A 288,358-nucleotide genomic window follows, 5' to 3' on the forward strand; every position below is an offset into this window, starting at 1 on the left:
CACTGGCTATTTTGTGTGTAGTTGAAATAACTTGTATCGTAGAGCCTGCATAGTTCTCAAATTCAGTAATAGTTTCCACAGATAGCCCGCATTAGACAAAACATTCTAATGTAAAAAATTGTATAGCAGGATATTAGTGGTGGATATGGCAATAGTGATAGTAACCCCTGGAATATCGAGGATGTCCTTATATTGTATCTTTTAGAGATATGGCCAGGACAAAATTCCAGAAACAAAGAACCAGTAGTACTTTTAACTTAAAATGTTTGTCTTCCTTCAACTGTGGAAACAACAAACACATTATATCAGGTAACACCTTCTGTTTATTTCCTTTTCATGGAATAACAAGACCGTAAAACAGTCACAAATTGGATTTAGATTGCACAACTAATCCAACACGGACTAAAATCAACAAAGTATAATTCTATTCAATGTATTGTTAACTCACTTATTTTCGTGTGACTAGAATTCGCAAAAATAAATTCGCTGCAAAATTTTTTTAATTACAAGCACAAATAAGTGTTGGATATTATACAAATATTTCATGGCCTACTGTGCTCTAGTTCATAATATTTAACCCGAGGTGGTGGTAATCAACAAATGTTATATTGCACGAGGCCGAAGGCCGAGTGCAATATAATATTTGTTGATTACCATCACCGAGGGGTAAATATTATGAACTAGAGCACAGTAACCCATGAAATATTTGTTTTATTACATAATCACAAGTTTTTCAGTTGAATATTATTATAAAATGAATACGACAATCACTTAACAAAATCATCAGCACCGTACCGTACGGAAAAGCTTCAAATCCTATTGAAGATTGACGTATAAACCACGTACGTCACGTTGTAACTCCGGTTTGGATGTCTTATTGTCTTCTTTAACAATATTAGACCTGCATGCAGCCTTTTGATCTAATACATTCGCCGTGTCCGTCCTCTACTCGATAAACGTCTACATGACGTGCTTGTTTCGAGATCTATAAAGCTAGCGCGAAATTGAACGTGAACCTTTGTGACGTCATAATAACGTAACTCACTGTTACGCGCGATTCCTCGGAGGTTTTCTACAAAACTAGACAACAACAGCGAGGTGTTCCTAAAGCCGTGCAATATAACATCTCGAACCGTGCAATATAACGTTTCCATGGGAGCGTGCAATATAACTTCGAACCGTGCAATATAACAAGGTTTTATTGAACGGTCGGTGTAATAGTTGAAAATATTATATTTCTTCATATATAGATTGGTGTAAACAAATTATGTAATAAAACAAATCATGTAATTCAATAGTCATGAAAATGTTAACTACAATGAGTCGCCACCAAAATAAGTCGCTTTACAGTACATAACCACCAAAATAAGTCGGTTTACAGTACATAACCACGAAAATAAGTTGGTTTACAGTACATAACCACCAAAATAAGTCGGTTTACAGTACATAACCACGAAAATAAGTTGGTTTACAGTACATAACCACGAAAATAAGTCGGTTTACAGTACATAACCACAAAAATAAGTTGGTTTACAGTACATAACCACGAAAATAAGTCGGTTTACAGTACATAACCACGAAAATAAGTTGGTTTACAGTACATAACCACGAAAATAAGTCGGTTTACAGTACATAACCACGAAAATAAGTCGGTTTACAGTACATAACCACGAAAATAAGTCGGTTTACAGTACATAACCACGAAAATAAGTCGGTTTACAGTACATAACCACGAAAATAAGTCGGTTTACCAGTACATAACACCACGAAATAAGTCGGTTTACAGTACATTAGTACCACACGAAAATAAGTCGGTTTTACAGTACATAACCACGAAAATAAGTCGTTACAGTACATAACCACAAATACAGTACATAACCACGAAAATAAGTCGGTTTACAGTACATACACGAAAAAAACGTACATAACCACGAAAATAAGTTGGTACATAGTTACAGTACATAACCACCAAAATAAGTCGGTTTACAGTACATAACCACGAAAATAAGTCGGTTTACAGTACATAACCACCAAAATAAGTCGGTTTACAGTACATGAATGAAGTACCCTGGTATTTTTTTTTATATATATCAACAAGAAGGACCCATACTTAACAAATGCAATATTCAAAGTAAATGATACTATGATAACGTTTTGTTGGGGCCTAAACCGTCCATAACAGCAATTTTCTGTACTGCCAAACGATGTGTTCTTAGTCACCATGTTATGTTAATCCCAGACATTTCCATTTGGACTGTTTTTTCAGACTATGGCTGTCCGTTCCACGACATTTCCATTTGGACAGTTTTTTCAGACTATGGCTGTCCATTACCCGACATTTCCATTTGGACTGTTTTTCAGACTATGGCTGTCCGTTCCCCGACATTTCCATTTGGACTGTTATTCGGACTATGGCTCTCCGTTCCACGACATTTCCATTTGGACTGTTTTTCAGACTATGGCTGTCCGTTCCATGACATTCCCATTTGGACTGTTTTTTCAGACTATGGCTGTCTGTTCCCCGACATTTCCATTTGGACTGTTTTTCAGACTATGGCTCTCCATTCCACGACATTTCTATTTGGACTGTCGTCTATGATATCAGATTAAATATATATTGTATAGCGGATAAACTTTGTAGTATATTTTCGCTATATTAGCAGTTTTACAGAAATCCACAAACTCAAAACACTAGGGAAATAATTGCTAAATTATCATACCATCGTCAGGGCTTTGGCGACACCATTAAATCTAAATGATCATCTGTATATTACATAAAAAGAATTGGTGTACCGCAGAATTTAACTCCTGTGAATATGTTCTCTTTAAGAAGATGAGCTATACAGTTATCTTTTAGAAGCCACATACCAAAATTTAAATTCATTTGAACTCATTTTTTCCTTCTTTTTGTAAAAATCGTTAATTACCTCTTTACCCATAAAGCTATTCAGCTATGTAGTATTACATATAAAAAATTCAGGCACAGCTAATCTTTTTATATTTTGCTCTAAAAGTCAAAAGGTTTGAAATTTTGCTGTGTACTGTTATTTTCTGCCAATGCTCAGCTATACATCAGAAGGCAATACCTTCTAGCTAAAACAATGACTCGTATCAAACGGTGTCATCTTTGGTAATAAATGGTTTGAGTTTGTGCTGAAGTTGGGAAGGTTTAAAGACACCATGTTCTGTGATGATTCCTCCGGTAATGAGCTCTGCTGGTGTGACATCAAATGCAGGGTTCCAACAGTGTATACCTGTAAAAGGGGAGATTTCACAAATAAGTACAAATCATATTCACCTCAGTGTTTATCACATAACTGGACTGTAACATGGCTATGTAATACATATCTTCAGACACTTGTGTAATAACATTGTGATGTAACATCACTAATAAAATCTGTTACCTGTAAGTGATCGAGATCGTTTATCTCAGTTGAGCGCTAAGATTTTGTAACATAATCCCAACTGAGGCGTTACATATAACAAAACCTATCTATACACGTTCAGAGCGTAAAATTATCCTGTCTTGGGCCTCCTGGTTGAAAGCCAGTTAACCATTTCATCTGCGCTTCGAATACAGTCATTCCACATAAAGCATAGTTTGGTTATATCAAAGAAAAAGAATGATTAATCAGTACATACTGTTTTTATGATTAAAAACAACAACGGAACAGCCAAACAATGCATGGTAAATGACTGAATGTACATATTTCTAATGATATTGGTTATCTGAAGCGTGTGACATCACCAATTCAAGAGTATGACATCATATACGCAGACTGTTTCATGAATGGGGTAAAATTCAGTTAAAAATCACGTAAAGGTACCAGCCAGATTGGACGAGATCAAAAAATCCAGCTCAAGGTATCATGTGAGATTTCCCTGTGTGAGGTGCAATAAATATCTATATTAGAGGAAAAAGTCATATATCGGGCCAATTTCACCTTTATTATATAGAATCAAATACAAAGTTTTGCCTAAATTTTCACACTACTAGTAACTAGTAATGACTTTGTGATCAATAGAATCTTAAACTTGTAACTATGTAACATTAAATTTATTGAACTTGTAAAATAATTTTGAGACTGTCCACAATTTGACATGTACGATAAGTGTAATAATGTAACGTATAGATTTTCAAAGTAGCACCTCTACTGAATGTAGTTTGCCATTGTAACTTTACCTGGTGCTGCGATTAAATTTGTTATTTTTTTTTCAAAAGGGGGGGGACAAAACAAATGTTGAATGTTCTGGATTTATGTTAGTTCCTCAGATGGTCCTATCTTCAATGATAAAGTCTGCTCCTGTTGATATATAACTGTGCATCGTATGGATGTGGTGGGAACAGCCCACGTTAGAACACAGACATTATTGATAACTTTGGCACAGATGGCCCAGTTGTAGCTCTCACTTTGTATTTGCACCGTGTCACCTTTCGTTAGCGACTCCACTCCGATCTGCCCCCCTCACCACTTACTGGCAGAGATTAATCCTTCGCTCCATCAACTTTATGCTGCCACCATACTGTCACAGATAAGTGTGTCGCTGGGAATTTTTTCATACACAAGTTTTCGTAGGCTGTAAGTCGCGCCCCCTGATTGTATGGACGAGTCTCGGTACAGTAAGCATGGTCGAGGTTACCGTCTTCATAAAGAGCTCGTATCACACCTTAAAACACAATTTACATCCTTCAACACAAAGGTTGGTGTAGTAATCTGAAGCCAGAGGATTTGTGATTTATAGAAAATGTTTTTCTAGTTACCAAGTAACCTCTCATCGTAGACCCATAGTTGATTGCACTGTGCTACACTTCACTATCATGATAGGTGCAACATAGCCTAGTGCTATGCAATCAACTGTAGATCTCCAATGTTAGTACATGAACCAAGGCCATCAAAGTTAATGAAAGATACAGAATATCATAAATATCATACTGACTTACTCTTTGGTCAGAGACCAGGTATATTGCAGTAACCTAGAGCTGTGCCATACCCGGCTGTTGTAAGAGACCCAGTATTACAGTAAATTTACCTAGAGCTGTGCCGTATCCTGCTGTTGTAAAGGCCCAGTATTACAGTAAATTTACCTAGAGCTATGCCGTACCCTGCTGTTGTCAGAGACCCAGTATTACAGTAAATTTACCTAGAGCTGTGCCCTACCCTGCTGTTGTCAGAGACCCAGTATTACAGTAAATTTACCTAGATCTGTGCCGTACCCTGCTGTTGTCAGAGACTCAGTATTACAGTAAATTTACCTAGAGTTGTGCCGTACCCTACTGTTGTCAGAGACCAGTATTACAGTAAATTTACCTAGAGCTGTGCTATACCCTGCAGTTGTCAGAGACCCAGTATTACAGTAAATTTACCAAGAGCTGTCCCATACCCTGCTGTTGTCAGGGACCCAGTATTACAGTAAATTTACCTAGAGCTGTCCCGTACCCTGCTGTTGTCAGAGATCCAGTATTACAGTAAATTTACCTAGAGCTGTCCCGTACCCTGCTGTTGTCAGGGACCCAGTATTACAGTAAATTTACCTAGAGCTTTGCCGTATCCTGCTGTTGTCAGGGACCCAGTATTACAGTAAATTTACCTAGAGCTGTCCCGTACCCTGCTGTTGTCAGAGATCCAGTATTACAGTCAATTTACCAAGAGCAGTCCCGTTCCCTGCTGTTGTCAGAGACCCAGTATTACAGTAAATTTACCTAGAGCTTTCCCGTATCCTGCTGTTGTCAGGGACCCAGTATTACAGTAAAATTTACCAAGAGCTGTCCCGTACCCTGCTGTTGTCAGGGACCCAGTATTACAGTAAGTTTACATAGAGCTGTGCCGTACACTGCTGTTGTCAGAGACCCAGTATTACAGTAAATTTACCTAGAGCTCTGCCGTACCCTGCTGTTGTCAGAGACCCAGTATTACAGTAAGTTTACCTAGAGCTGTGCCGTACCCTGCTGTTGTCAGAGACCCAGTATTACAGTAAGTTTACCTAGAGCTGTGCCGTACCCTGCTGTTGTCAGAGACCCAGTATTACAGTAAGTTTACCTAGAGCTGTGCCGTTACCCTGCTGTTGTCAGAGACCCAGTATTACAGTAAATTTACCTAGAGCTGTGCCATACCCTGCTGTTGTCAGAGACCCAGTATTACAGTAAATTTACCTAGAGCTGTGCCATACCCTGCTGTTGTCAGAGACCCATTATTACAGTAAATTTACCTAGAGCTGTCCCGTACCCTGCTGTTGTCAGAGACCCAGTATTACAGTAAATTTACCTAGAGCTGTCCCGTACCCTGCTGTTGTCAGAGACCCAGTATTACAGTAAATTTACCTAGAGCTGTGCCGTACCCTGCTGTTGTCAGAGACCCAGTATTACAGTAAATTTACCTAGAGCTGTGCCGTACCCTGCTGTTGTCAGAGACCCAGTATTACAGTAAGTTTACCTAGAGCTGTGCCGTACCCTGCTGTTGTCAGAGATCCAGTATTACAGTAAGTTTACCTAGAGCTGTGCCGTACCCTGCTGTTGTCAGAGATCCAGTATTACAGTAATTTACCTAGAGCTGTGTCGTACCCTGCTGTTGTCAGAGACTCAGTATTACAGTAAATTTACCTAGAGCTGTCCCGTACCCTGCTGTTGTCAGGGACCCAGTATTACAGTAAATTTACCAAGAGCTGTCCCGTACCCTGCTGTTGTCAGGGACCCAGTATTACAGTAAATTTACCTAGAGCTGTCCCGTACCCTGCTGTTGTCAGAGATCCAGTATTACAGTAAATTTACCTAGAGCTGTGCCGTACCCTGCTGTTGTCAGAGACCCAGTATTACAGTAAATTTACCAAGAGCTGTCCCGTACCCTGCTGTTGTCAGGGACCCAGTATTACAGTAAATTTACCTAGAGCTGTCCCGTACCCTGCTGTTGTCAGAGATCCAGTATTACAGTAAATTTACCTAGAGCTGTCCCGTTCCCTGCTGTTGTCAGAGACCCAGTATTACAGTAAATTTACCTAGAGCTTTGCCGTATCCTGCTGTTGTCAGGGACCCAGAATTACAGTAAATTTACCTAGAGCTGTCCCGTACCCTGCTGTTGTCAGAGATCCAGTATTACAGTAAATTTACCAAGAGCAGTCCCGTTCCCTGCTGTTGTCAGAGACCCAGTATTACAGTAAATTTACCTAGAGCTTTGCTGTACCCTGCTGTTGTCAGGGACCCAGTATTACAGTAAATTTACCAAGAGCTGTCCCGTACCCTGCTGTTGTCAGGGACCCAGTATTACAGTAAATTTACCTAGAGCTGTGCCGTACCCTGCTGTTGTCAGAGACCCAGTATTACAGTAAATTTACCTAGAGCTGTGCCGTACCCTGCTGTTGTCAGAGACCCAGTATTACAGTAAATTTACCTAGAGCTGTGCCGTACCCTGCTGTTGTCAGAGACCCAGTATTACAGTAAATTTACCTAGAGCTGTGCCTACCCTGCTGTTGTCAGAGACCCAGTATTACAGTAATTTACCTAGAGTGTGCCGTACCCTGCTGTTGTCAGAGACCCAGTATTACAGTAAGTTTACCTGAGCTGTGCCGTACCCTGCTGTTGTCAGAGATCCAGTATTACAGTAAATTTACCTAGAGCTGTGCCGTACCCTGCTGTTGTCAGAGACCCAGTATTACAGTAAGTTTACCTAGAGCTGTGCCGTACCCTGCTGTTGTCAGAGACCCAGTATTACAGTAAATTTACCTAGAGCTGTGCCGTACCCTGCTGTTGTCAGAGACCCAGTATTACAGTAAGTTTACCTAGAGCTGTGCCGTACCCTGCTGTTGTCAGAGACCCAGTATTACAGTAAGTTTACCTAGAGCTGTGCCGTACCCTGCTGTTGTCAGAGACCCAGTATTACAGTAAATTTACCTAGAGCTGTGCCGTACCCTGCTGTTGTCAGAGACCCAGTATTACAGTAAAGTTTACCTAGAGCTGTGCCGTACCCTGCTGTTGTCAGAGACCCAGTATTACAGTAAATTTACCTAGAGCTGTGCCGTACCCTGCTGTTGTCAGAGATCCAGTATTACAGTAAATTTACCTAGAGCTGTGCCGTACCCTGCTGTTGTCAGAGACCCAGTATTACAGTAAATTTACCTAGAGCTGTCCCGTACCCTGCTGTTGTCAGGGACCCAGTATTACAGTAAATTTACCTAGAGCTGTCCCGTACCCTGCTGTTGTCAGAGACCCAGTATTACAGTAAATTTACCTAGAGCTGTCCCGTACCCTGCTGTTGTCAGGGACCCAGTATTACAGTAAATTTACCTAGAGCTGTGCCGTACCCTGCTGTTGTCAGAGACCCAGTATTACAGTAAATTTACCTAGAGCTGTGCCGTACCCTGCTGTTGTCAGAGACCCAGTATTACAGTAAATTTACCTAGAGCTGTGCCGTACCCTGCTGTTGTCAGAGACCCAGTATTACAGTAAATTTACCTAGAGCTGTCCCGTACCCTGCTGTTGTCAGAGACCCAGTATTACAGTAAATTTACCTAGAGCTGTGCCGTACCCTGCTGTTGTCAGAGACCCAGTATTACAGTAAATTTACCTAGAGCTGTGCCGTACCCTGCTGTTGTCAGAGACCCAGTATTACAGTAAATTTACCTAGAGCTGTCCCGTACCCTGCTGTTGTCAGAGACCCAGTATTACAGTAAGTTTACCTAGAGCTGTGCCGTACCCTGCTGTTGTCAGAGACCCAGTATTACAGTAAATTTACCTAGAGCTGTGCCGTACCCTGCTGTTGTCAGAGACCCAGTATTACAGTAAATTTACCTAGAGCTGTGCCGTACCCCTGAGTTGTCAGAGACCCAGTATTACAGTAAATTTACCTAGAGCTGTCCCGTACCCTGCTGTTGTCAGAGACCCAGTATTACAGTAAATTTACCTAGAGCTGTCCCGTACCCTGCTGTTGTCAGAGACCCAGTATTACAGTAAATTTACCTAGAGCTGTCCGTACCCTGCTGTTGTCAGAGACCCAGTATTACAGTAAGTTTACCTAGAGCTGTCCCGTACCCTGCTGTTGTCAGAGATCCAGTATTACAGTAAATTTACCTAGAGCTGTGCCGTACCCTGCTGTTGTCAGAGACCCAGTATTACAGTAAATTTACCTAGAGCTGTGCCGTACCCTGCTGTTGTCAGAGACCCAGTATTACAGTAAATTTACCTAGAGCTGCCCCGTAATCCTGCTGTTGTGTTGTCAGGACCCAGTATTACAGTAAATTTACCTAGAGCTGTCCCGTACCCTGCTGTTGTCAGAGACCCAGTATTACAGTAAAATTTACCTAGAGCTGTGCCGTACCCTGCTGTTGTCAGAGACCCAGTATTACAGTAAATTTACCTAGAGCTGTCCCGTACCCTGCTGTTGTCAGAGACCCAGTATTACAGTAAATTTACCTAGAGCTGTGCCGTACCCTGCTGTTGTCAGAGACCCAGTATTACAGTAAATTTACCTAGAGCTGTCCGTACCCTGCTGTTGTCAGAGACCCAGTATTACAGTAAATTTACCTAGAGCTGTGCCGTACCCTGCTGTTGTCAGAGACCCAGTATTACAGTAAATTTACCTAGAGCTGTGTCCCGTACCCTGCTGTTGTGTCAGAGACCCAGTATTACAGTAAATTTACCTAGAGCTGTGCCGTACCCTGCTGTTGTCAGAGACCCAGTATTACAGTAAATTTACCTAGAGCTGTGCCGTACCCTGCTGTTGTCAGAGATCCAGTATTACAGTAAATTTACCTAGAGCTGTGCCGTACCCTGCTGTTGTCAGAGACCCAGTATTACAGTAAATTTACCTAGAGCTGTGCCGTACCCTGCTGTTGTCAGAGACCCAGTATTACAGTAAATTTACCTAGAGCTGTGCCGTACCCTGCTGTTGTCAGAGACCCAGTATTACAGTAAATTTACCTAGAGCTGTCCCGTACCCTGCTGTTGTCAGAGACCCAGTATTACAGTAAATTTACCTAGAGCTGTCCCGTACCCTGCTGTTGTCAGAGACCCAGTATTACAGTAAATTTACCTAGAGCTGTGCCGTACCCTGCTGTTGTCAGAGACCCAGTATTACAGTAAATTTACCTAGAGCTGTGCCGTACCCTGCTGTTGTCAGAGACCCAGTATTACAGTAAATTTACCTAGAGCTGTGCCGTACCCTGCTGTTGTCAGAGACCCAGTATTACAGTAAATTTACCTAGAGCTGTGCCGTACCCTGCTGTTGTCAGAGACCCAGTATTACAGTAAATTTACCTAGAGCTGTGCCGTACCCTGCTGTTGTCAGAGACCCAGTATTACAGTAAATTTACCTAGAGCTGTGTCGTACCCTGCTGTTGTCAGAGACCCAGTATTACAGTAAATTTACCTAGAGCTGTCCGTACCTGCTGTTGTCAGAGACCCAGTATTACAGTAAATTTACCTAGAGCTGTGCCGTACCCTGCTGTTGTCAGAGACCCAGTATTACAGTAAATTTACCTAGAGCTGTGCCGTACCCTGCTGTTGTCAGAGACCCAGTATTACAGTAAATTTACCTAGAGCTGTCCCGTACCCTGCTGTTGTCAGGGACCCAGTATTACAGTAAATTTACCTAGAGCTGTGCCGTACCCTGCTGTTGTCAGAGACCCAGTATTACAGTAAATTTACCTAGAGCTGTGCCGTACCCTGCTGTTGTCAGAGACCCAGTATTACAGTAAATTTACCTAGAGCTGTGCCGTACCCTGCTGTTGTCAGAGACCCAGTATTACAGTAAATTTACCTAGAGCTGTCCCGTACCCTGCTGTTGTCAGAGACCCAGTATTACAGTAAGTTTACCTAGAGCTGTGCCGTACCCTGCTGTTGTCAGAGACCCAGTATTACAGTAAATTTACCTAGAGCTGTGCCGTACCCTGCTGTTGTCAGAGACCCAGTATTACAGTAAATTTACCTAGAGCTGTGCCGTACCCTGCTGTTGTCAGAGACCCAGTATTACAGTAAATTTACCTAGAGCTGTCCCGTACCCTGCTGTTGTCAGAGATCCAGTATTACAGTAAATTTACCTAGAGCCTGTGCCGTACCCTGCTGTTGTCAGAGACCCAGTATTACAGTAAATTTACCTAGAGCTGTGCCGTACCCTGCTGTTGTCAGAGACCCAGTATTACAGTAAATTTACCTAGAGCTGTGCCGTACCCTGCTGTTGTCAGAGACCCAGTATTACAGTAAATTTACCTAGAGCTGTGCCGTACCCTGCTGTTGTCAGAGACCCAGTATTACAGTAAATTTACCTAGAGCTGTGCCGTACCCTGCTGTTGTCAGAGACCCAGTATTACAGTAAATTTACCTAGAGCTGTCCCGTACCCTGCTGTTGTCAGAGACCCAGTATTACAGTAAATTTACCTAGAGCTGTGCCGTACCCTGCTGTTGTCAGAGACCCAGTATTACAGTAAATTTACCTAGAGCTGTGCCGTACCCTGCTGTTGTCAGAGACCCAGTATTACAGTAAATTTACCTAGAGCTGTGCCGTACCCTGCTGTTGTCAGAGACCCAGTATTACAGTAAAATTTACCTAGAGCTGTGCCGTACCCTGCTGTTGTCAGAGACCCAGTATTACAGTAAATTTACCTAGAGCTGTGCCGTACCCTGCTGTTGTCAGAGATCCAGTATTACAGTAAATTTACCTAGAGCTGTCCCGTACCCTGCTGTTGTCAGAGACCCAGTATTACAGTAAATTTACCTAGAGCTGTGCCGTACCCTGCTGTTGTCAGAGACCCAGTATTACAGTAAATTTACCTAGAGCTGTGCCGTACCCTGCTGTTGTCAGGGACCCAGTATTACAGTAAATTTACCTAGAGCTGTGCCGTACCCTGCTGTTGTCAGAGACCCAGTATTACAGTAAATTTACCTAGAGCTGTGCCGTACCCTGCTGTTGTCAGAGACCCAGTATTACAGTAAATTTACCTAGAGCTGTGCCGTACCCTGCTGTTGTCAGAGACCCAGTATTACAGTAAATTTACCTAGAGCTGTGCCGTACCCTGCTGTTGTCAGAGACCCAGTATTACAGTAAATTTACCTAGAGCTGTGCCGTACCCTGCTGTTGTCAGAGACCCAGTATTACAGTAAATTTACCTAGAGCTGTGCCGTACCCTGCTGTTGTCAGGGACCCAGTATTACAGTAAATTTACCTAGAGCTGTCCCGTACCCTGCTGTTGTCAGAGACCCAGTATTACAGTTAAGTTTACCTAGAGCTGTGCCGTACCCTGCTGTTGTCAGAGACCCAGTATTACAGTAAATTTACCTAGAGACCCTGCTGTTGTCAGAGACCCGTATTACAGTAATTTACCTGCTGTTGTCAGAGACCCAGTATTACAGTAAATTTACCTAGAGCTGTGCCGTACCCTGCTGTTGTCAGAGACCCAGTATTACAGTAAATTTACCTAGAGCTGTGCCGTACCCTGCTGTTGTCAGAGACCCAGTATTACAGTAAATTTACCTAGAGCTGTGCCGTACCCTGCTGTTGTCAGAGACCCAGTATTACAGTAAGTTTACCTAGAGCTGTGCCGTACCCTGCTGTTGTCAGAGACCCAGTATTACAGTAAATTTACCTAGAGCTGTGCCGTACCCTGCTGTTGTCAGAGATCCAGTATTACAGTAAGTTTACCTAGAGCTGTCCCGTACCCTGCTGTTGTCAGAGATCCAGTATTACAGTAAGTTTACCTAGAGCTGTCCCGTACCCTGCTGTTGTCAGAGACCCAGTATTACAGTAAGTTAACCTTGAGCTGTGCCGTACCCTGCTGTTGTCAGAGATCCAGTATTACAGTAAAGTTTACCTAGAGCTGTCCGTACCCTGCTGTTGTCAGAGACCCAGTATTACAGTAAATTTACCTAGAGCTGTGCCGTACCCTGCTGTTGTCAGAGACCCAGTATTACAGTAAATTTACCTAGAGCTGTGTCCCGTACCCTGCTGTTGTCAGAGACCCAGTATTACAGTAAATTTACCTAGAGCTGTGCCGTACCCTGCAGTTGTCAGAGACCCAGTATTACAGTAAATTTACCAAGAGCTGTCCCGTACCCTGCTGTTGTCAGGGACCCAGTATTACAGTAAATTTACCTAGAGCTGTCCCGTACCCTGCTGTTGTCAGAGATCCAGTATTACAGTAAATTTACCTAGAGCTGTCCCGTACCCTGCTGTTGTCAGGGACCCAGTATTACAGTAAATTTACCTAGAGCTGTTGCCGTACCCTGCTGTTGTCAGAGACCCAGTATTACAGTAAATTTACCTAGAGCTGTCCCGTACCCTGCTGTTGTCAGAGACCCAGTATTACAGTAAATTTACCTAGAGCTGTGCCGTACCCTGCTGTGTGTCAGGGACCCAGTATTACAGTAAATTTACCTAGAGCTGTCCCGTACCCTGCTGTTGTCAGAGACCCAGTATTACAGTAAATTTACCTAGAGCTGTGCCGTACCCTGCTGTTGTCAGAGACCCAGTATTACAGTAAATTTACCTAGAGCTGTGCCGTACCCTGCTGTTGTCAGAGACCCAGTATTACAGTAAATTTACCTAGAGCTGTGCCGTACCCTGCTGTTGTCAGAGACCCAGTATTACAGTAAAATTTACCTAGAGCTGTGCCGTACCCTGCTGTTGTCAGAGACCCAGTATTACAGTAAATTTACCTAGAGCTGTGCCGTACCCTGCTGTTGTCAGGGACCCAGTATTACAGTAAATTTACCTAGAGCTGTGCCGTACCCTGCTGTTGTCAGAGACCCAGTATTACAGTAAATTTACCTAGAGCTGTGCCGTACCCTGCTGTTGTCAGAGACCCAGTATTACAGTAAATTTACCTAGAGCTGTGCCGTACCCTGCTGTTGTCAGAGACCCAGTATTACAGTAAATTTACCTAGAGCTGTGCCGTACCCTGCTGTTGTCAGAGACCCAGTATTACAGTAAATTTACCTAGAGCTGTGCCGTACCCTGCTGTTGTCAGAGACCCAGTATTACAGTAAATTTACCTAGAGCTGTGCCGTACCCTGCTGTTGTCAGAGACCCAGTATTACAGTAAATTTACCTAGAGCTGTGCCGTACCCTGCTGTTGTCAGAGACCCAGTATTACAGTAAATTTACCTAGAGCTGTCCCGTACCCTGCTGTTGTCAGAGACCCAGTATTACAGTAAATTTACCTAGAGCTGTGCCGTACCCTGCTGTTGTCAGAGACCCAGTATTACAGTAAATTTACCTAGAGCTGTCCCGTACCCTGCTGTTGTCAGGGACCCAGTATTACAGTAAATTTACCTAGAGCTGTCCCGTACCCTGCTGTTGTCAGAGATCCAGTATTACAGTAAATTTACCTAGAGCTGTCCCGTACCCTGCTGTTGTCAGAGACCCAGTATTACAGTAAATTTACCTAGAGCTGTGCCGTACCCTGCTGTTGTCAGAGACCCAGTATTACAGTAAATTTACCTAGAGCTGTGCCGTACCCTGCTGTTGTCAGAGACCCAGTATTACAGTAAATTTACCTAGAGCTGTCCCGTACCCTGCTGTTGTCAGGGACCCAGTATTACAGTAAATTTACCTAGAGCTGTGCCGTACCCTGCTGTTGTCAGAGACCCAGTATTACAGTAAATTTACCTAGAGCTGTGCCGTACCCTGCTGTTGTCAGAGACCCAGTATTACAGTAAGTTTACCTAGAGCTGTGCCGTACCCTGCTGTTGTCAGAGACCCAGTATTACAGTAAATTTACCTAGAGCTGTGCCGTACCCTGCTGTTGTCAGAGACCCAGTATTACAGTAAGTTAACCTTGAGCTGTGCCGTACCCTGCTGTTGTCAGAGATCCAGTATTACAGTAAGTTTACCTAGAGCTGTGCCGTTCCCTGCTGTTGTCAGAGACCCAGTATTACAGTAAATTTACCTAGAGCTGTGCCGTACCCTGCTGTTGTCAGAGACCCAGTATTACAGTAAATTTACCTAGAGCTGTGCCGTACCCTGCTGTTGTCAGAGACCCAGTATTTTACAGTACCTACAGTTTACCTAGAGCTGTGCCGTACCCTGCTGTTGTCAGAGACCCAGTATTACAGTAAATTTACCTAGAGCTGTGCCGTACCCTGCTGTTGTCAGAGACCCAGTATTACAGTAAATTTACCTAGAGCTGTGCCGTACCCTGCTGTTGTCAGAGACCCAGTATTACAGTAAATTTACCTAGAGCTGTGCCGTACCCTGCTGTTGTCAGAGACCCAGTATTACAGTAAATTTACCTAGAGCTGTGCCGTACCCTGCTGTTGTCAGAGACCCAGTATTACAGTAAATTTACCTAGAGCTGTGCCGTATCCTGCTGTTGTCAGGGACCCAGTATTACAGTAAATTTACCTAGAGCTGTCCCGTACCCTGCTGTTGTCAGAGACCCAGTATTACAGTAAATTTACCTAGAGCTGTGCCGTACCCTGCTGTTGTCAGAGACCCAGTATTACAGTAAATTTTAGACCTAGAGAGCTATTCAGTACCCTGCTGTTGTCAGAGACCCAGTATTACAGTAAATTTACCTAGAGCTGTGCCGTACCCTGCTGTTGTCAGAGACCCAGTATTACAGTAAATTTACCTAGAGCTGTGCCGTACCCTGCTGTTGTCAGAGACCCAGTATTACAGTAATTTACCTAGAGCTGTGCCGTACCCTGCTGTTGTCAGAGACCCAGTATTACAGTAAATTTACCTAGAGCTGTGCCGTACCCTGCTGTTGTCAGAGACCCAGTATTACAGTAAATTTACCTAGAGCTGTGCCGTACCCTGCTGTTGTCAGAGACCCAGTATTACAGTAAATTTACCTAGAGCTGTGCCGTACCCTGCTGTTGTCAGAGACCCAGTATTACAGTAAATTTACCTAGAGCTGTGCCGTACCCTGCTGTTGTCAGAGACCCAGTATTACAGTAAATTTACCTAGAGCTGTGCCGTACCCTGCTGTTGTCAGAGACCCAGTATTACAGTAAATTTACCTAGAGCTGTCCCGTACCCTGCTGTTGTCAGAGACCCAGTATTACAGTAAATTTACCTAGAGCTGTGCCGTACCCTGCTGTTGTCAGAGACCCAGTATTACAGTAAATTTACCTAGAGCTGTGCCGTACCCTGCTGTTGTCAGAGACCCAGTATTACAGTAAATTTACCTAGAGCTGTGCCGTACCCTGCTGTTGTCAGAGACCCAGTATTACAGTAAATTTACCTAGAGCAGTGCCGTACCCTGCTGTTGTCAGAGACCCAGTATTACAGTAAATTTACCTAGAGCTGTCCCGTACCCTGCTGTTGTCAGAGACCCAGTATTACAGTAAGTTTACCTAGAGCTGTGCCGTACCCTGCTGTTGTCAGAGACCCAGTATTACAGTAAATTTACCTAGAGCTGTGCCGTACCCTGCTGTTGTCAGAGACCCAGTATTACAGTAAATTTACCTAGAGCTGTGCCGTACCCTGCTGTTGTCAGAGACCCAGTATTACAGTAAATTTACCTAGAGCTGTGCCGTACCCTGCTGTTGTCAGAGACCCAGTATTACAGTAAATTTACCTAGAGCTGTCCCGTACCCTGCTGTTGTCAGAGACCCAGTATTACAGTAAAATTTACCTAGAGCTGTCCCGTACCCTGCTGTTGTCAGGGACCCAGTATTACAGTAAATTTACCTAGAGCTGTGCCGTACCCTGCTGTTGTCAGAGACCCAGTATTACAGTAAATTTACCTAGAGCTGTGCCGTACCCTGCTGTTGTCAGAGACCCAGTATTACAGTAAATTTACCTAGAGCTGTCCCGTACCCTGCTGTTGTCAGAGACCCAGTATTACAGTAAATTTACCTAGAGCTGTGCCATACCCTGCTGTTGTCAGAGACCCAGTATTACAGTAAATTTACCTAGAGCTGTGCCGTACCCTGCTGTTGTCAGAGACCCAGTATTACAGTAAATTTACCTAGAGCTGTGCCGTACCCTGCTGTTGTCAGAGACCCAGTATTACAGTAAGTTTACCTAGAGCTGTGCCGTACCCTGCTGTTGTCAGAGACCCAGTATTACAGTAAATTTACCTAGAGCTGTGCCGTACCCTGCTGTTGTCAGAGACCCAGTATTACAGTAAATTTACCTAGAGCTGTGCCGCCGTGTTGTCAGAGACCCAGTATTACAGTAAATTTACCTAGAGCTGTGCCGTACCCTGCTGTTGTCAGAGACCCAGTATTACAGTAAATTTACCTAGAGCTGTCCCGTACCCTGCTGTTGTCAGAGATCCAGTATTACAGTAAATTTACCTAGAGCTGTCCCGTACCCTGCTGTTGTCAGAGACCCAGTATTACAGTAAATTTACCTAGAGCTGTGCCGTACCCTGCTGTTGTCAGAGACCCAGTATTACAGTAAATTTACCTAGAGCTGTGCCGTACCCTGCTGTTGTCAGAGACCCAGTATTACAGTAAATTTACCTAGAGCTGTGCCGTACCCTGCTGTTGTCAGAGACCCAGTATTACAGTAAATTTACCTAGAGCTGTGCCGTACCCTGCTGTTGTCAGAGACCCAGTATTACAGTAAATTTACCTAGAGCTGTGCCGTACCCTGCTGTTGTCAGAGACCCAGTATTACAGTAAATTTACCTAGAGCTGTGCCGTACCCTGCTGTTGTCCAGAGACCCAGTATTACAGTAAATTTACCTAGAGCTGTGCCGTACCCTGCTGTTGTCAGAGACCCAGTATTACAGTAAATTTACCTAGAGCTGTGCCGTACCCTGCTGTTGTCAGAGACCCAGTATTACAGTAAATTTACCTAGAGCTGTGCCGTACCCTGCTGTTGTCAGAGACCCAGTATTACAGTAAATTTTACCTAGAGCTGTCCCGTACCCTGCTGTTGTCAGAGACCCAGTATTACAGTAAATTTACCTAGAGCTGTGCCGTACCCTGCTGTTGTCAGAGACCCAGTATTACAGTAAATTTACCTAGAGCTGTCCCGTACCCTGCTGTTGTCAGAGACCCAGTATTACAGTAAATTTACCTAGAGCTGTGCCGTACCCTGCTGTTGTCAGAGACCCAGTATTACAGTAAATTTACCAAGAGCTGTCCCGTACCCTGCTGTTGTCAGGGACCCAGTATTACAGTAAATTTACCTAGAGCTGTGCCGTACCCTGCTGTTGTCAGAGACCCAGTATTACAGTAAATTTACCTAGAGCTGTCCCGTACCCTGCTGTTGTCAGAGACCCAGTATTACAGTAAGTTTACCTAGAGCTGTGCCGTACCCTGCTGTTGTCAGAGATCCAGTATTACAGTAAATTTACCTAGAGCTGTGCCGTACCCTGCTGTTGTCAGAGACCCAGTATTACAGTAAATTTACCTAGAGCTGTGCCGTACCCTGCTGTTGTCAGAGACCCAGTATTACAGTAAATTTACCTAGAGCTGTCCCGTACCCTGCTGTTGTCAGGGACCCAGTATTACAGTAAATTTACCTAGAGCTGTGCCGTACCCTGCTGTTGTCAGAGACCCAGTATTACAGTAAATTTACCTAGAGCTGTGCCGTACCCTGCTGTTGTCAGAGACCCAGTATTACAGTAAATTTACCTAGAGCTTGCCGTATCCCTGCTGTTGTCAGAGACCCAGTATTACAGTAAATTTACCTAGAGCTGTGCCGTACCCTGCTGTTGTCAGAGACCCAGTATTACAGTAAATTTACCTAGAGCTGTCCCGTACCCTGCTGTTGTCAGAGACCCAGTATTACAGTAAATTTACCTAGAGCTTTGCTGTATCCTGCTGTTGTCAGGGACCCAGTATTACAGTAAATTTACCAAGAGCATTGTGCCGTACCCTGCTGTTGTCAGAGACCCAGTATTACAGTAAATTTACCTTAGAGCTGTTTGCCGTACCCTGCTGTTGTCAGAGACCCAGTATTACAGTAAATTTACCTAGAGCTGTGCCGTACCCTGCTGTTGTCAGAGACCCAGTATTACAGTAAATTTACCTAGAGCTGTGCCGTACCCTGCTGTTGTCAGAGACCCAGTATTACAGTAAATTTACCTAGAGCTGTGCCGTACCCTGCTGTTGTCAGAGACCCAGTATTACAGTAAATTTACCTAGAGCTGTGCCGTACCCTGCTGTTGTCAGAGACCCAGTATTACAGTAAATTTACCTAGAGCTGTGCCGTACCCTGCTGTTGTCAGAGACCCAGTATTACAGTAAAATTTACCTAGAGCTGTCCCGTACCCTGCTGTTGTCAGAGACCCCAGTATTACAGTAAATTTACCTAGAGCTGTGCCCGTACCCCTGCTGTTGTCAGAGACCCAGTATTACAGTAAATTTACCTAGAGCTGTGCCGTACCCTGCTGTTGTCAGAGACCCAGTATTACAGTAAATTTACCTAGAGCTGTGCCGTACCCTGCTGTTGTCAGAGACCCAGTATTACAGTAAATTTACCTAGAGCTGTCCCGTACCCTGCTGTTGTCAGAGACCCAGTATTACAGTAAATTTACCTAGAGCTGTGCCGTACCCTGCTGTTGTCAGAGACCCAGTATTACAGTAAATTTACCTAGAGCTGTGCCGTACCCTGCTGTTGTCAGAGACCCAGTATTACAGTAATTTTACCTAGAGCTGTGCCGTACCCTGCTGTTGTCAGAGACCCAGTATTACAGTAAATTTACCTAGAGCTGTCCCGTACCCTGCTGTTGTCAGAGACCCAGTATTACAGTAAATTTACCTAGAGCTGTGCCGTACCCTGCTGTTGTCAGAGACCCAGTATTACAGTAAATTTACCTAGAGCTGTGCCGTACCCTGCTGTTGTCAGAGACCCAGTATTACAGTAAATTTACCTAGAGCTGTGCCGTACCCTGCTGTTGTCAGGAGACCCAGTATTACAGTAAATTTACCTAGAGCTGTGCCGTACCCTGCTGTTGTCAGAGACCCAGTATTACAGTAAATTTACCTAGAGCTGTGCCGTACCCTGCTGTTGTCAGAGACCCAGTATTACAGTAAATTTACCTAGAGCTGTGCCATACCCTGCTGTTGTCAGAGACCCAGTATTACAGTAAATTTACCTAGAGCTGTGCCTTACCCTGCTGTTGTCAGAGACCCAGTATTACAGTAAATTTACCTAGAGCTGTGCCGTACCCTGCTGTTGTCAGAGACCCAGTATTACAGTAAATTTACCTAGAGCTGTGCCGTACCCTGCTGTTGTCAGAGACCCAGTATTACAGTAAATTTACCTAGAGCTGTGCCGTACCCTGCTGTTGTCAGAGACCCAGTATTACAGTAAATTTACCTAGAGCTGTGCCGTACCCTGCTGTTGTCAGAGACCCAGTATTACAGTAAATTTACCTAGAGCTGTGCCGTACCCTGCTGTTGTCAGAGACCCAGTATTACAGTAAATTTACCTAGAGCTGTGCCGTACCCTGCTGTTGTCAGAGACCCAGTATTACAGTAAATTTACCTAGAGCTGTGCCGTACCCTGCTGTTGTCAGAGACCCAGTATTACAGTAAATTTACCTAGAGCTGTGCCGTACCCTGCTGTTGTCAGAGACCCAGTATTACAGTAAATTTACCTAGAGCTGTGCCGTACCCTGCTGTTGTCAGAGACCCAGTATTACAGTAAATTTACCTAGAGCTGTGCCGTACCCTACTGTTGTCAGAGACCCAGTATTACAGTAAATTTACCTAGAGCTGTGTCATACCCTGCTGTTGTCAGAGACCCAGTATTACAGTAAATTTACCTAGAGCTGTGCCGTACCCTGCTGTTGTCAGGGACCCAGTATTACAGTAAATTTACCTAGAGCTTTGCCGTATCCTGCTGTTGTCAGGGACCCAGAATTACAGTAAATTTACCTAGAGCTGTCCCGTACCCTGCTGTTGTCAGAGACCCAGTATTACAGTAAATTTACCTAGAGCTGTGCCGTACCCTGCTGTTGTCAGAGACCCAGTATTACAGTAAATTTACCTAGAGCTGTGCCGTACCCTGCTGTTGTCAGAGACCCAGTATTACAGTAAGTTTACCTAGAGCTGTGCCGTACCCTGCTGTTGTCAGAGACCCAGTATTACAGTAATTTTACCTAGAGCTGTGCCGTACCCTGCTGTTGTCAGAGACCCAGTATTACAGTAAATTTACCTAGAGCTGTGCCGTACCCTGCTGTTGTCAGAGACCCAGTATTACAGTAAATTTACCTAGAGCTGTGCCGTACCCTGCTGTTGTCAGAGACCCAGTATTACAGTAAATTTACCTAGAGCTGTCCCGTACCCTGCTGTTGTCAGAGACCCAGTATTACAGTAAATTTACCTAGAGCTGTGCCGTACCCTGCTGTTGTCAGAGACCCAGTATTACAGTAAATTTACCTAGAGCTGTGCCGTACCCTGCTGTTGTCAGAGACCCAGTATTACAGTAAATTTACCTAGAGCTGTGCCGTACCCTGCTGTTGTCAGAGATCCAGTATTACAGTAAATTTACCTAGAGCTGTTCCCGTACCCTGCTGTTGTCAGAGACCCAGTATTACAGTAAATTTACCTAGAGCTGTGCCGTACCCTGCTGTTGTCAGAGACCCAGTATTACAGTAAATTTACCTAGAGCTGTGCCGTACCCTGCTGTTGTCAGAGATCCAGTATTACAGTAAATTTACCTAGAGCTGTGCCGTACCCTGCTGTTGTCAGAGACCCAGTATTACAGTAAATTTTACCTAGAGCTGTGCCGTACCCTGCTGTTGTCAGAGACCCAGTATTACAGTAAATTTACCTAGAGCTGTGCCGTACCCTGCTGTTGTCAGAGACCCAGTATTACAGTAAATTTACCTAGAGCTGTGCCGTACCCTGCTGTTGTCAGAGACCCAGTATTACAGTAAATTTACCTAGAGCTGTCCCGTACCCTGCTGTTGTCAGGGACCCAGTATTACAGTAAATTTACCTAGAGCTGTCCCGTACCCTGCTGTTGTCAGAGACCCAGTATTACAGTAAATTTACCTAGAGCTGTGCCGTACCCTGCTGTTGTCAGAGACCCAGTATTACAGTAAATTTACCTAGAGCTGTGCCGTACCCTGCTGTTGTCAGAGATCCAGTATTACAGTAAATTTACCTAGAGCTGTGCCGTACCCTGCTGTTGTCAGAGACCCAGTATTACAGTAAATTTACCTAGAGCTGTGCCGTACCCTGCTGTTGTCAGAGACCCAGTATTACAGTAAATTTACCTAGAGCTGTGCCGTACCCTGCTGTTGTCAGAGACCCAGTATTACAGTAAATTTACCTAGAGCTGTGCCGTACCCTGCTGTTGTCAGAGACCCAGTATTACAGTAAATTTACCTAGAGCTGTGCCGTACCCTGCTGTTGTCAGAGACCCAGTATTACAGTTACCTAGAGTTGCCGTACCTAGAGTCAGAGACCCGTATTACAGTAAATTTACCTGCTGTGTACCTGCGTGTCAGAGACCCAGTATTACAGTAAATTTACCTAGAGTACCCTGCGTTGTCAGGACCCAGTATTACATAAATTTACCTAGAGCTGTGCCGTACCCTGCTGTTGTCAGAGACCCAGTATTACAGTAAATTTACCTAGAGCTGTCCCGTACCCTGCTGTTGTCAGAGATCCAGTATTACAGTAAATTTACCTAGAGCTGTCCCGTACCCTGCTGTTGTCAGAGACCCAGTATTACAGTAAATTTTACCTAGAGCTGTGCCGTACCCTGCTGTTGTCAGAGACCCAGTATTACAGTAAATTTACCTAGAGCTGTGCCGTACCCTGCTGTTGTCAGAGATCCAGTATTACAGTAAGTTTACCTAGAGCTGTGCCGTACCCTGCTGTTGTCAGAGACCCAGTATTACAGTAAATTTACCTAGAGCTGTGTCGTACCCTGCTGTTGTCAGAGACCCAGTATTACATTAAATTTACCTTGAGCTGTGCCGTACCCTGCTGTTGTCAGAGACCCAGTATTACAGTAAATTTACCTAGAGCTGTGCCGTACCCTGCTGTTGTCAGAGACCCAGTATTACAGTAAATTTACCTAGAGCTGTGCCGTACCCTGCTGTTGTCAGAGACCCAGTATTACAGTAAATTTACCTAGAGCTGTGCCGTACCCTGCTGTTGTCAGAGACCCAGTATTACAGTAAATTTACCTAGAGCTGTGCCGTACCCTGCTGTTGTCAGAGACCCAGTATTACAGTAAATTTACCTAGAGCTGTGTCGTACCCTGCTGTTGTCAGAGACCCAGTATTACAGTAAATTTACCTAGAGCTTGCCGTACCCTGCTGTTGTCAGAGACCCAGTATTACAGTAAATTTACCTAGAGCTGTGCCGTACCCTGCTGTTGTCAGAGACCCAGTATTACAGTAAATTTACCTAGAGCTGTCCCGTACCCTGCTGTTGTCAGAGACCCAGTATTACAGTAAATTTACCTAGAGCTGTGCCGTACCCTGCTGTTGTCAGAGACCCAGTATTACAGTAAATTTACCTAGAGCTGTGCCGTACCCTGCTGTTGTCAGAGACCCAGTATTACAGTAAATTTACCTAGAGCTGTGCCGTACCCTGCTGTTGTCAGAGACCCAGTATTACAGTAAATTTACCTAGAGCTGTGTCCCGTACCCTGCTGTTGTCAGAGACCCAGTATTACAGTAAATTTACCTAGAGCTGTGCCGTACCCTGCTGTTGTCAGAGACCCAGTATTACAGTAAATTTACCTAGAGCTGTGCCGTACCCTGCTGTTGTCAGAGACCCAGTATTACAGTAAATTTACCTAGAGCTGTGCCGTACCCTGCTGTTGTCAGAGACCCAGTATTACAGTAAATTTACCTAGAGCTGTGCCGTACCCTGCTGTTGTCAGAGACCCAGTATTACAGTAAATTTACCTAGAGCTGTGCCGTACCCTGCTGTTGTCAGAGACCCAGTATTACAGTAAGTTTACCTAGAGCTGTCCCGTACCCTGCTGTTGTCAGAGATCCAGTATTACAGTAAGTTTACCTAGAGCTGTGCCGTACCCTGCTGTTGTCAGAGACCCAGTATTACAGTAAATTTACCTAGAGCTGTGCCGTACCCTGCTGTTGTCAGAGACCCAGTATTACAGTAAATTTACCTAGAGCTGTGCCGTACCCTGCTGTTGTCAGAGACCCAGTATTACAGTAAATTTACCTAGAGCTGTGCCGTACCCTGCTGTTGTCAGAGACCCAGTATTACAGTAAATTTACCTAGAGCTGTGCCGTACCCTGCTGTTGTCAGAGACCCAGTATTACAGTAAATTTACCTAGAGCTGTGCCGTACCCTGCTGTTGTCAGAGACCCAGTATTACAGTAAGTTTACCTAGAGCTGTGCCGTACCCTGCTGTTGTCAGAGACCCAGTATTACAGTAAATTTACCTAGAGCTGTGCCGTACCCTGCTGTTGTCAGAGACCCAGTATTACAGTAAATTTACCTAGAGCTGTGCCGTACCCTGCTGTTGTCAGAGACCCAGTATTACAGTAAATTTACCTAGAGCTGTGCCGTACCCTGCTGTTGTCAGAGACCCAGTATTACAGTAAATTTACCTAGAGCTGTGCCGTACCCTGCTGTTGTCAGAGATCCAGTATTACAGTAAATTTACCTAGAGCTGTGCCGTACCCTGCTGTTGTCAGAGACCCAGTATTACAGTAAATTTACCTAGAGCTGTGCCGTACCCTGCTGTTGTCAGAGACCCAGTATTACAGTAAATTTACCTAGAGCTGTGCCGTACCCTGCTGTTGTCAGAGACCCAGTATTACAGTAAATTTACCTAGAGCTGTGCCGTACCCTGCTGTTGTCAGAGACCCAGTATTACAGTAAATTTACCTAGAGCTGTGCCGTACCCTGCTGTTGTCAGAGACCCAGTATTACAGTAAATTTACCTAGAGCTGTCCCGTACCCTGCTGTTGTCAGAGACCCAGTATTACAGTAAATTTACCTAGAGCTGTGCCGTACCCTGCTGTTGTCAGAGACCCAGTATTACAGTAAATTTACCTAGAGCTGTGCCGTACCCTGCTGTTGTCAGACCAGATTACCAGTATTACAGTAAATTTACCTAGAGCTGTGCCGTACCCTGCTGTTGTCAGAGACCCAGTATTACAGTAAATTTACCTAGAGCTGTGCCGTACCCTGCTGTTGTCAGAGACCCAGTATTACAGTAAATTTACCTAGAGCTGTGCCGTACCCTGCTGTTGTCAGAGACCCAGTATTACAGTAAATTTACCTAGAGCTGTGTCCGTACCCTGCTGTTGTCAGAGACCCAGTATTACAGTAAATTTACCTAGAGCTGTGCCGTACCCTGCTGTTGTCAGAGACCCAGTATTACAGTAAATTTACCTAGAGCTGTGCCGTACCCTGCTGTTGTCAGAGACCCAGTATTACAGTAAATTTACCTAGAGCTGTGCCGTACCCTGCTGTTGTCAGAGACCCAGTATTACAGTAAATTTACCTAGAGCTGTGCCGTACCCTGCTGTTGTCAGAGACCCAGTATTACAGTAAATTTACCTAGAGCTGTGCCGTACCCTGCTGTTGTCAGAGACCCAGTATTACAGTAAATTTACCTAGAGCTGTGCCGTACCCTGCTGTTGTCAGAGACCCAGTATTACAGTAAATTTACCTAGAGCTGTGCCGTACCCTGCTGTTGTCAGAGACCCAGTATTACAGTAAATTTACCTAGAGCTGTGCCGTACCCTGCTGTTGTCAGGGACCCAGTATTACAGTAAATTTACCTAGAGCTGTGCCGTACCCTGCTGTTGTCAGAGACCCAGTATTACAGTAAATTTACCTAGAGCTGTGCCGTACCCTGCTGTTGTCAGAGACCCAGTATTACAGTAAATTTACCTAGAGCTGTGCCGTACCCTGCTGTTGTCAGAGACCCAGTATTACAGTAAATTTACCTAGAGCTGTGCCGTACCCTGCTGTTGTCAGAGACCCAGTATTACAGTAAATTTACCTAGAGCTGTGCCGTACCCTGCTGTTGTCAGAGACCCAGTATTACAGTAAATTTACCTAGAGCTGTGCCGTACCCTGCTGTTGTCAGAGACCCAGTATTACAGTAAATTTACCTAGAGCTGTGCCGTACCCTGCTGTTGTCAGAGACCCAGTATTACAGTAAGTTTACCTAGAGCTGTGCCGTACCCTGCTGTTGTCAGAGACCCAGTATTACAGTAAGTTTACCTAGAGCTGTGCCGTACCCTGCTGTTGTCAGAGACCCAGTATTACAGTAAATTTACCTAGAGCTGTGCCGTACCCTGCTGTTGTCAGAGACCCAGTATTACAGTAAATTTACCTAGAGCTGCCGTACCCTGCTGTTTGTCAGGACCCAGTATTACAGTAAATTTACCTAGAGCTTGCCGTACCCTGCTGTTGTCAGACCCAGTATTACAGTAAGTTTACCTAGAGCTGTGCCGTACCCTGCTGTTGTCAGAGACCCAGTATTACAGTAAGTTAACCTTGAGCTGTGCCGTACCCTGCTGTTGTCAGAGATCCAGTATTACAGTAAATTTACCTAGAGCTGTGCCGTACCCTGCTGTTGTCAGAGACCCAGTATTACAGTAAGTTTACCTAGAGCTGTGCCGTACCCTGCTGTTGTCAGAGATCCAGTATTACAGTAAGTTTACCTAGAGCTGTGCCGTACCCTGCTGTTGTCAGAGACCCAGTATTACAGTAAATTTACCTAGAGCTGTGCCGTACCCTGCTGTTGTCAGAGACCCAGTATTACAGTAAATTTACCTAGAGCTGTCCCGTACCCTGCTGTTGTCAGAGACCCAGTATTACAGTAAATTTACCTAGGGGAGCTGTGCCGTACCCTGCTGTTGTCAGAGACCCAGTATTACAGTAAATTTACCTAGAGCTGTGCCGTACCCTGCTGTTGTCAGAGACCCAGTATTACAGTAAATTTACCTAGAGCTGTCCCGTACCCTGCTGTTGTCAGAGACCCAGTATTACAGTAAATTTACCTAGAGCTGTGCCGTACCCTGCTGTTGTCAGAGACCCAGTATTACAGTAAATTTACCTAGAGCTGTGCCGTACCCTGCTGTTGTCAGAGACCCAGTATTACAGTAAATTTACCTAGAGCTGTGCCGTACCCTGCTGTTGTCAGGGACCCAGTATTACAGTAAATTTACCAAGAGCTGTCCCGTACCCTGCTGTTGTCAGAGATCCAGTATTACAGTAAGTTTACCTAGAGCTGTGCCGTACCCTGCTGTTGTCAGAGACCCAGTATTACAGTAAATTTACCTAGAGCTGTGCCGTACCCTGCTGTTGTCAGAGACCCAGTATTACAGTAAATTTACCTAGAGCTGTGCCGTACCCTGCTGTTGTCAGAGACCCAGTATTACAGTAAATTTACCTAGAGCTGTGCCGTACCCTGCTGTTGTCAGAGACCCAGTATTACAGTAAATTTACCTAGAGCTGTCCCGTACCCTGCTGTTGTCAGAGACCCAGTATTACAGTAAATTTACCTAGAGCTGTGCCGTACCCTGCTGTTGTCAGAGACCCAGTATTACAGTAAATTTACCTAGAGCTGTGCCGTACCCTGCTGTTGTCAGAGACCCAGTATTACAGTAAATTTACCTAGAGCTGTGCCGTACCCTGCTGTTGTCAGAGACCCAGTATTACAGTAAATTTACCTAGAGCTGTGCCGTACCCTGCTGTTGTCAGAGACCCAGTATTACAGTAAATTTACCTAGAGCTGTGCCGTACCCTGCTGTTGTCAGAGACCCAGTATTACAGTAAATTTACCTAGAGCTGTCCGTACCCTGCTGTTGTCAGGACCCCAGTAATTTACTAGACCGTACCCTGCTGTTGTCAGAGACCCAGTATTACAGTAAATTTACCTAGAGCTGTGCCGTACCCTGCTGTTGTCAGAGACCCAGTATTACAGTAAATTTACCTAGAGCTGTGCCGTACCCTGCTGTTGTCAGAGACCCAGTATTACAGTAAATTTACCTAGAGCTGTGCCGTACCCTGCTGTTGTCAGAGACCCAGTATTACAGTAAATTTACCTAGAGCTGTGCCGTACCCTGCTGTTGTCAGAGACCCAGTATTACAGTAAATTTACCTAGAGCTGTCCGTACCCTGCTGTTGTCAGAGACCCAGTATTACAGTAAATTTACCTAGAGCTGTCCCGTACCCTGCTGTTGTCAGAGACCCAGTATTACAGTAAATTTACCTAGAGCTGTGCCGTACCCTGCTGTTGTCAGAGACCCAGTATTACAGTAAATTTACCTAGAGCTGTCCCGTACCCTGCTGTTGTCAGAGACCCAGTATTACAGTAAATTTACCTAGAGCTGTGCCGTACCCTGCTGTTGTCAGAGACCCAGTATTACAGTAAATTTACCTAGAGCTGTGCCGTACCCTGCTGTTGTCAGAGACCCAGTATTACAGTAAATTTACCTAGAGCTGTGCCGTACCCTGCTGTTGTCAGAGACCCAGTATTACAGTAAATTTACCTAGAGCTGTGCCGTACCCTGCTGTTGTCAGAGACCCAGTATTACAGTAAATTTACCTAGAGCTGTGCCGTACCCTGCTGTTGTCAGAGACCCAGTATTACAGTAAATTTACCTAGAGCTGTGCCGTACCCTGCTGTTGTCAGAGACCCAGTATTACAGTAAATTTACCTAGAGCTGTGCCGTACCCTGCTGTTGTCAGAGACCCAGTATTACAGTAAATTTACCTAGAGCTGTCCCGTACCCTGCTGTTGTCAGGGACCCAGTATTACAGTAAATTTATCTAGAGCTGTCCCGTACCCTGCTGTTGTCAGAGATCCAGTATTACAGTAAATTTACCTAGAGCTGTCCCGTACCCTGCTGTTGTCAGGGACCCAGTATTACAGTAAATTTACCTAGAGCTTTGCCGTATCCTGCTGTTGTCAGGGACCCAGAATTACAGTAAATTTACCTAGAGCTGTCCCGTAACCTGCTGTTGTCAGAGATCCAGTATTACAGTAAATTTACCAAGAGCAGTCCCGTTCCCTGCTGTTGTCAGAGACCCAGTATTACAGTAAATTTACCTAGAGCTGTGCCGTACCCTGCTGTTGTCAGAGACCCAGTATTACAGTAAATTTACCTAGAGCTGTGCCGTACCCTGCTGTTGTCAGAGACCCAGTATTACAGTAATTTACCTAGAGCTGTGCCGTACCCTGCTGTTGTCAGAGACCCAGTATTACAGTAAATTTACCTAGAGCTGTGCCGTACCCTGCTGTTGTCAGAGACCCAGTATTACAGTAAATTTACCTAGAGCTGTGCCGTACCCTGCTGTTGTCAGAGACCCAGTATTACAGTAAATTTACCTAGAGCTGTGTCCCGTACCCTGCTGTTGTCAGAGACCCAGTATTACAGTAAATTTACCTAGAGCTGTGCCGTACCCTGCTGTTGTCAGAGACCCAGTATTACAGTAAATTTACCTAGAGCTGTGCCGTACCCTGCTGTTGTCAGAGACCCAGTATTACAGTAAGTTTACCTAGAGCTGTGCCGTACCCTGCTGTTGTCAGAGACCCAGTATTACAGTAAATTTACCTAGAGCTGTCCCGTACCCTGCTGTTGTCAGAGATCCAGTATTACAGTAAATTTACCTAGAGCTGTGCCGTACCCTGCTGTTGTCAGAGACCCAGTATTACAGTAAATTTACCTAGAGCTTTGCCGTACCCTGCTGTTGTCAGAGACCCAGTATTACAGTAAATTTACCTAGAGCTGTCCCGTACCCTGCTGTTGTCAGAGACCCAGTATTACAGTAAATTTACTAGAGCTGTGCCGTACCCTGCTGTTGTCAGAGACCCAGTATTACAGTAAATTTACCTAGAGCTGTGCCGTACCCTGCTGTTGTCAGAGACCCAGTATTACAGTAAATTTACCTAGAGCTGTGCCGTACCCTGCTGTTGTCAGAGACCCAGTATTACATTAAATTTACCTAGAGCTGTGCCGTACCCTGCTGTTGTCAGAGACCCAGTATTACAGTAAATTTACCTAGAGCTTGTGCCTTACCCTGCTGTTGTCAGAGACCCAGTATTACAGTAAATTTACCTAGAGCTGTGCCGTACCCTGCTGTTGTCAGAGACCCAGTATTACAGTAAGTTTACCTAGAGCTGTGCCGTACCCTGCTGTTGTCAGAGATCCAGTATTACAGTAAATTTACCTAGAGCTGTCCCGTACCCTGCTGTTGTCAGAGACCCAGTATTACAGTAAATTTACCTAGAGCTGTGCCGTACCCTGCTGTTGTCAGAGACCCAGTATTACAGTAAATTTACCTAGAGCTGTGCCGTACCCTGCTGTTGTCAGAGATCCAGTATTACAGTAAATTTACCTAGAGCTGTGCCGTACCCTGCTGTTGTCAGAGACCCAGTATTACAGTAAATTTACCTAGAGCTGTGCCGTACCCTCCTGCTGTTGTCAGAGACCCAGTATTACAGTAAATTTACCTAGAGCTGTGCCGTACCCTGCTGTTGTCAGAGACCCAGTATTACAGTAAATTTACCAAGAGCTGTCCCGTACCCTGCTGTTGTCAGGGACCCAGTATTACAGTAAATTTACCTAGAGCTGTCCCGTACCCTGCTGTTGTCAGAGACCCAGTATTACAGTAAATTTACCTAGAGCTGTGCCGTACCCTGCTGTTGTCAGGGACCCAGTATTACAGTAAATTTACCTAGAGCTGTCCCGTACCCTGCTGTTGTCAGAGACCCAGTATTACAGTAAATTTACCAAGAGCTGTGCCGTACCCTGCTGTTGTCAGAGACCCAGTATTACAGTAAATTTACCTAGAGCTGTGCCGTACCCTGCTGTTGTCAGAGACCCAGTATTACAGTAAATTTACCAAGAGCTGTCCCGTACCCTGCTGTTGTCAGGGACCCAGTATTACAGTAAATTTACCTAGAGCTGTCCCGTACCCTGCTGTTGTCAGAGATCCAGTATTACAGTAAATTTACCTAGAGCTGTCCCGTACCCTGCTGTTGTCAGAGACCCAGTATTACAGTAAATTTACCTAGAGCTTTGCCGTATCCTGCTGTTGTCAGGGACCCAGAATTACAGTAAATTTACCTAGAGCTGTCCCGTACCCTGCTGTTGTCAGAGATCCAGTATTACAGTAAATTTACCTAGAGCTGTCCCGTACCCTGCTGTTGTCAGAGACCCAGTATTACAGTAAATTTACCTAGAGCTTTGCCGTATCCTGCTGTTGTCAGGGACCCAGTATTACAGTAAATTTACCTAGAGCTGTGCCGTACCCTGCTGTTGTCAGGGACCCAGTATTACAGTAAGTTTACCTAGAGCTGTGCCGTACCCTGCTGTTGTCAGGGACCCAGTATTACAGTAAGTTTACCTAGAGCTGTCCGTACCCTGCTGTTGTCAGAGACCCAGTATTACAGTAAATTTACCTAGAGCTGTGCCGTACCCTGCTGTTGTCAGAGACCCAGTATTACAGTAAATTTACCTAGAGCTGTGCCGTACCCTGCTGTTGTCAGAGACCCAGTATTACAGTAAATTTACCTAGAGCTGTGCCGTACCCTGCTGTTGTCAGAGACCCAGTATTACAGTAAATTTACCTAGAGCTCTGCCGTACCCTGCTGTTGTCAGAGACCCAGTATTACAGTAAGTTTACCTAGAGATGTGCCGTACCCTGCTGTTGTCAGAGACCCAGTATTACAGTAAGTTTACCTAGAGCTGTGCCGTACCCTGCTGTTGTCAGAGACCCAGTATTACAGTAAGTTTACCTAGAGCTGTGCCGTACCCTGCTGTTGTCAGAGACCCAGTATTACAGTAAATTTACCTAGAGCTGTGCCGTACCCTGCTGTTGTCAGAGACCCAGTATTACAGTAAATTTACCTAGAGCTGTGCCGTACCCTGTGTTGTCAGAGGACCCAGTATTACAGTAAATTTACCTAGAGCTGTGCCGTACCCTGCTGTTGTCAGAGACCCAGTATTACAGTAAATTTACCTAGAGCTGTCCGTACCCTGCTGTTGTCAGAGACCCAGTATTACAGTAAATTTACCTAGAGCTGTCCGTACCCTGCTGTTGTCAGAGACCCAGTATTACAGTAAATTTACCTAGAGCTGTGCCGTACCCTACTGTTGTCAGAGACCCAGTATTACAGTAATTTACCTAGAGCTGTGCCGTACCCTGCTGTTGTCAGAGATCCAGTATTACAGTAAGTTTACCTAGAGCTGTGCCGTACCCTGCTGTTGTCAGAGACCCAGTATTACAGTAAATTTACCTAGAGCTGTGCCGTACCCTGCTGTTGTCAGAGATCCAGTATTACAGTAAATTTACCTAGAGCTGTGCCGTACCCTGCTGTTGTCAGAGACCCAGTATTACAGTAAATTTACCTAGAGCTGTGCCGTACCCTGCTGTTGTCAGAGACCCAGTATTACAGTAAATTTACCTAGAGCTGTGCCGTACCCTGCTGTTGTCAGAGACCCAGTATTACAGTAAATTTACCTAGAGCTGTGCCGTACCCTGCTGTTGTCAGAGACCCAGTATTACAGTAAATTTACCTAGAGCTGTGCCGTACCCTGCTGTTGTCAGAGACCCAGTATTACAGTAAATTTACCTAGAGCTGTGCCGTACCCTGCTGTTGTCAGAGACCCAGTATTACAGTAAATTTACCTAGAGCTGTGCTGTACCCTGCTGTTGTCAGAGACCCAGTATTACAGTAAATTTACCTAGAGCTGTGCCGTACCCTGCTGTTGTCAGAGACCCAGTATTACAGTAAATTTACCTAGAGCTGTGCTGTACCCTGCTGTTGTCAGGGACCCAGTATTACAGTAAATTTACCTAGAGCTGTGCCGTACCCTGCTGTTGTCAGAGACCCAGTATTACAGTAAATTTACCTAGAGCTGTGCCGTACCCTGCTGTTGTCAGAGACCCAGTATTACAGTAAATTTACCTAGAGCTGTGCCGTACCCTGCTGTTGTCAGAGACCCAGTATTACAGTAAATTTACCTAGAGCTGTGCCGTACCCTGCTGTTGTCAGAGACCCAGTATTACAGTAAATTTACCTAGAGCTGTGCCGTACCCTGCTGTTGTCAGAGACCCAGTATTACAGTAAATTTACCTAGAGCTGTCCCGTACCCTGCTGTTGTCAGAGACCCAGTATTACAGTAAATTTACCTAGAGCTGTCCCGTACCCTGCTGTTGTCAGAGACCCAGTATTACAGTAAATTTACCTAGAGCTGTGCCGTACCCTGCTGTTGTCAGAGACCCAGTATTACAGTAAATTTACCTAGAGCTGTGCCGTACCCTGCTGTTGTCAGAGACCCAGTATTACAGTAAGTTTACCTAGAGCTGTGCCGTACCCTGCTGTTGTCAGAGACCCAGTATTACAGTAAATTTACCTAGAGCTGTGCCGTACCCTGCTGTTGTCAGAGACCCAGTATTACTGTAAATTTACCTAGAGCTGTGCCGTACCCTGCTGTTGTCAGAGATCCAGTATTACAGTAAATTTACCTAGAGCTGTGCGTACCCTGCTGTTGTCAGAGACCCAGTATTACAGTAAATTTACCTAGAGCTGTGCCGTACCCTGCTGTTGTCAGAGACCCAGTATTACAGTAAATTTACCTAGAGCTGTGCCGTACCCTGCTGTTGTCAGAGACCCAGTATTACAGTAAATTTACCTAGAGCTGTGTCGTACCCTGCTGTTGTCAGAGACCCAGTATTACAGTAAATTTACCTAGAGCTGTGCCGTACCCTGCAGTTGTCAGAGACCCAGTATTACAGTAAATTTACCTAGAGCTGTGCCGTACCCTGCTGTTGTCAGAGACCCAGTATTACAGTAATTTTACCTAGAGCTGTGCCGTACCCTGCTGTTGTCAGGGACCCAGTATTACAGTAAATTTACCTAGAGCTGTGCCGTACCCTGCTGTTGTCAGAGACCCAGTATTACAGTAAGTTTACCTAGAGCTGTGCCGTACCCTGCTGTTGTCAGAGACCCAGTATTACAGTAAATTTACCTAGAGCTGTGCCGTACCCTGCTGTTGTCAGAGACCCAGTATTACAGTAAATTTACCTAGAGCTGTGCCGTACCCTGCTGTTGTCAGAGACCCAGTATTACAGTAAAATTTACCTAGAGCTGTGCCGTACCCTGCTGTTGTCAGAGACCCAGTATTACAGTAAATTTACCTAGAGCTGTGCCGTACACTGCTGTTGTCAGAGACCCAGTATTACAGTAAATTTACCTAGAGCTGTGTCGTACCCTGCTGTTGTCAGAGACCCAGTATTACAGTAAATTTACCTAGAGCTGTGCCGTACCCTGCTGTTGTCAGAGACCCAGTATTACAGTAAGTTTACCTAGAGCTGTGCCGTACCCTGCTGTTGTCAGAGATCCAGTATTACAGTAAGTTTACCTAGAGCTGTGCCGTACCCTGCTGTTGTCAGAGACCCAGTATTACAGTAAATTTACCTAGAGCTGTGCCGTACCCTGCTGTTGTCAGAGACCCAGTATTACAGTAAATTTACCTAGAGCTGTGCCGTGTTGTCAGAGACCCAGTATTACAGTAAATTTACCTAGAGCTGTGCCGTACCCTGCTGTTGTCAGAGACCCAGTATTACAGTAAATTTACCTAGAGCTGTGCCGTACCCTGCTGTTGTCAGAGACCCAGTATTACAGTAAATTTACCTAGAGCTGTGCCGTACCCTGCTGTTGTCAGAGACCCAGTATTACAGTAAATTTACCTAGAGCTGTGTCATACCCTGCTGTTGTCAGAGACCCAGTATTACATTAAATTTACCTAGAGCTGTGCCGTACCCTGCAGTTGTCAGGGACCCAGTATTACAGTAAATTTACCTAGAGCTTTGCCGTATCCTGCTGTTGTCAGGGACCCAGTATTACAGTAAATTTACCAAGAGCTGTCCCGTACCCTGCTGTTGTCAGAGACCCAGTATTACAGTAAGTTTACCTAGAGCTGTGCCGTACCCTGCTGTTGTCAGAGATCCAGTATTACAGTAAATTTACCTAGAGCTGTGCCGTACCCTGCTGTTGTCAGAGACCCAGTATTACAGTAAATTTACCTAGAGCTGTGCCGTACCCTGCTGTTGTCAGAGACCCAGTATTACAGTAAATTTACCTAGAGCTGTGCCGTACCCTGCTGTTGTCAGAGACCCAGTATTACAGTAAATTTACCTAGAGCTGTGCCGTACCCTGCTGTTGTCAGAGATCCAGTATTACAGTAAATTTACCTAGAGCTGTGCCGTACCCTGCTGTTGTCAGAGACCCAGTATTACAGTAAGTTTACCTAGAGCTGTGCCGTACCCTGCTGTTGTCAGAGACCCAGTATTACAGTAAATTTACCTAGAGCTGTGCCGTACCCTGCTGTTGTCAGAGACCCAGTATTACAGTAAGTTTACCTAGAGCTGTGCCGTACCCTGCTGTTGTCAGAGACCCAGTATTACAGTAAATTTACCTAGAGCTGTGCCGTACCCTGCTGTTGTCAGAGACTCCAGTATTACAGTAAATTTACCTAGAGCTGTGCCGTACCCTGCTGTTGTCAGAGACCCAGTATTACAGTAAATTTACCTAGAGCTGTGCCGTACCCTGCTGTTGTCAGAGACCCAGTATTACAGTAAATTTACCTAGAGCTGTGCCGTACCCTGCTGTTGTCAGAGACCAGTATTACAGTAAATTTACCTAGAGCTGTGCCGTACCCTGCTGTTGTCAGAGACCCAGTATTACAGTAAATTTACCTAGAGCTGTGCCGTACCCTGCTGTTGTCAGAGACCCAGTATTACAGTAAATTTACCTAGAGCTGTGCCGTACCCTGCTGTTGTCAGAGACCCAGTATTACAGTAAATTTACCTAGAGCTGTGCCGTACCCTGCTGTTGTCAGAGACCCAGTATTACAGTAAATTTACCTAGAGCTGTGCCGTACCCTGCTGTTGTCAGAGACCCAGTATTACAGTAAATTTACCTAGAGCTGTGCCGTACCCTGCTGTTGTCAGAGACCCAGTATTACAGTAAATTTACCTAGAGCTGTGCCGTACCCTGCTGTTGTCAGAGACCCAGTATTACAGTAAATTTACCTAGAGCTGTCCCGTACCCTGCTGTTGTCAGAGACCCAGTATTACAGTAAATTTACCTAGAGCTGTGCCGTACCCTGCTGTTGTCAGAGACCCAGTATTACAGTAAATTTACCTAGAGCTGTGCCGTACCCTGCTGTTGTCAGAGACCCAGTATTACAGTAAGTTTACCTAGAGCTGTGCCGTACCCTGCTGTTGTCAGAGACCCAGTATTACAGTAAATTTACCTAGAGCTGTGCCGTACCCTGCTGTTGTCAGAGACCCAGTATTACAGTAAATTTACCTAGAGCTGTGCCGTACCCTGCTGTTGTCAGAGACCCAGTATTACAGTAAATTTACCTAGAGCTGTCCCGTACCCTGCTGTTGTCAGAGATCCAGTATTACAGTAAATTTACCTAGAGCTGTGCCGTACCCTGCTGTTGTCAGGGACCCAGTATTACAGTAAATTTACCTAGAGCTGTCCCGTACCCTGCTGTTGTCAGAGACCCAGTATTACAGTAAATTTACCTAGAGCTGTGTCGTACCCTGCTGTTGTCAGAGACCCAGTATTACATTAAATTTACCTAGAGCTGTGCCATACCCTGCTGTTGTCAGAGACCCAGTATTACAGTAAATTTACCTAGAGCTCTGCCTTACCCTGCTGTTGTCAGAGACCCAGTATTACAGTAAGTTTACCTAGAGCTGTGCCGTACCCTGCTGTTGTCAGAGACCCAGTATTACAGTAAGTTTACCTAGAGCTGTGCCGTACCCTGCTGTTGTCAGAGACCCAGTATTACAGTAAATTTACCTAGAGCTGTGCCGTACCCTGCTGTTGTCAGAGACCCAGTATTACAGTAAATTTACCTAGAGCTGTGCCGTACCCTGCTGTTGTCAGAGACCCAGTATTACAGTAAATTTACCTAGAGCTGTGTCATACCCTGCTGTTGTCAGAGACCCAGTATTACAGTAAATTTACCTAGAGCTGTCCGTACCCTGCTGTTGTCAGAGACCCAGTATTACAGTAAATTTACCTAGAGCTGTGCCGTACCCTGCTGTTGTCAGAGACCCAGTATTACAGTAAATTTACCTAGAGCTGTGCCGTACCCTGCTGTTGTCAGAGACCCAGTATTACAGTAAGTTTACCTTGAGCTGTGCCGTACCCTGCTGTTGTCAGAGATCCAGTATTACAGTAAATTTACCTAGAGCTGTGCCGTACCCTGCTGTTGTCAGAGACCCAGTATTACAGTAAATTTACCTAGAGCTGTGCCGTACCCTGCTGTTGTCAGAGACCCAGTATTACAGTAAATTTACCTAGAGCTGTGCCGTACCCTGCTGTTGTCAGAGACCCAGTATTACAGTAAATTTACCTAGAGCTGTGCCGTACCCTGCTGTTGTCAGAGACCCAGTATTACAGTAAATTTACCTAGAGCTGTGCCGTACCCTGCTGTTGTCAGAGACCCAGTATTACAGTAAATTTACCTAGAGCTGTGCCGTACCCTGCTGTTGTCAGAGACCCAGTATTACAGTAAGTTTACCTAGAGCTGTGCCGTACCCTGCTGTTGTCAGAGATCCAGTATTACAGTAAGTTTACCTAGAGCTGTGCCGTACCCTGCTGTTGTCAGAGACCCAGTATTACAGTAAATTTACCTAGAGCTGTGCCGTGTTGTCAGAGGCCCAGTATTACAGTAAATTTACCTAGAGCTGTGTCATACCCTGCTGTTGTCAGAGACCCAGTATTACAGTAAATTTACCTAGAGCTGTGTCGTACCCTGCTGTTGTCAGAGACCCAGTATTACAGTAAATTTACCTAGAGCTGTGCCGTACCCTGCTGTTGTCAGAGACCCAGTATTACAGTAAATTTACCTAGAGCTGTGCCGTACCCTGCTGTTGTCAGAGACCCAGTATTACAGTAAGTTTACCTAGAGCTGTGCCGTACCCTGCTGTTGTCAGAGACCAGTATTACAGTAAGTTTACCTAGAGCTGTGCCGTACCCTGCTGTTGTCAGAGACCCAGTATTACAGTAAATTTACCTAGAGCTGTGCCGTACCCTGCTGTTGTCAGAGATCCAGTATTACAGTAAATTTACCTAGAGCTGTGCCGTACCCTGCTGTTGTCAGAGACCCAGTATTACAGTAAATTTACCTAGAGCTGTGCCGTACCCTGCTGTTGTCAGAGACCCAGTATTACAGTAAATTTAGCCTAGAGCGTATCCGTATACCAGCTGCTGTTGTGTCAGAGACCCAGTATTACAGTAAATTTACCTAGAGCTGTGCCGTACCCTGCTGTTGTCAGAGACCCAGTATTACAGTAAATTTACCTAGAGCTGTGCCGTACCCTGCTGTTGTCAGAGACCCAGTATTACAGTAAATTTACCTAGAGCTGTGCCGTACCCTGCTGTTGTCAGAGACCCAGTATTACAGTAAATTTACCTAGAGCTGTGCCGTACCCTGCTGTTGTCAGAGACCCAGTATTACAGTAAATTTACCTAGAGCTGTGCCGTACCCTGCTGTTGTCAGAGACCCAGTATTACAGTAAATTTACCTAGAGCTGTGCCGTACCCTGCTGTTGTCAGAGACCCAGTATTACAGTAAATTTACCTAGAGCTGTGCCGTACCCTGCTGTTGTCAGAGACCCAGTATTACAGTAAATTTACCTAGAGCTGTGCTGTACCCTGCTGTTGTCAGAGACCCAGTATTACAGTAAATTTACCTAGAGCTGTGTCATACCCTGCTGTTGTCAGAGACCCAGTATTACAGTAAATTTACCTAGAGCTGTGCCGTACCCTGCTGTTGTCAGAGACCCAGTATTACAGTAAATTTACCTAGAGCTGTGCCATACCCTGCTGTTGTCAGAGACCCAGTATTACAGTAAATTTACCTAGAGCTGTGCCGTACCCTGCTGTTGTCAGAGACCCAGTATTACAGTAAATTTACCTAGAGCTGTGCCATACCCTGCTGTTGTCAGAGACCCAGTATTACAGTAAGTTTACCTAGAGCTGTCCCGTACCCTGCTGTTGTCAGAGACCCAGTATTACAGTAAATTTACCTAGAGCTGTGCCGTACCCTGCTGTTGTCAGAGACCCAGTATTACAGTAAATTTACCTAGAGCTGTGCTGTACCCTGCTGTTGTCAGAGACCCAGTATTACAGTAAATTTACCTAGAGCTGTGCCATACCCTGCTGTTGTCAGAGACCCAGTATTACAGTAAATTTACCTAGAGCTGTGCCATACCCTGCTGTTGTCAGAGACCCAGTATTACAGTAAATTTACCTAGAGCTGTGCCGTACCCTGCTGTTGCCAGGGACCCAGTATTACAGTAAATTTACCTAGAGCTGTGCCATACCCTGCTGTTGTCAGAGACCCAGTATTACAGTAAATTTACCTAGAGCTGTGCCGTACCCTGCAGTTGTCAGAGACCCAGTATTACAGTAAATTTACCTAGAGCTGTGCCGTACCCTGCTGTTGCCAGGGACCCTGTAATACAGTAAATTTACCTAGAGCTGTGCCATACCCTGCAGTTGCCAGGGACCCAGTATTACATTAAATTTACCTAGAGCTGTGCCATACCCTGCTGTTGTCAGAGACCAGTATTACAGTAAATTTACCTAGAGCTGTGCCTACCCTGCGTTGTCAGAGACCAGTATTACAGTAAATTTACCTAGAGCTGTGCCATACCCTGCTGTGCAGGACCAGTATTACAGTAAATTTACCTAGAGCTGTGCCATACCCTGCAGTTGTCAGAGACCCAGTATTACAGTAAATTTACCTAGAGCTGTGCCTACCCTGCTGTTGTCAGGACCACAGTATTACGTATGTTTACCTAGACTGTGCCTACCCGCTGTTGTCAGAGACCCAGTATTACAGTAAATTTACCTAGAGCTGTGCCATACCCTGCTGTTGTCAGAGACCCAGTATTACAGTAAATTTACCTAGAGCTGTGCTGTACCCTGCTGTTGCCAGGGACCCAGTATTACAGTAAGTTTACCTAGAGCTGTGCCGTACCCTGCTGTTGTCAGAGATCCAGTATTACAGTAAATTTACCTAGAGCTGTGCCGTACCCTGCTGTTGCCAGGGACCCAGTATTACAATGTGTGAGAACCCTAGCTTTACGGTGAGAACATCGCTCCATGATGTCCATTGCACCATACTTTGCCAGGGCAATGTTGTCACCACGATCAGCTTCAAGCATCTTTTCAATTTCCTTTATGATTCTGAAATACACAAATAAAAGCAAAGCTACCTGCAGGATCTTATTTAACTACATAGCAAAGATCCATCAACCTGTAATCTATACCCCATCATCTGGTAGGCTGAAGTTTTTCATTCTTGATACCTTTTAAAAGTGTTTTGTAGTTAGAAATATTCATGGCCAGTAAATGGAACAATAGTCACGATATTTGTATGGTTCAATAGCATTTCAAATCAAAAAAAGTTCTTACACCAGCAGTACATCAGAAAATTATAATGGTAATAGATAATACATCCTCATGTTGTTCTGTCCAGCATCAAACATTTTCTCCCTATGATCAATCTAATCTGATGTACAGTAAAAGCTGATACTTCAACAATTTTATGTATATTTATTATTTCCATTATAGAATATACTAAAAGAAATTATATCATTTTTCCAACGATTGTGCAGTTTGTGCTACAATATTGTACAGCTGCTTAAGTCTGATAGTTAATTTTTTGCAATTTTGACTAAAAATAAGAAAATCAAATTTTAATGTTTTTAAAAATTTCATGATTTGACTATATTGTATATTAATTTCTCATTTTATTGCAAATCAAATTTTCATGACCATAGCAATGAAACAGTGAAAATATAAGCCCTTCAAAACACGATACGATATATACAAAAGGAAAAGAAATGTAGAACATGCTGTTTAGCTGATTGTAATCAATATCAATTGTTATGCACAAATGTTTAGGTTTATAATCAGTTTCATTATCCTATTTAGGGTATGGATATAGAGGCTTATGGTTTCCTGCATCCATTATGATTATTATAATTATGATACATGTAGCAATGTTTTTTGTTTTAAAAAGTTTACAGATAGAACCTTGATTGTACTAAAAAGTCTCACATCATTTTGAAATCCTCGACCTTTAGATCAGAGTCTTCGAGTAGTGTTGTGACTCGTTGTTTGAAATGTGTTGCCGAGGACCCCATGTTTACAGCAGTAGGCCTGGCAGTGACAAGATAGTCCAGTCTCTCACTGATAAAGCTACTCAGCTCATCTGGTGAAGCAAAGTCCTTCTTCAGCATCTCCACAGCCAGGCTGAGACATCCGACAATGGCTATAGCTGGTGCTCCTCGTACCTACCAAACACAGCATATCAGGCATCACTCTATCATTATCACTCAAAAATTGTAATACACTAAGGTTGTTTTGGGACAGGAGCATTTATTGGATGAAATACCACAAGATGATTTGTATTTTAACTTGTATTTGAATATATCTCTTCAAGCACTATAATTGAACCAACAGGGACACAATGTACAGTAATTGAACTGTAAGGTCATATTATGATGATTTTGATTTATAAATTACAATATTCCATGTCTTGACCCTTGCATCTTTAGTAATATAATCACCTGCATTTTCTTAATTGCTGCCCAGCCATCATCAGTATTGTTGATGTCTATATACTGTGTCTGTGTAGGTAGGAGCAGCTGGTCTAAAATGCTTAGTTTTCCTTTGGAGTATTTAATAGCTTCAAGTGTCATACTGCAATTTTCTGGCAGATACAGCGTTTCTGAAGAGCAAGCTTTAAAATAATGTCAGCATTCAAACACATGCATAAAGAAAGTCTTCTCTTATGTATAAACAGCAGAAACTCCTTGTTCCAGTTATAACCGAGCCTAGAATACAACCTTACACTTCCGATGACACTTCCGGTGTCAAGGGCGACGGACACGATTGTTTGTCGGTCCCAGGATACGGAGACAAAAACGTTATTTACTGAAGTCTGAAGTAGAACTTTCAGTAGTCAGTGTACATAATTGGTGATAAGTCTTCACGAAACACACAGGAACGATTGATACTTCGTGAAACCCATTGGAAACAACGGAGAAGTGGATTGAAGCATGGCCGGAGAGAAGACGACAAGCAAAGATGGCGGCGGCGTCCCTAGCGACGCGTCAAAGAAAACAAAAGGGAGATCATCGAGGTCTAAAACTGAACAAAACAACGTCTCTAAAATGGACTCGTGCTTCGCAACGAACTTCCAGATACCCAACCAAGATGAAGAAGAGGGATGGACATGCAAAGGTTGCAATGTTGTTTTCACGGACGATAATGACAAAGTGCTGGAGTGTGAGCGATGTCGCTCACATCACTGCACAAGATGCCTCGGGAAAACAGACAAAGAATATGAGATGCTCCAGAAGTCGGACTCCATGTGGTTCTGTACTGGATGCAAAGAAATCGTTCAAAAGCACATTGTAACCGACCTAAAGATTGAAGAAAGATGCAGAGCCATTCTGAACGAGTGCGAAAGCAGAATTGCCGCACTGGAAGCTGCGCTAACCCAGAAGTGTGACAAGGAAATGGTCCGAAAAATTATCAAGGAAGATCAACCCCAAACAAAGCATACAGAGGAAACAAGAGGAACCACCACAACTTCACAGAAACCAATCCTTACAAATATCATGTCTGAAGTTAATGAGAGGAAAAATAGAGAAAGTAACATTGTTATCTACGGTATTCCGGAAGCCAGCTCCACACTGAAAGACACAAGAATTTCCCACGATACAAGACATGTGAACAACATCCTGGATAAATGCAGAGCCAGGTCTGGAGAGGACATAGAAAAAGTCATACGACTTGGAAAATATAACAAAGAGGAACAGGATGGAAAGCAAAGACACAGGCCCTTGTTAGTATGTTTTAAAAACATTGAAACTAAGAAGACCCTGTTCAAGAACATAAGAACCCTCGGAGAACATGAAGAGCTCAAGCACATCAAGATCAGCAATGATCTCACAAAAGCTGAGAGGGAACAAGAAAAGGAACTCTGGGAGGAAGCCAAAAAGAAAAGGGAAGAAAACCCGTCGGGGGAATTCACCTACAAAATTCGAGGACCACCATGGGACAGAAAGATCGTAAAGATAAAAGTAGCAACATCAAGCGAATAACAAACAAAGGAAACATTGTAACTTTCGAAAACTTAAAATGTCTTTACACCAATGCAGATCAACTTAAAAACAAACTCTCAGAACTAGCTCTAAGAATAAACGAGGAAAAACCGGAGATAATCGGAATTACAGAAGTAAAACCAAAAATAAGATCTTTAAATATGAAGCCACAGGAATTCCATATAGAAGGCAACACCGATTACACTGTATTTGACAAAAACATTGATAATACGATCGGCAGAGGTATGATACTCTACATTCACAAGCTGCTGCAACCAAAAGAGGTGAAACTAGAAACTGAATTTCAAGAGAATCTATTTATAGAAATACAACTAAACGCGCACGAAAAGATATTAATTGGTTTATTATATAGATCAGACAGCGGAACAGATGAAAACAATCGAAACTTGAGGTACCTTATAAACGAAGCTTCAAACAAAGGATACTCGCAACTCATCATCATGGGAGACTTTAATTACCCAGACATCAATTGGGAAACATGGAACAGCAAAGGAGACAGCACAGAATCTCAGGAATACAAGTTTATCCAATGCTTGCAAGACAACTTCTTATCACAATACATTGAACACCCAACAAGATGGAGAGGGAATGACACACCACATTTACTGGATTTGGTAATAACCAATAACGAAAACATTATATCGTCCATAGAACACCAGAGTCCGTTAGGAAAAAGCGATCACAGCGTCATCATCTTCAACATTGATTGTAAAAGAACAGTTGATACCAAGGCCACAAACAAGATGTGCTACAGCAAAGCTAACTATGAGAAAATTAATGATGAAATAAGTCGCACAGACTGGACACGTGAATTATTAAAGGACCGGTCAATAGAAGAAAACTGGCAGATATTTCGGGATAAAATTCACGAACTAATCAATAAGTATGTACCAACCAAAATAATTAAAGTCAATAAAAACAATAAGAACACTTTCCCCGTGGACCAGGAGACATTGAAGCTAATTAAACTGAAACACTTACTATCAAAACAAATAGTGCAAACACTGGACCCAGATGTAAAGAAACGATACACCAAAGTAAGAAACAAAGTCAAAACGATGACTCGGAAACTTCGGAAAAACTATGAAGAATCATTGGCCATAAAGGCGAAAACCGACCCGAAGCTAATATGGAGGTATATAAACTCAAAATCTAAATCGAAAGTAGAAATCGGAGACCTATATGTAAACCCAAAGGACAGCAAATCGAATAAAGCTACCACCGATAAAGAGAAGGCGAACATTCTAGCAAACTTCTTTCAAAGTGTATTCGTGAAGGAAGAGGAAGGAGAAACCCCAAGATTAAGAGAAAAAGAAATCAATCACGCTATGCCGGAACTCAGGATTACTAATGACATGATAATTAAGGTACTAAAAAACTTGAAGCCAAACAAATCACCAGGATTAGATAACATGCACCCGGAATTCTTAAAGAAGACTGCCTCCTCTATAGCAACTCCACTTGAAATCATTTTCAACCAAACACTGAAGGAAGGGACTATCCCCGATCAATGGAAACAAGCTCGAGTATGTGCTATTTATAAAAAGGGGGATAAAAGTGCAGCGGGAAACTACAGGCCTGTTAGTTTAACCTCAGTCATATGCAAGGTCATGGAGACTCTAGTGAGAGAACATATAAACAAATTCATGCGTATAAATGGTCTATTTTCACCCAAGCAATATGGCTTCATATCAGGACGATCAACGTCCCTACAACTCCTAGAGGTATTAGACAAGTGGACTGAAGCCATAGATAAGGGATTGGGGATAGACTGTGTATACATGGATTATCAAAAAGCTTTCGACACAGTGCCACACAGACGGCTAACCAACAAGCTACGCGCGTACAATATCTCGAACCAAATCATTAACTGGATAACATGTTTCCTAACTGGACGTAAACAACACGTCTCAATTAAGGAAACCAATTCCGAATGGACAGAAGTATCATCTGGAATCCCCACAGGGGTCAGTTCTTGGTCCACTACTGTTTGTTATATTTGTCAACGATCTACCGGAAATAGTCAACTCTGACATGTACCTGTTTGCGGATGACACCAAGATATTTAAAATAATAAGTAAGCGAGAAGATGAATGTACACTACAGAAGGATCTCGTGACAATGGGGACCTGGAGCGATACTTGGCTGTTGAGAATGCATCCTGAAAAATGTAAACACATGCACATAGGTCGACACCAGCGTATCATGGAAGGAGCAACAGGGACATATAAATTACTAGGAAACAACCTCATGAAAACGGACAAGGAAAAGGATATTGGAGTAACTATTGATAACGAGCTAACATTTGATAACCATATAAGCGAAAAAGTAAATAAGGCCAATCAGATTTTTGGCCTACTTAATTAGAAGAACTTTCAATTTCATGAACTCTAAATCTTTCATCCCATTATATAAAAGTTTGGTAAGAATACAACTGGATTACGCAAGCTCGGTATGGGCCCCGTTCAAGGTTAAGGACATCGACAGACTAGAAGCTGTTCAACGCAGAGCAACGAAGAGTCTTCCAGGAATGGGCAATCTAACATACCCAGAAAGGCTTAGAATACTGAAGCTCCCAACATTGTCATACCGACGTGCCAGAGGAGATATGATAGAACTTTATAAAATGATAAACGGCATATACGACAAAGAAGCATGTACCTTCATACAACTCTGGAAGGATGTAGCAGAAAGACACAGTAACAGAGGAAACTCGAAAATGCTCTTCCCACAACAAGCCAAAACCCAGCTGCGAAGCAACGCCTTCAAAATTCGAACTGTCAAACTTTGGAACAGTCTACCAGAAAGCGTCGTCTCAGCGCCTAATATCAACACCTTTAAAAATAGATTAGATAAAAACTGGCAAAATCAGGACATAGTATACAACTACAAAGGAAATATCACTGGAAGTGATCCTTAAATTATGTAAATGATGGACCTTGAGTCCGGTGAAGAGGAACTTACACATTCCTGTACTGGAAATAAATCTTATCTTATCTTACTATAACTAGCCATACACATGTAGATAAGTGACCAACGCTGTTATCATCTCGCACCACGCACAGGGACTTGATGATTTGATATAGGCCTAACGTTAGTCATATTTGGACCTGTATCCTAGGAACATAATTCCGTTTAGGGATCAAATTCAAAATTTGGTAAAGTTTTAACGGTATTTTGTACATTAATCAAAATCCTAAAATCTATAACCAAATATACACGATAATGTAGGTCTAACATCTTATCTAAGCTTACTGTAATCAATTATCATGTCCCTGTGCTTGCCATCATACTGTACAGTACACGTGTTTTAGCAGATCTGAAAGATAAGCGATATTATTGATTGTCACCTTTTACTATACGAACCGCAAAAGGCCAGCTGTCGAGTGGTGTAAGAGGACTTCAGCTGTCCTTTGCTTAAATCAGCATCTACCGTTACCAGTCAATTAACTCTGAAAATGATCATCTTGACGTTTTGTCAAGAATGCGTCGAGCATAAATTGTACGCTCTTCGGAATTCAGGCTCGCTTTCTATTAGCCAAAAATAAAATAAAAACAGTCTGTGTTTACTACACCGTAGTGTTTGTAAAACAAATCACAAACAAAAGGCTTGATATTAGATAAATACAATAATGTGTATTGTCCAAAAATAATGCAAAATATGAAATACCTACTCCAATATCGTGGGTTATTGTTGACCCAGTTGTAGGACAAACGTACGATATTTCGCCCCACATTCAAGCATTTCATCAACGCGGATTTGTACATGTGATTTACGCGCGAGATACGAGATGGACTTGAAAATGGCAATAGACTCCCATTTGTCAAAACTTACCGAAAATGACATCAGCGACTTCCATCGAACCAATTTTATAGACGCATCTCAGCAAGACATCAACAAAGTGCTAAACAAACTTTTGTGTTATATTGAAGATACACGTGTAAGTATTAGAATGGGAGCCCCTAGCCCACAGGGACCTGGCACGAAAATTTTAACCATCAGTATACATATAACGTTATATATTATGGTATCAAGGGTAATATGAATTTAAGGCAAAGCCTCAGAAGAGCGCAGCTACGTGTAAAAGATTTTATCATCATAACTTTATATTGTCTATATTTTTCTACGAGATTAACAGTAAAATATTTCACTGACATGCACATACAATCGATAGTAAGAATAAAATAAAGAATAGAAAGAATTCAAAATAATCCAAATGAAATAGTTCAATATACTTCAATCTTGTTTTTATCAGATGCAGATGCTATCAAAAATACGCGCGAATCTTTGGCGTCAGGTTTTGTGACGTCACTGCTGACGGTGCCGAGCGCTTGAGAACATACACAGTATATATTGGACCCGTACATTTATTGCGTTGTTATTGTATATATGTAAATTAAAACTATTACAGTAATTTTAAAGCGTATACTGATAACACATTTAGTCTAGTACAGAAATTTCAAATCTCGTCATGCTGATAACGAGAATTAAAACATGACTGCCTACATGGAGGCGCGAGACATTTCCCGCGGGACACAATTACAAAGTCCAAGGGGTACTGGAATGTATTGGAATCTATATGCTCACACACCTGTTATGGTTAGTAGAGCTTCGGCCGCGCAGAGAGCTGTGCTCTTATGAACTCGGCGGTCGAGAAAAACAGACCTATTTTTTTAAAACCGTGATTATTTTAATAAATGGGCACTATACACCATGTTTTAATGGAGTTTCTACAAAGTACGGCACATGACACCTCCAAAGGAAATTGTGGATGAACACAGTTATGGGTACTGTTTACCACCACAAGCGTAGATTTTGTGATTTTGGCTTGGTTTTTGAGGTACCCATTAGAGGCGAGACGACATTTCGACCGGACAGGGAAATGTCTACCTAGCATATTTTTCGTAAATTTCCCACTTCATCAAACCATACCTTCGTCAATACTGTGTCGTAGGTTCGTTTGAAGCACCGTCACATTGGTTCGGTGTACCATTTTGAAACTGCTTGTGTGAAGTAATATTGAGTAATAAATATGGCGGACCACTGAACTGTTGTTGTTTGATGTGTAGGAACACAATACGTCCACACTGACAGTAGAACACGAAACATGGTGTCAGAATGGTTTTCGATGGTAAGGTGAGTGACACTACTATCGTAAAAATCGATCGTGAGCCCAGGAAGATAATCGACATGGAGGCACGGAGCGTTGTAAACATGAGGTGCCCAGACCATGCGGTTCCCGCCAAATTTCACCGAGGTCTTGAAAACAACGGTACTAGAAAGAGCTACTCCAAGAGAGAAAACTGGACTTAAAAAAGTGTATTGTTTGCCGGACTAATGAAAAGATTACTGTCCAAATGAAAGAAATGAACGAGGAAGTCCATTATATGAAGCGTAAAACAGCTCCACATAAGTCCGAACAGAAATATGACCGATCCAGCGACGCGACGTGTAATTCGTGTGGTCGAAAACACGACAGGAAGAAGGAAAGTTGCCCTGCATATGGACGTAAATGCCGAAAATGTGGTGATAAAGGACATTTTGAGGTAAAATGTAAAGGCGAGCGTAAGCCTGAACGTCCAAGAAAACACAAACCGCGTGGAGGAGGTCATCGACGCGTGCACTATGTAAGTGACGAATCAGAGGAAAGCGATTATATGTTCTCTGTTGAAGAAGTAAATGCACTAGGTGTGAAACCTAAGCGAATCAATGCATTGTTGAAGATCAACAAGAAAAACATTGAGTTCCAACTAGATAGTGGTTCATCAGTTAATGTCCTACCAGCCCGCGTGTATGCACGTGCATGTCATGATCGTCAATTTAAGAAACTGAAAAGCTATAACAGAAAGCTACAGATGTTCAACAAAACCACAACTAAACCTGTTGGAAAGAGAACATTGGAAACCATCAATCCGAGAACAAAGGAGAAATATATGGTTGAATATGTGATCGTACAGGGAGACGTTCACCCTATCCTAGGGTCAGCTGACACACAGGAAATGGATTTGATCAGAATTCAATCCCATAACATACAGGAGAGAAATGTGGGTGATGATGTCGTAAACTTGGTCGATACGAAGGAAATAAGTATCAGTGAACTTGATAAAACAGGTGTGTTTGAAGGTGAAGGTTGTTTGCCAGGAGAACTTCATTTAGAAATTGATGAAACTGTTAAACCGACGAAAATACCGGTGAGAAAACTGCCTGTAGCAACAAAACCAAAGGTCAAGGACGAATTAGACCGTTTGGTGAAAAAGGACGTGCTCGAACGTGTCACAGTTCCAATTGGATTTCGTCGTTAGTCGTTGTTACAAAACCGTCAGGAAAAATCAGATTGTGTATAGACCCTCAACCGTTAAACAAAGCGCTCAAACGAAATGACTACTCGATGCCAGTATTGGATGATGTGTTGCCAGACTTAGCTAACGCCAAGGTATTCACTGTGGCAGATGCAAAAAATGGCTTCTGGCATGTTAAACTCGATGAAGCGAGTAGTTTGTTAACAACGTTTGGGACCCCTTTCGGAAGATTTCGTTGGAAAAGAATGCCTTTTGGCATATCGGTGGCACCCGAGGAATTCCAGCGAAGAATCGATGAGTGTTTGGAAGGTTTGACTGGTGTCAAGGCCATACACGATGATATATTGATATACGGTTCAGGAGAGAAGGATGAGGACGCATTGACAGATCATGAGAACAACTTGAAAGCGTTCATCGAAAGGTGTAACGAGCAGAATCTTAAGCTCAACAGAGACAAAATGAAGTTAAGACTATCGCGAGTAGCGTATATGGGACACATAATCTCGAGAGAAGGTTTACAAATCGACCCCGAAAAAACGCGAGCGATTAAAGAAATGCCTAAACCAGCAAACAAAGGGGATGTGCAAAGATTGCTGGGAATGACGAACTATGTCCAGAAATTCACTCCAAACATGTCCGAAATCACAACACCTCTAAGACACTTAATCAGAAATGATACCGAGTTTGTATGGGATTGTGAACATGACACAGCATTTGAAAAAGTGAAAAACGCGCTAACAGCAGCTCCAGTGTTAAAATTCTTTGATCCGTCAAAGGATACCGTCTTACAATGCGATGCGTCTCAGACAGGGTTAGGTGCATGTCTAATGCAAGATGGACACCCGATATGTTATGCTTCGAGGTCTTTGACTAAGACAGAAGAGCGTTATGCTCAAATCGAGAAGGAACTGTTGGCTGTGGTGTTCGGAGTAGAGAGGTTTGAAACATACACCTATGGACGTAAAGTTTTAGTAGAATCGGACCATAAGCCGCTGGAGATTATCTGTCGAAAAAATCTCCTGAGCGCTCCAAAGCGACTCCAGAGAATGTTACTTCGGTTGCAGAAATTCAATCTTGAAATTCAGTACAGACCGGGTCCGACAATGTACATGGCCGACGCGCTCAGTAGAGCATATCTCAAGGAAAACCAGTGAAAATCGGTCTGAAACCGAGCGCGAGACTGAATACATCAATGTGATACTACCAATCACAGAGTCGAGATACGCCAGGCTGCAAGCCGCTACAGAATCCGACGAGGTACTCAGGCAACTCAAAACAGTAATTCTCCAAGGATGGCCAGATACTAAAGACACCCTTAATAACAAGCTTCATGTCTACTTTACATTCCGCGATGAACTTGTCGTTCAGAATGGTCTAGTTTTCAAAGGTGACCGAGTAGTTGTGCCGGAGAGTGAAAGAGAAAATATCATTGAGGCAGCACACTCGCACCTAGGAATACAGGGATGCATTCGGAGAATGAGAGAATCTTTGTATTGGCCAGGAATGTATAAAGACGTGGAGAACTTTGTCAGTAAATGTGAGATATGTAACTCAAGATGTATCGATCAGCCGAAAGAACCGTTAATAAGCCACGAGGTACCTGACAGACCTTGGTCAAAGCTAGGTTGTGATCTCTTTGACCTAAATCAGAAAGCCTACTCGGTGACAGTAGACTATTTTTCCGATTACTTCGAGATAGACAGGTTGTTCGACAAAACTGGTAAAGAGGTAATTGGAAAATTGAAGGCGAGACATGGGATACCAGATGTTATCTTTTCCGACAACGGACCGCCGTTTCAGAGTCATGAATTTGACAAATTTGCTGAAAGTTACGATTTTGAGCACATTACCAGCTCACCGGCATACCCACAGTCAAACGGAAAAGTTGAAAACGCTGTAAAAACGTCTAAACGAATCATGGAGAAATCTATCCGTGACGCTAAAGACCCATTTCTAGCTCTACTAGACTGGAGAAATACGCCACGTGAAGGAGTGAACTATTCACCGTCACAACGTCTATTCGGTCGAAGGACAAAAACTTTGTTACCAACATCAACGAAATTGTTAGAACCACAGTCGTTGAATTCAAAGGACGTAAAAGACAAAATAACACAAAGGAAAGAAAAACAGCAGAATAACTACAATCACGGTGTGAAAGAACTAGGTATTTTGAAAGGAGGAGATGTGGTTAGGATAAAACCAGTGGGTAGATCTAAGCTATGGACAAAAGCCGTAGTTACAGACCAAACCGACATAAGGTCATATAACGTAAGAACAGAGGATGGAAGGGAATACAGACGTAATCGTCGTCACCTCAGAAAGACCCAGGAAAAATGGAAGCCTGTTGGTACACCAGTTATTCTAGGTTCAGATACTGATAGTTCAAAACCAGTTGTTGAAACTCCATCAGAAAGTGTAAATGTCGCACCAGACAAACAAATGGAACTGGTTACACGAGAGACACGAGACACTTCTCCAAAACCATCACAAATCCCTGTGAGAGTTCCTAGTCCGACCCCAAGTACACCTGTGACGACAAGAGTTGGAAGACGTGTTGAGAAACCGAAACATCTGCAAGATTTCGTGTGCCAGATTAGTGTGCATTAGTTTATATGTTCTTTTAGTCATGTTTGACTAGTTCAAAGTGTTTTCCTAGTTAAATCAGTTAATTGATATTAGTTAAAAGTGTTTACAGACTTTAAAGTGGACATGGCCAATTGAGAACTGAAAGATTATTTTAGAAATAATAATGTTAACGTTTAAATATGTAATTGCTTAGAAATTTATTGGAACAATAATTAATATATTTAGTTTCATCCATAGTGAAGAAAGTTAAGCACACATGGACTCAATTACATATTGATAAAGTTTATTTTATTCCCCATATCATATCTATGGACAGTTAAATATAATATCTAAAGAAAGGGGGATGTGTCGTAGGTTCGTTTGAAGCACTGTCACATTGGTTCGGTGTACCATTTTGAAACTGCTCGTGTGAAGTAATATTGAGTAATAAATATGGCGGACCACTGAACTGTTGTTGTTTGATGTGTAGGAACACAATACGTCCACACTGACAGTAGAACACGAAACAAATACTTGGCCAATTTTGTTCATCAAGCACTGAATGGAAAGATAAATTATTTCTCTTTAAGGTAAGATAAACGTCAATGGTGTATAGAGCCCATTTATTAAAATAACCACAGTTTAAAAAAAATAGGTCCGTTTTTCTTGACCGCCAAGTTCATACCCTTGATACTATAATATATATATGTATACTGTTGGTTAAAATTTTTCGTGCCAGGTCCCTGTGCCCTAGCCCACAGAAGAAAAATAGCCTGACTGGTAACATTCCATAAGATCATAAATAAAACTGTTGCCATAACTCCATCTTAACACTTATCACAAGGAGACAGAAGAACTTGAGGCCCACACAAATATAAACAAATTTACACCAACAAAAATGTTACAAATATTAGTTTCTTTTTCCCAGAACCATCTCGGACTGGAATTCCCTGTACCAGCTTCAGTAGCAAGCTTAACAAACCTGAACTCCTTCAGGTCTGTCCTTGCTAATCATTACCACCCTTAAAAGAACAAGTTTTTATCATTAAAAAAAAAAATCATAAATTTCATCCCACCTCCCAGAGTCAAATGCACTCAACCCTTTGAGTCTGACTCTTGATCTGGAAGAAGAAGTTATACGATGGAATGCATTAAATGCAACCTTGACAAAAACCACAGGGTTCTTGTGACTCAGAAATAAAGATTTGAAAGTTTGGCCAATAGGTCATAGTCAGACATGTCCTTGTTAGTGATAACAGAAACATATATATTACAGAGATTGGCAACTCCGCCATTTTTACGGTCGGCAGATGTACTTAGCCTAAAGTTTGTAGATAAACTCTTCAATAGTTAAATACACAGCAGAAAAGCTTTGATATTTTATAAAAGTTCAGTAATTTTCCGATGGGTTGATAAAGATTTTGGAAAGAAAAACTAATAATTTAACTTATATAGACATAAATATGATCAGAGACTTAGATAAATACTAGAAACATATATACATAGAGATTGGCAACTCTGCCTTTTTGACGATCGGCATATGTACCTCTGTATGTGCTTAGGGGTTTTTAGATAAACTCTTAAACAGTTAAATACAGCAGAATAACTTAAATATACTATAAAGTTCAGTAATTTTCAGATGGTATGAGTACGATTTTGGACAGAAAAATGAATATCTTAACTTATATATTAATTTAAACAAAATGCATTTCTGGTTTTGAATGTCTGATTTTCCTAAAACCAGATAAAATTGCTGATTTTTGTGCTTTCAAAAATCATATTAAATCACATCAATCGGGAAAACTGGTCTCATCAAACCATTATATAATGTTTTAACTTTGTAATGCAAAAATATCATGTTTGAAAGAATACATTTAAAAGTAGTTAGCCAAGGGAAAATGCCTATAAACCGTAGGTCCCACTGCCTGTCAACAAAGACAAAAAAGGAGTGTCTAATCCCTATGTATAAATGTTTCTGTAAATATTATATATGTCGCTGGTATTGAATGTCTCATTTTCGAAAGGTAGAACTGCCTATTTTCATGCTTTCTAAAATCATACGACATTTGGGCTGGCGCACCACACCACTGCCAAGGATTTATAATTGAGAAGGATTTGTCAATGTCTCTTTACAATACTAAACACCATGCTAGATGGCATAGTAGATGCCTATGAACCGGGAATAAAAACCATTTTTCTCAACAAATACTTGTCTTATCAGTTCAAATGGAGCACAAATGTAAAACTTAATAAATATCATATATCTATAAAATTTGCTTTAAGGACAGATGCAATAGAATAAATGTCGTAATTTCTCATTTAAAAAATAAGACATTTCATGAAATGACCACCCCTTCAGAAAGTAAGACGATAACCGTCTCACCTGTAAGCTATGTATACATCAAAGGTTGTGCCGGCGGAAATCAATGGAAAATCAGTCGTCACCCAGCGTCAAAGTCAGTGCACAATCACAAAAGCACTTGCGAAGAATTGGTCCAGAACCCAGAGTGACATATCCTTCTCATCTACATCCTTGCCGCTGTGTATAAACTACACCTAAACTCTAGAAATAGATAATAAAACTACCATTATAAGGTATGTGTTATTATGACTTAAAAAAAACTTATTCATAATTTTCAGGGGTTTCGATATCAGGCGGTATCCGGTACTTTTTGCTGGTTAAACCTTGCTGTGGTACCACCTGATTTGGGCTAAATTACATTAGATATGATACAGATAGTATAGAAAAGTACCCCCTGAAATTGCAATTGTACCGCCTCTCCTGAAAGATAACGAAACCCCTTAGTCTTAGAAAATTTTCTCCTCTTTCATAAAAATTTTTCACAGATGATCGGAATTTTTTTTCAAATGTTAGGAGCTGAAAGAGGAGACAATTTCCTATGACTATGAATATGCAAATTTTGGTTTAAATCTATCATGTAGACGATAAACTGGATCACTAATACTTGGTCAATGCATGCATGATGATCATTCACTGATGGGAACATAATGTGTACATCAAACCTGTACCAATGCGTTTGTAATTCAGCTTGGCCCTGCAGGTAGGGCGTTAGAATTGTACCTGCTGCCCCCATTGCATGATCGTAAAAGGCAACTAAATTTAGGATCTTATCTTTTCTCTTCTTCCTAACTGACTTTATGTTTCCTAATGCCTCCCTTGGCACCGCCTCACTTTTGGCCTTGAGTTGAGCCTTTGCCCTTGTGAGGAAGGCTCTTGGTTCTGTTCCCTGGCCGAGACACACCAAAGTCTATAAAAGTTGTAGTTTCTACTCCTGCTTAGCGCTCAGCATACGGAGAGTGAGATGACTGGTTCGCCTGTTGTCAGTAAAATGTGACGGGTGGGATGTGTTTCTTGGTGTCTTCGGCAGCATGCTTCAGTGATATAGCACTATAAAAAAAGGGCACCAGTTCCACTATACAAGAAGACACAACATGAACATACCGCAGTCTTCCAAAAGATGCACCTCACACTTCACACACACTACACACTGCATACATGGGAGGCCATCCTTACATGACCCTGGCTGTTAATAGGACGTTAAAATAATCAAATAAACAAACAAGTGATTCAGCTGTAGTGGTAATAATGCAGTTTGCCATATTGTACTAAATTAGGCCATGATCTATGGTACATGTTTTTAAAGGTTTACTATATTCCAGCAACCATAAATGAATGTAATTAATTGGCAAATTGAGCAAAATTTGATTCGTTAATGACGGAGGAAAAAGCCCTGCAGAAAAATAATAATTATAAACTACTAATTTATATTACCATGTATTGAACTTGTAATATATCTATATGAATCTTACGTTTGCAGGTTGACTTCAAATATTACCGTAGCTATGGCTTCTGATGATTTTGTATATAAAGTCAATGGTCTAAAGTCACTTTCCAGTATGTTGCCAAAGATACTTCAACCTGGGAACAACTATAGCTACCTCTCAACCAAGAGTGATGTGAAATAATTCCAAGTACATATAAATAATCTATAATGATTACAACATTATGAAATTTATAGCTGTGTGCCTAAAACTTAGATAAATGAACTGATATTGAAGTGATATATATTTTATGAGATGATAATTTTTGTTTTAGAATGTGGAGAAATGTTTGACTGAAATTCCTAACATTGGACAATATCTCGGACGATTGTGTGGGAATCGAGCTGTACAAGGAAACAAGTTGTTGTACCATTCGACCATGATGTGTATTCTGTCACTGTATCGAGTAGAGCCTTCATCTCACCTAGAACGGAAAGCTAAGGATTGGGCACTGGTACATATATATACACAGTACATGTATATATATTATTCCATCTTGGCATATAACAGAGTTATCTGCCCTTGTAAATATGTATCATCATTCTGGGGCATCATTTTGTGAACAAATATGCTATTTTCTCTAAAATAAATATGAGATGTTACTCTCATAAAACCATGATGTAACAATCAATGTCTACCCACAAGGGCAGATAACTCTGTAATAGAGAAATGCAGAATCATCAAGATATTAAAATTAGCTGCAAATTTAATCAGGGTGCAGAATCATTAAGAAACAATTACATGATAGATATTTTTTTGGCAGTTCTTAGGTTGTAAATATAAATTGTATAATTCAAAACTTATTTTCTTTTTGATTTGAAGGCACAGTTACAAAGCACTTTGAAGAAAAAACCAAAAGATGGCTTCTCCGTCTGTAGTGTTGGACTCTCGCATATCCGTGTTAAAGAGAGCTACATTGATAAGGTAACACACAACAGGACTGATTCTGTCCTTCACCTATCCTATTTTGTAGTGAATTATCTATCATATGGTTCTCATATCCTAGTAGTGTCAACTTGACTAAAATTTCAAAGTTCTTCTTCTCAACTCTCACATTTGGTGGAATCAATATACTCTTTGTATTCTGGAAGGATCTTAATGTTCTCTGCATAACTTGTGATTTTCATGGCCTCGAGTGACAGATTGCCTCCTGGGGAGGGGGTCAAATTTACTATAGTTTGTTCAGGTTAAACATATTTTTGAGCAATGATTGTTCAATTAACATTGAAAACAAAGCAAAGATAGAGAGAATTTTAAGTTTGAGATGATAATAGAACATTTTGACTTTAATTGACATTTAGGAGCCTGAAAGATGTGGACAAAAGAGATCAAAATGACTGAAATTTCAAAATTCTTTTTAACTCTTGTCTTGACTGACATCTGGTGGATCCATGGGACTAAAAGTCTTGACATATCTCTACAACCTTATGTATCAGAACTCAGGGATGACATATCTCCACAACCTTATGTATCAGAACTCAGGTGTCTGTGGATGACATATCTCCACAACCTTATGTATCAGAACTCAGGTGTCTGTGGATGACATATCTCCACAACCTTATGTATCAGAACTCAGATGTCTGTGGATGACATATCTCCACAACCTTATGTATCAGAACTCAGTTGTCTGTGGATGACATATCTCCACAACCTTATGTATCAGAACTCAGATGTCTGTGGATGACATATCTCCACAACCTTATGTATCAGAACTCAGGTGTCTGTGGATGACATATCTCCACAACCTTATGTATCAGAACTCAGGTGTCTGTGGATGACATATCTCCACAACCTTATGTATCAGAACTCAGGTGTCTGTGGATGACATATCTCCACAACCTTATGTATCAGAACTCAGGTGTCTGTGGATGACATATCTCCACAACCTTATGTATCAGAACTCAGGTGTCTGTGGATGACATATCTCCACAACCTTATGTATCAGAACTCGGTGTCTGTGGATGACATATCTCCACAACCTTGTGTATCAGAACTCAGGTGTCTGTGGATGACATATCTCCACAACCTTATTTACCAGAACTCAGGTGTCTGTGGATGACATATCTCCACAACCTTATGTATCAGAACTCAGGTGTCTGTGTATGACATATCTCCACAACCTTATGTATCAGAACTCAGGTGTCTGTGGATGACATATCTCCACAACCTTATGTATCAGAACTCAGGTGTCTGTGGATGACATATCCTCCACAACCTTATGTATCAGAACTCAGATGTCTGTGGATGACATATCTCCACAACCTTATGTATCAGAACTCGGATGTCTGTGGATGACATATCTCCACAACCTTATGTATCAGAACTCAGTGTCTGTGGATGACATATCTCCACAACCTTATGTATCAGAACTCAGATGTCTGTGGATGACATATCTCCACAACCTTATGTATCAGAACTCAGGTGTCTGTGGATGACATATCTCCACAACCTTATGTATCAGAACTCAGGTGTCTGTGGATGACATATCTCCACAACCTTATGTATCAGAACTCAGGTGTCTGTGGATGACATATCTCCACAACCTTATGTATCAGAACTCGGATGTCTGTGGATGACATATCTCCACAACCTTATGTATCAGAACTCAGGTGTCTGTGGATGACATATCTCCACAACCTTATGTATCAGAACTCAGGTGTCTGTGGATGACATATCTCCACAACCTTATGTATCAGAACTCAGGTGTCTGTGGATGACATATCTCCACAACCTTATGTATCAGAACTCAGGTGTCTGTGGATGACATATCTCCACAACCTTATGTACCAGAACTCAGGATGTCTGTGGATGACATATCTCCACAACCTTATGTATCAGAACTCAGGTGTCTGTGGATGACATATCTCCACAACCTTATGTAGCAGAACTCAGGTGTCTGTGGATGACATATCTCCACAACCTTATGTATCAGAACTCAGGTGTCTGTGGATGACATATCTCCACAACCTTATGTACCAGAACTCAGGTGTCTGTGGATGACATATCTCCACAACCTTATGTATCAGAACTCAGGTGTCTGTGGATGACATATCTCCACAACCTTATGTACCAGAACTCAGATGTCTGTGGATGACATATCTCCACAACCTTATGTACCAGAACTCAGGTGTCTGTGGATGACATATCTCCACAACCTTATGTACCAGAACTCAGGTGTCTGTGGATGACATATCTCCACAACCTTATGTATCAGAACTCAGGTGTCTGTGGATGACATATCTCCACAACCTTATGTATCAGAACTCAGATGTCTGTGGATGACATATCTCCACAACCTTATGTACCAGAACTCGGATGTCTGTGGATGACATATCTCCACAACCTTATGTATCAGAACTCAGGTGTCTGTGGATGACATATCTCCACAACCTTATGTATCAGAACTCAGGTGTCTGTGGATGACATATCTCCACAACCTTATGTATCAGAACTCAGGTGTCTGTGGATGACATATCTCCACAACCTTATGTATCAGAACTCAGGTGTCTGTGGATGACATATCTCCACAACCTTATGTACCAGAACTCAGGTGTCTGTGGATGACATATCTCCACAACCTTATGTATCAGAACTCGAATGTCTATGGATGACATATCTCCACAACCTTATGTACCAGAACTCAGGTGTCTGTGGATGACATATCTCCACAACCTTATGTATCAGAACTCAGATGTCTGTGGATGACATATCTCCACAACCTTATGTATCAGAACTCAGATGTCTGTGGATGACATATCTCCACAACCTTATGTATCAGAACTCGAATGTCTATGGATGACATATCTCCACAACCTTATGTATCAGAACTCGGATGTCTATGGATGACATATCTCCACAACCTTATGTATCAGAACTCAGGTGTCTATGGATGACATATCTCCACAACCTTATGTATCAGAACTCAGATGTCTGTGTATGACATATCTCCACAACCTTATGTATCAGAACTCAGATGTCTGTGTATGACATATCTCCACAACCTTATGTATCAGAACTCAGATGTCTGTGGATGACATATCTCCACAACCTTATGTATCAGAACTCAGGTGTCTGTGGATGACATATCTCCACAACCTTATGTATCAGAACTCGAATGTCTATGGATGACATATCTCCACAACCTTATGTATCAAATCTCAGGTGTCTGTGGATGTCCTTTATCCTCTTGTTTTACACAAAGTGTTTGACTCATTTCAGTTGTCTACAGAAGTGCTCCCAGCCCTGAAAGATCGTATTGGTGATGTCCGTGTGAGATGTTCAGGAACACACATACCCGGTACTATTTACACAGACTCCAGGGCTACGGTACAGCAGGTCATCGGTGTACTGTTGTCTATGCCACAGTCTGAGGAATACCACAACATTTGGACAGACATCCTGTGGATTCTGTCTATTCTTGGAACTGAAGAGCCTTGGGTTCAGGAAATATACCAAAAAATAACATCTCGTCAATGTCCAAGTCAAGGTGATCATCAAGATAAAACATGACTTTGGATGTTCTCTATGTTAAAAGTACTCCAGTATTATCCTACTTATTACTTTCAATTCCTTATTAAAAGTTTCACTTAAACTTTCTCTTAAAAGGGTCTTATGGGTATAGATAGCTAAAACACCTATCATCATATAGGATTACTGATTCAGGCAAAATACTTAATGTTGTTATTTATGAAATATGAAAACTTCATTATTACAGATATATATATTCAGAGATTACAGATATATATATTCAGAGATTACAGATATATATATTCAGAGACATGATTTTGAAACCTACTAAAACTTGAAGACTTGGCTGGTTACGTGGTAGACTTCGTAGTTAAGTATGATTTCATTTTTTCACAATTGATTTTAAGGTGTAATCATTGCATTAAAGTTATTTAACTTTTTTCCCCCAGGTAAAAGAGATGGTTTGTCTTTAGTAGATAAGACAGGATGTAGACTGCTATGGCAGAGTTATCTCCCCTCTCTGGAGACCACAGTGCTACACCTTGTAGATCAGGCCTGTGATGTCAGATTACCGTTCTCAGTAAGACATGTACTGGAGAAACACTTCCTGGTAAGAAATATTCACAACCAATACCTACCATTGTAATATTATGTGTTTTCAAGCTTAATGTTGTAATGTACAGAGAATGAAAAATGTGAGTTTTTAATGATTATACTTTTATTACAAAATAATGAAGTTACAATGGATAGCTAACTGTATGGGAGGTAACTCTGCAATATACGTACACAGATTGTATACTAGGATCCTGTAAATACTGGATTTTGTACAGGTGATCAGGTAAGGCCAAAAATATGTGTTTCTGGTGCTTAGTACTCAAGAACTTGTCAGATTTGTTGTAACTTTGTTATGGAGGTGATCAGTTGATGGCAGTAAGTCAGATGGTCGTAACATTTTAATATATATGTATCCTCCCTGCTATAAGTCAGATGGTCGTAACATTTTAATATATATGTATCCTCCCTGCTGTAAGTCAGATGGTCGTAACATTTTAATATATATGTATCCTCCCTGCTGTAAGTCAGATGGTCGTAACATTTTAATATATATGTATCCTCCCTGCTGTAAGTCAGATGGTCGTAACATTTTGATATATATGTATCCTCCCTGCTGTAAGTCAGATGGTCGTAACATTTTAATATATATGTATCCTCCCTGCTGAAAGTCAGATGGTCGTAACATTTTAACATATATGTATCCTCCCTGCTGTAAGTCAGATGGTCGTAACATTTTAATATATATGTATCCTCCCTGCTGTAAGTCAGATGGTCGTAACATTTTAATATATATGTATCCTCCCTGCTGTAAGTCAGATGGTCGTAACATTTCTTTTGTATATGTATCCTCCCTGCTGTAAGTCAGATGGTCGTAACATTTCTTTTGTATATGTATCCTCCCTGCTGTAAGTCAGATGGTCGTAACATTTTAATATATATGTATCCTCCCTGCTGTAAGTCAGATGGTCGTAACATTTTAATATATATGTATCCTCCCTGCTGTAAGTCAGATGGTCGTAACATTTCTTTTGTATATGTATCCTCCCTGCTGTAAGTCAGATGGTCGTAACATTTCTTTTGTATATGTATCCTCCCTGCTGTAAGTCAGATAGTATCCTCCCTGCTGTAAGTCAGATGGTTGTAACATTTCTTTTGTATATGTATCCTCCCTGCTGTAAGTCAGATGGTCGTAACATTTCTTTTGTATATGTATCCTCCCTGCTGTAAGTCAGATGGTTGTAACATAGTATCCTCCCTGCTGTAAGTCAGATGGGTAACATTTCTTTTGTATATGTATCCTCCCTGCTGTAATCAGATAGTATCCTCCCTGCTGTAAGTCAGATGGTTGTAACATTTCTTTTGTATATGTATCCTCCCTGCTGTAAGTCAGATGGTTGTAACATTTCTTTTGTATATGTACCCTCCCTGCTGTAAGTCAGATGGTTGTAACATTTCTTTTGTATATGTACCCTCCCTGCTGTATTAAGTCAGATGGTCGTAACATTTCTTTTGTATATGTACCCTCCCTGCTGTAACTCAGATGGTTGTAACATTTCTTTTGTATATGTACCCTCCCTGCTGTAACTCAGATGGTTGTAACATTTCTTTTGTATATGTATCCTCCCTGCTGTAAGTCAGATGGTATCCTCCCTGCTGTAAGTCAGATGGTATCCTCCCTGCTGTAAGTCAGATGGTTGTAACATTTCTTTTGTATATGTACCCTCCCTGCTGTATTAAGTCAGATGGTTGTAACATTTCTTTTGTATATGTATCCTCCCTGCTGTAAGTCAGATGGTCGTAACATTTCTTTTGTATATGTATCCTCCCTGCTGTAAGTCAGATGGTCGTAACATTTTTTTTGTATATGTATCCTCTCTGCTGTAACTCAGATGGTTGTAACATTTCTTTTGTATATGTACCCTCCCTGCTGTAACTCAGATGGTTGTAACATTTCTTTTGTATATGTACCCTCCCTGCTGTAACTCAGATGGTTGTAACATTTCTTTTGTATATGTACCCTCCCTGCTGTAACTCAGATGGTTGTAACATTTCTTTTGTATATGTATCCTCCCTGCTGTAAGTCAGATGGTATCCTCCCTGCTGTAAGTCAGATGGTCGTAACATTTCTTTTGTATATGTACCCTCCCTGCTGTAACTCAGATGGTTGTAACATTTCTTTTGTATATGTATCCTCCTTGCTGTAAGTCAGATGGTCGTAACATTTCTTTTGTATATGTATCCTCCCTGCTGTATTAAGTCAGATGGTCGTAACATTTCTTTTGTATATGTACCCTCCCTGCTGTAAGTCAGATGGTTGTAACATTTCTTTTGTATATGTATCCTCCCTGCTGTAAGTCAGATGGTATCCTCCCTGCTGTAAGTCAGATGGTTGTAACATTTCTTTTGTATATGTATCCTCCCTGCTGTAAGTCAGATGGTCGTAACATTTCTTTTGTATATGTATCCTCCCTGCTGTAAGTCAGATGGTTGTAACATTTCTTTTGTATATGTATCCTCCCTGCTGTATTAAGTCAGATGGTTGTAACATTTCTTTTGTATATGTACCCTCCCTGCTGTAAGTCAGATGGTTGTAACATTTCTTTTGTATATGTATCCTCTCTGCTGTAAGTCAGATGGTTGTAACATTTCTTTTGTATATGTATCCTCCCTGCTGTAAGTCAGATGGTATCCTCCCTGCTGTAAGTCAGATGGTTGTAACATTTCTTTTGTATATGTATCCTCTCTGCTGTAAGTCAGATGGTCGTAACATTTCTTTTGTATATGTATCCTCCCTGCTGTAAGTCAGATGGTTGTAACATTTCTTTTGTATATGTATCCTCCCTGCTGTAACTCAGATGGTTGTAACATTTCTTTTGTATATGTACCCTCCCTGCTGTAAGTCAGATGGTTGTAACATTTCTTTTGTATATGTATCCTCCCTGCTGTAAGTCAGATGGTCGTAACATTTCTTTTGTATATGTATCCTCCCTGCTGTATTAAGTCAGATGGTTGTAACATTTCTTTTGTATATGTATCCTCCCTGCTGTAAGTCAGATGGTTGTAACATTTCTTTTGTATATGTATCCTCCCTGCAGTAAGTCAGATGGTTGTAACATTTCTTTTGTATATGTATCCTCCCTGCTGTAAGTCAGATGGTCGTAACATTTCTTTTGTATATGTATCCTCCCTGTTGTATTAAGTCAGATGGTCGTAACATTTCTTTTGTATATGTATCCTCCCTGCTGTAAGTCAGATGGTTGTAACATTTCTTTTGTATATGTATCCTCCCTGCTGTATTAAGTCAGATGGTTGTAACATTTCTTTTGTATATGTACCCTCCCTGCTGTAACTCAGATGGTTGTAACATTTCTTTTGTATATGTATCCTCCTTGCTGTAAGTCAGATGGTCGTAACATTTCTTTTGTATATGTATCCTCCCTGCTGTATTAAGTCAGATGGTCGTAACATTTCTTTTGTATATGTACCCTCCCTGCTGTAAGTCAGATGGTTGTAACATTTCTTTTGTATATGTATCCTCTCTGCTGTATTAAGTCAGATGGTCGTAACATTTCTTTTGTATATGTATCCTCCCTGCTGTAAGTCAGATGGTTGTAACATTTCTTTTGTATATGTACCCTCCCTGCTGTAAGTCAGATGGTTGTAACATTTCTTTTGTATATGTATCCTCCCTGCTGTAAGTCAGATGGTATCCTCCCTGCTGTAAGTCAGATGGTTGTAACATTTCTTTTGTATATGTATCCTCCCTGCTGTAAGTCAGATGGTCGTAACATTTCTTTTGTATATGTATCCTCCCTGCTGTATTAAGTCAGATGGTCGTAACATTTCTTTTGTATATGTACCCTCCCTGCTGTAAGTCAGATGGTTGTAACATTTCTTTTGTATATGTATCCTCCCTGCTGTAAGTCAGATGGTATCCTCCCTGCTGTAAGTCAGATGGTATCCTCCCTGCTGTAAGTCAGATGGTCGTAACATTTCTTTTGTATATGTATCCTCCCTGCTGTAAGTCAGATGGTCGTAACATTTCTTTTGTTTTGAATGTTTCCTTCCTTAGCTGGAGATTTGCTGTGAAGATCCGGTAATATTGACAGCAGTAAGTCAGATGTTGCAGGAGCTGATCAGACGCTCCGGAGAAAACAGTCAACTTACCTGGGTTATCTCAATGTTTTACCAGCTACTTCAAAAACTTTGTTTTCTAACTGGATCTCATGTAAGTATTGTAAAAGTTTTATACCTAGCCACAGTCAATTTATTTTTCTTCTTAATTCTTTTGTAGCCTAAAGAATTTTTAGGTCACCTGACCATAGGTCATGGTGACCTATTGCGGTAGTCTTTTGTACGTTGTTGTTAACATTTCCTCGTGAATGAAATAAGTTGAGTAAATATGTACCGAGCTTAATGAACTTTTATTTGAAGACTAACTTTGGAAAGAACTCAGACAATTTTGAAAATCGGCATGATTCCACTGTAAATTACAGAGTTATTGCCCCTTGCAATCAATTATTATTGGACATTGTGAACTTGATAACTTAAAGTGAATAGTCGGGCAAAGGAAACCAGTCTAAATGCGTTCTTTGGCCTTCCAAAAGTCATTGCGTACCATAATTATGGTCAAGTTCTGCTTACGGTGTCCAGTTTTGACATTGAAATTTTGGGGAAGCCCCGTGTAAATTTAGCACAGTTCTAAATATAAATTCGCCAAACCCTTTGAAAACGAGGCTGCGTGGAAATGTCAACATGGACATGTGTTTCTCAGTCGTGTCGGTTACGTTTTGTGTGATAAACCACTAATGCGGTATGTAAATTGTTGTTTTGAGATGATACATTTGATGCAAATGAAGTATTCTTACATTAATGACAATGCTTTGTAATCATTTTTCGATAAAAGCATCTTTATACATAGAAATCGACACAAATATTCTGCCGATGCTGAGATGGGGCCCCGACAAGGGGCAATTATTGCAGCATCGCATTCGTCGTACTTTACATCAACCGAATCATGAAGGTTAAATACAAATAATCGTAACATAATTTCCCATTTAAAACCACACGAAAACGTTCCATACAACGTCCATGCATGTAGCTGTCAAAGATGTGAAAATAAATTAGCTCATACATAGATATTTTACAATTCCATATATGTGTTCAATTATTCGTGTAGTTTTTTGCAGAGATTTAATTAAATTATCTATGTCTCTGGTTTTTTTTGTAAACAATATTTGAGTTCTGGAGAGAGATGACATGAATGTCCAGCTGGAAGGAAAGAAACTTTTATGATGTATATGTATTGTACAATGTATATATGTAAACGTACATTCCATGTAGCTGCTATAGAATTACAACTAAGAAATTCTCTCAAACATTGATAATATTTAATTCTTCATATTCATGTAGGCCTATGCTGTGAGAATTAACACATCATATATATTTCCAGAAAACATATAGGCCTAAATGTATGTTACTTTCCTTTTCTGTTGTTTCCTGTTCTTTTTTGTGCTCTGGAGAAAAAGATGATTGAGTTGGAAGAAAAGTAATTAATTAAGAGAAATGTGTACCACAGTACTTTGTCTGTAGCCGAGGGGTTCTATACTGTTTTAATAGTCCAGTAATTAATAATTAAATTGAAAATTTCAAAATTAAGATGAAATTGTAAATTCCATTTTTGAATGAAGTGGTTCCCCTCCTTTGAGAGTACACAGTGTGTATACCCTTTTTGGTTTTTAGGAATAATACCTGAATAGGAACCTGAAATAACATGACAATCAATCAGGTATGTGTGTGTTGGGGGGTGGGGGCTAAAAGACAGAAGAATCATGAGGTTGGGAAGTTGTAACTTGTGTGGGGGGTTGAAATATAGAAGAAATAGCTACAGATAACTGGAAGTGGAAGGGTGCTTTATCATTGATCTGGTCATTGCATATTTGGGGTTTATATGGCTTTTTTTTGGTTATTTAATCTCATTGATTTTGGAGCAACTTTGAATCCATATGGTACTGTATATCTTTCTTTTTTCCATGTGTAGCTATTTCTTCTGTATTTCACCCCCCGCCCAAGTTACAACTTCCCAATAGGTACCACTTTTTTGTTTAGAACTCAAATCAAAGACAGATGTACATAGTACTACATACTACATTTTAGTCTATGTGTTTGTAATCACTGTTACTACAGTATTAATACATAAATGGTCTATGTACAAGTTACACATAGACAATAAATGTGAAATTTGGTTCAGACAAAAAGATTTGTAACATTTCAGATAACTTGCTAGTTTTATGGTTTGATTTATATGTTGAGTCTACTCTTGTAAAGAAGAATTTAGAAATCCTAAGACAATGGTATCTATATTGCTATATGTAAAAAAAATCCTTGTATTTTAAAAGTAATTGAAAAGCTATCTCACAAGCCCTGACAAACAAATGGGCAGGCATATGGATGCAAGAATTATAATCACTGGATCTAGAGGACTAATATAAACAAATATTTCTACAAAGTTAAACAATGAAAAAGTATTGCATCATAATTTTATTTGATGATTACAGTTGAAAGAAACATTTAATAACTTAATACTGTTTAAATGTTCTGTTCATGATCTTATAGGTCCATATTGGTAAAGTTTACTTTCAAGAGCACTCAAATCAACATTCTTCAGTCTTCATATGATGCTAATTGTATGTATATCTTTCTGTATTCATGTCACTATGCATGCATTGTGCCTGAAAAAAAAGAATCAACAATTTTTTATATCTGTTGAATATGACAAAAATTGAAATGATCAATTTCAAATATATATAAATGATTAAATGTAGGTTCATTCTACAGGTTATTTTTTTATTTTAGAGAAAACATTTTATAAGTTGTGAATGTGTCACTGATGCATGTAATAGAATCACATATTGTTTCAAAAAAGATACAAAATTCATTATCTATAGTTCCAACAAAAATTCAGAATAATTATAAATGATACATGGCTGCAGTACATTTCAACAATATACAAACACTATTTATTATTATGACCAGAAATAATACTGTATGTGTCCTCCAAATATATCTAAAGAACAAGCTAAAACCTACATGTACATATGTATATGTGTATATCAGAACATATACAATACAATTTTACCAATTAACCTACAATGTAAATCCTACATACAATGTATGTGTATAACACTACCAGAACATATACAGAACAATAATTTACAAATTAAAAATCTATAAATATATACATCAGAACTGTATGAATTGACCGGTAGCATAATATTATAGATTAATTGAAACAAATCTTAGCTTGATAATGCACTAGCGGTTACATTCTAACTGTACATGCATTACAACGGTACATTTTATAAATATACAGGGCATTCATTACCCCTAAAAAGGCCCCACGAAAGAACCACTGTTTACCCCAGGGTTACGTTTTACGCGATTGGGGAACAGGTATGAAACATGTGACTATATGTGACCACTCATTCATGAAAAAATACTGCTAGGGACTATTTACATAATGATCAAAATACGAAGACTCACTCACTATCATCTGAGCAGGGAGTACCGGGTAGAAGGCCTAGGTACGTACAGTAGCGGTCCGGAGCCGCGTGCTCGTTTGAACTGTTCTCTTCACTATAACAAGTTGTATTAACACTCTCCATGCGTCGTAATGTTTACCGAGTCATTTGTTGGGATTGTCGCTGCTCCATTGCCTTTCCTTTCGCATTTTAGGTGAGTCAGTTGGTTGTTTTGGCGGAAACCTTTTGGTTCAAAACTACGGTAGCCATGTTTTGTTTACTACGGAGAGTGGTGGATGTTGCGCATGCGTTAAGATTGAACTGCACTGATAGCCGGTCAGGAGGACGCATTAGGATTCCCATAATAAATATTAATTTCTTCGCATACAGAGAGATTTTGATGGGAGATTTTATTTTCCTATTTCATAAGAAATTATACTGGATATATTAACACCATTTTACCGATTTTAGCCCTTCTTTGCCCGACTATTCGCTTTAAGTAAATATAAACCGAGCTTAATGAAACTTTATTTGTAGACTAACATTGGAATTATCTCGGATTGAGCAGGAATATCAGCTTGATCTGACGGTAATTTACGGAGTTATCGCCCTTTGCACTAATAGTTATTATTGGACCTTGTGAACGTGATAACTTGAGTAAATATAAACCGAGCTTAATGAAACTTTGTACGTAGACTAACATTGGAAAGATCTCAGACGATTTTGAAATCAGCTGGATTTGTCGATAATTTACGGAGTTGTTGCCCTTTGCACCAATAATTATGATTGCACCTTGTCAATATGATAACTTGAGTAAATATGCACCCAGCTTAAATTTAAACTTTGTATGTAGAATAACATTGGAAAGATCTTGTGGACGGGTTCCAAAATCAGCTTGATTAGACTGTAACTTATTTACAGAGTTATTGGTCTTTGCAATAATAATTATTGAACCTTGTGAACATGCTAATGTGAGTAAATATGCACCAAGCTTAAAGTGAATAGTCGGGCAAAGAAGACCAGTCTAAATGCGTTCATTGGCCTTCCAAAAGTTCTCACATATTAATACGACGGCCAAGTTCTGCTTCGTTTCCCAGTTCTGACCATTAAAGTAAAGGAAAGTTGAAAGCATTGAAAGCCAGGCTGCGTGTAAATATAACCATGGACATAGTCAGCCGGGAGAACGTTTTAGGATTCCTATACTTTAAATTAATTTCTTCGTACGCAGACAGATTCTGGCGAGAGATTTTATTTTTCCATTTCATAAGAAATAATACTGGATACATCCACACCATTTTTACCGACTTAAGCCATCCTTGCCCGACTGTTCACTTTAATGAAACTTTGTATATAGACCTATTAGATGTATTTTCATATTTCAAGAACGAAAGACATCAGTTGGCTAGTAAATGACATATCTAATTTGTATCAAATATCAGGTGACCGTTAAGGCCCATGAGCCTCTTGTTATTAATAGACATAAAAATTGATGTATATCTAAGCTCACTCCATACAAGATATCATGATGCCATAAAAGTTCTACATTCCTAAAGAATATAGTACATAGGCAATGTCTGCTGTTTTATATCTATGACTTATCAATAAAATTGTTTGAAATAAAGTTGTATATAGAATATGCAAATTAGAAAATTTTTGGTTTTCATAAAATTTCCATGTGGCCTTGAACTGTTCGACTTGACTGCTGACTGTTCTGTCCCTTTCTGTTTATTTCAGAGCATTATTTTGGATGTTTTGAATCCAGGTGAGAACATTGTCTCAGCGCTTTTAATGTTCAAACCAGGTTAGTGTTATTCAAGCCTTATAGTTATAATTGTTATATTAATTAAAAGTGTCACTGTAACTCCATAATTACATATTTTTCTTTGTAACCCAAAATATTTTGTCACTTTTGCAAATTTAAAGCCCTTTTCAAATTACCCCTTGCATAGTATATTCAGATTATATCCCCTTGTACATGCACAATGTTACAGCTGTTGATGTTGATTATCTCCCCTTTCATAACTTTACAGTCCACAAACTGTTCTGTTGATGTTGGTTATCTCCCCTTTCATAACTTTACAGCCCACAAACTGTTCTGCTGATGTTGGTTATCTCCCCTTTCATAACTTTACAGCCCACAAACTGTTCTGCTGATGTTGGTTATCTCCCCTTCCATAACTTTACAGCCCACAAACTGTTCTTTTGGTGTTGGTTATCTCCCCTTTCATAACTTTACAGCCCACAAACTGTTCTGTTGATGTTGATTATCTCCCCTTTCATAACTTTACAGCCCACAAACTGCTCTGTTGATGTTGGTTATCTCCCCTTTCATAACTTTACAGCCCACAAACTGTTCTGTTGATGTTGGTTATCTCCCCTTTCATAGCTTTACAGCCCACAAACTGTTGTTCTGTTGATGTTGGTTATCTCCCCTTACTAACTTGCTCATTAACTATTTTTCAGATACAGATGTAGATGTCACTGCTGACTGTGTATGTAGAATTACAGATCACCTACAGGATGACCAGGTCTCCTCTCCCATGTTGTACTGTAGATACTGGTACCTAAAGATAATCCAAACCTGTCTCTCCTGCCACAGCAAGGTACAACCTACTTACATACACTTGTATGGACATTATTGTTTTAGATGTGGCCTTAGATTATTTATCCAAGCAAATCTTCACATAAAGTAAGTTTTGTATAGGCCATATTCTGTGTTGATTCACATTTCAAATTTGTCTAATCTTTAAATTTAACAGATTCAGATGTCACAAATCCAGTTTAGGAGAAATCAAAGTACTGAAAGTACTAAATGGCTCGGTCTCGATATTAGGAGGAATATATTTCTAAGGTCAATACTACTGTAGTTTTGTACAATAAGAAATAAATTTGGCTGGTGTTCCTTCCAGTTTGGACTTTTGAGGATTCCTTGGACACCAAAGTGTAAAATAAGAGACACATACTAAAATCTTGGAAGCCCATTCTAATATTTCCTATGATGTTATATGTCAAATGATTTTATAACACCTTTAGCATTTTCCTTGTTAATTTGATGTTAATGAAAATACCATTCTTAATGACTATTGTCATCAAGTTCCTGGGACCACAGTATCAGTTAACATGTATTGTTTTGCAGCAGAGAAAGACAAGGGGCATACTTTTCTATGCCAAAATGTCTTAAATATAGAATATGTCTGTCCTCTAGAAGACTTATCAATATCACCATGTGATTTTTGAATAAATTGGTCAATTGGTATACTTTTAACAAGTTTGTAATTATTCTTTTGTAAAACAGCAAGTTGATTGATATACATTGTATCCGAACTTCAATTCAAACCGGATAACTTGTTAGCTCACCATAGACCATGAAATTGTTTGTACACTTTCTTAACTTCAGGATCGTTTTACAAAATTACAAATGAATTTTTCTACAACATTTTTTATTTTCAAATCCCCATACCTCTGATGAGTAAAATAAAACTGTCATTACAAGTGAATCAAATATTTTCAGTTTAAGATGAACAGGAAGAGATACATTCCTTTATTTCTTATAAACAGCAAACACCAATTTAATTGTTTGTTCAGCAGGTTTTTCCCCTTTCTTTAAAAACGCTACCACTAACATTATTGTCTGTACCTAGATATGTAAACAATTCTTATAAATCTAATTTTGTATTCCATAACATCAACTGGTGTTGTGGTACCGATTTACGTCTTGAGAATATCACAATTTTTATCTTTCTGATATTAAGTTCTAATTTCCATGTTATGCAATATTGTTAAAATTCATGTAACACTTGTTGTAGACCATCAGATATTTCTGATATCATAACAGTGTTATTGGCAAATAGTCTGATAAAAAGTTTGGGATACATTCCAATATCATATACCGTAAAAACTGGTTTAATTTTGCGCAGGTAATTTTTAGGGCTGAAAATGCTTAAAAAATCTACTATCAGTATATTTTGCGCATCAACAAAATGGGGGAAAACAATGTCCAGGGAGTCCCAAAACCGATGTATGAAGGTGACAATTTCAATGCAAAATATTCCCCATAAATGCTTGACAACTTGCACAAAAAGTGTTGTATTTAGAAGAAATAACATATGAAAACCGCATTGTGTTTGTTTTCTTTTATTGGTCACCGTAACCTGAAACTGAAATATCTAGCAGATGTCCAAAACATTGGCGGTCTGGTCCGCCGTACTCCTTGCACATGTCAATTTTTTGAGATATTACACATGAATAGTAATCAGGAATATTTGAAAAGAGTAGAATATATTTACTTAAATTGGCACAATAAGTAATTAGTGTGTTTGAGATCATTAACAATCAACAGCAACCAGCTAGCGGATACGTAGTTTTAGCTTGCAACAATCACAGTGTGCATAATTTGTCAAGATTTGTAAGACAAAATATTCTTTTCCACCAGGTAAGATTCTAAGTCATAAAGGTAGATTGAAAAAAGGAAGGGAGATAAAATAACCAGATAAATATTTGTTGCGGGATCAGACTGGGTTGATTATCGGCGATCAGGTAGCTCAGTCAGAAGAGCTACATTTTCTTCCCTCCTGTTACAGAATTGGCACCCAACTAAATAACCAACGGTTGTGGTGTTTGAAAGGGTCTCGTATGTATTCAAAAAAAGAGGGAGGAGTGTAGCGGGACTGGACTGGGTCGATTATCGATGACCAGGTAGTTCAGTCGGTAGAGCTGTGACTAGAGCACTCAGCTAGTGTTCGGAGAGTCCCGGGATCGAATCCCGGTCTTGCCGCTACATTTTCTCCTCTCCTGTTACATATGGTACCATGCATGTAGATATTCAAGGTAAATCAATAATGTTCGCTGATCTTGCAGAATTGCCTTACAGTGTTATAATGAATGCAGTAAATGTATGTTTCATTGGTGTGATTGATTTAAAGGCAAAAAACGGTAAAATCAAAACTTTCAGTGATCAGGGAACATTGATAGTCAAGGCGGGGAAAACATAGGACGACCTGTGTTATACAAATAATGTTTAATTGATTTTCATTAAATTGTCTCGAAGGTGATGACGAGTGTGTTATGAACGATAAGCTTAATATGTTTTTGACAAAAAGTATTAACAGCTAATGTCATATTGTGTTTTAAATTTAAATAATCTTTTATTTATTCATTTCATTTCAAGCATGTACATGTCATAGAATATTAACAAATATCAGGTATATGCTTAAATCATATTACAGTTAAATTCAGAATTAGGAATTTGAAGATGATGATAGTAATTATTTTCGGATTGAAAATCATTACAATATTAAGCTTCCACAGTTGAAAATTACTTCTTTTTGTTCACACAATTCTTCTCCTAGGCTGTTTCCAGTTGAAATGATACATGCATGCTGACATTCTGTAAAACATAAGGAAACAATAAATGTATTAACAGAGTAATTACTGAAAAGGCTAATATCATATAATTAAACATTTTAATCATAAATAGCAATACCAGCATAGAGGAAATATTATTGAAGTTTAATTCCCGCTGTTCTTCAGTCCTCCTGTTCTTACATGTAAGAGTTTTGTCCTTCATAAATTGATTGTAATATACAGTCTATAGCCGTTGTTATATAATGTGCACAAAGAAGTATAAATACACACGTATGCATGGGTACAGTGGTAAATTAATAAGTTATACAGAAAATGATGGTGCGCAAAGTCTATTTTGTTGAGTAAAAAGTTAAAAAACTAACATTGTTCACACCCTAAGATGTAATCGCACTAAAAACAGTGATCATGTGGGCATTTGTAAGACTGTGCCAGGTGGTAGAGATTAGTTCCGCTCGAGTGATCACACAATGCAAGTGAGAGTCGGGAATATGTTTATGTAAGTTTTAATTGCTAATCTCTGATGCTTGTTGGTAAAATATAACTCAGGATAATTGCTAAACAATTAACAGTTTTCTCTACATTTGTTACAGATTGAAACAGCTTTTTAAGTGCCGTTTTACGGAAGAATTATGAAGAAGAAATCGGCATTTTCGTCGATCTAGTAGTCCAAAAAATATCACTTCGAGTTATATGAACATTCCACATATGATTTATGTCATTCGGCCAAAAATTTATACTTCGTATTACCTAGTTTAATGAATATGCTGTATGTATATGATCAGAACGTCAAGCTCCTGTGGTGAAAATAACTAAAATGTTTTAAAAGTATGGTTTAGTGGTAATCTCTGAACGTGCTTTAGTATATAGATATAATCTGATATTTATACATGTGCTTATAAAATTATCGATAATAATGGATGTGGTAAACATTCATACCTTATTAACTGCCGTTAGTTTAAAGATTACGCCACCTTGGACATTTACAAAATGTTCACCGTCTGTCACGTGCTATTTTATCGGTAGTCCAAGTTTGTCCAAAATTTTGTTAGAGTTGTCTTTCTTCCATTGTGGATTTACACGTACATGTGGCATAACGCAGCCGTGATAAACAAATCTCCATATCGTCCTGAAATATATTTGCTCCCGAACTAATGTGATTCAAAGTGCAAAAATCATTATTGTAACAATTTTAATGTTTGAGGTGAAATATAGATTTCATTTTTTCCGTTGCGGGATAATTGTCACTAGTAGGGACTAAACGCGTGGGGCGAAGCGAAGCATTTTCGGGACGAAACGTCTTCATGTATTGAAAACAACATTTTCAGGACGAAAAGTCTAGATACATTGTACACAATTCAAGTGAAAATTTTCCAATGTAAGATCATTTGGACGATGTATATGGTAAGGATATGAAAGCAGTTATCTACTATTCCTATTTCAACATTACAGATACGCTTATTTCAGTAACTTTCATACTCAAAATTTGCTATTTAAAATTCCCGGTAAAATCAAAGTTGTTGAATACACTGCCGCAAGGAGCGCTAGTATCTGCGAGCAAGTTCTTAGCCAATCATATTGAGGAAATTGACTGTGAGAGAATTTTGCAACCACGATCACAATGGCGAGGTAACCCTCGCCAAAAAGTAGTTCCTATCCAGACCAATAGCTGTCTCGACGATAAATCTGAAGTATCAGATTGAACTTTGAATACAACGTATTCTAATTACCAATGTTGTCTTTTCTGGAATAATTTTTTTGTTTCTTTGCAGTATCTGGAGGGATGTTATTCATTTCTATGTTGGATATTGGAGCCTACTAATAAAGAAATCCAAAAGGAAATAAAGGTATTCCAAGCCTCATAGCACCTGATTCTGAACATATAATTAGCACACACCCCGGGGGGCAGGAGGGGCGGGGCCCAATCGGGGAAATAAAGGTAAATCCTTTAATTCGCTACTTGTCATAGAGTTCTGCATGGATTGTAACCAAATTTTGCCACAAACATCCTTGGGGGAAGGGGAACAGAACTTGTATAAATTTTGGCTCTGACACCCCGGGGGCAGGAGGGGCGGGGCCCAATAGGGGAAATAAAGGTAAATCCTTTAATTCGCTACTTGTCATAGAGTTCTGAATGGAATGTAACAAAATTTGGCCACAAACATCCTTGGGGGAAGGGGAACAGAACTTGTATAAATTTTGGCTCTGACCCCCCGGGGGTAGGAGGGGCGGGGCCCAATAGGGGAAATAGAGGTAAATCCTTTAAATCGCTACTTGTCATAGAGTTCTACATGGATTGTAACCAAATTTGGCCACAAACATCCTTGGGGGAAGGGGAACAGAACTTGTATAAATTTTGGCTCTGACACCCCGGGGGCAGGAGGGGCGGGGCCCAATAGGGGAAATATAGGTAAATCCTTTAAATCGCTACTTGTCATAGAGTTCTGAATGGAATGTAACAAAATTTGGCCACAAACATCCTTGGGGGAAGGGGAACAGAACTTGTATAAATTTTGGCTCTGACCCCCCGGGGGCAGGAGGGGCGGGGCCCAATAGGGGAATTATAGGTAAATTCTATAAATTGCTACTTAATTGTCCTAGAGTTTTGTATGGATTGTAACTAAATTTGGCCACAAACATCCTTCGGGGTAGGAGAACAGAACTTGTATAAATTTTGGCTCTGACCCTCAGGGGGCAGGAGGGGCGGGGCCCAATAGGGGAAATAGAGGTAAATTCTATCAATCGCTACTTCTCATAGAGTTCTGCATGGATTGTAACCAAATTTGGCCAGAAACATCCTTTGTGGAAGGGGAACAGAACTTGTATAAATTTTGGCTCTGACCCCCAGGGGGCAGGAGGGGTGGGGCCCAATAGGGGATTTAGAGGTTAATATTAAAATTCCTTCAGAAAAGAAACAATGAACCTGTATTCAGAAAATTATTTGGCATTACAAACCAGGTGAGCGATACAGGCCCTCTGGGCCTCTTGTTAGAGTTTTGAACAGCAAACATGAAAGTTTGTGAGAAGTTTCATAAAATCCTGTTCGATACTGATAAAAAGAAAAGAAATTGTTTTGTCAACTTTTTGCCTATGTACATGTTTATAAGGAAAATACATTAAGTTGCAAGATTCAAAGATTGAAACACAAAAATTGACTGCAATCTAATTAAAATTAGACTTGTAATTCCGCTCCACCACGATGCGCTATGCTGCTCTCCAATACAACATCTAACAACTCGCTGTTCGGGGTCACCTCAGCATGACCCCCATTCTAGAATCACAACATCTCGGGACATACTATAAATAGCTTGTAGCCTTTTATACTTCCATGAGAATCCACCACACCTTAGATTTCGTAGGCGACATGCTATAGCTAACAGTAGGGGTCATGCTGAGGTGACCCCAAACCGGGAGTTGTCAGATCTTGTATTGGAGTGTAACGTAGCGTATCATAGTGAAGTGGAAAGTCTAATTTTACTTAGATTGCATTGACTATGCTGTGATTTTTTCATTTCAGGTGATTTTGCGGAAATGTGTCCCTGCTCTTCGATCACTGTTGACGAAAGTGAGTTTGGAAACTACAGATGTGTTGTATGTGATGCAGACAGACCACAACATATTAGATGTAACACAGTCAACTATCAGCCATCTAGTTATGATGTTTCTGTATAAGGCTAAAGCTGGGATGTATGTCTTCAAAGATATTCTTTCAAAGGTAAAAAATGATGTTCAAAGTCTTATTCGATTGTCATTTACCAAGAGCCTCAAGTTTAATCTGAAATCCTGCATCTGGTTTTATTTGTCATTTTACGATAGTTCCATGTCAGTGTCAGCGGTATTGTTGTTTTACCATTGTCTAACTTCTTCTTACACTTATCCATGAGTCAGCGGTATTGTTGTTTTACCATTGTCTAACTTCTTCTTACACTCACCCAAGATTATTCTCTCACTGCCTTGTACATTTGTCCAAGACCTAGTACAGTGCACGTTTGAATGGATATATATATCTTCCCCTCTTAAAGACAAACTATCTTGTGAAAGTAACTGATTACACAATAGGTTTTTGCATGATAATTTTGTACTTTGTACTTGTCTAAATTACACCTTAATTTACTTGTAACAGGTGTGTTTGGCGGAGACCCCTCTGGATAAGCTTGTGTACATGTTGACAGCACTTGAGGAGTTAGATGTGGATGTTACACACTGGTCACAGAGCCAACAGAAGGAGTTCTGTAGTATTATACAGGACTACGTACAACAGGCATCTCAAGACAATCTCATCGGTGTTCCTGATGAAATCTTAACATCCACAAGCAGTTTCCTACAAAAAATACAACACAAAGCTATGAATATGGAGGTCATGTAAATCATCCCTTATCTCACATTTGAATTCTTCTAATTTTGAGTCTACAATATGTCATGACATTAAAATGATGTGGAACAGAATATTCAAGGTAAGAATCAAGTTTATTTGATTTAAAAAATGACTTTTATATGAGTACCAGAGTATTGTGAAAACGTGATTAATATGCTGTGTGATCCAACTGCAGCTCCCGTTATATATATATATATATATTTATATAAGTCCCAAATTGTCCACAGTCGTCCAAATCCTCTCTGGATCCTGTTTCCTGTATCACAGCAATTGGTCCGATCTCTAGGATGTAGCTGAAGTATAGATACTAATTCAATAACTCAACAAGATAAATACAGGTACAAATAACTATTTATCATATCAGACACCGCGAAATTTGCCGGTCCGACAGACATGTCTGGCAAAATTTGACTGGGACCGCCTATTTTAAAATCTGGTCAGGACCGACCGTCTGGCAATTATTAAGTACTGGAAGTCAGTAGAAATGGTGTCTCTGAAGTATTACGCAAGTGTTGAACCTGGTAAATATGTAAACTGCATAAGATAATCATGAAAACAACTGTCTGGATACATGTAGCAGGAAGTTACGTTTACTTCAAAAATTTACATTAATGTTCGGTCCAGCAAAATCTTGTTCGGCCCGGCTTACTCAGTCCTTGTCAGTCCGAATGTCCGGCCATTTTTTTCAACTTTAGCGATGTCTGTCATATGTAGACAAGTAATACAGAATTGATAAAGACTATATTTACAATAGTGCCTGATGTAGACAACTTACAGTAAGAGAAATAAGTATACAGTTATCCTTTACGTAGCCCAATACTAACTAAGAACATTAAGACCGCGTGCTCCCAGACTCAGTCCAACAGCTTCTAATGGAGACAGCCAACCTACCAAATGTTACCAACTTTAGAAATAATTATAGCCAACTGTAAATAAGTTTCCTATGGATGTCTAAGCCCTAAGCCCCTGACGATCTCCTAGTACTCACAAATCCTATGAAAATCACCCCATAGCCATAGCTCTATTATAAACCCACATGGTAGTTCATCGACCCCGCCAGTGTAGCACTTTTTACAGCGCCTTGCTTTGCTCCTAATTCCATTCTCCCTAGTCAAGACAAAGTCTTCCTTAGAAGCAGCCCCTTTAAACGACACATTAATCCAGTACCCCAAAGTGACCACTGATTGGTCCAAGTCTGTACAGTACATGTACACCTACACATTAAACATAACTTCAACATCTACTTCCGTACAGACACAGGCTCAATTCACCACCCATGTGTACCACAGGTGTACTCCTGCCACTGACCAACAGTTAATTAGTGTGACCATCAACAGGAAACACACCCTAGATAAGACCTATTCTCACAGTATTCCTCTGAATGTAGGTCAAAAATATATAAACAGGTCACTGAATTAAAGACTTAGAAGAGTACAATAACAAATACATACATTAGTGTACAAACAAATATAACAAGATAGAAACCCGTTCTATCACAGTATGTATAATTTATAGATGTATGTAGTTCATATTTACTTGTATCAACAGTATTTTTAAAAGATAATCTCTTACCAGAGAAAAAGTACAGTAGCATTTTAACTAACCACAGCTCACTTTACAATGATCTGTTACAAGTTGCTAACCTGATGTGGTCTACTTGGATGATATATAGGGCTTTTCACCCATGGGTGAGGGTGAAAAAAACCTATTGTTTTTGTTCCGTTTTTTATTATTATTCTGCACTGAAAGTTGTAAACAAAGGATCTCCAAAATGTAAAAAGATACACCAATGAACGTGTCACCATTTTGTAGACTAAGAGTTGAAGGTGTGACAGCAGCATTTTTATGTTGATCAAAAATCCATTTTGGCCACTATGACCTCACTTCCAGTTTTAAACCTATGTCAATGTCTCATTAATGGCTAGACAAATTTCTGTCTGTTTTGGATATGTTATGTAGAATGAAAAATAGAGCAAATAACTGAAATAACACTTTTCTGTTAAACGTCACCTTCGGTTTGAAATAAGGGTCAAAGTTCAAAAGTACAATTTTTTTTAAAACAAATCTTCTTCTCAAGTTCTAGAAGGCCAAGAGAGCTAATATTAGGTATTTAGCATGCTGACATAGATAGCTACCAAGTTTGTTAATATGAATGACCTTGACTTTCATTCAAGGTCACATGGGTCAAAAATCCTAAAATCTTTAAATGATTTCTTGTGAAGGTCTAGTAGGCTTATAGGCCTAATAGTAGGCCTGTATCATGCTGATATAAATAATTATCAAGTTTGTAAATATGATTGACCTTGACCTATTTTCAAGATCACAGGGACCAAAAATCCTAAATTCTTTAAACTACATCTTGTCAAGTTTTGACAGACCAAAAAACGTTAAATTGGACCTGTAACATGTTGAGATAAAGGGCTACCAAGTTTGTTAATATGAATGACTTTGACCAAAATTTTTGTTGGTGAAAAGCCTGTCAAATCGTCCATTGAATGACAATTTCTAGTTATGTTTCACATTGCAAAGTTCCCATTATTCGACACATCCTTATGTAACTTAGGGATTGTCAGGGCCTTAGAGCTTAGACAAATTTTGAATTCAGTTTGTTTAGAGAAATTAGGACCAGACATTAAGTCTGTAGCTTGCTGGGATAAAAAGTCCTTGAGTTTGTTTGAAGGAATTATCATAACTTTCAATCAAGTGCACCAAATTCAAATAGGCTTGAAATCTTTTAATAGCGATACATATGTATCTCAATATGACTTGATGTTTGGCCTGTGGTATGCTAATGACCATGACCTTCATTTAAGTGGTCAAATGGGATTTCCCATCAAATAACCTGATATCAAACATATAGCATGCTAGGATGAGGGACTAAAACCTTCAAACGATTTATCCTGAATAACCAAACCTGATATTATTCCTGTGGCACACTGGGGTGAGTTTGTTAAATGGGCTAAAATCATTAAACAGTTTCTTCTTGAAAACAAAGGGGCCTATAGATCAGATACTGTAGTTTGTCAGTAGAATACTAGCAAGTTTGTTACAATTTTACACCTTCCCCTCCTCTTAATAGTTTCTGCCCCTAAATTTCCTGGTCAGGTCAGGAACTCTGCACACAAAATAAAACAATTGGCCAGGCCCATCTCCAGTCCTTCTGGACTTCTCCAAAGCTAGCGAGGACAAGGTACCCAATCTCTCTCTCCATAGATGCTGAGTTCCTTGACTCGTAGCAAAGACAGAGTAAACCATCCTTCCAGAATAGGGGAATATATAGAAGTTACACATGGTTGTTGGATATGGAATTTGTTTCACACGAGTGAGTTATTTTTAGCTCACCTGGCCCTAAGGGCCTGTGAGGTTATATCATGGCGTGGCTTACGTTGTCCGTCCTTCAACATTTCCTTTAAATCGCTAATAGTCATAATAGCTCTACATGGATTGTAACCAAATTTGGCCAGAAACATTCTGTGGGGAATGGGAACAGAGTTTGTATAAGTTTTGGCTCTGACCCCCCGGAGGGCGGGAGGCCGGGGGGCCTAATCCTCTGGGGAAGGGGGAACAGAATTTGTATCAATTTTGGTTCTGACCCACAGGGGAAAGGAGGGGCGGGGCCCAATGTGGGAAATAGAGGTAAATCCTTTAAATCGCTACTAGTAATAGAGTTCTGCATGGATTGTAACCAAATTTGGCCAAAAACATCCTCTGGGGAAGGGGAATAGAGTTTGTATAAATTTGGGCTCTGACCCTTTGGTTTCAACACCGGTTTGTTCTGCAAGCAGCGATCTGAGTACAGCAATATGACGTCATTTGATAATTGATGATGTCAACAATCTGTGACGTGACAATGAGAAAAAAGTAATTTAGGTCAAAGTTTAAAATCTCGACCAAATAAAAGTCTGGGAGGTGTTATTTCACTAGTGGAATATCATTTTATTTATCCAACACCAAGCACATTTATACAATGCCCTGAGTGTGGTATAACACAACGTATTGTGGTAGAAACGCTATAATACCTAATAAAACATTAAAACTTGCAAACCATTAACATATACACATCCCCCTCAAATACACTATATATCAAAATTATTATTCTACAAAAGTCTCAGAATGTTTTCAAGAAGGAGGCAGTGTCTTCCTGCCCGTCCTGGTGCAGCTGAAGACTACTTCATTGCTCCATTGAGGTGCCACATGTGGGGGTCCATCATTGGTTTCAACCTGAGTTTGACAAAACATTAGTTTATGGAAAAACCTGTGTCTTGTGCTCATTGGACCTATATGATTTTTATTATCAACATTCATCACAACATGGAACAAAAAGTTTGAATGAAACATTCCACCTGCCCATCCGACTCTGGATGATTGATATGGTGTTAGGCTATTAGCCTTGTTTTGTTTTTTATCTCTAACAGTTAACACAATCCCTACCCTGGTCCATATATGTATTCGCTCCGTTACACCAAACCTACAAATCCTTCTACTAACTTCTTATACTAAGGCCACGCCAATTTGAAAAATAGTTCTTCAGGATTTTGTGGGAAAATAGTGGGGCGAGGAAAAAAAAATGGGCCGAACGGTATAAAAAATGAGAATATGATGTATACAAACATAAACACAAAGCCAAATCCATTATATTTGTGTTTTACGTACATGCAGGTTGTAGCATTTTAGGTTTGGAGAGTCAAAAGAGAAGATATAAAGAATATCTTTGGCCTCTATGCTATTGACTTGTCTGAAAGACTTAATTTTTGTTTGAACAATGTTGTACAAGTTCATGTGCAAAGATTTAAAGAGAACAAGGTAAAACAAACAATATAATGATATCAATTTCAACATTTATTAACAACAATAAAACTGACTGCCATGCCTTGGAATAAAAAAAATATTTATACTATAAATCAACAGTGTTGAAACTGTGGAACTCTACTAAAAAACTGTATGTAAAACATAAATATTGTTGATCTACAATATTGTGGACCTGTAATATTTTGGCACAATCAATAGAACAAAAGGTTTATTTAAAAAAAAAATTCAAGTACGCAAATGTAACAATTGGAATGTTTTAGAGAATCACGCAAAAACAAATGTAAATATATTAAGAATAACTCTATGAATCTCATACTCAGATCGTCACAAACACTTTAAACGTTCCTCCTTTTGTTGGAGGTTTTGACGCATGTAATTTTACGTCTACCCTATCGATCATTTGCGTTCATAGAATCAAACAAATCTTCAAACGTCTATTCACTCAGGCATTCTGTTACAGTACAGGGAACAACAACATCTCCGTCAAAAGTTCTCACAGTTGTTACATAAACATGCACATTTTTCATTCATTTTTCCTTAATCTGGTTCCCTTCTGCTTTTACTAAAATTGTTTTTCTACCGGTTCAAGTGCTCAAGTGATTAGGATTTCGGTGTGTCTAAAGCACAAACTCTGTCTTCAAAATGTTTTACTCACATGGGTAATGTCCGAAACTAATTCAAACATTCTTTTCGCCTATCCGACGACATGACGCTGAAAATTCAATGGTTTGTAGAAATACAGGGGAAATTCACATAATACCAGACATTAATATATTACCGGACACTCCCAAATTAATGTTGATTGTAAACCATTATTCTTGTATCTCGATCGTAAACGCTTGTTAATAAAGCGCTTTTCCGACATCGATTAAGCATGGGAATACCCTGATACTATTTTTATACTGGTGGCGATACCAATAGTTTGGTCGATTCGGTTTAATCGGTCCGGATTTTTTCATCACGTGATGCTGAGTTTGCTGTGGCGGTGAAATTCAAGGTGACCGGTTCATAGGGTCTCGTGTATTGAAATACATTTAAGGTAGGTAATCTTTCGAATTGTATATTGGAATATAGTTAAGTAAAACAAAGATATACTTTATTAATTATTAAGATCAATGTATTAATTGAGAATATTTGATAAATACCTAAAAAATAATAAAAATCGGCTGTCCGGTAATACATGACTATATTTCAGATGGTCACATAATTCCGGACAGGGCCAAACGTACTTGGAGGGTGGAATGAATATCATATGATATTTTAATTTTGCATAGAATATATGCCCAGTTTGTATTTTTTTTTTTGTATTATGAGTACTTTTAATTAATTTTTTTATTCAATCTATGAAATAGTATTCTAAACGTAATATCGAAATTGAAAAAAAAATGTATGAGACTATATTTACAACAAGTTGTACTGCAAATGATAAATATAGACGTTTTTTGTGTTTTTTTTTTAACTTTTATTGCTAATTTATTCATCCAGATGCCAGGGAAGAGGGTCCAGTACGACAGAGAAGACATGATGAAGGCCGTTGACGCTGTGACTTCGAAAACGATGTCTTTAAGAAAAGCGGCACAACACTTTTCCATCCCTAAATCAACTTTGTCTGATAGGGTAAATGAGCGTTATGGCTCTGATCCACGCCTCGGCCGTCCGCCCGCGCTTCCCGACGCTATAGAAGATAAAATAGTAAATACAGTCAAGGCTGCAGCGAAACAGGGAATGGGCATTTCCAGGCGACAACTTCTGGCAAGAACGGGAGATCTCTGTAGGAAATACAAAGTCACTCCTTTCAAAAACGTGACTCCGTCAAATCAGTGGTGGGAGGGTATCAAAAAACGGCACCCTGAGCTATCCATTCGCAGGCCCGAAAAACTATCATCATCTAGAGCACGCATGTTAAACCCCACAGTTGTGGAGCAGTATATGGCCAGTTTGGGTGATCTGATCACGTCTCTCAATTTGCAAGAGAAACCGGAATGTATCTGGAATTGTGACGAGACTGGCCGAAGCTTTGAACATACTCCCATTTGCATAATCGCTGAAAAAGAATTAAAAATTTTGTTGGCAGAACAAGCAACAATCGCACCAATGTGTCGATTATGGCATGTGTAAATGCTGCGGGGAAAACCATGTCTCCAATGTTTGTAGTTAAGGGGAAGACTAATGTCTCGATTCATGGATTTGATACTTCCGCTGCTCCAGTTGGGACGAAATGGACCGTTCAGGAGAACGGCTGGATGACTGACAAAATTGGTGAGCAGTGGTTTCAAGACATATTTTTAGCAGAGTGTGGTGAGGAGAGGCCTCAGCTGCTTGTTTTAGATGGCCACTCATCACACTCATAACACCGCATGTTCTGATTATATGGCTCAAAACCCACTCAATTCTGTCTCAAAATGGAATTTTCCGGGCCTTGTGAAGTGTGCGTGGGATTCGTCATTTACTGTCAAAAACATACAGAATGGGTTTAGGGTATGCGGAATTTTCCCGTTCAACCCTAATGCCATCTCTGAAGAGTCCTACGCCCCATCAAAACCAACGGATCACCCAGTATCCTCATGTACGCAGTCCTCCATTGATGTCTCTGCTGTCCCTTGTTTTGCACCAATCCTCATGGAAAATCCATCTTCCAGCGGCATCTCTTCTATCAAAATTCCTTCCGCATCACTTCTGACAGTTCCATCTCCCGTCGTCGATCCTCATACACCCTCACATACACCGAGTCCATCGTCTACTATCGTCTCCTCCGTGTCTTTGGAAATTCATCCTCTTGATGTTTCTCGAATTTCTGCATCTGTACCAGAAGTTTCTCTAGGTTCTGATTTTTCACATCCTTTGGTTTCTCCTCTACTATCTCCACCTGAGATTGAGCACCCGGAACTACTGCTCAATTTGTTGAGTACCGACCAACTTGAAGTGAATGTTGAACCCGCAGACCACAGTATATCGAATTCTGAAATTGAAAAACTGTTTTTGCCTCCCAAACCATCCCCAGAGCGTGCAGAGTCCTCGCTGAAAAAAAGAAACACCTCACACAGATTACTTACGAGTGACGAAGTAGTTGAACAAAAACGCGAGATCCAAGTCAAAAAGGAAAAAAGGAAGAACTGAAAAAAAGAGAGAGCTCTCAAGAAACTGTCTAAAACTAATTCTAAATAATAAAGCTTAGCCAGTGAAATAGATTTTCAGATGAACAGTGTAAAAGCATGAAATAATTGTTTACATTGAGATGTTGAAATACATGTATTTCTATTCATATATAGCTATGTTTAAATAAAACCTCGTGACGCTGTGGTGTAAACTATGATTTTGCTGTAATATAAAAGTTAAGCTTAATTATTTTCACAAAGCTACAGATATAACGCAATTTTCATGAATGGAGAATATGATTTCCAGTCACGATTCGTTTTGTGCTTGTACTTCAAAATGGCGGGAAAATAGTGTTATATAAAATGTTAAATTCTAAAAACGTCAAGGTATTAGAGAAAAAAACTTTCATATATATGGATTTTAATGATAGGGATATTTTACCATAGGCATCACAAATTGATATATAACCGTCGGCAAGCCTCAGGTTTTACAACACTACGTGACTCTCCCCAGTCTCGGATACAGATTACGCACAGGAAAAAAATCTTAAATGGACCATTCTGTGGCATTCAAACATTTAAAACTTTACATCAAACACATTATTGCAATGGTCCATGATTAGGACAATTAATTATTACATTACCATTTCTGTATAGCCTTTGAAAAGCCGTCCAGACTAGCACTGTGGCCTAGACCTTGCATACGTCTTGCCTACTAACGCGTCGTCTGCTATGTGATACTGATTTCTAAAGTCGAATCGACCTAGCCGATTATTCCGGATCGGCACACAAAAAATTGGCGCACACAACAAATTATTCTTTGTACAGGATATATGTTATCTACGTATATGCATCAGAGAAACTGTTATTAAAAAGTCAAAAATATCAGAACATTAACCCAAGTCTTGTAAAAATCATGTGTCTGAAGGCCAATTTTACTCTGTGACAGTTTTACCAAACCATGGGTATTAGTCGATCTAAAATAGAATGTTTACAGTAAATGAACGAGATTTGTCATGGTATACAAAACCATACATTTCTTCAAAAGAATGTCAAACGTTTATTCTCTGTATCAAATTTCTCCATGACTGCTGAGATGTCCGGTAATATATGACGGGTGTCCGGAATTATATTACTCATGCCATTCCAATCCGATCTTTTTATTAGAATGTTGTATGATTATCCAATGAAATCTTTCGTTGTATTGAACACTTGAAAGCATTTGGTGTCAAGGCATAGCAAACTGTACCTGGAGAATAGTGTCCGGTGTTATGTGAATTTCCCCTTAGTCTTTTAAAAGAAGCATTTTAGACTTTGATGAGCTTTAAATTTATTGTGCATACTCTTTGTTTTAAAGTGTCATTATAATAGAAAAAGCTAGTAATTATTTAGAAGCAGTCTTGTGAAAAATTAGTAAATGAAGCATGTATTGTAACAGTAATGTGAGCTTTTAAAGGTGTGACAAAAGGCTAAACATGATATCATGCAATCAGTGTTTTATCACATAAATACAAATATTTAGTCAACCAATATATTGCTTCCTATTACAGAACATGATATGGTATGATCCAAACCAACAGCTGTGGATTGATGGATGCATTGGGCCGAAAAAAGACAACATATCTTAATTTCTATATCAAATTTCAGGTGATTGTAAGGGGAGTCAGACCTGTTTTGAAACAAGAGTTGTTACCTGCGTGAGTGTAAAAGTCATCTGGCCAGAGACACTGGTGAGCTATGTCAGAGTGCAGTGGTTTTTGTCTGTCATCATCTCTTCCTATAAATCACTACTAAATCACTCAGTGGATTGTTCCCAAATTTTGTCTGAATCATTGTTGTGGAAGGGGAACCAATTTTGTATAAACAGGGCTTTTTCTCACTGCTTTGGGAATGGGGCCTGTGGATTTGAATTTGGGGAAAATGTGCAACAAAACCAGGATTTGGGAAAAATAATGAAATATGAAATAAAGCATAACAAATAAGACATTTCCTTTAAATCGCTACTTGTCATAAAGTACTGCATGGATTTTAACAAAATTTGGTCAGAAACTTCCTTAGGGGGAAGGGGATCAGATTTTGCATAAATGGTGACCCTGACCCCTCTGGGGCAGGAGGGGCGGGGCCCAATAGGGGTAATAGAGGTAAATCCTATAAATCGCTACTTGTCCTAGAATTCTGCATGGATTGCAACCAAATTTGGCCAGAAACTTCCTTAGGGGAAGGGGACCAGATTTTGCATAAATGGTGACCCTGACACCCCTGGGGCAGGAGGGGCGGGGCCCAATAGGGGTAATAGAGGTAAATCCTATAAATCACTACTTGTCCTAGAGTTCTGCATGGATTGCAACCAAATTTGGCCAGAAACTTCCTTAGGGAAAGGGGATCAGATTTTGCATAAATGGTGACCCTGACCCCCCTGGGGCAGGAGGGGTGGGGCCCAATAGGGGTAATAGAGGTAAATCCTATAAATCACTACTTGTCCTAGAGTTCTGCATGGATTGCAACCAAATTTGGCCAGAAACTTCCTTAGGGAAAGGGGATCAGATTTTGCATAAATGGTGACCCTGACCCCCCTGGGGCAGGAGGGGTGGGGCCCAATAGAGGTAAAAGAGGTAAATCCTATAAATCACTACTTGTCCTAGAGTTCTGCATGGATTGCAACCAAATTTGGCCAGAAACTTCCTTAGGGGAAGGGAATCAGATTTTGCATAAACGGTGACCCTGACCCCTCTGGGGCAGGAGGGCTGGGGCCCAATAGGGGTAATAGAGGTAAATCCTATAAATCACTACTTTTCCTAGAGTTCTGCATGGATTGCAACCAAATTTGGCCAGAAACTTCCTTAGGGGAAGTGGCCCAATAGGGGTAATAGAGGTAAATCCTATAAATCGCTACTTGTCCTAGAGTTCTGCATGGATTGCAACCAAATTTGGCCAGAAACTTCCTTAGGGGAAAGGGATCAGATTTTGCATAAATGGTGACCCTGACCCCCTGGGGCAGGAGGGGCGAGGCCCAATAGGGGTAATAGGGGGGGGGGGGGGGGGGGGGGGGGGGGGGGGGGGGGGGGGGGGGGGGGGGGGGGGGGGAAAGGGTAGAGGTAAATCCTATAAATCGCTTTGTCCTAGAGTTCTGCATGGATTGTAACCAAATTTGGCCACAAACATCCTTGGGGAAGGGGAACAGCACCTGTATAAATTTTGGCCCTGACACCCCCCCCCCCCCCCCCCTTCTGGGGGCAGGAGGGGCGGGGCCCAATAGGGGAAATAGAGGTAAATCCTAAAAATCGCTACTTGTCCTAGAGTTCTGCATGGATTGCAACCAATTTTGGCCAGAAGCATCCTTGGGGTTAACAGAATTTGTATAAATTTTTGCTTTGACCCCCTGGAGCAGAAAGAGTGGGGCCCAATAGGGGAATTAGAGGTAAATATTCAAATTCCTTCAGAAAAGAAACAATGAACTTGTATTCAGAATATTACTTGGCATTACAAACCAGGTGAGCGATACAGGCCCTCTGGGCCTCTTGTTTATTTCCAATGTAGTTTATGTGAAAATTATGAATATGAATATAAATGATAACAAATAAGATACAGCCGTTCCAGCATGATCAGTTTACAATTTATTACCCAAATTGCAGTCTGGATGCTTTTGTGAAGACAAATTCTCACAAAATGATGCATCCGGACTGAAATAATCTTATAAAAAATGGACTCAAAATGTGTTGAAAAATGCAATTGACCACCGCTCTTGTAAATGTAGCATTTAATATTAATCGAATGGGGAGCCACTAGTCCAATCAGACTAGTTCATTACAATTTGTAGTAGTCCAGCTGTAAAATTACAAGTCATGGGCATCGGACTAGTGCTTAAAGTCGCAGCCTGCTATACTGGTATTTTATATAAAGAAACATGTAGCGTTATTAATTATCATCTGAATGGTCAGGATGACCTATATTCATCATGCTTTGTTCGCCGTTGTGTGCTGTCTGATACCTTGGCTTAAAATAAATATACGTACCCAGCATACTATATCTTTCGTCTGGGTACTAAATGGTAGCTATGTGTCCTAGTAGAGCACTGCCTCAGAAAATCACTCGGACACAATTTTCTATACTTTTTTGTAAGTTTCCAATTAATTTATGTATACATGCATTTAAATACTTTTTTTTCCTAAACAAACATAACGACCATTCTTAATATATACCGTACCCCACACAAGATGTCAGGTTCACAATTTTAAGACTTGCTGTATAAGTGACTTTCGAAAAGGCCTTCATATCTTTATGTCAAAAAAATAATGTCTCATTGTGAATTTCATACTATACAGTTAAGTTTTATTGTAGGTAAGTGATATAAAACAAGTACGATGAAATGCATACAAAGGTTTTAATAATGATTTATATGATCTATACTTTGCTCCATTAGCAGTAATAGGCACCAATTGTAGCTCTAAAGACGACACCATTTTCTGTCTAGAAGTCTATTGAACTACAGTATTGCAGCTAAACTTACTGTGTATTTCGTTCTGCTATTCTCTATTGTATAAACAGTTAGATGACTGTTAAGGCCTATTTGGCCACTTGTGTATAGACTGGGTGTCTCAGCCAGGGAAATCAAATGTCATCATAGATTATATATACAAATATTGCATTGGTAGCCTATTTTCAAACAAGTAATGTTACTTTTAGCTGTGTTGTCTGCAGGTAATCTGCCAGTGTGGGTTGTCTGGAATTCATTTTATGAAATATTAGAAAATGCCCATCAGAAGATATCTAATGCAAGCTATCTGCTGATTCGGGCTATGTGTGGAAATAATACCAAAGAGGAGTGTCAATTTGGGCCCTCTGGTGGCCATGACCGATAAGCATTATTTTTTGTTTACAGAGACATCATGATAGGACATATGATTAAGGTCAGGTCGGAGTCCCTTGTGAGTTATGGGGTGTTAAACAGGAGGGGCAATTTTTCTGTTTTGTCCAGTTTTGTTGGAACCAAATAATATTTTTGAATGATTGTTTATGAGTAGGTAGGGGTTTATACACATGTGTCGTTCTCATTTGGGGTAGCACGGCTGTAACAATTCTTGTTACCGCTATTTCTCATCTGGGATAGATCGGTCAACAAGATGGCCACCAGGCAGCCATTTTGGATTTCGATGGTTGAGTGTTTGTTACCGCTATTACTCAGAAAGCACTGAAGGGATCTGTCTCGAATTTGATTTGTAGATTTGCCTGGGGCCATAGTGATAATTAATCATAATTTTTTTACATCACTTTCTTCCTTTAATTGTATCACAATACAATATATCTCTCATTCTACACTCTCTCATTTTACACTCTCTTATTCTGTTACAATCAAACTTCATATTCTAATATTATAACCTGGAGTTTTTAGGTCACCTGACCATAAGTCATGGTGACCTATTGCGATAGCCTTTTTGTCCGTCATCTTGCATCATGTGTTGTGCGTTGTTCGTTAACATTTCCTTGTAAACATGATAACTTGAGTAAATATAAACTGAGCACATGGGAGATTTCTCGAACAAAGTTTGAAAATCAGCTTGATTCAACAGTAATTTATGGAGTTATTGCCCTTGGCACTAATAATTATTATTGGACCTTGTGAAGGCGATAACTTGAGTAAATATGAACCAAGCTTAATGAAACTTTGTATGTAGATCTATTAGATCTATGTTCCTGATTCGTGAACAAAAGACATCTGTTGGCCAGTAAATGACGTAACTAATTTGTATCAAGTATCAGGTGACCGTTAAGGCCCATGGACCTCTTGTTTATTTGATAAATTGTTTCTTTTACAGAATTATGGAACTCAGCTCAGCAGTCCAAGTGGAAGAACAGGCTCATGGTCCCTCATTTCGTGACAGAGCACAGGATTCTGGCTTGTTAAAGAGAGTGCTCCGTCAAGAAAGGCTTGAAGTAAAGGATGTTGATCTTATGTTGAGAGAGATGCCGTTGAAGGTTGGAGGGTATATAATCAAAACAATACCTACAGAAGAAGGTGAAGTGTCGCTAGATATACTGACCATATTCCCAGAAGGAAGTGAAATTGGCCATGCCATATTACTTACAATTAAAAAAGACACACAGATAAGCTACTTTGTGGAATTATTTGATAGTGAATGTCAACCTGTTTCAGACTATGTCATAAATAAACTGAAACAGATGTTACCTGCTGGAAGTCATGTCCATGTGTACCCTGTTCCTGTTCAGTCCCAGGGATTCACCAACGACACAGACTGTGCTATCTTTGCATTTACCTTTTTAGCTCACTTGTGCCTTGGCTTGAGAGGAGAACTAGAGACGGTGTTGTTTGATGCCAGTAGATTGCGCGAACATCTGTATGAATGTTGTGTAACAGAATGCTTTACAACAGGACAATTTTCAGAATTCCCAACCATCAAGGAAAATGGGCAAAAGCTGATCGATACAGGAAGAAAACAACTGGATGATGTTACTTTTCAGGTGGAGTAATATCTGTCTCACTCGGTGTATAACAATAGAATGTTTGTTCATCTCCAAGCACTCTGAAAAAAAAATGATATCACGTTTAAAATTAATGTGCAGTTGCCCTAGTGCTGTAGACTGATATAGAATCTGACATTGGTCTGTCAAGGGGACTGGCGTATCTTAAACCTAGAGTTTTTTCAGGTCAACAAAAGACATTGTTGCAGGCTTGTCAAGTGTTGACACAAAAAGGAGAGAAAACCTGTCAAAACATTATACAAGTAGTATAGTCTGTTTAGTAATCAAATCACTAGTCACTTTGAATTTACTTCTGCCAAACTAATTAACTCCCAAAAACAACTGTTCTTATATTCTTGTGTTCTGACTGTTTATAACAAACATGGAAATTCACGTTTAGAGAACAGTTATTTTCATTCCTCATTAAGTTTCATGTAAAATTTAATTAAGTTCTGTTGGTCTTCAGAGATTTGTTATAACCATGTTGCAATGTATCCACTCCCTGTTCAAGTTTTAATTTTGTATAAATAATTACTTATGTATAAATAATTACTTATGTATAAATAATTACTTATGTATAAATAATTACTTATGTATAAATAACTACATAGTAATTCTGGTCACTTAAACACTGGGATCCATGACAACCAGTATAGTTTGATCACACTTTTGGTGATTGTGTTCGAATAAAATTTTGCTTTATATGTAGGTTTCTTGTTAGCCTACATGTTGAAATTTTCTAGTCCCTAGTTCTAGTCGGTGTTCATCATTTCTATACAGAGTTATTTCCCCTACACTCTTACTGAGTGAAGCAGGATTTGAATAATAATGGTTTTTATATATTTTTATGGCTGGTCATGCGTGTCCGTAATTATTCTGTTGTTTTAATGTCCTTAGATATAGGCCTTAAGATGATGAATTTCAGAACCGTGTCCCTCTATAACTTACTGGAAATACATGTGTGTAATTAGTGCCTTTTAACTGTCTTAAGCATTTTATTTTCCTAGATAAGTTGCATAATTGATGGAAAGATTTTTTTCTACTCTGCATATTTCTATTGATGTGTTTCAGAAGTGAACATCACAAATTACCATTACAAGAATTCATGTTTTTGATATTCCATTTTTATGAGCTAACCTGGCCCTTGGTGAGCTTCTGTCATGGCGCAGCATCCGGCAACTGGCGTCTGTCTGTCATCCGACCATATTTGGCCAGGAACATCTTTGGGGGAAGGGGAACAGAGTTTGTATAAATGGTTTTACCGTATAAATTTTGGCTCTGACACCCCAAGGACAGGAGGGGCATGGCCCAATAGGGGAAATAGAGGTAAATCCTTAAAATTGCTAATAGTCAAAGAGTTTTTCATGGAATGTAACCAAATATGGCCACGAACATCCTTGGGGGAAGGAGAACAGAGTTTGTATAAATTTTCGCTCTCACCCCCAGGGGGCAGGAGGGCCAGGGCCCAATAGTGGAAATAGAGGTAAACCCTTTAAATCGCTACTTGTCATAGAGTTCTGAATGGAATGTAACCAAATATATCCAGGAATATCCTTGGGTAAATTTGGCCAGGAACGTTCTTGGGGGAAGGGGAACAGAGTTTGTATAAATTTTTGCTCTGACATCCCGGGGAAAGGAGGGGCGTGGCCCGATAGGGGAAATAGAGGTAAATCCTTAAAATTGCTACTAGTCATAGAGTTCTGCATGGAATGTAACCAAATTTGGCCAGGAACATACTCGGTGGAAGGGGAACAGAATTTGTATAAATTTTGGCTGCGACCCCTTGGCCCAATAGGGAAATTAGAGGTAAATCTTTGAATTCCTTCAGAAGCGGAACAATGAACCTGTATTCAGAACATTATTTATAAATATAATGGCATAATAAACCAGGTGAGCGATACAGGCCCTCTGGGCCTCTTGTCTGTATACTGATTTAAAAGAAACGGAGAAAACTGAATCATCTATCCATGTGCTATGTGTACATGCAGGTAGTTTAAATGTTGATTGTTTATTTCCAGCCGTTTATTTAAGCATTGACTTTTCTTTTTATGAAATCTATGGTTTATATAGATGCCACACCTTTGTAGACAATGCACACTGTTTATTGCTAGTTTTTGCGTTATTTACTCGTTTAAGGGAGAGGGAGCTTGTTTTAAAGTTGTTATAGGTTAGACTAGGACTACTGCTTATCAACGATGATTTAATCCATAAGATAGAACAGCCATTTCAAAACAAGTTCACGAAGATTAACATTCACGGATTTAAACATTGAAATTCCTATCAGAATCAATTATGTGATTGTTAATTCGCTGAACAAAATTTTGTGGATTTACTTTGATAGCAAAATTCATGAAATTAAATCGCACTTGAAGTGAATGTAAATATATAGGGACAGAGCACTGAAGTTCACTAATTGGCTCATGGCCTATATAAACAACAATAGAATGACAGAATAATTAGGACTAGATGAGTCTGGGTGCAATGCAGATTTTATAAGAAAGTAATAAAACAAAATCAGCACAAATATTTTTCTAGAAATAGTAATCCTTACAAATGTAGATGGTAAAAATGTTTCACAAAACTTCTATTATATGATACATATTTTTGATATCTTCATTGTTGAGTTACACAAGCAACATATCATTAACATCATCAGTGTAATTGTAAAATAATCTTTATATTTAACAACAGGTTTACGGCGCGAAAAAAAAAAAGATTTGCGCGTCGTAAACCTGTGCTTTAACTGCCTGAGCACCGATAATGGTGTTTATTTGAATTATTTGTCTGTAAGATATTTCTTTGTGTGTCTTTTCATACAGGTGACATGTATACCACTTTAAACTGGCCTGCTTTATAAGCCAAATATCATTATTTATGTGTGTTGTAATGCTATTTATTCTGATGTCACTTTACAATGAATTCTGCAGAAATGAACATCCTAACGAGCCAAATTTTGCCTCATAAAAATATAATCTTGCCAATTAGTATATGGTATTTACGGTACATTGTACATAATCGTGCTATAGGATGTACAATGTATATGGTATTTACGGTACATTGTACATAATCGTGCTATAGGATGTACAATGTATATGGTATTTACGGTACATTGTACATAATCGTGCTATAGGATGTACAATGTATATGGTATTTACGGTACATTGTTACAATTGATATTGATGACAGTGAATATGTAGTATGTACTAACAATAGTACGGGAGTCTATATGCTATAGTGATTTCAGATGGGGTTTATTCACAGACATGTAAAGACATCAATAACAGATTTTTGGTTTGGAAATAGGTTTTAAATGTAAGAAATAATAGCTCTTGTGAAAATATTTCAGCATAGTTTAAGAGTTACTGGAGCTATTTACAACATATACCCCGCATATTTTTCAAATTTAGTAATAGCTTCCCAGATAACCTGCATTGGCAGATAGCCCGAATAAGGCATCTTTTGATGTAAAAAAAATTGTATAGCCCGCAGGCAAAATGCAGGAAATAATGAAAGTAATGTAAGAAAGTACTACATGATATATACCTCATTCATACTACTTAGTCACAATTTCTGTTGAATTAAAAACTGCATACTATATTGACTGTGATTAGTGCCCAGGGTACTTAATTAATACTGTAACAAAGAGCTTATCATGGAACAAAAACGGAAGTTTATGATGTGGATAAAAAACTAGAAAAAGACGCAGTAATCTGTCATGGTAAACATGTCCTTCTATCCTTTGAGACACAGTAATACATCACAATCTACATTAAAAGACTCGTATACATATGCCATTACATGCATTTCATGAAGAATATTTTGTAGAATCAGACAGTTGTAAAACATTTTTAATACATACAAACGGGGGTGGGGTGTATATATCCGATTCCTTCTTCAGAAAGGGAGTGCCTGTTTATATGTTATGGTTTGACTTGGTTATATTTGGCTAAGGGATTAGGTGCTATAAGTTATATATAAAGTCAAGGTTACCTCAGGGCACAAAGTGTTGTCCTAGTCACCAGTGATACTAATGATAATGAACTTAGAATTAATATTCATTTTAATTGTTGCTTAATGAAGCGTTAAGAATGATTAAGGTTTGATGTCCGATTACTTTTATATCCATTGTTCTATTATCACTACAATATTATCGTTATCGCCTGTTATCATGTTTCCATTTCTATATTTATAATAAAATCTCACACACATCATCAAAGTTGTATTGTATTTCTTTTCATGATTAATTGTGTTTGTCTTTGAAAAGAATTACTATGAAAAATGAAGCTATGATGTTATACAGGAATCTGTACATGCTCTAAACCTTCTACTGTGTCAGGTCTTTACTGGATGAGTTGGGAAGGAAGCTACGGTTAAACAACTTCCCAGGCAATCAAATTTCATGTTTTTATGGGAGTCTTAGTCGCAAAATTAAATCACCACCGAAACATCTGCAGGCATATAGAAAAAAAATTGGTAATTAGCATTGCTATGATTACATGTATTGATCTTAATGACATTATGTTGTTGAGACTGTACCAGCCTTTCTAACACACACATACATACATAGAGATTGGAAACTCCTCCTTTGTCCACGCTGACAACCGAGGGACCTCTGGTTTATAGGCACACTTGACAAACTACATGTACATGTATTTTGGATATACCTAATGTATTTGTTTAAACACGATTATTTTGCATAAATATGTTTAAACATTATGTCATGGGCTGACATGACCACTTTTTGCGACTAATATTAAATGTTTTAATATGAATTTTAAAGTATGAAAATAAGCAATTTTACTCGGTTTTTCGAAAATCAGCCTCAAAAATTTGCAAATTCCTTTATTGATATAAAAGTTAAAATTATTGAACTATTATAACATATATCAAAGCTAGCCTCCTGTATTTAACTATACAGGGATACATTTGCCGATTGTAAAAATGGCGGAGTTGTCAATCTCTCTGATATATGTTTGTGATTATTGTTGGAATTTCACCATACTTTAGCCATGCATGTGTCATATTCATCAAGATGAGGCAGTGTACCAACAGTAGTTCACAAGATCTATATAATCTACGATTACCTGGGATCTCATTTCTCTTCTAATTCTGGCTGATTTTTCTTATAACAACTGCCATAAGTCTTTCTGGAGTACATACAATGAAGCACTAAAAAACCACAAACTTAAGTTGATATAAATGTTACTTTAATAAATTTGTAGAAATATCTCATTTGCATACTCTACCCATATTTCCTGCGGAGAGACTAGTATGGAGAGTAACATGGAACACAATTCAAGTTTTAATGTTATATTGTTGTTTTAACTACCTACTTACAATATAAGTTATAAGTTAACTTAAACCAAGGATTTATAACTGAGAAGGATTCGTCACTGTATCTTTACACTACTAAACACCACACGAGATGCCTATGAACCGGGAATAAAAAACCTTTTTCTCAACAAATACTTGTCTAATCGAGTCAAACGAAACACCAAATGTAAAGTTAATTAAATTTCACAACGTTTAGTACTTACTTTAAGGACGGAAGATTTAGAAGAAATGTCGTAAATTTTTGTTAAAAAAATACGACAGCTCATAAAATGACAGAACGCTTCAGAAAGTAAGATGGTAGCCCTCGTACCTGCAAGCTACATCAAAGGCTCCTGCACCACACTTGCCCAAAACCCAGTGTGACTTCTCCTTCTCACATACGCCCTTACTTAAAGATGCTCCACAGCCGACAGAGCATAAACAATACTCATCATTTGAACAATAAATGATGTTTAATCATGTTTATATATGTCTAATTAACACAAAAAATAACATTAAATAATTTATTTTGCTTTTGGTATATGCGCAGTCAGTACTTCATTCCATATAAGACATAGTGCCACGGAATATTTTCGGGATGTAATTCATTATTTTTGATCTTTTTATCTTGAATTAAAATTAGCAGCTCAAACTTTTCAATGGTGGTAATGGTGTGAATTAAGTAACTTTTGTAACTGAAGAAAAAATACTAATTCGTCTGCTCCTGTTTTTGATAGAGAAAAAAATACCATTTGTTAGCGGTGAACATCTTTAAACTTAAAATTTGAATTTCCTATTTTTATAATTCAACTCATTCACCTCTGCAATTTCATAATGGACCGGTCTAGTCTTTGATTTAGAAAAGCTCATATGTATCTTAAGGGGTGAATGAGTCAAAAACCAAATGTAAAAATTTTCCTTTCATCTTTCCAAAATCTTGTATTAAATTTAAAAAGGAATAACTTAACAACTGGCAAATAACAATACAAACATTATGTGTGTTTTAAAGAAACAGATCACATGTACCAAATCGCTGCCATTTTCTCTTTCAAAACATACCATAATTACAATGATATTCATTTTTATATTGCTACTTTCAAATGACTATGTTGTGTATTGTTTTCTTTTTCTAATTTTGTAGGTCACTTTTACTTTAAAGATGACATGTTCACAAGGAACATTAACATGACAATCTAACCGTGAAACAGGGAGCTGGAGCACGGACACAAGTTATTATATTATATTGAATTTATTCTATATGTTTACTACTAATTATAACTTAAATCTAATAGTAAATACAAGTGTTCTATAAGGACGTCACCGCTAGGGTGATGGTGGTAATCACCGTAGTGTATCTATTAAATCATTTCAATGAATGTATGAACTCACAACTCTTATGATTCACAGTAAGTGCAGTATCCCAAATCAATTCATAACGTCTATCCTCTCTTCTCAAGCATATTTTCACAATCTCACATAATGAATTGGATCTTACATAATGACAAGACTTTCTCAAAGAAATTTACAATATCAAATCTAGATTTCTCTCTGATAAAACAAAATGGTAAATAAATCTTCTGACCCTGAGATCACTGACTGTTATATTTAATTATACACATATACCACACTCATCTTTCTACCTAGATCACACTAGAACACTACAGGAATATGTCGTGTCCTTGATTAACTCTGTCCTCCTCCAACTGTTTGAGTCGTGCTGACTCGATACTAGCGAATGTTGGTAGGCCGTGTGGGAGGTCCAGGAGATGGGCCTCCTTATCCATAATCCTGTCAGCTTCCTCTGTAAAACAGATAACGACACATATAAAGGTATTAAATACTTGAAATTAGTTTGCTCTGTAAAATGAAGATTCACTACTATGCTAAAAGCTAAACTTGATTATTTTGTCGTAATAAAGGATTATCAGAAGTGGCATTATTTCATGTAGATAAAGATATACAGCAGTATTTTCTGTAATGTAAAGAGAAAATACATCTATTACTGACATAAGAATCTTCCTGATAAAACAGATTGTATTAGATCCTGTTCATCTGACCATGCCAACTTATTGTCAGATGTCTGATCTTCATTACACTGCCTAATTTCTGAACCTCATTACATCTGACCTTTGACACCAATTAGTTTTTAATTGACCCATGACCTCAATTATCATTTAACCTTGTCCCCATTCTAACGGTTTTCGAATCTCACCATATTGTCACAGACAATCCTACCCCCACCCTCACATCCATATGCACTCTGACCTCTGACCTGTCCTGAAATGTCCAACCTCTGTCCATCATTAAATTGTCTTGACCCTAATTATATTACCAGACCTTTGACCTTTATTAAATTGTTTGACCTCTGATCCTGACTACATGGTATATGCAGGGATGTATACATTGCTTGAGTTCTTCACTAGATATTGAGTCTTACACTCACTTACAATGTACATTATATTATATATTGTATTTATGACCTCTGACCCCTATAATAGGTGCTTTATCTGACCTATATTGATTAACATCAAATTCCTACCCATTGGCTGACCTGTAATTCTCGGTCTCAGCCATTGCTACATTCCATGACCTTTGACCTTATAACATATTTGTTGTTTTAGATGCTAAATGACATGTGACTGACCTCTAATTCTGACCATCTTGTCACCGTATGCCATGTCTCCCTGGTACATAAACACGAAGGTCAGTGGCAGCAGTGGAGCAATAGCTGTGGGATTCCTCTTCTTCATAAATCTACCATAAACAAACCATATAGTTAGGAAATATAGCAAGCATCAAATAAATTAGTAAGAGAATAGGTATTATAGGGTTTGATAGAATTGTTGACACCTTAGTATCCAGCTCCTCAAATTTAAAAGTAGATTCCTGTTAAAAGTAGTATATACCATTCAAAGGTAAGTACAGAGGATTCCACTTATCTACATTGGTGGGCTTCTAGAACAAAATAGCAAATCACCGGAGTAGTCTTAGAGTACTTATAACAACCTACATCATTTATCATTTCGTCAGGGCAACATTTAATAATGAGTAACTGAGCTTATATACAGTATAATTTAACTGCTGTGATTTGTATCTTTGCCCTTTGACAGTAAAACATGCTGTAAAGTGTTATGGTAAGTACTGTTTAATTCCTACCCAGTAACATTCATGTCTAACAGATGTATTGTTTAATTCCTACCCGGTAACATTCATGTCTAACAGATGTATTGTTTAATTCCTACCCGGCAACATTCATGTCTAACAGATGTATTGTTTAATTCCTACCCGGTAACATTCATGTCTAACAGATGTTACAGAATTAGATCACCTACCCGGTAACATTCATGTCTAACAGATGTATTGTTTAATTCCTACCCGGTAACATTCATGTCTAACAGATGTATTGTTTAATTCCTACACGGTAACATTCATGTCTAACAGATGTTACAGAATTAGATCACCTACCCGGTAACATTCATGTCTAACAGATGTTACAGAATTAGATCACCTACCCGGTAACATTCATGTCCAACAGATGTATTGTTTAATTCCTACACGGTAACATTCATGTCTAACAGATGTATTGTTTAATTCCTACACGGTAACATTCATGTCTAACAGATGTTACAGAATTAGATCACCTACACGGTAACATTCATGTCCAACAGATGTATTGTTTAATTCCTACACGGTAACGTTCATGTCTAACAGATGCATTGTTTAATTCCTACCCGGTAACATTCATGTCTAACAGATGTTACAGAATTAGATCACCTACCCGGTAACATTCATGTCTAACAGATGTATTGTTTAATTCCTACCCGGTAACATTCATGTCTGACAGATGTATTGTTTAATTCCTACACGGTAACATTCATGTCTAACAGATGTTACAGAATTAGATCACCTACCCGGTAACGTTCATGTCTAACAGATGTATTGTTTAATTCCTACCCGGTAACATTCATGTCTAACAGATGTTACAGAATTAGATCACCTACCCGGTAACATTCATGTCTAACAGATGTATTGTTTAATTCCTACACGGTAACATTCATGTCTAACAGGTGTATTGTTTAATTCCTACACGGTAACATCCATGTCTAACAGATGTTACAGAATTAGATCACCTACCCGGTAACATTCATGTCTAACAGATGTATTGTTTAATTCCTACCCGGTAACATTCATGTCTAACAGATGTTACAGAATTAGATCACCTACCCGGTAACATTCATGTCTAACAGACGTTACAGAATTAGATCACCTACCCGGTAACATTCATGTCTAACAGATGTATTGTTTAATTTCTACCCGGTAACATTCATGTCTAACAGATGTTACAGAATTAGATCACCTACCCGGTAACATTCATGTCTAACAGATGTATTGTTTAATTTTCTACCCGGTAACATTCATGTCTAACAGATGTTACAGAATTAGATCACCTACCCGGTAACATTCATGTCTAGCAGATGTATTGTTTAATTTCTACCCGGTAACATTCATGTCTAACAGATGTTACAGAATTAGATCACCTACCCGGTAACATTCATGTCTAACAGATGTTACAGAATTAGATCACCTACCCGGTAACATTCATGTCTGACAGATGTATTGTTTAATTTCTACCCGGTAACATTCATGTCTAACAGATGTTACAGAATTAGATCACCTACCCGGTAACATTCATGTCTAACAGATGTTACAGAATTAGATCACCTACACGGTAACATTCATGTCTAACAGACGTTACAGAATTAGATCACCTACCCGGTAACATTCATGTCTAACAGATGTTACAGAATTGGATCACCTACCTGGTAACGTTCATGTCTAACAGATGTTACAGAATTAGATCACCTACCCGGTAACATTCATGTCTAACAGATGTTACAGAATTAGATCACCTACCCGGTAACATTCATGTCTAACAGATGTTACAGAATTAGATCACCTACCCAGTAACATTCATGTCTAACAGATGTATTGTTTAATTCCTACCCGGTAACATTCATGTCTAACAGATGTTACAGAATTAGATCACCTACCCGGTAACATTCATGTCTAACAGATGTATTGTTTAATTCCTACCCGGTAACATTCATGTCTAACAGATGTTACAGAATTAGATCACCTACCCGGTAACATTCATGTCTAACAGATGTATTGTTTAATTTCTACCCGGTAACATTCATGTCTAACAGATGTTACAGAATTAGATCACCTACCCGGTAACATTCATGTCTAACAGATGTATTGTTTAATTCCTACACGGTAACATTCATGTCTAACAGATGTATTGTTTAATTTCTACCCGGTAACATTCATGTCTAACAGATGTTACAGAATTAGATCACCTACCCGGTAACATTCATGTCTAACAGATGTATTGTTTAATTCCTACCCGGTAACATTCATGTCTAACAGATGTTACAGAATTAGATCACCTACCCGGTAACATTCATGTCTAACAGATGTTACAGAATTAGATCACCTACCCGGTAACATTCATGTTTAACAGATGTTACAGAATTAGATCACCTACACGGTAACATTCATGTCTAACAGATGTTACAGAATTAGATCACCTACCCGGTAACATTCATGTCTAACAGATGTTACAGAATTAGATCACCTACCCAGTAACATTCATGTCTAACAGATGTATTGTTTAATTCCTACCCGGTAACATTCATGTCTAACAGATGTAACAGAATTAGATCACCTACCCGGTAACATTCATGTCTAACAGATGTATTGTTTAATTTCTACCCGGTAACATTCATGTCTGACAGATGTATTGTTTAATTCCTACCCGGTAACATTCATGTCTAACAGATGTTACAGAATTAGATCACCTACCCGGTAACATTCATGTTTAACAGATGTAACAGAATTAGATCACCTACATGGTAACATTCATGTCTAACAGATGTTACAGAATTAGATCACCTACCCGGTAACATTCATGTCTAACAGATGTTACAGAATTAGATCACCTTTCTTTTCGTCATTCCTTACCCAGCTACTCCACCAATAAGGGCAAATCCATAGAAACAGGCGAAAAAATGGAACATGTCTCTTGCTCTTGCAATTTGTGCGGCCATCATTCGTTCTCTCATCTGGTTATTCATCTGTAGCATGCGCTCTTGCTGGAATAGAAATAGACCACAAACATATTTACATCTGGTTAGGTCATGGACATGTATACATCTGGTTAGGCCATGGACATGTATACATCTGGTTAGGTCATGGACATGTATACATCTGGTTAGGTCATGGACATGTATACATCTGGTTAGGTCATGGACATGTATACATCTGGTTAGGCCATGGACATGTATATATCTGGTTAGGCCATGGACATGTATATATCTGGTTAGGCCATGGACATGTATATATCTGGTTAGGCCATGGACATGTATACATCTGGTTAGGCCATGGACATGTATATATCTGGTTAGGCCATGGACATGTATACATCTGGTTAGGCCATGGACATGTATATATCTGGTTAGGCATGAAAATAGGGCATGGACATGTATATATCTGGTTAGGCCATGGACATGTATATATCTGGTTAGGCCATGGACATGTATATATCTGGTTAGGCCATGGACATGTATATATCTGGTTAGGCCATGGACATGTATATATCTGGTTAGGCCATGGACATGTATATATCTGGTTAGGTCATGGACATGTATATATCTGGTTAGGCCATGGACATGTATATATCTGGTTAGGCCATGGACATGTATATATCTGGTTAGGTCATGGACATGTATATATCTGGTTAGGTCATGGACATGTATATATCTGGTTAGGTCATGGACATGTATATATCTGGTTAGGTCATGGACATGTATATCTGGTTAGGTCATGGACATGTATATATCTGGTTAGGTCATGGACATGTATATATCTGGTTAGGCCATGGACATGTATATATCTGGTTAGGTCATGGACATGTATATATCTGGTTAGGCCATGGACATGTATACATCTGGTTAGGTCATGGACATGTATATATCTGGTTAGGTCATGGACATGTATACATCTGGTTAGGCCATGGACATGTATATATCTGGTTAGGTCATGGACATGTATATATCTGGTTAGGCCATGGACATGTATATATCTGGTTAGGTCATGGACATGTATATATCTGGTTAGGTCATGGACATGTATATATCTGGTTAGGTCATGGACATGGTTAGCATGGACATGTATATATCTGGTTAGGTCATGGACATGTATATATCTGGTTAGGTCATGGACATGTATATATCTGGTTAGGTCATGGACATGATATATCTGGTTAGGCATGGACATGTATATATCTGGTTAGGTCCATGGACATGTATATATACATCTGGTTAGGCCATGGACATGTATATATCTGGTTAGGCCATGGACATGTATATATCTGGTTAGGCCATGGACATGTATATATCTGGTTAGGCCATGGACATGTATATATCTGGTTAGGCCATGGACATGTATATATCTGGTTAGGCCATGGACATGTATATATCTGGTTAGGCCATGGACATGTATATATCTGGTTAGGCCATGGACATGTATATATCTGGTTAGGCCATGGACATGTATATATCTGGTTAGGCCATGGACATGTATATATCTGGTTAGGCCATGGACATGTATATATCTGGTTAGGTCATGGACATGTATATATCTGGTTAGGCCATGGACATGTATATATCTGGTTAGGCCATGGACATGTATATATCTGGTTAGGTCATGGACATGTATATATCTGGTTAGGCCATGGACATGTAATCTGGTTAGGCCATGGACATGTATATATCTGGTTAGGTCATGGACATGTATATATCTGGTAAGGCCATGGACATGTATATATCTGGTTAGGCCATGGACATGTATATATCTGGTTAGGCCATGGACATGTATATATCTGGTTAGGCCATGGACATGTATATATCTGGTTAGGTCATGGACATGTATATATCTGGTTAGGTCATGGACATGTATATATCTGGTTAGGTCATGGACATGTATATATCTGGTTAGGCCATGGACATGTATACATCTGGTTAGGTCATGGACATGTATATATCTGGTTAGGTCATGGACATGTATATATCTGGTTAGGCCATGGACATGTATATATCTGGTTAGGTCATGGACATGTATATATCTGGTTAGGTCATGGACATGTATATATCTGGTTAGGCCATGGACATGTATATATCTGGTTAGGTCATGGACATGTATATATCTGGTTAGGCCATGGACATGTATATATCTGGTTTAGGTCATGGACATGTATATATCTGGTTAGGTCATGGACATGTATATCTGGTTAGGTCATGGACATGTATATATCTGGTTAGGTCATGGACATGTATATATCTGGTTAGGTCATGGACATGTATATCTGGTTAGGTCATGGACATGTATATATCTGGTTAGGTCATGGACATGTATACATCTGGTTAGGCCATGGACATGTATATATCTGGTTAGGTCATGGACATGTATACATCTGGTTAGGCCATGGACATGTATATATCTGGTTAGGTCATGGACATGTATATATCTGGTTAGGCCATGGACATGTATATATCTGGTTAGGCCATGGACATGTATATATCTGGTTAGGCCATGGACATGTATATATATCTGGTTAGGCCATGGACATGTATATATCTGGTTAGGCCATGGACATGTATATATCTGGTTAGGCCATGGACATGTATATATCTGGTTAGGCCATGGACATGTATATATCTGGTTAGGCCATGGACATGTATATATATCTGGTTAGGCCATGGACATGTATATATCTGGTTAGGCCATGGACATGTATATATCTGGTTAGGCCATGGACATGTATATATCTGGTTAGGCCATGGACATGTATATATCTGGTTAGGCCATGGACATGTATATATCTGGTTAGGCCATGGACATGTATATATCTGGTTAGGCCATGGACATGTATATATCTGGTAAGGCCATGGACATGTATATATCTGGTTAGGCCATGGACATGTATACTGGATGACATGTATATATCTGGTTAGGCCATGGACATGTATATATCTGGTTAGGCCATGGACATGTATATATCTGGTTAGGTCATGGACATGTATATATCTGGTTAGGTCATGGACATGTATATATCTGGTTAGGCCATGGACATGTATATATCTGGTTAGGTCATGGACATGTATATATCTGGTTAGGTCATGGACATGTATATATCTGGTTAGGTCATGGACATGTATATATCTGGTTAGGTCATGGACATGTATATCTGGTTAGGTCATGGACATGTATATATCTGGTTAGGTCATGGACATGTATATATCTGGTTAGGTCATGGACATGTATATCTGGTTAGGTCATGGACATGTATATCTGGTTAGGTCATGGACATGTATATATCTGGTTAGGCCATGGACATGTATATATCTGGTTAGGCCATGGACATGTATATATCTGGTTAGGTCATGGACATGTATATATCTGGTTAGGCCATGGACATGTATATATCTGGTTAGGCCATGGACATGTATATATCTGGTTAGGCCATGGACATGTATATATCTGGTTAGGCCATGGACATGTATACATCTGGTTAGGCCATGGACATGTATATATCTGGTTAGGCCATGGACATGTATATATCTGGTTAGGCCATGGACATGTATATATCTGGTTAGGCCATGGACATGTATATATCTGGTTAGGCCATGGACATGTATATATCATGGTTAGGCCATGGACATGTATATATCTGGTTAGGCCATGGACATGTATATATCTGGTTAGGCCATGGACATGTATATATCTGGTTAGGCCATGGACATGTATATATCTGGTTAGGCCATGGACATGTATATATCTGGTTAGGCCATGGACATGTATATATCTGGTTAGGCCATGGACATGTATATATCTGGTTAGGTCATGGACATGTATATATCTGGTTAGGCCATGGACATGTATATATCTGGTTAGGCCATGGACATGTATATATCTGGTAGGTCATGGACATGTATATATCTGGTTAGGCATGGACATGTATATCTGGTTACATGGACATGTATATATCTGGTTAGGCCATGGACATGTATATATCTGGTTAGGTCATGGACATGTATATATCTGGTTAGGTCATGGACATGTATATATCTGGTTAGGTCATGGACATGTATATATCTGGTTAGGTCATGGACATGTATATATCTGGTTAGGCCATGGACATGTATATATCTGGTTAGGTCATGGACATGTATATATCTGGTTAGGCCATGGACATGTATATATCTGGTTAGGCCATGGACATGTATATATCTGGTTAGGCCATGGACATGGACATGTATATATCTGGTTAGGTCATGGACATGTATATATCTGGTTAGGTCATGGACATGTATATATCTGGTTAGGCCATGGATGCATGTATATATCTGGTTAGGTCATGGACATGTATATATCTGGTTAGGTCATGGACATGTATATATCTGGTTAGGCCATGGACATGTATATATCTGGTTAGGCCATGGACATGTATATATCTGGTTAGGTCATGGACATGTATATATCTGGTTAGGTCATGGACATGTATATATCTGGTAGGCATGGACATGTATGGTTAGGCCATGGACATGTATATATCTGGTTAGGCCATGGACATGTATATATCTGGTTAGGCCATGGACATGTATATATCTGGTTAGGCCATGGACATGTATATATCTGGTTAGGTCCATGGACATGTATATATCTGGTTAGGCCATGGACATGTATATATCTGGTTAGGCCATGGACATGTATATATCTGGTTAGGCCATGGACATGTATATATCTGGTTAGGCCATGGACATGTATATATCTGGTTAGGCCATGGACATGTATATATCTGGTTAGGTCATGGACATGTATATATCTGGTTAGGCCATGGACATGTATATATCTGGTTAGGCCATGGACATGTATATATCTGGTTAGGCCATGGACATGTATATATCTGGTTAGGCCATGGACATGTATATATCTGGTTAGGCCATGGACATGTATACATCTGGTTAGGTCATGGACATGTATATATCTGGTTAGGCATGGACATGTATATATCTGGTTAGGTCATGGACATGTATATATCTGGTTAGGTCATGGACATGTATATATCTGGTTAGGCCATGGACATGTATATATCTGGTTAGGCCATGGACATGTATATATCTGGTTAGGTCATGGACATGTATATCTGGGTTAGGTCATGGACATGTATATATCTGGTTAGGCCATGGACATGTATATATCTGGTTAGGTCATGGACATGTATATATCTGGTTAGGCCATGGACATGTATACATCTGGTTAGGCCATGGACATGTATATATCTGGTTAGGCCATGGACATGTATAATATCTGGTTAGGCCATGGACATGTATATATCTGGTTAGGCCATGGACATGTATATATCTGGTTAGGCCATGGACATGTATACATCTGGTTAGGCCATGGACATGTATATATCTGGTTAGGCCATGGACATGTATATATCTGGTTAGGCCATGGACATGTATATATCTGGTTAGGTCATGGACATGTATATATCTGGTTAGGTCATGGACATGTATATATTAGGCCATGGGTTAGGCCATGGACATGTAGGCCATGGACATGTATATATCTGGTTAGGTCATGGACATGTATACATCTGGTTAGGCCATGGACATATATCTGGTTAGGCCATGGACATGTATATATCTGGTTAGGCCATGGACATGTATATATCTGGTTAGGCCATGGACATGTATACATCTGGTTAGGTCATGGACATGTATATATCTGGTTAGGCATGGACATGTATACATGTGGTTAGGTCATGGACATGTATATATCTGGTTAGGTCATGGACATGTATATATCTGGTTAGGGCCATGGACATGTATATATCTGGTTAGGCCATGGACATGTATATATCTGGTTAGGTCATGGACATGTATATATCTGGTTAGGTCATGGACATGTATATATCTGGTTATCATGGACTGGTTAGGCCATGGACATGTATATATCTGGTTAGGCCATGGACATGTATATATCTGGTTAGGTCATGGACATGTATATATCTGGTTAGGTCATGGACATGTATATATCTGGTTAGGTCATGACATGTATATATCTGGTTAGGCCATGGACATGTATATATCTGGTTAGGCCATGGACATGTATATATCTGGTTAGGCCATGGACATGTATATATCTGGTTAGGTCATGGACATGTATATATCTGGTTAGGTCATGGACATGTATATATCTGGTTAGGCCATGGACATGTATATATCTGGTTAGGCCATGGACATGTATATATCTGGTTAGGCCATGGACATGTATATATCTGGTTAGGCCCATGTGTATACATCTGGTTAGGCCATGGACATGTATATATCTGGTTAGGCCATGGACATGTATATATCTGGTTAGGCCATGGACATGTATATATCTGGTTAGGCCATGGACATGTATATATCTGGTTAGGTCATGGACATGTATATATCTGGTTAGGCCATGGACATGTATATATCTGGTTAGGCCATGGACATGTATATATCTGGTTAGGTCATGGACATGTATATATCTGGTTAGGCCATGGACATGTATATATCTGGTTAGGCCATGGACATGTATATATATAGGCATGGACATGTATATATCTGGTTAGGCCATGGACATGTATATATCTGGTTAGGCCCATGGACATGTATATATCTGGTTAGGTCATGGACATGTATATATCTGGTTAGGTCATGGACATGTATATATCTGGTTAGGCCATGGACATGTATATATCTGGTTAGGTCATGGACATGTATATATCTGGTTAGGCCATGGACATGTATATATCTGGTTAGGCCATGGACATGTAATATATCTGGTTAGGTCCAGTTGGACATGTATATATCTGTTTAGGTCATGGGACATGTGTATAATCTGGTTAGGGCCGTATGGACATGTATTAGATCTGGTTAGTTCTAGTTTTATGGACCTACTTATCTTCCGTATTCTTATTTCATTAGTCCATTTATCATTATTTGACCTGAATATATCTGTCTGAATCTGTATATATCATTATAATATCTGAATCACTAAAAATGGACATGTATAATATCTGAGTTCATTAGTAAATTTCTGATAGATTTTATCAAAATAATGTGGATATATTTTTCATTTTTATGCAACTCAAACTCAATTGAAACATGTTTTTATTTTACAAAAGTTTAAAAAAAAATTGGACTTGAATTAGAATCAGAAACATATATATACTATGTTTCTGATTGAGTATCAATTTTGTGATGACCGTAGCAGGTGATATTATACTTGTTTTGAAAATGTAAATTTACATATCAGCTATAATCAACCTGCTAAATTATAGAGCAGACTATCACTATATATAACTGCAGTAGGGTTACATTTATCATATTTTAATATCAATTTATTATTACTATTTATTATTTGTATTTACTTGTTTGTGTGTTTGTGCCCAGACTGTGGAGAGTGAGTTTTGTAAGAGTGTGTACATCTAGTTTATTTAGTGTTATAGGTTACAGCCAGTGTGTGTTACCTGTCATGTGTTTGTCATGTAAGTCTACATGTGTGTTTATTGTTTGTGCTGTCCAAAGTCCAGTCCGACTGGTCCGTCCACATTCTTTTTACCTAATAATAGTTGTAATTTCATTGGCTAGGTAATTTTTGGCGGTAAATGTGTGTTGGTCAGTTTGTAGTGTCTTTGTGTCAGTTGTGCTTGAGACCTCAGAGACAGAAGGTTCATATTGTGCAGGGATTTCAAGGTCTCATTTCATTTTTAAACTATGCGGTTGAGGAAAGGCATGATATCAGGTGATGAGAGCTTTGGGCCACACCCAGAGTATTCCATCTTCACCATCAGTTCCTGTCATGTCATTGTCATCCTCGATACTCCAGGGCTTCCGATCACTTACGATATCTACACCCCTGGACTATCTCATAGTAAAACTGGAGGCAACAGAATAGAACAGGTAATTTAGTCATTTGATGTACATAAAAAGAGCCGTATAACGGTACACTGTGGTTGACTTTGACGCTTTGATGTTTGGCGTCGCTCTCTCTGTAGTCTTCAAAGGAAGTCTTTGCGAGCCTCTGATTGGTCAAATGTTTTCTGCTGAGCTGCCTCCAATTTCACTATGAGATAGTCCAGGGGTGATAGAGATCGTAAGTGATCGGAAGCCCTGGAGTATCGAGGATGTGTCATTGTCTGAGTGTTGAAAATAAAACGAACAAAATCATGACCGGGTATTTGCCTACGTCATTAAATACCAGTACGGTTACATAACTGCCACAAGACCACTGTGACCCATCCCAAATGACCACAAATTGGCTGGTCGAAGATAAAAGAGACCAAGTCAAACAAAGGGAAGTAACTCTGACTGATCATAATGACCTGATCAGAAAGTATTAGGCCAAACAAAAAAATATATCTGTTTAGGGTTACATTGACAAAAAAAAATTGGGTTAGTAGGTCGGAAGGAATTTTTTAGTATCTTTCACTTGAAAATTATGGCTGGATCCGGAGTCTGAGATCGAAATCCTGACTTTTAAAATTTTTTTCGTGGAAAAGTGGGGAAAATATAGGGTTGAGGGTAAAAATTAGGGGTCGGGTCGGGTAACCCTAAACAGACATATTATTATTTTTTTTGGTCTTATATAAAATTATATATAAATGAAAATAATTAGATGTCAACAGTTATGGAAGACAAGCTACATGAAGATAATTATAGAAATATTACTTGAATGCGCTGTGTCTTCAGCATGAATTCTTGCTGCTTCTTCATGTTTTCGTCCATTGCTTTTCCAACTATAGACCCCATTGTGTCTACTATCCTACAACACAATAGATGAAATCACAATAAAAAATAAATTCCATATATACATCATTTATGTTAAGCTTGTTATCAATAAAATACAAAATTCAAAATGTCCAAATCTACATTAATGGAATCATCCAGGCGTCAATGTTCGAAATCATCAGGTTAAGATTTCTATGCAGGTAATGAAATACTATTATGTGTAACAGCTGTAGCGGGATTGGTAGCTCAGCGGTAGAGCATTTGGCTTGTGGTCTGGCCGTTACATTTTCTCCTCTCCTGTTACACAACTGACATTGATTAGCTACAATTAAATAGGATTCTAAGTGTTGTGATGGGTATGAACAATCATTTCAAGGAAGAAAATGCTGGCTTTTGAGAATTTCAAGTGGCCCAATGGGCCGAAACTATCAGGTTACAATTTTGGTGCAAGTGTTGAAATACTGTTATTTGTAACAACTGACATTGGTTTTTACATTAATGTAAACAGGGTGCAGGATTTACAATAAATTTAATACCTGCCTCTGCAATGGATTGAACTCAGGACCTCTGGATTACTAGTCTGATGCTCCACTGGTCGAGCTCTAGCCGAGCGACATATTGCAGCTAGTATTGACCAGGGTTACATACTCCTCTCTAGGAATGAACTTGTCTTGAGTTTCTAGGGGTCACGATTCCTTCGCAGGTATCGTTAAGTATCCTTTCCAATTCCCTACATGAGCACAAATGTAACAGGATGCAGGATTTACAATAAATTTAATACCTGCCTCTGCCAGGAATCGAACACTCGGGACATCTGGATTACTAGTCTGATGCTCCACCGATCGAGCTAAAGAGAAGTTCTCTCTAGCCGAGCGATATATTGCAACTAGTTTTGATCAGGGTTACATTAATGTATAATTATTTGTGTTATGATGGGTATGCACAATTCTTTTAAGGGAAAAAATGATGGAATTGGAGAATTTCAAAAGGCCCAAAGGTAATAGTGATGCTATAATGGACCAGGAGATTTTTTTATCTTTAGAAAATATAACTCACTTTTTTCATGACTCTGGGGAAGTTTTAAAAGCATTTAATTATAGGCTATAAGTCTACAAGACATCCTTCTTATTTGATTTACATATTAATACTACAGTGAATATTAAAATTAAAAAAAAAAAAAGAAAAATTCTATTGGACTTTGCATTTTAAAAGCAGAAAACGATAATGGTCCTCAATATTTTGTAAACTCCCAAAAGGACATGTTTGTCCCCCCCCCCCCCCCCTCGAAGAGTACTAATCTCAATAAAGCCGTGTTATTGAAATGAGTGAATTTTTAACCTTGAAAAATTCTGATGTCAGTAGTCAGTACTGGCATCAAAGTGTGAATTAAAAAAATGTAAATGAATTGACGTCCACACAAAGGTACATCCGGGCGCTCAAAGGTACAACTCCTATATCTGTACACATAAACATTGAGGGAACACAGCCGCTTGCGATGTTTGTTTACATTTTATTGTAATAAATAGTACGACAATCCGAGAACTATTGCGTTATTTACATTTCGAAAAGTGTAAATAAAAATATTTTACAATAATTTACAATTTTAAACATATGGTATTCATATATTTTACTCTGTTTATACTCCATTTTCGACCGCCACGAGAAAACACGGTCGCCATTACGTATAAACATTGACAGATATATTGCAAATATCAATTTGAAACTACAAATTAAATTCAAAGTCACCCAAAATATAATTATAAGCACTTACTGTTTTCGAAGGGTTTCTTGATAAAACACCTTACGATGTGTGATTAGTGCAAAATTTAACATTTGCTTTCGTAGGTTACCCCAAGCCCACGGCAGCCATTACAGTACAACCGAGAACCCGAATTTCGTCCATTTTCAGTGTCATAAAATTACGTATTCTGGTTAATATTTTTGTCATCAATTTTGGGATTTAGTTTATAACATACAAATGAGTCAGTTTGTAGGTTAATTATATCATATTTTTAAACAAAACTTTGAGTATTTAGGATTCTCGAAGCCGTGCGCAATGTATCCTGGTCGGCATTTACGTACAGTACTACGATCTGTAATTTATATCAATTTAAATGAAGTCTACCTAATATGTATTCAAATTATATAAAATTAATACCATTTCAATGAAGACTTAACACAGCAGTCCATGGCATAACAGCGGCTGAAAATGAAATATTAAAAATAAAATATGCAGCATGAAAGTGAACGATTTCACCATATATTATTTTTCGAGATCGGCAGCCATACATGTACCATTCTCCTCTATCAGAGTTACTTCCCTTCATTTCACTCTGTCAGTACCTCTGATATATCCTGCGAGATTTTCTGGAGTGAGGCTCGGTCACGTGACCCTTCTAAGCCAATCAGTGCTTTACGTTATAAAAGTGTCGCGAACAATTTTCCAGCTGTGAAAAAAGGCTTCGACCAATCACAGCCCCGCTTGCAAACGCTGTTCGGCATAGGCGGCGAGTAAAATGGACGACCAAGATGAGCGAAGAGTATGCGATTTCTTTTCTATCGACAGCCTACATACACACCAGAAGGAAGTTTTATCGACTATCCTACGTGGTAAGGACGTTTTCCTGTCGACTACAACTGGAAGCGGCAAGTCACTGTGCTATCAGGCTATACCAGTGTTGACTGAAAAGTTGGTACTTGTAATTTCACCTTTGATTAGCATCATGAAGGAACAGTCGGAGTTTCTGTCTGCATTAGGGATCAGATCCACCTATATTGGTAAAGATGACGAGGAGAAAGCGTCCATATTTAAAGGGGATTTCTCAGTAGTATATGCGTGCCCCGAAAGGTTACTTGGTGAAGAGATGTGGAGAGGCTTGTTGCTGTCGGATGTATATCGCCAGAGATTGGGGGCCGTAGTAGTGGATGAAGCGCACACGGTTTTGCAGTGGTATGTATATTTTATACAAAATGTATGTGTGTGTATGAAATGATCTCATTATAAGTCTCATGAGAGTAAAAAAACATGAACAGAACATGTGCAGATATGACTAGATTGAAAACTGTGGAAATATATGTTTTAACAGTTGTTGATATTATGCAATGTATGCTCCTCTATAGCAACTCCACTTGAAATCATTTTCAACCAAACACTGAAGGAAGGGACTATCCCCGATCAATGGAAACAAGCTCGAGTATGTGCTATTTATAAAAAGGGGGATAAAAGTGCAGCGGGAAACTACAGGCCTGTTAGTTTAACCTCAGTCATATGCAAGGTCATGGAGACTCTAGTGAGAGAACATATAAACAAATTCATGCGTATTAATGGTCTATTTTCACCCATGCAATATGGCTTCATATCAGGACGATCAACGTCCCTACAACTCCTAGAGGTATTAGACAAGTGGACTGAAGCCATAGATAAGGGATTGGGGATAGACTGTGTATACATGGATTATCAAAAAGCTTTCGACACAGTGCCACACAGACGGCTAACCAACAAGCTACGCGCGTACAATATCTCGAACCAAATCATTAACTGGATAACATGTTTCCTAACTGGACGTAAACAACACGTCTCAATTAAGGAAACCAATTCCGAATGGACAGAAGTATCATCTGGAATCCCACAGGGGTCAGTTCTTGGTCCACTACTGTTTGTTATATTTGTCAACGATCTACCGGAAATAGTCAACTCTGACATGTACCTGTTTGCGGATGACACCAAGATATTTAAAATAATAAGTAAGCGAGAAGATGAATGTACACTACAGAAGGATCTCGTGACAATGGGGACCTGGAGCGATACTTGGCTGTTGAGAATGCATCCTGAAAAATGTAAACACATGCACATAGGTCGACACCAGCGTATCATGGAAGGAGCAACAGGGACATATAAATTACTAGGAAACAACCTCATGAAAACGGACAAGGAAAAGGATATTGGAGTAACTATTGATAACGAGCTAACATTTGATAACCATATAAGCGAAAAAGTAAATAAGGCCAATCAGATTTTTGGCCTACTTAGAAGAACTTTCAATTTCATGAACTCTAAATCTTTCATCCCATTATATAAAAGTTTGGTAAGAACACAACTGGATTACGCAAGCTCGGTATGGGCCCCGTTCAAGGTTAAGGACATCGACAGACTAGAAGCTGTTCAACGCAGAGCAACGAAGAGTCTTCCAGGAATGGGCAATCTAACATACCCAGAAAGGCTTAAGAATACTGAAGCTCCCAACATTGTCATACCGACGTGCCAGAGGAGATATGATAGAACTTTATAAAATGATAAACGGCATATACGACAAAGAAGCATGTACCTTCATACAACTCTGGAAGGATGTAGCAGAAAGACACAGTAACAGAGGAAACTCGAAAATGCTCTTCCCACAACAAGCCAAAACCCAGCTGCGAAGCAACGCCTTCAAAATTCGAACTGTCAAACTTTGGAACAGTCTACCAGAAAGCGTCGTCTCAGCGCCTAATATCAACACCTTTAAAAATAGATTAGATAAAAACTGGCAAAATCAGGACATAGTATACAACTACAAAGGAAATATCACTGGAAGTGATCCTTAAATTATGTAAATGATGGACCTTGAGTCCGGTGAAGAGGAACTTACACGTTCCTGTACTGGAAATAAATCTTATCTTATCTTATCTTAATGTTAGAAAATTGTTTCTAATAAAAAAGTTTTAATTCCATGCATGATGATTTGATCACTTCTTCAATTATTTTAACACCCCCTCCCCTCAAGCAATCATGACATTTACTGTTAAGATTTTAACTAAATTTACCTACATATGTATTTTTATTTGGTTTTGTTACATTAAAATTTAATAATTTCCCCCACAAACTCTATATCTTTATCTTTTCTGATGTTTTACAGGGGTGAAGAAAGGCATGCAGAAAGTGCGTTCAGAGGATGGTTCGGGAAGTTAGGGGAAATTCGGTCGCTTTGCCCAGATGCTCCAGTGATGGTACTCACAGCAACAGCCAGTAAAAAGAACAGGTTAGGGATATGTGCAAAGCTCTGTTTAAAATCACCAATGGAATATATCCAGTGTCCGGATCGTCCCAACATTAAACTAAATGTGAAACTGTGTAATTCTAACATGGATGTTGCGGACATGATGCAGTGGGCAATTTCAGGGTTGCAGGAGGAAAGGAACAATTTTCCAAGACATGTGGTTTTTACCAGAACAATCAGGGAATGTGCTGCCCTCTACAATGCTCTGAGATTACAGATTCCCGGTCTCCAGCATCTTTATCAGATGTATCATTCCTGTACACTGAACCGGATTAAGGAATCGATTACTGCAGACATGGGATCCAATACAGGACAAATCCGCATCCTTATTTGTACCAACGCAGCAGGTATGGGTGTAAATTTTAAAGGTGTATCCCATGTGGTCAACTTTGGCTCCCCCATTGAACTGGACACATTTGTACAGCAAATTGGACGTGCTGGTCGAGATGGTGCGTACTCTGATCATATTCTCATATGTACTAAAAGACAACTGGCAAAGGTGGACAGTGACATGAAGGACTATTCCTTAAACAATTCTGCATGCCGTCGCAGTCATTTGATGAAAAACTACACAACAACTTTTTCGTCAGATGTCAAAGGACACAAATGTTGTGATATATGTTCAGTGAACTGTGTTTGTGATGAAGCCGATTGTCTTGCTGATCAGTTTCGGCATGCAGCTTTACTCTATTCTTCTACAGACAGTACCAGTGATGAGGACACTGATGATGACATTACGCATGATGGTGACGACACGGACAGTGAGTGATAGCGAACTGGTGAATAATTTCTTGGATTACTGATGATGACAAATGATGGTGACAACATCGATATCAGTGATAGTGAATTCGAAGTGAACAATTTCTTGGATTACCGTGACTTGCTATAATATCTCTTTTGTTACACAATAAGGCAACTTTAATTTTATTATCGCCTTTGAACTGGTTAAAGTCATGCTGTTGCATATGTTTCAATTGATTTTTCAGTTTTATGTTACAAAATGAATTCATCAATAATTCATGAAGGTATAGATGTTAAACTAGGATACATGGATAAGAGAAAAGGAATAATTTTATGTGCTAGATCTTGGCATTTTTAACAAATAGCTCAAATGATATTTATGGGTCTGGAATTGTTTCTAATAGTATTACCCTACAGTGTATTCCAATTGGTTTGCAAAAATGCCCGTTACACTATATATGTTCATGATCATAATGCAACTAATTGTGAAAGTGTTTAATATTGGAGTAAAATGAATTTTTGTATGAAGATAATTAGAAATTTAAGAATATTTTGAATATATACATATATGTGGCTTTCACAGGCAAATGAGATCTCTCTTTATTGTTTTTACTGTTGATATTGATATTAGTGTGTGGTTGTTTTTTAAACAAAGTCATGGATGAATTAAAGAAGTTAACTGATGATTTTTTTTTATTGTGTTATCTTTATGGGTATGTCAACTCATGTGTTAAATACGACTCGTTTCTTGACATCTAAAGGAGTGCTTCAACATAATTTCTGCAAAATGAAGGAAACACATACATCTGATCAATTTATTTTTGACAAAAAAACAAGCTTGTTTCCTGTGTCCTGACACTCACCTCCATATACCCTATGGTTTTTTTAGCTGAAATGGGAAACACAACTATAATTTTATTTGGCCTCTGTTATTTATTGAAACTAACATTTAATTTTTTTGAAAGTGGTGTTTTTAAAGTACATGGTCAGCAGGTCTTAAGTCGAAACTTGGTATGGATGCATTTGTCAAATACCAATTACATAGCTTGTCTTACTTTATCACATAATCCGTCTGTTATCCAGTGAATTTGCCCGTGTTCGTATACGACAGTGGAGCATTTTTGACTGGCTGTTCAAAACTCGATACCAAAAACAAAAAGGTATCAAAAGAAAAGTTCATACCTTTTTGAAAAGGAAAGCAAACAAGCTTAAGGAATACGGGAATAATTAGTGTTATTTTATATATAAAAAAAAATTAGTTTAATGTTTTTCAATATTTATTTCATAGACAATGGATCTAATTAACAAGTTCTATGGACCAGCCAGGTTTTTTTATGGCCAGTGTCGCTTTCGAACACTGGCGTTACAAAATGACTTGCAAAAAGTACATCATATGAAAGTATCTTAAATGAGTTTTCATTTCATATGAGATTAACGAAACTCGTTCCGCAGTTTCCATTTTTGTTCGAAAAAATAAAAACTTCTAAGGCTCGTTTCATAAAATCTCATATGAAATGAAAACTCATTTAAGATCCCATATATATTTACAGATAAATATATTAACCATGTTCTAGGCACTGGTGGTTGTGATCATAGAATTACTGATCAGATTTACACAATGCATGTACATGTGTGGAACCATATTGAAGACAAAGAGTTGAATATCTTTCAAGTTCTCAATTTATTATGACAAAATTAAAACATCAAAGATTTCAATATTACAAAACAAAAATACGTGGTCATCACTAAATGTGTTGAAAAACATAAAAATGATGAGCGTTTATGCTTTAAGCAGCATCATCATGACAATGAGATCATCAGAAAATTTTTAAATACTTAAATATTCAGTTTCAACAAACAACTTCCACACTCTGAAATATGCTATATTATAGACATTATGATTATACCAAAAACAACATCATGACAATGCAATGAGATCATCAGGAAATCTTTAAAAAATATTAAATTATTGGTTTAAATTTCATTCAAACAATCACCTGTTACACAAAACTGTGAAATTTACAAAGAATATCTACAACTCAAATATGTCATACAGGAACACATCTTATTTGGACAAAAAACTTCCACACTCTGAAAAATGCCATATTAATATGTATTAAAGACATCATAATTATGCCTAAAACAATATCATGACAATGATATCATAATGGAAATCTTTAAATATTCTTAAATAATCAGTTTAAATTTCATTCAAACAAACAAGTACGAGATCAACATGAAAATCTTTAAATATTCTTAAATAATCAGTTTGAATTTCATTCAAACAAACAACTACCACACAAAACTCTTGAAATAAATCAAATATCTTAAGTATTTCCACAACCCACACTGTATGTCATACAGCATCGTTACTGACAATGTTCATCAGGAAATCTTTCTTGACACATTTAACGTACAACTGTAAAAAAAAACTCTCGAAGAGTCTCATCTTTGTAACTCCCACAACAGGTGTTAACTATTACAGATCAAAAAAAAGAATCTCATATGAAATTCTTAATCAATTGGAGTCAATGTACATATCACATGATAATTTGATGACATAATGACAAGTTTTCCAAGAACTTTTGTATCGATTGTTATACAAAACATCACACAAAGTTACCTAGCTCATTCTAACAAGACCATGTACACTGCACACTACAAGCACATTTCAACCGAAGCACGTTTGCGTTGAATGGCCTGCCAGGCGAATTCTTTCGAAGGATCTAGTTTTTTCATGGGGGAATTGAATTGTTCAAAACCTTGAAACTGTTGGTCTGAAAGGAGTGCATTCGACAACAAGAGTTCTTCGGCCATGCTGCTGATATCCTCAACCTTTGACGGTTTACCATGTTTCCCTGATCTTTTGTGGCACTTAGATTCCCTCATAAGCCTGTCAAGGATTGAATCTGTCACATTTGTAGTTTGACACGCCATTTGTGCAGAGTCAAATGTCACATTGGCACCCTGTGTACGCAGTTTCTTTTTAATGGTTTTCACCATCACCTCTACCAAATTGTCATTGGCAATGTTTTCTCCATGACCCCCATTCATGTTTGTGGATATATTCCACTTGTACTCCTCAGCAGCACGTGGTGTCAGAATAACATTGATGTAGGCCAAGTACCTCCACAGCCACAACCTGTACTTTGTATGTCCACTTACACCAGCAACCAAATGCTCAAACTTTGCATTCCTAGCCAATCTCTCCCCATCACCATACTTGATGGCCTGATAGGTACTTCGAAGTAACAGGGTCAAGTACATGAAGGAAAATGTGACGTTGGATGGTTCACTGGATGATGATGATGACGACGACGACGAACTTTCCTGTGGAAGGAATTCCCACTGATGAACATCTGTGAGGTGTTTTCTTAGTGATTTCACCCTTTTGTACCTGCGCTGACAATGAAAGCAAATGTAGTGTCCGGTAGCCTGGTCCTTCATTTCTTCCACTGAACTTTCTTCTGCATCTTTTTCCATTAGAATGTCAGACAGCTGGGCCCAAACACTGCTGTCACTTCCATCAGTTATCTGCTTTACAAGACTTCGGCATTGGTCGTAGAGCCATTCTTTTTTCTGATGATCAGTCAAAAGCAAAGGTGGCGGTTGGTTTTTGGTAGGCTGTTCATCTGTTACACCAAAGTGTTTCTTTGCCAAGGCCACTATGTGTGCATCAAGAGCATCCTCGAGAAAATTATGGTGTGGCCTGTAATAACAGAATACATTGTATATCAGCCTATAATACAAATTTATACAGATGTAAATAACTCTGATTGATTAATATTGATTACTGATTACTTCCCTTTGTTTTACAAAAACTAAATGGGGATAGACAATGCTATAATTTGCCAGAGTTGGGATAGACAATGCTGTAATTTTAATTTGCCAGAGTTAAATGTATCATCACATTTATACATTGGTAATATCTGAATAAAATTAAGGCTTATATTAATTACTGAAATCAAATGCAATAATAATTCAGGGAAAACAAAACTAAAACAAATCTGCGATCGATCTCTAACATATATATATATATCATTGTACAATTATAACGTTTTCATTCGTATAATATATACATGTAATTAGTTATTGTGGTTGTATACACCGTAAAAGAAATGATTGATATTCCAATAATTCATCATAACTAACCTAAATTTGTTCACAACAGAATCTGCCCCACTGACATCTCTGCGGTTTACAATATTGCGTAGCTGCCAAAGCGTACCCCTGTCTGCAGTCTGTTTGTAAAATGTCTGGTAGATGAGCTGAAAGAAAATGATACATGAAAATATAAAAAAATATTTATATGTTTGTGTGTGTAAAGAAAAACATATTGACAAACAATCATTTGAATATGAAAAACATCATTTTTCATATAATATATACAAGATTTAGAGATATTCCTTGTTTATGAAAAGACTACCATTGAATTAATTATTGTTTTACTCAACAGTGACCAAGAAGGCTTGTTGATCTTAGGTGTTATACCCTTTCTAGCTAGATATATTCATAATCAGTAACCAGTTAATTTGAAATTCTATGGAGTAACTTAGCCACAATAATATATATATACTACACTTGGCATGAGTGAAAATCCAACCTAGATATCATATATAACAATAGTAGATGTAATACACACAAATACAGTCTAAATGTTGTTATTACTATATATATAATACACTTCTATACATAAAATACATACCAGCACAAAGTTCATAACACGATGAAAACCTTCTGGGCGATGAATGAAGCCACCAAGTCTTTCAAAATCTGTTTCACCATTTGCCATGGCTTGCTGTGCACTGTAGGCTCTTTCGTTTGTTAAAACATCTCCTCCGAACACAATATTCTGTATCACCTTTGGCTTGGTTCCATGTGTGTGAGGGACAAATTTCTGTTGGATCCGGTTGAGTATGGTGATGATTCCTTCACTGTCATTTTCGCTTCTATCTATCAGTTCACAAAGCATGTATTCTGACTTCTTGCTCATCTCCTCCATGTACTTATGTTCCAGACAGGACGGCACAAGGTATGCATACTGTTTCAAGAAAGTAACATGTTCTGTAACTGTTTTAGCAACGAAGTGTATAAAATCCGTCTCCAAAGATGAAACATCATCTACTGAGGGAACAAACAGGGATGTTGGAGCAGTTGAAACAGTCATCTGTGGTGCATCATTTGAGAGGTGGTGGGCATGCACACGTTTGTTGACAGCACAGTATAGAAACCAGTGCAAACTCTTTCTTTGGCTGTCCTTGGTCATTTGATTTGGTGTAATGGATATATCAAAATTGTCCCCAATAATCTCAAAGGGCACACATGTACACGACTGATCCAATGTGGTACTACCAGGAGAAGGCAGTGTGGGTATCTGAAGTCTTGTGATGTCAGAACTCGGATTTGTGATGCCAGAACTCAGTTTTACGATGTCAGAACTCGGTTTGATGATGTCAGAACTCAGTTTGATGATGTCAGAACTCGGTTTGATGATGTCAGAACTCAGTTTGGTGATGTCAGAACCTAGTTGAGAGGTAGGAAAGTTGAAGTGTTCATTTCCACGCAGGGATGGTTCCAGAGAGTTCAAATCTACGACGATGAGATTCATGAATGATGAGCAGTATAGTGGTTGTTGTAATGCAAACACTGTAGATGGATTGATGACAGTTTCAACATTCTTTAGCTGGCTATCAATTTCAATGGACTTCACCGATACCGTTTCCTTCACTTTTTTCACCTGCACGTGTCTTTCAATGTCTCTGACAGAATTCTCCACTCTAGCAGAAATCAAATGTCTATGGTGTGCAACAATGGCCTTCTTTTTCTTGTAAACTGTTGACGGTGAAACAGACACTCCCAGCTTGTGAAGAACATCTATTGTCTGTAAAAATTGAATTGAATTTTGAATTAAAATATTGTTAAAAAATTTAAGTAACAGTTATTAAAATAGATTAAACTTTTATAAAACTAGATTACACCTTTTTCTTTGTAATAGTGCATTAACTGACTGTGCATCATCCAACCAATACAGATTTCAATTGCAAAGAAACAAATCTCATATCAGGCTTTGTCAGTTAAGTACTAGTGTATACGTGCAAGTACATTTAAACTTCAATTGGTGTTGTTTTACATACGCATAGTAATATATATATACATGTATAACTGAAGTGTCCTGTATGTGTGAACGTCTAATTTGTTGGTTTTACCTTAAACTTATTAGCAAGTGTGTTATCATATTTTGAAAAGGGTCATATTGTAGTAGCTGGTGGCTACCTAATTAATAGTAAAGGAATTGGGTAAAGTATATATGTTGCGCAAGGATATAAATTTAACCATGAAAATACTGTTTCATTTGTGAGCTTCCCAAACAAAATTTCATGGCGAGTTGAACACACTCAGTTCTATTTCACATCAGGTTATAAACCATTAATACTCCATCCGATTATAATCATCAATCAATGTTTACACTGCCAATGACAAAAGTTCAATTTATCGGAGAGTAGAGTTTACTTCCAATACTATTATTACACGTGTATTATGTATAAAAATCCTCATACATCAGAGTTACTTCCCTTCATTTTCAATGACATATTTAGCATGGCGCTTGACACAGCCAATACACAGTCTACATATAGATATGCAATCTTAAGTCATACTAAACGCGTTAATTCTGCAAAATCTGTGCTTTAGTACCACTACCACTTCAAGATTTACTTAAGAAAAGAAAGAGTTTGAAAATCATATTTTTGTCACCATTTACAGGTAGAAAAAAAAAATCATTTAAAAAACCTAGTTAATAATTATAGCTATGCAGAAATGAAACTAAAACAAGGTATGAGTGGTAATTATAACTAAAATGAATCTTAGGATTGTTCAGGAAATCAGGTCTAATTATATATAATATAATGGACCACCAAAAATCAATGCAATAGGTCCTAATTATATCTTGCCAGATAAGTGAAATGTATATATATTTTTGACCTGGAATATGTATATGTAAATTTACAATAGTGGTGGTTAATAATTAGTTCTGGGAATCGCTCTGATATCCAAGATCGATTAACGGTCTTGTAACATCGATCAATAATTAATATCTTGTGGTCCTGCTGGCCACCGAATGAATAAGTTAGTGTCAACCCCATGTGTAATATATATAATCAATGATAATTAAATCACCCAAATAAATCACTTTATGATATATCCCAAAATCATTATCCAGTAGTTCAATAGTATATATTAATATTTCAGCAAATATTTTAAGTACATACCTCATTGGTTGCTCCACCTTCATCCATCACTAGTCCTGTCGCACAATGCAGTTGGTTTAACTCTGGGCACCGGCATCTTATCAAGGAAGCTCCTGCGAAGATCACAGCTGGATTGAAGCCCTCGTCGAAGGATCCAGAGTTTGAAATGGTTCTTAAAACATGTGCAAACAACGGAGATGTCTGTTCCCATTCTTTCAGGATGACGTTTAAATCTAAAGATTTAATATCCTCAGGTGTTACCTTTCTCAACTCTGAACTGTTGGTTTTCTTTGTAATTAATTTACATTCTTTTTCCAGTTGCTTAAGAAAGCAGTTTTCCAATTCATTTCTAAAAGTTTCCTGCTTAAGAAGAAGACGTGCTACATGCTGTGAGGTGCGTCCTTTGGCAATGGCCTGACAAATGACTTGAAATTCTTTGTCTTTCACTCTGGTTGTCTGGATTTGCCCTCCATTACTGGTTAAAATCTGAAAAAAATTAACGCACTTATATTTTCCTGTACAAATATGATTTATGCTATATAATATGCCTATATAAATGGACTAATTTTAGTTATCGATCATGATCATATCCCAGACGCATCAACATTCAGATTTATAAATTAAATATACAAAAAAATAATTATATACTTGTTAATAATAATCACATATAGACACCTGCTTATATCAGGATAACTTGCCCAAGATAAGTTATGCATAATGGACTGATCTCATCAAAAAAAAATTATCATAATTTTCATTCACATTCATTATACAGATGCTATATATATTAAAACAATAATTAAACACTACAAATCTTAAAGGACATATGAGTGACATTATATATAATTATATAATTCATATATGGTCAAGTAGCTATTTTGTAATAGCGACAGTGCAGACAAGTAGATTGTCGATATAATTATAAATTAATAGATATAATGATTAATTCCTTACCTGTACATCTGAAGCATTAGTGAAAGGAACATTTGAATTCCTCGCTGGTTTCTTCACAGGGTCACTGTCTTCTGCATTGAACTCTGTTTGCGTTGATGCAGATACATAGATTGGTGTCTGAAGCCTAATAGTTGGTAATCGAATCTGTCGTGGTGATTTTAATTTAACTTTTTTCGACGACTTCGGAGTCAGCTTTAATTTCCGTTTGACACACGGATGTTTGACAGGGGTGGAAGGTAATCTTTCGATTTTTTCATACTTTAAACAATGTTTACGTAAGTCCTGAATGCACGAACTCTTTGCAGTCTCTAATTTTTCATGCAATGTCTCTATGTCCTGTTCAATTTTAATCACGCGTTTACACTTGTAAATGCAATGGTGACATACATAGCCATCCTTTGATAAAGTTCTGTCTAATAACTGGAAAACAGACTCGAACTGGTCCAAAACATTACCACACTTACGGTATGATGCCTTGGGGTCAATGTTCTGGAGGCAAATAACACATGTCTTTTCCATTTTTAGCTCCGTGATTGTTAGTATTGTCACTCATGACTGCGTTTTCATGTAAACAAATATGGCGCCGACCTGTCAAAGTTTTCGAGGATTTTTTTTGTGTGGATGGCTCTGATTGGTCAGCGCGAAATGACGCACTGCGCATGTAATCCAGAAAATATCGAAGGATAACCCAGAGGTTGGTATAGCGATAGCTTGACAGCCGATGGGTGCCGAGAATGTTATTCGCTTCCTCTAGACGATTTCTTTTCCAATCTATTGACCTCCTGTCCAAGCGTAATTCCTTTGCATCAATCGTTGAGGATTTGATTTTGTAGGCATCTCTCAAATCCATCTTGATTTTATGTTTAACCTTAACTTTTCACCAACCTCCTCATACAGTTTTAAAATTCGAGGAATAATATATAACCGGAAAGTGCGTAAGAACCACAGTAAGCACCACCATCTGATTGGCTAAATTGTTTACTTCCTGCCAAGCGGGCATGCGCATCACAGTGTAAACAAAGCGTACACGTGGTTAGATTAGTATCATATATGTCGATGTTCGTAACACATTTGTGTTATTTTATCATTTTATGAAGCCGAAGACATAAATACTGCGATCTAGTTAATACGAATATCTACTACACAGGATAGAAAACGGAACGACAAACTGTCATTGTCCGCAATGTAGAAAGGAGGTGTACATGTACTTGTACACATGCAATGTTATTACATGTGGTGCTTATAATTTATGGTATGTAGAACCAATTGATACTGCTTTATGGGATGTGATGCTGAGGCCAAATTAACAAGTGATGCTTAATATATGGGGGTTTGTTTTGAGGCAAATTAAATATATTATGGGGTTTGGGGCTTAAAATGTGATTTCTTATACCAATTTATTACAACACACATGTATGGTGCTTATGCCAAATTGCATGTGGTGCTTATATAGATATAATTATATATGGTTTTGAGAAAGTTTGATAATATTAGGAGATGAGGTGCATGGTGATTGTTTATTCAGTCTGATAATATTGTCATGAGATGTGGTGCTAAATGTACGGCTGAATTATGCCTATTGTTACTGTTTTGTGGCATGTGGTGCTTAGACCAAATCACCTGTGGTGCTTAATTGTTTATGTTTTTTTAGACATTATAATAATGTCAGTAGATAAGGTGCATGATAATTTGGTTTTTATTCAGTCTGGTACTATTGCCATGGGATGTTATGCTAAATGCATGGTTGAATTATGCCTATTGATATTGTTTTGTGACATGTGGTGCTTAGACCATATCACCTGTGGTGCTTAATTATATATGGTTTTTTGAGACACTTTGATAGTGTTAGAAGATGAAATGCATGGTGATTGGTTTTTAATTCAGTCTGATAATATTGTCTTGGGATGTAGTACTAAATGTAAGGCTGAATTATGCCTATTGTTACCATTATGTGGCATGTGGTACGTGCTTAGACCAAATCAGCTGTGGTGCTTAAATTATTATGGTTTTTGAGACATTTTGATAATGTCAGGAGATAAAAGTGCATGATAATTTGGTTTTTATTCAGTCTGGTAAAAGTGTCTTGGGATGTAGTGCTAAATGCATGGTTGAAGTATGCCTATTGATATTGTTTTGTGATATGTGGTGCTTAGACCAAATCACCGGTGGTGCTTAATTATATATGGTTTTTGAGACACTTTGATAGTGTTAGAAGATGAAATGCATGGTGATTGGTTTTTAATTCAGTCTGATAATATTGTCTTGGGATGTAGTACTAAATGTAAGGCTGAATTATGCCTATTGTTACTATTATGTGGCATGTGGTGCTTAGACCAATTCACCTGTGGCGCTTAATTGTTTATGGTTTTTTAGACATTTTGATAATGTCAGGAGATAAGGTGCATGGTGATTGGTTTTTATTCAGTCTGGTAATATTGTCTTGGGATGTAATGCTAAATGCATGGTTGAATTATGCCTATTGTTACTATTATGTGGCATGTGGTGCTTAGACCAAATCACCCGTGGTGCTTAATTATATATGGTGTTTTAGACATTTTGATAATGTCAGGAGATAAGGTGCATGATAATTTGGTTTTTTTCAGTCTGGTAATATTGTCTTGGGATGTAGTGCTAAATGCATGGTTGAATTATGCCTATTGATATAGTTATGTGACATGTGGTGCTTAGACCAAATCACCTGTGGTGCCTAATTATATATGGTTTTGAGACACTTTGATAGTGTTAGAAGATGAAATGCATGGCGATTGTTTTTCTGTTCAGTCTGATAATATTGTCTTGGGATGTAATACTAAATGTAAGGCTGAATTATGCCTATTGTTACTATTATGTGGCATGTGGTGCTTAGACCAAATCACCTGTGGTGCTTAAATTATTATGGTTTTTGAGACATTTTGATAATGTCAGGAGATAAAAGTGCATGATAATTTGGTTTTTATTCAGTCTGGTAAAAGTGTCTTGGGATGTAGTGCTAAATGCATGGTTGAAGTATGCCTATTGATATTGTTTTGTGATATGTGGTGCTTAGACCAAATCACCGGTGGTGCTTAATTATATATGGTTTTTGAGACACTTTGATAGTGTTAGAAGATGAAATGCATGGTGATTGGTTTTTAATTCAGTCTGATAATATTGTCTTGGGATGTAGTACTAAATGTAAGGCTGAATTATGCCTATTGTTACTATTATGTGGCATGTGGTGCTTAGACCAATTCACCTGTGGCGCTTAATTGTTTATGGTTTTTTAGACATTTTGATAATGTCAGGAGATAAGGTGCATGGTGATTGGTTTTTATTCAGTCTGGTAATATTGTCTTGGGATGTAATGCTAAATGCATGGTTGAATTATGCCTATTGTTACTATTATGTGGCATGTGGTGCTTAGACCAAATCACCTGTGGTGCTTAATTATATATGGTGTTTTAGACATTTTGATAATGTCAGGAGATAAGGTGCATGATAATTTGTTTTTTTTTCAGTCTGGTAATATTGTCTTGGGATGTAGTGCTAAATGCATGGTTGAATTATGCCTATTGATATAGTTATGTGACATGTGGTGCTTAGACCAAATCACCTGTGGTGCCTAATTATATATGGTTTTGAGACACTTTGATAGTGTTAGAAGATGAAATGCATGGCGATTGTTTTTCTGTTCAGTCTGATAATATTGTCTTGGGATGTAATACTAAATGTAAGGCTGAATTATGCCTATTGTTACTATTATGTGGCATGTGGTGCTTAGACCAAATCACCTGTGGTGCTTAAATTATTATGGTTTTTGAGACATTTTGATAATGTCAGGAAATAAGGTGCATGGTGATTGGTTTTTATTCAGTCTGGTTTTTTATTCAGTCTGGTAAAAATGTCTTGGGATGTAGTGCTAAATGCATGGTTGAATTATGCCTATTGATATTGTTTTGTGACATGTGGTGCTTAGACCAAATCACCTGTGGTGCTTAATTTTTTATGGTTTTTTAGACATTTTGATAATGTCAGGAGATAAGGTGCATGGTGATTGGTTTTTATTCAGTCTGGTAAAAATGTCTTGGGATGTAGTGCTAAATGCATGGTTGAATTATGCCTATTGATATTGTTTTGTGACATGTGGTGCTTAGACCAAATCACCTGTGGTGCTTAATTTTTTATGGTTTTTTGAGACATTTTGATAATGTCAAGAGATAATGTGCATGATAATTTGGTTTTTATTCAGTCTGGTAATATTGTCTTGGGATGTAATGCTAAATGCATGGTTGAATTATGCCTATTGTTACTATTATGTGGCATGTGGTGCTTAGACCAAATCACCTGTGGTGCTTAATTATATATGGTTTTTTAGACATTTTGATAATGTCAGGAGATAAGGTGCATGATAATTTGGTTTTTTTCAGTCTGGTAATATTGTCTTGGGATGTAATGCTAAATGCATGGTTGAATTATGCCTATTGATATAGTTATGTGCATGTGGTGCTTAGACCAAATCACCTGTGGTGCTTAATTATATATGGTTTTTTGAGACACTTTGATAGTGTTAGAAGATGAAATGCATGGTGATTGGTTTTTTATTCAGTCTGATAATATTGTCTTGGGATGTAGTGCTAAATGTAAGGCTGAATTATGCCTATTGTTACTATTATGTGGCATGTGGTGCTTAGACCAAATCACCTGTGGTGCTTAATTGTTTATGGTTTTTGAGACATTTTGATAATGTCAGGAAATAAGGTGCATGGTGATTGGTTTTTATTCAGTCTGGTAAAAATGTCTTGGGATGTAGTGCTAAATGCATGGTTGAATTATGCCTATTGATATTGTTTTGTGACATGTGGTGCTTAGACCAAATCACCTGTGGTGCTTAATTATATATGGTTTTTTGAGACTTGATTTTGATAATGTCAGGAGATAAGGTGCATATAATTTGGTTTTTATTCAGTCTGGTAAAAAGTGTCTTGGGATGTAGTGCTAAATGCATGGTTGAATTATGCCTATTGATATTGTTTTGTGGCATGTGGTGCTTAGACCAAATCACCTGTGGTGCTTAACTAATATATATGGTTTTTGAGACATTTTGATAATGTCAGGAGATAAGGTGCATGGGCATTGGTTTTTATTCAGTCTGGTAATATTGTCTTGGGATGTAGTGCTAAATGCATGGTTGAATTATGCCTATTGTTACTATTATGTGGCATGTGGTGCTTAGACCAAATCACCTGTGGTGCTTAATTTTTTATGGTTTTTTAGACATTTTGATAATGTCAGGAGATAAGGTGCATATAATTTGGTTTTTATTCAGTCTGGTAATATTGTCTTGGGATGTAATGCTAAATGCATGGTTGAATTATGCCTATTGTTCTATTATGTGGCATGTGGTGCTTAGACCAAATCACCGTGGTGCTTAATTATATATGGTTTTTAGACATTTGATATGTAGAGATAAATGCATGTATTGTTTTTTATTCAGTCTGTAATATTGTCTTGGGATGTATCTAAATGAGGTGAATTATGCCTATTGTTACTATTATGTGGCATGTGGTGCTTAGACCAATTCACCTGTGGTGCTTAATTGTTATGGTTTTTTAGACATTTTGATAATGTCAGGAGATAAAGTGCATGATAATTTGGTTTTTATTCAGTCTGGTAATATTGTCTTGGGATGTAGTGCTAAATGCATGGTTGAATTATGCCTATTGTTACTATTATGTGGCATGTGGTGCTTAGACCAATTCACCTGTGGTGCTTAATTGTTTATGGTTTTTTAGACATTTTGATAATGTCAGGAGATAAGGTGCATGGTGATTGGTTTTTATTCAGTCTGGTAATATTGTCTTGGGATGTAGTGCTAAATGCATGGTTGAATTATGCCTATTGATATAGTTATGTGACATGTGGTGCTTAGACCAAATCACCTGTGGTGCCTAATTATATATGGTTTTGAGACACTTTGATAGTGTTAGAAGATGAAATGCATGGCGATTGTTTTTCTGTTCAGTCTGATAATATTGTCTTGGGATGTAATACTAAATGTAAGGCTGAATTATGCCTATTGTTACTATTATGTGGCATGTGGTGCTTAGACCAAATCACCTGTGGTGCTTAATTATATATGGTTTTTGAGACACTTTGATAGTGTTAGGATATGAGATGCATGGTGATTGGTTTTTTATTTGAGTTTGATAATGTTAAGAGTGGTACATTAGGTTATCTGGTCAAAATTAGACCAATGTGATATGATGTCATACTTTGGTGTCTGTCCATCCGTGTGTCAATTTACTTTATCAAATTTGTGTAGTTGTTTTGTTTTGTATTCACAAATAATAATTAGAATGAGTGAAATTTTGACACCTTTTTAGTCCTCCATCATCAGATGGTTGGCTCATGTTGAAATTGCATTTTGTCTGGTCTTTGCTGTCCGTCTGTTTGTCCATCCATCTATCTATCCGTTGATAATTCATGTTGGCGCTATTTTCCAAAAAAAAAAAAAATCGATCTAAATCTATAACTTTACTAAACCGGCGAGTAAAATTTACGATTTTCACATGTGAATCACAACATAATAATGCAAAAACATCGTCTGGTTTGGGTTTTTGTCCACGTATTAGTCGCACTGGTGTAGATGTCGCCCTCCCGATTTTCTGGGGGAAACATTGCGACTTATACTCCGGAAAATACGGTACTGTAGGATATTGTATTTTTATGCATATGTTCTCCTGGAACTGGTGTTTCGACAAGATTTCATTAGTGAAGTTTTACTCCGTTATTGTTATTCTCAGATAGTACTGAAGGGATACGTGTAAAAGAATTATATACAGGCTCTTCTTGGACGCATTTAAGGATTGACAAGAAAACAAGGTGATCGATAAGCAGTCATTTTGGATTTTGACAATTAAAATTTATTATTTCAAAAAGACTCGGTACTACATATTTGATATGGATGTTCCTCTTTGTTTCCGCATAGCGTGCATTTTCTTGCAGCTTCTTCTTAACATTACACAGGTATTTAAAACTGGAGAACTGGATGTTAAGTATGAAACAATGTTAAAACGGAGATGAAACGAACAATTCTGAATGAACAAATGCACCAGTAAATACAGATGACTACTTTATACAATTATTAACAAGAATCGGAACGAAAAAAGAACACACTTACATAATTAAACATATGTTTATATCACATTATGTCAGAGAACTTAGTCTAATATGTAACGGGACCATACATAAATGTACATATTATTGATAATTTTGAAATTTACATCTCTACAGCTATGAAATGATTTATGAAATTCTTTTTTGTCAGATTCAAATACAAAGGATCATTGATTTACAATTTATTATGAGTTAGTGAGACAAAGTTGGTTGGATTTGGCAAAATATGGTTGCCATTAGAAATAATAAAAAAAAATCTGTGGTTGAACTATAAAGGCCACTGGCTAACAAAGTACTGGGTTAAAATAAATACACCAAAGAACAAGAGGACCAATGGGCCTTAACAGTCACTTGCTAGATATACAATACATATATATGTAGTAGAAATAAAGTGCACGGTAAGCCCAGTAGGTTGTTAAAGATTGCAACCTATTTGATCCCTGAGACTTTGAATGAAAGTCAAGGTCATTCATGTGAACAAACTAGGTAGCACTTCATCACAGCATGGTACAGCTTCAATATCAGTATTTAAGCCTCTTACTTATTGACAAGAGGTCATTTATTAGATTTAAGCCTTTTTGATCCCCGTGACCTTGAATGAATGTCAATGTCATTCATTTGAACCAACTTGGTAGCCTTTCATCCCAGTATGCTACAGGCTAAATATTTGTAAGAGCTGTAGCATGTAGCATAATGGAGATAACACGAACCTACAGGTTTTGTACAGAAAACATCACGTTTTTGCAAGTTGTTCTCCTGTAACATATAAACAATTTTAATGAACTACTGAAAGGCGATGGATCATATATGTCAGAATTGCACTGGGCTTTGCAATAAATGTGTTGCTCTTTATCAACTGCCTGATTTTTTTTCCAATTAGGGGACAATCTGCTAACTTTCACGCTCTACAGTACATTTCATGTGTCTTGGAATGACGTATGTCCACTTGGAACCAATGTTACAACCCACTTTGGAAAAGTAATGCACTTTGAAACATTATTTCAATATAAGTGGGTTAAGAAGGTGCATTGTATTTTTTCATACTGCGTTTTTTTATGTCCTTTTAAATATAAGTCATTATCCCTTTAGATATGCATATTGCTATGTAATTTTCCCATTGCATAATGATTTAAAAATCCATCTATTGTGAACTTGTGATAGGATTATCGCGATAACTTATAAGTATATTCAAAATTATTTGTGATGTGTACCATATTTAACGCACTTTGAAGTAATTTTTCAAAGTGCGTTAGTTTTTCAAAGTGGGTTGTAACAAACCAAGTATGATGAAAATGATAAGATTCTCTGTTGAGGCATTAAATATGCCACTTGCATTGTCATATCATACTTTGGAACTAAAAATGATCAGTTAAACGAAATTTGATGTTGTGGATGAAATGAAAACAAAAACATAAAAGACGCATATCACATTAGCTGTCCTGTTCCAAACACGCTGTGTTTTATGTTCTCGATATTTGCATTTTATTATTTTAGTTTATTGTAACTTGAAGCGAAAATTACATCCTGTTCATGAACGATGCATTAAGTATTCAAGCAGATCCAAGTGATCAACGGAATCTTGCAGAGTCAGCAGCAAATCCAGGCCTGTGAAAATAAAATAATCCACTAGTTTTCATATTCTTTTCACACAATGCACATTCACAAGGACAGAATTCTACAAAATAAATCAAAACTCATAACGGCAAATATCAATAAAAAAAATTTACATGTACAGGAAAGTGTAAGAGGGACAATTTCTTTTGAAATAATTACATAATGCTTGATAATTATCGATATATCCCAAATATCTCCAAGTGCAAATGATTAGTGTGGACATTCATCGTTAATTCTTTAAAAGGGTCGATGATCTATATTGAATGGTTTAACACCAGAAAAGGAAAGAACATGACTATGACAGTAATTATTACTTGGCTTCTTCCAAATCCACAATAAAGGGTTAATTTATTTATGCTAATAGTTGCTGTTATTTAAGGGGTTTTTCAAGCTAATTAACTATACTGCATTGATTGATACCTTCCAGGATTCAAACGTTTGGGTTTGTTTTGCTCATAACTTTCAAAATCGAGTACATGTAGATATATATATATCCCTTTCATGATCCAAATGGTTTCACTACTGTATATTTTCCCTCTATATTTCTTTCACTGAATATGATTTTTTTTCGGTGCAAGTATAGAATTCATCACTTATAAAAAAAACGTTTTATGTAAAGAAAGATTTAATCTTTAGTATGCTAGTACTTAGTTACATACACTTTTCTATTTGTTTATTCAGGATCCACCTTCAATTTAGAAAGTTTTGTGTGTTTCCTAATAAAGGCATTTATTTTTAACGTAAGCTATCCAATGTTCGAACCCTATATCCTGTGGGGTGGGGTGGGGGTCGAATCAGTCCCATTTATATTAAATGTTATTGTTGTACACCATATTTGGTTCAATTCCAAACAAGCGTTCAGAAATATTCCCCATTTGGAGCCCTATTCCTCAATACCCAGGGTCGGATCCACCTTATTTGTATACAAGAGGTCCATGGGCCTTAAAGGTCATCTGACTAAGGCAATACAAAAGAACTTTTATAATAGAAGAAGTCCAGGTTCTAATATATTTGATGAATTAGAGCACCAATGAAGGTCCCTTGATCCCCACCATGCTACAAGTTCAATATCCAGTATCTAGGTTTCTTAGTTATTTACAAGATGCCGTATTAAAGATTTTTGACCTATTTGACAGCTGTGACCTTGAATTAAGATCAAGGTAATTCATTTGAACAAACTTGATAATCCTTCATCACAGCATGCTACAGGCCAAATATCAGTACCATGGGACTTTCGGCTATTGGGAAGAAGTCGTTTGAAAGAAAAATGTACGCACGGCGGTCAGATGACCTAAAAATAATAATGTTACATGTATTTCTTACTAAATTTTGTAGTGATCCGCAATAGGGTTAAGGAGGAGTAGGCTTTTCATCCTGACCTTCAATCAGGTGACCTAAAACAACATATCGTGAATCTTACACATATTTATGAATTAATACAAGAAATATATTTTCATACGTTTTAGATGTCATGTACTGTAACCTTCATTAATGAAATGCAAAAGGTCTGTGAATACCCAGACAAAATTAACTTATTTGCATCTTTCATCTTTATTGACCAACAGGCACCACAACACTGATACCTGGTATATTATAGGCACCATGACATTATTGACCAACTAGCACTACAACACTAATGTCTGGTATATTATAGGCACCATGACATTGTTGACCAACAAGCACCACAACACTAATACCTGATATATTATAGGCACCATGACATTGTTGACCAACAAGCACCACATAACTAATACCTGGTATATTATAGGCACCATGACATTATTGACCAACAAGCACTACAACACTAATGTCTGGTATATTATAGGCACCATGACATTGTTGACCAACAAGCACCACAACACTAATACCTGATATATTATAGGCACCATGACATTGTTGACCAACAAGCACCACAACACTAATGTCTGGTATATTATAAGCACCATGACATTATTGACCAACAAACACCACAACACTAATACCTGGTATATATTATAAGCACCATGACATTATTGACCAACAAGCACCACAACACTAATACCTGGTATATTATAAGCACCATGACATTATTGACCAACAAGCACACTATACAGCACCACATATACCTGGTATATTATAGGCACCATGACATTGACAACAACCAACTAATATGATTTAGCACCATGACATTTTGACCAACAACACACAACACTATACTGTATATAGCACCATATACATGACATAATCCAACAAGCACCACAACACTAATACCTGTATATATAGCACCATGACATTGTTGACCAACAAGCACCACAACACTAATACCTGGTATATTATAGGCACCATGACATTATTGACCAACAAGCACCACAACACTAATACCTGATATATTATAGGCACCATGACATTATTGACCAACAAGCACCACAACACTAATACCTGGTATATTATAGGCACCATGACATTGTTGACCAACAAGCACCACAACACTAATACCTGGTATATTATAAGCACCACGGCATTATTGACAACAAGCACCACAACACTTAATAATGTACTTGCTATATTATAAGCACCATACCTTTATTGATCAACAAGGGTATTCTGACTTTCCTACATCCGCTGATAATTTTAAAGGCTGACTATCAAAAAGAAAACAATAACGCCTACATGTACATAATAATAATAATAGACTTTATTTAGAGTCGATAACACTTTGACTCGTCTTCCAAGTGGTCGACATAAAAATTTACAATATTTATAACATGGAATATATCATAGACAATACATATTACAGTGCTACATGTATTATAATAATGGATATCACAGCCAGAATATCACAGAGAATAGTATTAAAAATTAAAAAGGCACTCAAAAAGTTCATGGTGCATAAATATATGGAAAAATAACAAAAAACACAACTTAATGAATTAGTGTCTAATATACATATATGCCAATATGACAAAAGAATAAAAATTGGCAGAATATATGCTATTATAGCCTGTATTGGAATTTATTTTGTTTGATTAATTAACGATAGTTTACTAAGAAGATAAAAGAACAAAAAGTGCTGGGTTTACTAAAATAGATATATATTAAGAAGCAAATGAAAAAGTGATTATTGAGATGCATTTAGAAAGTGTTTTTTGCATTCGTATTTGAATTCAGAGAGTTTTGTGGTTTAAGAAACACTTTCTGGAAGATCATACCATAGTGATGGTCCACTATACTTAAACCAGCTCTCAAATTTTTCTGTTTTTAATCTTGGGTATACATATTTCCCTGTTGTGGCTAATCTAGTCTTCTATTCATGAACATTGGATATTAGATTGTTACAATCTAAATAATACATTTACATTATGACATCTCTATCATAACAAGCATAATATTACTAATGTTAGTCTACAAAATTGAAAAAATACCATATTCATCAGTATAAGGTGCAATGGGCAATAATTCCACAAATTACAATCAAGACAGCAAATTTTCAAAGTCGGGATCTTAGATTCCTTACAAAGTTTTATTAAGCTTGGTGGATTTACTGTATGTATTTTCAATGTCAAATTATAATTATTATTGCAGAGGAAAATAACTCCGTAACTTACAGTAAAATGAGTTTCAATTTCAAACTCATTTGAGGTAATGTTGATGTTAAACTGCATACAAAATTATATTAAGCTCTGCCAAAGTTATCATGTTCAAATATTCCAATAATGATTTTTATTGCAAAGGGCAAATCAAGTATAATCAAATCAAGTCAATTTTCAAACTCACCCAAAAACTTTCGTATATTAGTCTGCATACAAACTTTCGTTAAGGTCAGTGAATATTTATTTAAGTTATCATGTTCACAATTGCCGAAAATAATTAATTATTATTGCAAAGGAATATAACTCCATCAATACCAGATGAATCAAACCGATTCTCGAACGAGTTCGAGATATTTCCTAACTTAGTCTATTCTACATACAAAGTTTTATTAAGCTTGGTGTTTATTCACTCAAGATACATATGTATTATGTTCACAAGGAAATGTTTACGCTGTTTTGACAAAAAGATGCTGGCATTGATGATGTCCGATGTCTCACCTCTGACTGCAAAAAAAGAAATATTACCAGCGACTATCGCATTAGGTCACAATGACTTATGGTCAGGTGGCTTAAACGTTTTCTTCATACTTTAATTAACATATGATTTCAATTATGAAATTTGATATATTCGCAGACGACTCTCAAACCTTTGTTAGATTACCAAATATTTTCCACCTTCTATCTGCTAAGATATGAAAAAAGCATCTAGTGCCAAGGTAAATTCAGAACGAAAAACAAAACACACACACACACACGAAAGGATTATGTATAGGTATTTGGAAACAGAGGCCTTCAAACTTTAGGAACATTTAATGGGTGAAAGAGAACATTAAGGCACTCCGTGTATATTATGGACATAATATCAATGAAGAAAAAATATGGAAAACTAAACTTTCAAAGATTCGGAATATATTCACATGATGAAAACACCGAATCCTCACACTTGAAAGAAAAGTCCTTATAATGAAATATTTGATTTTTTCCCCGGTTACAATATGAATCAATAACAAATTGTCTCAAAAGACCATTCCAAAGAACTACAAAATTCAAATAAATAAATGTATTGATGAGTTTCTATAGAATAACAATATTTATAAAGTCTCTGAACACATATGTTATATGTTATCAATCAAGAACTGAAGGGGGACTGAATATAATAGATAAAGACGATATTAATAAATAAAAAAGTAAAATTATATATAACCTTATTCATAGTGAAACAGAGGCAAGGAATATCTTCGGAAAACACTGGCTCCAAACTTGTGATAAAACGTTCACCATTGATTATTTTTTTAGCATCAGAAAACTATCAGCTATATTTCAGCAGGCTTTAATTCAATGGCAGTTTATTATTTAAAAAATGTTCTAATCATACCAAGCCAGGCATCTTGAATATGAATGTTTTGGTAATATCGATATAACATTTAAACATGAACCATTATCTCTTTAAACAATGGGCAAATGGACAATGGAGTTGTAAAAGCGGAATATCAACACGGTTTTATGAACAGAAAGATGCACAAGAAATAACTGAGATCACGGATGATCTATGTTTAAAAAGCAACGTGAAAACTATAAACACACTAACGACCTCAAACGTTTTTAAACAAATTTTGTATAGAAATACATGTACATTATTTAACTCAAAACCTAAACTACATGTATTTTTAAAAGGGAAGACTGCTTTAATAATGAGGATATTAATTGGAAACTTATTTGACAAACATTCAAATATTCAATTGCAGATACAAAATGTAACGATTTCAAATGAAAACGGATGCAAAGAATAGTCAGTATAAAACATAATCTTAAACAAATCAATAAATCAAATGGCCTACGTACATTGTGCAAAAGAAACTTTAACGCATTTATTTTAGTTATGTCAAAAAATTGAACTACACTGGCAAAACATCAGAAACATTATCATAACTCTATTGAACCTAGTCCCAAACTATCCTCTGGTATAAAGAACAGCAAAGTATTATCACCTTTATTATCATGACGACAAAACGGTGGATATGGAAAACAATAGCAACGATGGAAAAAACTTATTACAATATTAGAAAATGAAGTATGATATTGTATCAGAATGAGAGAGTGTAGAATGACAGAGAATGAAAATGATGTAAAAATATAACTAAATTATCCTTATTAAAGATGCTCCACCGCTGACAAATGGTATTTTTTCACTATCAAAAACAGGAGCAGACGATTTAGTATTTTTCTTCAGTTACAAAAGTTACTTACTTAACACCATTATCACCATTGAAAGGTTTGAGCTTCTAATTTTACTTCAAGTTAAAAATATGAAAAATATTTAATTGCATCCCGAAAAAATTCTATGGCACTATATCTTATATGGAATGAAGTACTGATTGCGCATGCGCCAAAGTCAAAACAAATTATTTTATATTATTTTTGTGTTAATTAGACATATATATACACGATTAAACACCAATTATTGTTCAAATGATGAATATTATTTATGCTCTGTCGGCGGTGGAGCATCTTTAAAGTATTAGTGTAAAGATTTGTTGAATGAAAGATGTGTATATGACAAAATGGTGGTTTTGGTTATGAAAATGTTTTATAATTGTCATCTAATGAACCACAACTTCTGCAGGATTTGGGCCAGTCTTCATTAAAAAAGTTGTTTTAATTAAGGAAACGGGGCTTGCTGAATGCATAAGTTGTTCTTGTTTTATTATTATTGTTTATTTGTTTGTTTGATTAATAAACGTCCTATTAACAGCTTTTGTATTATTATTGTGTTATACATGTAATGTTATCTTTGTAATTTGATAATAAAACCTCATAAAAATAGCGATAAGTATTGAATGAAACATGAATAAGTAAGAGAATGATGACTATGTACAAGTTGTTTATACATGTATGTAAAATGTTTTATGTAATAAAGTATAAACAAAAACATAACGTATGATATATAACTGACAAATGAAACTGAAGAAAAATATCTCTGGTCATTCTTCTGCACCCAAAGATAAAGAACTTGTATGTTTAATCTTCCTTCTGGAAGAACTTCATCAGATCTCGACTGATCTCTGCAACCTATGGAAGCCCTGGGAACATCACACATTCTCTATTTTACATTTGTCCAAAGTCATATTTTTGACTTCCTATTTGCACACTTTTCTTTACAAAATAGTACAAAATACGAAATTAAAACATAACCAAAAACCATGGACTAAAACCTTAAAAAGCATTCAATAGGTTCGCTTCCTTTATTAACCAACTTTCTTTCACGTGCAATCTACTTTCGTGAATTCCGTGGTGCACGTAAAATCCCGAAAGTTTATCTTCGCAAATAAATATCTTTATCCCTCAAATTGCTATGAATTCCTATTCAGTTTTTAAATCCATGAATGTTAATCTCCAGGAACTTGATGTGAAATGGAAATCGCGAAATTTAGTAGCCACGAATGAAATTTGGTTAACAGTAAAAAATTAATTTATTAAACATAACTTTCATCCAACATCCAAACACCATGAACACCACCTCACTATATTCAGGGCCCAGTTTCACGAACATTCATTAACTTTAAGGAATCTCTTGACTTAACTTTCCCCATAGAAAAGCACTACAAAAGTTGAGGAAAAAATCTGAAGTTAAGGAACCTTCCTTATAATCTGTAATGCTAATGTCATGATGTTTATATAATATACCAGGTATTAGTGTTGTGGTGCATGTTGGTCAATAATGTCATGGTGCCTATAATATATCAGGTATTAGTGTTGTGGTGCATGTTGGTCAATAATGTCATGGTGCCTATAATATATCAGGTATTAGTGTTGTGGTGCATGTTGGTCAATAATGTCATGGTGCCTATAATATATCAGGTATTAGTGTTGTGGTGCTTGTTGGTCAATAATGTCATGGTGCCTATAATATATCAGGTATTAGTGTTGTGGTGCTTGTTGGTCAATAATGTCATGGTGCCTATAATATATCAGGTATTAGTGTTGTGGTGCTTGTTGGTCAATAATGTCATGGTGCCTATAATATATCAGGTATTAGTGTTGTTGTGGTGCTTGTTGGTCAATAATGTCATGGTGCCTATAATATACCAGGTATTAGTGTTGTGGTGCTTGTTGGTCAATAATGTCATGGTGTTTATATAATATACCAGGTATTAGTGTTGTGGTGCTTGTTGGTCAATAATGTCATGGTGCTTATAATATATACCAGGTATTAGTGTTGTGGTGCTTGTTGGTCAATAATGTCATGGTGCCTATAATATATCAGGTATTAGTGTTGTGGTGCTTGTTGGTCAATAATGTCATGGTGCCTATAATATATCAGGTATTAGTGTTGTGGTGCTTGTTGGTCAATAATGTCATGGTGCCTATAATATACCAGGTATTAGTGTTGTGGTGCTTGTTGGTCAATAATGTCATGGTGCCTATAATATACCAGGTATTAGTGTTGTGGTGCTTGTTGGTCAGTAATGTCATGGTGCCTATAATATACCAGGTATTAGTGTTGTGGTGCTTGTTGGTCAATAATGTCATGGTGCCTATAATATACCAGGTATTAGTGTTGTGGTGCTTGTTGGTCAATAATGTCATGGTGCCTATAATATACCAGGTATTAGTGTGTTGTGGTGCTTGTTGGTCAATAATGTCATGGTGCCTAATATAATAAGGTATTAGTATTGTGGTGCTTGTCTTGTTGGTCAATAATGTCATGGTGCCTATAATATACCAGGTATTAGTGTTGTGGTGCTTGTTGGTCAATAATGTCATGGTGCCTATAATATACCAGGTATTAGTGTTGTGGTGCTTGTTGGTCATAATGTCATGGTGCCTATAATATACAGGTATATAGTGTTGTGGTGCTTGTTGGTCAATAATGTCATGGTGCCTATAATATATCAGGTATTAGTGTTGTGGTGCTTGTTGGCAATAATGTCATGGTGCCTATAATATATCAGGTATTAGTGTTGTGGTGCTTGTTGGTCAATAATGTCATGGTGCTTATAATATACCAGGTATTAGTGTTGTGGTGCTTGTTGGTCAATAATGTCATGGTGCCTATAATATATCAGGTATTAGTGTTGTGGTGCTTGTTGGTCAATAATGTCATGGTGCCTATAATATACCAGGTATTAGTGTTGTGGTGCTTGTTGGTCAATAATGTCATGGTGCCTATAATATATCAGTATTGGTGCTTGTGTCATGTCTGGTAACAGTATTAGTGTTGTGGTGCTTGTTGGTCAATAATGTCATGGTGCCTATAATATATCAGGTATTAGTGTTGTGGTGCTTGTTGGTCAACAATGTCATGGTGCCTATAATATATCAGGTATTAGTGTTGTGGTGCTTGTTGGTCAATAATGTCATGGTGCCTATAATATACCAGGTATTAGTGTTGTGGTGCTTGTTGGTCACAATAATGTCATGGTGCCTATAATATACCAGGTATTAGTTGTTGTGGTGCTTGTTGGTCAATAATGTCATGGTGCCTATAATATACAGGTATTAGTGTTGTGGTGCTTGTTGGTCAATAATGTCATGGTGCCTATAATATATCAGGTATTAGTGTTGTGGTGCTTGTTGGTCAATAATGTCATGGTGCCTATAATATACCAGGTATTATTGTTGTGGTGCTTGTTGGTCAATAATGTCATGGTGCCTATAATATACCAGGTATTAGTGTTGTGGTGCTTGTTGGTCAATAATGTCATGGTGCCTATAATATACGGTATTAGTGTTGTGGTGCTTGTTGGTCAATAATGTCATGGTGCCTATAATATATCAGGTATTAGTGTTGTGGTGCTTGTTGGTCAATAATGTCATGGTGCCTATAATATATCAGGTATTAGTGTTGTGGTGCTTGGTGGTCAATAATGTCATGGTGCCTATAATATATCAGGTATTAGTGTTGTGGTGCTTGTTGGTCAATAATGTCATGGTGCCTATAATATATCAGGTATTAGTGTTGTGGTGCTTGTTGGTCAATAATGTCATGGTGCCTATAATATACCAGGTATTAGTGTTGTGGTGCTTGTTGGTCAATAATGTCATGGTGCCTATAATATACCAGGTATTAGTGTTGTGGTGCTTGTTGGTCAATAATGTCATGGTGCCTATAATATATCAGGTATTAGTGTTGTGGTGCTTGTTGGTCAATAATGTCATGGTGCCTATAATATACCAGGTATTAGTGTTGTGGTGCTTGTTGGTCAATAATGTCATGGTGCCTATAATATATCAGGTATTAGTGTTGTGGTGCTTGTTGGTCAATAATGTCATGGTGCCTATAATATACCAGGTATTAGTGTTGTGGTGCTTGTTGGTCAATAATGTCATGGTGCCTATAATATATCAGGTATTAGTGTTGTGGTGCTTGTTGGTCAATAATGTCATGGTGCCTATAATATATCAGGTATTAGTGTTGTGGTGCTTGTTGGTCAATAATGTCATGGTGCCTATAATATATCAGGTATTAGTGTTGTGGTGCTTGTTGGTCAATAATGTCATGGTGCCTATAATATACCAGGTATTAGTGTTGTGGTGCTTGTTGGTCAATAATGTCATGGTGCCTATAATATATCAGGTATTAGTGTTGTGGTGCTTGTTGGTCAATAATGTCATGGTGCCTATAATATATCAGGTATTAGTGTTGTGGTGCTTGTTGGTCAATAATGTCATGGTGCCTATAATATATCAGGTATTAGTGTTGTGGTGCTTGTTGGTCAATAATGTCATGGTGCCTATAATATATCAGGTATTAGTGTTGTGGTGCTTGTTGGTCAACAATGTCATGGTGCCTATAATATATCAGGTATTAGTTAGTGTTGTGGTGCTTGTTGGTCAATAATGTCATGGTGCCTATAATATATCAGGTATTAGTGTTGTGGTGCTTGTTGGTCAATAATGTCATGGTGCCTATAATATACCAGGTATTAGTGTTGTGGTGCTTGTTGGTCAATAATGTCATGGTGCCTATAATATACCAGGTATTATTGTTGTGGTGCTTGTTGGTCAACAATGTCATGGTGCCTATAATATATCAGGTATTAGTGTTGTGGTGCTTGTTGGTCAATAATGTCATGGTGCCTATAATATATCAGGTATTAGTGTTGTGGTGCTTGTTGGTCAATAATGTCATGGTGCCTATAATATACCAGATATTAGTGTTGTGGTGCTTGTTGGTCAATAATGTCATGGTGCCTATAATATACCAGGTATTAGTGTTGTGGTGCTTGTTGGTCAATAATGTCATGGTGCCTATAATATACCAGGTATTAGTGTTGTGGTGCTTGTTGGTCAATAATGTCATGGTGCTTATATAATATACAAGGTATAAGTGTTGTGGTGTTTGTTGGTCAATAATGTCATGGTGCCTATAATATACCAGGTATTAGTGTTGTGGTGCTTGTTGGTCAATAATGTCATGGTGCTTATAAATATATCAGGTATTAGTGTTGTGGTGCTTGTTGGTCAATAATGTCATGGTGCCTATAATATACCAGGTATTAGTGTTGTGGTGCTTGTTGGTCAATAATGTCATGGTGCCTATAATATACCAGGTATTAGTGTTGTGGTGCTTGTTGGTCAATAATGTCATGGTGCCTATAATATACCAGGTATTAGTGTTGTGGTGCTTGTTGGTCAATAATGTCATGGTGCCTATAATATACCAGGTATTAGTGTTGTGGTGCTTGTTGGTCAAACAATGTCATGGTGCCTATAATATATCAGGTATTAGTGTTGTGGTGCTTGTTGGTCAACAATGTCATGGTGCCTATAATATATCAGGTATTAGTGTTGTGGTGCTTGTTGGTCAATAATGTCATGGTGCCTATAATATATCAGGTATTAGTGTTGTGGTGCTTGTTGGTCAATAATGTCATGGTGCCTATAATATACAGATATTAGTGTTGTGGTGCTTGTTGGTCAATAATGTCATGGTGCCTATAATATACAGGTATTAGTGTTGTGGTGCTTGTTGGTCAATAATGTCATGGTGCCTATAATATATCAGGTATTAGTGTTGTGGTGCTTGTTGGTCAATAATGTCATGGTGCCTATAATATACCAGGTATTAGTGTTGTGGTGCTTGTTGGTCAATAATGTCATGGTGCCTATAATATATACCAGGTATTAGTGTTGTGGTGCTTGTTGGTCAATAATGTCATGGTGCCTATAATATATCAGGTATTAGTGTTGTGGTGCTTGTTGGTCAATAATGTCATGGTGCCTATAATATATCAGGTATTAGTGTTGTGGTGCTTGTTGGTCAATAATGTCATGGTGCCTATAATATATCAGGTATTAGTGTTGTGGTGCTTGTTGGTCAATAATGTCATGGTGCCTATAATATACCAGGTATTAGTGTTGTGGTGCCTGTTGGTCAATAATGTCATGGTGCCTATAATATACCAGACATTAGTGTTGTGGTGCTTGTTGGTCAATAATGTCATGGTGCCTATAATATACCTGAGGTATTAGTGTTGTGGTGCTTGTTGGTCAGTAATGTCATGGTGCCTATAATATATCAGGTATTAGTGTTGTGGTGCTTGTTGGTCAACAATGTCATGGTGCCTATAATATACAGGTATTAGTGTTGTGGTGCTTGTTGGTCAATAATGTCATGGTGCCTATAATATATCAGGTATTAGTGTTGTGGTGCTTGTTGGTCAATAATGTCATGGTGCCTATAATATATCAGGTATTAGTGTTGTGGTGCTTGTTGGTCAATAATGTCATGGTGCCTATAATATACCAGGTATTAGTGTTGTGGTGCTTGTTGGTCAACAATGTCATGGTGCCTATAATATATCAGGTATTAGTGTTGTGGTGCTTGTTGGTCAATAATGTCATGGTGCCTATAATATACCAGGTATTAGTGTTGTGGTGCTTGTTGGTCAATAATGTCATGGTGCCTATAATATATCAGGTATTAGTGTTGTGGTGCTTGTTGGTCAATAATGTCATGGTGCCTATAATATACCAGGTATTAGTGTTGTGGTGCTTGTTGGTCAATAATGTCATGGTGCCTATAATATATCAGGTATTAGTGTTGTGGTGCTTGTTGGTCAATAATGTCATGGTGCCTATAATATACCAGGTATTAGTTATGTGGTGCTTGTTGGTCAATAATGTCATGGTGCCTATAATATACCTGAGGTATTAGTTATGTGGTGCTTGTTGGTCAACAATGTCATGGTGCCTATAATATATCAGGTATTAGTGTTGTGGTGCTTGTTGGTCAATAATGTCATGGTGCCTATAATATATCAGGTATTAGTGTTGTGGTGCTTGTTGGTCAATAATGTCATGGTGCCTATAATATATCAGATATTAGTGTTGTGGTGCTTGTTGGTCAATAATGTCATGGTGCCTATAATATACCAGGTATTAGTGTTGTGGTGCTTGTTGGTCAATAATGTCATGGTGCTATAATATACCAGGTATTAGTGTTGTGGTGCTTGTTGGTCAATAATGTCATGGTGCCTATAATATACCAGGTATTAGTGTTGTGGTGCTTGTTGGTCAACAATGTCATGGTGCCTATAATATATCAGGTATTAGTGTTGTGGTGCTTGTTGGTCAATAATGTCATGGTGCCTATAATATATCAGATATTAGTGTTGTGGTGCTTGTTGGTCAATAATGTCATGGTGCCTATAATATATCAGGTATTAGTGTTGTGGTGCTTGTTGGTCAATAATGTCATGGTGCCTATAATATACCAGGTATTAGTGTTGTGGTGCTTGTTGGTCAATAATGTCATGGTGCTTATAATAGATATCAGGTATTAGTATTGTGGTACTTGTTATATATTGATATAAAATAACACGAAACTTTCAATGCTTCAGTTTTTATGAATTTAATTTAATGCTCTGCGTTTGTTGAATTAAAATAAACTTAACGCAAGCAATATTAGATATACGAAATGTTTCTGTAACCTTATTACCTTATTCAGTGTACTAGGCCTATTTCAATGTTGTGGTGCTTACTATGGTTCTTACTGGGAAAACGAGCCACAATTATAAGTAAAATTCGCGGAAGTGTTTATTACACCGAGATTGTGATTGGCGAATAAAGATTCAGCGCCACCAAGTAGAGCACCAGGGAAGATAACTCGTACAGTTAACTTGTCGCCAATAAGCAACTCGTATTTCCGCAGATTGCCGGAAATTTCTCCGATATTGCGGTTGGTTAATAATCTCCATGGCTGACTACTAAAACATTTAGGTCTTTTTTGATACGTTTCTGTCGGAGTCGAGGAAGGAAATCTGATTTATATGTTCAGTACAATTCTTGATGTAGAAAATCAAAGTACTGTAAGTACTGCAGTCCTTTTTTAGGCATAGTTAATTAGAGTGTTGTACATATTTTTCTCCGCCTCTCTAAGTTTTAAACTTTCGATATTTACCGACTTTTGTAAAGTTCGTATTCGCAAAGTTATCAAACAATTAAATTTAAATATTGATTGTTAACGTGTACTGTACACGTTTAAAGTTGTATGGTCTAGCTGTGACTTGCTGTATTTTTGGCATAGAAAAAGTATTTCAAGTGTTCTACATATTTTTTCCGCCTCTCTAAGTTTTAAACTTTCCATATTGACCGAGGTTTGTAAAATTCGTAGTTATTAAACAATTAAGGTGGTAGTCTCACATCCCCCAAAATTTTCCTGTCGTTCAATATTTTTCATATTTGTTTTATGAAGTAAATATGTTGTTATGCATCTTCTGTCAAAGTTTCGAAGAAATTGAACCATCCATTTTTTCTTAATAAATATTCAAATTTGCCATTTTTGAGTAGATTCTGCACATGAAAAAACAGCATTAGTCTGTACTAAATCCGCCCTGTAAATGAAAATAATTAACAAAATGTTCTACGATATATATATTATTCAATTGACGTGATATATATCAATCCTTTTTTTTTTTAAATGCTTTACTTCTCGTCATAATTAATTTCTATTGATCAATTTTGGAGGAAATTAGGTAAAAAAGACGCAAGTAAATTACCTAAAACATTCTCACCAAAATGAAAATAAATCAAAATTGTGAAGTTCAATTTTTATAGAAAAATAACAGACTAAAAAGTGACAAAGTTGCTTTTAATCAGTCAATTTTCAAGAAAATTGAACCACAATTTGTCAAGACAGAGCATTTTTAGCACCAAAAAACCTTCATTTTTCATTGAAAAAGACGGGATTCACAATAGAGTTATCTCCCCTATTTATATACTTTTTATACATTCACTGCAGAATTTTCTGTTACAATATAGCTTAGATGTCAATAGTTTTAGTTTTAAAATGATTAACAATGTTTAATCAATATATATTAATCATAAAATAGCAATTTAAGATTGATAGAGTTATTTGTGTTGTTATTTTTAAAATTAATAAAATAATTTATTCATAAATTCAAACTTCAGAAAAGGGGGTATTAATCAAATCGCGGTCATTCAAATGCTTGAAGGGCTTGGGGCACTGTCATAACTCAAGCGTCTGTATGAAAAAATCATGATCTGTCTCCCTTAGGTAGCAGTGTACAGTAAGACCGAATGGCCATGGGTGAGATTTTTATTAAGCAGAAAGCCCCTGTTTTATTATATGCATAAAAAATTAAAAAATGTATATGTCCTAAAATTGGTGAATTCAATCTAGAGAATTATATGCAGGCTTCACATTTGCATAAAGAAATCCCCCAAAATGGGTTCGAGATTAATGGTTTAGAGGGTATCCGAATGTGCGTCTAAGATGGAAAAACTCAATACTGTAGCAGCAGAAATTGATAGCTGGGGTACGAGGTAAGATTGCTCAAAAGTTTAATGATATACCTATGTCGAAATAGGCTCAGTTCCGCTATCACGGCAGTGATGCTTGGTTTTAAACTGTGTTCAAGAAAAAAAATTCTCCTAGAGGGGGTGTAATTTTGGGTTGAAAATCCCAATTTTTTGCATTTTTTCAAAAAAAACCAAATTTGGTTACCATGGTTTTTACAGGCTCACAAAACCACAAAAAGCGGACCTGTCCAAAAATGAACTCTGCATAACTATTGCAAATGTTGTGTAGATTAAAAATATATATACTTTTATATAGATGTTATTTAAGGTTAAAAAGCTATGTGTACATAATTAAAGCCTGCACTTAATTTTGCTGAATTTTTCAAATCTACTGTACACTGCCACCTTACCATGAGACTACATTCTTAAATTTAAATATTTATTTTTAACGTGTACATTGGTATAAAATAGCTCGGAACTCACCGAACTGATCCGATCTGTACGGGTATTGCCGATGTTGGCCACGTGATATGACTCGGGAGGTTCCGATCTATACGTATATTGCCGGTGTCGGTGACGTGACGCAAGTCGGTTTTCCGATATTACCCGAAAGTTTGAAACATATTTCAAAAACATTTCAATGACATGCATGTGTTCCTGCAAATGCAAATGCCTTTTTGTTCACCTTAAAATTATATTCAAGGTCACACAGGTCATATATGCAACAACAGTAAAATTGTTGTAGAACACATTTACATCAAAGATCGATTACGGCATACGTAGACCTGTAACATGATAGACCACTGTCAAAATAAGTTTATCATGTATGACCTTTTTCACAGTGGAAAAATGTTGAATTAACACAATTCTTTTGAAATTTCGTCTGGGGGTTGCATCAAGTATGGGGTCATGCATTCAAGGTAACATAGGTCAAATCAATCGATCCATAACGACCGGTTATTTTCGCCCCATCAAAATATGCAAAACGATTGCTACCGATCGTAGAGTTCATCTCGAGTTATGTCCCTTTAACCATAGCTGCATAAGTATGGGGCGCCGTTGTACTATTTTCTCCGCTTTTTGGATGTCCAAAGTTCGATTTCTTGATATCCCTAATTCGATTTATTGATATCGTATTTCAAATAGTATTTTTGGATATCAAAAAATATTTTTGGATATCAATAATTCATTTTTGGATTTCAAGAATTCATTTTTGGATATCAAGAATTCGAAAGTTCTAACAAGACACAGGTTTAGTTCACGTGACAAGCAAGGAGGTGAAGCCATGATAAAGATGACACCTTTACAGAGGATACTCATCTTTGAGCGTAAATAATTTAAAACTCAAAGTCTTGTTTTATTTCATAATTTAGATGAGCTGAATGTCAACATAAATTTACAGGTACATGTACTCTAATAGTTTTTGGAAGTCCTGAATTTTCTGTAGGCCAAAATACAATTATTTTCAACCATGTACATAGATTTATAAGGTCTTGTAATAGATTTTGATTTCATGTAAACTAAACTAGACGTAACTCGTGTTCAAAAAATATCTCACATTCTTTCTCTTCATCTCTTTTCACAACGCTCTCTCTCTCTATCTTTCCCTCTCTCTCCCTCTCTCTCCAAAAAATATATTATTATACATTTTGTTTTTTGTCATATTTTGTTGTCATCACGTGATGATTTATATCATATTATTTTGCATAGTATTATTAAGGAAAGGACTGAATAAGTTGATATTACTCGTGTCCAATCCTTTTATTATTCAACAATAAAATACGTTTCAATTCAATTATTTAGTACAGTATTTCTATGTACATGTATTTACACTATAACTAAAAATAACTAAGTTTAAATCAATAAGAAACTATAAATGGGACAAATTTTACTACAGATGTTTTACAAAGTCTATATTATTATAATTCTGAAAACTAAAGCAAGTTATATTATTTCTGTAAAATATTTACACTTATTAGGGTGAAAAATAGCACAAAAATGTATTCTGCAGCAGCTTCACAATAATTAACAGTTACTGATTTGCTGATCACCTACCAGGTGAGTTAATTTACCCGAGATTTACCTGTGATCTTGCAACGAGAACACTTTTGAGACAGACTTAGCTCCATATCAACACATGTACACCTTTAATTAACCCCTATAAAAACACCCCATCTTACCCAGAGCTGATGTTCGGGGGAGACTCATGTAGCCTCATGGGCAGTAATTGAATTGAATTGAATTGAAGATACAGATACTAGACCAATAATTCAATTGAATCCCTTTGTTAACCAACAGATCTAGTGAAGTAAAGAATGAACAAAATGTCTTGCATCGTAAAACCTATAATTATACATCTATCAGAAATTCTACCTCTTTTTCGTCTTTCAAAGGAAAGTTAAAACCAACCTTCCCTTCTTTAACCTCTAAAATATTCAAGAATTGTGAACCAAGGAATTTAAATATACTTTTATGTCAATACCACAACAATGCCAGTGATCTAAACTATGATAAATTATCTGATCATTTGACTGATGATGGTTCATGTTTGTGTGGTGCTCCAATTGAAAATTCGAAACATTTTTTTCTTGACTGTACTTTATTCTTTGATGTCAGACACCACAGACCTGCTATTTCTAATCTGATAGGTTTTATTAATGTTGAAATTCTTTTATCTGCATCTAATGATTTTTCAAATGATATTAATGAAATTATTTTAATGCATACAAGTAACTACAAATGTATATATAAAAAAAGATTTCAAGTTTATAAATAGTAAAAAAAATATAAGGCCAGTATATAAGAGTGTGAAAGTGTGTGTGCATGATGGTTTATATTCGCGTCAGAGCTAGTTACGGCACATATAACTTTAAATGAATACACTATGAATACAACAATTCTCGTGCATCGATCAGCTGATTTCAAACATCACGACAACAGCTCTCGCAATAAAAATCAACACAGTAACATTTCAAATGGTCACAGGATGTGTTTTGTTGTAACGCCAAGTGACAGGAGAACTATCAAACTTTTTATAATATTTATTTAATAGTCTTCACCAAGCAATAATAAAATGTACAAATATCTGTTGAATACTTTAGTAGACCGTTGAACTTAAATGTTTGACTTGTGTGAATGTGTTTGAATGTTGATGATAGTTGAAATATCATATGTGTTTTGAACATCTTTTTGAAAGAAAAATAAATAAAATATCTCTCGAACAATTTTATTTTATCGGAACATTAGATTTAAAAGAAATAATCGGTTGAAATGTTAGATAAGGAATATATTTTATTTTTGTTGTTGTTGTTTACTGGTGTGTGTAAACTGCATTTTTAACATTAAAATATCTGTCCAACAAATGCAGTTTACACACCAGTAAACAACAAAACAAAAACTAAAAAAAACAATTCCTTAAATATATAATGTATAAATGGTCCCAAAGTTCGTCTTGATAGGTGAATGCACCAACTGAACTTTGGGTAAATCTGGGATCCTGACATAAGATGAAACGTTAAGTGATATCTATAACCATCCTGTCAACACTTTTTAACCGGAAACAAGGAAAAAAACGTGTCTGTTAGTTAATGGAAACAACCAAGACGGTCACCTTACACCACTGGTCTCGCACCTGCCTGGCACATAGGGAAGATTAAAGCAATATCCTGTCACAATAGTATATTAATAATCCCAAATAAAAGGCCAAAATAAATTCAAAGTAAAATCAAAATCATTTCTATGACTGTGCCACTTTATGGACTATTTACCTCATTTTTATTTATGTTGAATAAATACATTAATGATGTCAATAATGGCCATTAAGAGACTTATTGAAAATGATTAAAAATACTGTTTTTTATTGATTCTATTTATTGTTGCAAAGTTACTGGATTTACTTTTTTGTAGTTTGGTGTTTTAATTGGCATTATGAAACAATGCGAATGAGTAGTGCCAACCCATATGCCTGTTGTCCAGAGCTATATGTCTGTTGTCGCAGCTAGTTTAATATATGCCTGGTAGTCATCCTTAGAATCATTTCACTGCTTCCAAAGTAATGCTGATAATCTTCAGTCTTCAACAATTTGTGAATCTGCTTCAGATGACTAGCCAATGAGTCCTGTAATTATAAAATTTAACATATATATCAATAGTCTTAATTTGTTATAAAAAAGTTACAGAAATCATCTAATAATGACAAAAGGAAGAAATCTGACTCATGTAGACAAGTACTTTGGGTTAAAGATGCTCCACCGCCGACAGTGTATAAATGATATTCATCATTTGAACAATAGAATAGTGTTTAATCGTGTATGCATAAGTCTAATTAACACAAAAAATAATATAAAATAATTTATTTTGCCTTTGGGTCAAGCGCAATCAGTACTTCATTCCATATAGGATATAGTGCTACGGAGTTTTTTCGGGATGCAAATAATTGTTTTTTTTAATATTTTTTACTTGAAGTGAAATTAGAAGCTCAAACTTTTCAACGGCGGTAATGGTGTAAAGTAAGAAACTTTTGTAACTGAAGAAAAAATACTAAATCGTCTGCTGCCGTTTTTGATAGTGAAAAAATACCATTTGTCAGCGGTGGAGCATCTTTAAATATATTAGCATCATAATTAATTTGTCTCATATACCTGATACACATTGATAAAATACAATTTTTTTTACTGTTAGCAAAACTTACTTTAAACCAAATACTGTAATATTGAGCAAGTGTAAATTTACCATGTATGATATATTACAGTGCACAGGTTATTGTTTATTTTGGTAGGTGTTATTTTTAAATTCTCTGAATTCATGAAGTTATATATGTAGTGACTGTTTAATCGATGTTTTAAGTTCATACCGCCAATTTCAAAATCCCAGATATTAAGTGTCTTAAATAAATCTAGCATTACAATTCTTCTATTTATCTAAAGAAATTCTGTATTCACATGTGTATCATGAATTGTTTTGCCTACAAATAAACACATGCTTTGTGATGTTTATAGACATATTGGCAATCTGGTAAATTGACTCTATGCATTAATATTAAATTTGATGTCATCGCATTAGAAAATAATACCAAAAATAAATCTTGTCAACTGCTGACATAACAACAAACTACTTCACATTTAAAGTGATATTCAATTTTGTTCATTCCGTTGTAATAAAATAAAACGTCGATTATATGGATGTTAGCAGGAATTCACACATAATTATGATGTTATAAGTTCACTTCATGCGCCGATGTCTGTCAAATAGTTCATATAATAATATACCGACCCATAGGCATGATAGGCAAAGAAGCAAAACGAAATGAAACTTACGATTTTCACTGCTTCTGTCTCCAAATGCGAAAAGAATTCCGTAGTTTACTAGCAAGGTGGCTTGCAACATGCAGTGTTCAAATATTCTTCGGTGTTTTTCAGATATGCGTGATGACGTCTTTGTTTACATTCGGCCGTTTACACTATTGCTGAGTGTCACGATATTTCATTGTATCTGTATCAATGTATTAAATATTTCCTCGTTAATGAAAGGATGCGTTAGTTGACAATCCGTGCGAAATGATAAGGAGCCAGCGTAACTCAGAATTTACCGTGTTTGTTAGCTTCTGCATAGATCACCCAGACGCTTGATGCGTACGTAGTTAACAAGCGTCTGTTTGAGTGAGACTTGGTTAAATTCAGTGGGCCATAGTAATGACATGATAACAATACATGTTCTCCAAAATGACTATCAATATAATACATATGTACATCTAAAAACAAACAACTTTTGTATCTTTCTTACGTCACGATGAATTAAAAAATTGTCATTATATAATAGATTATGAATGTGTACACCAAAGTACAATTAGATACTTACATACCAAAATCCTGACAATTCCTTTATTTAGTGTTACCCAAACCGGATGTTTACATTAAATATATGCAAAGGACTGGCGAGAATTAGGCCACCGATCGCTACCACTGATGCAAATTATCCTGACTATTTTTCAATTATAGACGTTCATGCTGTAGTTTTTGTAGACATGTTTGAAACTATTCTATTTAATGAAATGCCAAAGAAGTTGTTTATTACAATTAAACTGCACTATGGCAGCATATTTGTTCTAGAAAGAGGAAAAGAGAAAAAATCGCATGCAAATGAGAGGTCAATCGCATTTAAATTAGTGGGTCATCCGGGCCGTAGCAATACTGGAAAAGCAAGCTTTTTCAGTAATAAATAATTAAATATTAAAATAGATAAATAGAATCAATAAAAAACAGTATTTTTAATCATTTTCAATAAGTCTCTTAATGGCCATTATTGACATCATTAATGTATTTATTCAACATAAATAAAAATGAGGTAAATAGTCCATAAAGTGGCACAGTCATAGAAATGATTTTGATTTTACTTTGAATTTATTTTGGCCTTTTATTTGGGATTATTAATATACTACCTTTATACCGTTTTTACCTCATTATGAGTGGCACAGTCATTTCAACCTTCTAAGTGTCAAGGTCAGATTGTGTTGGAGAAAAAAAAGAACAAACCTATTGTCTTATTTTTGGGGAAACATCGGTTTCTAAGAAGCATCAAAAGCTATATATCAAGTATGCAACCATGATCAATTTCCTTACACAGTGAAAACAAACCTCGGGAATCCATCACGTTTATTTCAGTGACGTGTGGCGGTTAACAGAAGGGAGGAATCGTCGTTCAATTACGAAAATATGTTTTTCATGTGGCATTTAAAGCGATTGTAAATAATTTTACTACTTAAAAGCATTGGTTGTAATAACTTGACAGGATAATTGTTTAATTGCAATTTAGCACGACTCCTCTCGAGTTGTGACAGGATATTGCTTTAATCTTCCCTATGTGCCAGGCAGGTGCGAGACCAGTGGTGTAAGGTGACCGTCTTGGTTGTTTCCATTAACTAACAGACACGTTTTTTTCCTTGTTTCCGGTTAAAAAGTGTTGACAGGATGGTTATAGATATCACTTAACGTTTCATCTTATGTCAGGATCCCAGATTTACCCAAAGTTCAGTTGGTGCATTCACCTATCAAGACGAACTTTGGGACCATTTATACATTATATATTTAAGGAATTGTTTTTTTTAGTTTTTGTTTTGTTGTTTACTGGTGTGTAAACTGCATTTGTTGGACAGATATTTTAATGTTAAAAATGCAGTTTACACACACCAGTAAACAACAACAACAAAAATAAAATATATTCCTTATCTAACATTTCAACCGATTATTTCTTTTAAATCTAATGTTCCGATAAAATAAAATTGTTCGAGAGATATTTTTATTTTTTTTTCTTTTAAAAAGATGTTCAAAACACATATGATATTTCAACTATCATCAACATTCAAACACATTCACACAAGTCAAACATTTAAGTTCAACGGTCTACTAAAGTATTCAACAGATATTTGTACATTTTATTATTACTTGGTGAAGACTATTAAATAAATATTATAAAAAGTTTGATAGTTCTCCTGTCACTTGGCGTTACAACAAAACACATCCTGTGACCATTTGAAATGTTACTGTGTTGATTTTTATTGCGAGAGCTGTTGTCGTGATGTTTGAAATCAGCTGATCGATGCACGAGAATTGTTGTATTCATAGTGTATTCATTTAAAGTTATATGTGCCGTAACTAGCTCTGACGCGAATATAAACCATCATGCACACACACTTTCACACTCTTATATACTGGCCTTATATTTTTTTTACTATTTATAAACTTGAAATCTTTTTTTATATATACATTTGTAGTTACTTGTATGCATTAAAATAATTTCATTAATATCATTTGAAAAATCATTAGATGCAGATAAAAGAATTTCAACATTAATAAAACCTATGAGATTAGAAATAGCAGGTCTGTGGTGTCTGACATCAAAGAATAAAGTACAGTCAAGAAAAAAATGTTTCGAATTTTCAATTGGAGCACCACACAAACATGAACCATCATCAGTCAAATGATCAGATAATTTATCATAGTTTAGATCACTGGCATTGTTGTGGTATTGACATAAAAGTATATTTAAATTCCTTGGTTCACAATTCTTGAATATTTTAGAGGTTAAAGAAGGGAAGGTTGGTTTTAACTTTCCTTTGAAAGACGAAAAAGAGGTAGAATTTCTGATAGATGTATAATTATAGGTTTTACGATGCAAGACATTTTGTTCATTCTTTACTTCACTAGATCTGTTGGTTAACAAAGGGATTCAATTGAATTATTGGTCTAGTATCTGTATCTTCAATTCAATTCAATTCAATTACTGCCCATGAGGCTACATGAGTCTCCCCCGAACATCAGCTCTGGGTAAGATGGGGTGTTTTTATAGGGGTTAATTAAAGGTGTACATGTGTTGATATGGAGCTAAGTCTGTCTCAAAAGTGTTCTCGTTGCAAGATCACAGGTAAATCTCGGGTAAATTAACTCACCTGGTAGGTGATCAGCAAATCAGTAACTGTTAATTATTGTGAAGCTGCTGCAGAATACATTTTTGTGCTATTTTTCACCCTAATAAGTGTAAATATTTTACAGAAATAATATAACTTGCTTTAGTTTTCAGAATTATAATAACATAGACTTTGTAAAACATCTGTAGTAAAATTTGTCCCATTTATAGTTTCTTATTGATTTAAACTTAGTTATTTTTAGTTATAGTGTAAATACATGTACATAGAAATACTGTACTAAATAATTGAATTGAAACGTATTTTATTGTTGAATAATAAAAGGATTGGACACGAGTAATATCAACTTATTCAGTCCTTTCCTTAATAATACTATGCAAAATAATATGATATAAATCATCACGTGATGACAACAAAATATGACAAAAAACAAAATGTATAATAATATATTTTTTGGAGAGAGAGGGAGAGAGAGGGAAAGATAGAGAGAGAGAGCGTTGTGAAAAGAGATGAAGAGAAAGAATGTGAGATATTTTTTGAACACGAGTTACGTCTAGTTTAGTTTACATGAAATCAAAATCTATTACAAGACCTTATAAATCTATGTACATGGTTGAAAATAATTGTATTTTGGCCTACAGAAAATTCAGGACTTCCAAAAACTATTAGAGTACATGTACCTGTAAATTTATGTTGACATTCAGCTCATCTAAATTATGAAATAAAACAAGACTTTGAGTTTTAAATTATTTACGCTCAAAGATGAGTATCCTCTGTAAAGGTGTCATCTTTATCATGGCTTCACCTCCTTGCTTGTCACGTGAACTAAACCTGTGTCTTGTTAGAACTTTCGAATTCTTGATATCCAAAAATGAATTCTTGAAATCCAAAAATGAATTATTGATATCCAAAAATATTTTTTGATATCCAAAAATACTATTTGAAATACGATATCAATAAATCGAATTAGGGATATCAAGAAATCGAACTTTGGACATCCAAAAAGCGGAGAAAATAGTACAACGGCGCCCCATACTTATGCAGCTATGGTTAAAGGGACATAACTCGAGATGAACTCTACGATCGGTAGCAATCGTTTTGCATATTTTGATGGGGCGAAAATAACCGGTCGTTATGGATCGATTGATTTGACCTATGTTACCTTGAATGCATGACCCCATACTTGATGCAACCCCCAGACGAAATTTCAAAAGAATTGTGTTAATTCAACATTTTTCCACTGTGAAAAAGGTCATACATGATAAACTTATTTTGACAGTGGTCTATCATGTTACAGGTCTACGTATGCCGTAATCGATCTTTGATGTAAATGTGTTCTACAACAATTTTACTGTTGTTGCATATATGACCTGTGTGACCTTGAATATAATTTTAAGGTGAACAAAAAGGCATTTGCATTTGCAGGAACACATGCATGTCATTGAAATGTTTTTGAAATATGTTTCAAACTTTCGGGTAATATCGGAAAACCGACTTGCGTCACGTCACCGACACCGGCAATATACGTATAGATCGGAACCTCCCGAGTCATATCACGTGGCCAACATCGGCAATACCCGTACAGATCGGATCAGTTCGGTGAGTTCCGAGCTATTTTATACCAATGTACACGTTAAAAATAAATATTTAAATTTAAGAATGTAGTCTCATGGTAAGGTGGCAGTGTACAGTAGATTTGAAAAATTCAGCAAAATTAAGTGCAGGCTTTAATTATGTACACATAGCTTTTTAACCTTAAATAACATCTATATAAAAGTATATATATTTTTAATCTACACAACATTTGCAATAGTTATGCAGAGTTCATTTTTGGACAGGTCCGCTTTTTGTGGTTTTGTGAGCCTGTAAAAACCATGGTAACCAAATTTTTTTTTTTTGAAAAAATGCAAAAAATTGGGATTTTCAACCCAAAATTACACCCCCTCTAGGAGATTTTTTTTTCTTGAACACAGTTTAAAACCAAGCATCACTGCCGTGATAGCGGAACTGAGCCTATTTCGACATAGGTATATCATTAAACTTTTGAGCAATCTTACCTCGTACCCCAGCTATCAATTTCTGCTGCTACAGTATTGAGTTTTTCCATCTTAGACGCACATTCGGATACCCTCTAAACCATTAATCTCGAACCCATTTTGGGGAATTTCTTTATGCAAATGTGAAGCCTGCATATAATTCTCTAGATTGAATTCACCAATTTTAGGACATATACATTTTTTAATTTTTTATGCATATAATAAAACAGGGGCTTTCTGCTTAATAAAAATCTCACCCATGGCCATTCGGTCTTACTGTACACTGCTACCTAAGGGAGACAGATCATGATTTTTTCATACAGACGCTTGAGTTATGACAGTGCCCCAAGCCCTTCAAGCATTTGAATGACCGCGATTTGATTAATACCCCCTTTTCTGAAGTTTGAATTTATGAATAAATTATTTTATTAATTTTAAAAATAACAACACAAATAACTCTATCAATCTTAAATTGCTATTTTATGATTAATATATATTGATTAAACATTGTTAATCATTTTAAAACTAAAACTATTGACATCTAGGCTATATTGTAACAGAAAATTCTGCAGTGAATGTATAAAAAGTATATAAATAGGGGAGATAACTCTATTGTGAATCCCGTCTTTTTCAATGAAAAATGAAGGTTTTTTGGTGCTAAAAATGCTCTGTCTTGACAAATTGTGGTTCAATTTTCTTGAAAATTGACTGATTAAAAGCAACTTTGTCACTTTTTAGTCTGTTATTTTTCTATAAAAATTGAACTTCACAATTTTGATTTATTTTCATTTTGGTGAGAATGTTTTAGGTAATTTACTTGCGTCTTTTTTACCTAATTTCCTCCAAAAATGATCACTAGAAATTAATTATGACGAGAAGTAAAGCATTTAAAAAAAAAAAAAAGGATTGATATATATCACGTCAATTAAATAATATATATATCGTAGAACATTTTGTTAATTATTTTCATTTACAGGGCGGATTTAGTACAGACTAATGCTGTTTTTTTCATGTGCAGAATCTACTCAAAAATGGCAAATTTGAATATTTATTAAGAAAAAATGGATGGTTCAATTTCTTCGAAACTTTGACAGAAGATGCATAACAACATATTTACTTCATAAAACAAATATGAAAAATATTGAACGACAGGAAAATTTTGGGGGATGTGAGACTACCACCTTAATTGTTTAATAACTACGAATTTTACAAACCTCGGTCAATATGGAAAGTTTAAAACTTAGAGAGGCGGAAAAAATATGTAGAACACTTGAAATACTTTTTCTATGCCAAAAATACAGCAAGTCACAGCTAGACCATACAACTTTAAACGTGTACAGTACACGTTAACAATCAATATTTAAATTTAATTGTTTGATAACTTTGCGAATACGAACTTTACAAAAGTCGGTAAATATCGAAAGTTTAAAACTTAGAGAGGCGGAGAAAAATATGTACAACACTCTAATTAACTATGCCTAAAAAAGGACTGCAGTACTTACAGTACTTTGATTTTCTACATCAAGAATTGTACTGAACATATAAATCAGATTTCCTTCCTCGACTCCGACAGAAACGTATCAAAAAAGACCTAAATGTTTTAGTAGTCAGCCATGGAGATTATTAACCAACCGCAATATCGGAGAAATTTCCGGCAATCTGCGGAAATACGAGTTGCTTATTGGCGACAAGTTAACTGTACGAGTTATCTTCCCTGGTGCTCTACTTGGTGGCGCTGAATCTTTATTCGCCAATCACAATCGGTGTAATAAACACTTCCGCGAATTTTACTTATAATTGTGGCTCGTTTTCCCAGTAAGAACCATAGTAAGCACCACAACATTGAAATAGGCCTAGTACACTGAATAAGGTAATAAGGTTACAGAAACATTTCGTATATCTAATATTGCTTGCGTTAAGTTTATTTTAATTCAACAAACGCAGAGCATTAAATTAAATTCATAAAAACTGAAGCATTGAAAGTTTCGTGTTATTTTATATCAATATATAACAAGTACCACAATACTAATACCTGATATCTATTATAAGCACCATGACATTATTGACCAACAAGCACCACAACACTAATACCTGGTATATTATAAGCACCATGACATTATTGACCAACAAGCACCACAACACTAATACCTGGTATATTATAGGCACCATGACATTATTGACCAACAAGCACCACAACACTAATATCTGATATATTATAGGCACCATGACATTATTGACCAACAAGCACCACAACACTAATACCTGATATATTATAGGCACCATGACATTGTTGACCAACAAGCACCACATAACTAATACCTCAGGTATATTATAAGCACCATGACATTGTTGACCAACAAGCACCACATAACTAATACCTCAGGTATATTATAAGCACCATGACATTATTGACCAACAAGCACCACAACACTAATACCTGGTATATTATAGGCACCATGACATTATTGACCAACAAGCACCACAACACTAATACCTGATATATTATAGGCACCATGACATTATTGACCAACAAGCACCACAACACTAATATCTGATATATTATAGGCACCATGACATTATTGACCAACAAGCACCACAACACTAATACCTGATATATTATAGGCACCATGACATTGTTGACCAACAAGCACCACATAACTAATACCTCATGTATATTATAAGCACCATGACATTGTTGACCAACAAGCACCACATAACTAATACCTCAGGTATATTATAAGCACCATGACATTGTTGACCAACAAGCACCACAACACTAATACCTGGTATATTATAGGCACCATGACATTATTGACCAACAAGCACCACAACACTAATACCTGGTATATTATAGGCACCATGACATTGTTGACCAACAAGCACCACAACACTAATACCTGATATATTATAGGCACCATGACATTGTTGACCAACAAGCACCACATAACTAATACCTCAGGTATATTATAAGCACCATGACATTATTGACCAACAAGCACCACAACACTAATATCTGATATATTATAGGCACCATGACATTATTGACCAACAAGCACCACAACACTAATACCTGGTATATTATAGGCACCATGACATTATTGACCAACAAGCACCACAACACTAATACCTGATATATTATAGGCACCATGACATTATTGACCAACAAGCACCACAACACTAATATCTGATATATTATAGGCACCATGACATTATTGACCAACAAGCACCACAACACTAATACCTGATATATTATAGGCACCATGACATTGTTGACCAACAAGCACCACATAACTAATACCTCAGGTATATTATAAGCACCATGACATTATTGACCAACAAGCACCACAACACTAATACCTGGTATATTATAGGCACCATGACATTATTGACCAACAAGCACCACAACACTAATACCTGGTATATTATAGGCACCATGACATTATTGACCAACAAGCACCACAACACTAATATCTGATATATTATAGGCACCATGACATTATTGACCAACAAGCACCACAACACTAATACCTGATATATTATAGGCACCATGACATTATTGACCAACAAGCACCACAACACTAATACCTGAATATACATTTCGACTCAGGAGACACAGATTACAGAAAAACCCACGGATAACGTACGACTTTACTGAATAACGCAGTTACGAGTACTGCGAGTACTACTGTCAAATTCTTCCTAATCTGTTGGAGAAATGTGGATATGTTTGAATTTATTTACTATGGAAAAGACTGACTGAGACATATATAGAGGTGATATGTTTGATAATACTGATTAAAAAGATCTGGCAGTGTTGTAAGTTGTTGCTATTTTAAAGCTTTCAGTAGATAATTAACTTTACTGTTGTAGAACCTCTGCTGGGACTCGACTTAGATATGGAGTTTGATGTTGACCAGCAGACATCACAGCCAACAGGCGAGACAGAAACTGGCACAATGTCACTTCAGTCGACAGAATTACCGAATGCTCCCTCCACCACGGTAAATGTGGCTGTACCATGTACACTTCAGACTGACTCAGCTCCATGTCAACAACTTACGTCCACAGTAACTCAAGGTATTGTCTATGTAGTTAGTATTATTGTTGTATTAATCTTTGCTTTATCGTCCCCTTGTATCATCACCTGTTGCAGTGTATGAAGCATTTATAAAATGCCTCGAGCTCAACTCAACAACGTATATACATACCCAGCCTGTATACCTTTCGGCCGGGTACGAAATGGTGCCTATGTGTCTTAGTGGAGCATTGCCTCAGAAAATCACTCGGGCACAATTTTCTATACTTTTTTGTATGTTTTCAATTATTTTAAGAGTATACATGCATATATATATTACTTTTGTCCACAACAAACATAACTTCCTTTCTTAATATCTATCGTACCGCTCACAAGACGTCAAATTCACAATTTGTAGACCTGCGTATAATTTTCCTTCGAGATGGCCTTCAAATTTATATGTGAAAAAATAAGTCCTCTTTGTGAATTTTATATTTTATACAGTTAAGTTTTATTATCTAGTAGGTAAGTGATATAAAACAAGTACGATAAAATCACCAGGGCTAGTCATACAAACCGGGCTACGCTATTGACGCCCGTACACAGTATAGACGGGTATGCCATATCATCGTTGAAAAGTGTGATTTTTTCCCTGTGTCTGCTACGTACACAGATGTGTTGATAGATTTATATGTAATGACTATCCTGTGTCTGCTACACAGATGTGTTGATAGATTTATATGTAATGACTATCCTGTGTCTGCTACACAGATGTGATGATAGATTTATATGTAATGACTATCCTGTGTTTGCTACACAGATGTGATGATAGATTTATATGTAATGACTATCCTGTGTTTGCTACACAGATGTGATGATAGATTTATATGTAATGACTATCCTGTGTCTGCTACACAGATGTGATGATAGATTTATATGTAAGACTATCCTGTGTCTGCTACACAGATGTGATGATAGATTTATATGTAATGACTATCCTGTGTCTGCTACACAGATGTGATGATAGATTTATATGTAATGACTATCCTGTGTCTGCTACACAGATGTGATGATAGATTTATATGTAATGACTATCCTGTGTCTGCTACACAGATGTGATGATAGATTTCATGTAACGACTATCCTGTGTCTGCTACACAGATGTGTTGATAGATTTATATGTAATGACTATCCTGTGTCTGCTACACAGATGTGTTGATAGATTTATATGTAATGACTATCCTGTGTCTGCTACACAGATGTGTTGATAGATTTATATGTAATGACTATCCTGTGTCTGCTACACAGATGTGTTGATAGATTTATATGTAACGACTATCCTGTGTCTGCTACACAGATGTGTTGATAGATTTATATGTAACGACTATCCTGTGTCTGCTACACAGATGTGTTGATAGATTTATATGTAATGACTATCCGTGTTTGCTACACAGATGTGTTGATAGATTTATATGTAATGACTATCCTGTGTCTGCTACACAGATGTGTTGATAGATTTATATGTAATGACTATCCTGTGTCTGCTACACAGATGTGTGTTGATAGATTTATATGTAATGACTATCCTGTGTCTGCTACACAGATGTGATGATAGATTTATATGTAATGACTATCCTGTGTCTGCTACACAGATGTGTTGATAGATTTATATGTAATGACTATCCTGTGTCTGCTACACAGATGTGTTGATAGATTTATATGTAATGACTATCCTGTGTCTGCTACACAGATGTGATGATAGATTTATATGTAATGACTATCCTGTGTCTGCTACACAGATGTGATGATAGATTTATATGTAATGACTATCCTGTGTCTGCTACACAGATGTGTTGATAGATTTATATGTAATGACTATCCTGTGTCTGCTACACAGATGTGATGATAGATTTATATGTAATGACTATCCTGTGTCTGCTACACAGATGTGATGATAGATTTATATGTAATGACTATCCTGTGTCTGCTACACAGATGTGATGATAGATTTATATGTAATGACTATCCTGTGTCTGCTACACAGATGTGTTGATAGATTTATATGTAATGACTATCCTGTGTCTGCTACACAGATGTGATGATAGATTTATATGTAATGACTATCCTGTGTCTGCTACACAGATGTGATGATAGATTTATATGTAACGACTATCCTGTGTCTGCTACACAGATGTGATGATAGATTTATATGTAACGACTATCCTGTGTCTGCTACACAGATGTGATGATAGATTTATATGTAACGACTATCCTGTGTCTGCTACACAGATGTGATGATAGATTTATATGTAACGACTATCCTGTGTCTGCTACACAGATGTGATGATAGATTTTATATGTAAGACTATCCTGTGTCTGCTACACAGATGTGATGATAGATTTATATGTAATGACTATCCTGTGTCTGCTACACAGATGTGATGATAGATTTATATGTAATGACTATCCTGTGTCTGCTACACAGATGTGATGATAGATTTATATGTAATGACTATCCTGTGTCTGCTACACAGATGTGATGATAGATTTATATGTAACGACTATCCTGTGTCTGCTACACAGATGTGATGATAGATTTATATGTAATGACTATCCTGTGTCTGCTACACAGATGTGATGATAGATTTATATGTAATGACTATCCTGTGTCTGCTACACAGATGTGATGATAGATTTATATGTAATGACTATCCTGTGTCTGCTACACAGATGTGATGATAGATTTATATGTAATGACTATCCTGTGTCTGCTACACAGATGTGATGATAGATTTATATGTAATGACTATCCTGTGTCTGCTACACAGATGTGTTGATAGATTTATATGTAATGACTATCCTGTGTCTGCTACACAGATGTGATGATAGATTTATATGTAATGACTATCCTGTGTCTGCTACACACATGTGATGATAGATTTATATGTAATGACTATCCTGTGTCTGCTACACAGATGTGATGATAGATTTATATGTAATGACTATCCTGTGTCTGCTACACAGATGTGTTGATAGATTTATATGTAATGACTATCCTGTGTCTGCTACACAGATGTGTTGATAGATTTATATGTAATGACTATCCTGTGTCTGCTACACAGATGTGATGATAGATTTATATGTAATGACTATCCTGTGTCTGCTACACAGATGTGATGATAGATTTATATGTAACGACTATCCTGTGTCTGCTACACAGATGTGATGATAGATTTATATGTAACGACTATCCTGTGTCTGCTACACACAGATGTGATGATAGATTTATATGTAACGACTATCCTGTGTCTGCTACACAGATGTGATGATAGATTTATATGTAATGACTATCCTGTGTCTGCTACACAGATGTGATGATAGATTTATATGTAATGACTATCCTGTGTCTGCTACACAGATGTGATGATAGATTTATATGTAATGACTATCCTGTGTCTGCTACACAGATGTGATGATAGATTTATATGTAATGACTATCCTGTGTCTGCTACACAGATGTGATGATAGATTTATATGTAACGACTATCCTGTGTCTGCTACACAGATGTGATGATAGATTTATATGTAATGACTATCCTGTGTCTGCTACACAGATGTGATGATAGATTTATATGTAACGACTATCCTGTGTCTGCTACACAGATGTGATGATAGATTTATATGTAACGACTATCCTGTGTCTGCTACACAGATGTGATGATAGATTTATATGTAATGACTATCCTGTGTCTGCTACACAGATGTGATGATAGATTTATATGTAATGACTATCCTGTGTCTGCTACACAGATGTGTTGATAGATTTATATGTAATGACTATCCTGTGTCTGCTACACAGATGTGATGATAGATTTATATGTAACGACTATCCTGTGTCTGCTACACAGATGTGATGATAGATTTATATGTAACGACTATCCTGTGTCTGCTACACAGATGTGATGATAGATTTATATGTAACGACTATCCTGTGTCTGCTACACAGATGTGATGATAGATTTATATGTAACGACTATCCTGTGTCTGCTACACAGATGTGATGATAGATTTATATGTAATGACTATCCTGTGTCTGCTACACAGATGTGATGATAGATTTATATGTAATGACTATCCTGTGTCTGCTACACAGATGTGATGATAGATTTATATGTAATGACTATCCTGTGTCTGCTACACAGATGTGATGATAGATTTATATGTAACGACTATCCTGTGTCTGCTACACAGATGTGATGATAGATTTATATGTAATGACTATCCTGTGTCTGCTACACAGATGTGATGATAGATTTATATGTAATGACTATCCTGTGTCTGCTACACAGATGTGATGATAGATTTATATGTAATGACTATCCTGTGTCTGCTACACAGATGTGATGATAGATTTTATGTAACGACTATCCTGTGTCTGCTACACAGATGTGTTGATAGATTTATATGTAATGACTATCCTGTGTCTGCTACACAGATGTGTTGATAGATTTATATGTAATGACTATCCTGTGTCTGCTACACAGATGTGATGATAGATTTATATGTAATGACTATCCTGTGTCTGCTACACAGATGTGTTGATAGATTTATATGTAATGACTATCCTGTGTCTGCTACACAGATGTGTTGATAGATTTATATGTAATGACTATCCTGTGTCTGCTACACAGATGTGTTGATAGATTTATATGTAATGACTATCCTGTGTCTGCTACACAGATGTGATGATAGATTTATATGTAATGACTATCCTGTGTCTGCTACACAGATGTGATGATAGATTTATATGTAATGACTATCCTGTGTCTGCTACACAGATGTGATGATAGATTTATATGTAACGACTATCCTGTGTCTGCTACACAGATGTGATGATAGATTTATATGTAACGACTATCCTGTGTCTGCTACACAGATGTGATGATAGATTTATATGTAATGACTATCCTGTGTCTGCTACACAGATGTGATGATAGATTTATATGTAATGACTATCCTGTGTCTGCTACACAGATGTGATGATAGATTTATATGTAATGACTATCCTGTGTCTGCTACACAGATGTGATGATAGATTTATATGTAATGACTATCCTGTGTCTGCTACACAGATGTGATGATAGATTTATATGTAATGACTATCCTGTGTCTGCTACACAGATGTGATGATAGATTTATATGTAACGACTATCCTGTGTCTGCTACACAGATGTGATGATAGATTTATATGTAATGACTATCCTGTGTCTGCTACACAGATGTGTTGATAGATTTATATGTAATGACTATCCTGTGTCTGCTACACAGATGTGTGATGATAGATTTATATGTAATGACTATCCTGTGTCTGCTACACAGATGTGATGATAGATTTATATGTAATGACTATCCTGTGTCTGCTACACAGATGTGATGATAGATTTCATGTAACGACTATCCTGTGTCTGCTACACAGATGTGTTGATAGATTTATATGTAATGACTTTCCTGTGTCTGCTACACAGATGTGTTGATAGATTTATATGTAACGACTATCCTGTGTCTGCAACACAGATGTGATGATAGATTTATATGTAATGACTATCCTGTGTCTGCTACACAGATGTGTTGATAGATTTATATGTAATGACTATCCTGTGTCTGCTACACAGATGTGTTGATAGATTTATATGTAACGACTATCCTGTGTCTGCTACACAGATGTGTTGATAGATTTATATGTAATGACTATCCTGTGTCTGCTACACAGATGTGATGATAGATTTCATGTAACGACTATCCTGTGTCTGCTACACAGATGTGTTGATATATTTATATGTAATGACTATCCTGTGTCTGCTACACAGATGTGTTGATAGATTTATATGTAATGACTATCCTGTGTCTGCTACACAGATGTGATGATAGATTTATATGTAATGACTATCCTGTGTCTGCTACACAGATGTGATGATAGATTTATATGTAATGACTATCCTGTGTCTGCTACACAGATGTGTTGATAGATTTATATGTAATGACTATCCTGTGTCTGCTACACAGATGTGATGATAGATTTATATGTAATGACTATCCTGTGTCTGCTACACAGATGTGATGATAGATTTATATGTAATGACTATCCTGTGTCTGCTACACAGATGTGTTGATAGATTTATATGTAATGACTATCCTGTGTTTGCTACACAGATGATACAGCTAAACTGGAGGATTCAAATGTGGAAATGTCAGAGCCTACAGTATTAAATCAGGAATCGTCAGAGAAACACAATGAGGTACCATCAAAGCCTGAGGAACATGATGTGGAGTATTTCAGAAACCTGATGGCTACAGAAACCAATACGTTTAATGGATACTGTTCCAAGTGGGAAGATGTCAGTAAATCCACTCCAGAGATAGACGAGGAAGGTATTTATAACATACATTTTCATCAGTCATGAAGCTAAATTTATTACTTTATATCAATTTTTGTATCAAGTAGATATTATGTCTATGCACAGGTTTATGATGCGCGCAAAAGAAAAAAGAAATACTAAAAATACTGAAAGGCCGTTTACTTAGCCCTTTATCCCATTTCCAGAAAATGGGGTAATTAATTTTAAAATGCTCTGAACACCACAAAAATCATCCGATCTGAATATTTTTTAGCTTACATTGAAGACAATTCCTTACTGGTATATGATATGATGGGATTATGGGCGAATTTTATTTCATATCGAAAGTTGAATTACGAGGATTCGTGTAAAAATCGTTAGTCGGAATAGTACACGCTACATCCCCAGGTCACGATTCCCTAATGAACACAGACCGAATAAAATCGCCATCTATTCAACGAGTGCATCCCTGAAGTGCAGATCCTCGATATAAACTCACTTACTTACAAAAATTGCACATAAGTATCCCTTAGCGATCCCCATGTTCCATTTATTGTCATGGAGAACAGATGATCACCGATCTCGGCCATTTTTTGTCTGTCGTCTCCGATTTGATACAAGCTCTCTGATTGACTCCTAGGAGCGAGTGGACCAATCAGAGAGCTTATAACAAATCGGAGACGACAGACAAAAAATGGCCGAGGATAAAAACAAATGTATCATATCGAAAATAATAGAATCGAGAGGCATGTATTGTGATACTTATCATATCAGAGTACTGGTGTATCGCTGCAGCCTAAGTGTAAAATACTGTAAATGTAAGTCTCTAATGCACATCCTCAGTAGTGATAAAATTAGCTTTTGTACATACTAAAGTAATATAGTCACATACCTGTATTTGTTATAAACCTCAGTAGTGATAAAATTAGCTTTTGTACATACTAAAGTAATATAGTCACATACCTGTATTTGTTATAAACCTCAGTAGTGATAAAATTAGCTTTTGTACATACTAAAGTAATACTGTCACATACCTGTATTTGTTATAAACCTCAGTAGTGATAAAATTAGCTTTTGTACATACTAAAGTAATACTGTCACATACCTGTATTTGTTATAAGCCTCAGTAGTGATAAAATTAGCTTTTGTACATACTAAAGTAATATAGTCACCTACCTGTATTTGTTATAAACTTAAGTAGTGATAAAATTAGATTTGTACATACTAAAGTAATACAGTCACATACCTGTATTTGTTATAAACCTCAATAGTGATAAAATTAGCTTTTGTACATACTAAAGTAATACTGTCACATACCTGTATTTGTTATAAGCCTCAGTAGTGATAAAATTAGCTTTTGTACATACTAAAGTAATACTGTCACATACCTGTATTTGTTATAAACCTCAGTAGTGATAAAATTAGCTTGTGTGCTTACTAAAGTAATATAGTCACCTACCTGTATTTGTTATAAACCTCAGTAGTGATAAAATTAGCTTTTGTACATACTAAAGTAATATTGTCACATACCTGTATTTGTTATAAACCTCAGTAGTGATAAAATTAGCTTTTGTACATACTAAAGTAATACTGTCACATACCTGTATTTGTTATAAGCCTCAGTAGTGATAAAATTAGCTTTTGTACATACTAAAGTAATACTGTCACATACCTGTATTTGTTATAAACCTCAGTAGTGATAAAGTTAGCTTGTGTGCATACTAAAGTAATATAGTCACCTACCTGTATTTGTTATAAACCTCAGTAGTGATAAAATTAGCTTTTGTACATACTAAAGTAATATTGTCACCTACCTGTATTTGTTATAAACCTTAGTAGTGATAAAATTAGCTTTTGTACATACTAAAGTAATATTGTCACCTACCTGTATTTGTTATAAACCTTAGTAGTGATAAAATTAGCTTTTGTACATACTAAAGTAATATAGTCACCTACCTGTATTTGTTATAAACCTCAGTAGTGATAAAATTAGCTTTTGTACATACTAAAGTAATATTGTCGCATACCTGTATTTGTTATAAACCTCAGTAGTGATAAAATTAGCTTTTGTACATACTAAAGTAATACTGTCACATACCTGTATTTGTTATAAGCCTCAGTAGTGATAAAATTAGCTTTTGTACATACTAAAGTAATATAGTCACCTACCTGTATTTGTTATAAACTTCAGTAGTGATAAAATTAGCTTTTGTACATACTAAAGTAATATAGTCACATACCTGTATTTGTTATAAACCTCAGTAGTGATAAAATTAGCTTTTGTACATACTAAAGTAATACTGTCACATACCTGTATTTGTTATAAACCTCAGTAGTGATAAAATTAGCTTTTGTACATACTAAAGTAATACTGTCACATACCTGTATTTGTTATAAGCCTCAGTAGTGATAAAATTAGCTTTTGTACATACTAAAGTAATATAGTCACCTACCTGTATTTGTTATAAACTTAAGTAGTGATAAAATTAGATTTGTACATACTAAAGTAATACAGTCACATACCTGTATTTGTTATAAACCTCAATAGTGATAAAATTAGCTTTTGTACATACTAAAGTAATACTGTCACATACCTGTATTTGTTATAAGCCTCAGTAGTGATAAAATTAGCTTTTGTACATACTAAAGTAATACTGTCACATACCTGTATTTGTTATAAACCTCAGTAGTGATAAAATTAGCTTGTGTGCTTACTAAAGTAATATAGTCACCTACCTGTATTTGTTATAAACCTCAGTAGTGATAAAATTAGCTTTTGTACATACTAAAGTAATATTGTCACATACCTGTATTTGTTATAAACCTCAGTAGTGATAAAATTAGCTTTTGTACATACTAAAGTAATACTGTCACATACCTGTATTTGTTATAAGCCTCAGTAGTGATAAAATTAGCTTTTGTACATACTAAAGTAATACTGTCACATACCTGTATTTGTTATAAACCTCAGTAGTGATAAAGTTAGCTTGTGTGCTACCTAAAGTAATATAGTCACCTACCTGTATTTGTTATAAACCTCAGTAGTGATAAAATTAGCTTTTGTACATACTAAAGTAATATTGTCACCTACCTGTATTTGTTATAAACCTTAGTAGTGATAAAATTAGCTTTTGTACATACTAAAGTAATATTGTCACCTACCTGTATTTGTTATAAACCTCAGTAGTGATAAAATTAGCTTTTGTACATACTAAAGTAATATTGTCACATACCTGTATTTGTTATAGACCTCAATAGTGATAAAATTAGCTTTTGTACATACTTTAAAGTAATATTGACATCTACCTGTATACTTTAAAGTAATATTGACATCTACCTGTATTTGTTATAAACCTCAGTAGTGATAAAATTAGCTTTTGTACATACTTTAAAGTAATATAGTCACCTACCTGTATTTGTTATAAACCTCAGTAGTGATAAAATTAGCTTTTGTACATACTTTAAAGTAATATAGTCACATACCTGTATTTGTTATAAACCTCAGTAGTGATAAAATTAGCTTTTGTACATACTAAAGTAATATTGTCACATACCTGTATTTGTTATAGACCTCAATAGTGATAAAATTAGCTTTTGTACATACTAAAGTAATATTGTCACATACCTGTATTTGTTATAAACCTCAGTAGTGATAAAATTAGCTTTTGTACATACTAAAGTAATATTGTCACCTACCTGTATTTGTTATAAACCTCAATAGTGATAAAATTAGCTTTTGTACATACTTTAAAGTAATATAGCCACCTACCTGTATTTGTTATAAGCCATTAGAGATACTTTGTTATTTCAAAGGAGGGTCAGATCAGAACATGACTTTGTTATTTCAGTGGAGGGTCAGATCAGAACATGTATTGGTCAGGCTCAGTTGTTGACACCTTGTTATTTCAGTGGAGGGTCAGATCAGAACATGTATTGGCCAGGCTCAGTTGTTGATAGCACAACATTTTAAGCAGTTGAAAGGTTTGGTGGACAACTGTGAGTTTCGGACAGGTGAGAAGGAGACGACCTTGACAGATCTCCAGGGATTCTGGGACATGATTTACTACCAGGTAGGATGGCCAATAAGGCATTTATATTGCTGATAGACATCAAATTATTTGGTGTGAATGGTTGAATAGTTCATATTAATAGCTTTAAGGTAACGAACGGACATATATAGGATCTTACATGAGTGTTCATTTCATATGAGATTTTAAAAACGAACCCAAGAAGTTTTTATTTTGCGAGCCTTGGCGAGTTGTGCTCTTTAGGTGTATGTGATGCAGTGTAGTTATAATGTATGAGGTTTAGTATTGTGAATTACAGTTTAAACTCGTTATCTCAAAAGAGCTTGACTCGAAATTCCAGTTGATTAATTTTGAAGTCCTGTTATTTTTCCCTTCTTTGTATATGTATTTCAAGATCGGATGACTCGAAACTCCAGTTGAGTCAAAGTCAATTCCTGGTCCCTAGAACGGATATTCAGGGAAAAATATAGTCGCTATCTCAAATTTAATTTCAGTCATTCAAATTTTTAAAAAATCAATTACGTAAATATACAATGTATACAAACAATTGAAATTCACCAGCATGATTGTTATGTGTGTGTATATTTTCATATTAATTTAAAATATCTTTATTTATAACGTACTACATTCTGTATAAGTTTGTTGTAGGAACCAATGAAGTCAGTATACCAGTTACGGGAAATCAGGGTGCATGCCTATTATCGTGACAATCATATAATTGTAATTCAAGTTTTTTTTAAGTATTAAAAAAAAATGAAAAAAACATCTGAAAATATAACCGTAATCAAAATGATTTAATACAAACCTTATTAGTTGGAAAATTACGATAATATGCTGATCACGGTAATAGGCATGTACCCGGCTGTAATAGTCATTAGATAAGGACCCTTAAAAACCACGTTCTGATCAAACCTAGTGACAAAACGTTTGACTCGAATTTCCGATGAGTCAAATTATTTTCATTGGTCCATTGAATTTCGAGATAACAAGTTTCGACTGTATATTGAATTTTTTTTTTTTTTTTTGGACTAAACAATATCAATTTTATTTACAACAGGTTGAAGACGTACATACCAAGTTTACTGGTTTGGAAAAGTTGAAGGACAATAACTGGGTGCAGGATAAGCCCAAAGTCACCAAAAAAATTGTTAAGGTATTCATTCAAGTATGCAAAATAATCGGTGCTAAAAAGTGTGAATGACTGAAAAATCTTTGTGTGGTTCATTGGAAATTGAGTACCTATTTATTTGGAATTTTTCAATATAGAAAATTTCTATGGATATCAAATCAAATGATTTAAAAAAGTAAAAAAATCTCGATTTTAAATCAGATTTTGAAATTCAATTTAGAAAAAACCAGTGGCCAAACCGACTGTTAAACGTCCAGCTGTTGCATCTAAGTTTGCGGCATTCAGAGCTCAGATGAAAAAGAAACAGACTGCTCCTGATATTCTCTGCCACGAGGAACAAGCTGTAACATTTGATGGGGGATTTTTCAAAGTTGCCAGCCCTAAAAAGACTCCAAAGTTCCATTGTGAAGGTATACAGTTGTTAGGATAAACTAGAAAGATAATTGTAGGTAACATCTTTATATGTTAGGTTGTCAACGTTAATGATAAGGTGGCCATGGAGTTTTGGAGAAATACAGGGTCGACTTGTGTAGAGGGTTTCACTACTCAACATTATCAATTTAGATACTTTCTTCTAGTGTGAATGAAAAACTTATACTCAATCAAGATCAAATCACTTTAGGAATTACTGATCTGTTCCATATCTCTCCCTTGTTTTAGAATGAATATTTAGAAGCAAGTTTTCTTTAGTAAACTTTGATTCAAATCAAAATAAGAGAACTTCTTTTTTTTTCAGAAGTTACATTAGAATTGTTTTGTAATGAGACAATTACTAATGTTTATAATTGTTTTCAGCTGGCTCCCCTCAACGAAAGGTGTCCGTTTCATCTGCTGAGAAAGAGAAGGTCTCCGAGACTACAGAGAAGGAGAAGGTCACTGAGCCTAAGAAGAAACCTCTGATGGAGGTTCTGTCTCCAGCTGTTAATAGTCTAGGTCTGACAAGCCTGCGTACACCTAGTAGGAAGTCGTACGTGCCTGTTAACCCCAGTCCACTGTTACTGGACATCACCCCCCAGGTCGCTAGTAAGGGTCGCCCTGCTCCACACTCAAAACGCATGTGTACAGGTGTTGAGACTGAAACTTCGCTGAACAATGAAGAAAACGATGTAGATGATTTTTTCGCCAATGACAATGCAGTAAAACCAATTCCTGCAGTAAAATGTGTGACTGGAACCCCTAGGTCAAAAGTTAGTCCAAGGTCAGTAAAAACAATTCCCTCAGTAAAATGTGTGACTGGAACCCCCAAGTCAAAAGTTAGCCAAAGGTCAGTAAAATAATTCCATAAGTAAAATGTGTAACTGGAACCCCCAAGTCAAAAGTTAGCCCAAAGTCAGTAAAAATAATTCCATAAGTAAAATGTGTAACTGGAACCCCCAAGTCAAAAGTTAGTCAAAGGTCAGTAAAAATAATTCCATAAGTAAAATGTGTAACTGGAACCCCCAAGTCAAAAGTTAGCCAAAGGTCAGTAAAAATAATTCCATAAGTAAAATGTGTAACTGGAACCCCCAAGTCAAAAGTTAGCCAAAGGTCAGTAAAAATAATTCCATAAGTAAAATGTGTAACTGGAACCCCCAAGTCAAAAGTTAGCCAAAGGTCAGTAAAAATAATTCCATAAGTAAAATGTGTAACTGGAACCCCCAAGTCAAAAGTTAGCCAAAGGTCAGTAAAAATAATTCCATAAGTAAAATGTGTAACTGGAACCCCCAAGTCAAAAGTTAGCCCATCCCAAGGTCAGTAAAAACAATTCCCTAAATAAAATCTGTGACTGGAACCCCCAAGTCAAAAGTTAGCCCAAGGTCAGTATAACTTAGCTTGGTTCAACTTTGCTGTTCAAAATGCATTGTTTTAACATCAAGATATTCTTGAACTTCGTAAATATTTTTGTAATTATGGTCTCCTTATTAATAGGGCTGGGTATTGGAAGGGCTAAAACGATACGATACATATTGACAATACACTGAAACAATACACGATACGTATTGACGATACTCCAATTCAGTTGACCATTGTGTTTTGAATATTATGACAATAAAAGACAATTTTGATAAAACATTCTATAACCAGGAAAAAAATCAACCAAACATTTTATGTGGTTTATCATATGTGTTGATTTATTTCTGTCAATTCATATTCTTACTTATGAAAAGGCATTTCTAATCCATCTAGGTGACACAGATGCTTTAAACACTTGCTTTTGATTGAAATGCTGTTACTTGAATGATGTTTTAGAATAATTTTTGTTTGAAATTTCCTATGTCTATAACGAAAACAGTAGGGTGAGTTGTTAAAACGATACAGCGATATACAGCATGTTTGTGTATCGATATTCGATACACTGCTGAAAACTGATACGTATCGGTATATCGATATATTGATCCAGCCCTACTTATTAATAAGGACAAAATGCAACTTGAGAGTTTATCTTATCCTTCTGAACTCCACAGCTCTTTGTGATGAACTTTTAGTTGTGGCTATTATTGTACTTGAATGTGTTGTACAGGAGATCCCTGCAAACAAGGAGGTCATTGTGTGATATGTCATCACCTTCTACTGCTAAGGAATCCAAGAGCGACAATGATTTCCTCAAATACCTCCAACCAAATAGTACAACAGTAACACAAGCCACGAACAACGTCAGTGCTCTGGATGATGAATGTGACGCCTGGGACCCGTCCACAGCCTTTTCTGCTTCAGGTAGGGATTGTATGTTTTAGTAATTATTAGGTCACCTGAGACGAAGCCAAACCCCATGGAAAATTTTACTTGATCCCACTGGAATCCCAGTGGGATAATTGGGCAGGATTCCCAATCTATCCCACTGGGATCCCAGTTAAATCCCACTGAGATCCAGTCAAATCCCACAGGGATCCCAGTTAAATCCCACTGAGATCCAGTTAAATCCCACTGAGATCCAGTTAAATCCCACTGAGATCCAGTCAAATCCCACCGGGATCCCAGTTAAATCCCACTGAGATCCAGTTAAATCCCACTGAGATCCAGTCAAATCCCACTGGGATCCCAGTTAAATCCCACTGAGATCCAGTTAAATCCCACTGAGATCCAGTTAAATCCCACTGAGATCCAGTTAAATCCCACTGAGATCCAGTTAAATCCCACTGAGATCCAGTTAAATCCCACCGGGATCCCAGTTAAATCCCACTGAGATCCAGTTAAATCCCACTGAGATCCAGTCAAATCCCACTGGGATCCCAGTTAAATCCCACTGAGATCCAGTTAAATCCCACTGAGATCCAGTTAAATCCCACTGAGATCCCAGTTAAATCCCACTGAGATCCCAGTTAAATCCCACTGAGATCCAGTTAAATCCAACAGAGATCCAGTTAAATCCAACAGAGATCCAGTTAAATCCCACTGAGATCCAGTTAAATCCCACTGAGATCCAGTCAAATCCCACTGAGATCCAGTCAAATCCCATTGAGATCCAGTTAAATCCCACTGAGATCCAGTCAAATCCCACTGAGATCCAGTCAAATCCCACTGAGATCCAGTTAAATCCCACTGAGATCCAGTCAAATCCCACTGAGATCCAGTTAAATCCCACTGAGATCCAGTTAAATCCCACTGAGATCCAGTTAAATCCCACTGAGATCCAGTTAAATCCCACTGAGATCCAGTTAAATCCCACTGAGATCCAGTTAAATCCCACTGAGATCCAGTCAAATCCCACCGGGATCCCAGTTAAATCCCACTGAGATCCAGTTAAATCCCACTGAGATCCAGTTAAATCCCACTGAGATCCAGTTAAATCCCACTGAGATCCAGTTAAATCCCACTGAGATCCAGTCAAATCCCACTGGGATCCCAGTTAAATCCCACTGAGATCCAGTCAAATCCCACTGGGATCCCAGTTAAATCCCACTGAGATCCAGTTAAATCCCACTGAGATCCAGTTAAATCCCACTGAGATCCAGTTAAATCCCACTGAGATCCAGTTAAATCCCACTGAGATCCAGTCAAATCCCACCGGGATCCCAGTTAAATCCCACTGAGATCCAGTTAAATCCCACTGAGATCCAGTTAAATCCCACTGAGATCCAGTCAAATCCCACTGAGATCCAGTCAAATCCCACCGGGATCCCAGTTAAATCCCACTGAGATCCAGTTAAATCCCACTGAGATCCAGTTAAATCCCACTGAGATCCAGTTAAATCCCACTGAGATCCAGTTAAATCCCACTGAGATCCAGTAAAATCCCACTGAGATCCAGTTAAGGATGTATTCTTCTGTGGTTTCAGTCCCGTTAAAGTCTCGTTTCGACATAGATCAAAAACGTTATGAGATTTTCAAATACGATTTATCAATACCTGTAACATGTGGTCTGTAGCAAATTTTGTCAAAAAATTACATTTCTATTTTTAGTAGATTTTTTTACACAGCGATTTTTAGAAATGGCCCATTTGGCGGCCATTTTGAAATTGTGTCTTTTTTGGCATTGAGAAGAGCCATCGTTTTCCCATTTTTCACTTAAATTGTTTTTACTTAAATCATCACAGCGTCAGCATTTTCAGCTGTATCGAGTTAATTTTTGCTGTAAATCTTCACTGGGTTCATGTTAATTAAAATATTGAACATTAATGTGTGAAATGATACACTTTTGTCACTTTATTTTTACATTTAATGGTAATTTGAGCACTTTTATTTTTCAGTCAAAAATATTGAAAAATAACATATATTTAAATGGGGCAAAAAAGTAAGCACACGGACCCCCCATTTTTCTGCCTGATTAAGAAAGAACAACCCTTTCCCTATTGATATGCAAACTATTGACAAAAGTTTAATACCAGAACTTTTTCTATAAAGTATTAAATTTGACAAAAATGGCTGAAAATGGTGCATTTTGGAGCTCAAAATTAAGGGGTAGGGGTAGCATATGTTGTTATTTTGAGAAAAAAATATGACTCTTATTAATCATAACTGATATATTTTTAATGAAGACTACTGGAAAATAAATTCTACAAACATCCATACATATCAAACACCTCATTAGGAAATTATGGCTTTAAATTCTAGTGTATGTGGTCAAAACGGCGAAATTCCAATAAAATCCACTATTTTGTCAGTTTGGTATCTTTGAGTGACAATAACTCAAAAACGAGCACACGGACATATGTTTTTTCTTCCATTTTCTTTCATGGTATGAACTCCTCTTTCCAAAAATTTATATGAGAAAAAAAGTTTAATACAAGAAAATTTTGACTTCTCAGAGGAGTACATCCTTAAATCCCACTGGGATCCCAGTTAAATCCCACTGAGATCCAGTTAAATCCCACTGAGATCCAGTCAAATCCCACCATTGGTTCACAGTCAATCCCAGCGGGATACTGGTACAAAATGCTGAAGAGATCTTAGAGAAATATTCAAGTGAAACCTATCTTTTGCAATATTGAATATAATTATGCTTTTTCAATGAACAAAAAAAAAAATAGATTTTAATGCAGTTCTATTTCCAAAGAATTTTCCTGAAATAAAACTTGAGATGTGTTACAACAGCTATAGACAATTAACAAAAAGATTCTTGTCAACTCAAGTCATTCCTTGACTTTCAAATGTTATTGAATTTTTGAATAGCACTAAAGCTTTGTTCTCTTCATAATTATGTTAACTTACAAAGCTACACGCAGACAAAATATTATTTAAATTCAATTAAAACTTATAAATGCTAATTATTGCCCCATTGCCTAATTGTAAATTATTTATCAATACATGACTTCGCACTCGGAAAGATCATGCTTCAAGATTACTGGTCATTTCTATTAAAAAAATATTACTGTAAATGCAATCTATGAATTTCTCTGTCTGGGACCAATACTTTTCCTCATATACATTAACGATTTCCATGAATACCTGAAACACAGCAAACTGCGTCTCTTTGCCGATGGCAGCTTTATACACAAGTAAATACACAACCATCAGGACACACTACAGCTACAAGTAGACTTACATGGAGCAGCACACTGGGCACATAACTGGCTGATGTCATTCCACCCAGACAAATGTAACATCATTAGCATCACACCAAAATGAAACAAAATACACTATAAATACACACTCTTAAATCACACATTAAAACATGTTCAGGACAGCAAATACTTTGGGGCTACACTGCAACACAACCTATGCTGGGACAAACACATAAACAACATCACTTCCACGGCAAACAAATCGCTCGGCTTCCTGAAACGCAACCTAAAAATCAACTCACCACATATAAAAGAACATGCTTACAAGGCACTCACTAGACCCAAACTGGAATACTGCTCTTCCATATGGGACCCCTACCACACACACCAGATCACACAAATAGAAAAAATACAACGCAGAGCAGCACGCTACACACAAAACAGATATATCACAATACAAGTTCAGTACCAGACATGATACACCAACTAAAACTACCATCACTACACACACACAGAATACAGTCAAGACTTATACTTCTGTACAAAATCACGCACAAACTAGGCGCAGTCAACACACAAATACTCGCCAAAACAGACAGCAGAACGAGACAGGCACACCCACACACATTTAGACATATCTCTGCTACCAAAGACACATACAAATACTCCTTCTTCCCACATACAATTACACAATGGAATCTCTTACCGGTAGCAGCAGTACAAAGCACAATACTCGAGGACTTCAAGTCTGTTCCAACCATTATATAGCTTACAGTTAAAAATACAGCTGAACCCTGGTAACTCAAACTTATATACCTGGTAACTAAATACTATGTTTACTCTGAAGTACATACACACGTATATCTATAAATGTTTTATCCTCTCATGTTTTCATCCTTAAATTTGTTTACATCATATTTTCAGATTATGTGAAGAAAGATTCACCAGCTGTTTCAAGACGGCGCTCATCCAGTCTCAAACAGTTACCATCAACACAGCGGCGTCGCTCAACTAGACGCAGTGTACACTTCTCCACTTCTCCAACAACTGAACACACACCTGAATTAGAAAACATAACGGATGGTAAGTTAGAGGGAAAAAATAAACAATTACAGTCTCAAATGTTGTTGTAAACAGCTTAGAAACATGTCAAAAGGCCACACCAATATCAAAAATAGTTCTTTGGGAATTTGAAATTAAAAATTGGAGCAAGAGGGTGGAATTTTTTTTTTTTTTTTTCTTTATTGGTAGAAATCAGAGCGAGCAGGTTGTAAAATGCTATATTTTAATATATGTATGACTTAACATGTTCCAATTCATTATATTTGAGTGTTATTTGCTTGGTTTTGTTCTTGAAATGTTTTGTTGGCTTTTAATAGTGGTAGATATAAATTTCAGAGGTAATGTATAATCTTCTTGTCAATTTTGTATGATCACATCATATAACATTTTCTAGCATTTGTTAACAGTTTTGATATAGCATCTAAATAGAATGCATTTGAAAGAAAAATATTTAGGATGGGATGGTGATTTATGCTTTATTAATCTGATGCAAGTCATAGGAAATTTAAATTGTTTCAGTTAGAAAACAATAGTAACAACCACCTTAGGCTGCCTTATCCTTGAAGTCAATGCATGGACTCAAACTGATTCTGATATTTACTGGTGATCAACTTATGATATAATAATAATTGATGTTTCTCATATAAGTTTCGTTTTACTGAGACAATACCAGAACAATATTAAAATATTATGAAAAAAACACCCTTCACTAGTGTATAATTTTGATATTATATTAAAATATCAAACAATTAACACTTAAGAAAAAAATGTCTGTTTAATGTACCCCCACAGAAAGCTTCAAAAGAAGTGAAATGGTTTTTTTTGTGCGTTCACCACAATATCAAATGCTGATTTTCTACAAGATTCTAGGCCTAAAATATATATAGTCACGATCGCTTTCTCCCGATCACATGCTGATTTCCAGCAAAATAAATATTCAATAAATTTCATACATATCTCACCACAATTATTTAACAACATATGATGAGAAGCTATTTGGATACAACCTTTAGTTGGAGGTTTTGAAGAATGCGATATTTAATTGTTAATAATGTTTTCAAAATATAACCGTCAGTCACTAACGACTCGAACGTCAACCCTGGCAAAACATAACAAGACCAATGTTAACAACATTCTGTTGCCGTGCATGGGACGTCCCCTGTTCCTGATTTAACACTCACTACACAGATTGTCATCTTTCCTCTTGCTTTACTTTGGCTATTAAGTTACAGCTGTAGAAAGCGACCAACGAAAGCATGTTTACATCCTGCGCCATTTTTTTCCCGTTTTCCGATTGATTCAAGCGTGTGTGCGACCAAAATGCGAGAAAAAAATATTAAAAACTGGAATTCGTTTGTCAAAATACGGAACTTGGAAAACAGGAGCGGGATAATTTTTTAACATATTGTCATAGGGTCAAATGTACTACGTTCATTTGACTGTGTCGTGTATTTGTTGCGTTACCGTTTACAGGGAGTGTGTCCTGTTTAGCTGTGTGCCTATTTATAGTTAGTCCATGTGTGTCCAGGTGTCCTGTCAGTCTTAGCTTGTTCAGCCTGTTTGTCCGGTTTGTGTACGGGTATGTTTGTGCGTGCATGCAGGAGTATACATGTAGGGGTGTGTGTGTGAGTGGGTATATAAGTAGTGTGCAAGGGGGAGCGCGACGTTAGACATTTCATTTGCGGAGCTGAACTAGCCTTTCTAGGTTACTCCGAGACACAGGGACTCCTTACTCCACGACACTTCCGACTAATTGTTACCAACTAGTCCAAGGGGTTTTGTTCCCGCTTCAAATAACCATATGTAGACGACGCGCTCCTGTGAGAGTAATAAAGAACCAACAGAAGTAAACCACGTCTTTGTTTATTTCTATCACATATTTTTCTGAAATCTTAATTTTAGGGAATGGGAATTTCTGACGAACTATTTTTCAAATTGGTGTGGCCTAATGTCATTCGCTGGCCTGTATTACTGAAATGTAATTAGATACACCTATAGGATAATTAGGAAATTTGTTTGTTCTCTTGAAGGTGAGACTGAAAGATGACACCAGGTTCTTTTAAACTGTCAAACACGAGGCTTCATTAAAACTTGGCAAGCTTCATGCTTGACAAGTTCAGAATGTTAGTCTTAAATTTTTAGCCCACTATCATCAGATGGGATTGATCGGTCAACAAGATGGCCTTCAGGATTTTGATAGTTAAAATTTGTTACCATTATTCCTCAGAAAGTACTGAAGGGATCTCTCTCAAATATCACATGTAAAATCCCCCTAGGACTTTAGTTGTGGATATTGCATTTATGGACCGATTGATCAACAAGATGGCCGACAGGTAGCCATCTCGGATTTTGATAATTGAAGTTTGTTAGTGTTATATATTTTAAAAAGTACTGAAGCGATCCGTTTAAAATTATTTGTAAGTTCCCCTAGGACTATAGTTGTGCTTATTGCATTTTCGAACCAATCGGTCAACAAGATGACCGAGAGGTAGCCATCTTGGATTTTGATAATTGAAGTTTGTTAGTGTTATATATGTCAGAAAGTACTGAAAGAATCTTTCTCAAATTTCATATGTAGTAATATGTAATAAAAGTTTGAAAAGCAGAGAAAAGATCTCTCTTTCCATTGTCAGACGTAGATCATTCTTTGGTGGGTGCCAAGATCCCTCTGGGATCTCTTATGATAGTTTTAAGTTTGAAAAGCAGAGAAAAGATCCCTCTTTCATTTGTCAGACATAGATCAATATTTGGTGGGCGCCAAGATCCCTCTGGGATCTCTTATGATAGTTTTAAGTTTGAAAAGCAGAGAAAAGATCCCTCTTTCATTTGTCAGACATAGATCAATCTTTGGTGGGCGCCAAGATCCCTCTGGGATCTTTTGTTGAGATTCTCTGGCCTCGCCCTACAGAGTATAAACATTGTTGACAGGGTATTCCTTCATTTCAGTGGCTGGGGCTGTCAGTGAGGATATGCTGTTGTTTACACCACCAGGACACAAGTCCTCCATACAGCTCCACGATTACGTTAGTAATTCTATGAATGCTGGTGCTACTCCTGCCTGTCGGAATCCTGTGAGTATTTATCAGACTATATATCCCCTTTGATGTTATGTACATTTTTCTCTCCGTTCAAAATTAGGTAAATAAATATTTTATTACACCACCTACAATAATAAACTTGTAATTATCATGAATACTTGAGATTAATGAGCATATTGTAATATTTAAATGCAAGATGAGTGTGGTACCATTGAAATATTGACTCACTGTTAATATTGTAGTTACGATTACTTTATAAACAATTTGAAAAAATATTTATATATTAAGTGGAAATTTCCAAAATGCAACTTGTCATCTGTCCCAGTATCATTATAATTATCACACAGAGCAGTGGCGAGAACCTACGTGGTGTGCAAAAATTTACACAAGGAATCTTGCATGTTTGGTGCAGTTAGTTCATAATGAATCATTTTAGGCTATTGACATAGGTAGTCTTATGTTATAAATATTAATCATAAACCTTTAATTTTTGTTTTGGAAGTATAGTTTTCCTAAAGCATATATGCCACATGGACATGGCCAAATTTTGTCAGGGCAAGGAGAAGTTGATTTTTCCTGGGCTTAGTGCTTAGGTGAAAGATTTGTAATGTGAAGATGTGATTATTGAAGATGAAATTTGAATTCAAATAATGCTTTATAACATGTACCTTGTACATTTCAGCGACCAAGTTTGTTGTACACGCCTCCTGAGAATGCTTCACCATTGTCCAGTACCACGACCCATACAGACATTCCGACAGATATCCTCGTATCATTCACACCCTGAATGGGCGCAGTCATACATCAAAACAACGCCGACATTTGAACTTGTTTATTGTTTGATATACTGGAATCCCCAATGGATGTCTTTGTGTGATAGAGCATGTGAGAGAAAAAGAGGAAAGAATGAAGTTGTGTCTGTCTTAAAAGTGTCTCCAAATTTGTATCCAACATATCTGAATACATAATCAACTGTACAAAGTTTGATTGACAACATGTAATGATTATATTCATGTATCTGTACTTGGCCATATTGACCACTATGATAGTATAGTCGGCGTATACTCCTGACCTATAGACATGTTGACATTGTTAGACCTTCCTATCACAAGGTCTCGCGTCAGCACCACTTAGGTTATTAAAATACTCTAAACCAACTCTCTTTTATAGCTGTTCAATTGTGCGACTCCAATTTCAAAACTTCTTTGCGAACATTAAAACATTTGAGAACAGAGTTGAAATACCTATTAACACAAGTGAGGTGAATATTACTGTTTTGAGATAAACTTGTGGCCACAATAGTACTTTGATTGCAAATTTTCCAGATATCAATTGCACACGAAAGGAAGTTGTTTTAAAGTTTGCAATTCAATTCTAATTCTCTTTTCAAATTTCTGTTCTATTCTGTCCTTTTAATCTGAATACATGTGGATATTATTTGTAAATAATATAAGTAATATGTTTCTTTTTTTTATTTATCAAGTTGTATATGGACAGGCTGCTATCGTCAATCTTTAACCAAGTTAGGTAAAGAGCTTATTTTATAAGTAAATAATATTGTAAAACTTCAATTAGCATTTGAGTTAAGATATTTGTATCATATTTAATTAAATCAGACAGGAAACCGAAAATAGGCTGAGCATTTCAGTTAGATTATCATGTGGACTCCTAGGTGGTAGAATTTAATATATAAAACTGTTAGTAAGACTTTCCTATATAAGTTCAATTTGAAATGAGATGTGAATTTTTTATCTGTAATACATTTCAATTATAAAATATATGGTTAATATTATAATTCAATTATCATTATTTCGAATAAAGATTCACTCGTATATTTCAAACAGCGAAACAAAAACTGAAAGAAATTTCTTCTTACGGTCAGATTGAATATAATTCACATTGTGTAGCAGATTTGGCCCAATAATTTGTAATAAAAGTAATTTGTTCATTGTTGTGGATGTAACTTAAAAACTATATATGAATATCAGTTGATACCCTGCTATGTAAACTATCAGTAATATATTGAATTGAAAGAAAGTTCATTTCTGTAATAATATATTCCATAAATATTAAAAAGATACCTACACACCTCCGTCATTTGCACAAACAATTTATTCTTGCTAAAGTGTTAAATCTGAATTTAGGTAATCTTATCTTTACTAAATTTATCTGAAATGAAATGTCACTTTAATTCTTCTTATTGTGAATCATCAAATAAATATCTTTGAAATGATTTTGTATTGATGTACTTTCGATTTGTATGTTAAGTAGTCAAATGTGACTCAATTTTAAGAATAATTTCTGCCATTTTGTATGTGAAAGACTACAGCACGAAATATTGTAACATAACTTTTTTATGTGAATGACTACAACACTTAATAATGTAACATAACTGGTATTTTGAAACTGTTTAGAATCCATGTTGATATCTTCATTTGTTCTAAAAAAAAGTTTGAAGCAATATTAAATGAGCCTAACAGCCAGTGAGGTGTTTCTTGTTTTTTTTTTATATGAGACTAGTACAATCAAGGATTGCTTGTCATAGCTTTTACATGTATCGGTATTTATCCTGCAACTGTCCCACATACTGATGGATAACTACTGCCGGATAAACTTGTGCTTTACCCGTCAATACGAAATGCTTTATCCATCAATACAATCCATAATTTGTTCCACATATGACAGAACTTTTTCTAACTTGACCCAGAACCTAAACCTTCCGGTGAATGGCAAAGGCATGTATTGTAAAGTAATTCTTTAATGGGTAATAATGTTTTTTCAGTATTTTCATATTGTTTCAGTGATATTACACACGGAAAATAATTACAGGTACTGTTTTGCAAATGCGCTTATATATTTCCCACATTAGAAAAAAGGAGTACACTCTCATTCAGTTCAGTGAATGAATCTTTTCCTCCACATCAAAGAAGCGTCTCGTTTCGAGTGAAACCATATAAATAACTGGCAATTTACTTTCGTTTTGAATATCATAATGGTTGCAGGATAACCAGAATACACGGTTAGTATCTTACAATACTAGTTTTATGTTGTTACTCGACACGGAAAGCCTAGACGACTTGGCAACGCCTTGTGATCTCGGCTTTCCTAAGTCTCGCACCAAAATAAACATTACATTGTAAGATACTTACCATGTATTTTCTATATAACATATTAGGTAACCTACATCTTTAATGCTAGCACCATGTTGAACGTACAGATATGACGTCATAAAAAAAACATGTTGAGAAGGTGATCACGGTTTAAGGGTGATTTAATATCAAAATTAAGTGATTTCTTGTAAACCAACTTTAAAGATGCTCCACTGCTGACATTAATGGGATTTTCCTCTATCAAAAAACAGGAGCAGACAATTTAGTATTTTTCTCACACCATTACCACCATTGAAAAGTTTAAACTTCTATTGTTACTTCAAGATAACAATATTTAAAATAATTTTTGAAAATTGCATCCCAAAAACATTCCATGGCAGTATGTCCTACATGGAATGAAGTACTGATTGAGCATGCACCAAAATCAAAATAAATTATTATAAATCATTTGTGAATTAGACATATATACACCAATTATTATTCAAATGACAAGCATTGTTTATGCTCTGTCGGCTGTGGAGCATCTTTACTAACAAAATTTTATAAAATTCTGAAGTACCTGTATTCTATTCTCATTCTTTACCTGCTTGCCACTCAAGAAAATATTATCACCGGTTTTGCAGCAAATGACAAATACTTCAATGAAATAAAAAATAAAAATTGCCTTTTATGACATAATCTGCCTAATATCAGTGATTTCGCCTGTGTAATATTTTCAATGATGTGACGCAAGGATTTCGACAAAATGTTGATTTTCGGAATATATTTTGACATGAGATTCTTTGAAATGTTTGAAACTTACTGAGCGCAACAACCAACTTTACATTAAAGGTCCAAATTACCCGTCGCATCTTTTGTTACACATAGAACCTTCAGTTATGCTATGACATATTCCAGGGATGGATAATAACAATAGTGATAATAACCTCTGGAGTACCATGGATGGGTAATTTGTTGATCTCCCATAATTAGTTTAATTACAACCATTATAAGTTTCAACTTTTTAACGTCAACATTTCTCTGTTAACTATTTTTTTTTTTAAATATCTATTAATTTTATAAAATTACGAAGGAAAAGGTTACATTATACATGTACATTACATCTATCCTTCATGCCAATTAGGCAATACATTTAAAAGTTTTCAGGGAAAATCAATACTACCGCATGGTACGCTTTTTAGGTGTATTACGGTAAAATGGAAAACGGAACTCTTTTGATTTGGAGGTAAGAAAGTCAATTGTCAAAATGAAAATAGGCAAAGTTGTATCAACTATTAAATTGGTGGAAGTAACATGCCAGGAGGCTATCAACAGTATTCGTGCGGATGTACATAAACACAAATTGTTGATTTTTAAGAACCAGGGTGTGATCAGCGGTGACAAGCACGTGGAAATCAGTAAATGGTTCGGCGACATGGAGTCAACGTTCTACAAACACCCGAAATCTCCACATCCCGATGTTTTCAGGGTCTCTAATGACGAGTCCGAGGGCTGCACGCGGGTTGGGAATACAGGTTCGATATTAAAAGCTTAAAGACTTGTTAGCTTAACAGAAATGTCTCGTGTTGTTTGTAAAACCTCGTGCAGTGCCACACATGAAACTACACGGTCACTGATAATGAAAGTGAAGGTGTTATGAAATATTCTAGGGGTGGATATAATGACAGTGAAAGTGATCTCTGGAGTATCAAAGATGGGGGTGGATCTGGTCGACCAACATATTAACATTGTCAAAGTCAACTCTCCTGGTTGTGTTTGCCTATTGCTCTTTTAATAATTCTAGGATATTTTGTTTGAGGTTATATTGTGTTTTGTTACAGACATTATGTTTCCATCTAGGTATGACTGAAGGGTTCATTGTGGATAAAGGTACAGAAAAAGAACAATACACATCCGACATGGAAACAATAGGAATTCTAAAGGATATACATAAGGAAATTGTAAAGGATGATCGCCGGCTTATTTATTCACATAAGGTGAGACAAATATGTGTGTTAAATATTTGGCCACAGTACTTTGATTAACATTGTAAATAACATGTCCTAAAAGTAGTAATATTAAATATCATTTTTGTGAAATCATATCCAAATTCTACAATGCCCACCCAAAGTTAAAACGCGTTATCGGGGCCCCTTACGGCTTAGTACTTGTTAGATATTGGATGCACCAGTAGGTTGCATTATTTTTTCTCCAAGAGCTCCAAACTTTGAATGCTGTCTAGAAGACAGTCTATTAATATAATCATATTTCACTGTATTTAGAATAAATATCAGACATAAAGCACTTATAAATATAACTGTACAACAGGAATTGTTTTGCCATGTTCAAAATATATATTTCACATCTCTGATTGCATTTCTACTTTCAGTGGGAAGAAGGTGATTTCATTATATCTGATAATTTGGCTGTTGGTCACGAGGCCACACCAGAAACCCAGTACCCAGTGTCTGATGTTGGACTCCGTATTCTACACAGGACTACAGTGAAAGGCACGACATTTCCCTCAAAGTCCTGACATCAATGTTATATAGTGTGGAGTAACTTTAATAACTGAAGTCCATTCGTGTTCTACAGTTTTGTATTTTTATGCCTTCAGTGACTAGTAGTTGTAATTTTTTAAGTGGAGGTACATGCATAAAAATTGTTTTTAACAGAGTTGTTGCCCTTGGTATGTCTCACAATTCTATATACACTGGTGTATATTGCTTTGACATGCACTGATTGGCATTCCTGTGGTACTCAGTGTTTATATACTTACGCATCATTTAGATGTATTTTTGATCAAATTTCTCTGTGAATTAATGACAACTTGGATTGCCATATACATTTGTATTAGGATTAAATCTTCAGCATCTCCAAGTATGTACATACGTGTCCTAACAATTTGACGTCCTTTCTCTTCACTTCTCTGTGCGATTGGTTATTGCTCCAAAGGTAAAACCAGTTCCACATTGGTTTGAAATGATTTGAAGTAATTTTAGTTAACAACTACTACAACAACTTTATAGAGCGACATCTGGAATATATCTATTTGTTTGTCCTAATGAAAACAATGTCACATTAAAGAGTACCAGATGTTTGATATTTAATGTTTAAAAAATATGACACATTCTATAAGAATCAGTTATGGTGATCCAATCGATGAATCTAGGATACATCAGAAGTAGCTTACACAATATGTGTACCTAATTGAAAAGTCGATAAGGGATACACATGAACCAAGGACTAATTGGACCCCACATGATCAGTCGTTAGGCGGTTCTCTTAGTAACGTTTGTCATGTGCATTTCCTACCAAGTAATGGTAAGTCGACTACTGTGTAGGAGTTGGACAGTGAAGTGCAAGGAATATTTAGAAGTTGTTAGAACAAAAACGACCATATTCTCATCTCGAGTTGAGAAAGATATAAGTGAGTGAAAAAGATCTTTTCAATTAGAAATAATGTTTGAATGGTATAGATTGATTAATATTAATAAAATTTAAAATGTTTGTTAAATAGCTGACAAGTCTGTTTTGCTTACATGACAAATCATTTCCACACACTTCTTTTTTATCCCTCGCAAAACGCGTTTGCGGGGGATATTGTTTGATGACTCCGTCCGTCCGAGATTCTTTTCCTGGCTATAACTCAACAAGAGGCCCAAAGGGCCTTAACGGTCATCTGACTACCTTGGCAATAGTAAAATTAATTATATATGGTGTCACTTTGTCAGGACCATGTCAGGATCATTTTCAATTTCTTTCAACAAATTTTATTTCCAACAAGAGGCCCAAGGGCCTTAACATATAGGAAATTAATTAGATATAGTGTCATGGTAGCCATCTTCGATTTGTGATCAACCAGAGATGTAACAATACTTTGTCGAGATCTTGGATTTCCGATCGACCCGAAAAATAACAACACTTTGTCAGGACCATATCAGGATCATTTCATGCAAGTTTCAGCCAAATCACACCGGTAGAACTTAAGAAGAAATTCAAAATGTGTTTTCAAGATGGCGGCTGTGGCGGCCATCTTGGATTTCGGATCAACCTGAACAGCCTCAGGATCATTTCATGCAAGTTTCAGCCAAATCACACCGGTAGAACTTAAGAAGAAATTCAAAATGTGTTTTCAAGATGGCGGCTGTGGCGGCCATCTTGGATTTCGGATCAACCTGAACAATAACAACACTTTGTCGGGACCATGTCAGGATCATTTCATGCAAGTTTCAGCCAAATCGCACCGGTAGAACTTGAGAAGAAGTTCAAAATGTGTTTTCAAGATGGCGGCTGTGGCGGCCATCTTGGATTTCAGATCGACCCGAAAAATAACAACACTTTGTCGGGACCATATCAGGATCATTTCATGCAAGTTTCAGCCAAACCGCACCGGTAGAACTTGAGAAGAAGTTCAAAATGTGTTTTCAAGATGGCGGCTGTGGCGGCCATCTTGGATTTCGGATCAACCTGAACAATAACAACACTTTGTCGGGACCATGTCAGGATCATTTCATGCAAGTTTTAGCAAAATCGCACCGGTAGAACTTGAGAAGAAGTTCAAAATGTGTTTTCAAGATGGCGGCTGTGGCCATTCTTAGAATTAATCATTTTCGTTTAGCCATATACGCAATCAGTATTTACTAGGGATCGCATTTTGTCGACCTGACCATTCGACATTGTAGGATTCCGTTTTAACCTATTTCTGATTCCACTATATATTTCTTAGTTACAAAGTGTCAAAGAACTTCTGCATGACTTCGGTTATCGACGAAAATTACAAACTAGAAACATTTTTGTCGGTATATTAGTTTTACAGATATAACACTCGCCTTCTGATACAATATGTATGTACGTACGTTGTCTGTAAAGTACTTAGTACCTAGACAAATATCAAAATCAATGTTTGTGACTGCAGTGTTTTATGTATGATACTATCACGTTTTACTTGTGCTACTCCACACAGGAGTCGGAACATGAACTAACAACAATAAAAAATCATGTATTGCACATTTTTATTATAACATAAATTCAGAAGACATCATGTAATAATACGGTATGTGACGAGAAATATAACATCGAGGTAAATTGGAATATACATGTACATATATGGCAAAAAAAATGTTATGTAAAATATTTATTATTCATTCGAAAAATTTAAAAAAATCATAAAACTTTGATTGATAATATTGTAATATAAAATACATGTGATAGATATGAAATAGATATTAAACTTGTCAATTGACTATCAACTTACTTACTTGGCACCATAGATATGTAATCTTAAGTGGATATCAGATAAAATGTAATTACAAAAAATATCACATTCACTAAGGAATACTGGTCGTCTTCAATGTAGATACAACCATGACTAAAATGGTTGTTCTTAATTTCCTCTTACATAATCTCTCACACCAATAGTAGTCGCCATTGCTGTCGGAGATCACATGACCGCGTAAATTTAAATGATACGTATAATAGCTTTATAAATTACAGTTTATGGGGGTCAATGAGGAACCTAGTAACAAGATATAGAAAGTTCTATTGGTTATCGCCATTTCGTAGTAGATTCAGACTTGTATTTGATGAATGAAAAACTCGCAGTCATGTGATTCCCGAAAGTGATCTTATTCTGACAGAGGTCTTGGGTTTAGGAAGTATACGTATACGTGAAAACGAGATTTCGACGGAGGACTGGGTCAGCATATTAATGTTCACAGCGTATCACATGACTAGACAATAACCTATTGTACTTGGTCTTAACAGCCTGGGAGGTACTTATGAGTTTGTCCATCGCTATGAAGTTGCGTATGTTCCAGTCGAAACAGTTGTCTGTGTGGCACCATGACATTAGGACAGGGTGGTGAGGACTACAGGGGAACTCTCCCCCAACACTCGGCAAGGCTTGCCCAATCTGACACATCATCTGTTTCGTTAGGGTTTCCGCCGATAATATACGACGATGAAGTCTCCCGTTATACTCGCAATCTTCTTGCATTTTCATCAATGCACCAGCCACTTTACCTAACATGGTATAATCGGCTAATAAACTGTCTCTCATCTGAAAGAGAATAGACATACATGATATGTAATTGTTGATATTACCAAACTCAATTTAGTGAGTTGACCAGCTAGAGAGTTTGTCATAAAACAAACACTAAATTCGATAGAGGTTACTGTAACCGATAGTTTATCTCATTCACATCAGTCCGCTAAACCTGCCTATATTATTAGGTTTTTTTTTTAAATCCTAATATATATATACATGTATTAGCAAAAAAAAATATTAAAAAGCCTAATATTATAGGCAGGTTTAGCGGACTACATTTACCCCTGACATTTCATAATGGACTCGCCTAGTCTTTGATTTAGAAGAGTCCAAATGCGCCTTCATGGGTGAATGAGTTAAGAGAAAGTTTCGTTCATCTTGTGTTTTAACAAATTGTTTATGTTTTGAACGAATTCTTAACGATTTTCAAATATAATGAGATGTTTATACCTTTTGCACTAACAATACTTCTTGCGATAACACGCAATAACAATAAGGACTCCAGACAAGGTTCTGTGGTGTGACTTTCATGTTAAACATTTCCATGTCGAGACCGTTCACATGATTTAACATTACCTTTCATAAATATGTCCTATATAGATACTTTCTTTATGTATGGCTGGGCCAGCCACCTGACGTTGTCCCTTACCTGTTGTTCTGTGATATTCCCGTGAGGAAGACGTCTTGGAAGAAGGGTTTCCAAACACTGGTCACACTCCGATGTGGTAGGGGGGACAACACTAGGCCTCAGCCTGTCATACTACAGAAAACAACACAGTTGTAATTCAGTTATCAAAATGTAATACCTACTTCCACTCTTATATTATCATGGTTAATTGGAACAGAATGATACAACTTAACTGTAACAGCCTCAGGAAGCGATGAAAGCAAATATTGTAACGGTTAAACCAAAGAAAACACCTCTTAACGTATAACAGCAGGTACATATGATTCACATGTTGCTTAAAGGCTTAAGCGTGATTGATAAAAAGGTTTGACAAAGGTTCTCACATATTAAAAGATGTTTTTATATTAGTATTTTATACAGAATCCATCTCACCAGACTATTGAATACCGCGTCTACTCGTTTAGCTTTCTTCCACAGTTTCAGCCTCATGTGCCGGTTGAATGCCTGTCCAGGACTACCGTCGGTTTCAGACTGAACAGAACGAGGGGTGGTTTCCATGGAAGAACAGATATCCACCTGGTTACCGCACACTCTTTGTATTTGAGGCGTTGGTACATTATAAGTCAATCCGGAACATGTGGCCAAAACTGCACAGGCCTGAGTCAGGAAAACTCCTGGTACACAAAAGATTTTGATTTTATTGCAATTAACATAGAAAACTACACTGACATGCAAATTGGGAATAGGATAGATTTATATAGATTTTTGTTACATTTCAAAGATTCACATCTACTTTGTGGGAATTGATATGTGGCTAACAAATATTTCTCAGAACGCACACTACTGAGTCGAGCGAGGTTTTTTTTTTTTATCTGTTGATGGAACCAAACCGTTCTCCCCAGCGGCGAAGAAGTCCAAATAGACTTAAGATCTCTCTTATTATGTATAAAAATCATTTTTAGACTTTGGGGTGAACTAGACAAAAATGATAACATTTCCTTCAATACAGCATCCCATTCTGTTAAGAAATTGGGCTAATGAAAACGAATGTTTTCATCTTCATCGCAGTTTGATAAATTAATTCATGGGAACGTTTTTTTAACTACGCGACTTATACTAGTACTATAAACTATGGTTAATTGCCATGTCTATGTTAGCTTATGACATTTACAAAGACAGAACTTACCTAGGTAAAATATAACAAGCATAAGTATTCTAAAAGTAAAGGTATGCTCAAATATGTTTTAACAGTCCTTAAAAATTGACAGTTTTCAGCAATTTAGAAGAATATTATAGGGCTAAAACGAGGTTCCCTTCCACATTTTTGTAAATTTTTACCATTTCACCACTTCAATCAAATACTGACTTTTCGATGTCATTCAGGTTTTCGAAAATTCAGTTTCAGTTTTGATCAACCTTAATTAATCGGCTTACCATGTTTAGAGATTCCCACCAAGAAGGTACGGCATTTAAGTTTGGTAGCACTTCAAGGAAATCTCTCAGTCTAAGTACAGTTCGGAATTTCCGTGCTAGAGGAATCAAATGCAGGTCAAATGGGTGTAACGAGGTCACATCGACTGACCGTTCAATAGGCTCGTGCCACTTCCTTGTCCGGTACCAATGGTCCATAAATCCTTTGATTGAATATTAACTTAGTACTTAAGCTTCTTATTACATGGTTCAGTACTACTAACACCAGTGGTAGAGATCTGACAGGTTGAAGTATGTCTTATCGAAAATTATCTCCTCCATTAATTTCTGTTAGACTATTTCTGAAAAAAAAATGTCGTCCAACCCCGCTCGTCTCCTTTGTCTTCCATTTCCAATTGTTTATCACTATCATATTTTGATATATTTTATATCATACTCAACACTATTGCTTCCTAAACGAAAGTCAAACGACTTAATAATCTGTTAAGAATATTTGACCTAATTCCGGGTTTAAGTCCGGCACTTTCAGGTGGCATAATTATCAAATGATTCATATAGTCTAAAATTATCTAAGGTCTTCTTAGGCAGGAAGTTTGAATTTCGCGTTTCCAGTAAGGAACCGACAAAGTTCTTTCCTTCAAAGTAGAGAACGTCATATTCACATAAAGGAAATTCATGACAGATATATAGGAAAATGTACTCAGAATATTTAAGAACCGGTTCATACGGTCCTTTTTGGTTGAATTTGTACAACAACGAGCATGAGGACCGCTTGTACGACAACGAGCATGATCCAACTGTTTCATCCTTTTAGCTATGATTCTTCAGTTGTCTAATTAACAGTTACTACAGTCAGAGTACTTAAACATATCAAAGGAAATGACAATAGTGTCACATAAGAGGCAGCAAAGATAAAAATAAATAACTTTAAAATATTAAATATAGATAAATAAAATCAATACAGAATAGTATTTTTAATCATTTTCAATAAGTCTCTTAAAGGCCATGATTGGCATCAGTAATGTATTCATTCAACGTAAATAAAAATGAGGTAAATAGTCCATATAGTGTCACAGTCATTTCATCCTTCTAAGTGTCAAGGTCAGATTGTGTGGGAGAACAAAGAACAAACAAACCTATTGTCTACATCGGTTTCTAAGAACCATCAAAAGCAATATATCAGTAGACTTATATCAAGTATACAATCATGATCAATTTCCTTACACAATAAAAACAAACCTCGGGAATCCATCACGTTTATTTCAGTGACGTGTAGGGTTAACAGAAGGAAGGAATCATCGTTTAATTACGAAAATATGTTTTAAATTGCACATTATTGACAACGGCTTAAAATAAACCTTCAACTATTTTTCTTGGAGATTGTTAATGCATTGTTGAAATCTTGTGTTCAAACTTTCAACTGGCATTAAACTGTCAATGTGTAGTTGATTTGTATATATAATGTCTCAATTGATGACCATTTCTGCGTCTTCTTCCATGTGGCATTTAAAGCGATTGTAAATAATTTTACTACTAATAAGCATTGGTTGTAATAACTTGACAGGATAATTGTTTAATTACAATTTAACACGACACCTCTCGAGTTGTGAGGGGAAATTGCTTTAATCTTCCCTATGTGCCAGGCAGGTGTGAGACCAATGGTGTAAAGGGACCGTCTTGGTTGTTTCCATTAACTAACAGACACGTTTTTTTCTTGTTTCCGGTTAAAAGGTGTTGACAGGATGGTTATAGATATCACTTAACGTTTCATCTTATGTCAGGATCCCAGATTTACCCAAAGTTCAGTTGGTGCATTCACCTATCAAGACGAACTTTGGGACCGTTTATACATTAAATATTTAAGGAATTGTTTGTTTTTTTTTTTAATTTTTTGTTGTTGTTTAATGGTGTGTAAACTGCATTTGTTGGACAGATATTTTTATGTTGAAAACGCAGTTTACACACCAGTAAACAACAACAACAAAAATTAAAAAAACATTCCTTATCTAAACATTTCAACCGACTATTCCTTTTAGATTTAATGTTCCTATAAAATAAAACTGTCCAACAGATATTTTATTTATTTTTCTTTCAGAAAGATGTTCAAAACGCATATGATATTTAAACATAACATCAACATTCAAACACACATTCACACAAGTCAATCATTTAAGTTCAACTGTCTACTAAAGTATTCAACAGATATCTGTACATTTTATTATTGCTTGGTTAAGACTATAAAATAAATATTGAAAACAGTTTGATAGTCCCCCTGTCACTTGGCGTTAGAACAAAACACATCCTGTGACCATTTGAAATGTTACTGTGTTGATTTTTACTGTGAGAGCTGTTGGCGTGATGTTTGAAATCAGCTGATCGATGCACGAGAATTGTTGTATTCATAGTGTATTCATTTAAAGTTATAGGTGCCGTAACTAGCTCTGACGCGGATAAAAACCATCATGCACACACACACTTTCACACTCTTATATACTGGCCTTATATTTTTTTACTATTTATAAATTTGAAATCTTTTCTTTTATATATTTATATTTGTAGTTACTTGTATGCATTAAAATAATTTCATTAATATCATTTGAAAAATCATTAGATCCAGATAAAAGAATTTCAAAATTAATAAAACCTATCAGATTAGAAATAGCAGTTATGTGGTGTCTGACATCAGAGAATAAAGTACAGTCAAGAAAAAATGTTTCGAATTTTCAATTGGAGCACCACACAAACATGAACCATCATCAGTCAAATGATCAGATAATTTATCATAGTTTAGATCACTGGCATTGTTGCGTAATTGACATAAAAGTATATTTAAATTCCTTGGTTCAAAATTCTTGAATATTTTAGAGGTTAAAGAAGGGAAGGTTGGTTTTAACTTTCCTTTGAAAGACGAAAAAGAGGTAGAATTTCTGATAGTTGTATAATTATAGGTTTTACGATGCAAGAGATTTTTTAACTTCCTTTGAAAGACGAAAAAGAGGTAGAATTTCTGTTAGTTGTATAATTATAGGTTTTACGATGTAAGACATTTTGTTCATTCTTTACTTCACTAGATCTGTTATTAACAAAGGATTAAATTGAATTATTGGTCTAGTATCTTTATCATGAGGCTACATGAGTCTCCCCCGAACATCAGCTCTGGGTAAGATGGGGTGTTTTTATAGGGGTTAATTAAAGGTGTACATGTGTTGATATGGAGCTAAGTCTGTCTCAAAAGTGTTCTCGTTGCAAGATCACAGGTAAATCTCGGGTAAATCAACTCACCTGGTAGGTGATCAGCAAACCAGTAACTGTTGATTATTGTAAAGCTGCTACAGAATACATTTTTGTGTTATTTTTCACCGTAATAAGTGTAAATATTTTACAGAAATAATATAACTTGCTTTAGTTTTCAGATTTATAATAATATAGACTTAAAAACATCTATAAAACATCTGTAGTAAAATTTGTCCCATTTATAGTTTCTTATTAATTTAAACTTGGTTATTTTTAGTTATAGTGTAAATACATGTACATAGAAATACTGTACTAAATAATTGAATTGAAACGTATTTTATTGTTGAATAATAAAAGGATTGGACACGAGTGATATCAACTTATTCAGTCCTTTCCTTAATAATACTCTGCAAAATAATATGATATAAATCATCACGTGATGACAACAAAATACGACAAAAAAACAAAATGTATAATAATATATTTTTTGGAGAGAGAGGGAAAGATAGAGAGAGAGAGAGCGTTGTGAAAAGAGATGAAGAGAAAGAATGTGAGATATTTTTTTAACACGAGTTACGTCTAGTTTAGTTTACATGAAATCAAAATCTATTACAAGACCTTATAAATCTATGTACATGGTTGAAAATAATTGTATTTTGGCCTACAGAAAATTCAGGACTTCCAAAAACTATTAGAGTACATGTACTTGTAAATTTATGTTGACATTCAGCTCATCTAAATTATGAAATAAAACAAGGTTTTGAGTTTCAAATTATTTAAGCTCAAAGATGATTGTCCTCTGTAAAGGTGTCATCTTTATCATGGCTTCACCTCCGTGCTTGTCACGTGAACTAAACCTGTGTCTTGTTAGAACTTTCGAATTCTTGATATCCAAAAATGAATTCTTGAAATCCAAAAATGAATTATTGATATCCAAAAATATTTTTTGATATCCAAAAATACTATTTGAAATACGATATCAATAAATCGAATTTTGGATATCAAGAATTCGAACTTTGGACATCCAAAAAGCGGAGAAAATAGTACAACGGCGCCCCATACTTATGCAGCTATGGTTAAAGGGACATAACTCGAGATGAACTCTACGATCGGTAGCAATCGTTTTGCATATTTTGATGGGGCGAAAATAACCGGTCGTTATGGATCGATTGATTTGACCTATGTTACCTTGAATGCATGACCCCATACTTGATGCAACCCCCAGATGAAATATCAAAAGAATTGTGTTAATTCAACATTTTTTCACTGTGAAAAAAGGTCATACATGATAAACTTATTTTGACAGTGGTCTATCATGTTACAGGTCTACGTATGCTGTAATCGATCTTTGATGTAAATGTGTTCTACAACAATTGTACTGTTGTTGCATATATGACCTGTGTGACCTTGAATATAATTCTAAGGTGTTAACAAAAAGGCATTTGCATTTGCAGGAACACATGCATGTCATAATGTTTTTGAAATATGTTTCAAACTTTCGGGTAATATCGGAAAACCGAGTTGCATCACGTCACCGACATCGGCGTTACCCGTATAGATCGGAACCTCCCGAGTCATATCACGTGGCCAACATCGGCAATACCTGTACAGATCGGATCAGTTCGGAGAGTTCCGAGCTATTTTATACCAATGTACACGTTAAAAATAAATATTTACATTTAATTGTTTAATAACTTTGAGAATACGAATTTTACAAACCTCTGTCAATATGGAAAGTTTAAAACTTAGAGAGGCGGAGAAAAATAAGTAGAACACTTGAAATACTTTTTCTATGCCAAAAATACAGCAAGTCACAGACCATACAACTTTACACGTGTACAGTACACGTTACCAATCAATATTTAAATTTAATCGTTTGATAACTTTGCGAATACGAACTTTACAAAAGTCGGTAAATATCGAAAAACTTAGAGAGGCGGAGAAAAAATATGTAACACTCTAAATACTTTTTCTATGCCAAAAAAAGGACTGCAGTACTTACAGTACTTTGATTTTCTATAGCAAGAATTGTACTGAACATATATAAGATTTCCCTCATCTACTCCGACAGAAACGTATCAAAATAGACCTAAATGTTTTAGAAGTCAGCCATGGAGATTATTTACCAACCGCAATATCGGAGAAATTTCCGGCAATCTGCGGAAATACGAGTTGCTTATTGACAACAAGGTAACTGTACGAGTTATCTTCCCTGGTGCTCCACTTGGTGGCGCTGAATCTTTATTCGCCAATCACAATCGGTGTAATTCCGCGAATTTTAAAACGTAGAGGTGTATGAGGAGGTTGGTGAAAGTTAGGTTAAACATAAAATCAAGATGGATTTGAGAGATGCCTACAAAATCAAATCATCAACGATTGATGCAAAGGAATTACGCTTGAACAGGAGGTCAATAGATTGGAAAAGAAATCGTCTAGAGGAAGCGAATAAAGGCAGGCGTATTGTAGATCTGTCGCCCCTTCAAGAACTCACCAACTCAGGATCGAACTCGCAAATAATTTACGAAGGGAAAACACCAACGAAAGGACAGACAACAAACGGTATACAAACATAAGCTAATTTCAAAATTATTTCATGCTGTACTAGATTACCGGTTGTCACGACAGTTTTGAGTACTTAAAAACAAACATCGAGTTTCCGCAACTTCTATAGTCCACAATGACATTGACATAGTGGAGTGGCTAAGGTTGATTTTTCAGCAAAAATCGTTCAAAGTTTGAAGAAAGCATGAACAGTTGCGTATGGCTTCTTTAGTACATAAGATTTCAGGAAGAAAATGGACCGTAAAATATCACGGCCCCTGGAGGTCGCCATATTGGTTTTCAAAATAGCCGCCAAAAACACACATTCTGCGACCAATATCTCATGTTCTATAACTAGCTTTACCCTAACCTTAAACGTCTACACCCATATTATTGATACTTAGGAACATTCTGGTAGTGTTAAACTTCATAACAATACTACACACTGTTAAACCATACACTCAGTCCAGCAAAAATTCTTAGGCATAACACTACAACATAAACTTTGCTGGGATAAACACATAAACAACATCACATCATACACAATAGGGCTGCCGCGGTGTACCGGTATATTGGTTTATTGCAATGCATATGCGCGCACCACCAAAAAATATTGTACCGCAATACAGTCTTCCTGGTTTTTTTTTACTATATATTTTCTTAGTATCATAATTTTATTAATTTGATATAATTAAAATGTCCTGTCATTAAAACAGAACCAGAAAGTTGTATTTGTTTTCCTTTCCGATGATATGAAGGTAATTTGGTAATGATAACTAACTCGATGAATGTTACAGATAATAGTAAAAGAAAAGTCAAGACCCAAGAGGAATACAAACGAGAATTTACCAAATGGAAAAAAGAAAAAGAATTGAAAAGGAAACTGGAAAAGAGAAATCAGAAGCCTCTATTTAAAGTATATCATGTGGCCCATGACGATACCAGCATATATAACAAAAATGCTAAGAAGGGGAGTTCTACTTTTGTACCATCTAAAACTAAACAGGTACAGTTGAGTACTGTGTTATAAAATGATACATACTACTTGTCTTTAGTAGTTTTTCATTCTTTTACTCAAGGTAACTTTAAGATATATTTCTGCTGGCAGCTGGTAACTATCCAGTGGCAGTCCTCGCTAAGTATCAATTCTTCCCAATGTATCTATTTAAGCAATCTTTTTGCAGAAATTTTGTTGATATGAAAATACACATACACTTTCGAGAATCAGCTCTCAGCAAGAACGTCAGTCCAGACCATGAAACATCTAAAAGTTTTGACATAGCCAATTACAGATGACATTATGAAATATTACATCAATTTATATTGACATTTATTTGTCAATAAAAAATGATGTATCTGAATTTAGAAGTCGAAGATAATTTCACAATCTGATGGAGTGATGCCTGGTGGCTAGCCAGTATTTAAACTGTTTGGTTCATAAGTGTTTAAAATTTTCTGATCTGATCACATCTTACAAATTTTTATCGTGCCCACTAAATAAGCATGAATTAATTTATCATAATAATACTAAGGTAACTGTAGTGTTACAGCCCTCATTGATGCAGCCCCGACTCTTAGTTCATTGTAATCATAATAAATCTGTCATTTTAGAAAATAGTGGAACCAGAGGCCCAAGTAATCAAAGCTCCTGCCAAAATACCTGCTGTGAAGTCAAAGAAACCAGAGGTACGTATATATATGCCATATATGCAATTTTACATTAATATTCTATGTCTATTTTGTCAGGTTTTCACCAAGTTGGAATGAATGTGTAAATTTGTCTGAAACCAGGAGATGTTTTTGCTGTCTACTATAACACATTACTTATACGTTTGTAGTTACTCAAAGTTAATAGATAAATAATGGATATGCATAATATCTCGAAGAGATTCGAGTAGAGATAAATCTTATTGATTACATGAATTGCACTTAAAATCTTATTCTAGATCCCAGGGAGTAGATCTTTCTAGAAATTTAGCAGAGAAACTGTTTATAAATCCAAGCAAGTAATTTATAAATATTTATACAAAAAGTAGTGATTAATCAATTAGTCATCTAATGATTATTGGTTTTACAAGCTATTTTCCTACTGGCAATTCTTGATACAAACCTCATAATTTTACTTGCAATTTTATCTTTAAATATGCTTTTTTATATGTTTAGGTATCTAAACCAGTCTCTAAGGTTTCGGCTCTTGCTCCAGTAACAGGACGAGTTACTTCGTCACAAAATGCTGCCAAAGAAAACAAAAATGTGAACATACAATCCAAACCTAACAGGCCAACAACAAGGAGCACAAGGACTTCTCAGAAACAGAAAATATGTGGTAATTAAGTTTTAGGATTGATATATATATATGTGGTAATTAAGTTTTGGGATTGATATATATATATATATATAAGTCCTTCCATCACTTTCTGAGTGAGAGAGGAGTATTTGTGTGTTATGACGTCATTTGTTATGCGATCATATATAATGCCGTGCTTTTTCATGGAAAATAATGTGAGTTTCGCTTACAAAATAAGGACACCTGGCAGAATGGATACCTACCTGTAAGGGAGGAAACTTGTAACATACTTAGATAGAACAGTTTTGTGTAACATACTTAGATAGAACAGTTTTGTGTAACATGCTTAGATAGAACAGTTTTGTGTAACATGCTTAGATAGAACAGTTTTGTGTAACATGCTTAGATAGAACAGTTTTTGTGTCTCTTACAACAGAGTTGTCAATGTGATATGTAGGGATAGCTAACTTATGTAAATGTTCAGGTTTTTATGTTTAGCTCTAGTGAAGTATTTCTGACAAAGAATAAGAGTCAAACGGGTGTTAGTTTGAATAATTTGATGATACAGATGGAAATTTACAATTATGACAGATTCTGTGAAGACATCTGCAAGTAAAAAGAATGTGAATGAAAAGAAAGTCGCTGGAAAGACATCTGCAAGTAAAAAGAATGTCAATGAAAAGAAAGTCGCTGGAAAAAAGAAGCCGTCAAATCTGAACTTAGAGAAAGTATCAACTAGCAGAGGAATTTCCTTTGCCCCGGACGATTTCACATTCAGTGCTCCATCTAGTGTCTCCACATATGAGTTTAAAACACTCAGCCCTGCCAGCACCGCTGGCTTCCTCTACCCCGCCACCACATCTTTCATCAGCACAGATCCTAAAAGGTATAGATACCAAATAATTTTCTATATTGTTAATTAAGTCTGGGAGTGTTTAACTTAATTAGTATCGGGTCTTAAGTAAATGTGAAAATTATCTGGACTGTAAATTAAAGTAAACTTGTCCAGTCATAACATGTCCAATAACCAGATTAAATGTTTGTAATTGTGGAGATCGCCACCTCATAACTAAATACATGCAGTGATAGTGTATTATTGTTGAATGTAATGAAAGCCACTGAATATATATATTAGTGTATTATTGTTGAATGTAATGAAAGCCACTGAATATATATATTAGTGTATTATTGTTGAATGTAATGAAAGCCACTGATCTATATATATTAGTGTATTATTACATTACAAAGTCATGTGAGGCACTGATACAATCAACTATCTTGTTTGCCCAGTTGTACATTGTTGATTTTGAGTTTTAATCAAAAACAAAATAGCAAGAAAGGTTTTCATATCACTGACCACGGAAATTAGTTTGATCTTTCAAAATAAACGGGAAAAATTGAGAAGTTGAGAGAAGATAAGTTACAGTGTAACTTCCCAAAACCGAACCTTCTTAAAACCGATCACCTCTAGAAACCGAACATGGATGTCATGTACGAAATTAATTCCTCTTTATTAATAGTATATAAAACTTCCCAAAACCGATCCCTCCCAATTCCGAATACCAGACCAATTTTGAGATTGGAATAGTTAAATGTAACTAAAATACACTTCTGAAAACTGGCCTTACCTGAGCGACACCGATAGATTGCATTGAGGTCTGATCAACCGACCGTGAAATACACATGTACCTGTACCATAGTTGTCTCATGCCATGTCCTGGGGCATGTATACAGATGTGAAGGCTATAGGTACACGGTAATTATACCCGAGATGGTGGTGTAATTATTTAATCATGTCTATTGTTTAGATATTTAACTAAGGTCTACCACGCGCACACTGTTTGCTTACTGTAGGAAAACAAGCAGAGCTAATAATAAAGAGAAAGTTTCGTATTCAAATCACACAGGTTTTTATTTACATATGTAGTTGTCGGATAATGTAAATTATCTGTATGAAGAAGCCGAAGCCATGTACTGTTTTAGAAAATGACTATGTCATATAATGACCGGCATCGACTGATCATCATGTAGGTAATTAGACCATATAATTTGATTCTTGACGTAACCGGAAGCGATCGGCCGTATGTAGGTTATTGTAGACGAGAACATTCCCAAGAACATTCACGCAATTAACTAACTAAACTACGTTTATAAGCGGTAACAAAGTCAAGATTGTTGTAATCCATTCCTTTTAAATGTATGATTCTCTCTTTTGTGATAACATTCACATTAACAATCAATATCGGTCGGTTTTAACGAACACTAGGCATACATAGCAGTACACTAGTGTAAAAAACGACTTCCGATCGATTAAATCCGGATCGTAGTTATCGGTATTCAGTTCCCTTATCCAAACCGAACCCTCTCTAAACCGGCCGAAATTATATGCACCGACCATGATCGGTTTCAGGAGGTTCCACTGTATATCTAATATGATTGATGATGGTACTCCGGTTCTGACGTTCTCTGGAGGATCTCCTGTTATACATTGGTTAGAATGATTACACGAACCCGGCCTACTGTACCTTTCAGCCGGGAACGAAATGGTGCCTATGTGTTGTAGTGGAGCACTGCCTCAGAAAATCACTCACAATTTTCTATACTTTGTTGTAGGTTTCCAATTATTTGAATCATATACATGTATTAAAAAATTATTTTTGTCCAAAAGAAACATAACGACCATTCTTAATATCTACTTTACTACTCATATGTCTTCAAATTCATAATTTGTAGACTTGTCGTATAATTTTCCTTTGAAAAAGACCATCATATTTATATGTGAAAAAATAATGTTTCGCTGTGAATATGATATTTATGGGGTTCAATTTTATTGCCTAGTAGATAAATGATAAAAAATAAGAAGGATAGAATGCATACAGACGTTTTAATAATGGTTTGCATAATCATTACTTTGCTCCATTAGCAGTAATAGGCGTCACCAATTGTAGCTCTAAAGACGACACCATTATCTGTCTAAAAGTGTTTTGAGCTACAATATTGCAGCTATACATTAGTGTGATACCATGAGGATATTACCGCGGTATTAAGAATACCTGTGGATAAAGAGGACCCAATTTTTTCTTTTGTTTTTTACAGATGTTCTACTCCCAAACCACATTCTCATGAAGAAGGTAAGATCTCCCAACATGTATAATTATTCAGAAAAACATGTCTTTCAATTTGAAAATGTCTGAATGTAGCAAAAAATCAACACAAAATACAATGTACAGTTAACATGTCTAAACTGGACCCTGTACAACCCGGAAACTTGTCCATACTGATTAAATTGTGTGGTCCCAGCATATTTATAAATAAAATATAGTACCTAAAACCTGTATAATCCAGAACCTGTCTTCTCTGTTAACCGGACTTATCTTGGTAATTTTACTCCACTTTGCAAAATTAACTTTGGCAAACCGGAGATGGTGTTTTCACAACACGGCACGATTAAAACAAGCACTATCCATTCACAACACGGCAACGATCAAAACAAGCACTATCCATTCACAACATGGCACGATCAAAACAAGCACTATCCATTCACAACACGGCACGATCAAAACAAGCACTATCCATTCACAACACGGCAAGATCAAAACAAGCACAATCCATTCACAACACGGCATGATCAAAACAAGCACTATCCATTCACAACACGGCACGATCAAAACAAGCACTATCCATTCACAACACGGCACGATCAAAACAAGCACTATCTATTCACAACACATGTACAGCACGATAAAAAAAAGCACTATCCATTCACAACACGGCACGATCAAAACAAGCACAATCCATTCACAACACGGCACAATAAAAAATGCACTATCCATTCACAACACGGCACTATCAAAACAAGCACTATCCATTCACAACACGGCATGATCAAAACAAGCACTATTCATTCACACCTTTGATTCAATGCTACTTTCCAATGATGAGACGCCTACGGGAGTTTTACCTGTACTGAAGACAGTGACAGCTTTTCACTTGTACATGTTTTATGAATACTTTTCATGTAATCATACCCTGCCTCCATTCCATTACTGGTAAGGTTTGTATAATTTTATATACTGTTGAAGTAAAATATTGTAAGTTATACCTTATAAGTAAACTTACAAAACTTTATAACGAGAAGTATCATGGCGGCAGATTGAGCCGTATCGGAGATGTGAACCATTGGAATGTGCTTACAATACAATAGACATGGAGCTGGGTCAATAAATGATCAGATTATTTTAGAAATGTTGGATATTGCTGAATTAATAATCGCAAATTTATTTGACGTCATTTCCATTACTGGACGTTTAACAACACTATGGTTGATGGGAAGTAGTCGTATTTGCCGTCATTCAGAACTACGTCATCGCAGATAACCATGAAAAGGTTATATTCTCTACAAACCAGACACCTGTATTAATGGAAAAAATTGACTGGTCCCGTTAACATCCGGTTTAGACAAGTTATACTGTACATGGCAGGTCACCATACACAGGTTTTATAAAATGACCATTAAATCTCAATTTGGTCAATTATTAATTGAAATGAAGGAATTTTTGCTTGCCATGGTCTCAGATAAGGGGTAGGAGACATTAGTTAATTGGCCTATAGTTGTTTCATTCTGTGTGTAACTTTGTTGTAGACTCAGGTGTCAATACAGTGGACTGTTCTTTAATGCTTGCTGACGTCTCCACAAGGTCTCGGACATCTGCTTCAAAAGTGAATGGTGTGGACACATCGTACCAAAGGTTACCAAAGGCTATACCTGAAACAAGGCGGGTCACACGTAGTCTCCGACAGTCCATTTTGGATACGACCACACCAGTGACTGAAGTCCATGACCAATCAGACTGTCAGTCTACAACTAAAACCTGCGAGCAGACAGACATATCTAAGGATACAGAGTCTGGTAATTGTGTAAAGCTCAGTGCTACACCCTTGGACATGAAAAAAGGTGACAAAGCTGTCCCGAAGAGAATGACGCGAAGTCTGAGGCGGTCCCTATGTATGTCACCTCCGTCAGAGGCTCTAGATTCTCCAAAGAAGGTGTTCACTCCAAAACACAAAGCAAAGCAAGTACCTGTGCTGGCCACTACTGAGGAAGTTGAAAGTTCAAAGTCAAGCACTATCCATTCACAACACCCCCACTAAAGAAAGCGATGTGAATCAGACACCAGAAAGAAGAAATACCAGACAGACTATGAGCAACTTTGCAACATTTGCACCTCCTAGTAATGACTGTCTGGTGTTGTCAGGGCCTCGTAGTAAGAAGAAGAGGAGGAAGACGCAGCATGATCACCCAGTCAATCCAAAGAGTCCAGGAGAATGGTAAGAATGGTTCATCTTCTAGTTTATAACAAAAGGATGTAATATTTCATAGCCAAACCTGAAGGCTCTGTGTGCGACCACCAAAGAGTCCAGAAGAATGGTAAGAATGGTTCATCTTCTAGATTATAACAAAAGGATGTAATATTTCATAGCCAAACCTGAAGGCTCTGTGTGCGACCACCAAAGAGTCCAGAAGAATGGTAAGAATGGTTCATCTTCTAGTTTATAACAAAAGGATGTAATATTTCATAGCCAAACCTGAAGGCTCGGTGTGCGACCACCAAAGAGTCCAGAAGAATGGTAAGAATGGTTCATCTTCTAGTTTATAACAAAAGGATGTAATATTTCATAGCCAAACCTGAAGGCTCGGTGTGCGACCACCAAAGAGTCCAGAAGAATGGTAAGAATGGTTCATCTTCTAGATTATAACAAAAGGATGTAATATTTCATAGCAAAACCTGAAGGCTCTGTGTGCGACCACCAAAGAGTCCAGAAGAATGGTAAGAATGGTTCATCTTCTAGATTATAACAAAAGGACCTAATATTTCATAGCAAAACCTGAAGGCTCGGTGTGTGACCACCAAAGAGTCCAGAAGAATGGTAAGAATGGTTTATCTTCTAGATTATAACAAAAGGACCTAATATTTCATAGCCAAACCTGAAGGCTCGGTGTGTGACCACCAAAGAGTCCAGAAGAATGGTAAGAATGGTTCATCTTCTAGATTATAACAAAAGGACCTAATATTTCATAGCCAAACCTGAAGGCTCGGTGTGTGACCACCAAAGAGTCCAGAAGAATGGTAAGAATGGTTCATCTTCTAGATTATAACAAAAGGATGTAATATTTCATAGCCAAACCAGAAGGCTCGGTGTGCGACCACCAAAGAGTCCAGAAGAATGGTAAGAATGGTTCATCTTCTAGATTATAACAAAAGGACCTAATATTTCATAGCCAAACCTGAAGGCTCGGTGTGTGACCACCAAAGAGTCCAGAAGAATGGTAAGAATGGTTCATCTTCTAGATTATAACAAAAGGATGTAATATTTCATAGCCAAACCTGAAGGCTCTGTGTGTGACCACCAAAGAGTCCAGAAGAATGGTAAGAATGGTTCATCTTCTAGATTATAACAAAAGGATGTAATATTTCATAGCCAAACCTGAAGGCTCGGTGTGTGACCACCAAAGAGTCCAGAAGAATGGTAAGAATGGTTCATCTTCTAGATTATAACAAAAGGACCTAATATTTCATAGCCAAACCTGAAGGCTCTGTGTGCGACCACCAAAGAGTCCAGAAGAATGGTAAGAATGGTTCATCTTCTAGATTATAACAAAAGGATGTAATATTTCATAGCCAAACCTGAAGGCTCTGTGTGCGACCACCAAAGAGTCCAGAAGAATGGTAAGAACGGTTCATCTTCTAGATTATAACAAAAGGATGTAATATTTCATAGCCAAACCTGAAGGCTCTGTGTGCGACCACCAAAGAGTCCAGAAGAATGGTAAGAACGGTTCATCTTCTAGATTATAACAAAAGGATGTAATATTTCATAGCCAAACCTGAAGGCTCGTGTGCGACCACCAAAGAGTCCAGAAGAATGGTAAGAACGGTTCATCTTCTAGATTATAACAAAAGGATGTAATATTTCATAGCCAAACCTGAAGGCTCGGTGTGCGACCACCAAAGAGTCCAGAAGAATGGTAAGAATGGTTCATCTTCTAGATTATAACAAAAGGATGTAATATTTCATAGCCAAACCTGAAGGCTCTGTGTGCGACCACCAAAGAGTCCAGAAGAATGGTAAGAATGGTTCATCTTCTAGTTTATAACAAAAGGATGTAATATTTCATAGCCAAACCTGAAGGCTCGGTGTGCGACCACCAAAGAGTCTAGAAGAATGGTAAGATGGTTCATCTTCTAGATTATAACAAAAGGACGTAATATTTCATAGCCAAACCTGAAGGCTCTGTGTGTGACCATTGAAGAGAAGTTAGTTTGGTACTTTTAGGTACATCAAAAGGGTTGAACAGTGGTTTACTGTGGGGGCGCTGCTGTCTGTAATTTCCAAAGGAAGTCTGCAGGCCTGTGATCCATGATTGGTCTGGTTTTTAATCCCCCCTGAAACAAGTTTGCGGGGGATATTAAATTAAGCTCCGTCCATCCGAGATTCTTTTCCAGTCTATAACTCAAAAAACATTCAAAGCAGCTCCTTGAAACTTTCTGTATATATAAGACAAGTGGCCCTAGTTGTGCCTTTTGCTATTGCAGACCTTCAATTTTTTTTAAATTTTTAGATCAGCTGACCATAGGTCATGGTGACCTATTGCGATAGTCTTTTGTCCGTGGTCGTGCTTTGTCCGTTAATATTTCCTTATGAACGTGATAACTTGTGTAAATATTCACCAAGCTTAATGCCACGCTTTGCCGCTTCTTGTTTCTCCTTAACTGACTTCAGTTTTGCTATGAAATATTCCAGGGGTGGATATAATGACAGTGATCACTGGGGATTTGAGGATAGGGAGAGTGGAAGGTCCTGCAATCAAACTTGATAGATTATGTGGGTAAATCAGTACTAAGCATTGTTAAAAAAACTTTTTTTTTTTAAATTTAAAGAGGTAGTGGGGTCTTCGAATTCCTGCACTGTGGTTAATTTTGGAAAAATCTAATTATGGAAAGGTTATTCCATGAAAATATTTACCCCACACCAGAGTTCAGGACGCAAGTTCAACTTTCATTAACTGCCACAGTTTTAAACATGATTCCAACCATTCAAAGAAATGGTTTTATGATATGTGTATTGTGGAGTCTGAGGGTGTATGAGTTATTATAGCAGTTCTGATTATACCTAATGACACATAGCTTGATATTTTTGTCAAAAACCTTTAATGGCAGTTTGAAAACAATATTCTTTTTTAGGGTCAAACTACTGAAGAACAGTCCTATGGTAGAAATGAACAGAAGAACACCAAGAACAACACCTTTAGGTAATAACATTTTAGAACGTATACTAGTTAAACATGGCGAACTCTGTACGAAAATCAGTGATGCATAATAATTGAAGGTGGGGGGCGAGCGACAGGATAGTTTTATAGTGGGACAGTGTTACAAGTAAGTTTTTTTCTAGTCCAAGATACATTGCTGTGAAGGACTGGCGTTGACATGCACTTGTTAAGTTTTCTTCTTGAGTCATGTCGTGTTGTTTGCCGGACAGATGAGTGTCCGACTAACCGAAATTTGACAATTTCCTGATGTTTCATTGAGTATAACAATACTTCTACAGTATGGTCTATGGTGTCAGAACTATATATAAAATTAAAGATAAATAAATTAATTATCTGTCTTTCAATCGAGACTAATGCCAGCCGCATAACTTGAACAGTTATTTCACAAACATGTTTTCCCCGAAAATTGGGTCGTTTTACCAGGCCAATCGAGTTACTCACCTTGATTATATATTGACATATATATTGTCAGACGAGTTTAATACCTATGCGTTAGATTATATAGGGACACAGTCAGGACCGTACGACCAATTTGACAAATGGGAGGTATTAAAGGAATCGGGGTTCGTTTTGGAGGAGTTATACTGTATAAATATCAGTCTCCGGATTTAATGTATCGGAATATATATTTCGACTCATGGGACACAGATTACAGAAAACCAAGCTAACCCCCGGCTAAGATACGACTTTACTGAATAACGCAGTTACGAGTACTGCTGTCATAGAAATCAAAGATTCAATTCTTCCTGATCTGTTGGAGAAAAATGTGGATTAGTTACTATGGAAAAGACTGTTGTGATTGAGACTTATATAGAGGTGATATGTTTCAATAATAATATAATAATGTTTGATAATACCAATTAAAAAGATGTGGCAGTGTTGTATGTTTTTGCTATTTTCTGAATTTTCTCTCTCGTGAAAGATTGTTATAAATTGTTAAAGCATATATATAAAGCTTTCAGTAGATGATTAACTTTACTGTTGTAGAACCTCTGCTGGGACTCGACTTAGATATGGAGTTTGATGTTGACCAGCAGACATCACAGCCAACATGCGAGACAGAAACTGGCACAATGTCACTTCAGTCGACAGAATTACCGAATGCTCTGTCCGCCACGGTAAATGTGACTGTACCATGTACACCTCAGACTGACTCAGCTCCATGTCAACAACTTACGTCCACAGTAACTCAAGGTATTGTCTATGTAGTTAGTATTATTGTTGTATTAATCTTTGCTTTATCGTCCCCTTGTATCATCACCTGTTGCAGTGTATGAAGCATTTATAAAATGCCTCGAGCTCAACTCAACAACGTATATACATACCCAGCCTATTATACCTTTCAGCCGGGTACGAAATGGTGCCTATGTGTCTTAGTGGTGCATTGCCTCAGAAAATCACTCGGACACAATTTTCTATACTTTTTTGTATGTTTTCAATTATTTTAAGAGTATACATGCATATATATATTACTTTTGTCCACAACAAACATAACTACCTTTCTTAATATCTATCGTACCGCTCACAAGACGTCAAATTCACAATTTGTAGACCTGCGTATAATTTTCCTTCGAGATGACCTTCAAATTTATATGTGAAAAAATAAGTCCTCTTTGTGAATTTTATATTTTATACAGTTAAGTTTTATTATCTAGTAGGTAAGTGATATAAAACAAGTACGATAAAATCACCAGGGCTAATCGTACAAACCAGGCCACGCTATTTCACTCGCACACAGTATAGATGGGTATGCCATATCATTGTTGAAAAGTGTGATTTTTTCCTGTGACTGCTACGTACACAGATGTGTTGATAGATTTATATGTAATGACTATCCTGTGTCTGCTACACAGATGTGTTGATAGATTTATATGTAATGACTATCCTGTGTCTGCTACACAGATGTGATGATAGATTTATATGTAATGACTATCCTGTGTCTGCTACACAGATGTGATGATAGATTTATATGTAATGACTATCCTGTGTCTGCTACACAGATGTGTTGATAGATTTATATGTAATGACTATCCTGTGTCTGCTACACAGATGTGTTGATAGATTTATATGTAATGACTATCCTGTGTCTGCTACACAGATGTGATGATAGATTTATATGTAATGACTATCCTGTGTCTGCTACACAGATGTGTTGATAGATTTATATGTAATGACTATCCTGTGTCTGCTACACAGATGTGTTGATAGATTTATATGTAATGACTATCCTGTGTCTGCTACACAGATGTGATGATAGATTTATATGTAATGACTATCCTGTGTCTGCTACACAGATGTGTTGATAGATTTATATGTAATGACTATCTGTGTCTGTAAAATGATAGATTATATGTAATGACTATCCTGTGTCTGCTACACAGATGTGATGATAGATTTATATGTAATGACTATCCTGTGTCTGCTACACAGATGTGTTGATAGATTTATATGTAACGACTATCCTGTGTCTGCTACACATTGTGATAGATGATGATGATTGATGATTTATATGTAATGACTATCCTGTGTCTGCTACACAGATGTGATGATAGATTTATATGTAATGACTATCCTGTGTCTGCTACACAGATGTGATGATAGATTTATATGTAATGACTATCCTGTGTCTGCTACACAGATGTGATGATAGATTTATATGTAATGACTATCCTGTGTCTGCTACACAGATGTGATGATAGATTTATATGTAATGACTATCCTGTGTTGCTACACAGATGTGATGATAGATTTATATGTAATGACTATCCTGTGTCTGCTACACAGATGTGATGATAGATTTATATGTAATGACTATCCTGTGTCTGCTACACAGATGTGATGATAGATTTATATGTAATGACTATCCTGTGTCTGCTACACAGATGTGTGATAGTTTATATGTAATGACTATCCTGTGTCTGCTACACAGATGTGATGATAGATTTATATGTAATGACTATCCTGTGTCTGCTACACAGATGTGATGATAGATTTATATGTAATGACTATCCTGTGTCTGCTACACAGATGTGATGATAGATTTATATGTAATGACTATCCTGTGTCTGCTACACAGATGTGATGATAGATTTATATGTAATGACTATCCTGTGTCTGCTACACAGATGTGATGATAGATTTATATGTAATGACTATCCTGTGTCTGCTACACAGATGTGATGATAGATTTATATGTAATGACTATCCTGTGTCTGCTACACAGATGTGATGATAGATTTATATGTAATGACTATCCTGTGTCTGCTACACAGATGTGTTGATAGATTTATATGTAACGACTATCCTGTGTCTGCTACACAGATGTGATGATAGATTTATATGTAATGACTATCCTGTGTCTGCTACACAGATGTGATGATAGATTTATATGTAATGACTATCCTGTGTCTGCTACACAGATGTGATGATAGATTTATATGTAATGACTATCCTGTGTCTGCTACACAGATGTGATGATAGATTTATATGTAATGACTATCCTGTGTCTGCTACACAGATGTGATGATAGATTTATATGTAATGACTATCCTGTGTCTGCTACACAGATGTGATGATAGATTTATATGTAATGACTATCCTGTGTCTGCTACACAGATGTGATGATAGATTTATATGTAATGACTATCCTGTGTCTGCTACACAGATGTGATGATAGATTTATATGTAATGACTATCCTGTGTCTGCTACACAGATGTGATGATAGATTTATATGTAATGACTATCCTGTGTCTGCTACACAGATGTGATGATAGATTTATATGTAATGACTATCCTGTGTCTGCTACACAGATGTGATGATAGATTTATATGTAATGACTATCCTGTGTCTGCTACACAGATGTGATGATAGATTTATATGTAATGACTATCCTGTGTCTGCTACACAGATGTGTTGATAGATTTATATGTAATGACTATCCTGTGTCTGCTACACAGATGTGATGATAGATTTATATGTAATGACTATCCTGTGTCTGCTACACAGATGTGATGATAGATTTATATGTAATGACTATCCTGTGTCTGCTACACAGATGTGTTGATAGATTTATATGTAACGACTATCCTGTGTCTGCTACACAGATGTGTTGATAGATTTATATGTAATGACTATCCTGTGTCTGCTACACAGATGTGATGATAGATTTATATGTAATGACTATCCTGTGTCTGCTACACAGATGTGTTGATAGATTTATATGTAATGACTATCCTGTGTCTGCTACACAGATGTGATGATAGATTTATATGTAATGACTATCCTGTGTCTGCTACACAGATGTGTTGATAGATTTATATGTAATGACTATCCTGTGTCTGCTACACAGATGTGTTGATAGATTTATATGTAATGACTATCCTGTGTCTGCTACACAGATGTGATGATAGATTTATATGTAATGACTATCCTGTGTCTGCTACACAGATGTGATGATAGATTTATATGTAATGACTATCCTGTGTCTGCTACACAGATGTGATGATAGATTTATATGTAATGACTATCCTGTGTCTGCTACATACACAGATGTGATGATAGATTTATATGTAATGACTATCCTGTGTCTGCTACACAGATGTGTTGATAGATTTATATGTAATGACTATCCTGTGTCTGCTACACAGATGTGTTGATAGATTTATATGTAATGACTATCCTGTGTCTGCTACACAGATGTGATGATAGATTTATATGTAATGACTATCCTGTGTCTGCTACACAGATGTGATGATAGATTTATATGTAATGACTATCCTGTGTCTGCTACACAGATGTGATGATAGATTTATATGTAATGACTATCCTGTGTCTGCTACACAGATGTGATGATAGATTTATATGTAATGACTATCCTGTGTCTGCTACACAGATGTGATGATAGATTTATATGTAATGACTATCCTGTGTCTGCTACACAGATGTGATGATAGATTTATATGTAATGACTATCCTGTGTCTGCTACACAGATGTGATGATAGATTTATATGTAATGACTATCCTGTGTCTGCTACACAGATGTGTTGATAGATTTATATGTAATGACTATCCTGTGTCTGCTACACAGATGTGATGATAGATTTATATGTAATGACTATCCTGTGTCTGCTACACAGATGTGTTGATAGATTTATATGTAATGACTATCCTGTGTCTGCTACACAGATGTGATGATAGATTTATATGTAATGACTATCCTGTGTCTGCTACACAGATGTGTGATAGATTTATATGTAATGACTATCCTGTGTCTGCTACACAGATGTGATGATAGATTTATATGTAATGACTATCCTGTGTCTGCTACACAGATGTGATGATAGATTTATATGTAATGACTATCCTGTGTCTGCTACACTGATGATAGATTTATATGTAATGACTATCCTGTGTCTGCTACACAGATGTGATGATGTATTTATATGTAATGACTATCCTGTGTCTGCTACACAGATGTGTTGATAGATTTATATGTAATGACTATCCTGTGTCTGCTACACAGATGTGATGATAGATTTATATGTAATGACTATCCTGTGTCTGCTACACAGATGTGTTGATAGATTTATATGTAATGACTATCCTGTGTCTGCTACACAGATGTGATGATAGATTTATATGTAATGACTATCCTGTGTCTGCTACACAGATGTGATGATAGATTTATATGTAATGACTATCCTGTGTCTGCTACACAGATGTGTTGATAGATTTATATGTAATGACTATCCTGTGTCTGCTACACAGATGTGATGATAGATTTATATGTAATGACTATCCTGTGTCTGCTACACAGATGTGATTTATAGATTTATATGTAATGTATGACTATCCTGTGTCTGCTACACAGATGTGATGATAGATTTATATGTAATGACTATCCTGTGTCTGCTACACAGATGTGATGATAGATTTATATGTAATGACTATCCTGTGTCTGCTACACAGATGTGATGATAGATTTATATGTAATGACTATCCTGTGTCTGCTACACAGATGTGTTTGATAGATTTATATGTAATGACTATCCTGTGTCTGCTACACAGATGTGATGATAGATTTATATGTAATGACTATCCTGTGTCTGCTACACAGAGTTGTGTGACTATAAAAACAATTCCCTCAGTAAAATGTGTAACCTGGAACCCTCAAGTCAAAAGTTAGCCCAAGGTCAGTAAAAACCATTCCCTAAGTAAAATGTGTGACTGGAACCCCCAAGTCAAAAGTTAGCCCAAGGTCAGTAAAAACCATTCCCTAAGTAAAATGTGTGACTGGAACCCTCAAGTCAAAAGTTAGCCCAAGGTCAGTAAAAACCATTCCCTAAGTAAAATGTGTGACTGGAACCCCCAAGTCAAAAGTTAGCCCAAGGTCAGTAAAAACCATTCCCTAAGTAAAATGTGTGACTGGAACCCCCAAGTCAAAAGTTAGCCCAAGGTCAGTATAACTTAGCTTGGTTCAACTTTGCTGTTCAAAATGCATTGTTTTAACATCAAGATATTCTTGAACTTTGTAAATATTTTTGTAATTATGGTCTCCTTATTAATAAGGACAAAGTGCAACTTGAGAGTTCATCTTATCCTTCTGAACTCCACAGCTCTTGTTGATGAACTTTTAGTTGTGGCTATTATAAAACTGTACTTGAATGTGTTGTACAGGAGATCCCTGCGAACAAGGAGGTCATTGTTTGATACGTCATCACCTTCTTCTGCTAAGGAATCCGAAAGCGACAATGATTTCCTCAAATATATCCAACCAAGCAGCACAACAGTATCACAAGCCACGAACAACGTCAATGCTCTGGATGACGAATGTGACGCCTGGGACCCGTCCACAGCCTTTTCTGCTTCAGGTAGGGATTGTATGTTTTAGTAATTATTAGGTCACCTGAGACGAAGCCAAACCCCATGGAAAATTTTACTGGATCCCACTGGGATCCCAGTGGGATAATTGGGCGGGATTCCCAATCTATCCCACTGGGATCCCAGTCAAATCCCACTGAGATCCAGTCAAATCCCACCATTGGTTCACAGTCAATCTCAGCGGGATACCGGTACAAAATCCCGAAGAGATCTTAGAGAAATATTCAAGTGAATCCTATCTTTTGCAATATTGAATATAATTGTGCTTTTTCAATGAACAAAAAAAAAATATATTTGAATGCAGTTCTATTTCCAAAGAATTTTCCTGAAATAAAACTTGAGATGTGTTACAACAGCTATAGACAATTAACAAAAAGATCTTGTCAACTCAAGCCATTCCTTGACTTTCAAATGTTATTGAATTTTTGAATAGCACTAAAGCTTTGTTCTCTTCATAATCATGTTAACTTACAAAGCTACACACAGACAAAATATTATTTAAATTCAGTTAAAACTTATAAATGCTAATTATTGCCCCAATTGCCTAATTGTAACTTATTTATCAATAAATGACTTTGCACTTTCATCACTCGGAAAGATCATGCTTCAAGATTACTGGTCATTTCTATTAAAAAAATATTACTGTAAATGCAATCTATGAATTTCTCTGTCTGGGACCAATACTTTTCCTCATATACATTGACGATTTCCACGAATACCTGAAACACAGCAAACTACGTCTCTTTGCCGATGACAGCTTTATACACAAGGAAATACACAAACAGCAGGACACACTACAGCTACAAGTAGACTTACATGGAGCAGCACACTGGGCACATGACTGGCTGATGTCATTCCACCCAGACAAATGTAACATCATTAGCATCACACCAAAACGACATAAAATACACCATAACTACACACTCTTAAATCACACATTAAAACATGTTCAGGACAGCAAATACTTTGGGGCTACACTGCAACACAACCTATGCTGGGACAAACACATAAACAACATCACTTAAGCTTCCAATGCTAACAAATCGCTCGGCATCCTGAAACGCAACCTAAAAATCAACTCGCCACATATAAAAGAACATGCTTACAAGGCACTCACTAGACTCAAACTAGAATACTGCTCTTCTGTATGGGACCCATACCACCCACACCAGATCACACAAATGGAAAAAATACAATGCAGAACAGCACGCTACATACAAAACAGATATATCACATTACAAGTTCAGTAACAGACATGATACACCAACTATAACTACCATCACTACACACACGCAGAATACAGTCAAGACTTATACTTCTGTACAAAATCACGCACAAACTAGTCGCAGTCAACACACAAATACTCGCCAAAACAGACAGCAGAACGAGACAGGCACACCCACACACATTTAGACATATCTCTGCTACCAAAGACACATACAAATACTCCTTCTTCCCACATACAATTACACAATGGAATCTCTAACCGGTAGCAGCAGTACAAAGCACAACACTCGAGGACTTCAAGTCTGTTCCAACCATTATATAGCTTACAGTTAAAAATACAGCTGAACCCTGGTAACTCAAACTTATATACCTGGTAACTAAATACTATGTTTACTCTGAAGTACATACACACGTATATCTATAAATGTTTTATCCTCTCATGTTTTCATCCTTAAATTTGTTTACATCATATTTTCAGATTATGTGAAGAAAGATTCGCCAGCTGTTTCAAGACGGCGCTCATCCAGTCTCAAACAGCTACCATCAACACAGCGGCGTCGCTCCACTAGACGCAGTGTACACTTCTCCACTTCTCCAACAACTGAACACACACCTGAATTAGAAAACATAACGGATGGTAAGTTAGAGGGAAAAAATAAACAATTACAGTCTCAAATGTTGTTGTAAACAGCTTAGAAACATGTCAAAAGGCCACACCAATATCAAAAATAGTTCTTTGGGAATTTGAAATTAAAAATTGGAGCAAGAGCTCGAGGGTGGAATTTTTTTTATCTTTTTTTTATTGGTAGAAATCAGAGCGAGCAGGTTGTAAAATGCTATATTTTAATATATGTATGACTTAACATGTTCAAATTCATTATATTTTAGTGTTATTTGCTTGGTATTGTTCTTGAAATGTTTTGTTGGCTTTTAATAGTAGTAGAAATAAATTTCAAAGGTAATGTATAATCTTCTTGTCAATTTTGTATGATCACATCATATAACATTTTCTAACATTTTTTAACAGTTTTGATATAGCATCTAAATAGAATGCATTTGAAAAAAATTTATTTAGGATGGGATGGTGATTTATGCTTTATTAATCTGATGCAAGTCATAGGAATTTGAAGTTGTTTCAGTTAGAAAAAATAGTAACAACCACTTTAGGCTACATTTAAAATATCTTAGAAGTCAATGCATGGACTCAAAAATAATTCTTATATTTTCTGGTGATCAACTTATGATATAATAATAATTGATGTTTCTCATATAAGTTTCGTTTTACTGAGACAATACCACAACAATATAAAAATATTATGAAAAAACACCCTTCACTAGTGTATAATTTTGATATGATACTAAAATATCAAATAATTAACATTAATTTAAAGAAAAAAATGTCCGTTTAATGTATCCCCGGAAAGCTTCGATAAAGTGAAATTGTTTTTTGTGCGTTCACCACAATATCAAATGCTGATTTTCTACAAGATTCTAGGCCTAAAATATATATAGTCATGATCGCTTTCTCACGATCACATGCTGATTTCCAGCAAAATAAATATTCAATAAATTTCATACATATCTCACCACAATTATTTAACAACATATGATGAGAAGCTATTTGGATACAACCTTTAGTTGGAGGTTTTGAAGAATGCGATATTTAATTGTTAATAATGTTTTCAAAATATAACCGTCAGTCACTAACGACTCGAACGTCAACCCTGGCAAAACATAACAAGACCAATGTTAACAACATTCTGTTGCCGTGCATGGGACGTCCCCTGTTCCTGATTTAACACTCACTACACAGATTGTCATCTTTCCTCTTGCTTTACTTTGGCTATTAAGTTACAGTTGTAGAAAGCGACCAACGAAAGCATGTTTACATCCTGCGCCATTTTTTTCCCGTTTTCCGATTGATTCAAGCGTGTGTGCGACCAAAATGCGAGAAAAAAATATTAAAAACTGGAATTCGTTTGTCAAAATACGGAACTTGGAAAACAGGAGCGGGATAATTTTTTAACATATTGTCATAGGGTCAAATGTACTACGTTCATTTGACTGTGTCGTGTATTTGTTGCGTTACCGTTTACAGGGAGTGTGTCCTGTTTACCTGTGTGCCTATTTATAGTTAGTCCATGTGTGTCCAGGTGTCCTGTCAGTCTTAGCTTGTTTAGCCTGTTTGTCCGGTTTGTGTACGGGTATGTTTGTGCGTGCATGCAGGAGTATACATGTAGGGGTGTGTCTGTGAGTGGGTATATAAGTAGTGTGCAAGGGGGGGAGCGCGACGTTAGACATTTCATTTGCGGAGCTGAACTAGCCTTTCTAGGTTACTCCGAGACACAGGGACTCCTTACTCCACGACACTTCCGACTAATTGTTACCAACTAGTCCAAGGGGTTTTGTTCCCGCTTCAAATAACCATATGTAGACGACGCGCTCCTGTGAGAGTAATAAAGAACCAACAGAAGTAAACCACGTCTTTGTTTATTTCTATCACATATTTTTCTGAAATCTTAATTTTAGGGAATGGGAATTTCTGACGAACTATTTTTCAAATTGGTGTGGCCTAATGTCATTCGCTGGCCTGTATTACTGAAATGTAATTAGATACACCTATAGGATAATTAGAAAATTTGTTTGTTCTCTTGAAGGTGAGACTGAAAGATGACACCAGGTTCTTTTAAACTGTCAAACACGAGGCTTCATTAAAACTTGGCAAGCTTCATGCTTGACAAGTTCAGAATGTTAGTCTTAAATTTTTAGCCCACTATCATCAGATGGGATTGATCGGTCAACAAGATGGCCTTCAGGATTTTGATAGTTAAAATTTGTTACCATTATTCCTCAGAAAGTACTGAAGGGATCTCTCTCAAATATCACATGTAAAATCCCCTTAGGACTTTAGTTGTGGATATTGCATTTATGGACCGATTGATCAACAAGATGGCCGACAGGTAGCCATCTCGGATTTTGATAATTGAAGTTTGTTAGTGTTATATATTTTAAAAAGTACTGAAGCGATCCGTTTAAAATTATTTGTAAGTTCCCCTAGGACTATAGTTGTGCTTATTGCATTTTCGAACCAATCGGTCAACAAGATGACCGAGAGGTAGCCATCTTGGATTTTGATAATTGAAGTTTGTTAGTGTTATATATGTCAGAAAGTACTGAAAGAATCTTTCTCAAATTTCATATGTAGTAATATGTAATAAAAGTTTGAAAAGCAGAGAAAAGATCTCTCTTTCCATTGTCAGACGTAGATCATTCTTTGGTGGGTGCCAAGATCCCTCTGGGATCTCTTATGATAGTTTTAAGTTTGAAAAGCAGAGAAAAGATCCCTCTTTCATTTGTCAGACATAGATCAATCTTTGGTGGGCGCCAAGATCCCTCTGGGATCTCTTATGATAGTTTTAAGTTTGAAAAGCAGAGAAAAGATCCCTCTTTCATTTGTCAGACATAGATCAATCTTTGGTGGGCGCCAAGATCCCTCTGGGATCTTTTGTTGAGATTCTCTGGCCTCGCCCTACAGAGTATAAACATTGTTGACAGGGTATTCCTTCATTTCAGTGGCTGGGGCTGTCAGTGAGGATATGCTGTTGTTTACACCACCAGGACACAAGTCCTCCATACAGCTCCACGATTACGTTAGTAATTCTATGAATGCTGGTGCTACTCCTGCCTGTCGGAATCCTGTAAGTATTTATCAGACTTTAGCTCAAGGGAAATATCCCCTTTGATGTTATATACATTTTTCTCTCCATTCAAAATTAGGTAAATGAATGTTTTATTAACCACTTACAATAATAAACTTGTAATTATCATGAATACTTGAGTTTAGTGAGCATATTGTAATATTTAAATACAAGATCATTTAGATGAGTGTGGTAAATTTAAGAACCTTTAAATTATCGGCTCACTGTTGATATTGCAGTTACGATTACTTTATAAACAATTTGAAAAAATATTTATATATTCAGTGGAAATTTCCAAAATGCAAGTTGTCATCTGTCCCAGTATAATTATCGCACAGAGCAGTGGCGAGAACCTACGTGGTGTGCATAAATTTACACAAGGAATCTTACATGTTTGGTGTAGTTAGTTCATAATAAATCATTTTAGGCTATTGACATAGGTAGTCTTATGTTATAAATATTAATCATAAACCTTTAATTTTTGTTTTGGAAGTATAGTTTTCCTAAAGCATATATGCCACATGGACATGGCCAAATTTTGTCAGGGCAAGGAGAAGTTGATTTTTCCTGGGCTTAGTGCTTAGCTGAAAGATTTGTAATGTGAAGATGTGATTATTGAAGATGAAATTTGAATTCAAATAATGCTTTATAACAGGTACTTTGTACATTTCAGCGACCAAGTTTGTTGTACACGCCTCCTGAGAATGCTTCACCATTGTCCAGAACCACGACACATACAGAGATTCCGACAGATATCCTCGTATCATTCACACCCTGAATGGGCGCAGTCATACATCAAAACAACGCCGACATTTGAACTTGTTTATTGTTTGATATACTGGAATCCCCAATGGATGTCTTTGTGTGATAGAGCATGTGAGAGAAAAAGAGGAAAGAATGAAGTTGTGTCTGTCTTAAAAGTGTCTCCAAATTTGTATCCAACATATCTGAATACATATTCAACTGTACAAAGTTTGATTGACAACATGTTATGATTATATTCATGTATCTGTACTTGGCCATATTGACCACTATAATATAGTCGGCGTATACTCCTGACAGACCTATGGACTGTAATAACAATGTTGACATTGTTAGACCTTCCTATCACAAGGTCTCGCGTCAAATTAAATTAAATCAGACAGGAAACCGAAAATAGGCTGAGCATTTCAGTTAGATTATCATGTGGACTCCTAGGTGGTAGAATTTAATATATAAAACTGTTAGTAAGACTTTCCTATATAAGTTCAATTTGAATGAGATGTGAATTTTTTATCTGTAATACATTTCAATTATAAAATATATGGTTAATTTTATAATTCAATTATCATTATTTGGAATTAAGATTCACTCCTATATTTCAAACAGTGAAAGAAAAACTGAAAGAAATTTCTTCTTACGGTCAGATTGAATGTAATTCACATTGTGTAGCAGATTTGGCCCAATAATTTGTAATAAAAGTAATTTGTTCATTGTTGTGGCTGTAACTTAAAAACTATATATGAATATCAGTTGATACCCTGCTATGTAAACTATCAGTAATATATTGAATTGAAAGAAAGTTCATTTCTGTAATAATTTATTCCCTAAATATTAAAATGATACCTACACACTTCCATCATTTGCACAAACAATTTATTCTTGCTAAAGTGTTAAATCTGAATTTAGGTAATCTTATCTTTACTAAATTTATCTGAAATGAAATGCCACTTTAATTCTTCTTATTGTGAATCATCAAATAAATATCTTTGAAATGCTTTTGTATTGATGTACTTTCGATTTGTATGTAAAGTAGTCAAATGTGACTCAATTTTAAGAATAATTTCTGCCATTTTGTATGTGAAAGACTACAGCACGAAATATTGTAACATAACTTTTATGTGAATGACTACAACACTTAATAATGTAACATAACTTGTATTTTGAAACTGTTTAGAATCCATGTTGATATCTTCATTTGTTCTAAAAAAAAGTTTGAAGCAATATTAAATGAGCCTAACAGCCAGTGAGGTGTTTCTTGTTTTTTTTTTATATGAGACTAGTACAATCAAGGATTGCTTGTCATAGCTTTTACATGTATCGGTATTTATCCTGCAACTGTCCCACATACTGATGGATAACTACTGCCGGATAAACTTGTGCTTTACCCGTCAATATGAAATGCTTTATCCATCAATACAATCCATAATTTGTTCCACATATGACAGAACTTTTTCTAACTTGACCCAGAACCTAAACCTTCCGGTGAATGGCAAAGGCATGTATTGTAAAGTAATTATTTAATGGGTAATAATGTTTTTTCAGTATTTTCATATTGTTTCAGTGATATTACACACGGAAAATAATTACAGGTACTGTTTTGCAAATGCGCTTATATATTTCCCACATAAGAAAAAAGGAGTACACTCTCATTCAGTTCAGTGAATGAATCTTTTCCTCCACATCAAAGAAGCGTCTCGTTTCGAGTGAAACCATATAAATAACTGGCAATTTACTTTCGTTTTGAATATCATAATGGTTGCAGGATAAACAGAATACACGGTTAGTATCTTACAATACTAGTTTTATGTTGGTACTCGACACGGAAAGCCTAGACGACTTGGCAACGCCTTGTGATCTCGGCTTTCCTAAGTCTCGCACCAAAATAAACATTATATTGTAAGATACTTACCATGTATTTTCTATATAACATATTAGGTAACCTACATCTTTAATGCTAGCACCATGTTGAACGTACAGATATGACGTCATAAAAAAAAACATGTTGAGAAGGTGATCACGGTTTAAGGGTGATTTCATATCAAAATTAAGTGATTTCTTGTAAACCAACTTTAAAGATGCTCCACTGCTGACATTAATGGGATTTTCCTCTATCAAAAAACAGGAGCAGACAATTTAGTATTTTTCTCACACCATTACCACCATTGAAAAGTTTAAACTTCTATTGTTACTTCAAGATAACAATATTTAAAATAATTTTTGAAAATTGCATCCCAAAAACATTCCATGGCAGTATGTCCTACATGGAATGAAGTACTGATTGAGCATGCACCAAAATCAAAATAAATTATTATAAATCATTTGTGAATTAGACATATATACACCAATTATTATTCAAATGACAAGCATTGTTTATGCTCTGTCGGCTGTGGAGCATCTTTACTAACAAAATTTTATAAAATTCTGAAGTACCTGTATTCTATTCTCATTCTTTACCTGCTTGCCACTCAAGAAAATATTATCATCGGTTTTGCAGCAAATGACAAATACTTCAATGAAATAAAAAATAAAAATTGCCTTTTATGACATAATCTGCCTAATAACAGTGATTTCGCCTGTGTAATATTTTCAATGATGTGACGCAAGGATTTCGACAAAATGTTGATTTTCGGAATATATTTTGACATGAGATTCTTTGAAATGTTTGAAACTTACTGAGCGCAACAACCAACTTTACATTAAAGGTCCAAATTACCCGTCGCATCTTTTGTTACACATAGAACCTTCAGTTATGCTATGACATATTCCAGGGATGGATAATAACAATAGTGATAATAACCTCTGGAGTACCATGGATGGGTAATTTGTTGATCTCCCATAATTAGTTTAATTACAACCATTATAAGTTTCAACTTTTTAACGTCAACATTTCTCTGTTAACTATTTTTTTTTAAATATCTATTAATTTTATAAAATTACGAAGGAAAAGGTTACATTATACATGTACATTACATCTATCCTTCATGCCAATTAGGCAATACATTTAAAAGTTTTCAGGGAAAATCAATACTACCGCATGGTACGCTTTTTAGGTGTATTACGGTAAAATGGAAAACGGAACTCTTTTGATTTGGAGGTAAGAAAGTCAATTGTCAAAATGAAAATAGGCAAAGTTGTATCAACTATTAAATTGGTGGAAGTAACATGCCAGGAGGCTATCAACAGTATTCGTGCGGATGTACATAAACACAAATTGTTGATTTTTAAGAACCAGGGTGTGATCAGCGGTGACAAGCACGTGGAAATCAGTAAATGGTTCGGCGACTTGGAGTCAACGTTCTACAAACACCCGAAATCTCCACATCCCGATGTTTTCAGGGTCTCTAATGACGAGTCCGAGGGCTGCACGCGGGTTGGACGTACAGGATGGCACATCGATGGCAGCTTCATGGCTCAGCCATTTTCGTATTCCATCTATCACATGGTGTCCATCCCCAAACAGGGGAATACAGGTTCGATATAAAAAGCTTAAAGACTTGTTAGCTTAACAGAAATGTCTCGTGTTGTTGTAAAACCTCGTGCAGTGCCACACATGAAACTACACGGTCACTGATAATGAAAGTGTATACAGTCACCAGGAACTGGGGCTCTTGGCGAGTACAGGCATATAAACATACAAATGTACATGTCCTCTACAGTCCTAGTCAATGTCAATACTAAATAGGTACGTAATCGGTGTTCTTTCCAGCTGCTCCTAAGGACCGGCTGGCCATAAAAGTTACTGGTCCTTACAAAGTTACAATTCATCCTTGTAGTTTATAAACTAGCAAATTAATAGTTTTACTAATAAAAATATCTGCATATCTGTTTTAGTATCGTGCGCTCTCAACAAAGTTGACTGAAAACCAGAATATTACGAAAGTACGATGGCCCATATCAGCCGACATGGCAACTGCTTTACTAAACAGTAGTTGTACACATATTTGTGGTGAATGCCATGGCAACTGCTTTAGTAAAAAGCACTTGCCAACATGTTTTGTCATTTTACTCGTTTGGCAACTGCTTTACTAGAGTAACTGTTTTGTCATCCTTACACATGGCCCATATCAGCCGTATTGGCAAGTGTCTGGCTTTTGAGACAATTAACATTCCACACCGATATCAAGCCGAGTTTGACGTTGTACAGGTGTGCTGATTAAATGACCTTTGAAACCAAAACGATATTTTACGACACTTTATTACAAAGTTGATTATACTAATATACAAATAACATACCCGTAGGTGGCAACAAGTTATTGTACGGTAAATAAAGTACATGTACAATTGTCAAAGCCGGATGGGGAGGGGCTACAGCCTTATGAGGGGACAACCAAATGATAGCTTGTAGGGGGGAATAGACTGGCCATCAGACCCTAAGTTGTTGATAAGACTTTCTCAGAAGAGTTCCTCTTCATTAGATTATCTCCCCCTAGTTTGAAACTTAATCAGACACGTAGTAGACAAAAATTTTTGAGCCAAATTTCAGTAATTTTTTTTCTCAATATTTTAGAGACTGGTAGCCAGTCTATGAGAGAAGCTCAATTCACAGCCAAATTCAATGTATGCGTTCAATTCACCTAAATCTCTCATTATATGCCCCTATCTAGGGAAAACCCAAATTTCCACCTAATACCTGATATTATCAAAGATGAATAAAAACAATTATTACACTTTCGTTTACCATATATTGAGATACTTCACTGAAAGCATACTTTCACTGCAACGTCAACATTAGCCACAGAATGCTTCAGTGTACACAACCTTTGTTTTCGTCACCTACCAATGATTCTACCAATAATAATGTCATAAAATATCGTTTTGGTTTTGACATCCTCGATATTCCAGGGGTTCCGATCACTTACGATCTCTACACCCCTGGACTATCTCATAGTAAAACTGGAGGCAACAGAATAGAACAGGTAACTTAGTCATTTGATGTACATCAAAAGAGCCGTATAACGGTACACTGTGGTTAACTCTGTGGCTTTGATGTTAGGCGTTGCTCTCTCTGTAGTCTTCAAATGAAATATTTGCTAGCCTGTGATTGGTCAAATGTTTTCCGCTGAGCTGCCTTCAATTTCACTATGAGATAGTCCAGGGGTGTAGCGATCGTAAGTGATCGGAAGCCCTGGAGTATCGAGGATGAGTTTTGATGGCTCTCTACAATGTACGCACATGATATAGACCGCTGGACAGCAGTAACACAACAATCTACACCAACACAAACTGAGGTCAGGGGTCACCGGGACTGAAGCTCGGAGCCTGCTGTTTGTGATCGTATCCCAACACCAACACTACTGTTACCAGTCGTATTCACGACCTGCCTGTGTCCCAAGTGTTCGCAGCTACCTAACTAGTGGTTGTGAGACGATGTCACGAGTAACGTGCAACCTATAAGACTAGATACCACAATACCATGAATACGGCTGCCTGCCGCAAAAGCTTATGTATAAGACACTGACACATGTACGGATCAAAAGTGGCTACCGACTACAGTGGTATGACTATCCACCACCGAGCTAAAGCTCGCGCCTGCTGGTTGTTACACCAGCCAGGTATCTCAAGACATATATATCATGAGCACTCGATCATGACTAGTAATCGTTAATCTTGATATTATGTCGCTACTACACAATAGCCATAGCTGTCGAGAGCTATGCTAGGAATGATCCGCTAGACAGCAATTACCACCTTAGGGGTTTAACACCAAACTTATGTACACAGTGTTTAATATAGGAACTCCTTATACAGGACTTTTAAGGAATCGGCTTCATGATGTGTAACATACATTAGATGTTCTAACAAGTCTATCATGTTGTGCTATTGTGCACCATTGGATACACGAGAACAATAAATGTATGTTACACACCAATGCATATAAAAGAGATATACCAACCAATGCTTAAAAATAATGAGACTTGTGTGAAAAGGACAGGGATATCTTATCTATTATATATTGTTAGTAAAGATAATAATTTACCAACTGATAAGGTTGAATTAAATGTAATAGAATTAAGACAAAACTGTCCAAAACCAACTACAACTTGAGCCAATACCTTTACATTGATTAATGAATTTTTCTGTTGGTAGCTTTTGTGTCGCTGTCCGACTTGATTGACAGTTTGTCGCCAGAGAAACGAGCTCGCTGGGAGAGATTGTGGATGGTCAGCGACAGAAGAGAAACAATGGCTAAGCCTCTAATTTACTCCCATCCTATTACCAAAACTCCAGTGAGGTTCAAAATCATACTTTTCATTCATTCCAAACTCCCTGCCTCCCTCCCTCCACCAAACAGCACTCCAGTCCTTCACCAAACAAACAGGACCTGGTTTTATCAACATTTGATAACTTTAAAAAGGAAACTCCTTTGCATGAAATTCTCCATAGATGAAAAAAAAACCAAAAACAATACAACAAGAAAACATCTCTCATAAGTTAAAAGATTTTTTCTTTACTTCTGTAAAGCTTCCCACGGTGAAGTTTAAGTTAGGAGGAGAAACTGTAGCCCATCACACCGATTGGTCCATACCACCCCCTATTTCCTCACATCCAAACCTCATCTCTACATGTACTCGGCTACTGTCCTCTGTCACTTAGTGGCACCAGATCTAGCCACTCATTCTGTATTTACTGCAGCAATTTTCTCATTTATCTACATCTAGCTACTTTAGCATTAAATAATCTTTAGTACTCAATAGTTTTCAAAGTATTAAAAAGAAAAAAAAAGACAACCTTTTTAAGAAACCCACTCTATGGGTGAATCATCCTTGATACTCCAGGGATTACTATCTTTGTTATATCCACCTCTGGAATATTTCATAGCAAAACTGAAGGTTCTGTGTGTGACAACAGTTTGTACATCAGAGATCAAATAACAGTACCTTGTGGTTGACTGTGTGGTTTTGATATTGGGCGTTTCGCTCTTGAAAGAAAGTCTCTGCAGGCCAATGATTGGTCAGTTCTTTTCTCCTGAACTGACTTCAATTTTGTTATGAAATATTCTAGGGGTGGATATAATGACAGTGAAAGTGATCTCTGGAGTATCAAAGATGGGGGTGGATCTGGTCGACCAACATATTAACATTGTCAAAGTCAACTCTCCTGGTTGTGTTTGCCTATTGCTCTTTTAATAATTCTAGGATATTTTGTTTGAGGTTATATTGTGTTTTGTTACAGACATTATGTTTCCATCTCGGTATGACTGAAGGGTTCATTGTGGATAAAGGTACAGAAAAAGAACAATACACATCCGACATGGAAACAATAGGAATTCTAAAGGATATACATAAGGAAATTGTAAAGGATGATCGCCGGCTTATTTATTCACATAAGGTGAGACAAATATGTGTGTTAAATATTTGGCCACAATACTTTGATTAACATTGTAAATAACATGTCCTAAAAGTAGTAATATTAAATATCATTTTTGTGAAATCATATCCATTGAAATTCTACAATGCCCACCCAAAGTTAAAACGTGTTATCGGGGCCCCTTACGGCTTAGTACTTGTTAGATATTGGATGCACCAGTAGGTTGCATTATTTTTTCTCCAAGAGCTCCAAACTTTGAATGCTGTCTAGTAGACAGTCTATTAATATAATCATATTTCACTGTATTTAGAATAAATATCAGACATAAAGCACTTATAAATATAACTGTACAACAGGAATTGTTTTGCCATGTTCAAAATATATATTTCACATCTCTGATTGCATTTCTACTTTCAGTGGGAAGAAGGTGATTTCATAATATCTGATAATTTGGCTGTTGGTCACGAGGCGACACCAGAAACCCAGTACCCAGTGTCTGATGTTGGACTCCGAATTCTACACAGGACTACAGTGAAAGGCACTACATTTCCCTCAAAGTCCTGACATCAACGTCATCTAGTGTGGAATATCTTTAATAACTGAAGTCCATTCGTGTTCTACAGTTTTGTATTTTTATGCCTTCAGTGACTAGTAGTTGTAATTTTTTAAGTGGAGGTACATGCATAAAAATTGTTTTTAACAGAGTTGTTGCCCTTGGTATGTCTTACAATTCTATATACGCCTGTGTATATTGCTTTGACATGCATTGATTGGCATTCCTGTGGTACTCAGTGTTTAAATACTTGCACATCATTTAGATGTATTTTGGATCACAATTTCTCTGTGAATTAATGACAACTTGGATTGCCATATAATAGGATTAAATCTTCAGCACCTCCCAGTATGTACATACGTGTCCTAACAATTTGAAATCCTTTCTCTTCAGTTCTCTATGCGATTTGTTATTGGTCCAAAGGTAAAACCAGTTCCACATTGGTTTGAAATTATTTAAAGTAATTTTAGAAAGTTAACAACCTCTATAACAACTTTATAGAGCGACTTCTGGACCTATTTGTTTGTCCTAATGAAAACAATGTCACAGTAACGAGTACTAGATGCTTGAAATTTAATGTTTAAAAGATATGACACATTCTGTAAGAATCAGTTATGTTGATCCAATCGATGAATCGAGGTTACATCAGAAGTAGCTTACACAATATGTGGACCTAATTGAAAAGGCGATAGTGGATGCACATGAACCAAGGACTAATTGGACCCCACATGATCAGCCGTTAGGATGTTCTCTTAGTAACGTTTGTCATGTGCATTTCCTACCAAGTAATGGTAAGTTGACTACTAAGGAGTTGGACAGTGTAGTGCAAGAAATATTTGTTATTATTTGTTTTAAAGTTGTTAGAGCAAAAACGGCCATATTCTCATCGGAGTTGAGAAATATATAAGCGAGTGAAAAAGATCTTTTCAATTAGAAATAATGTTTAAATGGTATAGATTGATTAATATTAATAAAATTTAAAATGTTTGTTAAATAGCTGACAAGTCTGTTTTGCTTACATGACAAATCATTACCACACACTTCTTTTTTATCCCTCGCAAAACGCGTTTGCGGTGGATATTGTTTTTTGGCTCCGTCCTTCCGAGATTCTTTTCCAGGCTATAACTCAAAAAGCTTTCAATGCAGCTCCTCAAAACTTTCTGTAGGACAAGTGTCCTAATTGTGCCTTTTGTTATGCGGATCTTCCTTTTTTTGAAGTTTTTCTGTTACCATGGAAACTTGGTCAAAAATACTAAACTACTGTTTCTTTTTGTTTCTGGGCTATAACTCCAAAACGGTTTAACACAGCTCCATGAAACTTTCTGTATATATCAGATTACTGTTTCTTTTTGTTACCTGCTGTTATTTTTTTCAGTTTTACAATACTCACATAATTTTAAAGTTATACTTGAATAATTGTTACTTTGACCTTGATGTATATGGGTTTTTATACCAACTGCAGGGCGAGAGGGATAACGCCACGCTTGGCGGCTTCTTGTTGAGACAAATCGCCATAAATCTTATTGTTTAAATACAGTAAAGAACGAACCTCTGGGGACTAATAAAATCCCTTTCTTATATATATACATGTTTCATTATACACATATTGTAGATATTTCATAGGACAGGGAATGAAATTATAAAGTCAAAACAATGAATTTGTTGTAAGTGCATTGATTGTAAACTTGTTTTACTGTTTTCTCAGTAGTACATGTATCCAAAAACTGGAACATTACTTACACAGAGTATTAAAGACACACATTACTTCAGAAGAATTAAAGAACTATTGCACCTGTATTGTAAAACGTTGAGTCATTGTTTTATAACAAAGTTAGCTGTTTGTAATACTTGCAGAAAATCAACAACAAAAACACAATTTCTCAGTCCATAGTTTTACTTGTACAAACCAAAGACACTATAAGTTGTGGATAACACATGTACATTGTATGGTAGATAGTCTACGGACAATTAGTACTGACACAGCACTGACGCAGCAGCGACACAGCACTGACGCAGCAGTGACACAGCACTGACGCAGCAGTGACACAGCACTGACGCAGCAGCGACTTACTGAGGATGTCAACATCTACACCATAATTACCGAGGACGTCGTCCACGCCAACACATGGTTACCGAGGATGTCCACATCCACACCAACACATGGTTACCGAGGATGTCCACATCCACGCCAACACATGGTTACCGAGGATGTCCACATCCACACCAACACATGGTTACCGAGGATGTCCACATCCACACCAACACATGGTTACTGAGGACGTCCACATCCACACCAACACATGGTTACCGAGGATGTCCTCATCCACACCAACACATGGTTACTGAGGACGTCCACATCCACACCAACACATGGTTACTGAGGACGTCCACATCCACGCCAACACATGGTTACCAAGGACGTCCACATCCACACCAACATATGGTTACCAAGGACATCCCCATCCACGCCAACACATGGTTACCAAGGACATCCACATCCACGCCAACACATGGTTACCGAGGATGTCCAACACATGGTTACCGAGGACGTCCACATCCACGCCAACACATGGTTACCAAGGACATCCACATCCACGCCAACACCTGGTTACCGAGGATGTCCACATCCACACCAACACATGGTTACCAAGGACGTCCACAACCACACCAACACATGGTTACCAAGGACGTCCCCATCCACGCCAACACATGGTTACTAAGGACGTCCCCATCCACGCCAACACATGGATACTAAGGACGTCCCCATCCACGCCAACACATGGATACCAAGGACGTCCCCATCCACGCCAACACATGGTTACCATGGACATGCCAACACCTGGTTACCGAGGATGTCCACATCCACACATGTGGTATCAACTGTGTTATTGACTCACAAACCATTGGGCCCCTTTTTAAAACAAAACTCTACTGAAAATTGCCAGAATCATTCAGTTGATTGCACTAAACAAGCATAATCAAGTTGTACTTGTATTTTTTCCAGGCCTATACATTTACATTGACAGTCAAAAGCGCTGAAAATTTCATATCAAACAAAAGTTATCTTTTTAATTAAAGTTTTCCAATTAACTACTGTATAAACGCAAAAACTTTAATACTTATTTCTAATCAGACTCCAGCTCTTCATTTTGTTAACTTGTCAACCCCAGGTTAATAATGAACAGTTCCATCCTTTGAGTAAGAAGAGTTCAAACATTTTTAGGGGTGGAGGAGTTAAAGCTTGAACAACAAAATCTCCAAGGTTTGTCTCAATTTGAAAGTAGCAACATCACCAAGCTGACAAATACATGTAATGATCAACACACTTTTAGCTTGATAGAATTTCTGTTGTAAAACTCATACATGGAGATTTCATACAAAATATGCATACAATGCATCAGTTGAAAATTCATACAAATCATGCACCTCATACAACGGATTAGCACACTAATAAATTAAGGTTGCGAGTATCTTAATTTGACATGGGAATCATCACAAGTAGTTCATAACATACAATTGTAAAATCAACCTTGGGATAAAAGTAAAAATCATCATAAAGTCTGTACTAAGTACAGGTAATACAGGACCACAGTAATACCCAAATGATTGCGTGGAGAGTTCAACAAGTATATCTAACTGACAGACAGGGGGCAAGAGTTCAACAAGTATATTTAACGGACAGAGGGGCTACAGGTAGAACATCTACGGTAATACACTCCACAAAGTTATATCATCAAACATCTGGGGGATTCAGATGTCACTGTCCTAGTACATCTCATTTGTTAAAACATCAGGGGGATTCAGATGCATTCGTCATTGTATGTCTCATTTGCTTAATCATCATATTAGATAATTTTAAACATGTTTTTAATGAAATCTAAAACAGAGTATTAACCAGGGTAAAACGTACAATAAATATTAAACACGACGAAACAAAATATATCATAAAATATTCAAACTAATTTTTTTTTTACTAAACGGGTGCCAAATTAAAAAAAAAAAAAAAATCAAAGACAAAATTTTACCCTAGGTACTTTTTGTCGAGAATATTTCGAAGTTTGTAATTCTGCGATTGGGCAGGGCAACAACACGTCATTGACTACACATAGAAATGAGTGAGGAATATCGCCCAGGACATTAATGTAAAGTGAGGCATCAGTGTTGAAATACTTCCTGCCAATCATATTGTTATGAAACGTACCAAGGCACATCAATCACAATGCTAAATGAGCCGCTACGTTACTACCAAAGCCGAGAGGGAACATAAATAGTAGTACATGCAACATAGTACAAAAAATGTTGTCTGCCACTAATCATCGATACCGTGGTAACAAGTCATGCAGTGACAGTACAAACAAATATGACTCCAGACTTCTTATACATGAACAAAAATCAAAAAGGGAATGACCTAAAGTATAAAAATGTAAATATGCTAATCAATGATGCATAAAAAAAAGTTAATCTCAACATAAAGTTACTCATGAGATGCAGCACCCAGACCACACAAGATATCAACAACAGATTGTCAAATGTAGTTTTGAGAAAAGTGACAATTTTATAAATATCAATGTCTTCTATACAAATTAAAAAAAAAATCAAATTAGGAAAAAATGAAACAAAACTGATGATTCATCATTAAAATTGAAATATGTTTTAAAAACTGATTGTTACAGAATCTATTTTGAAGGAGGTCGGAGACAGTGAGTATCATCTAGGTCGTTAAAATGTTTAATTAAAATTACAATACTAGAAGGACAGATAATAGACACCAGTTACATACAAATGATCTAACACTAGACATGCTATATAATTATCGGTATCTATATACTCTTGTTACATGGGGTGCTCGACAGAAAATAAATACGAGATTCATCAAACCTTTGGATGCTAGAATTGTCATGTGTTGTAATGCTGAAATGACTGATACAACATAATCTTTTGGCCACTGATAGTCATATTCCTATACAAGTTCCATCTACCTGGAAAGAGTTCAGGTATTTATTAATCACACTAAAATGTTCAAAAGTAAGGGGGAGATAATCTCACAAGAAAGTTCTTTTGGCCACTAATAGTAATATTCCTATATAAGTTCCATCTACCTGGAAAGAGTTCAGGAAATCATTAACCACTCTAAAATGTTAAAAAAGTCAGGGGAGATAATCTCACAGGAAAAATTCAAACTTTACAACTTAAATGTAAACAACCAATTTTTTAAAATATCTAACTGAAAAAAGTACAGAGTAATATTATTTTTAATCTGTTTCTGTAAAATTATTTCATGGTTTTCATTAAAATGGGTGCAAAAATGGAGAAAAAAACCAAACCAACACGCATATAACAAAACCACTTTTCTCTCATACATTTTTAAAGTATGAATCCATTTCATTGAATAAGTGTACATTTCTTTAAATGACATGTAGTATGCATTTATTTATATAAACTGGAAGAAAGTTGTAACACCCTGGTTTTTTTTTACGACAGAATCAGTTAAACTGATCTCAAACATGTTTGACAATATGTGAGTAAAGATCAACAATGGCAAGACAAGACTGTATACAAAACCTGGCAAGATACTACGGAACACAACATTAACATTGCACCTTTGGAACAAATTCTTAAAAATAGGTTTAATATCACTTAATATCTTTCTGCCATGCACATTTCAGCACCTTTAAAACATGTAACAATTACTTAAAAACGCTTCACACTCAAACAAGTCCACGCTGCAGACTAACAAGTCCATACTATAGACTAACAAGTCCACACTGCAAACTAACAAGTCCTACACAAGTCTACAAGTCCACACTACAGACTAACAAGTCCATACTATACAGACTAACAAGTCCACTACGACGACAACACCGACTACAAGTCCACGCTGCAGACTAACAACCAAACACACTCACTAAAAGTCCATCTACAGACTAACAAGTCAATACAACTACAAGTCCACCTGCAGATACAAGTCCACATACAGGACTAAATCCAATCAGACGACAAGTCCACGCTACAGCCACTGCAACTAACAAGTCCATACTACAGACTAACAAGTCCAACTACAGACTAACAAGTCCAGCTACAGACTAACAAGTCCCACTGCAGACTAACAAGTCCATACTACAGACTAACAAGTCCACACTACAGACTAACAAGTCCAACTACAGACTAACAAGTCACTACAGCTGCAGACTAACAAGTCCACACTACAGACTAACAAGTCCATACTACAGACTAACAAGTCCACGCTACAGACTAACAAGTCCATACTACAGACTAACAAGTCCAACCAGACTACAAGTCCACTACAGACTAACAAGTCCACCTCAGACTACAGACTAACAAGTCCACACTGCAGACTAACAAGTCCATACTACAGACTAACAAGTCCATACTACAGACTGACAAGTCCACGCTACAGACTGACAAGTCCACGCTGCAGACTAACAAGTCCACACTACAGACTAACAAGTCCATACTACAGACTAACAAGTCCACGCTGCAGACTAACAAGTCCATACTATAGACTAACAAGTCCACACTGCAAACTAACAAGTCCAGGCTACAGACTAACAAGTCCACACTGCAGACTAACAAGTCCACACTGCAGACTAACAAGTCCACACTACAGACTAACAAGTCCATACTACAGACTAACAAGTCCACGCTGCAGACTAACAAGTCCATACTACAGACTAACAAGTCCACGCTGCAGACTAACAAGTCCACGCTGCAGACTAACAAGTCCATACTACAGACTAACAAGTCCATACTACAGACTGACAAGTCCACGCTACAGACTGACAAGTCCACCTGCAGACTAACAAGTCCACACTCAGACTAACAAGTCCATACTACAGACTAACAAGTCCACATGCAGACTAACAAGTCCACCACAGACTACAGTCAACGCAGACTAACAAGTCCACACTACAGACTAACAAGTCCACGCTGCAGACTAACAAGTCCACACAGACTAACAAGTCCACCTCAGACTAACAAGTCCAACTACAGACTAACAAGTCCAACTACAGACTACAAGTCCACGCTACAGATAACAAGTCCACGCTGCAGACTAACAAGTCCATACTACAGACTAACAAGTCCACGCTACAGACTGACAAGTCCACGCTACAGACTAACAAGTCCATACTACAGACTAACAAGTCCATACTACAGACTAACAAGTCCACACTACAGACTAACAAGTCCATACTACAGACTAACAAGTCCACACTGCAGACTAACAAGTCCATACTACAGACTAACAAGTCCACACTACAGACTAACAAGTCCACGCTACAGACTAACAAGTCCATACTACAGACTAACAAGTCCACGCTGCAGACTAACAAGTCCACACTACAGACTAACAAGTCCATACTACAGACTAACAAGTCCATACTACAGACTAACAAGTCCATACTACAGACTAACAAGTCCACACTGCAGACTAACAAGTCCACTGCAGACTAACAAGTCCACACTACAGACTAACAAGTCCATACTACAGACTAACAAGTCCATACTACAGACTAACAATCCACGCTGCAGACTAACAAGTCCATACTACAGACTAACAAGTCCATACTACAGACTAACAAGTCCACGCTACAGACTAACAAGTCCACACTACAGACTAACAAGTCCACTGCAGACTAACAAGTCCAACTACAGACTAACAAGTCCACGCAACTACAGACTAACTAACAAGTCCACACTACAGACTAACAAGTCCACACTGCAGACTAACAAGTCCATACTACAGACTAACAAGTCCACGCTGCAGACTAACAAGTCCATACTACAGACTAACAAGTCCATACTACAGACTAACAAGTCCACAGACTAACAAGTCCACCTACAGACTAACAAGTCCACACTCAGACTAACAAGTCCATACTACAGACTACATCCACTACAGACTGACAAGTCCACGCTACAGACTGACAAGTCCACGCTACAGACTAACAAGTCCACACTACAGACTAACAAGTCCATACTACAGACTAACAAGTCCACACTGCAGACTAACAAGTCCACACTGCAGACTAACAAGTCCACGCTACAGACTAACAAGTCCACACTACAGACTAACAAGTCCATACTACAGACTAACAAGTCCACGCTGCAGACTAACAAGTCCATACTACAGACTAACAAGTCCACGCTGCAGACTAACAAGTCCATACTACAGACTAACAAGTCCATACTACAGACTAACAAGTCCACGCTGCAGACTAACAAGTCCACACTACAACTGACAAGTCCATGCTACAGACTAACAAGTCCACGCTACAGACTAACAAGTCCACACTACAGACTAACAAGTCCATACTACAGACTAACAAGTCCACACTGCAGACTAACAAGTCCACACTGCAGACTAACAAGTCCACGCTACAGACTAACAAGTCCACACTACAGACTAACAAGTCCATACTACAGACTAACAAGTCCACGCAACGCAGACTACAGACTAATAAGTCCACGCTGCAGACTAACAAGTCCATACTACAGACTAACAAGTCCACGCTGCAGACTAACAAGTCCATACTACAGACTGACAAGTCCATGCTACAGACTAACAAGTCCATGCTGCAGACTAACAAGTCCATACTACAGACTGACAAGTCCACGCTACAGACTAACAAGTTCACGCTACAGACTAACAAGTCCACACTGCAGACTAACAAGTCCACACTACAGACTAACAAGTCCATACTACAGACTAACAAGTCCACACTGCAGACTAACAAGTCCACACTACAGACGAGCTCCATTCTCAATTAAATCCAAAGCAAAAGTCACATATTGCACAGACCAAACAAGCTCAATCATCACCAATTAAAAACTAACGAAGGCCCTACTCGATTCTTTATGGAATGACGCCTGCTGGTATTGAACCAAATTACAGTGAATATATGGTACAGACAATCACCCAAAAAGGCATAAACAAGTCTCAATATCTATGGATGACATCAATTTTTTAAGTAATTTTAGATGATTTAATATCAGACAGCTGTTGTTTTGAACCCTTGCACTAGTTGCCAAATATTTAAAATTGAGACAAAGCTATTGATTAAGATTTCATTTTTGATGAGCTTCATCAAAATATCCTAGCTTAATGTCATTATATCAGTATATTGTTACCACGCTACCAACTGCTGCGTCGTAACCGCTTGATCTAGTGTACACTGAATCACCAGCAGACGCCTGATTTAGTCAAATCAAGCAGGGCTAAAATAAACTGACAGAATGTAGGTAAAGCCATACCACTTCCAAGCCCTCACATATACCAACATCTATGAGAAAAAAGATAGGAATGGTGTGAACTGGTCAAGATAGAGATGAATGATGATACACAGAACAAATCCGACAGTTGGTGTTATTGAGATTTAAATAAATAAAGACAACCAGATCAATTTGAAAAGTTGTTGATTTGTTATGGCTACTGATGTGATGATGTCTCTGACTGCCAGAGAATGTTGCTCAGCCAGAGGAACTGTCTGGCTGTACATGTTATGATTGCATTGATAAATTTATAAATGGTTCCTACAAACTAATATCATCTTATAGCTTCAGCTAGCTGTATTCAAGTTCTTTTTAAAAGCTGCTTTGTCGGCTAACAAGAAATATACCAAGTTTTTCCTTTCTACAGCTACAAATTCAACGGCTCCATAACTATTGACGTTGTAGTGATGGTGATGTCACAACTGTGGACCACATCATGATACTAACAACAATGCCATTATCTCGAGATGTGTCTGCGATGTTGTCCAGATCTCGAGATGTGTCTGCGATGTTGTCCAGATCTCAAGATGTGTCTGCGATGTTGTCCAGATCTCGAGATGTGTCTGCGATGTTGTCCAGATCTCAAGATGTGTCTGCGATGTTGTCCAGATCTCGAGATGTGTCTGCGATGTTGTCCAGATCTCGAGATGTGTCTGCGATGTTGTCCAGATCTCGAGATGTGTCTGCGATGTTGTCCAGATCTCGAGATGTGTCTGCGATGTTGTCCAGATCTTGAGATAGTCCAGACACTGCTGATGGTGTCCTTGACGATACACACAATATTGCTCATGTATTGACTGGCCGTAGACTTGGTGATAGAGAAAGCATTGCTCGTTTTAATGTTAGCCGTAGACTTGTACTTTAGATGTTTGTGATATGTCTTGGCGACTTACAAATCTCTAATGACACTGTGCTGATGACCTCTGTTTCCATGGCTACATAGTCACCTTTCAAGTAGAATCTCGTCTCAATCATATAGAAACCTGGTTTTGTATGAAGTAAATCCCAAATACTGTTCTGTACCAAATATGTTCTCAACGCTACACTGTCTGCTTTGTATGGAGTTCCTCCACGACACCACCCCAGCGTAGTCGGAAACGTTTTGTCCTCCAGACGATAGTCGAGTCCCAGTGCGACCGAATAATCACACATAAATAGGTCAACTCGTTTATTATCCAACCAACCAGGAATTCAAATTTGGAGAAAGGAAGTGGCCCTCTCTGAAATCAATAACAAAATGTATGATAATTACTGAAACAAGAACATGGCTTGAACAAGAACGTTTCTGGACAAGACTTGAACAAGAACATTTCTGGACAAGACTTGAACAAGAACATTTCTGGACAAAGCTTGAATCAGAACATTTCTAGACATGACTTGAAGAAGAACATTTCTAGACAAGGTTTGAACGAGAACATTTCCATACAAGGCTTGAACAAGAACATTTCTATATAAGGCTTGAACAAGAGCATTTATACACAAAAATTGAACAAGAACATTGCTACACAAGAATTGAACAAGAACATTTTTACACAAGAATTGAACAAGTATTATCAAACAAACAAGTAACTTTAACATAGCAAAACAGAAGTGTGCAACCAGTCGAGGTTCAAAACGCGACTCCATACTTACTGGTCAGCTGATCTACTAACATGCGGTAAATTGAAATTCCCTCTAGCACACAGCTAGATAGTGACCATATTGCCATGTAAAGTATTGACAATTAAAACCTACTAGTAGAGTATTTGAGTTCTTTTGATTCACCTAAATTGAAACACGTACCTCTAAAACCTTGATGAGGATGTAGTCGAGGAGAAACCATAATAAACAGTGAACTAAGAAGATGACGGAGGCAGTCCAATTAAACAGGTAGGACATGGATAAAGCGTTGATGACGCCCAGCACCAGACACTGAGAGACCGGCTCCCAGAATATCAGTGAGGGTACCATGGCTGTTCTTAGTTTGGCCCACCTACAACACAAAATCATACTTCACTTTAACACACAACATATTACAAAATGATCCCTGTGTATGGTATTGTGACATTTATGTTGCCTTCTCCGCATGCGACATAGAAAACAATCAAAACCTATCCAAAGGGCAGATAACTGTATATAACATGCAAATGCAGGATAGCCATGTGTGTACTGTATCCATAGAATTATGACATTGAACATTTCTAGACAAGGTTTGAACAAGAACATTTCTAGACAAGGCTTGAACAAGAACATTAGTGTTTGCTTCAAATTACTGTATAAAACTGCTGTATATATAACTCGAATAGCTGCGAGATAATCCAGAAAGTAGTCACAGATTCAAAGTTATGAAACTTGATGGCTTGGGAGGCTTCCTACCCCTAAACCTGGCATCCGCTAGCGCTGTTATAGGACGTTAAAGTACAATGGTGCAATAACCTACCTCGTCAATCGTGTATATAAATATGGCATTGAATATGTTCCTGAATTCTGCCTCGCTGTTTGATGTGATATTCGAATTTTCCATCCTCTGAAGAAAAGAATTTGGAAATGCTGTTAACATCATTTTATATATGTACAACATGTAATCTGTCATTTGTTTGGCCCTAATATTTTCTATATGTGATTTCTTTATTAACAGTGAATGTTCTATGATTAATCTTTGTTTCTGATCAAACTGTTTCTTTCTGAAATGACAGAAACAGCTATGAAATAGATCCACTATAAATACAACGAGGAAAGTCTTGGCTACAGATTTGTGAAGATGTTACATAAGGAATGGCTTGTATTTACTTTTTGAGGAATGTCTCGGCGAGGAAGAAGTCCTCGGCTAGATACTGTGAGTAGTGAGTTAGTCCTCCAGCCTCCTCTATCACTTCCTTCCTCATTAACGATGACATTCCCGTGGCACAGTTGATCCCCAGAAGGTTCGCCACCAGGTACATCTTCGCATGTTGTGTTCCAAAGAATATCTATAGCATTTCAAAATTACATTGTTAATGAAGTGCCTCTTGAGTCAAAACAAGGCAACATAATCGGAGTTACTCATATCCCCTAAATCTTTATAATAGACTGTTCTAGTTGTTGATTTAGGAGTCTAAATGTGCCTTTAGGGGTGATTCACTTAAAGCATGGTGTAATCATGGCTATTTATGCATTTTAAAATGAAAATAACTAAAAATTTATTTTTGGTGTTATTAAATTTTCAAACATAATCCGGATGAATTTACAATTGTCAACAACCATACTGTGTAACATATTGTCCTTCGGTTCTTTCATGGGGAGGTCTTGAGGAGGACCTTTCAAATCATTTTGTGTGTAGAAATATTTATTATTATAGAATTTTTCTCTATTGTGACGTCATGAATATGTCAAATTTTCGCGCCATTCTCGGATTTTTTCTTCATAGTATATGAAGAATCTGCCAATCAGAGAGTTAGATTTAGTATGAAAACAAATAAAATTTAATTAAAGAGTTTTATAAAGTCATATTCAATGTTTATATTTCTGATTTCATACAACCTACAAAATGAAAGTTTCTACATAATCAGAAACATACCACTTATTTGTTACAACCTTCAACATAAAGAGCACCTATGTGACTTTAAATACTCCTATACATGTATATTATGACCACTAAGACAGGGGCCTACTTTTAGGATGTTTGGTAGTACACCAATCAACAAGGATCGCAAGAATTAAAGAAATCAATTCTGAATTACATGTCAGGAAACGAAAAGAAAATTGGTTCATTTATCAAGCATTTGATGTGGGATCAATATCAGATTAGTTAGTGGACAAACTGACCCTCCCGCTGACCAAACAGATGACCAATGACCAATGAATACTAATTACCAAATTGATTTTATGTGTCGCGTCTACAGAAAGTGACAGAATTACACAGATCATTTACACGAGGGACGCTGTACATCATTATAAACCAGCTCTCTCCAGTCTCTTAGGGAAAGCTTATTTACAACACAGGCTGTATGTACATACAAATAAATATCGCAACAACCATATCAACAACATTAAAACAAAATTAATTAATAATTTAAATACAAAATCTAAATCTGAACATTTCAAAATATGATTTCTATCAGGACACATTTAAATTAGATATTTGATGATTCTGACCCTGTAAGATTTGATTTAAAATAAGATTAGGACGGAGATTTTAATTAAAACTATGATGCCATGATTACCTTATTTATTGTAATTTGCACCCCTAACCCACCCCCCTAACCAAACTGTAGTATGGTGCAGTTAAGCTTGCGAAGGTGCTACACCTACAAGGCCACTGTACAGACATTCTGCACTCTTACAAGTTGTGTAACAAAGACATGATCTGAATATTTCCCCCAAAGCTTCCTGCATTGTCATGTCCAAGATCAATGTACCACAGCTGTACGACTGTTGTTTGTAGTCTGGTACGATAACATCACGGTAACATATGCTGCTCAACAATAATACAAAACGTTGGACCAATTCTTTACTAAAATTGATAACCTATTGTTTACAGTCATCAACAGACTAAAATCTATTGTTTAAAGTCATAAACTTTATTTCAAAAGTCAATGTATTGCAGTATTTTCCAGCTACAATTACATTATTTATAAATTGCAATATGATTTTCGATATTGCAACATAATCATTACTCAATCGTACTGGTTACCTAAGGGCGATACCTAAGGGCATGCACTGATACTGGTACCGGAAGTGTCTTCTCAATGGACCCCTGATTGACCATTGATGACGAGGTAGAGCGCACATTGTTATTTTTAGGTGTATGTTACATCTCTTCTGATTGGTCAGTGTGTTAAGTGGGGCGGGTCATGTGTTGTTTTATAAATATTGACTTCGGATGTGTGAAAATACTGCTTCCCTGGGATTAGGGTTAAATATGGCAGGTTGGACTGTTTATATAACTGGGTTACTGATATGTTCTACCATCCGTCAAAATCTGAGAAAGCATGAATATTTGGGTACACCAAAAGAGTTTGAGAAAGCGTGAACATTTGAGTACACCAAAAGGATTTGAGATAGTGTGAACATTTGAGTACACTAAAAGAGTTTTGTTTCACGGAACAAATGTGGCTGAACTGTCTAGATTTCAACTGCATACTGTTGTTAATCCATTAAATTTTGTGAGACACATATTTTCATGCTATTTTAAGAGGAGAGCCAAAAAATCAATGATCTGAATCCATTGTCTCTTCTAAAAGATGTGAAAATATGTGCTCCCAAAATAGCGAAATCAAAACGATTTATACCATTAACACAACAATTGAGAGTGAATTTCCCCAATTTAATTAATTCACCCCTGACGATACATTTGAACTCTTCCATTTCTTTGGATGGACGATTACATTGTGTAATTTTAGGAGTGAATGATTTAAATGAATTGGCTCCTATTTTACCTTCTCCATGTGCGAGGCGAATCCTTTCCTAGTACAAGCGTATGGCATCTGATGGACGAGGCCGGTGTTTTCTGTCATCGTTAAAACCATGTCTAGTAAAGCATCCTCTCCCACTATACAACAAACAAAATACAGTGATGGTGTGAGGGGTTTACCTAATTAAGGTATCTATAAAGATGTATAATGATCATGTATAAAATTTGAGACAGATCGCTTCAGTACTTTCTGAGACACAGCATTAACAAACTTCAACTATCAAAATCGAAGATGGCTCCTTGGCGGCCATCTTGATGATCGATCGATCCCAAATCAAACATGCACAACTAGGGCCCTAGTGGAACCTATATAAGAAATTTGAGACAGATTCATTCAATACTTTCTGAGAAATAGCGATAACAATCTTTAACTATCAAAATCCAAGATGGCAGCCTAGCGGCCATTTTGTTGACCGCTCGATCCAAAAACGCATTATGCACAACTAGAGCCCTAGGGGAACCTACATATGAAATTGGAGAAAGATCCCTACAGTACTTTCTGAGAAATAGTGATAACAAACTTTAACTATCAAAATCCAAGATGGCTGCCTGGCGGCCATCTTGTTGACCGATCGGTCCCAAAACGCAATATGCACAACAAGGGCCCTAGGGAAACCTACATATGAAATTTGAGAAACTCCCTTCAGTACTTTGTGAGAAATAGGGATAACAAATTTTAACTATCAAAATCAAAGATGGCTGCCTGGCGGCCATCTTGTTGACCGATTGGTCCCAAAATGCAATATGCACAACTAGGGCCCTAGGGGAACCTTCATATGAAATTTGAGACAGATCCATTCAGTACTTTCTGAGAAATAGTGATTACAAACTTTAACTATCAAAATCCAAGATGGTTGCATGGCGGCAATCTTGTTGACCGATCGGTTCCAAAACGCAATATGCACAACTAGGGCCCTAGGGGAACCTACATATGAAATTTGAGAAAGATCCCTTCAGTACTTTGTGAGAAATAGGGATAACAAACTTTAACTATCAAAATCCAAGATGGCTGCCTGGTGGCCATCTTGTTGACCGATTGGTCCCAAAATGCAATATGCACAACAAGGGCCCTAGGGGAACCTACATATAAAATTTGAGACAGATCCCTTCAGTACTTTCTGAGAAATAGCGATAACAAACTTTAACTATCAAAATCCAAGATGGCTACCTGGCGGCCATCTTGTTGACCGATTGGTCCCAAAATGCAATATGCACAACTAGGGCCCCAGGGGAACCTACATATGAAATTTGAGAAAGATCCCTTCAGTACTTTCTGTGAAATAGCGATAACAAACTTTAAGTATCAAAATCCAAGATGGCTGCCTAGCGGCCATCTTGTTGACCGATTGGTCCCAAAATGCAATATGCACAACTAGGGCCCTAGGGAAACCTACATATGAAATTTGAGAAAGATCCCTTCAGTACTTTCTGAGAAATAGCGATAACAAACTTTAACTATCAAAATCCAAGATGGCTGCCTGGCGGCCATCTTGTTGACCGATCGGTCCCAAAATGCAATATGCACAACTAGGGCCCTAGGGGAACCTTCATATGAAATTTGAGACAGATCCCTTCAGTACTTTCTGAGAAATAGCGATAACAAACTTTAACTTTCAAAATCCAAGATGGCTGCATGGCGGCCATCTTGTTGACCGATCGGTTCCAAAACGCAATATGCACAACTAGGGCCCTAGGGGAACCTACATATGAAATTTGAGAAAGATCCCTTCAGTACTTTGTGAGAAATAGGGATAACAAACTTTAACTATCAAAATCCAAGATGGCTGCCTGGTGGCCATTTTGTTGACCGATTGGTCCCAAAATGCAATATGCACAACTAGGGCCCTAGGGAAACCTACATATGAAATTTGAGACAGATCCCTTCAGTACTTTCTGAGAAATAGCGATAACAAACTTTAACTATCAAAATCCATCTTGTTGACCGATTGGTCCCAAAATGCAATATGCACAACTAGGGCCCTAGGGAATAGGGCTGCCGCGATACGGCAGAAGCGTACCACGATATATTGCGATACACAACAACTGTATTGTGATATGTATTGCAATATTTTGACCTTAACATATGTGTTGTCTATTTTGTATATATTCCATAATAAAAACACCCATTACATTATACAAACATACAGTGCTATGTTATGTAGTTTTACATCGATTTGAACCATGTTGTTGAGTAACAAAAATGTTCAAATGTGTTCTTGTTTTAAAAAAATACGAGTCTGTTTGTGAAAACGCTAGGCTAACTGTTACAGACGATCGTAACCTAATAATGCAATAACTAAACATGATAGTGTCTGCAAATATTTACACTTTTGAACCTAAATGATGAACAAATTTACGTACAATTGTCCTGGCAAAATAAGCTTACGATCGTGATTAAACTTCAAAGGGCTGACCGGCTTGCAGTGTTGTTTTGACACGTGTAGGAAATCGAAAATGGCGGCGGACGATGAAGCCTGAAAAAGCTGGCAAAATCCCTGCAGCCATGTATTCACCGGGCCTTAAATGTGTTTAGAGAATTAGATATTCCGGTATTGTTGATTGATGGAGCGAATCAGCTTGATAATATTTCAGAAACTAGCCTAATGTCATATTGTTTATATTCAACGTCATGCAAATGTTTGAATCATTTGAACATTATACACGTTAGTTACAAACATTTGACCGACATCTGAATCGAATGAAAACGAAAGGGATACCCACATGGCTTCATATTATCGGAAAGGAAAACAAATACAACTTGCTGGTTTTGTTTTAATGACAGGACGTTTTAATTATATCAAATTAATGAAATTATGATACTAAGAAAATATATCGTAAAAAACCGGTACAGGTAAACTGTATCGCGGTACAATATTTTTTGGTGGTGTATTGCAATACCCCAATATACCGGTGAACCGCGGCAGCCCTACTAGGGAAACCTACATATGAAATTTGAGACAGATCCCTTCAGTACTTTCTGAGAAATAGCGATAACAAACTTTAACTATCAAAATCCAAGATGGCTGCCTGGCGGCCATCTTGTTGACCGATTGGTCCCAAAATGCAATATGCACAACTAGGGCCCTAGGAGAACCTACATAAGAAATGTGAGACAGATCCCTTCAGTACTTTCTGAGAAATTGCGATAACAAGAATTGTTAACGGACGGACGGACGGACGGACGGACCACGGACAAAAAGCGATTTGAATAGCCCACCATCTGATGATGGTGGGCTAAAAATACAGTGAATGAAGACTCCATTAACAGCATATCAGGGTAACCAAATAGTCAATTTCAACACAACTTGACCTGTGTATAGTGACCACTTTGATGTAAAGACCATTTATTATTGGTCTCTTGGGTGGTCTTTATAGACAGGTTTAACTGTACTGTAATTTGATGTATATATACAACCCATTTTGTTAATCTAGGAATCAGTAGTATAAAGGACATTCAGATACATTTCCAATTTTTATCTTGGACCTGCACATAATATTGGTTGCTTAGTCTGTGGTTTTCACAAACATGGACACGCATTAAGTAGACTAGCTCTGTACCTCACTAGACATAATTCGAGACACTGGGCAGACAAATTCTGTTAGGCCTGTGGTCTCTTAATTTAGACTTCTAGTCTGATCAGGAGATATATTGTAATTGTAAAATAACATTCATCATAAAAACAATGCAGCAGAAACACAGAGATAACTTACTATAGGATAATAAATGTAAATACAAAGCAGGAAAACCCATCTTCCCATATTAAATACTTTTGAATCCCTTGAATATATATGAACATCATTCTTTGTATATATCATGAAGAAAATTTAAGTAAAAGTTCAGTAAATGCCAACAAAGCTACCAATCTGCTGACTATTACTAGGGCTGCTGTAGGAGGTGATATGTCATCGGTTTATTACGTAATTATTTTTGTTCACATCAGTGATAAAAGTCCCATGATTCCCTCACTACAACATAATCACTGTCACTGCCATCTCTCCACTTCCCCCCAGACCTGACAACAGCCAACCCATTCCAATCATTGCCACCTGAGTTGGCTAGGAAACATTGCCATGACAACGAATGCACGACAGTTCTGTGTTTATTGCAATTCTGTACAAGTCAATGTGCCTGGAATTTTCTGCTCACATTACTTTTCTGTTACTAGGAATACAACACCAAAGCTATCTCCCCAGCTGATCTGTCTTTTTTCCTCCCAAAGTTAATCAACATTCTCTCTTTTTAAACAGAGTGCAGCTAAGGGTTTTGTGACTGTATATACCTAGATATGTACACAAGTCTATCCTACAACCAGCATTTAATTAACATAGTCCAATTCTATCACTGTAAACATGACATTTTCCTGCGTACTTTGTTTTTGTGGTTTGGAGTTTTGATATCCGTTCGTGGTTATATTAGCTGATGGAGCATTCATGACAAGAGTCAAAATTTATATAAACTCAGTTCCCCTTCCCCCAAGGACGTTTCTGGTCAAATTTGGTTACAATCCCAGCAGAACTCTAGGACTAGCAATTAGCGATTCAAAAGGAAATATGACGGATGACGGACAGACGGACGAACGGACAACGTACACCATGCCATGACATACCGGTGAGGTAAAAATGAGGAACCTTAATTTATAAATCAATATTTCAATATTAAACTTCATAATGTACTGGTAATTATTTTCTGCACATTGCAACAAATACAAACATAAACCTGATGAAGATCAATATAAACGTACTGTAGATGGCGCTGTCACTGACGAGCACTAGGTCATATTTAGCTGCCTTGTAGCCCGAGATCATGTTGTTGATCTTTGGGTTTATACCCACAGGCTTGCCTCCTGAAATACAAAATTATCATCGTCAATTAACATATCAAATGCTAAATTTGGTTTAATTAAGCAATTTAAATTCAACAATTACAACTTAGAATCATTACTTGGTTAGAAATATCTAAGATAATTTGTGTCAAATTTAGCTGTAAAAATATGTTCAGCACTTTAAATTTAACATATATGATGTAGAATAATCATGAATTATTCAGCAAAACCTAACAATAATTCTATTTAAAATCTATTTATAAATATAGTACTTGTAGTTTGATTTTAATTTGAACATACACTGTTTATAAAATCAAAATTATTTTGAACCAAACTATGTAATATATCTGATATATCTGCTCACAAGAATACTATTTGTGTATAATATGTATTGTATATGTTTGCTTCTAATTATATGACAATAAAATATGTGTCACCAAGTGGTTTGCTGGGGTTTTGGGTATTTTCCCCAATTCTGTGATTCGGAGGTCCATCAGGATGTGGCTATTTAGTTTGGGGAATTAGCGTGGTATCGCATAAGCCACACCCTTCTGAAACCTCCCTTTTGGTCTACGCACTTGGTGAACTGTTCATTTGATTTGTTGATGATTAACAAAACACAGTTGATTTCCTCTTCAGTATTTATTTTCCATTCTTGTCATTCTAATACACATTACATATTGGGATGCTGGCCTGAACTATAAATTTGGTCTAAAATGTCCATTGGTCCTGTGCACAGGCCAGCACACCACTTGCTCTCGGGTCCACACTCTTTCTCTAACTAACTAACACACTCCATATCATTATCCCTTATGTTACAATTAATTACTAGAGATAGAAAGTTAGACTTTGATTGGCTATACAATTAATTAGTGGGCGAAGTTACCCTAAAAATCTTACATTACAGTGATATTCTAATATGCCCTTACAGTAAATGCCTATGGTCAACATTGTACAATAGAACCCAAATTAAATGGACATGTTTATTTTACTAATTACAATTAGACTGGCTGAGCCAGCTTAGGGGCTGGTCACCTGTCGACTCCCTTAACATGCCAAGACTGGTCACTGGTCAACTCGAACTAATGAACACTATTCAAATCCAGTTATCTAGTCTTAGCTCCAAAATCCTTAATACAAACCAACTATAATAATCTCCTATATTTGAAATACAATTTATACTGAAATATCTGAACGAATGTTTGAAATATAAAAATTACTATTTTTGTACCGTGATACATTCCTCCCTTCCCCATAAGTTTGCTCCGCAAACTTTAAAATTTTTTAATAAAAAAAATGCTTAATTTATAATAACACATTTTTTTTTTTGACAAATTTAAGCAATACTTTTACAGAATACAATTATATATACATAAGAAAAAAAATTAACCTACAGAACTTGTTTTTAAACAAATAAAATGCATTAACTATATGAAATAATGCTAGTCTGCATGATTGATCAAGTCATTACAGACTAACAAAAACAACGCTCATGAATATAGGTGATCAGGCTATAGACACGATTGTCATATTATAGGAGGAAAAAAAATCTTGACTTAGTAATTTAAAGAAAGAAACAAATAATGATAAGTTATATCCAAAAAAAAAAAATCTGTTACTCCCATAAAAACATTAATTTTTAGTCTATTATTACATAATAATGTAATGTAAGCAAAACTGATGTCTATTACAATGTAATATTGTAAGTAAAAGTACCTACATATTATACTCAAAATAATAAAACACTAATCTATAAGATGACTCTCACACATTCACATAACATGTTACATGAAAATACATATAAAACTGTAATGAAAAAGAAATAACATATTAATTATGTACATACTGCAGTATTGATTAACTTGATTCACATACAAAGTTATCATAATGCTGTCTTTTGAAAACAAGGAGCTATAAACAAAACACATTATGACTATATTTCATCTTTGACTGTCTCCATTAAATTCTCAATATACAAATTATTCACTAAATTCATCAATATATATGTTCATTATTATAGTCACTCCATTTATCACTTGATATGTACGTTACATTATATGAATGTCCATTACTGGAAATGTTTATTGTGTTTCCCTCACTGGAATCCTCATTAGCATGTCGATACACAGACTTTTCATCATTAGATATGTTGATCACATGACTGGTTCATCCATTAAATATTTTCATTACTTCACTGGGTTCATGCAACATTAGGTAAATTCATCACTGGGTTCCTTCATCATTAGGTAAATTCATCACTGGCTACTTTATAGGTAAATTCATCGTTGTCTACTTCATAGGTAAACTCATCACTGTTTTTTTCATAGGTAAACTCATCACTGTCTATTTCATAGGTAAATTCATCACTGTCTACTTCATAGGTAAACTCATCACTGTCTACTTCATATGTAAACTCATTACTGTCTATTTCATAGGTAAATTCATCACTGTCTATACTTCATATGTAACTCATCACTGTCTACTTCATATGTAAATTCATCATTGTTCATTGATATGTCCATCAATAGATAATTACATTGGTTAAAATTAAAGTTCATCACTAAATATGTTCATTCCATCTTCATCACTTCGTTGTATAAGTTGAATAATATTGTTTCTCTGGCCGATAGATTTTCAAGTTTCTGTACAACCACATATAAACACGTGCTGTTGTTTCCTAAAAGACACATGTAACTTTTTTTATACTTGAAATATTTTCTTCTATTTAATTTCTTATTCTGATATAAATATATTTTATTTCAACTGTTATGTATGTATATATTTATATTTTTAAGGTTTGAAATAATGAAAGCCTATATACAAATGTACTTTACTAACTAAGATTTTTTTTTTTTTTTTTAGAGAGAAAAAAAAAATGTAATTAAAGATATCCCACTATACTGTGTTGTCTACTAGCAGTTTAAGAGCAAACTTTGGTAAATGTTACCAGCTCGGCTAGCTCACTCGCAAACACTCTAGTACAGTAAAGGGATTTTTACGGTAAAACTTGGTTTTACCAGTATTGGTATCGCAATTCCGGAACTAGCTTTTTACCCCCCCGGCTGGTGTCGTGAAGAATAAACTGAATAACCACACATTTGTGGTATATGTAGTTGTAATTTGCACCCAGATACAATATAAACTAGTTTAGAATCATTCTGTAAACTTATTCAGCAGCATCAATATCATTTTAAGTGGATTGCGAAGAAAATAAGAAAATATAGTGAACTGCATTTCATAAGTAGCTTAATAATATTCCTGTGGCAAACAACAGGTACAAGTGGTGTCGTGGTAAGTCCTGAGCTTTCTAAGCTCACGGCCCGGGTTCAACCCTTATCCTCGGCAGGTTAATTTTCTTTTTTTTTAATTCATATTTTTATTTGTTGTTAATTCACCATGCTTGAAAATATTCCTTATTTTGTCTTTATATTTATTTTTGTTTTATTTCATTTTTATTTTCCAAAAGTTTATTCTAAACATAGACATGTATAGCATATACACTAAATTACGAACATCCCACTATTACGGCCACTTATTTTCAGTTCCGATTTTTTTTCTCTTCAGAAATACAATCACACCGCTATTCCGTTTTACGACCAATTTTAATAGTCCCAACGACCACTAAATTAACACTAATTGACCATTTGATTATGACCACAGGCACATGTGACTTCACACCTCGCTGTGCCTCACCTTCCGCACGCAGCAACCCGTGAACAACTACCCGCAGGTACATCAGTCAGTCTTTTGTTTCCGTCGACCTAATTATCAGATTATCTACCTGTACTAGGAGAGTGTTAATCGCCATCATTTGCATACTTGTGACTGGCAGTTGACGTGATCGAAACCACAAGTAATGCAACGTTCTTTCGATAGCTCTGGTGGCGAGATCGAACGATTTAGGCAGTTCTTTCTCATACGTGTAACGCCAATGGAATTAAAATTCTTTAATGTATGAGATATATTGATCTTATTTCAGATATTTATGAAGTACCGTACATCAATCATCTCATTTCAATAGATGTGTCATCTATTTTGTTGCGGTAAACAATCGGTGTTTTGCATTAGTTAAAAGTACGCTTGACTATTGCACAGTAGTCTTTCAAACACTTTACCGATTGTGATCGTAAGTTATTATTTGACCAATCATTGCACATGGCGGGGTAATTAAAATCGATTTACGTAAATATTAATAATAATTTACACAGATCAATACCAATTTTAAAACACATAGATTCTCATTTACCTCAGGTGATACTATGTGATAATTAAACCAGAGACATAGATAATTTAGTAACTATCTAAATCTCTGATTAAACTAACGATATGTATTTGAATTATAATTAAAACATAATAGAAAGTAATGTCTAGAAAAAGTATTTTCATTTAGATTGTCAACAATTACTTCAGTGAAATTCAGTTTAAGATTTAAGTAAGCACACACCATTAACTTAATTTAATGAAAAAAATATGTCTATGCTCTAGAAATAAATGGTATAGTCATTATATGTCCCTAATTTATCAATCTTTAAAAAATATTTGTAAATTATTGGTTTTGATTAGATACGCATGCATTAAAATATGATATGATTAAGATTCTAATGGCCGACAAAACTAATTGATCAAATATAGTAATTTGCAAATTTATCTTAACCAAAATATATCAAACTGGTTTTTCCCCACACGTACATGTACTTACTCAGCATGCTGTGTTATGTTTCTTATGTTTTTTTATATAAATGTAATGTATATGTCATGTCAAGTTTATGTTGATGTCCCATGTATTTGTAAATGTGTTAAATGCAAAAAATTGAACAAAAAAATAAAAAAATATATTTATAATATACATTTATATATACATGTATATTGCATTTTTCATAAAATTTCAATTTTTAAACAAAAATACAGTACATATATTATGTACCGGTCAGCTAGGATACAGAGTTTCTGTTCTTGATCGTCATGATCATAGAAGAAACCTGGTCCACCTCAGAATTAAGACCACCTCGCTATTAAGACCACTTTTACTCGGACCACTGGGTGGTTTTAATAGATAGGTTTTAATGTAAATACTGTTATACATATTCTCGACACATGTTATATAATGTTTCTGACGTCCCTTGCTCATACACATTTTCATTTACAGCGGTTCGGAGCGGTAGGGAGCTGGGTTTTCGAGAAAAGTATTTCAAAGATTAAAGGATAGATAACCACCCTATATATACATCTCTTCGTATCTGTAGCAGTGTGCAGCCAAGCGTGAAGGTGTGATACATTGATCATGACCACATCAAGTTTCTTTATTTAGTTCTCTTTGACAAATACATTGTATAGAGAAACATAATATATAAATATCAATTTCAAAAAATTTGACAAGTAGAAAATATGTACATATAAAGAAGGACAAATCATAAATTCTTTTGGAAAATATCAAAACAATAAGCAGTGATCTAGAGTTGGCTGTTCTATTGTTTTAGAGGATTAAGTGTCATTTTATAACGAAATCTTATCGTTTGGTTGTTTATGCAAATGAAATGAAAATTCGGAGGTGTTTAAAATATAAATGAAATTGTAATACATGTACGTACTATTCTGTACTAGGCAAATGTACTTATATAATTTGTAACACAATGTTTTTTCAGAGTAGATTATCATGTCAAAGTAAAATTGCTGAGTGAATCTGCTATAATATATATTGAAACCACTGAAGCTTATAATTTTCGTTACTGTAAAGGAAATTTTAGAAATATCAACCCATTTCAAATGGTTCGACTGAACTAATTAAGTCTTCCCATCTTCTCCTCCCGGTAGGAGTATGTTATTTTTTCATTACATTGTACAGATCAATATGAAATATTTAATGTAAGTAGGAAACAAATTTGACATATTTCAGAGTCAGCCTAATTCAGGTATTCTCTGATAGCAGATACTAAAACCGTGATATTCCACAAAATTAGTACTAATCTGATAGATTTGTATCAATTCATCAAAACAGTAAAAAGTAAGCGTGTCACTATCCTTCATTAATTCATATACTACAATTATGTTTTTCTTGAACCAAGCCTTATAAGAACAGTTTTTCTACCAATATTCATATTTCAAAGTAAATTATCATGTTCAAGCCTTATGAAAACAGTTTTGGAACCAATAGTCAAATTTCAAAGTAAATTATCATGTCAAAGTAAAATTTCTGAGTGAATTTGCGATCCGAATTTTGGACCTATCCTTGCTCCAAATTTTTGCTGAACAACTTTCCATAATGTTTAATAAGAAGATATTTACAAATTGTAGTTAGAAAAGGACACTGATGACAATATCTGTCATTTAGGTAACTCGTGCCGTTACCGTTTGTTAATGTTGTAATGTACTACAAACTTGATAGACATAGAGAAAAAATATTAACATGTTTTGACAAAAAACATCCTTCGTGCCATTTACATGTCGTTTAGTTAATTAACTCAGGTTATTTAGTTCTTTAGTTAATATATATACATTCATGTACTTGAAACTTGATAAAGCATATACCGGTAAACAGCTGATAGCTGACAGAGATTTTTTTTTTTCTCTCTTTCCCTCTCTTTCCCCTCTTTCTCCCTGATATGTTGCCAAAGTAGTATTCGTGAAGTTATGAAGCATGAAAGTCATCCTTTATGACAATATACGTTAGTTATATATGTTACACGGTCTGACAACCATTAAATTTTGTACTTATAGATAGTATGGTGTTCTTAAACTTGCTAGATACATTTTTGTTAAAAAGGAAATCCTTGATGTCATTCATATTAGTCATTAAAGGTCAAATACGTGTACGGGTATCGCTTAAACATTATATGAGATTTTATATAATATAACCAGTAAGTTTTTTTCTTGATATCTGAAGAATGCCTGTTTAGTTTTTAACAAAAAAAATCAATTTAATTTGACATTACAAGTCACCATAATGCTGAAACTTTTCTTTATATTTTTTTTTTACTACCTTGCCACTATTACAAATTTTTTTTTTTTTTTTTCATCCAAATTTAGTCACCTATAATGTAATGAATGTTTTTAGAATTTCCACTAAGTGTATGGCCATTACACAAAAGTGTATCGCTAAACAAAACAATTTAAAACACTATAGGCAAGTAATATCTCATCTTTGCTCTCAATAAAATTTCTGTTTATGTTGATCGAAATAGATGAAAGACTCATGGTAATTTAAGGTACCACATTTTACTACAGTGATAATTCTTATTTGTGTTAAAACTATCTGATTGTCCTCAACTGCTTATTACACTGGCATTATATTTGGTTTTCTTTAGTAATTATAAGTAAAAACCTCTTTGGACCTATACCAAAGTTCTGGTATTTTTGTTACTGATCTACATACTACATCCAACATTATATTGAGGGCATGATTTACAGCAACTTTTGCCATGACTACATCTTGGGTCCACTCAGGCTGTTGTCCTGGAAGTTGTAGTAAATAGGAAGTGGTCCTTCCATCATATGCTGTTTCCAACATCCATGCATTGTTCCTTTGATACAGCTGGTCAGTACTTAGATATCTGTTCCTTGTGTCTTTATTTATTTTTGTTTGTTCCTGTATTACATAGTTGAGTATGAGTGTAGGTCCTACACTACTGTTGACTGTTTCATCATGTACCAAAGGGATCCATGCTGATTCTTCCTTTGTCGATGAGTATCTAACTTTGCAATAGAAAGTCTGGCGATGTCTTGAGTAAGCTATCCTTGTGATACAGTCAGCGTCTTTGTATCCAGTGGTAGTACAGCCTTGGTCTCTGTTGTATGGATCACAAAAATACTTGTCCCGAGGTGGACGATGGTTTTGAGTTGATGCAACAACTGCAGCATTTTTGTCCTCATCTTGCTTGTTGAAAAATTTGTGATTTTTCAGAGGACGTTTTCTTTTTCTTCCGTCCATGTTCTTTTGGTCATGGAATTCTTTTCTTAGGTCTTCAGGAACCATACTTTGGGTCTTGTCTTGTCCTCTTCATCCTTTCTTAATAGCTATGTCCTTGTCCTGCTTTGCTGTAAAACTTGGCTTGAGGTGTGGTCCGGAATTCTGCACCATCTGTCACCAAGTGGTTTGCTGGGGTTTTGGGTATTTTCCCCAATTCTGTGATTCGGCGGTCCATCAGGATGTGGCTATTTAGTTTGGGGAATTAGCGTGGTATCGCATAAGCCACACCCTTCTGAAACCTCCCTTTTGGTCTACGCACTTGGTGAACTGTTCATTTGATTTGTTGATGATTAAAAAAACACAGTTGATTTCCTCTTCAGTATTTATTTTCCATTCTTGTCATTCTAATACACATTACATATTGGGATGCTGGCCTGAACTATAAATTTGGTCTAAAATGTCCATTGGTCCTGTGCACAGGCCAGCACACCACTTGCTCTCGGGTCCACACTCTTTCTCTAACTAACTAACACACTCCATATCATTATCCCTTATGTTACAATTAATTACTAGAGATAGAAAGTTAGACTTTGATTGGCTATACAATTAATTAGTGGGCGAAGTTACCCTAAAAATCTTACATTACAGTGATATTCTAATATGCCCTTACAGTAAATGCCTATGGTCAACATTGTACAATAGAACCCAAATTAAATGGACATGTTTATTTTACTAATTACAATTAGACTGGCTGAGCCAGCTTAGGGGCTGGTCACCTGTCGACTCCCTTAACATGCCAAGACTGGTCACTGGTCAACTCGAACTAATGAACACTATTCAAATCCAGTTATCTAGTCTTAGCTCCAAAATCCTTAATACAAACCAACTATAATAATCTCCTATATTTGAAATACAATTTATACTGAAATATCTGAACGAATGTTTGAAATATAAAAATTACTATTTTTGTACCGTGATATATGTTTAAATCAAAATCTGTTTGCTTTATAACTGACCCACTTTTCCTTTAGGATAAGGAATTTAATTACAACAAATTGATGAATGAATTTTGAAATGTTCTGAAATAAACTTTGTTTTACCATTTCAAAGAAATTAAAACTTACGTCACACTACATTGGAACATTTTATTAAAGATATGCCTTATCTTCACCACATACAAAACCCAGGGCATGACAATAATAACCTAACATATATACAGTAATAATAAAGACTTAAAATGGCAAAGACGATGACCAATTTACAGCAGTCGTAAACTGCCGTAAATCATCAATGTCGTAATTGGTGTGACTACAGTTTGTGTTAAGATAAAATTTACATATAAGATTGGGTGCCCCCAGTCGTGGGAGGAAAACCTCAGTAAAATCGGTGTAAAGCCTGGCACTATGTACTGGTATGCTGGATGCATCATAACCTCCCGGGAGATATAAACCAATGCTTAACAGCTCCCACAGAAAAATACAATATTGATTTTAGCTGCTGCCGCGGATGCAGTATAAAACTCACCAACATGTTTTCATGTTTTTTAGATTCAATTTAGAGAGCCAATGATTTATGTATAACATTGAAATTTGATAAAATTCCTCAACAGAATCTTATGGCTCTGACATCATAAACATAGTTCTGGTAGAATGAAGTAAAATATGAAATGTGAACAACCGTTCTGTTATAATTGGAGTTAACTAGATCTTAAAGCCATGAAATGCCTATAAATCCAGCTTGTTAACAACAGTTTTATATTAGCTTCCCTGTGGAGCACGGAATTGTCCCCACATTCTCTTGTCGCTACTGCTCACCACAGCCTCTCAATGAAAACCTTGGTTTAGTGTGCGGGGAGCTTTTAGCAGCACCGTATTCAGTGTAATAAGCACCAAGGGTGACCGATCAGTCCCAAAATGTAATATGCACAACTGGGGTCCTAGGGGAACCTACATATGAAATTTGAGAAAGATCCCTTCAGTACTTTCTGAGAAATAGCGATAACAAACTTTAACTATCAAAATCCAAGATGGCCACCGGTCGGCCATCTTGTTGACCGATCAGTCCCAAAATGCAATATGCACAACTGGGGTCCTAGGGGAACCTACATATGAAATTTGAGAAAGATCCCTTCAGTGCTTTCTGAGAAATAGCGGTAACAAACTTTAACTATCAAAATCCAAGATGGCTACCTGGCGGCCATCTTGTTGACTGATCAGTCCCAAAATGCAATATGCACTACTAGGGTCCTAGGGGAACCTACATATGAAATTTGAGAACAATCCCTTCAATACTTTCTGAGAAATAGCCGTAACAAACTTTAACTATCAAAATCCAAGATGGCTGCTTGTCGACCATCTTGTTGACCGATCAGTCCCAAAATGTGATATGCAGAACTAGGGTCCTAGAGGAACCTACATATGAAATTTGAGAAAGATCCCTTCAGTGCTTTCTGAGAAATAGCGGTAACAAACTTTAACTATCAAAATCCAAGATGGCCACCGGTCGGCCATCTTGTTGACCGATCAGTCCCAAAATGCAATATGCACAACTGGGGTCCTAGGGGAACCTACATATGAAATTTGAGAAAGATCCCTTCAGTACTTTCTGAGAATTAGCGGTAACAAACTTTAACTATCAAAATCCAAGATGGTGGCTGGTCGGCCATCTTGTTGACCGATCAGTCCCAAAATGCAATATGCACAACTAGGGTCCTACCGGAACCTACATATGAAATTTGAGAAAGATCCCTTTAATACTTTATGAGAAATAGCGGTAACAAACTTTAACTATCAAAATCCAAGATTGCTGCCTGGCGGCTATCTTGTTGACCGATCAGTCCCAAAATACAATATGCACAACTAGGGTCCTAGGGGAACCTACATATGAAATTTGAGAAAGATCCCTTCAGTGCTTTCTGAGAAATAGCGGTAACAAACTTTAACTATCAAAATCCAAGATGGCTACCTGGCGGCCATCTTGTTGACCGATCAGTCCCAAAATGCAATATGCACTACTAGGGTCCTAGGGGAACCTACATATGAAATTTGAGAAAGATCCCTTCAGTACTTTCTGAGAATTAGCCGTAACAAATTTTAACTATCAAAATCCAAGATGGTGGCTGGTCGGCCATCTTGTTGACCGATCAGTCCCAAAATGCAATATGCACAACTAGGGTCCTAGGGGAACCTACATATGAAATTTGAGAAAGATCCCTTCAGTGCTTTCTGAGAAATAGCGGTAACAAACTTTAACTATCAAAATCCAATATGGCTACCTGGCGGCCATCTTGTTGACCGATCAGTCCCAAAATGCAATATGCACTACTAGGGTCCTAGGGGAACCTACATATGAAATTTGAGAAAGATCCCTTCAGTACTTTCTGAGAATTAGCCGTAACAAACTTTAACTATCAAAATCCAAGATGGCGGCTGGTCGGCCATCTTGTTGACCGATCAGTCCCAAAATGCAATATGCACAACTAGGGTCCTAGGGGAACCTACATATGAAATTTGAGAAAGATCCCTTCAGTACTTTCTGAGAAATAGCGGTAACAAACTTTAACTATCAAAATCCAAGATGGCTGCCTGGCGGCCATCTTGTTGACCGATCAGTCCCAAAATACAATATGCACAACTAGGGTCCTAGGGGAACCTACATATGAAATTTGAGAAAGATCCCTTCAGTACTTTTAGAGAAATAGTGGTAACAAGAATTGTTAACGGACGGACGGACGGAAGGACGGACGGACGGACCACGGACCACGGACCACGGACGAAAGGCGATTTGAATAGCCCACCATCTGATGATGGTGGGCTAAAAATAAGCAAAATTGACTCCCAAAGTTTAATTTTGAATCACAACCATACAATGATGCTATTGATACCATACAAATATGCTATCCAATACATAGGTTCAGAGACAAAGTAATTTATATGAAAATAGTAGCCTAATTGACCTTTTTGACCTCGCATCTATTGCCGTTTAAGGCCCCGGGGGTCAGCCCTATCATTTGTACAATTTCAAATCCCAACTCTATAAGGATGCTACCATTGCATTATAAGTGCTCTTCCATTCTTAGTTGCAGAGAAGAAGTCGTTTATATGGAAATAGCTAAATTGACCCCTTTTGACCCCACCCTTCAGGCTCCCGGGGGGGTCAGCCCCATCATTTGCAAAATTTTGAATCCAAACCCTATAAGGATGTAACCATTGCATTATGAGCGCAATCCCATGTTAAGTTGCAGAGAAAAAGTCATTTATATGGAAATTGACCACTTTTGACCCCGCCCCTCAGGCCCCCGGGGGTCAGCCCTATCATTTGCTCAATTTGGAATCCCCAGCCTACAAGGATGCTACCATTGCATTATGGGTGCTATACCATGCTTAGTTGCAGAGAAGAAGTCATTTATATGAAAATAGCCAAATTGACCCCTTTTGACCCCGCCCCTCAGGCCCCCCGGGGGGTCAGCCCTATCATTTGCACAATCTTGAATCCCCACCCTATAAGGATGCTACCATTGCATAATGGGTGCTATACCATACTTAGTTTCAGAGAAGTTGTTTATATGGAAATAGCCAAATTGGCCCCTTTTGACCCCGCCCCTCAGGCCCCCGGGGGGTCAGCCCCATTATTTGTACAATTTTGAATCCCCACCCTATAAGGATGATATCATTGCATTATGGGTGCTATCCCATGCTTGGTTTCAGAGAAGAAGTCGTTTATATGGAAATAGCCAAATTGACCCCGCCCCTCAGCCCCCCCCCGGGAGTCAGCCCCATCATTTTGTACAATTTTGAATCCCCACCCTATATCGATACTACAATTGCATTATGAGTGCTATCTCATGCTTAGTTTCAGAGAAGAAGTCATTTATATGGAAGTAGCCAAATTGACCCCATTTGACCCCGCCCCTCAGGCCCCCGGGGAGTCAGCCCCATCATTTGTACAATTTTGAATCCCCACCCTATAAGGATGCTACCATTGCATTATGGGTGCTATCCCATGCTTGGTTTCAGAGAAGAAGTCGTTTATATGGAAATAGCCAAATTTACCCCTTTTGGCCCCACCCCTCAGGCCCCTGGGGGGTCAGCCCCATCATTTGCAAAATTTTGAATCCAAACCCTATAAGGATGTAACCATTGCATTATGAGCGCAATCCCATGTTAAGTTGCAGAGAAAAAGTCATTTATATGGAAATTGACCACTTTTGACCCCGCCCCTCAGGCCCCCTGGGGTCAGCCCTATCATTTGCTCAATTTGGAATCCCCAGCCTACAAGGATGCTACCATTGCATTATGGGTGCTATACCATGCTTAGTTGCAGAGAAGAAGTCATTTATATGGAAATAGCCAAATTGACCCCTTTTGACCCCGCCCCTCAGGCCCCCCGGGGGTCAGCCCTATCATTTGCACAATCTTGAATCCCCACCCTATAAGGATGCTACCATTGCATAATGGGTGCTATACCATACTTAGTTTCAGAGAAGTTGTTTATATGGAAATAGCCAAATTGGCCCCTTTTGACCCCGCCCCTCAGGCCCCCAGGGGGTCAGCCCCATTATTTGTACAATTTTGAATCCCCACCCTATAAGGATGATATCATTGCATTATGGGTGCTATCCCATGCTTGGTTTCAGAGAAGAAGTCGTTTATATGGAAATAGCCAAATTGACCCCGCCCCTCAGCCCCCCCCCGGGAGTCAGCCCCATCATTTGTACAATTTTGAATCCCCACCCTATATCGATACTACAATTGCATTATGAGTGCTATCTCATGCTTAGTTTCAGAGAAGAAGTCATTTATATGGAAGTAGCCAAATTGACCCCATTTGACCCCGCCCCTCAGGCCCCCGGGGGGTCAGCCCCATCATTTGTACAATTTTGAATCCCCACCCTGTAAGGATGCTACCATTGCATTATGGGTGCTATCCCATGCTTGGTTTCAGAGAAGAAGTCATTTATATGAAAATAGCCAAATTGACCCCTTTTGACCCCGCCCCTCAGGCCCCTGGGGGGTCAGCCCCATCATTTGTACAATTTTCAGTTAGTAGCCCATAAGGATGCTACCAGTCAAATTTTATTGAAATCCGACCAGCGGTTATGGAGAAGAAGTCGATTGTTGCTGGACGCCGGACCCCGGACGCTGCGGTATCCCATAAGCTCACCTCGGTCCTTTGGACCAGGTGAGCTAAAAAGAACTGTGCTGTTAAGAGAAAATTGTTGCTTACCTACAAATACTTTGGCATCTATATTTGGATATTTTTTAAGAAGACTTTGGACGATCATGATGGCAGCGTCCATTTCATCTTGAATACAAAATAGGAGCTCATACTGAAAAGAGAAAGGAAGAATTTTTATTATAAATTCAATTCAGCAAATCCTTTGTATATATACTAGTGGCAGTGCTTAAATCATAGCACTGGACTAAAACTATACTTCTGTGAAATATTTTGTGTATTGCCTAGTTATCTTAGTGACCTTGTGGGAAGGTATAAAATTTTACCAACTTGCTAAGGAGTCAATAGTAGTTAAGAATTGTTCTTGCTTTTCTTATTGATATATCTAACATGGGAGATACACTGTCGTACAGACATGCTGACATTAATTGTACAGTTTGTAACATAAATATATGTTCCAATTTTCTTTGTTTTAATTTTAAGACAATTATTCCCTATGCTAATTTTAAGACACAAATATCAGCTCACTTTTCCCTTCTGTTCTAATTCAAAGACAAACTGGAAGGTGATAATGAAATTGCTATTAATTTGGTGACTTTGTTGATGTAAATAAAAGTGTTTACAATGGTCTATCTAACAGACTAGAGGTTAACACCACAGGGCGTTTGATATACTGATGATAACACTTTTATGTTGGTAAATCTATCTATCTAGTCCACATATCTACTATACCATCACTAATTCTAGTTTGACCTTTTACTAGGCTGGCCATGTGCTGTGTTAGGATCTTACATTATAATCAGTTAAGTGCATCAGTACACCATAGCTGATAATTACAATCCACTCCAACACAAACATACACATGTACTAGACACGACTTCATTTGCACTTTGTTGTTCAATAATTTCATTTAAATATGTACAGAGCATCATTTTTTTATAAGATTTATTTCCTGTCTGCCAGAATCTTCCTTGTCCCCTTGAAGGAATCTGATATTGTATGTATGTAATATATCATGTTTAGGAATGTACGATGGAATGTACGATGGAATGCTTACTGACCAAGAGTGACAACTACACAATTTACCAGTTGACAGTTCCCACACAAAGCCCAACCACCTAACGGTAAGGATTAGACCAACCCCAGAGTCTGAAGGTGGCCACGGTCCGTTAGGTTTCTTGGTGGAAAACCCAGTTTATCTCGTCTGGCACTTCAGAATGAAAACCTTGCCGAGTCAACTACCATCAATAAATGTCAGAAATCAATCTGATGACCATACATTCAATCTACTTGATACACTTTAAACATTCTCTTATGGCTAATATCTACTTCAACTAGACCTAGTCTCATTATCTAAACCTACCCTGGCAGTACCAGCATCACCTCAGCCTACCCTGGCTGTCCCAGCATCACCTCAGCCTACCCTGGCTGTACCAGCATCACCTCAGCCTACCCTGGCTGTACCAGCATCACCTCAACCTTCCCTGGCTGTCCCAGCATCACCTCAGCCTACCCTGGCTGTACCAGCATCACCTCAGCCTACCCTGGCTGTACCAGCATCACCTCAACCTACCCTGGCTGTCCCAGCATCACCTCAGCCTACCCTGGCTGTCCCAGCATCACCTCAACCTTCCCTGGCTGTCCCAGCATCACCTCAGCCTACCCTGGCTGTACCAGCATCACCTCAGCCTACCCTGGCTGTCCCAGCATCACCTCAACCTTCCCTGGCTGTCCCAGCATCACCTCAGCCTACCCTGGCTGTACCAGCATCACCTCAGCCTACCCTGGCTGTACCAGCATCACCTCAACCTACCCTGGCTGTCCCAGCATCACCTCAGCCTACCCTGGCTGTACCAGCATCACCTCAACCTACCCTGGCTGTCCCAGCATCACCTCAGCCATTACATCTACCAGTTAAGGTCCAACTCAACTCACAGTTACAGATATGACACGATATTACAATATCACTTTCCACAACACAGTTTACAAATGGTCTAACAGGAATACAAGCCATGACTTCTGATTGTTACAGTACATATCAGTCATTTGTAAAATCATTGAGCATAAAGGATAGAACTTTTCATCAATGAAGTTGGTTTTTCTTTATCCATTTTTTGCCACAACTAAAAGTAATTGATTCTTGTATTGCATTATTTGTTCATTGCGTTATCGTTCACTCATTCACCCCTGAAAACACAATAAGGCATTTTTAAATCAAAGACTAGACCAGTCCATTGTGAAATTTCAGGGGGGAATATAATGAGTTAAAACAAAGAATCAGAAACAAGATTTCAAATGTCAACTTTGAGATTGGTTTTGGATTGACCTTAAATATTCATTACTTTGTCCAAGAGTACAATGAAAATTGTAAAGTATCCCAATATAACCAATATTCCCTATAATATAACAGAGAAAATTTCCTTGAGATCACATTTTTCAGTTAATTTCAAAATTTTTCCAAAAAGAAGTAAAACTTCCCACTCTTAGGGTAAACTTCAAATACCATTGTAATTAAAGATGAGGAAACATCCAAGTGAGAGGAATTGGATTTAGGTTTGATCTTTTTTTTCAGAAAAAAAGCTTGAATCATGGATATATTACAGACGTCTATGTATGTAAACTGTAAAGACTGCCGACTTCGTAAGACCATTTTCTTGCAGTCCGAAATGACTAATTACATAATTTGACCTGTGTATAAAGACCCCTTGACTGTGTGACTGTGTGGCCCATTATTTCTTCGTCCCTTGAGTAGTTTTTATAGACAGGTTCCATTGTAATTAGAAAACATGAAAGCTGTGGTAGAGTAACTAATTGTGAGTATGGCTACAGCACTGGGAGTCAGCATCATCATCAGTGTGTGTGTGATCAGTCTGTGATAACTAACACCAGGTGGACTGGCTGTGGAATGTTTGGTAGGGTTCCATGACTGTGTATGTGTGTGTACACCAACACAGAACAGTGACATGTATCTCCCATTAACTACAATACAATGACATCCACCTGACACAACTAGACAGACTTTGATGGCAGCGTTACCAGTACTTTGACACAAGTAGGTGAAGAAAAACACTTCACTGCAAGAGTGTAAGGTCTGGTTTGTTTTGTGTAATGGCCTTTCGTCAGTCATCAACCAGGTTTTCGGGAAATGGAGAAAAACTGGAGTTATTGCTGAAAAACTATCAACCTACAATTTTTTATAAGCATCAAAATTCAGAACTGAAAAGAGTGTTATATAGACACTTTGTAACTATTTGCCCAGATATGGAGGGCTAATGGTACAATGTTAAAAACTTCATTGACCTGATATGATCTTAACTTCTATGCCATAATATAGTGGTGAAATGTCAGACACTTTATCCACATTTCTGCCGCAGCCCATTTAAGGGTATAAGGAGGCAACCTAATATTGATCCTGAATGACCTTGTGACATTGATTTCCCTGTATATATAGAGCCCTTCAGTAATCCTCATCCAATACTATGTGTGCCACTGTCAGCACTGCTATAACACATTTACTTTCCTATCTCTTCCTCAGTCAATCTATGATTTCTCTTCCTCAGTCAATCTATGATTTCTCTTCCTCAGTCAATCTATGATTTCTCTTCCTCAGTCAATCTACGATTTCTCTTCCTCAGTCAATCTACGATTTCTCTTCCTCAGTCAATTTACGATTTCTCTTCCTCAGTCAATCTACAATTTCTCTTCCTCAGTCAATCTACGATTTCTCTTCCTCAGTCAATCTATGATCTCTCTTCCTCAGTCAATCTACGATTTCTCTTCCTCAGTCAATCTATGATTTCTCTTCCTCAGTCAATCTACGATTTCTCTTCCTCAGTCAATCTACGATTTCTCTTCCTCAGTCAATCTATGATCTCTCTTCCTCAGTCAATCTACGATTTCTCTTCCTCAGTCAATCTATGATTTCTCTTCCTCAGTCAATCTATGATCTCTCTTCCTCAGTCAATCTATGATTTCTCTTCCTCAGTCAATTTACGATTTCTCTTCCTCAGTCAATCTATGATTTCTCTTCCTCAGTCAATTTACGATTTCTCTTCCTCAGTCAATCTATGATTTCTCGTCCTCAGTCAATCTACGATTTCTCTTCCTCAGTCAATCTATGATTTCTCTTCCTCAGTCAATTTACGATTTCTCTTCCTCAGTCAATCTATGATTTCTCTTCCTCAGTCAATCTATGATTTCTCTTCCTCAGTCAATCTACGATTTCTCTTCCTCAGTCAATTTACGATTTCTCTTCCTCAGTCAATCTATGATTTCTCTTCCTCATTCAATCTACGATTTCTTTTCCTCAGTCAATCTACGATTTCTCTTTCTCAGTCAATCTATGGTTTCTTTTTCTCAGTCAAGCTACGATTTCTCTTCCTCAGTCAGGCTACAATTTCTCTTCCTCAGTCAAGCTACAATTTCTCCTCCTGTCTGTTTACAGAATGCAGTTCCCTGATCTATTTCTTTTAAAAAACAGCCTGAATGCAGTCGTTGTAACTTCTACTTAGTGATCGATGGCTTTATAGAATCAGAGGCTGGCAGAGATTACCTAAATATATAATGATGTCTGAACCAAATTATATCATTGTTACCAGACTAGCCACTTGTTTCCAGACAGTATAGAAATAAAAATGGCTTTAGGATCAAGGTCGTTACGATATGTTATATAAAGTCGAAATTTCAAATGAAGCCCAACTATAGGAATTCCATTTTTATTGAAAAATCTCTGGGATAAGTCTAACAAAATTTAAACGAAGTAAACAAATGTAACAACAACTTTTCTGACACAAATCAAGGATGTAATATGAATGACATCAACAAGTACTTATATATTGAAGTAGATGTTTCCTGTCCGAGCCACAACAAACAGTGAATTAACCACATCATCTACAGCTCATGTCAAAGTTGTGGCTGGCCCTCGTAAAGCCTGTAGAGAGCCTGTACTTGGTAGAGTTTCATTTAATTTTTGCCTTTACAACTTTCACTTTTAGGAATTCTTTACACCTTTTTGGAATCTTTAAATTACATGAGAAGAGTGTAAATTCAATATGAAATCTATGTGAATGTCTAACCACAAGAGATCATTGTTAACAATAAGCATTGAAATGGAAATGGATTTTTTCATTAAAAATGAATAAGTGGGATATCTCTAGATCATCTCAATGCTGGATTGATTATGAAGGTACAGGGAGGGGGGGAGAGAGGTGTTAGTTGTAACAGGATGAAATTTCTGTAGATAAAACCGTCACAGAAATACTCAATACAAGGTGATTGCTTCTTATTTGGTATATTTACGGTAAGTTTTACAAACACAAAATATTATTATACAAGTAATCTGATGCATATGATATCTTAAATGATACAAGATATGGTAATAAGCTAAACTAAACCTTTAATTAGACATAACGTGCATGAGTGAATTCTACCCTATTTGAGTTTTGTAGTCATCAGCAGTACATATCAGCAGTACATGTGAAATATTGACATATTCCAGATGTATGTGTGTCCTCAATGTGACAGCTTGGCCGTAGTCAGAGGTCATCCATCTTAGCTGGGGTGAAGGTCACATTATTCTCAGGTGTGTCTGCTCGTCAGACTTACCACACCTGTTACATCACTCACCTGTAGGCTAACAACAATATCTACCTTGTCAATTAACCTACAAAACTGACCACTGTCCAGTTATGACCAGGCTGACCCTTGGTCAGACATTCCTCCGTTAATGTCAGCTAAAGTAACACAATCTTCCATACATTCCTTAGGCATGATGAATTATCCTAACATTTCATGAGTAAACTAACACTATACAGTTCCATTGTAAAACAATACAGTTCCATTGTAAAACTATACAGTTCCATTGTAAAACTATACAGTTCCATTGTAAAACTATACAGTTCCATTGTAAAACTATACAGTTCCATTGTAAAACTATACAGTTCCATTGTAAAACTATACAGTTCCATTGTAAAACTATACAGTTCCATTGTAAAACTATACAGTTCCATTGTAAAACTATACAGTTCCATTGTAAAACTATACAGTTCCATTGTAAAACTATACAGTTCCATTGTAAAACTATACAGTTCCATTGTAAAACTATACAGTTCCATTGTAAAACTATACAGTTCCATTGTAAAACTATACAGTTCCATTGTAAAACTATACAGTTCCATTGTAAAACTATACAGTTCCATTGTAAAACTATACAGTTCCATTGTAAAACTATACAGTTCCATTGTAAAACTATACAGTTCCATTGAAAACTATACAGTTCCATTGTAAAACTATACAGTTCCATTGTAAAAACTATACAGTTCCATTGTAAAACTATACAGTTCCATTGTAAAATATACAGTTCCATTGTAAAACTATACAGTTCCATTGTAAAACTATACAGTTCCATTGTAAAACTATACAGTTCCATTGTAAAACTATACAGTTCCATTGTAAAACTATACAGTTCCATTGTAAAACTATACAGTTCCATTGTAAAACATATACAGTTCCATTGTAAAACTATACAGTTCCATTGTAAAACTATACAGTTCCATTGTAAAAACTATACAGTTCCATTGTAAAACTATACAGTTCCATTGTAAAACTATACAGTTCCATTGTAAAACTATACAGTTCCATTGTAAAACTATACAGTTCCATTGTAAAACTATACAGTTCCATTGTTAAAACTATACAGTTCCATTGTAAAACTATACAGTTCCATTGTAAAACTATACAGTTCCATTGTAAAACTATACAGTTCCATTGTAAAACTATACAGTTCCATTGTAAAACTATACAGTTCCATTGTAAAACTATACAGTTCCATTGTAAAACTATACAGTTCCATTGTAAAACTATACAGTTCCATTGTAAAACTATACAGTTCCATTGTAAAACTATACAGTTCCATTGTAAAACTATACAGTTCCATTGTAAAACTATACAGTTCCATTGTAAAACTATACAGTTCCATTGTAAAACTATACAGTTCCATTGTAAAACTATACAGTTCCATTGTAAAACTATACAGTTCCATTGTAAAACTTACAGTTCCATTGTAAAACTATACAGTTCCATTGTAAAACTATACAGTTCCATTGTAAAACTATACAGTTCCATTGTAAAACTATACAGTTCCATTGTAAAACTATACAGTTCCATTGTAAAACTATACAGTTCCATTGTAAAACTATACAGTTCCATTGTAAAACTATACAGTTCCATTGTAAAACTATACAGTTCCATTGTAAAAACTATACAGTTCCATTGTAAAACTATACAGTTCCATTGTAAAACTATACAGTTCCATTGTAAAACTATACAGTTCCATTGTAAAACTATACAGTTCCATTGTAAAACTATACAGTTCCATTGTAAAACTATACAGTTCCATTGTAAAACTATACAGTTCCATTGTAAAACTATACAGTTCCATTGTAAAACTATACAGTTCCATTGTAAAACTATACAGTTCCATTGTAAAACTATACAGTTCCATTGTAAAACTATACAGTTCCATTGTAAAACTATACAGTTCCATTGTAAAACTATACAGTTCCATTGTAAAACTATACAGTTCCATTGTAAAACTATACAGTTCCATTGTAAAACTATACAGTTCCATTGTAAAACTATACAGTTCCATTGTAAAACTATACAGTTCCATTGTAAAACTATACAGTTCCATTGTAAAACTATACAGTTCCATTGTAAAACTATACAGTTCCATTGTAAAACTATACAGTTCCATTGTAAAACTATACAGTTCCATTGTAAAAACTATACAGTTCCATTGTAAATAACAGTTCCATTGTAAAACTATACGTTCCATGTAACTATACAGTTCCATTGTAAAACTATACAGTTCCATTTAAAACTATACAGTTCCATTGTAAAACTATACAGTTCCATTGTAAAACTATACAGTTCCATTGTAAAACTATACAGTTCCATTGTAAAACTATACAGTTCCATTGTAAAACTATACAGTTCCATTGTAAAACTATACAGTTCCATTGTAAAACTATACAGTTCCATTGTAAAACTATATTTACAATCACCTTCTCCCTTGTTAGACCTCCAACTTCAAAATATGTATTGTCAAGATCTTGTACTGATGGACTTTATATCTTCATGCCCACAATATTTTGATTTTGACTCCTAATGAAACCTTTTACCAGACTGCTTATACTATATGGCATTGGATATGTTTTAGTATATGCTATATGTCAGTGTGAATAAAACTGTGTAAAGCCTAAACACAATCAACAGCAATAGGCACACCTCATAAATCTACACCACAAAATCATAGATTTAAGCATGAAAAGCGAAAATTAAATAGCCACAAAACTAGCTTGGTTTACAATATTACAGGGGATATGAGTAATGCTATGTCAATGTGAATAGGTCATCATGATTATATCTACGTGATGTAGAATTACATAATACCTTATAATGTGCACAGGTCATAACAGCCCTGTGGCCATATGACCATTACTCTACATCAGTGTCACACATTGATGAGTCCACTGGTATACGACTCATCCTGTGGAGGTGTGTTGTACGGGCATAACAATGTAAATCTCAAGCGAGTTGTCTCAAGCACCTGCTCACTCCCCCACCAAGTCTAGTATCCGGACTAGCCAGCCTCTCATACTTTATCTATAGACATGGGGATAGTGTTTTTACAAATGTAATCCTCTGAAATCTCAAGACAATAAACTACAGCTCTGACAGGTTGTAGTCTGATAGACCCTGAAATAAAGCGGCAGAGTGAAGGAATCTCTACATGGAAAGTTTGAAGATAAAGGGGGACGAAGGGGGGATTATTTAGATGAATCTTCGTGCTGCACTGCAATGCTGCTGTTTTGAAGCCTAGACTATCAATTATAATAGTTAAACAGACTGGGGGAGGGGGGATTGGTTATATAATTCTTCTGTAGTGTACCTTAATGTATGGATCATTTCAAATATTACAGATTACAGATCGATTAGTGACCAGGGGTGGGGTGTAATGCTGCTGGAATCTGCTGGCAGTTTATCTATGAATTATGTAGGGGGAATGGGAGGGGTGCTAATAAAGAGAAGCAGGGGGTATGCTAATGAAGACAGAAGTTTCTGATTCAGGGTACGGGGCGAGGAGGGGGGGGGAGAGCTGGCGATAATAGGGAAGTCACAGAGGGAGGGTTGGTTGGCCTGACTGGGAGGCTTGATGCAGACTTGATGCTGTGTGATTGTGTCCCCATAAGATTATAATTGGACTGCCTGCTACACTGATATTCCCAACTAAAAGCAAACTGCCACATCTGTCCCTGTGATCAATGATAATTAGCACTGACAAATCATACATCTCCACTATCAACTGTCACAGCATCAGGTTTCTACCAAATCATTATCACACACGGCACACCTCCCTACACAACAAACCTTCACAATATCATATTCATCAATATAACTGATATCATTTTAAAAGGACTAAATCATGTATTGGAATTCAGTTGAGAAATTCTTATCAAAATTTGGTGTTTAATTAGTCTAATTAGAGTTTGAAGTTATTTTGCTTGAGGTGGAGGAAAGCCAGAGTACCCAGAGAAAACCAAAAAACCTACAGTCAGTACCTGAAAACTGCCTCAGAGAGGTTTCAATTTGGACCCCAAAAAGGGAGTGCTTATAGCTATTTGTCGGAACACCTTAACCACTTATCCGCTGTAGCTCCGAAACATGGATATCATAGATCAGTCACTGTAGCCCCTAACATGGATATCATAGATCAGTCACTGTAGCCCCTAACATGGATATCATAGATCAGTCACTGTAGCCCCTAACATGGATATCATAGATCAGTCACTTTAGCCCCTAACATGGATATCATAGATCAGTTACTGTAGCCCCTAACATGGATATCATAGATCAGTCACTGTAGCCCCTAACATGGATATCATAGATCAGTCACTGTAGCCCCTAACATGGATATCATAGATCAGTCACTGTAGCCCCTAACATGGATATCATAGATCAGTCACTGTAGCCCCTAACATGGATATCATAGATCAGTCACTGTAGCCCCTAACATGGATATCATAGATCAGTCACTGTAGCCCCTAACATGGATATCATAGATCAGTCACTGTAGCCCCTAACATGGATATCATAGATCAGTCACTGTAGCCCCTAACATGGATATCATAGATCAGTCACTGTAGCCCCTAACATGGATATCATAGATCAGTCACTGTAGCCCCTAACATGGATAGGTAAGCAGTTAATCATCCACCACGTTGAGTCCTGTACTATAAATTCATCATCCACCACATTGAGTCCTGTACTATAAATTCATCATCCACCACGTTGAGTCCTGTACTATAAATTCATCATCCATCACGTTGAGTCCTGTACTATAAATTTTATGTAAAACAGGTATATCTTATTGACTGCCATGATAAGTACTTATGTTTCATTTTTAGCTCTTTTAAAGTTTTTGTTTTTTTTTCAGAAAACGTTGTGGTTTATTGTCACATGCTATAGATAGTAATTGATGTGTCGACGTGTCGGAATATACCTGGGTAGTTTGATCACCTGTAACAGGTGTGTCATTATAATACCTTAGGAACTAGTTTTACCTGGGAAACAGATCGAACAGAAAACTTACAAAAAGGATGACTCATAAACTAATCCAAGCAGCACAAATATCCCAGAAAAATAGCTTTTATATTCTTTGTTTAGAAATTGCAACAGATGATCTTTATAATCTCATATACAATTCATTGTAACAAGTAATTGAGGATGCTTATATAGGACTTAATGCACAGATAATTCAAAGTTTTATCTTTAAATTTCTATGCATTGGGAATTGAAGCATTGCAGTGACCACCATTTCTCAGTATATTTAGTGATACATGTTGACCAGTGGTCACTCTTAGTTCTGAATCATAATGAAGACGGATAACTGGACACATGTCATTATTGGAACAATGTTTCACATCTCATCTATGAGCTAGTTTTTGATATCTGGCAATCATTGGCCATGGCCTGTACATGTTAGGCCCTTTATGAGAGATAAGAAACTTAAAGATATGACAGGATAATTTACTGGTGTTTAAATGTTTACATGTATACTTATCATCCAAGCATCCAAGCAGCAGCCCTAATATGTGATAGAAGGATTTCTGGTAATGAAAGGTCCTAATTATAACTAGGAAGTAGGGAAACTGGACTTTAGAGAGGCTGGACATTAAGAAAGCTGGACAGTAAGAAGGCTGACCATTAAGAAAGCTGGACTGTACAGTAAGAAGGCTGACCAGTAGGGCTGGACAGTTAGAAGGCTGGCCAGTAAGCTGAATATTATACAAATTATAAAGGGAAAACAATAATAATTCCTGTAAGAAAACGGGGGCAGCCAAAGTGCCAAACAAAATATACATATATAGGACGGTAGGAAGAATAATAAATAAACAATAGGGAATTGAAATACAAGGCATTAGATCTAATTATACTATAGTCACTCAAGCGGACAACATCAATGCATCATACTGTAGGTGACATTGAAACTATTACAAATTTTACTACACGTAACTGAAGGTCTTATGAAGGAGAAAACATGCTGACAGGTATGATATTATAATCATTCTACTAAATCATATTAACTAGAGGAAGATGTGTGATTGGGTTTGGGAGGAAAAGGGGGTACATAAAGAACTAGACCAACTCATTACACCTGGTGGGGAGTGGGGGGGGGGGAGAGCAAGGGGTACATATAAAACTAGACCAATCCATTACACCTGGTGGGAAGTGTTGGGGGGGAGAGGAAGAGGGTACATATAGAGCTAGACCAACCCATTACACCTGGCGGGGATGGGGGCAGAGGAAGGGGGTACATATTAAACTAAACCAACTCATTACACCTGGTGGGGAGTGGGGGGGGGGAGGAAGGGGGGTACATATAAAACTAGACCAATCCATTACACCTGGTGGGGAGTGGGGGGGAGAGGGGGAGGTAGAGAAGGGGGTACAGCAAGGGTGGGGAGTGGGGGGGGAGAGCAAGGGGTGCATATAAAACTAGACCAACCCATCACACCTGGTGGGGAGTGGGGGGGGGGAGAGCAAGGGGTGCATATAAAACTAGACCAACCCATCACACCTGGTGGGGAGTGGGGGGGGGAGAGCAAGGGGTGCATATAAAACTAGACCAACCCATCACACCTGGTGGGGAGAGGGGGGGGGGGAGAGCAAGGGGTGCATATAAAACTAGACCAACCCATCACACACCTGGTGGGGAGTGGGGGGGGCAGGGGGGACCCACACTGTGGGGAGGGGGGGGAGAGCAAGGGGTACATATAAAACTAGACCAACCCATCACACCTGGTGGGGAGTGGGGGGGGGGAGAGCAAGGGGTGCATATAAAACTAGACCAACCCATCACACCTGGTGGGGAGTGGGGGGGAGAGCAAGGGGTGCATATAAAACTAGACCAACCCATCACACCTGGTGGGGAGTGGGGGGGGGGGGAGAGCAAGGGGTGCATATAAAACTAGACCAACCCATCACACCTGGTGGGGAGTGGGGGGGGGGGGGAGAGCAAGGGGTGCATATAAAACTAGACCAACCCATCACACCTGGTGGGGAGTGGGGGGGGGGGAGAGCAAGGGGTCATATAAAAACTAGACCAACCATCACACCTGGTGGGGAGTGGGGGGGGGAGAGCAAGGGGTGCATATAAAACTAGACCAACCCATCACACCTGGTGGGGAGTGGGGGGGGGGAGAGCAAGGGTGTACATGTAAAACTAGACCAACCATACACCTGGTGGGGAGTGGGGGGGAGAGCAAGGGGGTACAGCAGGGGGGAGTGGGGGGGGAGCAAGGGGTGCATATAAAACTAGACCAACCCATCACACCTGGTGGGGGAGTGGGGGGGGGAGAGCAAGGGGTGCATATACAGCAAGCCAACCCATCACACCTGGTGGGGAGTGGGGGGGGGAGAGCAAGGGGTGCATATAAAACTAGACCAACCCATCACACCTGGTGGGGAGTGGGGGGGGGGAGAGCAAGGGGTGCATATAAAACTAGACCAACCAACCCATCACACCTGGTGGGGAGTGGGGGGGGGAGAGCAAGGGGTGCATATAAAACTAGACCAACCCATCACACCTGGTGGGGAGTGGGGGGGGGGAGCAAGGGGTGCATATAAAACTAGACCAACCCATCACACCTGGTGGGGAGTGGGGGGGGAGAGCAAGGGGTGCATATAAAACTAGACCAACCCATCACACCTGGTGGGGAGTGGGGGGGGAGAGCAAGGGGTGCATATAAAACTAGACCAACCCATCACACCTGGTGGGGAGTGGGGGGGGAGAGCAAGGGGTGCATATAAAACTAGACCAACCCATCACACCTGGTGGGGAGTGGGGGGGGGGGGAGAGCAAGGGGTGCATATAAAACTAGACCAACCCATCACACCTGGTGGGGAGTGGGGGGGAGAGCAAGGGGTGCATATAAAACTAGACCAACCCATCACACCTGGTGGGGAGTGGGGGGGGAGAGCAAGGGGTGCATATAAAACTAGACCAACCCATCACACCTGGTGGGGAGTGGGGGGGGAGAGCAAGGGGTGCATATAAAACTAGACCAACCCATCACACCTGGTGGGGAGGGGTGGGGGGGGGAGAGCAAGGGGTGCATATAAAACTAGACCAACCCATCACACCTGGTGGGGAGTGGGGGGGAGAGCAAGGGGTGCATATAAAACTAGACCAACCCATTTACACCTGGTGGGGAGTGGGGATGGAGGCGAGCAAGGGGGCAATAAAACTAGACCACCACACTGGGGGGAGGGGAGTGGGGGGGGGGAGAGCAAGGGGTACATATAAAACTAGACCAACCCATCACACCTGGTGGGGAGTGGGGGGGGGGGGGGGAGAGCAAGGGGTGCATATAAAACTAGACCAACCCATCACACCTGGTGGGGAGGGGGGGGGGAGAGCAAGGGGTGCATATAAAACTAGACCAACCCATCACACCTGGTGGGGAGTGGGGGGGGGGAGAGCAAGGGGTGCATATAAAACTAGACCAACCCATCACACCTGGTGGGGAGTGGGGGGGGGGGAGAGCAAGGGGTGCATATAAAACTAGACCAACCCATCACACCTGGTGGGGAGTGGGGGGGGGGAGAGCAAGGGGTGCATATAAAACTAGACCAACCCATCACACCTGGTGGGGAGTGGGGGGGGGGAGAGCAAGGGGTGCATATAAAACTAGACCAACCCATCACACCTGGTGGGGAGTGGGGGGGGAGAGCAAGGGGTACATTAAAACAAGGGCGGGACACCTGGGGGGGAGTGGGGGGCAAGGGGTGCATATAAAACTAGACCAACCATCACACCTGGTGGGGAGTGGGGGGGGGGAGCAAGGGGGTACAGCACACTGGTGGGGGAGTGGGGGGGGAGAGCAAGGGGTGCATATAAAACTAGACCAACCCATCACACCTGGTGGGGAGTGGGGGGGGGGGAGAGCAAGGGGTGCATATAAAACTAGACCAACCCATCACACCTGGTGGGGAGTGGGGGGGGGGGAGAGCAAGGGGTGCATATAAAACTAGACCAACCCATCACACCTGGTGGGGAGTGGGGGGGGGGAGAGCAAGGGGTGCATATAAAACTAGACCAACCCATCACACCTGGTGGGGAGTGGGGGGGGGAGAGCAAGGGGTGCATATAAAACTAGACCAACCCATCACACCTGGTGGGGAGTGGGGGGGGGGAGAGCAAGGGGTGCATATAAAACTAGACCAACCCATCACACCTGGTGGGGAGTGGGGGGGGGGGGGGAGAGCAAGGGGTGCATATAAAAACTAGACCAACCCATCACACCTGGTGGGGAGTGGGGGGGGGAGAGCAAGGGGTGCATATAAAACTAGACCAACCCATCACACCTGGTGGGGAGTGGGGGGGGGAGAGCAAGGGGTGCATATAAAACTAGACCAACCCATCACACCTGGTGGGGAGTGGGGGGGGGAGAGCAAGGGGTGCATATAAAACTAGACCAACCCATCACACCTGGTGGGGAGTGGGGGGGGGAGAGCAAGGGGTGCATATAAAACTAGACCAACCCATCACACCTGGTGGGGAGTGGGGGGGGGAGAGCAAGGGGTGCATATAAACTAGACCAACCCATCACACCTGGTGGGAGTGGGGGGGGGAGAGCAAGGGGTGCATATAAAACTAGACCAACCCATCACACCTGGTGGGGAGAGGGGTGGGGGGGGGGGAGAGCAAGGGGTGCATATAAAACTAGACCAACCCATCACACCTGGTGGGGAGTGGGGGGGAGAGAGCAAGGGGTGCATATAAAACTAGACCAACCCATCACACCTGGTGGGGAGTGGGGGGGGGAGAGCAAGGGGTGCATATAAAACTAGACCAACCCATCACACCTGGTGGGGAGTGGGGGGGGGGGAGAGCAAGGGGTGCATATAAAACTAGACCAACCCATCACACCTGGTGGGGAGTGTGGGGGGGAGAGCAAGGGGTGCATATAAAAACTAGACCAACCCATCACACCTGGTGGGGAGTGGGGGGGGAGAGCAAGGGGTGCATATAAAACTAGACCAACCCATTACACCTGGTGGGGAGTGGGGGGGGAGAGCAAGGGGTGCATATAAAAACTAGACCAACCCATCACACCTGGTGGGGAGGAGGGGGGGGGGAGTGGGGGGGGGAGAGCAAGGGGTGCATATAAAACTAGACCAACCCATCACACCTGGTGGGGAGTGGGGGGGGGGGGAGAGCAAGGGGTGCATATAAAAACTAGACCCAACCCATCACACCTGGTGGGGAGTGGGGGGGGGGGAGAGCAAGGGGTGCATATAAAACTAGACCAACCCATCACACCTGGTGGGGAGTGTGGGGGGGGGAGAGCAAGGGGTGCATATAAAACTAGACCAACCCATCACACTGGGTGGGGAGGGGGGGGGAGAGCAAGGGGTGCATATAAAACTAGACCAACCCATCACACCTGGTGGGGAGTGGGGGGGGGGAGAGCAAGGGGTGCATATAAAACTAGACCAACCCATCACACCTGGTGGGGAGTGGGGGGGGGAGAGCAAGGGGGTACATATAAAACTAGACCAACCCATTACACACCTGGTGGGGAGTGGGGGGGGGAGAGCAAGGGGTGCATATAAAACTAGACCAACCCATCACACCTGGTGGGGAGTGGGGGGGGGAGAGCAAGGGGTGCATATAAAACTAGACCAACCCATCACACCTGGTGGGGAGTGGGGGGGGGGGGAGAGCAAGGGGTGCATATAAAACTAGACCAACCCATCACACCTGGTGGGGAGTGGGGGGGGGGGAGAGAGCAAGGGGTGCATATAAAACTAGACCAACCCATCACACCTGGTGGGGATGGGGGGGGAGTGCAAGGGTGCATATAAAACTAGACAACCCCACACCTGGTGGGGAGTGGGGGGGGAGAGCAAGGGGGTGCATATAAAACTAGACCAACCATCACACCTGGTGGGGAGTGGGGGGGGGGAGAGCAAGGGGTGCATTATAAAACTAGACCAACCCATCACACCTGGTGGGGGAGTGGGGGGGGGGAGAGCAAGGGGTGCATATAAAACTAGACCAACCCATCACACCTGGTGGGGGGGAGTGGGGGGGGAGAGCAAGGGGTGCATATAAAACTAGACCAACCCATCACACCTGGTGGGGAGTGGGGGGGGGGGGGAGAGCAAGGGGTGCATATAAAACTAGACCAACCCATCACACCTGGTGGGGAGTGGGGGGGGGGAGAGCAAGGGGTGCATATAAAAACTAGACCAACCCATCACACCTGTGGGGAGTGGGGTGGGGGGGGGAGAGCAAGGGGTGCATATAAAACTAGACCAACCCATCACACCTGGTGGGGAGTGGGGGGGGGGAGAGCAAGGGGTGCATATAAAAAACTAGACCAAACCCATCACACCTGGGGTGGGGAAGTGGGGGGGGGGAGAGCAAGGGGTGCATATAAAACTAGACCAACCCATCACAACCTGGGTGAGGGGAGTGGGGGGAGTGGGGGGGGAGAGCAAGGGGTGCATATAAAACTAGACCAAAACCCATCACACCTGGTGGGGAGTGGGGGGGGGAGAGCAAGGGGTGCATATAAAACTAGACCAACCCATCACACCTGGTGGGGAGTGGGGGGGGGGTGGGAGAGCAAGGGGTGCATATAAAACTAGACCAACCCATCACACCTGGTGGGGAGTGGGGGGGGGGAGAGCAAAGGGGTGCATATAAAACTAGACCAACCCATCACACCTGGTGGGGAGTGGGGGGGGGGAGAGCAAGGGGTGCATATAAAACTAGACCAACCCATCACACCTGGTGGGGAGTGGGGGGGGGAGTGGGGGGAGGCGAGCAAGGGGTGCATATAAAACTAGACCAACCATTCACATCCCTGGTGGGGAGTGAGGGGGGGGGGGGGGAGAGCAAGGGGTGCGGGGATATATAAAACTAGACCAACCCATCACACCTGGTGGGGAGTGGGGGGGGGGAGAGCAAGGGGTGCATATAAAACTAGACCACAACCCATCACACCTGGTGGGGAGTGGGGGGGGGGGAGAGCAAGGGGTGCATATAAAACTAGACCAACCCATCACACTGGTGGGGGGAGTGGGGGGGGGGAGAGCAAGGGGGTGCATTATAAAAACTAGACCAACCCATCACACCTGGTGGGGAGTGGAGGGAGGGGGGGAGAGCAAGGGGTGCATATAAAACTAGACCAACCCATCACACCTGGTGGGGAGGGAGTGGGGGGGGAGAGCAAGGGGTGCATATAAAAACTAGACCAACCCAGGGGTCATATTAGACCAACACCGTGGGGGGGTGGGGGGGGGAGAGCAAGGGGTTGACATATAAAACTAGACCAACCCATCACACCTGGTGGGGAGTGGGGGGGGGGGGGAGAGCAAGGGGTGCATTATAAAACTAGACCAACCCATCACACCTGGTGGGGAGTGGGGGGGGGGAGAGCAAGGGGTGCATATAAAACTAGACCAACCCATCACACCTGGTGGGGAGTGGGGGGGGAGAGGCAAGGGGTGCATATAAAACTAGACCAACCCCATCACACCTGGTGGGGAGTGGGGGGGGGGGAGAGCAAGGGGTGTAAAACTAGACCAACCCATCACACCTGGTGGGGGGAGTGGGGGGGGGGAGAGCAAGGGGTGCATATAAAACTAGACCAACCCATCACACCTGGTGGGGAGTGGGGGGGGGGAGAGCAAGGGGTGCATATAAAACTAGACCAACCCATCACACCTGGTGGGGAGTGGGGGGGGGGGGAGAGCAAGGGGTGCATATAAAACTAGACCAACCCATCACACCTGGTGGGGAGGGAGGGGGGGGAGAGCAAGGGGTGCATATAAAACTAGACCAACCCATCACACCTGGTGGGGGAGTGGGGGGGGGGGGAGAGCAAGGGGTGCATATAAAACTAGACCAACCCATCACACCTGGTGGGGAGGGGGGGGGGAGAGCAAGGGGTGCATATAAAACTAGACCAACCCATCACACCTGGTGGGGAGTGGGGGGGGGGAGGAGAGCAAGGGGTGCATATAAAACTAGACCAACCCATCACACCTGGGTGGGGAGTGGGGGGGGAGAGCAATGGGGTGCATATAAAACTAGACCAACCCATCACACCTGGTGGGGAGTGGGGGGGGGGGAGAGCAAGGGGTGCATATAAAACTAGACCAACCCATCACACCTGGTGGGGAGTGGGGGGGGGGAGAGCAAGGGGTGCATATAAAACTAGACCAACCCATCACACCTGGTGGGAGTGGGGGGGGGAGAGAGCAAGGGGTGCATATAAAAACTAGACCAACCCATCACACCTGGTGGGGAGTGGGGGGGGGAGAGCAAGGGGTGCATATAAAAACTAGACCAACCCATCACACCTGGTGGGGAGTGGGGGGGGGGGAGAGCAAGGGGTGCATATAAAACTAGACCAACCCATCACACCTGGTGGGGAGTGGGGGGGGGAGAGCAAGGGGGTGCATATATAAAACTAGACCAACCCATCACACCTGGTGGGGAGTGGGGGGGGGGGGAGGAAGCAAGGGGTGCATATATAAAACTAGACCAACCCATCACACCTGGTGGGGAGTGGGGGGGGGGAGAGCAAGGGGTGCATATAAAACTAGACCAACCCATCACACCTGGTGGGGAGTGGGGGGGGGGGAGCAAGGGAGAGCAGGGGGCTATATAAAACTAGACCAACCCATCACACCTGGTGGGGAGTGGGGGGGGGAGAGCAAGGGGTGCATATAAAACTAGACCAACCCCATCACACCTGGTGGGGAGTGGGGGGGGGAAGAGCAAGGGGGTACATATAAAACTAGACCAACCATCCACACATGGTGGGGAGTGGGGGGGGGGAGAGCAAGGGGTGCATATAAAACTAGACCAACCCATCACACTGGTGGGGAGTGGGGGGGGAGAAGCAAGGGGTGCATATAAAACTAGACCAACCCATCACACCTGGTGGGGAGTGGGGGGGGGGGGAGCAAGGGGTGCATATAAAACTAGACCAACCCATCACACCTGGTGGGGGTGGGGGGGGGAGAGCAAGGGGTGCATATAAAACTAGACCAACCCATCACACCTGGTGGGGAGTGGGGGGGGAGAGCAAGAGCAAGGGGTGCATATAAAACTAGACCAACCCATTCACACCTGGTGGGGAGTGGGGGGGGGGAGAGCAAGGGGTGCATATAAAACTAGACCAACCCATTACACCTGGTGGGGAGGGGGGGGGGAGAGGGGTGCATATAAAACTAGACCAACCCATTACACCTGGTGGGGAGTGGGGATGAGGCGAGCAAGGGGGGTACAGCAAGGGCGGGGAGTGGGGGGGAGAGCAAGGGGTACATATAAAACTAGACCAACCCATCACACCTGGTGGGGAGTGGGGGGGGAGAGCAAGGGGTGCATATAAAACTAGACCAACCCAT

General features: G+C 37.9%; 14 protein-coding genes and 2 long non-coding RNA genes across 23 annotated transcripts in view; 9 read left to right on the forward strand and 7 right to left on the reverse strand.

Moving 5' to 3' along the window:
* Positions 1–1,933: 1,933 nt before the first annotated feature.
* LOC138326040 (methylthioribose-1-phosphate isomerase-like) lies at positions 1,934–46,518 on the reverse strand. Of its 5 annotated transcripts, none has more exons than XM_069272149.1 (5): positions 46,381–46,518; positions 41,468–41,628; positions 40,956–41,191; positions 39,910–40,079; positions 1,934–3,254 (listed from the first exon to the last, which is right to left on the reverse strand). In XM_069272149.1, the coding sequence occupies exons 2-5, from the start codon at positions 41,597–41,599 to the stop codon at positions 3,112–3,114; spliced, it is 681 nt and encodes a 226-aa protein (XP_069128250.1). In that variant the 5' UTR covers positions 41,600–41,628; positions 46,381–46,518; the 3' UTR covers positions 1,934–3,111. The 5 variants fall into 5 exon arrangements, with proteins under 5 accessions (XP_069128250.1, XP_069128253.1, XP_069128251.1 ...); XM_069272152.1 differs by having other exon boundaries at positions 46,397–46,512; XM_069272150.1 differs by having other exon boundaries at positions 41,468–41,640; positions 46,381–46,512.
* Positions 45,152–45,950, forward strand: LOC138326556 (uncharacterized). Its single transcript, XM_069272653.1, has 2 exons — positions 45,152–45,358; positions 45,501–45,950. The coding sequence occupies exons 1-2, from the start codon at positions 45,152–45,154 to the stop codon at positions 45,948–45,950; spliced, it is 657 nt and encodes a 218-aa protein (XP_069128754.1).
* Positions 46,519–46,818: 300 nt separating the features above from the next.
* LOC138326039 (uncharacterized) lies at positions 46,819–96,600 on the forward strand. Of its 3 annotated transcripts, none has more exons than XM_069272146.1 (13): positions 46,819–46,971; positions 56,013–56,192; positions 56,561–56,662; positions 59,957–60,224; positions 60,655–60,815; positions 64,833–64,988; positions 70,015–70,081; positions 70,744–70,883; positions 75,414–75,488; positions 77,159–77,356; positions 77,765–78,095; positions 87,568–87,650; positions 91,734–96,600. In XM_069272146.1, the coding sequence occupies exons 1-11, from the start codon at positions 46,822–46,824 to the stop codon at positions 78,005–78,007; spliced, it is 1,740 nt and encodes a 579-aa protein (XP_069128247.1). In that variant the 5' UTR covers positions 46,819–46,821; the 3' UTR covers positions 78,008–78,095; positions 87,568–87,650; positions 91,734–96,600. The 3 variants fall into 3 exon arrangements, with proteins under 3 accessions (XP_069128247.1, XP_069128248.1, XP_069128249.1); XM_069272148.1 differs by lacking the exon at positions 46,819–46,971 and adding an exon at positions 46,986–52,485; XM_069272147.1 differs by lacking the exon at positions 87,568–87,650.
* Positions 73,400–76,112, reverse strand: LOC138326042 (uncharacterized). Its single transcript, XR_011208859.1, has 2 exons — positions 74,581–76,112; positions 73,400–73,666 (listed from the first exon to the last, which is right to left on the reverse strand). It is a non-coding gene; the product is annotated as an uncharacterized lncRNA (long non-coding RNA).
* Positions 96,601–97,582: 982 nt separating the features above from the next.
* Positions 97,583–113,284, reverse strand: LOC138326041 (plasminogen receptor (KT)-like). Of its 2 annotated transcripts, none has more exons than XM_069272156.1 (5): positions 113,142–113,284; positions 112,542–112,635; positions 103,735–103,865; positions 100,355–100,464; positions 97,583–99,511 (listed from the first exon to the last, which is right to left on the reverse strand). In XM_069272156.1, the coding sequence occupies exons 2-5, from the start codon at positions 112,620–112,622 to the stop codon at positions 99,369–99,371; spliced, it is 465 nt and encodes a 154-aa protein (XP_069128257.1). In that variant the 5' UTR covers positions 112,623–112,635; positions 113,142–113,284; the 3' UTR covers positions 97,583–99,368. The 2 variants fall into 2 exon arrangements, with proteins under 2 accessions (XP_069128257.1, XP_069128256.1); XM_069272155.1 differs by having other exon boundaries at positions 113,138–113,283.
* A 1,617-nt stretch (positions 113,285–114,901) lies between these two features.
* On the forward strand, positions 114,902–119,062 carry LOC138326044 (uncharacterized). The gene is made up of 2 exons (XM_069272158.1): positions 114,902–115,551; positions 117,497–119,062. The coding sequence occupies exons 1-2, from the start codon at positions 115,118–115,120 to the stop codon at positions 118,404–118,406; spliced, it is 1,344 nt and encodes a 447-aa protein (XP_069128259.1). The 5' UTR covers positions 114,902–115,117; the 3' UTR covers positions 118,407–119,062.
* Positions 119,063–119,965: 903 nt separating this feature from the next.
* Positions 119,966–128,149, reverse strand: LOC138326043 (uncharacterized). Its single transcript, XM_069272157.1, has 5 exons — positions 126,580–128,149; positions 125,647–126,111; positions 123,084–124,259; positions 122,531–122,646; positions 119,966–122,087 (listed from the first exon to the last, which is right to left on the reverse strand). The coding sequence occupies exons 1-5, from the start codon at positions 127,096–127,098 to the stop codon at positions 121,037–121,039; spliced, it is 3,327 nt and encodes a 1,108-aa protein (XP_069128258.1). The 5' UTR covers positions 127,099–128,149; the 3' UTR covers positions 119,966–121,036.
* Positions 128,150–133,458: 5,309 nt separating this feature from the next.
* Positions 133,459–148,945, reverse strand: LOC138326045 (uncharacterized). The gene is made up of 3 exons (XR_011208860.1): positions 148,861–148,945; positions 136,672–136,742; positions 133,459–135,339 (listed from the first exon to the last, which is right to left on the reverse strand). It is a non-coding gene; the product is annotated as an uncharacterized lncRNA (long non-coding RNA).
* Positions 148,946–165,011: 16,066 nt separating this feature from the next.
* LOC138326046 (uncharacterized) lies at positions 165,012–189,209 on the forward strand. Its single transcript, XM_069272160.1, has 10 exons — positions 165,012–165,215; positions 171,364–171,582; positions 175,458–175,618; positions 176,634–176,729; positions 176,926–177,115; positions 177,501–177,903; positions 179,206–179,399; positions 183,551–183,709; positions 186,635–186,759; positions 187,409–189,209. Exons 1-10 carry the CDS (start codon positions 165,035–165,037, stop codon positions 187,511–187,513), a joined length of 1,833 nt encoding a protein of 610 aa, XP_069128261.1. The 5' UTR covers positions 165,012–165,034; the 3' UTR covers positions 187,514–189,209.
* A 1,727-nt stretch (positions 189,210–190,936) lies between these two features.
* LOC138326049 (uncharacterized) lies at positions 190,937–193,789 on the forward strand. Its single transcript, XM_069272163.1, has 3 exons — positions 190,937–191,350; positions 191,676–191,812; positions 192,205–193,789. Exons 1-3 carry the CDS (start codon positions 191,083–191,085, stop codon positions 192,349–192,351), a joined length of 552 nt encoding a protein of 183 aa, XP_069128264.1. The 5' UTR covers positions 190,937–191,082; the 3' UTR covers positions 192,352–193,789.
* A 1,101-nt stretch (positions 193,790–194,890) lies between these two features.
* On the reverse strand, positions 194,891–198,582 carry LOC138326048 (uncharacterized). The gene is made up of 4 exons (XM_069272162.1): positions 197,927–198,582; positions 196,925–197,166; positions 196,514–196,624; positions 194,891–195,876 (listed from the first exon to the last, which is right to left on the reverse strand). The coding sequence occupies exons 2-4, from the start codon at positions 197,048–197,050 to the stop codon at positions 195,523–195,525; spliced, it is 591 nt and encodes a 196-aa protein (XP_069128263.1). The 5' UTR covers positions 197,051–197,166; positions 197,927–198,582; the 3' UTR covers positions 194,891–195,522.
* A 4,823-nt stretch (positions 198,583–203,405) lies between these two features.
* Positions 203,406–227,176, forward strand: LOC138326123 (uncharacterized). Its single transcript, XM_069272255.1, is given in 16 exon segments — positions 203,406–203,716; positions 204,496–204,704; positions 205,310–205,384; positions 205,862–206,024; positions 206,577–206,871; positions 209,082–209,116; positions 210,628–211,121; positions 211,123–211,313; positions 214,229–214,296; positions 215,302–215,583; positions 220,433–220,507; positions 220,729–220,771; positions 220,993–221,186; positions 222,902–223,060; positions 225,997–226,121; positions 226,795–227,176. Coding segments are annotated over 16 exon segments (2,736 nt in total). The 5' UTR covers positions 203,406–203,493; the 3' UTR covers positions 226,900–227,176.
* Positions 227,177–229,862: 2,686 nt separating this feature from the next.
* Positions 229,863–235,741, forward strand: LOC138326047 ((3R)-3-[(carboxymethyl)amino]fatty acid oxygenase/decarboxylase-like). Its single transcript, XM_069272161.1, has 4 exons — positions 229,863–230,353; positions 232,971–233,110; positions 234,057–234,212; positions 234,609–235,741. The coding sequence occupies exons 1-4, from the start codon at positions 229,999–230,001 to the stop codon at positions 234,753–234,755; spliced, it is 798 nt and encodes a 265-aa protein (XP_069128262.1). The 5' UTR covers positions 229,863–229,998; the 3' UTR covers positions 234,756–235,741.
* Positions 235,742–241,615: 5,874 nt separating this feature from the next.
* On the forward strand, positions 241,616–242,593 carry LOC138326557 (DNA-directed RNA polymerase II subunit RPB1-like). The gene has a single exon (XM_069272654.1). It carries the CDS (start codon positions 241,616–241,618, stop codon positions 242,591–242,593), a length of 978 nt encoding a protein of 325 aa, XP_069128755.1.
* Positions 242,594–243,012: 419 nt separating this feature from the next.
* LOC138326558 (zonadhesin-like) lies at positions 243,013–243,534 on the forward strand. Its single transcript, XM_069272655.1, has one exon. It carries the CDS (start codon positions 243,013–243,015, stop codon positions 243,532–243,534), a length of 522 nt encoding a protein of 173 aa, XP_069128756.1.
* LOC138326050 (ceramide glucosyltransferase-like) overlaps positions 243,251–288,358 on the reverse strand; it is a 58,482-nt gene continuing 13,374 nt past the window's right edge. The window contains exons 3-9 of the mRNA XM_069272164.1: positions 268,418–268,520; positions 254,209–254,310; positions 249,432–249,544; positions 246,805–246,983; positions 246,455–246,541; positions 245,818–246,007; positions 243,251–245,255 (exon numbers count right to left, since the gene is read on the reverse strand). Of these exons, the coding sequence (XP_069128265.1) occupies positions 245,076–245,255; positions 245,818–246,007; positions 246,455–246,541; positions 246,805–246,983; positions 249,432–249,544; positions 254,209–254,310; positions 268,418–268,520 (954 nt within the window). The 3' untranslated portion in view covers positions 243,251–245,075. The remainder of the gene's footprint in view (positions 245,256–245,817; positions 246,008–246,454; positions 246,542–246,804; positions 246,984–249,431; positions 249,545–254,208; positions 254,311–268,417; positions 268,521–288,358) is intronic.

This window comes from Argopecten irradians, chromosome 6, assembly GCF_041381155.1.
Source record: "Argopecten irradians isolate NY chromosome 6, Ai_NY, whole genome shotgun sequence".
NCBI classification, from domain to species: domain Eukaryota; kingdom Metazoa; phylum Mollusca; class Bivalvia; order Pectinida; family Pectinidae; genus Argopecten; species Argopecten irradians.

What these genes read in the sequence shown, in the direction of transcription:
- LOC138326040 (XM_069272149.1), bottom strand. Translation starts at nt 41,599, where the DNA reads ATGACACTTGAAGCTATTAAATACTCCAAAGGAAAACTAAGCATTTTA. An exon ending in GTCGAGGATTTCAAAATGAT is followed by an intron (nt 40,080 to 40,955) that starts GTGAGACTTTTT and finishes TGTGTATTTCAG; the next exon opens with AATCATAAAGGAAATTGAAA. An exon ending in AGGGTACGGCACAGCTCTAG is followed by an intron (nt 3,255 to 39,909) that starts GTAAATTTACTG and finishes CCCCTTTTACAG; the next exon opens with GTATACACTGTTGGAACCCT.
- LOC138326556 (XM_069272653.1), top strand. Translation starts at nt 45,152, where the DNA reads ATGGGGACCTGGAGCGATACTTGGCTGTTGAGAATGCATCCTGAAAAA. An exon ending in ATAACCATATAAGCGAAAAA is followed by an intron (nt 45,359 to 45,500) that starts GTAAATAAGGCC and finishes GCCCCGTTCAAG; the next exon opens with GTTAAGGACATCGACAGACT.
- LOC138326039 (XM_069272146.1), top strand. Translation starts at nt 46,822, where the DNA reads ATGGACTTGAAAATGGCAATAGACTCCCATTTGTCAAAACTTACCGAA. An exon ending in AAGCTAAGGATTGGGCACTG is followed by an intron (nt 56,193 to 56,560) that starts GTACATATATAT and finishes TTTGATTTGAAG; the next exon opens with GCACAGTTACAAAGCACTTT. An exon ending in AAGAGAGCTACATTGATAAG is followed by an intron (nt 56,663 to 59,956) that starts GTAACACACAAC and finishes GACTCATTTCAG; the next exon opens with TTGTCTACAGAAGTGCTCCC.
- LOC138326041 (XM_069272156.1), bottom strand. Translation starts at nt 112,622, where the DNA reads ATGGGGTCTATAGTTGGAAAAGCAATGGACGAAAACATGAAGAAGCAG. An exon ending in TGAAGACACAGCGCATTCAA is followed by an intron (nt 103,866 to 112,541) that starts GTAATATTTCTA and finishes TTTCTATTCCAG; the next exon opens with CAAGAGCGCATGCTACAGAT. An exon ending in CTTATTGGTGGAGTAGCTGG is followed by an intron (nt 100,465 to 103,734) that starts GTAAGGAATGAC and finishes TGTTTATGGTAG; the next exon opens with ATTTATGAAGAAGAGGAATC.
- LOC138326044 (XM_069272158.1), top strand. Translation starts at nt 115,118, where the DNA reads ATGGACGACCAAGATGAGCGAAGAGTATGCGATTTCTTTTCTATCGAC. An exon ending in GCGCACACGGTTTTGCAGTG is followed by an intron (nt 115,552 to 117,496) that starts GTATGTATATTT and finishes GATGTTTTACAG; the next exon opens with GGGTGAAGAAAGGCATGCAG.
- LOC138326043 (XM_069272157.1), bottom strand. Translation starts at nt 127,098, where the DNA reads ATGGAAAAGACATGTGTTATTTGCCTCCAGAACATTGACCCCAAGGCA. An exon ending in CTAATGCTTCAGATGTACAG is followed by an intron (nt 126,112 to 126,579) that starts GTAAGGAATTAA and finishes AATTTTTTTCAG; the next exon opens with ATTTTAACCAGTAATGGAGG. An exon ending in GTGTTATGAACTTTGTGCTG is followed by an intron (nt 122,647 to 123,083) that starts GTATGTATTTTA and finishes ATTTTCTTTCAG; the next exon opens with CTCATCTACCAGACATTTTA.
- LOC138326046 (XM_069272160.1), top strand. Translation starts at nt 165,035, where the DNA reads ATGGAGTTTGATGTTGACCAGCAGACATCACAGCCAACAGGCGAGACA. An exon ending in CACAGCCTTTTCTGCTTCAG is followed by an intron (nt 179,400 to 183,550) that starts GTAGGGATTGTA and finishes TCATATTTTCAG; the next exon opens with ATTATGTGAAGAAAGATTCA. An exon ending in CTCCTGCCTGTCGGAATCCT is followed by an intron (nt 186,760 to 187,408) that starts GTGAGTATTTAT and finishes TGTACATTTCAG; the next exon opens with CGACCAAGTTTGTTGTACAC.
- LOC138326049 (XM_069272163.1), top strand. Translation starts at nt 191,083, where the DNA reads ATGAAAATAGGCAAAGTTGTATCAACTATTAAATTGGTGGAAGTAACA. An exon ending in CACGCGGGTTGGGAATACAG is followed by an intron (nt 191,351 to 191,675) that starts GTTCGATATTAA and finishes GTTTCCATCTAG; the next exon opens with GTATGACTGAAGGGTTCATT. An exon ending in GGCTTATTTATTCACATAAG is followed by an intron (nt 191,813 to 192,204) that starts GTGAGACAAATA and finishes TTCTACTTTCAG; the next exon opens with TGGGAAGAAGGTGATTTCAT.
- LOC138326048 (XM_069272162.1), bottom strand. Translation starts at nt 197,050, where the DNA reads ATGGAAACCACCCCTCGTTCTGTTCAGTCTGAAACCGACGGTAGTCCT. An exon ending in ACGCGGTATTCAATAGTCTG is followed by an intron (nt 196,625 to 196,924) that starts GTGAGATGGATT and finishes TGTTTTCTGTAG; the next exon opens with TATGACAGGCTGAGGCCTAG. An exon ending in GGAATATCACAGAACAACAG is followed by an intron (nt 195,877 to 196,513) that starts GTAAGGGACAAC and finishes ATTCTCTTTCAG; the next exon opens with ATGAGAGACAGTTTATTAGC.
- LOC138326047 (XM_069272161.1), top strand. Translation starts at nt 229,999, where the DNA reads ATGAAAATAGGCAAAGTTGTATCAACTATTAAATTGGTGGAAGTAACA. An exon ending in CCCCAAACAGGGGAATACAG is followed by an intron (nt 230,354 to 232,970) that starts GTTCGATATAAA and finishes TTCTGTTGGTAG; the next exon opens with CTTTTGTGTCGCTGTCCGAC. An exon ending in ATCCTATTACCAAAACTCCA is followed by an intron (nt 233,111 to 234,056) that starts GTGAGGTTCAAA and finishes GTTTTGTTACAG; the next exon opens with ACATTATGTTTCCATCTCGG.
- LOC138326557 (XM_069272654.1), top strand. Translation starts at nt 241,616, where the DNA reads ATGCAGACTAACAAGTCCACCACAGACTACAGTCAACGCAGACTAACA.
- LOC138326558 (XM_069272655.1), top strand. Translation starts at nt 243,013, where the DNA reads ATGCTACAGACTAACAAGTCCACGCTACAGACTAACAAGTCCACACTA.